Source organism: Lathamus discolor, chromosome 1 (genome assembly GCF_037157495.1).
Source record: "Lathamus discolor isolate bLatDis1 chromosome 1, bLatDis1.hap1, whole genome shotgun sequence".
NCBI lineage: Eukaryota > Metazoa > Chordata > Aves > Psittaciformes > Psittacidae > Lathamus > Lathamus discolor.
This window is the reverse complement of record NC_088884.1, coordinates 74174246-74451857: the sequence shown is the minus strand read 5'-3', so window position 1 is coordinate 74451857 and position 277612 is coordinate 74174246. Positions and strand designations below refer to the sequence as shown.

Here is a 277612-nt window from a genome sequence, read left to right as displayed (position 1 = left end):
ATTCCCTGGGTAAAAAACTGACTGGATGGCCGAGCCCGAAGAGTGGTGGTAAATGATGTCACATCTATTTGGCCACCAGTAACTAGTGGTGTCCCTCAGGGATCAGTGTTAGGGCCAGTGTTGTTTAATATCTTCACTGATGATCTGGATGAGGGGATCAAGTGCACCCTCAGAAAGTTTGCAGACAGCACCCAAGTTGGGTGGGAGTGTTGATCTGCTGGAGGGCTGGCCGGTTCTGCAGAGGAATCTGGACAGGCTGGATTGATGGGCTGTGACCAGTGGTACGAGGTTCCACAAGGCAAAGTGCTGGGTGTGTTGGTTAACAGCCAGCTGAATATGAGCCAGCTTGTGCCCAGGCAGCCAAGAAGCCAAATGGCATCCTGGCCTGTATCAGCAATAGCGTGGCCAGCAGGGCCAGGGCAATGATCATCCCCCTGTACTAGGCACTGGTGAGGCTGCACCTCGAATCCTGTGTTCAGTTCTGGGCCCCTCACTACAAGAGAGACATTGAGGTGTTGGAGCAGATCCAGAGAAAAGCAATGAAGCTGGTGAAAGGTCTGGAGCACAAGTCTGAGGAGGAGTTGCTGAGAGACCTGGGGTTGCTTAGTCTGGAGAAGAGAAGGCTCGGGGGGACCTTATCGCTCTCTACAACTGCCTGAAAGGAGGCTGTAATGAGGTGGTTGTGGGTCTCTTCTCCAAAGTAACAAGCGATAGGACAAGAGGAAATGGCCTCAAGCTGCACCAGGGGAGGTTTAGATTGGATGTTAGGAAAAATGTCTTCACCGAAAGGGTGCTCAGGCATTGGCACAGGCTGCCCAGGGCAGTGCTGGAATCACCGTCCCTGGAAGTGTTCAAAACCGTGTAGATGAGGCCCTCAGTGACAGGGTTTAGTGGTGGCCTTGGCAGTTCTGGGATAATAAAGGTCTTTTCCAACCCAGCTGGTTCTATGTTCTATGAAGTAATTCTATGGCTTGGGCTGTCTCTGTCCTCCTTTGTTCTGAAGACAGTCTTTCCTTAAGAGGCAGACCTGTAGATGGTCTGCAAGATGTGAGTGCATCAAATGTGGCTTTTCAATACATTTTTTCAATAAAATATTTATTATTTTGTCTTCTGTTTCTTTTGTAATAATCCCTACTGTTTGAATTTGTTGATTACTTTTGAGGTTGGAATGTCACAGTTCTCTTGGATATCTTAAAATTACAGGACAATGCACTCTGTAAATTGAACTCTATTTTATGAGCTCATTAGGAAAGAGACAACCATGTCAAAGAAGGGCTTAATCCCCTTTTGTACAGACTTCTCTAAAATGTGTATTAACTACTCATCACTTCATTCATTCGTGAAGTTTCTGACTCACAGGTTCTCTAGTTCATAACTCATAACTTGTGTACCTATGAGCAAATAGTTACCTAGCCAAGGGTGAGAGTGCTCATTCTTCCTTCTCTGTCACAGTGTGGGCATCCCGTGTATCACACCAGGAAGCACAAAAGCCCCAGCAGTCTGGCTGCTGCTGGATTAGCTTCAAAAGCTTTTTGAGTTAGCTGATAGTATTACCATAAAAGTCGGTCAGAGAAACTCTGTAAGACTCAATTTGGAGTTTTAGAAAACAACATTCTTTATTGCAGCACTGGGTGCACATATTAATAGTTTTGCAAAGGTTTGCACCCGTTATTTGCCAGCAGCAGTTTTATATTCAGCATACTGGTGCATATTCATAATGTTTTCAGGAAATTATTTACATATGCATGAGATATCTGGGAACTAATTATACTGTTTGCATCCTAATTATGCATGCACTTTCTTGCTGTGTGGGGGTCTCTGCTGGTTGAGCATGGTCTTCCTCACTGTTTACCAAATGACCTCTGTGCCTGTGTATGCTCGCAAGGTCCTAGTAACTGCTGAGTTAGCAGTTGGTATGCCCTTGCTTCTGTTCTGTTCCACATCGGGCACCACTCTGCTATCTTGAAGGCCAGCATCCTTGGTCTTATTTACTGTCTTCTTAGTGGTTATCAGTCCTGTGATGTTCCTTCCTCCGTCAGCTGAACATTGCTTTCTCTTTATGTGTTAGCAAGTTAGAACAGTTTGCTGCTATGTAAAGACACACACACTATTGTTAGTTTAAACCTACAATTTAAGCCTACGGTAGCATTTAAACCTTCCAGCTTGGAAGTTTGTTCTACACTATTTCCGTAAATTAGTGGGTGTTGTGTTTTAACCCCAGTTACGAACCAAGTACCATGCAGATGTTCACTCACCCCCCACCTCAGCTGGGTGTGGGGATGAGAATCGGCAAAAAGGCAAAATGTGTGGGTTGAGATAAAAACAGGTTAGCAACTGAAATTATCTATATTATTATTGTTATTATTAATAATACTAATATTTTTGCTGATTTTAATATTATTATTGAAAGGGGGATAACAAAAAGAGAGGAATAAAATCCATGAACTACAAGTGCTGTACAATACAATTGCTCACCACCTGCAGACCAGCGCCCTGCCCTGCCTGAGCAGGAGTCAACCCCTCCTAGCCAACTCTCCCCAGTTTATGTACTGAGCATGATATTCAATGGTATGGAATACCACTTTGGCTAGTTCAGTTCAGGTGTCCTGTCTCTGCTCCTTCCCTGCTTCTCATGTCCCTCCTTACTGTCAGAGTATAAAAGTCTGAAAAGTCCCTGATCAGGATAAGCATTGCCTAACAACAGCTAAAACATCAGTGTGTTATTGACATTATTTTCAGACTAAAGCCAAAACACAGCACTGTATGAGCTACCAGAAAGAAAATGAATTCTATCCCATCCAAATCAGGACATTCTGAAGAAACTTCCTGAGGATTAATATGCAATAATTCAAAAGACCATGGCTGCAGGAGACAGCAGCTGTAGGTGGTGACAGCTACATAATGACCTTTATCTTTTCCTGTCCATTCTGTCTTCTGTGTGTGTTGATCTTGCTTTGAACTGATGGTGCTGCTCTCAGCATATGAGTTGGAGCTGGTGTTTTCAGAGAATGATCCCATTTCCCTAGACCTTGTTCCTGACTGGTAGTAGTTCAGAAGCCATCACTATCCATATGAAGATAGCATAGCTTCTTCCTTCTCATCTAAATCTACACTGAATTTCAGCTGGTGTTTCATCATCCAGTGTACTATAGGGCCATTCAGCAGTTCTTCATAGTTTGCCATAGTCACTCTTTTCTTGAATAATATAGTATTCTTGTCATATCTTCCCATGTTTGTTAGCCTCTTTTCCTGATGATTTATGAGTATGTTGACTAGTGCAGGGCTGAGCAGGCCTGCACTGGGGGACTGCCCTCTGCTGAGGAGAGCTTTTGGAAATCTAAGTCAACTCTACAAACTCTTCTGACTCTTGCCTGCATACTTGTTGATGACCTCAAATAGTTGCCGTGTGTTTCTGAGGTATAAACTTAAAAAGGCCTTGCTGGCTGTTCCTTAATATTTTCTATTTCCAGTACCTTCTGTTCCAAATTGTAGTTTTCAGTGATTTGGCTTTTTGCTCTGCAATTCTCGGGATCCCCCCTGTGATCCAGGTGCCACATTTGCTACTAAAAGTCTTCTGACAGCTAGACACTCCTGAGTGAGAGATCAGACACCACAGATAGTAGCAGTTGAGATAGAAAAGTTGAGATTGGAAGGCACCAAAAGAGATCATCTGGTCCAACGCCAAATTCAGCCATTTCCCCCCTGAATTATTAAGAACATGGGGGGAAGCCTCTTAATTTTGGTGTTTTGTCTAATGTTTTCGAATTGTTGGGTAATGGTATATACTACCACGTCAGTAGGAGGTATCTTCACTGAACTAAAACTTAAGAAACCCTTTTGTGTAAGAAGCATTGAAGCCGGCATAGTGCTAGACATCTCCCATTCTTTCCAGTAGGCCTCCATTGACTTTTTCTGTTCAGTACCCTAAATTTATCCTATCTAACTGGTTCTGAGCCTTTTGCATCTTAAAGATCTTAAAACATCACTGTGCTGTCCAGGTAGCTGTTTCAACTGCACCCCACACTTCCTTTCTTCATGCATCTAAAAAGCCTCTCACTCATTTGGCAGAAATACAGCATATTTTTCAGCATAAAATATGTATGAATGACAACACCAATGCAGATCTCAACATTAGAGTGAAGGAAGTACAGAGGAGAGCAGTGTGTAAGGTCAGGGTCGAGGGAGTATTTGTAGTTAGCTGCGCACCACTGCAATTCATTTGAATGTGTTGCTGTGTGTATCACAAGGAAGTTCACACTGCTGTTCCTGCTTTGCAGCTGGAATGAGTTTTTCGAGGCTCTGGAGCAGAGCTATCATTCTGTCTCTTTTCCTGAGAACAAAAGAAAACCGAGGAGAACAGGCTATGATGCATAGAGATTTGCAGAGCTGCTTTTGAATTTAAGTACCTTCCCGTCCCTGAACACATAGCTGAAGTAAATCATAGCTTACTCCTTATCACACAAGTTTCTTGTAGTTTGTTTTGTGGCATGTTCCTCAGGAAGAAAAAAGTACCTCTTTGATTTGATAGAACTTCCCCACCTATGAATTATATATAAGCAAAATTGTACTTTGTCCTTCTTCAGAAGAGTCTGTGAATGGAAAAGTCAGGTTTTGTTTGTAAAATTAAGCACCTCCAATGTAAGAAGAGTTACATTAGACCTCAAGGGCACATAAGGCAAGTGGCTCCTCTTCATCTCTCAAATACTGTAAAGGTAAGGCTGGAACTGTTTTCTTAAATGCCATTGTAGCATAATTACATATGGGCTATGCTCCTTTTAGGCAGTTCCTATTGTTTCTGAGCAGCTGCTGAACTCAGAGGGCATGGATTTTTAATAATTATGGGACTTCAAGTACTGCAGTTTCAGTGAGTGACCTTTGCTAACATCTGATGTGTTATGCTATGAAAGCTCTACTTTTGAAGTTTTAAGTGCCATTCAACAGACTAATGTATTTTTTTAAATCTATAATGGCTTGTATTGGCTATGTATTATTTCTGGTACTACTCTAATTTCTTCACTGTCTGAAATCTGGCCTACTTGACAACATATCAAGCTTACAGCTACAATCCCAGGAGTTTTGCAGTGCACACTTAACCTGAAAATTAACCAGCCAACAGGTAAGACACGCACCCACAACTTGAAAGCAGGAAACTGGAAACTCGATTCTGGTGCAGTACATGAGTAGCACCAGACTGTGGGGCTGTTGGCTGTCCCAGAGCTCTTGCAGCCTCTGCAAAGAGCAGGATAAATCCTCATTTTCTGCTGTTGCGTTAGGACTGGGCTTATTTTCAGATATTAACAGTATAGTCTGGACAGGATGTAGGACAAATTTTCTGTCTGATAAGAATAGACCAGCCTGTAGTATGCACAAGAATTTGTGTTGTGTACAGTTTTCTTTGTTGCATAAACATGTTTCAAGTGGCCTTGCTTCTAAAATAAAAATAACTTGGGGCTGCAGATTCATAGTACAGTTAGTGATGCTGTTATTTGTCATTGGCACACCTCTAGTTATATCTGTTGAAGTTTTAGTTACTTAGTGCAGATGTAAAGGTCTGTTTACGGTGTGAGCCATAGGCTTTTGTTCTTCTTTCATACCCTTAAAAAGGTATTGTATTCACAGATTCACTGTCTACACTGGCTTCCTTCATATTCAGAAACCTTCTAAGAATATCTCTTCTAGACTTCTCTTCCCTCTACGGATCGCATGTCTCTCCTACTTTGTTCTTGTAAGGACTGTGTCATGCACTGTTTTCCGAGGTCTGATCCTGAACTAATGTGGGAGGGAATCTTTCCATTACTTTTGAGGCCTCAGGTCTCATTCCTTATGGCTTTTTCCCTAATCCAATATTTCAAGAGGTTTACCTCTTGCTAGAAGAGCAATGCATACCCCTGTCAGCTCACATGTAGATATTACCCTAAAACTTGTGTGTTTGCTAGGACTGAGCCATTGAAGCAGAATTCTCTTCCAGGACTTCTTAACAGGGTTTTTAATATTTTTAATATTTAATATTATTAATATATTTTTAATATTACTTTATATATTACTTAATATTATTTTAATATTACTATGATCTTCAAATGAGCAGTAAATGAGACATATCCTGAGCAGCAGTATTTTGATCACCCATGGAGAAGCAGTGTGAATGGCACCTTATAGGCCAGCTATATCTATGCAGATTGCCCTTAACAAGTGGATATGCACAGTTTTGTGCAAATGCCTTGCCATGACCATTTTTATACTAGTGAAAATAACTTAATCCAGAAAGCCACTCCTTTAAAGGAAAAGGAAGGTGTCACCATTATGATAGGGGGAAAAACCCCAAATCTGTTGATTCCAGATAAGTTTTTGTGTTCCTGTTTCTCTTCATGTAGAACAGAAATTCATGGTGAAACTTGTACAAGCTGGAGGGGGAAAGCAAGTGAACCAACCAAAACAAAACAAAAGGTTATTGAAACTTGAAAACAGAGAGGGCCAAAGTCTAGAAGCCTTTTGTTGTCTCACAGCAGTTTTGCCTGCCTTTATCACCACATTATCCACTGTCTGCATTGTCTACTGTCCTACTATGCTGAATCTGAATATGCCTGTTAATTCCTCATTTGAACACTCCACTTTCTGATGGGAGTGACCTCCCTTACCTCCCTCCTAGTGAATGGCAATTCTATATTCTTGAAGGTATGAGTTGCCATCAAAAGACTTATCTTTGTATCACAAAGATTTGCTTAACATGCATGTATTTAAATTAGCAGTTCCAACAGTTGAAAAAGTTCTTTTGAAAGCTCAGTGTTTTTCCAGAGTTTCTTATGATTACAAAATTGTACTTTGTCAGAAAACAGAACAGTTCCTGAACCCTATGTCACAATTCATTTTCTGCTGCAATTAGCAACAATATAGAAGTTGGCCTCATCATATGGTGTTTCACCCTGTGTTAGACAAAATACAGAACTGCATTGATAAGGAATTGCCTCTGCTCAGTCTCCACCAGCTGTATGAAGAGATGTGTTTATGATAACGTGCAGTACTTATGAATGAAAATTCTATGTTTGCGCATAGTAGTTCAAAACCCCTTGCTGTTTTATGGTTAGATTATTGGTATTTCGATAACATCAAACCAATTTGGAGCACAGGACAGAAGGGGTCAAATACATCATTAACACTAGTCATTCACAATCACGAGCAACTAATTTTTTACATATCCAATTCAGAAAAGCCCACAGCATAATCCACAGATACCCTGAGCCCTTTGAGCCCCTGAGCACTTTGCAACAAATTTAGGACCTGTAGCCTCTGAACACACCAAGGAAAAGTAGGATCATCATCACTGCAGCAGAGGGCAATAGATATCAAGAGGCATTCCCATGTTTCTCAGGCATTCTGCCCAAAGCCTTTGAAGACAGCAGTCAACTGCATATGGAAAACACCGCAAGCAAATATAAAAAGAGACCCTTAAAAATATCTTTGCAAGAAATCAGAAGCTTTTCCAGCTGCTAGGCCCTACTTTTCATTGAAAATTCTTAGTTTCAGTGAAAACTCTAAAGTTTTCTCATGACTTTTTCTTCTGTGAGTTTATTTACTTCTGGTTCATCAGCTAAACTCAGAATTGTTCGTGCAGTGTGTCACACATCACCTGGAATGTTACAGCTAAATGATTCGGAGATCAATAGCAGCTACTTATGGTAACAGCAGGTAAACAGGAGTAAAGGATCTTATCAAAAACAAGCAACATTCAGTGCTTCAAAATCTTCTTGCAGTAGTATACCAAGGGTTACAACTAATGCACTCATGCTGTCTTAGACAGCTGTCTAGAATCCCAACTAAAATAAATTCTTGGTAAAGGGAGACCAAAGTTATACATAATATGTAAGCATATATTATTTAACTGGAAATGAAGGAGCAAAATGGGAACATATTCAGAGATACAAATCAGATAAAGGGCATTCTGCAGAACAGTATTTCCAGTAGGACCAAACACAATATGCTCTATCATACAGTTTACTGCTGGTGCAGAAAAGAAGCATCGTTCCGGGGAAGTCTCCTGCATCTTAGGTTCTTTTGTCAGATGACCCACAAGAGAGGATTTTCACCCAGGTACCCCTTCCAGTTAGCAAAATAGGCTGGCTAATCTGGATTATCTATAGTTGACCTGTGCAAGGGAAATGTTCTGCAGTGACACAGAACAAGCATGTTTATCAGCTGAACTGCTTTTAGCCTTGTACTCCCTCTTGCCACACGAGAGCGATTTTTGTATAATAATAAATTTAATGTATTTTTTGTGTAATACTTCCATTTAATTCTTCTTTAAAGGAGTCTTAAAATAAAACTAGTATGTCTGCTGAAATGTAGGATGTAGAAATACTGCTTTTGTCCTGTGAGATGGTGCTAATATATGTTAGCAAGTTTCAAGTTCCATTAAAAAAGGAGGAATTTTTTGTAATAAACTTTATGCTGAGTCATACAAGTCTTCTAAAAGTAAATTTACAATTGTTGCCTAGCATTCTCATGGTATTTCATACTCATGACACAGATGATTTCAATCAAATTTGGTAACTATTTTTTTGTTTTGGCTTATTTTTCTTTAATTTAGTACCTTTCAGTTCCCAGGTTATTACTGGTCTATGTCATTTTCACAAGCAAGTGTTTTTTCATCACTCACTGTACTCTGAAATAGCAAAGAAAGAACTCTAAAAGGCCACTTGTAAGATTTGTTATCACTGATGCTTAATATTTAACTGTAGCCAAATAGTACTGAATAAGAGACAATCTGATTACTTTGAAATGATGCACAGAGGAAAATATAGCCATATTCTTTTCCTGCTTTTAATTTTGCTTATTAAAAAAAGACCTGATGTCTCTCTTTCCTCATCTATACATAAATGTATATTTTTGCATTACACATATAAAGATCTTCATGTCATATTGGTTAGAAGGCCATGGAAGGCTATAAAATTAATGAAACCATGAAATGAGGAGATGTGCCAAAGCTCGAGCTTCTTAGCCAGAGGCAGTCTCAAGCTCTAACTGCATCTCATAACTAGCTGGAGTCTGTACGAAGACAGAAGCCGTTTAGTAATCTAAATTCCTCACTGGTGCTGCTGAGGCTGACATTGCTTGGAAATTTATTTACAAGTTCAGCCGAGAAACTATTCCAAATGGAGCATTATCAGTATGTTTGTCATCTCTGACTGTAAACACTCACAGAGATTCTCCTTCCCACAGCTTTCTGCACTATGTTGTATGTGCTTTGTGCCCGTAATCGATCTGAGATTTCCTTATTTTGGTCATTTTTGAAATAGAGATGAACACTGAGAATGTGAGAATTGAGGGCAAGGAATGTTTAGCTAGTTGTGTTTTTGTTGATGTTGTTTTGTAAGAGTACCTCTACATGAGTCAAAAGTCTTCAAAACATTTTGGAAGAAAATCTGTTATTGCTGTTAAGAGCACCTTCTGGTGAGGATCAAGAAGTCCCCTTAGAAGTCTGTAATTTTTTTTTTTTTAAAGAAAGATGAGACTATATTCTAAAGTAAGAAACTTAAAAATACAGCAGCCCTCCTGTCCATGCAGACAGTGGAAACTCCTTTAAAAGGATATTAACATTAAAAATAAAGCAGTGAAAAGTTAGTTACAACATGGCGAAATATGACTTTAATTTGCCTTCTCTGTGTGCATTGTTATCGTGCTATTTTGACACGATCACCAGCTGTTATTGCTACAAGATCTTTCCTTCATTCAGTGCATGTATGGGATAGAGCTCTTTTAGTGACGAATTATCTAGTGGGATTTCAACATTGATTGCATCCCCAAGCCTTATTTACTACACAGACAGATGTTGCTTTCAGGAGAATATTGCTAACCTCCTTATGGACTTTTTTTGTGCTTTGCCCATTACAGCTTATGAATGCTATACAAGCACTGAGACATTTAAATTCATAAATGCATTGTGATGTGAAGATAATTGTATTATTTCTGCTTTACACATGAAGGCACAAAGAGGTTAAATTAGAGAATACACATTAATTTTGCGTATTCGATATAAGATACCTAAAATCTCGTGTTTTAGAGAGTTCAGCATTTCTGGGTAGTTTGTGGGTTCAGGCCAGTGCTCAGTGACTACACTTGCAGCTGGTACTGCTCAGCATTTCTGCAAATCTGATACCGGGGTCTCAAGTCAAAAATCTCAAAAATGAGGAACATTCAGTAAACGACCACCTGTGAAACTTTGTTCAGAGGGACTTGCCTAGCATCATTTGGGAACTCTGTGGTAGAGACAGGGTCAGAACCCACTTCTCCAGGGTGGGTTCTCTTCTCCAGCTGCTTTAATGTTGAGAGCATCTTCTCTGTTCCTTATTCACTAGACAATTTATAACTTCTGCAGCAGATGCAGCAGGGTTTCTGCAAAGAACAGTCTCATTTACTGAACAGTCCTGTTTCAACATTAGAGCAAGATTTATTGAAGGCGCAGAAAGAAGTGGGGTCTTCAGAGGAAAATGTTTAAATATACACTCAGGGAGGAGGGAAGTGAAATGATTATGCTTTGATTTAGTATTTTCAGTCTTTGGAGTACTTCCTTCTCCTGGAAGACGCTTTCCTATGCCCTGCTTTCAGATTCCTCAGTTAACAAAAATAACATTTGGAAAAAGCCTTGCATAAAAAAGTCCCTTCAGTCTGCCACTTTCATCTCCACCATTTTTGTTAGCTATGCTGCCAATGACAAGAACACGTTGCTGTCTTCCTGCTTCACCAGAGAATTTCACAGATGCTTGTTGCAGCAGGAAAGCATTAAGAGTCTAGGTAAAATCTTGGGCTCCGTTGTAGTATTGCGAGCTTGGGAGTGGAAAGAGGACATTAGTCCTTCCCCCTCCATTCCTCAGGCTTGCCTCCTCCTTCCCTTATCTTTCAAAAGCCAGTCTTCCCTCTCCACTATGTTTGGCTTCCATTCTTCTTGGCCCCCTTAATCCAAGATATGTTGGCCCAAACTTCTCATCCCTAAATCTACTCTTTTCAGCCAGGTCCCACAAAATTTGTCCAGGTCCTTTTATGAATCTTAGACTTTCTCTTATCTTCTTGCCAAATAGGTTTCAATCCTCACTTCTGAAATCCCAGTCAAATCTCTTTCTGAAACCTCTCCCCACCACGCCACTGAGCATACTGGAGTTTAGAGCCGGTGTCTGCAACCGCCTTCCATCTCTGACGACTTTCAGCTTTCAGTCTGTCTTCCCAGCATCTTCTGCTCTTCTAATCTTCAATGACAGTTTCTTTCTTACAGCTCTCTTGGAGTCCTGGGTAGCAGTTTCTGGTACTGCTTCTCCCCGGATTCAAACCTTCTTGTGTCTGTATTCCAGTGAGCAGCTATTTGTCCCACTATTTGTTCAGTGCTGTCCAGGTGGCAGTAGAAGAAAAAGTTGGGAAAAGAAAGTTCTCACATTGCTAGTACTCAACCATATCCTGGCACAAAGCTTCAGTTACAGGAGAAGCCCTGATTTGCTCCTGCAGTACTTGTTCACAGCATATGCTAGAGGAAAAGTACAACACACAATGTCCCTGGGAAGAAGCTGGGAAGGAACACAGCATATTTCCCTGCCCAGGGTCCTCCATCTTCAGCTGCTGAAGTATAAAAATTGATCAAGCATGGGTGAAGCATTGCAGTACTTGCAATGTTATCTAAATTCAGATGAGTTTTTATGGAACAGAAAAAAAAAATACATGTCCCCAACACAAACAATACTGCAATTGTGATATTTTCTGTATGTGATCAATAGCATAATTAAGCAGTCATAGAGAAGATGTTTTTTAAGGACACAGCAGTACTGCTTGCCATGCATTTCAGCTAACACTGTTAAACAAATATTCAACATGAGACACACAGTGCCATAAAAACATAACATCTATTCAGTTATTTCTGTTGTTATTTGCATTTATGGACCTTTCTCAAAATATATTTTGAATCAAACCTGAGAGCAGACAAGAATTACAGGTCATCCTCTAGGTTGTTATAACTCTCAGACATGGGATGGAGTAAAGTTTGCTGTCTATAGGCTGTGTCTATGAAATATATAGTGTTTCTGTGCTTAATTTAACTGAGTAGGCTCTATATTCCCTGCATCTAAAAGCTATTCAAGCCTCCGATATATTTTTTGGATAGGTAATGTTAAGAGGTTGGCTTAAAATGAGATAAGTATGGCAGACACAGGTGAAAAATACTATCTGATTTGACGATTGGTGTGGAATGTTTCTCACTTTCCCTTGAGGCATCTTGTTAATGATGTAACTTGCAAGCTGCCTTCTCTGGAATTCTACTTTTATTTGTTTCTGTAAGGTATTTGAGGTCTTTTTGGACAACAATAATACAAAACATTACCTCTTACTATGCTTCTTTTTCGAATTCCATGATAATACAAAACACAGGCATATAGCCTTCTTGTGCTGTAGGTCTTTCTTAAAGGAATTACATTTGTCTATTTGATTCTGTAGGCTTCTGTGGCTAATGATTGGAAGTGGGAATAGCAACACGGCCACAAACACATTCCTTATTTATTATTTTAACTGATAACTTTTCTTATTCTATTTCACTTTTCTAGTGAATGGAATGTAGGAAAAAAGACCCAACACGAGCCCACAGAGTAGTTAGTTGTTAGGTTTTACCCTTTTATTACCTCAAAAAGAAACTAAAAAAAGTGTGGCCAAAGAGGAGCCATTGCAAAACAGTTTCCTTTGAAATTTCAAACTATAAACTACTCAGCTTTGAAAATTTTATTTCAAAAAAGATTCCAAGCCAGGAAGTAATTTTACTGACATGCCTCCTACACTGCCATCAAGATACAGGATTTCTTTGACACCAGTTTGTAAAAATCCCCGTAGCCTAAGTGCTTCTTCAGCACTTCCCTGATAATATAGGAAGCATTTATTTGCTAGTCATAGCACTTTATGCCCACATAGCTATTTGCTTCATCAAAACATAAAACCCCATTATTTGGGACAGATGTGCTTTAGTCACCTTCAGGGTAATGAGAAGAATTATACTTTTAAAGAATTTCCTTTACCACTTTGCAGTTCCTGTATTTCTTTTATCTAGAATTCTGGCAGAAATCTGACCTCATTCTACACCTTCAAGAAAGACAGAATGTGCTTGGGTTTTGGTTTTGGGTGTTTTTTTGTAATATGACAATTATAACACCAAGAATGGCTTTAACAAGGTTTGGTTTTTAACTACTTTTATTCAGAGCATTTAACTGTAAGGTCAGAGATGTTTTCCTGTTTCCAACTGAACTAGGTAAAGCAATTACCTCTCACAACCGTTCATTACTTTCTTCTTTCCAAACATAGAGCTTTCTTCTTTTAAGATTACCTGTTTTTAGGTCTTCACTACTCTACTTTTTCCATCTCATCTCTGTGTAGGAAGTATCTGTCCAGCTCCCTGATGGGAATTATTGTAGATATCTGTCCCTGAAAATGGATGTTTTGTCAGAGGCTCAAGCTGCTATGCTTTTGGTGGTTGCACACTTAAATGTTTTCCTAACTTTGTGGTACCCGTCGTGTAGCATGGTAGTGACTGGGGAATGATGTTGAAATGTGATCCCACATTTTGCCCAAAAGGAAAAATAGGAACATATTCCCTTTGCAATGTGTCTGCCTGGGAAAGGCAGTTGGCCTTCCTATTGCACATTGTGGAATTTGGGCCAGCCTGTAATTGTTGTAACTTGTAATTATTTAAGTCAAAAGTACGTGCAGCAGAAATAGCTGGAGGAAAATTTGCATGGAATATTCCATTTCTCCACTAGGAGCCCAAACTGATTTCTCTTTTCAGTTTTCAGGTGGTTAATGCCAGCTGGTGCTTGCCTTTCTAGTTCTTGGTCTTCTGAAGAAATTGCACATTTTTCATTACAGGTGGTGCAGAAAACTCATATTTGTATTAAAAACATTTTCCTCCCATTTTAAATGGATTTTTTTTTTTTTGGTAGTGTTTGGTACTATTTCTGCCTATTTTGAAGTTTTAAATGAGAAAGTTGAGTCTGTTCAACCTGGAGAAGAGAAGGCTGTGTGGAGACCTCATAGCAGTGTTGCAGTATCTGAAGGCAGCCTATAAGGATGCTGGGGAGGGACTCTTCATTAGGGACTGTAATGATAGGACAAGGGATAATGGGTTCAAACTTAAACAGGGGAAGTTTAGATTGGATACAAGGAGGAAGTTCTTTACTGTGAGGGTGATGAGGCACTGGAATGGGTTGCCCAAGGAAGTTGTGAATGCTCCATCCCTGGCAGTATTCAAGGCCAAATTGGACAGAGCCTTGGGTGACATGGTTTAGTGTGAGGTGTCCCTGCCCATGGCAAGGGGCTTGGAACTAGATGATCTTAAGGTCCTTTCCAACTCTAACTATTCTATGATTCTATAAATACATGCACTTCATATGCCTTCTAGTAGTATCCTTATAGAGTGCTGAATTTCATTGAAGGTAAAGGTCAGCTTGTATTCTAATGATGATAAAAGCGTGTTGTATTCTTATAATGTATGTTGGTGTTTTCATTAGTAGTGCATTCATTATTTCTATTCTCTAACACAACAAAGTTAGGAGTCCCAGGTGGGCCTCGTGGTTTTCTTCCACTGCTTTTTGCTGCAGGCATGTTTTTCCATTGCGTGTAGTTTAGAGAGGATTTAAGGATAATTTAAGGTCTGCTTAATAATAGATGTTTGTTTTTCCTCTTGTCCAACAACTACAGATGTGGTCCTTCAAGAGATGCTTACGTAGGCTGCCTGAGCCTGGTGCATGTCTTTAAAATGTTTTGATTACATTACATTTATACTGTTTTCTTCTATATAAATCTGCTACAGGTATTTTAGTTATTGTTTGGTGCTTTCATTCTCCTTTTTTTTTCATCTGCTACAGTTTCTAAGACTTCATTTTCCTTTTTCCTGATATCTCTGGGATTTTTTTTTTTTCCCAGTTACATCTGGTTTGTGATAAGTATCATCAGTGTATCCAAAACCTTGGTGGAGGTCCTTTAAAATTGACTGAGACTTGAAATTAGCACTAGCTTGCTTGGAAAATTATTAGATATAGTTTCTCCAGTTTCACTATTACAAGTTCTTAATATACTGTGTTCTCTATATATGCTTTCTCTTTCAGTAAAAGTCTTCAATTTTCACCCTTTATCAGGCTTATTTCCTAATGACAGTCTTTATCTAGTGATATTTTTATGAAATTAGTATTATTATTTCTGTCTTGCTCTGATAGTTTTCCACTGAAGTATTATTGACTTGTGTTTTAGCTATCCTAATATTTAAGGGGGTATTATTATTCCTGTGTAGTAAAGTCATTATTTTATATTTCACTTTAAAATCTTCACTTAGTAGTTTGTTTGGGGTTTTTTTGGTTTTGGTCTTTAGGTTTTTTTTGTTTTTTTCTTTTGTTTTTTCTTCCACCCAGCCCCTCCCCCCCCACCCCAAATGCACTTTTTGTTATTAGTTCCTCGTGCTTCTGTTGTGGTTTCTGGTTTTCTATCTTCACGGGGTTTCCCAGCAGCAAGTCACTTCCTTTGGTTATAAGGAGCCAAAGAGGCTTCCTGAGAAGCCCTGCTGACACGGACAACTGGACCAATATATTGGATCAAGTTGTAAAGTGGGGGCTTTAGATATGGGTTTTCCATTGAAGAGCTGATCTGCCCACTTACGCAACTTCAGCCTTCATGCTGCACTTCCCTTTTTAGGCCCCAGAAGAGTTAATTATATGTTTAAGCCTAATCTCTGCAATGGTTTATCCAAATACCTGAGTTTATGATGGTAATTATTCAATGGTTCTTTGTAAAATATGTTACAGATGTAAAGTTAACCATGCAAATGCATCTTTTAAGGTTGGATCAGAATTTATTAAAGCAAAAAGACATTAAAATTCAAACATATCAGTGGTTTTATTTATATCTTTTGTATTAAGATAATCATATGTAATTCTGGAATAGTCTAAAAGCAGAGTATCTTCTTAAGAAATAACAAGACATTTTTTCTTTGCACCTTTAAAGTCCACAAAATAATTAACTTTAAAAGGATTAAAGAATTTTAAAAGCAAAGTATTTAAAGCGATTTCAAAATTAAAAACGTGACTCTGAGATAGGAATCCCCAATTGATATGCAAAGGTATGATATGGAAAGGTATGAAACCAAAGGTAGGCAGAACAGTTGGATTGAGATAATTTTTCATTTTAGGCTTAAAATTCAATTCATAAAACATTTTCAGTATCTTTTTTCTTCCTTAAGAACTGAAAAAAGCTTCATACATAACATGTATTTGGAGATAAAAGTTGGAAAATGCTCTTCTAAAAAAATGTTGCCCTTTAAGTAACTTTAAAGAGCTCTTGTAAGGATTAAAATGCAAAAAATGCCACAAATGTAATGTAATCCTTTATAAGATAGCCAAAGAATTAAAACAAATCAGGAAGTCAGAGAGGAATGTGCAACATTAGTGCTGGTGCAGCAAGTTTCCCCTTATTGTACTGAAAGTAAAGCTAGTATCAACTATGAGCCAGAACCTCTCTTTGTACAAATCAGCGATGATCCTTTGGCTTTGGTGGCTCTGTATCAATTTCCACCAGCTAAGGAACAAATGCTGTAACTCCACCAATTACAATAAACGATTGTATTTTGCATTGCAGAAAGTTTGCCGTCTGTAGAATGATTTGTAAGGCAAGTGAAGATTTTGGACTCATGATATAGCCGCATCTTCTGGTATTTGAACAAATTACAATGTTTGTTGAAATGCATATAATAAAGTCTCCCAACAAAAATGGAATAATGAGACCCAGTTTCATTTGCTTTTGTGATAGGATGCCGTAACTGTGGTTTTGGTTTTTATGTTCCCTTTCAGGTTTGTTTATGGTTTTGTTTGTTTGTGTTTGTTTTTGTTTTGTTTTGGGGTTTCTTTTTTTTTCCTTTCCCTGTATATATTCTACACTAAATTAGCTGACCAAAATCATGGTAAACAATAGTATTTAAGTTGGTAATAAGCAGAATTTATTTCCTTATTGTGATTGGTGTTTTGTTTTGTTCTGATTTGGTTTTGTTTGTTTGTTTTTAAGGAGAGTTTTAATTGTATTCAGGGGCTGGGAATGTGAATTCAGGCATTTTCTGAGCCCACTGATTTGAAGTTCAGATTTCAGACTGATTCACTGTGAAATAGTCAAGCCTGGATTAACACTGCAGTCTACAAGTAAGAAAGCTCTCTGTGTGTTGATCCATGCTCCTCCTGTGCAGAGAAAATGCTGCATCCCTGCTGCAAGAAACTTCCAAGTTTCTTCTGAATGTTGAATGGAGCAAACCAGAAGCAGCACAGTGGCAGAGATCTGAAAATTTGCTGTCAACATGGTTAGACTCAGGAGGTGAGCACAGGCATGTGATCTCTCAGTCCTTCCATTTTCAGGGAGACGGCATCTGTGGCTATGTAATTATTGTGAATTACACCCATGAGGATTCAAAACAAAGATTATTACATTGCTGCATGGCCAGAAGAGGGGTAGCAAAGGGGTCTGCCAAGGGCCAGAACAAATATGTAAGCACAGAAGCTCTCTGTGGCTGTCACATTCAGCAGTTTCTGATTTCTGGAGATTGTTGAGCAGGTAGGCAATCTTATCGTGTGGTCTAGCTGTGCTATTTGGGCAGTTACAAATTGCCTGACATTCAAAAAAGTCAGAAATCTACAAATACCTGGTGAGAAAACTTGCCTTTTCAAGTTTTACATTCCTTTAAGAGAGGAGAGGCTGGTTTTCACTCTGCATTTGAGCAATGCCTCAAGCAAGAGTATTTTTGGTTTCTCAAGCCCTTCAACAACTGCTGTCCTTGATTATTTAGTTCTGTTTTTATTCAGAGAGGTGAAAATGCTTTTTCTGTACCACTGCTATGAACTAGCTTTGATTGCCCAACAAGGATGAAAGAAAGTTCTGAAAATTAAACAATCATTCTGTTGTTGGAAGTTTATTTTTAAAACATGGAGGAAGGAGAAGAGCTTGATGTTGTGTTTTCTAACTGATACCAGTTTATTTTGGCACATCAATCTTTTTAGACATTAAAATGTGATTACTTAGTTCTCTTTCTCAGGCTTGTATCTGGAATCCATTGTCTCATCCAATGCCAAAAATCAAAGCAGGCTTTCTTCTGTAATAATATTTCTTGGTAGAGACCAACATGCCACCTGCCTTGGCTGTACTGTGATTTGTTGAGGAGTGAGCAGTACTGTTAGCTGACACTCAGCCCTGAGCTGTACCTTACTCTGTCTCTTCCGAACACTTACAGGCTTCACAGAAATGTAGCCTAAGCCCTTGCTCTGAGCTTTTGATGGGCCAAAAATGCAATGTACAAATGGGTTGCAGAGTTTAAAACTACCCTGTGAGACAACTTTTTTTGTTGGTTCTTTTTGGGTTTTTTGTTTTTTGCTGTGTGTTTGTCCTACATATAGCACCTTCCCATCTCCTCTTAAAAAAACCTTTTGCTGACCTACATTATGGTGTAGCCTGTTACGTGAAAAGAGGACATTCTGATTGAGCAATTTGAGTTAGGAAGACTGATTGTTTTAATGATGTTAAAGACATTAGCTTTAATTTCTCGACCTTCACCCTCTTTTACTACTGGGGTGTGTTGGCTTCAGCCAGCACCACACATGCACGCAGCTGTTTGCATACTCTGGGAATTTGACTTAAATTATTGCCATAATATATTTCGTTGCTGATTTGGGTATTGGGAAGCAAAGAAGACAAACATTAAAACAACTTTCCTTCCCCTTTCCCAGGCTCAGTTGCACTCTAGACACATCTCCTCACCTCTTGTTATCTCCACAGGGTACACTCAGTCCCTTTGATGAAACAATGAGTGGCACAGAGGGTTGAGGTCAGGATGTAGTGGTCTCTCTCTGCTTCTCCTTGCTTCTCACCCTTTTCTTCTATTGTTGCTTCCTTCTTACTCATTTTCTCTGCTCCAATGTGGTCTGTCTGTGGGCCACAGTCCCTTTGGGGGTGTGCCTGCTCTGTCATGGAGCACCTCCAACGCATCTGACCGTGTTGTCTCCTCATTCCCTTGTTTCTATCCTTTTTTCTTTGTTTCCACTTTGTCCCCTGTGATGTTCCCTCCCAGGTTTGCCTCCTCCCCTTTGACATTTTCTGCTCTTTCCTCAGTATATTTTCACAGAGTCACTGTGCACATGGCTAATGGGCTCTGCTTTGGAACACGGTGGGTCCGTTGCCAGCTGGAATTGGCTGTGACCAGAACGGGACAGCCCTTATCTCCTCCACAAGAGCCACCCTGCAGTTTCATGACCAGGAGGAGTGGAGAGCGCAGGAGGCCAGAATAGTAACTGTCCAGCTTTAAGTAGACATGTAGAAGTAGGCAGGTCATTGGGAAGGAACCCAGGAGGGATCTTGAAACTCATTCATAATTTGAAATCCAATATATACTCCTACTTCAGGAAAGAACTGAACCATTAAATCTATGTTTTTCCGTGAAGCAAAGTAAAGTTAACTGTGTGTGGAAAGGAAGTTAACTGTATAATTGTATTTTGGACTGAAATCCAGTGCTGAGTCAATTTGATGTTTTAAGAGCACAGTCACCAGTTAATTTTCCTATATAAGCCCAAGTCACATTAGAGAAGTGCTACAAAATGGAACTTGTAATAAAAAAAAAATAAAACCATATATTTATTAATGTATTTCACTAACAAAAATAAGAAAAAGAAAGGGAGCTTGCATCTGAAGCCAGCAGAAATGTTTAATGCTAACGTTTTTGGACTTGATGATCTTAAAGGTCTTTTCCAACCTAGTTGATTTTAGGATTCTATGATTTGCTCCAGATTGCTTCCACTTAGCATTCATAGCCAGGCTAGTTCTTGACTACAGTTCTTAGTTGAGGGAATGTAGATAAATCCTGTAAGAGGTAATTACTATTTTACACCAGTTTCACAGCAAATGCTGAGGAAATTTTGTAAAATGTGCCTCTGAAAGGCTTGGCTGCAAAGAGCTATGGTACAGGATCAGTTCTGAAATTCCCTCAACTCTATTTTGAGATCTAGTTTTGTCCACTTCTTACACTGAGCTAAGCAGGTTCATATAAAACCTCAAAGTCCACTACAGTCTACATGGGACGGATGAGGGATGTAGGGTTTTTGCCTGGGCATAACATACCCATGAGAGATTTGTTAGGATGTGCCATAGCCAAAAGGAGTCTCTCCCAGTGCTTAGAATCTGCATGTTTTGGACAACAGTTGAACTATTTATTTTATATCAGGATAAATCACCCTTTATTTGGTGCAGAACGAAGGGCCATGCTAGCAGTTTACTATACCTTTACTCTCAAAAAATTCCCTAGCCAAAACACTTCCCTAAAATCAGCTATTTAATGCAGCCCCTTTGCCAGCCCATTGCTATGGGAACTCAGTCTTTCATTTATTTGCAAAACCAGACATATTCTTGTCTTGTGTGTGGAGCTGAAATTCCAGGTAAGTGTACAGACTTTTTTTCAAACTTGCTTAAGGTGTGACTTTTACTTTTTTTTGGTATGAATCCAGCTTTTTAAATGGCATGACCATTCAACAGTACTTTGCCCATACTTGAGTATCTTAGGCTTCGAAAGGCATCAACACTGACTGTAGAAGTTCTGTGAAGGTTAGCAAGTATCAGTTTGGAGCTTGAGTTAAAAGCAATTTAAGGAAAATTAATTACTTAAAATTAGGAGGAAACTAAGAGAGGATCTTTACAAAGGACATGTCTTTCGTTTCTGTGGCTCTATACCCCAAGAATCTGTGTCTACCTTTGCAGCTAAAGGATTAATGTAGCCCATTCTAGTTTTATAACAAAATTAAATCAATTTATCAAAATACTTGCTGCACTGAAGTCGAAGAGAAGAGTCCCATCTACTTCAGTGAGGTCAGTTTACTGAATCACCCAGATTTCACCATTTTGAAATGGTTGGTTATCAACATTTACAAAATAATTCTGAATTTTGGCAATACTTTATAACAGAGGCATAATTACTAGGTTAGAATATTCATAGTTAGTCTTGGATAAAATTCTTCCTCATTTATATTTATGTATCTTGTCTCTCCTTTGTATTTTGAAACATCACACAGAGACCAATCTTTCATTTGCTGAAATCACTGCCAAAAATATGCAGTATTTTCAAGAGATTATAATTAGTGAAATACTGATACTGATTATTGTATTAAGAATTTTGAGACAATAATGTAAAAGAGAACAGGAAAAAACCTGTAAGGCAACAAAACTTGATTATTCTAATCTGTAAAAAATAAATAAAAGGATACTAAGGAATGAGTTTCTGAGTGATGTTGTATACTGTACCCATGTTAAACTGACTGAGAATGTGTCTGTTTTCACTGTTTGTTAAATAATCAATGCTGCTTCTGGAACCCACAATTAGCCTGAGAGTTTATGTACATTCATAAACCATCATATGCTAATCTGCATTATGAAAAAAAACTAAGCTTGTTTTAACTGTGTCTGCAAACCAAAGGGACAAACACGTTTAATTCAGGTCAGTATTTTTGGGAGGAATTTATTAGTTGTGTTAACTAGGGCTGAATGGCAGCAGTAACAAATTTTCACTTTGTAATGTCTTTAAAAATGTGTTTATAATGATGTGGATTATAATCTGAAAGTTACAATATTAATGAAACTGGAAACTTTAGTAATGAAAAACATTCTGAATTAAAAACATTTTGGAAGTATTTAATTTCATTAAAATACCACTTTTTAATCCTAAATTACTTTTATATGTGTTATTAAATACTTTTATTTCATAATTGGAAATAATGCAAATATTTAATAAATTTTTATTTATACTAAAATAATGTTTATTTTGGTACATAAGATTTTTAAAAATATTGTTTATTTAACAGGATTCCAGTTTTGATATCTAAATGATGGTAAGTCTGCAACACCTTTATTCTCTTTCATTATTGAGTGCTTCAATCATGATATAGAAGACTTAGTCAAACTCAGATTCGAGAGGGATTTTTTAGCTGTTTAGAACAAGATGTTCAAAAATTATGATAAACAGTTTCCTGAGAATCCATGCTTGGTTTCCTATACTGTCACAGTTTAGCATTTTATCTGCATAACCACTTCATAACTTGTGCATAATTTTTGTCATGTCAGTTTTATTGAATGGCAACTTTGGCTGCATAAATCACGTTACACAAGTGATAGATACCTGTGAATTAGATACTATAAAACAGTCCAACAGCAGTAACACGCTATGTAAACTTCTGCTGCAAATTAAGGAAATGAACCTTGAAACATTTGCACGAGTGAGTGATTTTACCCATGTGAGTTGTCCCACTGACCTCAAAGAGACTTCTCAAAGGAGTGAGAACTTTCTCATAATATTAAACAATTATGGTAATGCCTCAGTGCCTGCAAAATACATATTCCAGGAGGATGTATATTCCATATAATCACTGTATTTATTGGGGATTTTCTGACTGACAATGTTGAAAGGACTGGCCTGGTCCTTTCAGACTTCTGACAGAAAAATGTTCTTGCAGAGTTTTCCTGATCAAGACGTACTGGGCCAGGCTTTCGAAGATGCACTAGAAGTCCTGCAGCAGCATTCTGACAGAGAAATGCAATATTCACCAGGTAAAAAAAGACCATTATTCCTTTGTATTTTTACAAGAAAGTGCATCTTGAAGTACATAGGTGGGAGAAGAATTTCCCAGAGGTGAACTGATGGACAACAGAAGGATATGCTGGGAGGATGGAAAGGGGGAAGAGTATCTGAACAGTTTCCACCCCTCCATTAGTACTGACCAGTGTGGTGTGCATCATCCGTGTCACAGCACAGGGAGAGTGTTGCATAGTTCCTCTCTACCTTCCCCTCAGTACTAGCCAAGCTGCATTGGGCTCTTTTTTCTGTAATCAGAGGATATATGACCATAGTGCATCAGCTATTTTCCATTATTAATGTTGTAACTGAAAAATGCCCATCTGCTATACTGTGAATAAACTCATATAACAATGAAATCTAGTGGGGGGAAAGGGGAGAAGGACCAAGAATCCAACAGGTGAAATTAGTTTTCACAATTATTTTTTTAACATTAAAATATAAATTGTAAATATTTTTATGCAGAAATGATAGTTTTACTCTGGATAATCAATAGAAAAAGTGGGTTTTTTGGCTTCAAGAGTTTTATTATGCTTTGCAAAACTTCAGACACAAGGAAGCTGTAAACTGTTTCAGTTGAGGCAAGGTTTTGGCAATTAAATTATTACAAAATTTTAAATCTGTGTTTGGTGTTATTGCATTGTAAATAGAAAACAGAAGCTAAGCCACAAACCATCTAAGTCCAGAATAAAATATCTACTGTCTTTGTGTGGAATGCATTTCACATGGGGGTTTGTTTACATATTATCTATTACATACTGAAATGCAAGTAAGACCAATTGGGCCATGTCTTCAGCTGTTCTTAATACATTTTTGGCTTTGCTGCACTGGTAATTTACACGTGGTGAAGGACCCACTATATGTTATTGTTTACAGTGTTCTTGCCTGTATGTGTTGTGTGGGCCAATGGAGAGAGGTATTAAAACACTTGCAACTGTGTGTTTAGGATGTCCCACAGCTGCACCCACGTTTCCACTTGCAATTTATGTACCCTCCGTAATCTTCTTCTGACCACCCATAGTATGCAGTTGATTCCAAGTGCCTCAGTCTGGTGTTCTCCTCTGCTTCTTTTAAACATCCTAAGATCTTGGGTTCCTCCTGTGTCATTCTTTCAGGCACTGCAGATGCTCTGATGCTCCTTCACTTCATTCACAATTGGAGACTCTGACTTGAATTGTACAAATGGCCTGCAGAACTGTGTAACATTCCCCTTTCCTTTCTAATACATGTATTATAGTAGTCTATAATTATCCTGTTTCAGTCATTATGTTTGGCCCTCCTTTTTCCATTAACCAGACTATTTCATGGCACTATAAATTATCTGAGATTTTATCTTATGAAATATTGCTTTTTGTGAAAGCAAACAAAACCAGCCCAAGGGTGCGATTTGCAGTAACAGTACAGATTCTGTTGGATAACCTGCTGCTAGGGGACATCTTGGCTCTGGAGACTTTATTTTCTAGGAGGCAGCCATAAGATAAATGCTTTTTGACAGACCCAGTAGCATGTTGGATTATTTGCCCCTGTTTTTTTCCCCCATTCTTCTATTCCTTTTACTCACTCAATTTTTGCCCCATCCTCCTAATTCTTAGGTTATAAAAGTTGCCTGACTGTGATCAACCATCACCACCACCTCCGAGGAAGTCCCAGCTACTCTGCGGCACCATCTACAGAGGAGCAAGGGTATAGCTGGAGAAATGTGATTGTAAGTGGAATGGTTAGTGATAAGAGTCAGACATAAATGGAGAATTGGCTGCCCATTTGAGATTTCTAATGCAAATCATTATGCCAGTTCGAAGAGAAATTTGGTGAGGCCAGGCATGATTCAGATAAAATTGCCTTGAGAAATGTTTGCAAAGCATACATAGTCACTTCTTAGAAGTAATCTTAGTAGTCAGAGTCCACTGTTCCTCTTCTGCTCCCAGCAGAAGGGTTGAAGGTCCAGAGTGAGGCAGTTACTCTGTTTTCCCTCTTAAATTCTCTGATGGTGGGCAGTCCTTCCCACTGGACATAAATTAATGCTGCTTGTTACTGGTACAGTACACTACATGCTTTTGTGGCTGAGAAAAGTCTTCCATTGGTGAGGTGATGAAAGGTTGCATTTTGAAGGCTTCAGGCAATTAATAGCTATGAGTTTCTTTTTACTCAGAGAATGTTTCTTATTAGTAACTCTTTGTTGTCTTAATTCTTGAAGAACAGTGCAACGGATTTTTATGCAGATGAGACTGTCTACCATATGCTGCAGAATACTCCAGAAAGCCAAGTGATGCATGCTGCTGCTGGCCAGCCAAAAGCAGGGAAAGGTGTGTAGAAAGAGCATATCTTGATACGTACATTGTGTTATTTCAAAAAAAGCTCTTGTCAAATCATGCTTTCTTTTTACCTCTTTTTTTTTTTTAATATATATATATTTAACAGGAAAAGATAGGTTAACATTTAATATTAGCTAGAATACAACTGCTAGTGTTCAATTCCAATCTGTTAAATCTCATAAGATAAATCTGTTATTATCTTGTTCTCTCCTCTTATTTAGTACATGGAAATACAAACCAGAAATGCATTTCACTCCAAATAATCTGGAATGAACTCTGATGCAGAGAAGTAAATCAATAACATCTTTAATAACTTATATTATGTGGTTCAACAAGTAGTGGTTTTCTTGAAGGTTTTTCACAAACAAGAATAATTTTTCACCTAATTTTATGCCTTTGTTTACTTTTCAAACTGCATCTTAGTTTTTGTCACCTCCAGTGTGCATTTTTATAGCTATTTTGTGCTCCTTTTGGTTGACTTTACTTGAGTGGATATCTGTTTTGCAAATAGGGTGGGTAACGTTTGTCATTGTAATCCTGTATCTGTTTATTGAATTAATCTGTTTTTTTGTTTGGGACTCAGCATCTTTCTATGACTTTGCTAGATGAGAATTACATAGCTTCCACTCTGAGTTTTTGTACTGACTTTCGACCATGGAGTCTTTTAGTAGCTTCCTGGTTTTGTTTCTTTTTGAAATCCCCTTCTTTCAACTTTAACCACATGGTGTCAGTTTTTTGTGTCATCTCTTCCCATTGATGCTGAACACTGTGGTTTCTGTTGCTTAATAGCTACTACTACTACTAAAAATCTTGTGTGATGATGGGAAGAGTAGCCCCTCCTTTTAAGTTCTGTACTTCTAGTACTTGAAATTAACCATTGCAAATGCAAATCTTTCAATCCAGAAATGTTGTTTATCTAGATATTATGCAGTGTTGCACTAGGGAATTTTACATGTCAGCATCTGAATTCACCTTCAGTTATTACATCATTTCCTATTTCCTATTTCTTTTACGTTATTATCAATTTTCTTTACCAGAAGGCCATACTGGATAAATTTTCAGAATGACTTACTACTCTTATGGAGTATTTTGTGTCCTCTTACGGGTTTCTTTGTGTCCATAGCAATATTTCTGCCAGAAACTTGTTTGGGAGACTATTTCCACTATACCTAAATAAATTTAGTCCTCTTGGCTTCTTATTGTGACATGAGAGGTTTCCCATACACTAGCAAATAGTGTGGCCCTTTCGGAATAGATCTGTAGATGAAATAATCACCACTGATGACCCAAAGTCTATGTTCAAAGTGTTTCACAAGGGTTTATTTAGGGCAATCTCTACGCTGGCCACACATTCTGAAATCTGCAGTGGCTTAGGTATGCTTCAGGTTTTATCTGCAAGGAGTCCAGTTCATGTACATCAAGACCATTCCCTGATCTGAATGAAAGCTTGGTGAGTGGAGGCAATCAAGAGAGGTACTCCAGAAATGCATCTGAATGAGACATACACAGAGAATTAGATTTCCCTGGGACAATTCAGCACAGAAATCTAATGCAGGTGCTGTGAAACACGTGCTAGAGGAACCTGTCTATCTCCGGTAACCACACAAGAAACCTTCGGACACTATCCTGCTAGCTTAGACTCATGTTTAGTACCTGGTAATGAACACCACTAGCTTATGCAATGTGGTGCTGTACAAAGATCTGTGAACTAACCCCAGCTCAGACTGATGCATCCACATTGTGTAGCTCTTTAGCTACTATCATTTTCCAGCACAGACTCAGTTTGCAGTAATCTGCACATTTTCCCCTGAATTTGTTTATTCTATGATAGGTTCATTGGTTTGTAGTATAATTCAGCTTGGAGGGGACCTAAGGAGGTCACTTAGTAAGAAGTGTTTAGTGTGAGTGAGTAGTGTCCAGTTTTTGGTAATGCTACATGTATTTCTAGTAGATTGTGTACTTCTAGTCACACACCAATTTTTATTTAGATAATGAAACTTTATTAATTTTTGGAAAGTACCTCTGATTTCGGGCTCTTCTTCTTCCCAGTCTGACTGTCACTTCTCCCCTCTTTCCTTACCACCAGATGCAGAATTACTGTCATCCCTAACAGATGTCTTGGCTTGACCCCAGTGTTCCTTAGCAACTGTCACTTTTACCTCAGTCCCAGTTTAAAATAGCCATGCAAGGCAAGACTTTATGAACTTTAGGTGCAGCTGCTTGTTTCCACTTTGGTTAAAGTGGAAGCCATTCTTCTGCATAGAGTCTCCTTCCTGCAAAATGTTCCTCTTTGTCTCACCATCTTAAATTCTTCCTCCTTACAGAAGCTTCTTGTTGTGAAGGGAACTGGAAGTAGTTCAGAGAAAGACCTAAGTGAAACTAAGTAAGCCTCACTAGTAAACTTAAGTTTGAGAGCTGAGCCTGTGGGGAGAAGCACTCCATTAACTGACAAATACTGCAGTACAGAGCTTGCTTTATTCTGCATGGGAATGCAAGTTGACACTTCTCCACATTTTTAGAAAACTGCAAGGTACCAAAAAGTACCTCAGTAAATAGGTCCTTATTGACTAGGTGAGGTTTATGGTTCGAAATTAGCTTGCTCTTTTTGCTTACCCACCCACCATTTCTTATATCAGAGACTACCTTGAAGCCCCAAAACATTCCTGAAACAAATCTCACAAAATTGAATCATCTCAACATCTGTGAGTTTTGGTTAAGCAAAGGGAAAACATTTATTCAAAACCATTCAGGTTAGCTCTCCAGAACCTCTTTGTTACACTTTCTGAGGATGCGATTTCCCGGTGTGGGTTCCTTGACCATGCATCTGCACAGCGTGTGTCTGAAGACTCATAGAAGTGGCTTCTTTTCATTTGTGACAGGCTGTTAGGTTTACCTGTGCCTTTGCCTATAAGAACCTTTCCAGGAAGAAGACAACAGCTTATCTTTTAAAACAAGTATGAGTTCTATTCTGACTTTTGTACTTTATTTCTTAATAGGTAGAAAAAAACTTCGACTGTTCGAGTACCTCCATGAGTCTCTGTATGATCCAGCTATGGCAAACTGCATCCAGTGGGTGGATAAGCCCAATGGTGTTTTCCAGTTTGTCTCCAAAAACAAGGAGAAACTTGCAGAGCTTTGGGGAGAAAGAAAGGGAAACCGCAAGATCATGACATATCAGAAAATGGCGAGAGCACTGAGGAATTATGGAAGAACAGGTGAAATAATTAAAATTAGAAGGAAGCTGACATACCAGTTCAGTGCTGTTGTTTTAAAGAGACTCGCTCCATCTTATTTCTTGGGCAAAGAAACAGTTTATCATCCATACATTCAGTCTAATCAAGAATATCAGTGTGCAGATGACTGGATGAATTACAGTAATTACATGTATAACAATGGCTATGCATTACAGCATGCTAACAGCTAGACGTATCTTTCACTTGAGCAGGTCTTTGCTAGCTAGTAATACTTTTCAGCACTGGAACTCTTCTCTGTATATAGCTTTTCCTTTAAGATATCATACAAACACAAAAAGAGGAGGGTTTTTAAAATTATATTGGCCTAGTTTTGTTCCTTTCCAAGGTAATGAGAAATGGTCACTGACTGTTGAAAAAACCAGCAGCTGTAGGGCATGTTCTATTCTCCATGGCATTAGTCAGAGGTATTATTTCAGATTCAAGCTGGTATATCCAAGATCTGGGATTAAGACTTTTGTTTGTTAGTGGATATCAAAGACATCCCATCCTGATAACACTCATAGGAAGTTTTATGCATATCCCCAGCATTTCCAATCAGAATTCAAATGCTGCTGTATCATACCGCATGTAATCCCAATCAGTTTGATGCATGTGAGTTAGAAAGGGAAGAGATTTGACAACTGCATGAAGCTACTGTCTGCTTAATATTCTTTATTAAGAGACATCTTCTGGATGAATGCCTGGCTGAATAATAGAGACCACATGAAGGTGCACCTGTTGGCCAAATTGTTAATCCTTTGTCACTTAAATTAACATATTCTAGCACAGATCTTGGCATATGGCATTAGAAATGCCAGGTGCACACTTCACTGTTGGCAGTGGATTCATTGGGAAAATGACCATACCATGAGAGCGTTAGTAAATGCTTGTGCTTTTCATGAAGTTATTTACAGGTCTTCCCCCACTAATACAAGAAGCTGCACCTTAGCAGGCAGTTCCATACCCATCTAACAAGCATAGCTTTGTTATCAATTTTTTGAGTTATAACTTCATACATATAAATACAATTTCACTTCTCCAGCTTTTTTTCCTACACAGGAATGTAGCTGAAAGGTTCAATGGTTTTATATACTCTTCAATGTGGAAGAAGGGCTAAATTCAGGTAAAAAAGAGTGTATTAGCACCTAATGCCAGGATGATACCAATAGGTCTACTTTTTCTCATACTTCAGTTGCTAGATCAACGAATATCATCATATGAGTTGTTCTTTGTGCCAAAATACTTCTATTCAGTTGCATTTAATGCAAAGTTCTGCATTTTGCTTCAAGTAGGTTCAAGGCCGGATATTAATAAAGGCAAAATTAATTTCTGTGGAGAGGTATAAATGGTGGCCTGATATGTTTGAAGAAATTCACTGACTGATAGTTGCCCCTTGCTCTAACTCCTACTTACTTGTACATGGTTATGATTTTATGTAATAGACACAATGCAATACATTCTGCACAAGAAAGATTCAAGGTTCTGAGGTAACACTTTGGGAGAATAAAAGATGTGTACTCTTAGAAATCTCAGTCATGTTAAACAGCACTAAAAACAGACCCAGATTGTAAGTCAGTAAACATCTGCCAAAATGAGAAGGTCCTGTGTTGTTAATATTTCATTTTGAGTGTACTGTCCTGTAAAATGTAAACATTACTACAAAATTCACACAAAAATGCCACTGGTCTTATAAAACTGAATCTGGATCTTGCTGCAGCACTGAATGCAGTGGGAGTTTTACAAAGGTCGGAGGTCTTTCAGTTGGGATGTCTTCACCATGTGAGCACATATGTAAATGCAACACTTTAAATATAATGTACATAAATTTGCCAAGAAACTGCACAGTTTAGTTACTCCACATCTGTCACCCCTCGCACACTGACTTTATGTCATTTACAAAGCTGGTAGCATACACAGGGCAAAGATTCTGCTTTGTGTCAAATGCTCAATACATTGAGATTCACTTTCCTCACCTTCATCTACTTGTTAAGGAAATAAATACTTATTCAGACTCTGTGTTACCTTTCCAATTTTGTTATGAACATTAGCATACTTACTTATAGTACTGACAGCCAGGCTAGATGTTACAGCTGCAGCTGGGAGAGCAGTACAGAGCTGAATGAGAAGAGCATAAGGGGTATGAAGACCTGAAGGAAATTCAGGCAGAGAAGAAATGAGGCAATCATAATACCTGTGGATAGGAAGAGACAAATGTCAACCATGGGAGTAACCATGGGGACTGACAGTGTTAGAATGAGATTTCTTTGGAAAAAAAAAATAGCCTTCTCCTCTTGCCACTTTTGATTCTCAAAGTAATCCCCTGTGCACCTCACCCTCCATCACTGCCCTCCCACCCTAAGCCTCTGCATTGCATCTCCTCCCTCTCATCTGCACAGGCTTGGACATAAGATGTGATGATGCTAAGCACCCAGGGAAATGTGAGAGGCATCTGCCAAGACAGCAGCTTTATCCCATCTACGAAAAACTAAATAACTGGCCCATTGCTGCTCTTGATGACTTCACCTTTGCCTCTTTCTCCTAACTCCCAACAGCCAAAATGGGACATAAAGCAGTCTGCTTGCCCATTCATCTGCCTGGATTTCACACTCACCTCTCACTTAAAGTCTACATCTTGCCTCAGAACCAGGGATAGGGCCTATGGGTGGGGAAAGAAACTGGGCTCCTCCCAGCTCCCACACTCAGTACCTGATTTAAAGGATACCCCAGTATGAGCAAGGTGCCCCAGACTGAAAGTCTCTGCGTGTAGCTAATACTTTAATTCATGATGCTTCAGTCACTTAATGAGGACATGAGGTGTGCTCCAGAAAGCATGGCAGAAATCCTCTTGCACAGATGTAGCTCAATATGTAGACAAGTCTCCTTGCTCATCCTTGTGCTGACTTTGCAGCCTGGTTTCTGTTCAGATGTGGCAGACAAGGTCAGAGAGTCCCTCTGATGCCTCTGGACTGGTGCCTCTCCCCAGCACACAGTTCTTGTTTGCTTAAGTGACCGCAGGTAGGGTATCATGCCTGGTATATATGCTGAGCTTCAGCATTGTCTGATGGAAGGTCCCTGTGCTGCAAGCCAGGATGGTATGAGGTGAGGTTGCATGTATCTTGGTGGAGTCTTGTCTCCAAGACAAGGGGGGGGGGGTGGCTCTGATCCCACAAGATGGCACTAACGGACAGCTTTTCACACTGAATTTGTGAGGCTTGCAGGCCTCCAGGTTATTGGTTCTCTGCATGTCCCTTTCAGTTTTCCCTTTTCCCCCCACATGTTTAATATTTTCATCTCCATTTTTTCACCAGCACTGCTGCAGTTGTAGCAGAAGCAACATCTTTCCCTTTGACATTATTACCAGTTCCGGCTGTGGCAGATAAATAAAATGTTGTGACAGAGATGATGATATGAGACCCACGAATTAAAGCAGATACATTAAGTGAGCAGATCCACAACTCTGTGTCGACTTCCCTGAACAACAGTCAGCTTTATAGCTGCAGCTGTGTGTCTTCTCCGAAATGTGTGGCTGTAGTGGCTTCCAACATTGCTGAGACTGGCGTATGAAGGGGAAATAGAAGCTGATCTTTCAGATTTAGAGTTCTGAATTCCCATAAGCAGGAATTACATGGACAGTCTTACTGACTCTGTGAAGGAGGCAGAATCAGAGCATCTTTGTAGTATGTTTTATCTACCCCATCTTGCTCAGCCTCTGCCATACTAAAGTATAGATACTCTGTTTAGCAGGCCAAAAGCAGCAGAGATTCTTAGCTTCCAGCTGAGAAATTATTTGATTTTATTTCATGTTGTTAGAACTTGACTCCAGTGAAGCTTTTCGCTTTGGTAGCACTTTGAGCACATATCAAGTCCTGCCTCCACCTTGTCAGACACTTACCAGGCATGCATTCTGGTGGTTGATGAGTCAGACTACCCCACAATCCCCAGTGCGGATGGATGCTGCTTCATGGAGAGCATTGGGTTACCAATTCCTGCTTTTTACAAGCTGACATCTATCAATCATATCACAGAGCTGTATGTGCAAGTTTACCATTAGTACATTGCTCAGTGAGTATGAAAAGGATGCAAAGTACTGCAAACAGTGGTAGGCTTTTTTTCTAAGAAACTGCACCATGGATTGTTTCCTAAAAAGTATCCTGAGTGCCAGATGTAAGTAAAATGGTGTAATCTTCTTTTGGGCTTAATGAGAGCTACCCCTGCATTCTTGGCAACATCTGAACAACCGTAGTTAATTGACAAATAGATGAATGACTGTGAACACTCACTGGTATATCAGGGTAACGCTGGAGCTCAGCTTGGTTGTTCAGGGTATTATCTATTTGTTTCACTGACCTTGCCAATAGTTTCCTAGTTTCCAAACTTTCTTTTACAAGGAAGCTCAAGGCAAACTCCCATGATCTATCTAAACTGCAGGAGCAGATTCCTACATCTGTGCACAAGGTGAAGTCAGCCATACTGCGTATGCCTGCTGCTCTCTGCATGAGCCAATTCACTTGAGGGACCAGAGAGTTGTAGATCATAGAACAAAATTAATATTTTAAGTCTTTCTTGGACAATGGTTTTCAGTTCTGCTTTCAGTCAGGCTTACAAAGACACTGCATTTCAGACCAAAACTTTTCCTGTAATAATCCATTAAACGATGTGATTAAGGCTTCACATTTGTTACAGAAGACCTGGAAAACTGCAGTCAGTGCTCTATATAGGGAAATCTCTTGTGGACAGTGACAGCAGAGGGCGCTTGCCAAAGTGCATCATTTTCTTGGGTTTTTTAAGTCCAGCAGAGCTCCCATGTGAGTCACCAACGGCCTTCCAGCAAGTGGCACTTTAGAGGAAGTTACTCTCTGTCGGCATAAGGACTTATGCTGAAATCTAGCACTGTTTTAGAGCCTTATTTCATCCAACTTCTAGTAATCTTTCCTGCTGCTATGCTGTGAATTTCATGTACCAGATTTTGGACTAAAATTTGGTGGCAGTACCTGTGAACTCTGTGTTGGTTTATTCAGAAAAGGCCTAGACCCTAACACTTGAGTAGAGTGTATCACTAGCAGCACAGTGCCTATCTTATAATATGACCATCTTATGGTGTCTTTTATTATATCACCTTCGCCAGGAGATTTCAAAGGGTTTGTAAATGTACCATTGTATCTCCATTGTATCTGCAGGTAGAGCAGAACACCCATATGGTACGGTCAGATGTCTGTATACTCAATGGCAGGTGAGGAGAATGCCAGCATCCTGAGCCTGTTCTGCAGACAACAGCCAGACCCACCTTGTGCTGGTCCAGCTTACTTTTTCCAAGGCATCAAAAGAAGTAATAGATAAAATAATTAGCAGAATCCAATCTGTGTATTGAAATTGCCCAAAAGAGAAGTAAGTTGTGCGCTGCTGACACATAGGGGATGCCTGGAGGCAGCAAAAGCTTTCCATATTACTCAACAGCACATCTCAGATGTGAAATGTGGGATATGCTAGTGGGGAAAGGCAGCTCTGAAGCAGATGGGCACCTTTTTGCCTGAGCAGAGTATTTCTTTTGCTTTTTTCTAGTGAAGGAAGTTATATCTAATTGTGACAGTTGGGATCTTCAAGCCAGACAGCCTTGTTGCTGGGCATACATTTTAAAATACCACTCTCCCAAGGCACTACAGTGGCTAAGAGGCACCAGCTACCTTGTTAGGAAGTTGCACATTGAACAGTCAGTGTTGATACAATGGATTATAAGGTGAATTACAGTGCAACCAGGCTGTATTAGCAAGATGCCATCAAACTGCACGCAGAGTGTAAACTGATGGATGGAAAAGTAAATTCTTTATTTGACATTCCAGAAACACATAACCTGAGCCAAGAGTTCAAGAACCACAATGAAATAAAAAGACAGACAGCTGGTTGTTTGTCATGAAATCTCTGTGCAGAATTAGATGCATTAATTACATATGGGGAATATTAATGACAGTTTGAAGTGGAATGTAGCTAATCATTACAGTAGTATCTACAAACAGAGCACTGGTTAAGCTGTATAACATTTTCTTCCAGAGGAAATGAAAACTCAGCAGATCTGTTTGGAGTACTAGTAGCATGTAGCAGTTCGAGGGTCTAGGTTGACTTTTCTGCCTCACTAGATCAGAGTTCAATCACAATTAGAGGATACGGTTCCTTACAGATTTGACTAAGCCCATTAGTCTTGTTGAGATCCAGAAAGCGCAGAAGATGGCACAAAAATAATGAGGCTGGCTTAGAAATAGTATTTGAGTTATCTGATTTGCCTTCTGTTTTTTAACCTCCTTGATTTCAGGTTTCCAGTCTGCATCCAGCAATGCTGACAATAACACTCTACACTGAAAAAGAACCAAAGACTAAGAGAGCTGAGATTGTTGAGAAAGCAGCACACCTGGAGAGGTGCAGAAGAGCGAGTTAAAATCCATCTCCTGTACAAACAGCAACGTGCTTCAGAATGGAGGCAAACCTGTCCACTGCAAGCAGTTAGTGACTTGCAGGCAGAGACAAAGGAAAAATAATGCAGCACTGAGATAGTCATTGGCCTCTGGAAGTCTGAGCAGTCACGTAGGCAGACACATTTTCATCCAGCTCCTACTGCTCTCTTTCCTCATGGCTGGTTTTAGGCAGCTGGATTACTTTGGGCCTCTGAGGTTTGCAGAGCATCCCAGTCTTCCTGGACTAAGTTAAAGTATTTAGATGGCATTTTGGCATACTGGGCAAAATAATAAAATAGAATCATAGGTCAGAAAAGACCTTTAAGATCATAGAGTCCAACCATAAACATAACACTGTCAAAATAGGAAGTTTTCCAAAACAATCAAATTTGCTGTAAGTTTGAGCTATTCTTCCTCTTTAATATTTGCTAAGATACTCTAATTGTCCATTCCTCTGCTGTAACAGTCCATGATATTTAAACCATATAAGATTCAGGCTTAAACATCTCAAAAAGCCTTGGAATGTCTGAACATCTCACTGAGAGCAGTCCTGCAGGAAAACCGCAGTTTTCATTTGGTGTCACTATGAGATTATGCTGTGTCTTGTTAAAAGCACACTAGAAATGGAAAGTGCTGGTGTGACTAGAGAGCATCAGTGCCCTGAGGGCATGTCCCTCTCTCCTGTGGGTTTGGGAGCCTTAGCTCAGATCTTGATAAAAACAGCTGTCTTGCCTTGAAAATGTGACAAAGAGCTGTTGGAGAAGAAGCTGAAAGGAGCCTTAGTAGGGGCTCTCCTCCTTTGCTTGAGAGCTACCTTTAAACTGACTTGGATCCTGCCTGAGCTGTGCTACACCCGTGCCCTGCCTGGCCGTGTATCTTGTTGATCCAGACCCTCCTCCTGACACAAATACTTACTTCGTGACCTCAGACCTTGCTCATCACTGTGGACTTGTCTGACAATCACTGGACTGTGTCTGACCTCGTTCATACATCATACCTGTTCTGCTCACCTTGGTTTGGCTCTGCAGGGCTTATAGCCTTGCCAGTGAGATCTCTGCCTGGTGCACCTTGTTATGCTAAGCATTCTGCTCCCTTTCTCTTGCATCTTCCTGGATGCAAGGAACATCTTGCTCTTGCTGTTCATGGACACAAAAGCAGTCAAGGTGCAAATGATGCCACCACATCCTGGGGAGTGTAATGAAACACGATCTCAAAAAGAATTACCGGAAAATAGTATCTAATCAGTCCTTCAGAGTATTGTTTGAGTACAGGGAGCATTTAATTCTCTCTCTGATCTTTGCACATCTGCATCTTAACGTAGCTGTTGTCTGTGGAAAGAAGTTCTCTCATTATGTGGTAAACCGCAAATTTAAACCTATGTTGTTACACCAGTATTTCCCTCTCCTTAAGTGAGTTTTTATTCCTTGTGGGTCTCTGACAAATCCACACTTACGCTGACATAAGCATTACACAAGTTTAGGTGTCAGTGATATAAGTGACTTCCTTATCTGGACTAAGCAAAGACATTACAATGAAACATCTCTGAAGGATGTGGTCTGTTGCAGTCTGCAAGTAACTGGAAACATAAGTCTTTCTGTGTTGATTTGTCTCAGATACAGCATGCGTTATTTTCCACTATGTGTCTGCTGGTTTAATTTCTTCTCATGTTTTGGAGTCCCTGAGTAGCTGTAATTCAGCCCTTGGGTTGCCCTCCGACATGGTGAGAACCACAGCACATAATCAATGGCAGGCTTGCTCCTATTAATCTTGTTCAGTAAGGGCCTGATCCTCTTTCTGCGAAGGGCAAGAAGACAGTTCACACCAACTCCAGTGTAGGCAGGAGAGTGCCCCAAACACTAACTGCTTCAGCAGCAGGTGTTCCAAGAAACCCACATTAATCTTCCCTTTTAGTGAGATTAATACTTTTGCCACCCTGTGCTGGACTGGAAGTCAAATGCCCATGCAACCTGATTCCCCAGCGTTAGGTGTGAAAGGTGTTGCCATGCAAAGCTCTCCATTCATTTTAATTGCAAGAAAAATTAATAAGTAACCCACTTGAAAAATGAAGACCTTTAAAAGTGCTTACAATTACCTCAAGCTTTTGCATTTAATGATCTTCAGAGATTGGAAGGAAGAAGCACTATATTCTGTGAGGAAGGTGAATTTCTTACTTTCCAGGGGCAAAATATTCTTATGTTTCTTAGGCCTGGACCAAGTACAGATACAGGTTTTGGGTCAGAGAAATGACTGTTTTGTTATCCTGAAAGTTGGGCCAGAGTCATTTGGAAGCAGAGGAGCCCTTAATTTAGAGTCTCAGTCTGCCAAGCCTGTGAACCACCTGCACTAGGACTAGATATGAGCTTAAGCCTTTGTACAACTGTGCCGTGGTTAATTTTCTACCAATAGCTGTTCAAATAATATTCAGAGGCCTGGAACGCTGCAGTACTTCCTGAGAAAGCAGATAAAACTCCAGTCCTACAGGAATTTCACTCTGCAAGTCCCAATATTGTATGGTGTAAAACTCATGTAAGTTCTAGGCACAGGCTTGTACAAAGGACTCTCATGGAGTGGGCTAAATGCAGTCCAGCTAGTCAGAACCTTAAGAATTATTCAAGTTATATGATTACACAACTAAACATGCCATTTATTGCACATAGCTTTCCAAATAGTTAAGGGCATATATATGTGCATAACTAAATCATTCAGTGTCTAGCATTTAAAATTTTTATATATTTGCACCATTTATGTTGCATAATGCAGAATATATATCTGCACATAAAACTTCATATATATAAATGGTCACCAATATAGTAAATATTTAGATTTTCTGTATAGATAGAACGAAAGGAAGGCATGGTCTATTTGAACTCCTTTTACTCCTTCAATACGATACATCGTTGTTGTTCAGTTGATGTAAGAAGTTGAGCAGATAGGTGAACTGTATCTCGTGAAAATAATATTCAGATCATGTTGCCCTCTGCAGATGAGTCTGTTTTTAAATCTGTGTATGATTTATATTGGTTTGACTGGATCAATTTTTAATTTCAGGGTAGTGAGAAGTGTGAGTGGCTGTTGAGATACCACAATTTGCTCACAGTTATTCATTACCACTTCTAGTAGTACTCACAGCTGTTATTGTCTTAGTTGTTTTGAGAGCTTTGCATTAAGAAAGAGAAAGAGTTAAGCAACAGAGCTCTGTTTTGTAACTGTGCTGTTGTTAATACTTGATAATAGATAAATAAATAATCTGTAGAGCAGTTTGAAATAAGTTTGCCTAGAAGTGGAAGAGAGAGCTACTTATTGGTTTGAAATAATTTTACTCAAATGCAGGATAGAAAGGATTTTATAGTGAATACATGTAAGGGAACCACATACATACATAAACTTTGCATAAACTCCTGTCATACATGCACACTCGTATCACTCATGAACCCAAACTATTATAAGATTGTATAATCATCTTGCAGATAAAATATCTGAACTTTCTTTTTTTCATATGTATTTCCTATTCAAACATAGGTAAGTCATAGAATTCTTTGCAGTGACTTAATGACACATTAGGAAATCTGTTTCATTCCTTTTCCCTCTGACCCTGCCTCACCCTGAAATGTGATGCCCACCTCTGCAGGGACAGGTCTCACCTCAACCGGTTTTGCCAGAGGTGGGAAGGTGTCTGTGAGGTTTAAAGGTCTCAGTGATGCTGAGATATGCTGTGTTGAGAACAAGGTGAGATGAGCCCCAAAATGTCTCTTAATTTTCTGTTATGTTCTTCTGTTCAGACTCTAAAAGTTAAAATAGAAGTGAGAGTTTGTTCCAGTTGATTAAATGTTAAGGCACCAAGATATCAGTCCAGAGCATGTTTTGGGAAAAAATACCTGGGGTGATAGATATCATGCTGTGCTTCATACATCCTCCTGTGAAGGTAATGCCCTCCCCCAGGCCTGAGCTACCACTCCAGTGGCTGTGGAAATGGGAGGGAGGAAGGACACCAAGTCCCCAGCAGCATAGTCAGGGCTCCGGGCAGCCTGGTGGGATCAGTCCCTGCAGACAAGGATGCTTGTACACAGGCATTTTTCAGTGGTTTTTTTTTTCTGTGTCAGCAGCTGTAATTGCCTTTTTCCAGGACAGCCTGGTGGGGTCAGTCCCTGCAGGTTAGGTGTCAGCAGCTATGATTGCCTTCTCATGTTCCAACCAACTCTCATGACAGGTAACGTCAAAACTTCCAGGCTGGGATGCTTCAGTTTTCTAGATTCCAGCAATGGCCCATGCCAAGAGCTTGGGGAAGGGTACAAAAAAGGCTGGCAGTGGCTGACAGTGAGGATACCCTGCCTCTCGTGGGCATCTCTTCTTCGGCGCTATTTGGTTGCCGTGGCATTGCCAGAGGGTAGCATTGCCTGGAGGATTTACAAGTATTTCATCAGAGTATTTCATAAAGAGGCATGCAAAGACTTCATACACTGCTTTGATCATGGTCTGAGTATTCCCAGTTAATTAATTCACTTGTTATAACTAGCCTGGTCTGGGAGTCACAAAATCAGCATTTCAAATTCTGAAAGGTGATGCTGCTTGGTTCCATTTAGGGACAAGTGCACCATGAATTTTGTATTTGGACCCACCTCCCTTGTACTCCACGAGACTGAGGGGTATTAAAAATTGGTGTTTGAATTTGATCTTCTCGTCAGCTTAATGTCACTGTAGGGCAGCTCTTGGATGGGAGCATTTACTGCTATTTAGTTTTCACCCTTTTTCTTTCTTGCCTTTTACTGACACATGTCATGCTCCTAATACCTTGCAAATATTCTCACTAGGTAACAGAGAAACAATGCAGGCTGTTGCCAGTTGTCAATCGCATGATCAAAGTGCGCAGCACTGTATGTTCTAGGTCAGTGATGAATTTACATCCTGTCTTGTCTAGCACTTTCTCACTCTGTATTAGTATTTAGATGTATAAACCCGGAACCAGATAGCCTTTGCCACTGTTATGAGCTTAAGGCCTTCAAAGGTTGCTGCAGAGCAACCTTTTTCTCCTTTTTTATGAGGAATTGCAGAGAAATTCTTTTTTTTTCCTGAGCCAGGTAGAAGCAATGTCACCTTCACCACTTTAGCCTTCATGTGACTTCAGCTGATCTTGACCCACGGCCAAGATGCTGAGTGCTAGCTTTATGATTCAAGCTCTGGCATGCGGAAGATGGGAACAAAAATGTAAGACTTCAGATTACACTTTGGCAAGGTCTGTAAAATTCAACACTAAACCCTTTTAAATCCTTTTGGTTAAAGCTTCATTTTTTTAAAAGGTTAATGATAATTTGATCATCAGAATAGGTTGATGCTGCAAATAAAGAGCATAAATTAGATCACAGTAGAGCTAATAATTTTTCTTTCATGCTCTTTGCATGCAATTTAAGCTTTAGTTTTAGAAGATTGTTTTACTCACGTGGACAGACTTGCTGTACTTTCTTCTTTAGGAAAAGAGCTGAGATACTAGCTATTTGGCAACTCCCGCTTGTACTGAGAGCTCCATTACAAGCTGCTGTCCAGTGACCTTTGTGTTGAGGTATTTCCAGTATGTAGGACAGACAAAGTTACAGAATTATAGAACCATTCAGGTTGGAAAAGACCTTTAAGATCATTGAGTCCAACCAATAACTGTATCAACCCAGTGTAACCCAGAACTGTGTAACCCAGAACTGCCAAGTTTACCACTAAGCCATGTCCCTAAGTACATCTGTCTTTTAAACACCTCAAGGAACAGTAACTCTAGCACTGCCTTGGGCAGCCTGTTCCAACGCCTGATCACCCTTTCAGTGAAGACATTTTTCCTAATATCCAATCTAAACCTCCCCTGGCACAGCTTGAGGCTGTTACCTCTTGTCCTGTCACTTGTTACTTGGGAGAAGACACTGACCCCCATCTCACTACAACCTCCTTTCTGGCAACTGTAGAGAGCAATAAGGTCTCCCCTGAGCCTTCTCCAGACTAAACACCCTCAGTTCCCCCAGCCATTCCTCATAGGACTTGTGCTCCAGACTCTTCACCAGCTTTGGTGCCCTTCTCTAGACCTGCTCCAACACCTCAATATCTCTCTTGTAGTCAGGGGCCCAGAACTGAACACAGGATTTGAGGTGCAACCTCACCAGTACCCAGTACAGGGGGACGATCACTGCCCTGGCCCTGCTGGTCAGTATTGCTGATACAGGCCAGAATGCCATTGTCCTTCTCGGCCACCTGGGAACAAGCTGGCTCATGTTCAGGAGGCTGTCGACCAACACCCCCAGGTCCTTTTCCACAGAGCAGCTCTCCAGCCACTCTGCCCCAAGCCTGTAGCATTGCATGGGGTTGTTGTGGCCCAAGTGTAGGACCCAGCACTTTGCCTTGTTGAACCTCATACAGTTTGCCTTAGCACACCCATCCAGCCTTCCCAGATCCCTCTGTAGACCCTTGATTCCTCTGTAAAGCCTTAATAGCATAGAAAGCAAACAGTGCACCCTAATTTTGTAAAACTTTATTTCAGAGCTTTGGGGACACAAATACCTATGAGAAGGAAAGTCCCTTTTTGGTATAAAGCGATTGTTATTGTTGATAACTGTGCCCATGAGCTCATGTCTGTGGCATTTCTCTAAGGAACCTTAGGCTGACATGTGCTTGGCCCACTGTACTGTTAACATTATTCCTGTTGGCTTTCCCTCCATCCTTTTCCCTCCTCTCTGGTCACCTCCCATACTTTGACTTTTTCCGTTCCCAAGTCCCCATCTCCCAACACTTGCTAAAGTTCCCACTATGCTGTCTTCCCAAAAGCTCCTTGTCTCACTGCTTACCAGCTTTCAATGGTATCGGTTCATGTTTGACATTGGATGGACATAGACAAAGTTTTAGCATGCCTTTTATCCAGGACAGCTCAGTGCTCAGTGTACTAGCAATGCTACTATATCAGGTTTTCAGTTTTCCAGTAACTGCGTCACATATCTGTGTGTAAGATATACCTCATCTGCTTCCTCTTGCTAGACATGAATGTTTTATAGCTCTCTATAGAAACTTTTTGGCAATAAAAATAGAAACACTGATGTCAGTCTTTGATAAGTAACTCGTATCAAATCACATCCCACTGGTAATCTGGCATAGCTCTTTCTTACAAAAGTATTATGTGAATGGATGCCCAGAATAACATTTGCTGGTTTTAGGACTATCAACGTCTTGTCTGTAATAACAATAACTACTGAAAATCCAACAGGAATAAACCAGATGATGGTTCTCATATAAAAAAATAGCTGTGAGTTTCTTTTTAATTTCCTCGTGTGAGATGACTGAGACTGTTTCAACCTCATCATTAAATGTCATCAGTGATAACATAACATGCTTTTCTGAAAATTGATTAGTTTTCAGAAAATGTAATCTTCATGAAAGTTTTTAGGTCTTTTCTCCAGTTATAAAAATTTTGTATGCGTAATTTCACAATTGTTGAGATAAAGTAAAAATTGCATTATTTTCTTTCATAGTTCACCCCTAAATTTTCCCTGGAACCACTGGAACTGCCACTTAAAAAAGTCAGCATGTACCATTATGGTACCAGATATGTTAGCACAGAAGGTCCAATTTAGCTGCTAGGAAAAGTTTGGTAGTGTGAGGGCAATGAAGCAATGCAGTATGCCTTTAAGGAGAGTACACACTCTTCAGCCCTGAAGTTATTTGCAGCCAGGTTAGAAAAAAATCCCAGGAATAGTACTAGGATAGGTGATCTTGTTTTAGCATAAAGTCTGCATAAACCAGTCTTTTGATATTTCTTCTCATCCTATTCTCTTACAATTTTATGTTACAGCATTTCCTATTGTAAATATTTTTACAGGAACAATAATAATAGTAACACTTGCAGGACAAGAGCTGTCAGTAACCACTGAAACCTCCAGGTACAGGGGAAATAGTGTCAAAGACTGAAAAAAATTACTAGTGTAATTGACTTAATAAAAATGTAATGAAATCCAGCCAAAGGAAGTTGAAATAAAATACTGAGGAGACTATTATAAACTAAGTGGTACTTTTGTTCATGTCTAAACACCCATTGATATGTATGTATATGTGCATATAGCATATGTGCATACAGATAGGGATCTTTATTTGGGTTGGATGTAGAGACATAATTATATGAACATAGGTTCTATGAATCACCTTTGAGACTAATTTGGCTGTCAGATCAAAGGGTGGAGAAAAGAATATTCAGGTGATGTTGTTCTGTCCTCAAAATATGCTAAGGTCCTGCTCCACTTAGCTGTGCAATACCTGTAAGAGAAGACTCAAGTCTGTCAGGGCTCTAGCTGCTTAGGTACAATTGGGAATCATCAGCAGGGGCTGAAGACTCAGCCATTCGGGAAGGCATTGCTACGCTGAAGATACCTGATCCTACTTGATCTTAATTTCCATCATTGGTCTCCAGGAGTGACAATGTGCTGAGAATGAAAGATTCTATTGTTCAAAAATTAGTAAGTAAGCCTTGGTACGGAGGCAAAATGCAACATAACCTGTGTGGTTCACAATTCTTTCTTGTGCTTGCAAGATTTCCTAGAAGGGGGGAAAACTGCACATTTTTTGCCAGCTTACTATTGTTTTGGCTTCACTCCCAATTTCTGCAATAAAATCTCCATCCAAGGAGACTTAGTCTTCAACACAGCCTCTAGCCTGAATTGTCACTCTGAATTTTGATTAAGTCGCAAGTCCTACTTTAAACCACTAAGCAAAAAAGGCAATTGTATGTTCACACTAGAGCTGAGAGCACGAACTTTCCTTCACGTACCATTACATTACAGCTGTGACAGCTACTCATACTGTTTTTCTGCATTAAATGTAAGACAGAAGGTACTATCCTGCAAACAGTTGCTCTAGTCAACATACTCATTCCCATGGAGAGCCATTAAATCTGATTTTGCACAGGATCATCCTTGAGGAAGTAAAACCAGCATGTGAAGGAAGCCAGGTGGAAATACTTCCAAGACTCATTCTCAGAGTCTTCTGGAGCTCTGCTTAGTGCTCACAGCAGTAACTGCATTAATTTTGTAAGGCTAGCAAGGATTAAATTCTCTGTCCCAGACAGCCAACTTGAGAAACTTATCCTTTAATTTCCCTTCTTTCCTTTTTTTTTTTTTTTTTAGTCATAAAGGGCAAAGAAACTGATAGGCAACAGTTAGGCACAGAACTATGCCTAATCAGGCAGTCTCTGTGTATTAGATTTCTGTATACAAATTCATAAGCAATGATGACATTTCAGAGGGTTTTCTAGAATTTCCATAACCTTTCTGTCTGGATCTGCTGTGTATGCCAGTGGAGACATGAGTACATGCACTGTAACACCAGCATAGCTGTTCTGAAATTTTGCCCATGGTCCCATCCTTCTAGCCTTTAAAGGTATCATAAATCATAGAGATATATAAAAAGCTCTCAGAATCTATCTGGGAAAAATTATTAGAGCAAATAGATTATATCAGATAAACTCTACATATACAAGAGACTCAGTTGTTCAGGATGTCTTATTAAAATGTATCATCTTGATCATGCGTGTACAATTGACTTGCATTGCTAGTAGGGAGAGAGCAAAGCAGAGCACAGCAGAGAGACTCTCAGCCTTCTGGTGGCCTGCTGTCTGCATTGCTCTATGTGAGGCATGAAGCTGTACCACAGCAAATAGATAAAGCTTTGTTTGAAGAGAATGGGGAGGGGAAAATTAGCCAGCCCATGGGTGAGCTATGGCAGCAGCTGAGGCCAAAGCATTCCTTTTCAATTGAATTTTTCTGTCGTGCAGCTTCTAATGTGTTCTCCCCTAGAACTGCAAGAAAAATCAAAGCAGTTTTAATATCTTCCAACAGGAAAAAAGGAGAAGGCATTATGATGCCATTCCATTGCTTAGTGGTTTATGGAAAGAAAGAAGAATTTCTTTTGATCCCACACAAGAACCCTGTCTGTTTCTCATTTTGAATTGAAAACCCATGTGCATGGAAAAGGAAAACAAGCTTGCCATAGCTTTGTCCAAGCACATGTAGGGACACACACATAATGCCCAGTTTTACCAAGAAATGCTTTCCACTAAGCCCGTCCCATACACAGTGGAATAAAATGGCATGGGCTTATCACAATAAAAAGTGGTGCGAACACTGTACCCTATGGCTGTGACTCAGTAGTGAATTAGTCACCGATTCCATCTCTTGAGACACTGAACATTGAGTTTCTCTTTCTTCTGAGTTCTTCTAAGTGTGGTACTTTGATATAGCTGATCTCAGCAGCCTGGAATCAACATCTCAAACCAGTAAACATGAAGGTGTGGTTTTATATGCAAAAGCATGTGTGAGAGAGGGAAAATAGGGGAGAAAGAAGGGAAAGAGAGGAAGAGAAAGAAGAAACGAGAGAGAAAAAGACAAGTGGAGGGGGGAGAGACAATGGGTGAAAGGGAGGGATAGCAAAGAAGGAAGAGAGGGAGGGAGAGAGGGAGAAAGGAAGAGAGATAGAAGACAAAGAAATGCCAAGTGAAAGACTCTGTTGTCTTTTACTATGTCTATCCTGTGTTTATTTTCTGAATTATGTTGTGCAAAACCCTTTTTGCCTTATTGTAAAGAAAGCACCTGGGTAAAAAGATACCCTTTAAAGAAGTACAAGGACACAAGTATGCATGTAAAGTGTTGCTTGTCACTTTATTGAATTCTTACCCAGGCATTATTTAAACTGTTTCCATACGGCACAGGTCTTTTATATAAAAACCCACCCACTCAAATGCCATATTAAAAAAGGCTATCAGGTTTCTTTGGCATTGTCTGATTCACAAATCCCTCTTGGCTATAAGCCAATAGGTTTGTCTGCTCTATCCATCTAAAAATAGATGCTTCCCTCAGGTTTTGCTAATATTTTACCTGGAACTGAAATCAGGCTACCAGAGCTAGAGTTACCCACTTCTCTTTGTAGTCTTTTTGAGGACAGCAAAATTTTTGTTCTTTCACTTTGCCCTTCTTCCAGCTTTTGACATTTACAGAAACTTAGGCATTCTTCTGGACACGTGCAGAACTGTCAGCATTGCTAGAATAATTGTTTGCTACCATCTCTTTAATGAGAGCTTTGGCTCCTTTTTCATTGTTGTGTTCTTGTAAGAATTAGAATTGATGAATTTGGAACCTCTGGTTGTTGTTATCCACAAGCATCGGTGCTGTGCTGTCCTCCTCTACAGATCAGCACAAAAAAAAAATGTTCCTATTTCCCAGCTCCTGTGTAATGTAAGAGTTTCTGTCTTTTTTGGTTTTAGTCTCTTTCTCTTTTCCTGATGTAATATAATTAGACTAGACTGTAACTTTGAGGCACAGCTCTGAGGAACAGCTGGTAGATAGGTTGGGCTAGGATAGGAGTGATCTGGCAGTGTGAATTGGAGGCAAACCTCTGAGCAGGAGAATCCTTCTTGCATCATCCTTGCTTCCAGGAGCTACGGAGAAGAGGAGAGTAATTTGTTACTAATCTTCTTTCTCACGCTAGCTTAGCCACTGTGCACAGCAGATAGTGGTGAGGTGACAGAGCCAACCATTGCCTGTGTATACAAGGTTTCTCGTTTCTCTATGCAGATATTTAATCTGAATTAGTAAGAGAAGTCTCTAGTTTAGGTAAATGCCAAAGCTGCAGTGATTATTCAAATCTTGTCAGAGCTTGTTGGCTGGTGTTAGCCTAAAATTCTCATTCTTGTGGTTTTGGCATGCTATATGCTTATAGCTTTTAGCAGGGACGACAGAAACAGCTACCCTTCCTCTAGAGCTCCAGCCATAGCCAGCAGAGGGGAATACAGGGATAAATAAAAAATAAAAAGACCTTTAAAACAGAATGCAGGAAAACCAAGGGTTGTGACGTAAGTTTGAACCCATTCCTATTTTATCTGACTTCAGATATATCCACTCTGATTTCTCTACTTGCAAGAGCATAGTGGCTACTATGCAAAGTAGCCCTTGTTTATGGCTGGCCAGACAGCAGGTGTCTCCTGTCTTGCAGCTCCAGGGATAGCATGAAGACTTCCATCATGCCATCACCTTGACATCACCAGGAACAGCAACTGCTTGTTTTCCTTCTGATATATTACTCTGAAACAGCACAAATGTCAAGTGGCTGCCTGTACATATTACACTGGGAGAAAACAGCATTGCTCTGAACCTCTAACACAGTTTGTGGGCAAAACGAAATGCTTGTAACCTTAAAAAAATAAACAGAAGTAGAATATTGCAAAGCAAGTAATAGTTGAAATCAGATTTGCTTCTTATATCTTGTGCCATCTCCCCTTCACACTTCTAGGATAATTTTTCATACATTCTTACCTCTTGATCCCAGCCAGTTTCACCTCACTTGGGCTGGTCTTGTCCATCAGCATAAAGCTGTATTCATTTGTCTCAGACCTCCTCCTTTTTAGTGATAAAATGATCCTAAACAAAAAATACTAAATGTTGTTAGCTCCACAGCCTGTTGTATCTCCACACCCTGTTTAGTTTTGAGGGAAATGGTTCATTAAAAAATGGTAAGAGCCAGTCTCTCAATTATCATCAGAAAGGGAACTCAGGATTTGGTGGGACTCTCCTTGGCAGGAAAATGTGTAAAATCACTGACATTAAATAGGAAACTTTGTATGCTCCAGCAAAGATGCGTTATGTTGCTATAGTGCCTTTGACAATCTTGTTAAAGATTAGTTCTTTTTACAGAAAGGTGTGTGCGATCCAATATCAGTATCTCAGTTTGAAATTGCATAAATAATTGCACTTGACAAATCCAGTTAATTTTAAAGAGCGCACTTATGTAAACTCAAGTTTTAAAATTTGTCTCTTAAGTAGATATAATCTGTCTTCTAGCTTTGACAGTATAGATACCCTTTTTCCCAGTTCCTGTCTGGAATGATGCAAACAGATTTGCAACTGCTCTCAGAGCAGTTCAGAAACAGTAGATTAGAACTGAAGCACCAGATATTCAGAGGTGAAGGCTGCCCTGTTATTGCTGCAGTTTTAAGAAAACTATTCCGAGGACTGACTGTAGTATAGGCACAGTATCATGGAGCTCTGTACAGCCTGCAACGCACTTCCAAATATTTATCCAGCCTCTAGCGTGGGTTTTGCTGCCTGTGCTGTATTCCTGGCTGCCACAGCTAAATCTAGTACCACTACCCAGCTTAAATACTGGGTAAGTATCCTTAAACAGGTAGGTTCACATGACAGGACTGACAGTGCACTCATCACAGTAGTGCAGATTCTTCTATTAAAGTTAGTGGACCCATTCTTGCAAGCCAAGTTATTCATGGGCTTATATGTTTGCTCGGGGCTGATATTATGCATGGGGCTCTTCTTAATAAATGGAAAAAGTCAATACTTGGAGTGCAGTTTGATGTACATCTCTGTACAATTAAATGCATATGAAATATTGTACTCACCGTACATAAAACAAATATATTAAGGCTTCCAGAAATTATGCAGAAGGTAAGAAGCATTGCCTGCTATTGTCTTCTTCAGAAGAAATGATAAATTAAAGGAAAAAATACTACACTCATAAACAACTCCCATTGCACAGTAAAAATAAATTCAAGTAATAGCAAAAGATGAAGTTATAAAGATGTCTACATTACACTATGTGTTATACTATGCTGTACTGTATTTTGCTGTTCTACTGTTACATTTTCTGTATTAGCCCTTTTTCTATTCACCCTGCAACAGGGTGTTAGCTTTTGCTTTGCAGTTACTGATTACTGAACAATTGCTCAAATTCAAGCTAGTCTGGGGAATTGTGACCATAATGTACTGCAAGAACTTCATTCTTTTTTTTACTTTTCAGAATCCATGGAGGCTGTTTTTTACCAGAATAATTTAGTTAGTATAATTTTATCATAATGCTCCAAAGTAACTGCAAACCTCTAACAGCTGCAGCTGTTTTCAGACCCTGTAATGAAATGGAAGATGAGTCAGACTGACACCATGCCAAGGGATACTACCGGTGCAATATAACCTCTGTGATACCTCCAGTGAGGAAAGCAATGTCAGTGAAGAGGAGGTGTCTAGAAAGGTTGAGCCAAAATATGCCTCAGTGACAGATGTCAAGAAAGGAGCTACATCTCCAGAAGGGAAATTGGTAGATTTAAACCTGTTCATCAGGGTTTGACACTGTCAGCTTCATCAGTTGAATGGACAGACTGTGTCTGCTACATGGTACTTGCTGGAGAACGTACTTGAATCTATGCACGTCTGCTGGTAGCAGAATCAATGAGTTCGAAGGGCCACACACACTCAAAGATGCATCCTCCAATGCTTTCTTCTAGAAATTTTACTGTGTATAACATTGTAAAAGAGAAATGTGGGTAGACTTGGAAAATCAGGCAAATGAACAGCATTAAAGTGATGGACTGCATATGCAAGGTAACACATTCCAAGATGGAGATTTTTTTTACTTCAGCAAAAAAGCAGAGGCAAAGTGTAAAAAGTGACCATGATAGAATTCGTCAATAACAGAACATCATAATGGGAACTAAGCCCAGGAATATCTAAAGGTACAACCCTATAATCTTTGCTATATAGAAAATACTAAAAACCTACAAGGCTTTGGAAAATTACTCCTCAGTTCTTAGCGTTATAAGCTTTTATCAAATCAGACGTACATCCTGCTAAGCGACTCAATAAATGTAATCCAAGGTAAATATGCAACAGTACAAATGGCATCCCAAAGAGCAATTTCTATAAATTTAGATACGAAGTTGATACTAAGGAGGAGAGAGAGCACATTTTGATCTCCTAATCACCTCCAGCGAACACACTTTGCTCTTTGATACATTTTCTTTTCTGAGTAATTAAAATAGTATTTGGTGTGAGCTTGCTGTCTCCTGATAGAACCATTTACTAAACAGCAACGAAATTATGAACAGTTTTATTTACAGTAGACCTTTCCTCAATAGGTAGTCGGGTTTTTTTCCATGCAAAGTGATAAGGGCAGGAAGGATAATTTAGCGACTAGGGCAGGATTAGAAACCAGCTTTATATGAATATAAGAACTTTTGGCATCCTGTCAGAGGCCATTTGGTCTGCAGTGTTTGCTGGTATGAGAACCTACAGGTAGAGGGTTAAAATCTTTTTTAAGTCAATGTCTGTCTAACTGTGGGAAGCTGGATGTTCTTTTACATCTAGAAACACAATGGCTGATATACCCTTATTTTTTTTTTAGCTTCCTTAAGTGTGGATTCAACTATTTAGATTATAGGCAACTTCAGGAACAGATGAATTTGTTCTGACAAAATCTTTTCTTCCTGTGCAAGAATCGAGCTGGCCACCCTCACTCTTCTTTCTACAAGTGCTAGGAAATGACACAGTTATCTGGAAAGTAGCAGAATTTCTTCAGGGAATGATGAATTTTTACATTTTTTTGAATTCCCAGAGGCCTCTTTGTACATTTCCAGCAGCATCTGCATTGAGGAACACTGCTGGGTTCAGTGGGAAAAGTACTTGGGGAGAAGCAGGCCTCTGTAAAAATATGTTTATTCATACACAAAAGCTGTATGAATGAGTGTGGCTAATCTAACATGTTGGTTGGCATCATCATGGTTTACACTAGAGCTATTTCGGTTATTCATATGTTCCTCAGACTAAGTATCCCTTTGTGCTTTAACCTCAGTTTGTAAAGCAAGAGAGGCTGAAATTATCAATAAAATCAATCCACTCTTTGATATTTCACATTGCTTTGAACTTTTTCACTGCTTCCTTCATTTTCATCATGCCAAATTGCATTTCATCTTTTCAAAGTTTAACATCAAGAAAAAATGATAGTGCTACACAGAGCCTACTGGCTGACCCTTTTGATATTGTGGAAATCTGATAGTTTGGGATTTTCCCTCTATTTTTGTAGGTCTCTGCAGCTTGATCCTTGGCAAAAGCACATGACAGACAGTAATTGCAAAAAAAGAAAAAAGAGAGGGTGAGAAATTTGGGACAGGAGATAGGAATGAGCAGGAATACGAAGAAGAGACTTAGTCTCTCCCAGAATACACTAAAAGTCTCTGGACAAAAAAAGCTAGGTAGCCGCTGGTGAAACTAGCAGAAAGGTTTGAGAAGAAGCCATATGCAGATAGTCCCAAATACTGGACAGCCTGAGAATATACAACAGTACCTGAGAATTCTCCTGGTCCACTTCAATGGGCAGTTAGCATTGCCAGCTGAGATCAGTGCTGAAGCTTCCTATAGCTGCCAAGGGAGGGTGAGAAGAAACCAGCTGAGATGACAGTAACTGCTTAAACTGCTAACCCATACCTATGAAAAGGCAGTAGTAGAGGGAGTGTTGAGTACCAACCAGCTCACTTGGCCAAAATGTCCATAGGAATGATTTGTTGTGTGACTCACAAGGAAGAAGTGTTGTGACTGACAGTATGGGACGATAGCTGGTTGCTGCTGGGCAGAGCAAGGGATGGACTGCCACTGCCTGTCTGAGAATTTTACGCAAAAAAACATTTTCAACCATATAAATGATCATTTTACTACATTTCAATCCACCGAACTTTTTTCAAATTTAGCATTTGAAACTAAAAAGTTTGTCATGCTTGTTTAGGTGCCAGTAGATGCCACACAGTCTTCCTGCTTATGCAGTTAATATGCCAGGAAAAAGTCCTGTGGAAGCAATCCCCCAGTGGTTACTGAGCTCTTCGTAAGAAAGCAGTGATGGCATGGTGTACAAATGCTGTTCAGCCTCGTTTCGGCTTCTCATGTGTTTGTATTGTTATGGTTCCAGACTGCTAATACCGTAAGCCTCAGGCTCTGACTTGAGCAGGAAGGGTTTATTTTTGGAAGAATTTTTCCCATAGATAAGTGCCTGCAATACCAACTTCTTTTTTTTTTTTTTTTTTAATAAACCATACAGTAAAATTTAAGATAAACTGAAAAGATTTTACCCAAAACATCATTGTACCACTGAGAAAGAATATCCAGAACCCAGACTGTGAATTCTGTACAGTGAGATGCACTGTACTACTAACAGCATGTCTAGGAGGTGGTGGTGGAAAAGAGATGGAGCGGAGTGGTTCATGTATGCACAGACAAAAGATTTTGGCTGACATGCAATTCTGAAGTTGCACAGCCACTGCAAGGGTGAAAAGCCAAACTGGGCTGATCTGCTGTGGCCACTCAGGGAGAAGCTGTACAAGCCCTAGGATTTGGCACATATGAGGCAGCTGCTGGAAGGAGCCTGTGGGAGAGTGGAGGAGGACATAAGAGGGCTCACTTTTGGGCATCAAATAGATTGTTGTACTTATGAGCCTAAAAATCTCTCATTAATGTCTGTGAAAGGTGCATCGAGCAGGGCTCTCTGGTATCTACATTGGAGCACTGACATATTGTCTGGTCATTGTAGAGGGTATCACAATTGAAATCCAACATATGAGACGTTATCCTAAACTTCACTCCTGTATTGCCGCCTAAAACCCAGTTGATAAGGTCTTAGTTCAGCTCCCTAAACATATGTGTCTAGTGCCACCAGAAGCACCTGCAGTTACCTAGTCATATGGAAGAGATGGATTTGACTACAAACTTACTGATGACCTACCTACATGTTCTGCAGGGGAAATGGAAGGATATGACAGATACCAGTGGGGACTCTAAAATGGCTGTGTGTGATCATGTTAAAGTAACTGAACTGACCCTGACAACTAGATCTCCACTGGCTGCACGGCTGGGAAAGACAAGTTCAGATGCAGAAGCTGGCATTGCACTCACTAAAAATTAAGCACAAGGGATCTCACCCCCAGAGCAAAAATAAGTGTCTGTTTTGAACTTGTATGTGCAAGTCAGGTAAAAGTGAAATATATCCCCTTGGGATTTCTCTTCTAGGGTTCGCAGATCCAGAAAGCAGCATATGCCTAAGACTAGGAGCCAAGGGCAGACTGAGAGACATATTTTAGGAGTCCTGTTCTTCCGCCCAATACCTCAGATGGCTCTTCAAATCTCATGACTTGTGTCTAATTCTTTATATATAACATATTCTTTCTATCTTATTTTCACGAGGCTGTTTGTGAAGTTTAATTAATGCAGTAAGCCCTTATTAACTGATTTTTACAGTCTTTTTTTCTTTAATCTTACCTCTTCATGTAACTTCTTTGAGTTACAGCCTATCTTTAAAAATCATTCTGAATGTTCTCCAAAAACCTCAAGTCAGAACCTTCTACATATGGGATTTTCCCCAAGAAAATCTCCTCATTACTAATAGAAAAAACTTCCCTAATTTCCAGCTCAGTGCTGTCTTGGTGCCCTCATTTCTTAGTGAGAAGGTGAAGACTTCCACCAAAGAGGACATTCAGAACTAATTACTGCAGGTCTGCTGTGCTCACCCAGTGGATGGTGCTGCCTTTTCAGTTATGCTCCCTGCAGCCCATGTTTGCTCTCCTCAATCAGTGGGACCCCCCCAGGGCTTCACTAAAGGTTGAAAGGAATTTGGGCTTTTTGAAATTGAAAAAAAAAGGAATAAAGATTTGGATAAACTAAAGAAAAATCTATCTCCATGCAACAGATGATTTTGGAATTGAGAGATCAACATGCAGTACTTCACTTGTATCTCAATTATCTTCCAGAATACGAAGCGGATGTTTATTAACTGCAGATCTCAGATACAACAAGGGTATAATTTCCCGTTAAACCTAACACTATGTGTGTGTAGGTTGCAGCTAAGAGGGACAGTCCCACTCCCCTGCCTGTAGCTGTGCGCTCACTTTGCCTCATATCTAGCCATCACAGTGCTGCTAGAGAGTATTGCTTCAGCTAGCAAACCCAGCAGAAATAAAGTACCTACTGCTCAAATGAGCAGGATTCACTCAGATAAGCAAGCTGAACTGAACTCATCCTGCATAGTCACTAGATCTAGCACAAAGAATAAGACCTTCTGTCCAAGGGAGGAGGAAGAGAGAAAGGAGGGGAAAGTGGGCCCATCCTGACAGCAACAGTCTGCAGTGGCACTGGATTATGATATTATACTATTATTATACCATTAATATGTCAAACAAATTAGCCCACTGTATTATACTGTTATAATTATACTGCAGTTATGCTAAGAGCAAGTGATTTAACAGATAAAGGGAAATACGAGCCCCAGAACTTGATACCTTTTATTTCATCTATTCATATGCAGCAGTAATTTTTAGGCACTGTAAGTAGTAATAATACAGCACACTAGCAACTGAGATTGAGGTTCTGTTGTGTAAACAGGCACTAAAGCACACTCCATAGACTTTCTGAGGAAAGAAAGAAGGTATGATGATAGCTATAGGGTAAAAGAATGGGTTATCATCCCCAATTTACAATGAGAGAAATGAGGTATGTCTCAGTTAAGGAGGCTGTTTGTGATGACATGTATGACCTCCTTTGGATATCTGGGAACTGAATGCATTTCTGTGAAATACCTTCATAGAGTGATTATTATATAGCTAGCATGACCTTAGATGGTGGCAGTCTGAGTAGGAACAGCCCCTTTGGCAACATTTCCAGGCTACCAAATAGTTACAGTGAATTTTAAAGTTTTATTTTTATCCTCTTCATGACTGGGACTTGAATGCTTTTCTCTGAATGCTAATGAATTCTGACACTTGGATTTACATCATTCATTCTGAACTGTTGAAATATTTACCTACCCCTATGAAGTATTAAAATTTGTGAGACGGCAATAGTTAAAATTCAAAAGGAGAACAAGTAAAGATTTTTGATATCATTGGATGTCTGCTTTTGCTTGGAGGCATGCAACCATTTTAACATAGAATATCGGTATTGTATGAGCGCTAACTACAAACGCTGCCTCTGCTATTGAAATAATTCAAAAATTGTGTCAGAAATGTTAATCCAGGTTGCTTGGAATCCTCTGTGCTATCATTTCCCATAATGCATCTTTGAATACAAGAGGTACCTGCAGAATTTTGACGCTGGAACATGATAATTGTAACCAGTAGGGAAGCAGACTCAGAAAAAATAATTTGGGAAAATCTGTGCTATTGCTGGGATACTGCTGTATTTCAGGAATTTACAGGGTTAAATTTCTGCAGGCAAGCTTTTGGAATTCTGCAGACTTGTAATAAGTCAGATGAAATGTAGCGAAAATCATTCAAAATTAATCAAATTAGTTCAAAGGTGAAGTGCTATATTTACGTCAGAAAACACAAAAATTGCAATTTTGGGATAGATCCTGGATCAGAGACCTAAATTTACAATGATGAAGGGTTGTTTTGCTCATCCCAAGCCTCACTGGCCAGTGCTGGAGATGCCATTCCAGCATGATACACTATAATCTGCTGGGGCAAGTCACATGCTTACTCTGTAAGAGGAAATGTCTCTCCCCCTCTGCCTAGAGGGTCCTCTTTCAAATTTCCTCTTACAAGCAGAGTGAAATAAGCTCTGGCTGTGGTCAGTGGCAAAATTCCTATCACTTTGCTTTCTTTTCTGACTGATGCAGCCAAGCAGTCAGCAGAACAAAGCTGCTCTCCCTCTTCCTGCCCTTTTTGCCTGTTGCGCTGACCTAGGGACTAGCTCTTGACTTCAGTGCTGAGTGCCTCAGTGCACTGGAATTTACTGTCAGAAAGGAAACACTCTGACTGCTATAGGACACCATGGGGCATGTGTTGCTTACACAGTAATGTCACCCTTTGGGTCGTTGTAAGGCAGAAGGTAAAGCTGACAAGTGGTGTTTATCTGTCAATGACATCTTGTACATGCCTTGAAGTGTCTCCAAGCTGACTCCCTTGGGAAAAAAAATGTAGTCTAGGCTTTAAAGTCTAATCTTCCGTTGTCTTGCTACATGTCGTAAGACCCCATTTGTGGATGCTACATCTATACAAAAAGTATTTCTCATCACTTCTCAATCAAGGTCATGTCTCATCTACCTGGCAGGAAAGCAGAGTGCATGACAGAGTAGGAAAGTCTTTTTTCCTGACAGGTCCGCAGTGCAAGGCTGTGATTAAACAGAGCTGACCAGGTAAATGCAGGTGTCTTCCATCAACACTAATATATTCAGGAAAATCGTTAAACAAAAAGGACTACCTTCACAAATTAGATGGGGACTTAAAAAGTAACAGATACTCTGAGATGCAGCTTTCTTCCAAGCTGCAGTAATTCCCTCTCTTGCAAAAACAGAAGTTGTGCATTTTTTTGGTTGTGTTTTTTTAGTCTTCCACCAGCCAGCATGGTAGAAATTGGAATAATTGACTTGTTATTTTTATTGGAAGAAAAGAAAAAAGTGCTCTGTGGATTATCAGTGATATCAAAATAAATAAATTAACCAAAATCTGTAATATTCTATTGTAAATAGAGTATGTGGCAAAGTCAAAATTTGAGCACAAAATCGCATCACCGTCATGTGATTCTACTGTTGACATGGAGAACAGGATTTTCAGGACTTGTGCCTGGTGGGAGGGGACTTGGGACCTGAATGAGGCTTGGGCAATATCAAACCTCATTCCAGAGTCCTTCTGGAGAAATGCGTTTATGCGTTCCTCCTGACAGGAAGGAAGACTCCATCTGCTGCTGCTTCTTATCCTTCATCCTTGGGCTCAGTAAATAACTGTTTCCCAGAGGCTCCAAAGCTTCAAATATTAAAACTGGTGAAAAATGTATTTCTGTTATGTAACATTTTAAAACTTGGGAATCTTTATTAGCACAAACCCAAGATGCTGTTTATATTTTAATGAAAACACATAGACACACCAGCATTTTGGGTGCTATTTCCAGATTTTGTCCTGTGTAGACTAGGAATCCTTTCCCATTCTCTTCTAAACTGATCGTTTCCACCCAGCATTCTTATTTCTCTTGATCAGGTTTTCTCAATATCAGTAAAACCTTTTAGTGGAAAATTTTTAAATAGAATCATAGAATATTTCTAGTTGGAATGGACCCATCAGGATCACAAAGTCCAGCTCCCTGATCTTCACAGGATTACCTAAAACCAAATTATACCACTAAAGGCGTAGTTTGGTTAAATAGTTTAAAGATTTGTCTCTGATGCCTTTGGGGAATGTCTTGATCCTTTGGCTTTGTGACAGGACAAAGATTTTTCTCTGGTAACAAACAGAGAGTGACTTACTAGAATAGAGATTGAAGTAAGTTAGAGAGTTCAGTCCTAGGAATAGCAGCAAATATGAAGTTATGGATGCAGATCTAGCAGCTGCAAGAGCAAATAAGGGCTTTGGATGTTTGACCAAGGGAATTTATTAAAAACAGATGAGAGATAATGATTTAATTATCTGACGCCTTGGTTAGCTGCTGTTTGGAAACTGCTCAAGGAGCTGAACAAAGTTAAAATAGGATACTCATGTTCTGGAAAGAGACCATGGACGATTAATTGGGGCAGCCATGGAAGGGGAAGGCTCAAAAAGCCTGGCATATTTGGCCCCTGAGGTGGCTGAGAAGAGGGCTTACAGTGGTACACAAAGTCATACTGCAACGAGGATAAATTTTGGTCAGAAGGCATTTGCTTTATGGAAGGGCAAAATACAAGGTCACAAGCCAGCTTACTGAAGGAGGATATGAGATGGGATGTTTCCATACAGAGACTTGAGGCAGCCTGTGAGAATTACTTTTAGCAATGGTGTAGGTTAGTGAAAGGATGACACAGGCACTAGTTCTATCTACTGAGGCACAGGAGGTGGGATAGAAAGGTGGAACTCAGCTCTTTCCGCCTCATGATGTCTGTGGAGGGTCTGGCTCAGTCCTTTGGTAAGTAGGCTGGTGGCTGAGTGAGCAGGTGGTTCGTGGCTCTTTCACTTGCGCAGGAGTTGTGTGTTCAGCACAGAGGAGCTAAATGCTTCCTCTTCTGGCTCAGGTCCTTCACAAGGTGAGTTGCAATAAAATCAGCCGAGTGACTGACACATACAGGGAAGCAGGCAAGTTTGGTGACTGCCATGCAGTCTGCAAATGTGGAGAAGTATAAGAAGGCAAGCTCTGAATGACATCTATCCGATAGCACCAAAATACGAATAAGTGCTATAGCACAAGCAAGGTGGGGTCAACATTGTGGCAGCATTTGTGCAGCAAGAGAAATAAACTGAAATGACAAGGTTGACTTAGACTGGAGTATGAGGTATCTGCAGGTGCTTAAGGCATGGACTCATCTGGGAAGTAGACAGAAATAAATAAAATATGGCTTACTTTCTTAGGAATTAAACAGCTTTCCTTGTCATTGTTAGTATTAAGGTGCACTGAGATATCACAGCCTAAATCTACCCCAGTGGCATCTTCGATAATACTATTAAAAATGACATTACATGAAAGCTGCAACACTGGATTTTTTTATCAGAAAAAAAGACAATGTAAAATTAAATGCAATGAATTATACAAGTATTATGTAAGGCTATGAAAGAGTGAAAGAATGGGCAAATTTTCAGATGCTTGTTACTCCACAATTGATTTCACGCAGTTGAAGAGCCTTTTGCTTGCACTCTCAACTGGCTTTTACAAAAGAGAGACCTCTAGAAACACACATCTTTTCATACACAATAAAGGCACAGTATTTAAATTTTTCTTCCCATAACCTATCTTCTTCCCTTGCTGCCTAACAGAGGTTATAGATCCAACTTAGTTTTTCTATCTATGTCTATACCTGTCAACAAAGCAGGGCTGTGGCATGGGTTCAGGTGTGATTATCCACACTGGGGGATGGTTAGCATGCTCTCTGGTACCATTTTGGCTCAGGACAGCAAGCACTCTCCAACCTATGCCTAAGTATAGCTCAGGCACATGCCAGCAACCATTTCCTGTGTACATTTTGGCTGCAGTCTCCAGGTTCTAGGGCAGAGAAGGAGTTCTGTTGTGCAGATGAGAGCCACAAACTTTCACTTGGCCTCTGGGCCAGTCAGTGGTCTCAGTACTAATTAATTTATTAGTTCAAAGGTAGTCTATGAATTATATTGTCCTCTTGAATATCCTTCTTCCTTTTCCTGCAGAGGAAGCCCTTCAAGGCTGTAAGAATAAACACTGGTCTCCAATACTTTCTGACTGTGAGATTGAGATGGAGGTCCTCTTTCACCCATCCAGTGCTCAAATGTGTAACTGTATTTAATCCTGTTTGTATTAACAGGAATCTCCAGATATGTAGTTCTCAGCACCTCTTGCATATGATGGGTAAAATGCAATGCAAACTGTCTTCGTATCTTAAAAGGGGCTACTAAGGAAACACTATGCTGAAGAGAATCAGCAGTTGCTCTTCATCCCACTCTGGTTCCAGCCATCATAGTCTTTGGTTTCCAGATCTGAGCAGAAGAAAGGAGAACAAGAAAAAATGATGTTTGCAATGTTGTTAAGTCTGTCCATGCACCAGTTGGCCAGTACCATCACGCATACACAGAGGGACAAAATCCTGTTACTTATTTAGGACAGTGCCCTATTTGCTTTCCAAGGACAGGAATTATTTCAGTGATAGAAGGAGGTTACCTAGTTCGTGATATGAAACAAAAAGAGGAAAACAGTTTTAATATTCCTTGTTTAGGTTCTTGTAGACAGGGATCTTGCTTTTCTCTGTATTTTATAGGCACATGGATCAGTCAAATAGTAAAATACTACAATGAGTAGAGCAGAAAAAGAAGATGACAGTCTGGCCTCTTATAAAAAGTACTTAAATGTGTGTCCCTTAAAAGATGTCTGTAAAATGGTTAAATAGACAGAAAACAATAGAATGCAGAGGAAACAATCATCCATTAGCTTCAGGATATACAGGCGCATTAACACTATTCCATCTCTAACTCCTATTCAAAGACATAAAATATGTTTTTCATGACATTTGGGTGCATTTAGACACTGAGAAATCTGTCTAGTAGCCAAATTCATATTGATATGTGATAATGATATGAACAAGTGTTTTAATAGAGTGAAATCCTTGAGGAACACTTCATCTATTGCACTAACCACTACAGTTTTGTCTCAAAATCCTAAAAGGGCATAAAAAAAATAAATCCTAGTACCTCCTGATTAACTTGTCCTGCATTACTATTGCCTACCTATTCATAGTGTAAGTAGGAGTTTAGAGGGCAGCCCAGTGGCTTAGTTTAGTGGCTTGGGGTGTGTGCTACAGATAGGATTTCCATGCCTTCTGTCTGGTTTCCTGGTTTGGCAAAGGCAAGAAGTGTTGCATCTCCTGGATGACTGGAAAAGAGAATATCTCATCTCTGAGCAGTGAACTCTCCAGTTAATGAGGTAGCAATTCTGAAAGAAACACTATAGTCTTTACCAAAGCCAAAATGGGGATGGCTACAGGGAAAGAACCCAAGAAAGTGTAGCAGATGCAAACAGAAGGGAGAGATGGAGAATCTCTACTGCTCCAAACAGAAACAAAATAATCTTTTTTTCTTCATTAACACTGCAAAATACTCCTCATTCCACCTGTGCATACCACTTTCTCTTAAAGGAAGGAAATGAAGTTTCACAGCAGGCATACTATCTCTGCTTATTTGTCCCTTTTATGTTATTTGAAAAGGTGTAAACTTATACAGGTAGTTCCTATAAGTTCTGCAGGCAGGAGGGGCTCTTTAGCAGCGTGGCAGTCACTTTTTTAAACTCCATCTACGTGTGTATGCATGTCTGCATGTTACAGAGAGAGACGGGAGAGCAAGCGGTGTGGCTGAATTTAGAAAGTTATAGATGTTCTCATCAGCCCCATGCAATGCAGAGATTCCTTCCAAAAGCCAAGCGAGCAGAGGCAGCAGACAACAGATGTAAGAGGGGTTCCCATATCTGTCAGTTTTCAAAGTGTTTGCATTGAAAAGAGAGGAGGTGCTATTTTGATTGATATTTCAGTCGCAGTATATAAAGCAGAGGAATTCTTCTTACCCTCTGCTTGTCATACTGATCTGCATACTCTCTCAGCTGGACTTGGGGCTACTACTTACTGCGTCTCAAAGGCTGAAATTCACTGGGAATAAAGAATTCTTGTAACAATGCCGGAACCCACCAAGAAAGATGGTAAGCGTAAAAAATATTACCTGAATGTTTCTTAATTACAGGAATTACGAATACACACACACAAAACACCTTTCAGACTGCATTTCAGCAACAAAATCTAAGAGTGATAGCTGTGTAACATCATAATGTCATTACAGATCACTGATCCTTTAAACTAAAACATTACTTTTGGGTAGGGGTATAGCATGACGTTGTTTCAGCCTCCAACTATTTTAGGCAATAAAAAATGGCTTTGCAGAGATATTTAGAAATTACTTGATTGGGCAAATGCTGTATTCACTTTTTAAAGACTGCAGGGTTTTTGTAGTGCTATTACTGTTTTCTCTATAGCTGTCTAGATTCCGGAAATAAGGGAATAAGCCTTTCTTTTGGTTTAAAAAGTCAGCATGTTGATATGTTTTTCATGAAGTTTTATAAGTTATTGAATAGAAAGGATGTGTTCATAAAACAGGTTTAAGGTTCGGATTTAAATACACTCTATAAATCTAATGCATAAGTGTAGAATGTAGTTTTTCTGTACAGGTCAAACTGGAATAATACACTTTGCTGCACTACAGAAATTATTATTTTATGTTTCAGAAGGATAGTCAAATACAGTAATACTGTCTTTCATGGTACTAATAAGTTCATAGCAAAGAAACTGAGTGTATAGTCTGCTAGTGAGACAGAATTGTCCATTGGAGGCTTCTCAAGCAGGAATAAAATTTTCAGGGTCTATTAATTCATAGCTTTTTTAAGCTAGCATTTATTTTTTTATAGTTTGAAAATTTAAGCTAAAGAAGCTTCTTACAGTTACATATTTCTATAGCCCTTCTTTTATTTTTCTTTCAAATTTAGGCATTTTAGCATAAATTTTTGATGATTACCGTTCAACATTGACAATATATATAGATTCTGCAAAGCCATAAATGTGTAAACTGTATGAGCTTTGCAACTGTTGGCAAACAAGAGGTATGCAGACAGATTCCCTAATGCATTCTCAGAGGAAAACCTGAGTTTAATGTTAAAGTTAACCAGTGGAAAGTATAGGTGTCATTAAACAGCATTTATTTCTCATCAGTTCTGAAAGATCTGGTAGGTGCATGTGTGTAGTTTGAATGAGCACATTTGATTTAACACTGACCTATCAATAGCATTTGCTTTATTTTAGAAGTCTTTTGAAATGTTTTGTGAAAGGCAAGAGAAAAGTAGCTGTCAATCAGGAGCATTAGGCAGTTCCAGCACCTTATTGAGTTGGGGGATATATGAAAACTAAACTTTTTGGACAATTGAGTGTCAAGCAAGTTGTGTTGACAGACCAACGTGATCATTTTACCTTAGCAGCCCTCCTTAGTGCTCGAGGACAATGATGGATGAAGTATCCTTCTTAAAATAGCTACACCAAGTGCACGTATTAATACAAGAGCCTAATCCCCTATATCAAATCTAGAGCCAAGCCCCTTCTAGAGTGTCTTATTTGTAATTCAAATGATTTACACATGTATTAAGTGTCCTTTTTATTTGATCTGTTAGTTGACTGGATATTACACAGTTTAATCAGAATGCATTCTGTGGCTGCCAGCTTTAAAAAAGAAAAAAAAAAAGCCTAAAGTATTTCTCCACTTTCAAAAGATGCATGCTTTGGAAGAAATTTGTTAGGATGGTCATGTTTCTAAAGGATATTATTCTGTTTAAGAATAGATTGTTTCAAAGATGTTCTTACAATGCAGTGGTTACAAATGCAGCTCTATGGTTGTGTTACAAAATAAGTTTAGCAACCCTGAAAAACATTATATTGACAGTAGAATAAATGTGATTTGTGATGAGTCAATATTCAGGAACATAAAAAATATTGAAACCTTCTGTCCTGATAGAGTGGGGGCTCACAAGTAGTAATGAGCTCTGGAAAAGTGATACACGCAAGTTGGTCATTCCTCGTTGCACCCAGCTTATTTGGAGTTAGTAGATCAGGGTGATAATAGGTTTATCTTGTACTTCATATGTTAGCTGCTTCTTAAAGATTTTTCAAGAACTCACCCAAATTGGTAGTGGTACCTGTATAGTAAGTGCAAGTACTTATTATCAGTGGCAGGAGTATTCTGTATCAATAATAATACAATACCATTTCTACTATTCATACTAGCTCTACCATTATGTCCATCAAATGCCTATTCTCAAGGTAATTTCCTAGGAAAGAAGGATAGAAGGTAACTAATTAATGGTAAAACTTGGACTGACAACATTCTGGAATTTATCACTGGGAAGACTCTAAGAAACCTTTGGCAGACTACAGTAGCAAGCAGACAGAGGCTAAATGCTTCTGCATTATAGGGGCACCTAAGCAATATTCTTCTGACATTTCCAAAAGGAGTAACCTATATGAATGATCCCATGCTCCTTATTCTCATAGGTCCTGCCAGTTAAAAACAGCACGCAAGAGCAAGCAGCTGAGAAATCAGAAGTGGACTAACACTTGAATGTTAAGAAAATCTCAGCTTTGCAATTTTTTTTTGTCACAGCTGTGTCTGAATTGCATAGCGAGATTTTTCAGAAGCAGCGCTGTAGGAAGCTCACAGGTCTTTTTTCAGGCCAATGCTCTTTGAGCTATTTTAAGATTATTAGATTACCAAAGCGAGACATTTCCTGCCTTGGTGAGAGTATAGCCTCACAGTGCACTTTTAACAAACAGGATCACCAAATTAAACACACCATTCAGCTCAGAGAGGATTGCCGGAGCACTTCAGAATGGTGAAATTTCTTACTGTAGAAACAGGCTTGTAGAAAATGACTAATGATATAAGGCCTTTGCTGTAGTGTTAAAATGTTGAAGTCCTATGTATTAATCAGCTGTGGCTTCTTTGGAGTATATGGCCATGCCATTTTAAGATTGTTTTTTCTTAGCCTGTTCAAAATTGTAAAAGGTGAAGTTTACATAGATGGATTAACTGATCCCAGCAGATTACTAGGATAAGACTGTGATGCCAAAGAAAGACCTTTACCAGTGAATTTGAATTTAACAGCCTTCAGTTTTCCTAGTGACTAATAAAATAACCCTCCCTCATATAATTACTTCCTGTGATTTATCGTAATCACTCAGCCAATCTTTCCTCTCCCCCTTTTCCTTTAACCAATATTCATAATAAGAGCTGTCCATTAATTAGGTGCCCTCTTAAACTGTCACAGAACATGGTATTTGGATATGCTTTTGTAAAACTGCCAAGTCTCCGAAGAGCAGTGGTTTCATACTATGTGTGGGCATCATCCCACAAGGACAGGTGCAAGTCAGTCTCCAGCAGGCAGCTCTGTAAATTTGCCTCATTTATTCTCCCCAATCTAGGAAATAACTCATGGCCACGAGTTAAGTGACCATTCCAATTTCTAAGCCAAAGCATTTATCAACTGCCTGCCAACTTCTTTTTCTAAGGGTTCGCAGGCTTTGCGTGAATACTGCCTAGAGTATCCACATATTGTCAGAGAACCAAAATTAAAGATCAGTGTGTCTACTTTAGGCAGTATTTTAGTAAAACATTTTTCTGTCTATAAACAGCACTGATTTTAAAGTTGTAAAGAAAACTATGTGCATGTATTGTCTGTTAGAAGAACAATCTCTAAAACATGAAGCAATCTGTGAAAGGAGGTAAAGAGATGTACCAGTAGAGACTGCTTTGGAGATACGGTAACACCGCTGTTTTTGAAGAAGCACAGTCAAAACAGCCTTTACTTCTACTGGCTTTTAAACATGACTGGTTTTGTTTTATTGAATGATTCTTCTATAATTATATTTGTATGATATGTATAATATTTAAAACAATACCACAATCTAGTGTATCAATATAATAGGCACTATCAAACAAGTGAGGTAGCCATATAAATCGTGTAGATCATGTAAATCATAGACATACACAACAGCATTCAAATGGGAAATCAATCTCAGTATTAAGATTGGATAAGAGTTAATTAAAGTCAGATTTCCTTTCATATAATATTTTCAAGGCCAGACCATTTTTCAGAGGTGAAAAATAAGTTACAAGGAAATTCTGCTTCACTTTAGGAATTTGGCTTGTGTCAAAATTGACAATGCTGATGGATAGTTTTCCTAAAAAATTCAAGAACCCAGCATGTGAACATCATATAACATAGCTTAGTGCTTTCCCTGCAGAAGGCTGGACCTGTATAATTGTTTTATGACGGAACCAAACTGGGTAGTGCAGCTGCCGCTGGCCTTGCTGCATAGATACATGCTTCAGTGAGGCAAAAGAAAGCATAAGGACATCCATCTTCTGCCACCATCATCACCCCTCTGCAGGACTGACTGCAAAATGCATTCCCATTTTTCTAACAACCTTCAGTCCTGGAGCCAAATCACACTCAAAGTCAGGCCCATATATATCATTCATAAGCACTGTATTAAAGTCACAGGTAAATGGGTTTTCGTGGATGAGGGAAAGAGGAAACTCTAACCCCTCTTCTTATTTTCCTTCTCAATTCTTTAGAAAGTTTCTCTTCATCACCTGTAGCTAATAAATTTAAAGCCCTCACAAATGGGAAGCAAACTTACGCCTAACTGTTGTAATTAGATCTGTAAGAGTGGGCCGTGTTTCCACCCTGAGCCCCACAGAGCACTGTCCTCCTGCACAGATCTTATTGCACCCTGGGAATTGAGTTGTTCTTAGACTGTCTTTGCCCTCCCATTCCTAATTTCCAAGTGTTGCTCCCACACTTCCTTCTGAGATACCAGAGCATCTCAGATTTATTCTTTGGTCTTCTGCCTCCACTGCTCCTAGGTTTAAGACTACTTTTCCAGACAGATTAATCTGATTGAAAAAAACCCTACATTGGCAAAGAAAAATCCCCAAACTGGATTTATTTTTGAGTTTTTATGTTTTGCTTTATTATCGTGTAAATTGAAGGAAATGCATTGATTTTTTTTTTTTTTTTTTTTTTTATATACAATGCATTGATTTTGTGTTAATGCTAGTGTATGAGGATAATACAAGATTGATCTGGTTTACTGTTGTTCTTACATGAGCTGGAAAGCTCATCCACCCTGTGCAAAACACAATGCATCTATGCACAGGAAAAATATTTAATATTGCACACTAAAATAAAATAAAAAAACACTGGATTTAAGAGGAAAGGAGGGAACAGTCTTTCAGCAGCCCAGAGAGCGCTTTGTACTTGGCAAAACTGAAATTAGCAAATGCTGCCTTTGTGCCTCCCTGTGCTGCACCTGTTGGGAAGATAAATAAAGGACTGCCCAGTTCTTTCCCCTCATACCTCCTAAATATATCACTTTAAGAGAGCTTAAAAGAAAGAACAGTACCCTTCAGTTCCATGAAAAACTGGATGAGTTTCTTTATATTAGTTTCAGGGTTCTACCAAACAAGATGGCAAGTTCCATGGTCACATAACAAAAAAAAAATAGCTGAGAGACTTCAGTTATCAAAGCAGTAGTAGCTGCCACCACTCACATTAACAGTCCTTGGAATATGTGTTCTACAACACATTTCATATTTCATGATGGGACATTCAGAGGGTTCCTTGAAGTGGAAGAGCAAATCAAGTTTGAAAATAAATTATTTGGGGAAATTTCCATTGGGGTAGGGACAAGTACTGGACTCATCAATCAGTGAAAATGCAGAGAACCCACTAACTTAGAGGTCGTAATTTAATAATTGCTCTAGAGTGAGGAAAAATAAGGTTGTTATTATCCAGACACTAATGTGTCTTTGCACTGAATGTAAAAATCTGTAAAATAAATGAGAACGCAATGGATAGAATAAGTAACTTCAATTGTAATTCATTTTCTCAGTCTCACTGGAAACAGCTTTGTCTCTTGAGTCTGAGCAACTCTGTGGCTGAGAAACTGCTCTTTCTTTTCTCACTTAGCCCTCCCTCTCTCTGCTCTCAGTCACAACTGAAGTTCTACTTCTGAAGTCTCAGAAAAAAAGGCTATTAGGGAGCCAATATTTCAAACCATTATTCTATCATTCACTAGGAGAGTTTGATGCCTTTTAGGACCACCAGCAGCTTTTATTACTTTTCTTTGAAGTGGTGTTGGTGGTTTAAGAGTTAGGGAATAGATGACTGATGTTACATGAATGTCCATGTTAGTTCATTGAAGATGTTAAGTTTGCAACTGTACAAAGATCCTAATAGTCTTTACACTGCACAGACTTCATGTGGGTTAGGAACCAGATACTCAAATGGAAGTGTGTGCAACTGCATTAGGTGTCCCTGCTCCTGCTGGAGTCATGGGCAGCAGGTCATTACAGTCAGTGGAGCCTGGAGTGCTGCTCAGCTGACCAGCCAACAGTTGCCTAAACATAAGTGCCTACTGCCATATGAGAAGCTCAAGGATACACAGCATACCCATTTTGGGATGACAGATATGACTCAGAACCTATGGGAGAACTGTGATACCCGGGAGTAGCAACTAGAAACCAAAAGGATACGCTACAGCATGTGAATGTTGTTGATCACCTATGTTTAAGAAAATTAATTGAGCCATGAGCAGCTATTTTACGGTGAATAAAAATCCAATGCCATTGATTATAGTAGGAGCTTGGACTCCTAGCTCACACCGTAGACACATTCATGAGTCTCCTTTTATTTTTCCTAAGTACATTAGCAATAAGGCTGCAGAGTTATTCACTATAAGTTGTTAGATTAGTGCTTAAGAATTTTCTGCAATGGGTAGTTTTATAAGAAGACAAGGAAAGAGTTCCACTCCAGAATTATTTGCATGTGATACTCAGATGTTCTTCTTCAATAAAGGAAGGAGTACATTCCCCTGAGCAGAAAGCACCCTTCTGCAATCTGCTGGGTGCGCTGACAAAAATAAATAAACAAACAAATAAATAAATAAATAAGATTGATAAATAGATGGATGGATGGATATATAGACCGATCAATAGATAGAGAAGTTGCTATTGCCTTTTGTTGTTATTTGGGAGTTCCAGCTGGTTTTATTTCTTTCATTTTTTTATAAGGAGTCTATAGATTTTCTTTCATGGCTGAGTGCTTTAATCAACTCAAAATTAAATTTCCTTTTTTCAGCAATGAGAGGAAACAGAAAGTCGCATTCCTGCTCAAATTTGTATTAATTCCTCTTCTTCCTCTCTACTCTAGCTTGCTCTAACTTCATGCTGTTAGATGAATGACTGGTTACACTAAGGACATTCGTAGCTATGAGTAACAAGCACTTGTTGCATTAAATTGTTTCTGGATATTCTACAATGTGTTCAACAAAACACACATAGATATAGGAGTCTCCATGAATTCCATTAATATTTCTGGAATTTATTCTTTCTAATTTGTCAGGAGTGGTTTTAGCTCCTAGAGCACACTAACTAGCAAGTGGCTCAGCCAAGATGCAGATGATTGCAGAAGAGAGTGATTTAGAGTCAAAATCCAGTTCTGTGCCCAACAGGATTTTACGTCCTAGGAAGCCGGTCTAGCAAGCAGGTTTTCATAAAAGTTTTGGTCAGTCTTCACCACTTCCTGAGATGCTGTAGGGACACAAAGATACTGTGGATTCAAGAAGTATAAACACAGATTCCTGCTCAGAAACCTCTCAGAACCCATAAAAATGCATCATACACAGAACAGAGTGGTCTCTCTCCAGCTGGCTTCCTATCCCCATTACCTGTGTTCATATTGCTAATGTCTTCTCCACAGACCAGTCAGGTGGGCATAGGCTAAGCAATGCTGGATGTCTTATATACACTCAGCTTAAAAATGCCCCCTCTGAAGAAGCCCAACCACACCCTCAATCCTCTACTGGTTGGCCAAGCGTCTTTATGTGTATTTTCAGTTCAAGGTGCTGAAATAACCTGTGGCTCTGGTGCAGTTAGCCATGGTGGTGTTAGATGCTGTAATACTGAAATGTTGCAATACTGAGGTGTTGCATGGCCTGCTCTGTGTTAGTGCTAGATGAGGGTTAATTTAGGACATCATACCTCCTGGAGTACTGTCAGAGGGTTCCTGAACAGAAAGTCAAATACGGCACAATCTCAGAAAAGTTATAAAATTAAAAAAAATTCGCCATCCTAAAAATTGCTCCATGTTTTGCTCTGGAGTAAAGCTGCTTAGGAAAGACCCTCACAAATGTGATAACTTGCAAGTCAGCCATTGCATGTGACTTCCATGCACTAACAGGACGTGGGAGCATAGCTGAGTGACTCATTCCCTCATTCCACAGTTTCGAACCTCCCCCTTGTCCCATCTCCATATTCCCAAAAGTGTACAGACACTGCAGCAAGAAAGGAGTCCTGCTGTATCTTGGAGTAATGGAAAATGTTTGAGGCAGTCGTTGCTGTCCCTTCTCTGGACATTACGAAATATTTCTTACATAATTTGCTATCACCTGGACCTATTCCTAATTTAAAATAGCATGTGATCCACTTCTTAAGGCAGTTGTCCTTATATGTGATGGCTCCAGCAAGTTATTTTGACCAGGTGATTATTAAAAAAAGCTCTGTTCTAATTAAATTCTCCGTAGGATCAAATGGTGGTTTCAGTGAGTGTCCAAAAACGTTGTTCAGTAGTACCACAATGCTTAGTGAAAGGGATCTGCATTAAAATACTCACTGATCACGACTTTGCAAGCTCGGAATAACTTCCTAATTTTGGTCATAAACGCCAAGAATAGGTTGCAGTCATACACAGACCTGGATGAAGATTCCCTTTTTATGCAGATTTCTGTTTATCAATCTTAGATATGTGTGCATAGACATAAATTGCAGAGACATTTGCTCCACTTCTTGCCATGGAACCAACTGGATAGAGCACATTAGGTAGGGAGTAAGCAAAAACAACTCACAAACCAGATCAAACAGTTACTTTTTCCTTGAATGAAGCCATGATTTGCTCAGCCAGCGATGCAAACCCAGTCTGAAAGCCTATTTCAAATTTTATCTCCTCTCAAAGCCCTGAAGTTGGGATGAAATTGAACTGAATACAAATGCAGATAAAACTGAAAGAGACCTCAAATGAAAATTTTACTGACTCAGTTGATGGGTTAAGTCTTACTACTTGATACTCATCTACTCTAGTGTGGTAGCAGACTAGACAGAGTGGTAAAACATAGCTGTTGAGCAGTTGTAAGATTCCAAACTTTGGGTATTTTAATGCCCATTTTTATCACTTTCTGCTGCAATATCTTTAGTGTACAAGAGAAATGCATGTATTATGGCCCCTAGCACCAGTTCCAACTGTTCTAGAAGGAAGAAAAACTTCTTTTTATAAGTCTGAGCTGATTGTGCTAGTGTGGTAGGGCCTTTCACTGTTTTCTGGCCTGAAATGAAATGTTTCAAGCCATTTGCACACTTGAATGTACACAGCATTGCATTTCTGTCATTTTTTCAACAGCTTTATTAGTTTTCAGTACCACTAAAGCATTGTTCATAGCAAAAAATACAGAAAACACTTATCCTTGGTGATATGGAGAGTATCTGTGGCTACAGATATCTAGGAATGGTCACATGAGAATGCCATGTAGATGGAGTAATTCATTGGTTAATAGCTTCTGGGTCTCGTGCTGATGTCGTATTGTGATATTCATGTAGATAGAGATATACATACACATACTGTAACACATTCAGTATCTTCTGTTTTTATAAGGACATAGTATCTAGGCCAAAAACCTTATTTTAGACCCAAAGAGGATTGCAATACCAATGGAGGCTGTGGCTGCCACTCCTCCACAGATGCAGACTTCAGTGAAGGCACAGAGGGTCAGATGCCTGATGACATTTTTTCCATGGCATTCCCTCCAGCCTTACTAATCTTTCATCTAAGCTTTCCTTAGCCCTATTTATAAAGGGGAAATCTGACCTCTGTCCTCTGCCCCTTTTTCTTTGCCCTTGTTTTGCATTTCCATGTTTTGCAATGAAGGTTTCTCTCTTACCCAACAGCTCGTTTCGCTGCACAGAAAGCATATTCAGTGAGCTGTGACTGTTTTTCACAACAGCATCTCAAATGCATTTTGCTGTTGTGCTTTGTAAGAGCTTTCTTTATACATATCACTTACTGATTTACTGATGCAAATCCCCACAGTTTGTCTGCAAACACTCTGCTGCATGCAAACATTCCCTAATGGCAAATTTAAGTGATTTATTTATTTATTTATTTTAATCAAAGTCTTACAATTCTCGCAGTTATCTTCATTGCTGCAGAACGAGATTGAGAGGTAGAAAAAGTAAGAGTATTACACAGAGGGATGTATGCAATTTCGTATGCCTAGCACTTATAAAAGGGCATATGTGACTTTCATGTACATGAATACGATTCACCAAAGATGTGCCTAGTGCCATAGGTCTCTGGGACCTTAGATCTCCTAAATTTTTATCTACAGGAAAAGTCTGCTCTCCCTACATGTGTAAAATATTCCCAAAGGTTTTTCAACACAATGCTGGATTCCATGCATCTGAGCAACAATAAGTATTTATGTGTAAACAAGCGTACAAAAAAAGAAAACTCCCACAGTCAGTACTTAAATAAGTAAGTTTCTGAGACCTAGGGTAACTCTGATTCTTTTAGTGATTGATATCAACAATGCTGCAACTCTAATACAAAGGTTTCCTGCATTGCTAGTTGCTTTTGGGGTTTTTTTTAATTCTTCTCCAGACTTACTTGCACATTGTCTTTGGTTGACATGCACTGGAATATCAGCACTCAAAAAATATTACAGCCCCTGAATTTTGTAGCCCATAAATTTGAGATACCTTTAGGAAACTAAGAAAGCGAATGCTACCACCCTCTTTTTCATCTTGAGTGAACTATTTTCCAGAAGCCTGATGACACAAAATTAACATTGAGTAAAAAATTCAGGTTGACATAATAATGGATTATTAATGGTTAGCTACTTGAAACGATCTCTAATCACCTACCTGCCTGACAGCCTTGTGTCAGGGTTCCTCATTACAATCCCATTCTGCAAGACATTGTCTCTCTAAAGAAAGTGGAGTACTGAAGTACAGATGACAGTCTGAGAGACTCTTCCTTCTTGAAAAGATCACAGAGTATCAGATTATCTGTCACCCACTGTCAAATAGACTTGAAGCAAATGCTTTTCTTATTTGGACATAGACATGACAATGTTTAGACACAGTTGTAGTGCATATTACTTTGACAAAAAGAGTTGTCAACAAGCTGATACATTCAGTCCTAGGGAAATCTCAACATGTGTGTATTCGGTTTTGCCCTGACCCTCAAAGAAAAGTCAACGTTTCAAAAACTGTGGAATGGGAATACAAGCAGGTTTTAATTTTACATTGCCAAAACGTTGTAGTCTGAAATTTGGTTACAATGAAATGTATCAGTAAGTCTCAAATGTTTCATCCTAATTTGCTGAAACAAGTTAGATAACATGAATTCACATCACTACAACTTTGTGCTAATGCCCTTATTTTCCCCTAAGAGTCTAAGAATCAAGCTCTCCAAGTGGAATGATTTCCCACTATCCGCACATCCTCAAGTGGTTCTCAGGGCTAACCCGAATACACAGAACAGTGGAAGATATAGTCCTCTGTGGAACCAACTTCAGTTATGCAAAGCATTGGGTCCATAATGCATTTTCCATAAACCAATACATAATTTGATTTCCTAGATTCAGAGTAAAATATTTCAGGATAGCTCAGCAAAACAACAGTGCTGTGATTTGAGCTGAGCAAGAGTGAAGATATTCTTCTAAATTAGGAAAAAGCTTCCTGAGCTGGTTTGGGCAATCTGAAAAGAAGTTCTTTACTGGTCAAGTACTCATCGCTTGAAATAACTGCCCTTTCAACTTTATTGCTGACTTTTATCCTATAATTAGAAGTGTAACTGTCATTGAAAATATATTGTTAAATTTAAGGAATAAATCATTGTCATTTCTGAGCAGCAGTTCTGTGTTTTATGAAGTTTTTAACCCAGTAACCTGATCCACTTTATTACGTTTACAGCTTCCAGAAAGGAAGTTATCATTACTCAGTGTACTGATATCTCTGACATCATATTTTTCCCTAGGGAGTCTGTTGAACTAAATGAAAACATTTGCTTCCAGAGAAAAATTATTAACAAGCTATTGCAAGGAAGGAGATGAAACTGGGAAGAAAGTCTAGCTATTGCCATACACTGGATTTTCTGATGAGTGAATTGATTGATTTTAATAAATAGATAACAAATATTAGTTATATTTGGGTTATTTAAAACAAGAATTTCACTTGTCTGGGCTAGAAAACATTCTGAAAACTTGATTTCTTCTTAACACCTGCTGCCAAAAATCATATTATTTTACAGGCAATTTAACACATTAAAAATGTGTTGCAACATTTAATGAATGTAAAGAAATCAAAACTGTGCTGCGTTCCTGCATCTCGGGTTTATGCAGAAGACTGTCTCCTGAACATTGAAACTAACAATACCTGGCTCTTGTGCCTGTGTGTCTTTTATCCCTGCAAATACTAAAATACAGATTAGTGAATTGTGACCTGTGAGCCAGATCACTGATTTTTAACCTGAAGACAAGAGTCAGACCCGCTCTGACTCTTCCCTGCCCTCTGGAAATCAGTCACAGCTGAGGCTGGGAACCCAGGCAGCAAAATGGGGGAGGACGTGGCAATATAGTGAGTCACCAGCGCCCCTTATGGGCCGTTAGCAAATACGACACAGACCATCAGGTTTAGATGGGAAGTGTGAATATGTTCACAGACCTTAATGGAACCTTTTTAAAGTATGCTATAAAAAAGGGAAAATGAATACTCATATCTGAATGACAGAGTAGTGGGAGTGATTCTGCAGAGCTTCCACCACACCTTTTTTAATACAAGAGAAGACAGAAAGCTGTGATGACTGCTGAATCTGAGCTGAGCTAGGGCTTTCAGGTTTGAAACCGTAGAGATAAACCTATGAGGTTGAAAAGTCCAGATAAGGTATTTCAGGACTGTTTTATTGTTGGTTTTGCAACGTAAAAATAGGAGCACTGCTTCTGTACTTTAGGCATAAGCACCCATATGGCTGGCAATATTTACCCAGCCAGTTTTCTCCTTCCCCTGTTTAATCAAAGCCAGAACCATGTAGTATGTTAAGCAACATGAAAGAATGGCTCAGATAACTGAGGACAGGTAGGTAAGGAATACAGAAGTTCAGGAGTAGGAATCATTTCAGACATATGAAATTGGTGGTATAGAAACTGAGATGGTATCATAATACAGGGAAGTTTGAGACTATCATTGAGCTACCATTTGTAGGAAGGAGCTGACTCTAGGCGGAATTTCCACAGTCTTTGCTAAGCAAATATTATGGGGAAAATGCCTACTAAGAATTTTTTCAGTGACATTTGGGATTGCATACACCTCATTTTATAATAAGTCTGCAATGATATTTCAAAATACAGTGGTTTTATTTCCAAGCACGGAAGCAAAACTTAACACATCAAGATGTGGAAGAAAAAAATAAATCAAGCAGGCTCAGGCTTGGAGAAATTTTCAATGGCTTTGAAGGTACAGCTGTGCTGACAAAACCTTCTCATAAAGGTACAGTTATGATGACAAACTGAGTTACCTCATTAGCACAAATAACTTCAGTAAACAGTATAACACATTTCAGCAAAATCCTTCTGTCACATTGATGGTATAACCAGCAAAATTGTGCCTACAGTACTTTGCAGGATAAGATAGCATCACAAACTTTCTTTGGGGGAACTTTTTTTAACAGTGGAATAAGTTACAAAACTGCAATTTAAAAAAGCTCAATGAAAAAAATAAGTCAAAAATTTCAATGAAGTGTGGCCCTCAAATTGTAATCTATTTCTAGTCTGTGATCTGTGAGGTACAAGCATAAATATGTTTTTTCTCTTAGATACAGCAACTAACTTTTATCGTTAATTTTTTTATAAAAAGTAAGCGGAGAAAGATACAATGGAAATACAAATGGAATTTAGTTACTTCTTGTTGGTGGCTTGTGGGTTTAGTAGGTTAAAAATGAGTTTGAGAACGCATGGGAACTAGACTAAAGTCACCAACTTTAGCTTTATTTATCTATTTTAAATACTGCCTACTGCTGGCAGCCTTCTAACTCCCAGTTACAGTATATACAAAGCTTCAACACTGCCAAGAAAATCTTCTACCATCTGATGAGAGTGCTGACTGCTGATGGCTGCCTCGTGCCTATCAGAAATTATATATAGGGAATTTTAATGCTGCCATAGGCTGACATTACCCTTTACTGGACATTCTGCTTGAACAAACTTAGGAGAATATAGGCTCTCCTAAAACACACATTTTATTACCAAAAAAAAAAAAATTGCTTTTGTTCAAGGTCAGGGTTACACTGTTCTTTAGAGAGTGATCCCTACATGAAAGCAAATTTCTAATAAGAAATGAGATAGATGTGGAAGATCACATATGATCAGATTTGATCTAATAGTATCCAAAAAAATGGGAACTGCAAGAAAAGCACACTAAAAAACAGTGATCGCTTTATGTACTTCCATAATGATGGATGGCAATGAAGACAAAATCTGGAGCCACAAATTGCACTGCAGCTCCTCAAGTGAATCTGTAAACTACTCTTTGGTGTCTAACCCATTCCACAGAATTCACTGTTACTAGGATTTGTTCCAACTTTTCATCCAGGTTTTCACTCCTTAAGTGAGGGAAGACTGCATTTGCCGTACAATGGTTTGATCAGCTCCTGCGGCCAATAAAATAATTTATAATTGGAAGTATTTAGGTTATCCTGAAACTGGAGTATTGTAGGTGAGATTGTATGAGACAAACCTTTTTTTTTAATTTTAATCATATGCAAAATTAATTTTTAAGCAAACTCTTTGTTAAGTTTATTTCTTCTTCAGTCCCTATGAGAGGATGCCTCAGATTATGATGCTTTTGGTTGTTGAAATACAAAGATGACTTCAGCTTTAGTGAACATGCTGATTTGTTCTCTTTGTTCCAATAAGCGACAGTATTTAACCTAAGGTTGCTGGTTTCATGTCCAACAAGCTACCCAGGTACAGTCACAGTGAGCTAAAGCAGGCAGTCTCATCTGTCTGCACCACCATTACAAATGGAAACAGGAAACAGAAATACATTAATAAGTTTATCAGGGTGGCTACACCACACTCTTGGCCACAATAGTGGTAATCTAGGCAGCCACCAGAGCATAACTGCTTATTCACTTCAGTCTTTTAGAGTGACTTTTTCTCTCAGGACCTGGGACTAAAGTCTGTTTAGAATACTTTCTGTAACTTTATTTTAAAAGTAACATAGAAAATTACCATTTATAAACATTTAAAATGTAATTATTTCAGCTGGTATTGCAGTTTATTGCTTCCGTTCAGATTGGGCACTGTCTGCAGAAGTTGCACACAAATCAGATTTCTCAGTGGAGAACTGAGACTCATGAAGCAGCAGGCAAACCGCCTGAATGATTGTAGTCAGCTTTCAAAGAATGCTGAGTATTCCAGTCTTTATTGATAAGAACAGTAACAACTTCAATTTAAGTCCAACTGAATACATTAAGAGAGCTTCTGTTGATTACAAGTGACTTTGAATCAAGCCCTCTGTTTCCCAGTTTATTTAATCTGGGTCTGCTAACAGTATTGTTTCCCAATGAAATGCTCATCATGCCATGGTAATCTCTATAGTTTGCTGAGCAAGCTCCTGTCTTGATGAGACTATGGCTTTTAATCACACCACTGATGCCACTGTGACGCTGTACTGGCACTTCTCTGGGTGAAGTGACTCTTAAAAAATGGTCAAACCATTTTGAGTCATTTCTCTTCTTCAAAGCATTTTCTCAATTTTTTCACAAGGAATGTTAAGTGACACGGAAAAAAGCTTTACTGCTTTTATCTGCTGGTAATCTGGACATGAAGTCTGTCAAGTTCCACACCCTTGGTCCTTTCGTGCCCACCTGTTTAAATGGAGCACCCATCCCAGGGTAAAACAATGGTGTTGCAATGGTAGTTCTTACATTTTACATGGTCCACACAGAGGAGACAATCCTTACACACAACAACTGCACAAGGGCTGGAGTGAGCCATGTTCTTTCCCCAAACTAGTATTTTGTCTATTTTTGTCTAAGTCGCAGAGTCAGCACTTTAGGAATGCCTATGTAATAGTTATATGTCTGATCCCTTGAGACTATGTCCGCAAGTTTAATCCACCTACTTAAATTTGACACAAGTTTGATGTTGACAGATCTTTGTGACAAAAAGCATTAAGTGACCATCCTCATGCTCTTTGACATATGAAAGTCACTTTAACATGCTGCTGTGACACAGAACAGATATTGTACCTGTATCCGTGATGATGCAGCTATAGTCCTGGTTTCCCTTCCGGGTAAATGGGAGTAAGACCTCTGGTCAGACTGGGTGAGAACGTGAATCCCTTGGCTCTTCAGACCAGAGTCTTTTCTGGGTTGTAACCAACCTATAACTAACTGCAGGAGAAATTAGTGCAGGAGATTCTCCTCCTCCCTTTTGTGAACATTCCAGCCTAGTGATGGTGAAATGCTGTCTTTAGACTTTGTGCAAGCCCTGATTTAATGCTCAAGGTCATTTCTTTCACCTAAGGAAAAAAGAAACCCAAAACAAAGCAACCAAACCAAACCAAACCAAAAAAACACCACTACTCAATCTCCAATATCACTGAGAGTCCCTAAGCCTATCCGAAACAAACCTGGTCATGAGTACAGGATCACAAGGTGAGAAGGGTTATCCAGCCAGTTCTCTTTTGCAGTATGGTTGTTGATAACCTGTAGCTTTCAAATGGTCTGAACTGCAAGTCTACACAATACTTTGCTCCCAGAACAGTATTAGAATAGGACCTGGAGACGGTTTTAGAACTGCCAGCATGCCTTTTTATGTTTACACTCCCATGTGAAAAGAAATATATATGATGTCAGGGAGTTTTTATGCTTATTGCTGTCACAGAAGCCAGTGGAAGTGGGAATTTACAGCCCTCAAAAACTGGCCACCACACATAAGCACGCAGCTAGTTCCCTGCCAAAGCTTCTGGTGGTTATTGCAGGTCATATGTCAGTGCAGCCAGACCTAAAATGGAATTAAATTTTTAACATGATCCTTGAGTATTTTCATAAGTTTAGCACATGGGCAATCTCATGAAACTTTCCAAAGCTTAGTTATCTATAGGCATAGCAAGAGATTTTAAGTCTTATTTTATCTGAAAGCAATGGACATAGTAAACATGGAACAGTGATGGAAAATTGTTGGTAATGGGTCAAGTTGCATCTCCTGTTGATTTTCAGAAGTGAATGTGTGCATGTATAATTATAAATCACAAATAAAAGTGTCTTGGCTCTAAGTCCTCATATCCTATGTCAGACTGGATCCTGAATGCGTCTCATGATATGACTGAGGCATGAAAGCATTTCTGGAGATGTTATCTAAGTGATAGTTGTGCTTTCGCTTTACTTGCTAACTACACTTCTTAACTACACTTCTTAACATACCATCCTTTCTGAGTTGCCATGTGGAAAGGGCTACTAAGTTAATTTCTTTTCTTGCTGTAGAATTATATATAGCCAGCTGCTTTATAAGTTTCACAACCAATGAATAACCAAGGTCTGTGTTTAGCATGACACAACCTACTGAAATGCAACATTCTTGACTTCTTAAATAAAGAATTTTAAAAAAGAGATCATTACCTTCTGTCCTAGAAACTGTGAGGCAGATGTTAACTTCAGTTGCTTAGTAGAAGGCCCAGTTGACGCTATGATATCAATCCAGCAGCAGCTGGGCCTTCAGCAGCTTCTTTCCCCTGAAGCATCATTATAACCCAGCAAATGACACTCCTTCTCCCAAGGGGCTGAGGAGTGCATGCGGGAGGCAACACTTTCTCCAGCACTAGCCCCCCTGACAATGCTTCGACAGAGGACCGTATTAGGCAACAGGACCATTGGGAATGGCATCTGGGAACTCCAGTGAGCATGCCTCCTAGGGAAGGAGCACAACCATAAGTGCACAGAGCCCTTTCCTGGCTGACAAGCCTGTTACAGAGGTCAGCCAGAGAGGACTATCATTCTCTGGGGAGGTGGAAACTGCTTGGTGCTATTAATGTTTTTTTTCCTGGCTGTCCTCAGGAATGGAACTGTAAGCCAAAGCGTGGCCGTGAAAGGGGTTGCACATAGCCAAAAGATTATGTTGAAGTATCTCTCATCTCTCTGCCACTCCCAGTGCCTGGAACTCTCCTGCTTCCTTTCTTCCTTCCATACCATACTTCAGGTCTCTCCCCTGAGCTCATTTCTTGACTCAGTTTTTCTAGCAATAGACCAAACAGCTATAAATTACAGTTTAGGAAAGAAACTAATGACTTCTTGGTCTGGCTTCAGTCATCATCCCATCACAGAATTGTAGAATAGCTAAGGTTGGAAAGGCCCTCTGGAGATTGTCTAGTCCATCCTCCCTGCTAGAAAGAGGGTCAAATAGAATATGTTGCCCATTGCATTGATCAGGTGTTGACTAGCTCATTGTATGTCTACGTGTACGAGATGAAGTTCAGACTATAATAATAGTGTTTCAGGTCTAATCTGTGTTGTAGATTTTGGCTAACATCTGACCCTACTGCTAGGTAAAACAGGACTGGAAAGGTGTCTGATTTTGCCCAACACTACTGTGTGGTGAAGACATGAAATACCTTTCAAAATGAAAGAAAACTCCAGTAAAGTCGCTCAAAAGGCTCATACGCCTTTCATATGTATCTGGAAATGGCTTAGTTTGCTGAGCTTTTGTTTATGAATTTGTAGCTCTTGCTGATGAGCCAGGAAGACTTCCCTAATTCAGTGTTTGTAAGAATACTCACTGTTTCTAGCCATTAAATTTCAAAAAGTCAATTATACAGACAATAATTTTCTGCTGTTACTTCTCCATGTAAGAAATAGACTTCCATGCCACAGTGAAGTTATTTTATTCTCAGTGGAAGCAGTGGGAAATGTCATGGTAGTAAAGGGGATATATGCCAAAATGCAATTTTTGTGGTGAAATTTTCATATGAAAAAAAATCATATCTTTCTAGGACATGAAGTAAAAGTTAGAATGTTAGTAATTAAACCAGAAAGAATAAATTTCCATGAAACTAAGTAAAGCCATTTTATTATTATCAGACTCTGTGTCAGACTTTAATATACATTTTCACTTTATTCCATGTGATGGGTGTTATGATCAGAATCTACAGCACTGAGCTCTTTCCCTGTAGTAAGGGATTCTCTTTGGACACTCTGCAAGGACTTGTTATAGCATACACATGTGGCTGAAAGTTCCTAAACAGTATCAAATTCACAGATGCAGCTGAAAATTTTATTCGTACTGAAACTATTCCTCCTTTTTAAATATTGAATGGATTTATTAAGAATGAGAAGTATGTTTTTGTTATATTTGGAGCTGAGTGCAAAGGAATAACCCTGCTAGCATTTCTGTGTGACAGCAATTGAAACTTCATTTCCTAATTATGACCTGAGATGGAGTCCTAAAGGTTAATACCCAAAACACAACAAAGGTTAGTGAAAGACATCTACTGTTACAGTCAAAGATTTCAACCTTTTAAAACATTGCTTGTCACAAGTAGTTAAACTGTAAGTCATAGAATCATAGAATAGTTAGGGTTGGAAAGGACCTTAGATCATCTCAGTGCACTATCTCAAGTAAGTATTACCATATTCAACCAGTCTAGAGTCCGAAAGGTTTTCCAGGTTGAAAATAAGCTTCCTTTAACATATTAAAAATAAATGTCATCTAGTTAATTTGTCCTTAATGTTTTTAGATTGAAGAACCTTTCATCCCAGGAAGATAATATATAAATAGGATAAAAGGCCTGGTTTCTGCATCACACATCTGAAAGGGAAGTGATTTAGATTAAAAACCATCACTGAAAGAAAAACCAAACATACTATAGGACCTACACAGAGCAGTTAAGCTGATACTTTTGCTTTCTACTTGCACTGAACACTGAACTCTAGATCTAATGGTATAGTAAAAGTGAGATAAAGGTCTCTGGATTCTCTGTGCATGATCACCCTCAGTTAATGGATCCATTACACTTCATGATTAAAGTCATATCAGATATTATTCCAGTTGATGGAAAAACTACTTAAATATAGACTATCATGTGACAGAAGCATATCAATGTGATACAATTAAGCACAGGATCATGACAAACTGCGTTAAACCTGTCAAACCCAAACTTCAGATTCAGATCCTATTCCATGATATTCCAGAACTGGCCTGAACTGGAATTGCCAAAATGTCTGAAAATGTACTGAATATATGCAGGTAGATGACCTGTGTGTCAGGGGGACACTATGTTGCTCTATAGAACTACCTGACAGGAGGCTGTAGCAAGGCAGCTGTCAGTCTCTTCTCTCAAGTAACAAGTAACAAGACAAGAGATAATGGCCTCAAGCTGAGCCAGGGAAGGTTTACACTGGATATCAGGAAAAATTTCTTCACCAGAATGGTTGTCAAGCATTGGAACAGGCTGCCTGTGGAACTGATGGAGTCACCCTCCCTGGCAGTATCTAAAAGACATGTAGATGTGGCACTTACTGACATGGTTCAGTAGTGGATTTGGCAGTGCTAGGTTAGCAGTTGAGCTCAATGACCTTCAAGGTCTTTTCCAAACTAAATGATTCTATGATTCAAAGAGTATTATATCTCTCCAGACTGAACAAGTTCAGTACCCTCTCTTCACAAAGCATAAGCCCTTGACAATGTCACTTTGAAGAAGCCATGGATGGCATGTGTAAAAGCAAAAAAATATTTGAGAACTGGATTAAAATATTAAATGAACCCAAATTTCATCTAAATTTAACAAGTATATACCAAATGTGTGAAAAATATTTGCTTTTACTTGAATCTCAATATCTGTCTTCTTTCTTTATGTTTCAGAGACTGAAACAGAAAGTGCACCACCACCTCCAGGTCAGTGTTAAAATACTAATTTGCACTGTAACACTAACAATGGTTGCAGGAGACTAGATTCTGCACAGCCATAATAAGATTTCTGTTCATTGTCCCTTTGAAAGTGAAAGAATAGTAAGAAAAGTGAAAGAGCCATCCCAAATAAGATGTGCTCACTTCACTTTGCCTGGATGTTGATTTTTCAGACTCAATTTTCATTTGACATATTTGCTGATTGCTTAATGATGCAAATGTCCTTCGCAATACAAGAAAATTATAACTGCTTAAATTCCGTTTAGATAATGCTGTCTTATGTGATGCTGAACAGCATCTAGTTATCAAAATGTTCCCTTTCATTTTTCCTTGAAGGTACAGTGTGAATAAAGTTGACAGAATCAAGCATGGGTTTCATTTAATCTAATTTTAGCCATCTGAAGATTAGATATCTTGTTCAACAGTGCTTCACCTATAACCAGTGGAGCAGCTCTTGGGTCTCACCCATGTTCATCCAATGGGCATTTCTTGGTTAGCCTATCTAAAATGTCAATGAATGTCTATGTATAGGCAATTGCCCTGAGCAGTCTGATTGTCTAGAAGGGACTGGGTAAATAACTTCCAGGAAGCCAAAGTTGGATGAGGTGAAACTCATTCAAAAGGTAAAGCTGAAGCTCTGTGTAGAGCTGCTACATTTTCTGTAGTGGAAACTGGAAAAGGAGGCAAGCCTTTGCCTTGTGGGTTTGATTTGCATTGAGTAACTTAAGTTATATGCTCAGATGCTGGTTAATATGTATATACACTATGCACGTCTAATATAAGCGTTTGGTGAGTTGTATTCTTTGTGTAGCTACCTAAACAGCAATATCAAACAGAATAAATACTGTCTGGGTGTTAAACCTGCATTTACTTACAGTCTTGCATACTGGCATTTTATGAGTCTGATTCAAGACATTTTTGTTTAAGTGATAGACTCTTTCATTAAAAAATTACAAAGTCTGGAAGTAGTACCATTTGCCACAAAGATTTTCATGTTTAAATAACCCATATGTTATTTTCATGTTAGGATGAACTCTTGCATACATTTGTAAGAAAAATTAATTCGTATTTAATTCATGATGGTTGCATTTCACTCAACCATAAGATCTGCAGAGTTCATATTAAAGTAATTCATTTCAAGAAACTGAGAGTCTTATGTGGTATATTTTGCACTTCAATTCATGTTCTTCATCAATTTTAAGTAGAACTGAAATAAGAAACTACTTTTTATAGGAAGAAAGGAATAGCATCTTCAAAGAGTTATATTAAAAACATCTATTTTCAGATAAATAAATTCTCCTTAATTTCTATTTAAGTATACAGGATTAGATATCAAATCACTCCTGTAACCCCCTTCCTTTTCCACATACCTGTACTTCTTCGGTAAAGCAAGTAGGTTGTCGGTAGGCGTCTATGTTAGGCACAGACCAAACTGAGATTTTTCTAAGCTAGAAGTGCCAGTCTCTTCTCTCTTTGCCTGACTCAAGATGCTGTCATCTTGGATTACCAGGTGCTATCACACAAAGAGGGACGTTGGTTGTTCAAGAATCTAAATGCTATAATATATAAATAGTTTATTGGACATAATCAGCATCTTGAATTGAACAGGAATTTTTTTGGAAGCCGTTCTAAGAGCTCTTTCTAGATCTCAATGTCAAGCCACCAAGTTGGTGTAGTTAGCCATGATGAGGTTTTCAAATGGGATTTAGACATAATGATAACTTCCAAGAAAAATGAATTCCCCTAATCCCAGTTCCTAGCAGGAAAGAAAAATGTTACTGTAGGAAAACTCCCATTAAAAAGGCCAAGATGAACAACCTGACAACGGGAAATATAGGGAATCCAGACAGAAGCATCTAGGAGTGTGTCATGCTTCCAGAATATGGACTTACCTTCCAAATTTTGAATTTGATTTTTATAGTAACCATGGCTATGCACATGCGGACAAGAAATCAGGATAAACATAGTATCAACTGGCTCTTGCAGATACTTCCTCCATGTCACAAAAGTTAACTTAGCTTAATCTTGAAACTGACCTTCCCCCAAATCCATGTTCTATCAGGCACTTGACAGGTAATTTTGCCACAGAAAGTCATTGTTCACAGACAGTAGAACATTGAGTGTTTTAACCTTTAAGACAGCATGGTTCATATGATTCGACAAGTCTCTAAGTAGCCTTGTATGCAAATTAAATGAGATAGGAAACCACAGAAAATGGGAATCTTAACAAATCCTGAAATACAGAAAGCATAGAGATTTTTATTTTGTTGAAAATACAGTCCAAGTTTTTCCATACTTGGACCCAAAGTTGTTTCTTGCACTCATTTCTCATACGAGGTTTAAGATAACTCACATTCCCATGCTTGGAGTAGAGGACAAGCTGGCAACTATTCTAATCAACTAAACTAAAAACAAATATCTTAGGAAAGATCATGATGATAATGATGAAGATGGTAAAGAATTAAGAACACTCTCAATATATTCTCTGTGTTGTGAACTCTGTCTTAATGATAAACCGATTAGAGCGATAGAGCTCTGGAAACTATTAATATTTAAAGTATTTCATGTCTGATCCAGTTCCATTCAAATTAACAGTATGTGACTTATTTCAAAGGCTGTTGCAAATAAGCCTGAGAACAGCGGACTAACAATTCCTACTTCTAAAGCACCCAGTATTTTTCTTCCACTGAGTACAGGAACATCAATCTTATATTACTCATTCAAAACATAGAAAATGTGTTGATATGCAGAGCTGCAAAATGTTTCATGGGTTTTTAACTGTATATTCCATATACAGATATATCAGTAATTTTTTAATTTTGGTTTTTCAATACTAGCAGAACCTAGAATATTCCTGTATTTTTTAATGCTGTGTAAGTTTTTCTCTTTACTTTAAGATCCTCTCAAAAATATACTTGTACTTCCTACACAGAACAAAAAACACCACAGGATGGTGGAACTGGAAAGGATAAAGGTAAGTCTAAAATCATATTTAAAAAATGGGCAGTAAAGAGAACATTCCTAAATCATGTTCTGATGCTGGATTGCTTGAGCTTTAATTCAGAAGTTTGCAGCAGAAAGTGATGTTTAATTGAGCCTGGAAGTTGACACTGACTAAGCTTGCTAAAACTCTGATCCTATGCACATTGGTAGCTTTTAAATAAAGCAGACAATCTCCTACTGTCATTCTAAGCTAATTCTATTCTAAAACAGAAACTTGATATTGTATGTTTTACCTTTCAGCAAAGTTCAATAGATTTTTTTCATCTGAAAAAAAAAGAAATCACATATTCAGCTTTCTGTTCTCATTGGGAAGCCCAGCAGCTGAGCTCATTACAAGTTAGAATCATAGAATCATAGAATAGTTAGAGTTGGAAAGGACCTTAAGATCTTCTAGTTCCAACCCCTCTGCCATGGGCAGGGACATCTCACACTAAACCATCCCACCCAAGGCTTCATCCAACCTGGCCTTGAACACTGCTAGGGATGGAGCATTCACAACCTCCCTGGGCAACTGATTCCAGTGTCTCACCACCCTAACAGTAAGGAATTTCTTCCTTATATCCAATCTAAACTTCCCCTGTTTAAGTTCTGAAAAATATCTTTGAGGACTGTCTGCTGTGAACAAACACACAGCTGTTCAACTAGCAATGCATGTAAAAATCAGGTCCAATTTTAATATATCTTTTTGTGCTTCTGAGATTAGACTCCAGCTCTGTTGGCAATTCGTCCAGTTACAAAAATACATTTTGAGACAACTGAGCCAAATTCTGCTCCTGTTTGTACTCATGCCAAAGTAGAATTCAAACTGCTCATCAGCTCATTTTGAAATGAATAATATTTTTTAATTTCTTCTTTCTGATAAAAGGCTAACGCAGACCAAAATATACTTACAACTGATGCAATGCTTGCTTTCGATTTGGCATGGTTGTACTTTTTCATGTTCATGGCAAATCAAGAAATGGCTTGCTGAAAATGTATTCTGGCTTTTGGTCTCTTCCAGACAAAATCTTGCCTTTTAGACAACTGGATGCCTACTCGATACTTGCAGATTCATTTGGCAAAGACGTGCATGGCTATTTTTCTCAGCAAAGTCAAAATATAAACGCTGAGAGTGTGTGATTCACACGCTCTTTTGAAAATAAAAATGCTGAACCAAGATTCAGTGCATGTTATTTTGCCAGCTAACTTTGCATTAAGCAACTATTTTGACACACAGAATTTTGTGTGAGTAATCAAATCTGTCTTCTTGGTAATGGAAACACAAGTCAGGAATAATTTGCATGCCTAATGATAGGAAAGAAGATGAAGGTCTTGCCTCAAGCTATTCCAGCATTTAGTTTTGCTTGCTTTAATTTTGATACAACAATAATGTTTGTTCCCAAACTGAACATGAATGGTGTTTTCCCCACTGCTTACAATTCTACATTGTACAGAATAAAAAAGAAAACATGGTAGGTATCTTATCAAATATTTCTGTTATCTCTTCATACATTATTGTATTTCTGGTTTGGATTTAGTGAAGAGTACAGGTATTTCCTTAGGGGGGAAAAATGTTTTCTTGGTGCTTCCCCTTTTTAGGAGGATTTTGCTACCAAAAAATGGTTTGAGATTCTAACATGGGAAGTGCTTCCAGTTTCAGACTACAGTGGCAGCAGCTGCCTCAGTTAGAATCCTAGTGAAAGTCTGTGAAAAGAATGACCTTCTGCCACACTCCACTGAAACTGTTATCACTGCAAGGCAATGTAGATGTCATTGCCAGACACTGGGTAGTTATTATTTTTTTTCAATTAAGTATAATGCAGTTATTTCTATCAGCTCTTGTTTTGTTGCAGAGTGTCACCAAGTAAAGGAAAGTATATTTGCTTACAGTGATTCTTTCATGCTTGTTTGCCAGAAGAAAATCTTTGTAATGGTGAGCCTAATTCACAAAATAGGAAAAGTTTCAATTTTTCCAATCTGTCCAAAATCATTTACACTAGAAAATGAGCAGTTCCATAAGGAAATGGACAAAACCAGCTAAATGTTAGCTTTTATATAAGCTGTTTAAAAAACTGTTTCTGTAGCTTCAGAAACAGGTGCTGCTTCAGATTCATGTACTTCCTTGAATGGGAATGAGATGCGAAAGATTTCATATCCAAATTCAATGGTGATTTTACAATGCTTGTGTGTCAGCAGTTATAACAGTTATATAACTTATAAGAGTTATATAAAGATGTTACATAACAGTTATAACCTCTTTGCTGATAATTTATAAAAAACAGCACCTTGTAGGAGCCTGGGACAACCCCTCTCTGCCACAAAGTCAGGATGCCCTGGAACCTGGAATTTAGGAAAGAAAGCTTGGTAGTCCACATAAACCACGTAGTCCATAATTTTCACCTCATTTCTAGAACAAAGTTAACAGCAGAAGTTAGGAAGATAAAGTACACCTATCTGTGTGTCTGTTTTACTGTTCTGCTTAGTTTAGTAGTTATTGTCTGTGTGAAATTATGTATTTATGTTCCTTTATGTTCACTGTAAAGTTAATAAATGGCAGACAGTGTGAAAAATTATTTGTTATCTTCTGGTTATTTTTCTGTAAAACAGTCTTTCAGAATAGCAAAAATAAATCTTTGCATAAAATAATATTTTATAATATTTCTAGTTTCAAACTTATCTGAAATAATGTCCTAAGAATTCAGGATATATATGATCTTCCCTTTTATTTTCAGAGGAAAACATGACTTAGCAGCAACTCCATCAAATTTACTATGTTATCCTATACTTATTCAATTTAATTTTTTCTTCCTTTGCTTTTAATTTTAGCATTATCTTATGGATTGAATATTGTTATAAAAGTGTTCCCACTTGTTGGAATAATAATTGAATTTTAGCATCAAATTTGCTCATTCCTTTTTAGGTCACATCCACTCATGTTTTTTCTGCATGTTTTAGTGGTACTTTTTTCTCTAGGTTCCATCAAACCATCTACTAAAATGCTTTCAAGTTCCATCCTTCTATGTTCCCAGCTTTCACTTACCCATTCGTGTCGCTACTAAAACTTCCATCACCATACAAATGTACTTCATTTTCCATTCCCAAAATGCCAAGCGCTGAATGCTCTTTGAAAATCAGATGGGCAATTGGAGGCAACTAAATTTTAAACTTAGTCTCAGAAGGATTAAACTGTGCTCAGTAACTTCAACACAAATCAAAATGATTCAGCCAGCTGGTTGAGTTACTCTTTATTTATTTATGTACCACAAACACATAGGTTCACTCTTTGAGGTGTTTTCCTACCTCCTCCATTGATTGGAACACTTGCTCCAGTGTAAGGAAGCACATATAAATGTTAAGCACTCTGAAGACACCTGCAGTTCCAAAACAGTATCTCTGCATCATTTACCACTTTGCTATATCTCTCATGCCAGCTCCCATTGTCAGCGAGCAAGAGCAGACAAAAACAAAAAAAAAAGACTAATAAGTTTACCAGCTCTGTTAGCTGATTAAATCAAGTTTGAGATGCTGCTCCAGTGGAGTCACTTCCAAAATTCCCATATTAGATTGTGTAGCATCAGGCTTTTGATGCTGACACAAGGCTTTCAAGTCTATTTTTAAACAACCGGAAAATAGAAAAGAAAAATAATAGATCACTGTGATTTTGCCACTTCTGCAAAGTTGATCAACAACATGACTGATGGCAGAATAGCAGCTTTCATTTTTGTGTGGTGGATTTCAAATCAAGGGAAAGTATGAAATATAAAATTCTTGATATCAGCAGTTCATATATAAATCAGAAGTTATTATTTATATTTTAGCAGATTTTTCTACACTTTTGCTGTGTCAGCAGTCAGAAATTTTAATACTGAGGTTACACTAACTGTGAGTATAAAGAAGTTTCACATTAGTTAATTTTGAGATAGGAAGTGTTCTTTCATTCTATAAGACTCTGCTCCTGCTGGAGCTCTGAGAGACCTAGTGCTCAGTTAATGTGGTCATTTAGATACAAGGAAATAAACATAAATATCCTGTTTGTTAACGAAAATGTGCCACAGATGAATAGAAGCCAAAGAACAAAAATCTCTGTAGAGTAGCTGAAAGAAGTGTTTCTTCTTAACTAGCTCTTGTCACACATCAGATTACTAAACACATTCCATTAAAAGTTTACTTGCAGAAGATACGGACTGTGAACTAATGATCATAGTTCTACTGCCAGGACTGATGTTATTGCAGTTTTTGTTATCTTTAAATAGAATTTATTATTAAGTTAAACAGCCATTCATCACTGAAAGAAAATTGGTTATAGCTGTTGAACCATTTTTCATATTTATTCAGTAGTCATTTCATTTTGTCCTAGAAGCCTGAGATACAAGGAGTAATGGGCTGATAATTACCCATTTCTTATAACTGGCATATATTGGTTTTGTACTCTCTCCATTTACAGCACATTCAACTGTGCTTTTATTTTGATACTTCTGAAATGTTTGTTTGGTTTATGTTCCATGTGAACATTTGATCTGAAAAATTATAAATTACCCAGGAGAAACCCCAACAATCCCTCTGCAAAAATAACACTTTTTGTTGTTTTAGTTTTTCAAATATTTAAAGAAAACAAGTCAAATAGAGTAGTCCTTCAACAATGTGATTATCATACATCACCATGTAGGGTGCCTAACTTCAAATGTTTTATGTTGATTGATCTTAATTACGTTTTTTCTGGCCAGAGAGAATATTGGCCAGAAGAATACCTCTTCAAGCCAAGCACAATGATAATATCATCAACAAAAAGAACTGAAAGCACAGTTTTTACTTTGATGAAATATGGAGAATGATTTGCAGTAGAATTACATAGCCTTGCATTCATTTACTTGTCAACACAGTACGTTAAAACTTGTGACATGACTTCATCACTACTGTACTTTCACTGAAAATCAACATCATCATCTGCTTATGCCATTGGATGATGCAGGTGCTGAGAACTCTTGCACTAAATGAATTTTTAATTTACTTTTTTGCTGTGAATAAGAAATCATCTTTGCAAGATAACACATTAATCCTTCATGTGTAGGTCTACCTTTTACAACTGACATCCTCCTCCCAAGGGATTTTTAGAAAGAATTTTGATGAATCATTGAAAAGGAATGAGTAAAACGCTATGGCTAAGTAGTTAAATTCTATTAACAGACTTTCAATTAGCCTTCAGTGGATAAGCAAACACAAAACAATATTATCAGTACTTATAGAAATGTAACTATATTTTAGATGTGGTTTCATCATAGTTACTACATTTGCCCTTGAGAAAATATAGACAAATTATAACTTTAAAGTCAAAATCAAAGAGTAATTTCAGAGTTTAAATTTGATTCTGGAAACCAAAATCTAAAATTAAAAAAAAAAAAAACCAAAATAAATCTTTATGAAGGTGGGTTAATATTTTTCCAAAGTTGTTCTTGTTCAACTGTCTTTTCAATTTTGAAATGTTCTCCAGATGATTTTTCTGATACTGTTCAAAAGACATGTTATATTTACAGTACGTATGTATTAAATCCTAAATATGTTTAGTCTTTTCTAGCTCTTCAAATGCTATGTTGGTTTTTTTGTTTGGCTCTTTTTTTAGTTAGGCTTTTAAGACGCTAAGACTTTTTGCATATTTTTATCAGAAACTGGCATCTCTGAGGTTTCTAGTGAACATTGAAAATTCAAAGGGATGTAGAAAACTCTTGTAAAAATAGTCTTTAACTTATTCTGGTTTTCTCATGATCATGATTACAGTATTTCAGGTCTAATTCCAGTTTCACTTTTTTTTTCTCACACTTTTAATTCATATAAATATGTACCTCAATGTGCTGTACGAGATTAAGCATTTTAAGATACCTGAATAACAGTTGCTTATAGTGGTTTAATACCCGATGATGGTCAACTTTTAGTGTGATTACAAGTAAAACCCAATGTAACGGCAATACTTTTGTCATTTGTTATGCTGTAATATAGGAAAAATTAGTTGTTTATTCCTTGCATTTTAATTAAATATTCTAACATGGAAATTACAAGGTATAAATATAAGGTTCTGTTTTTAAATGTTGCATATCTTGATTTAATAACGCTGAATGCATATATGGTGCACATTTTAATTGCAGACATGGTCATCAGAGAAATGGCATCTTCCTCAGGTCAGATATGTGATTGACCTTGATTTCATTGTGGCTTTTTTTGTATTTACTGTGGATTACATCTCTAACAAACAGAACCACTCAGCAGCTTTCATATAAACTCATGATTTAATAATAGATCCCTCTCCACATCTCATTTTTCTTTTACTTGCTTGAAACATTAAGGTTTACCATTTCAGCTACTGAATTATGCAAAGCTTTCTTCATCAGTTTGAAGCTTCCATTGTGAATGCTCCTGACTATCATGATTTCTTTCCTTTTCTTTTGCAGGTTTTACATTTTCACGTAGTTGTTAGAAAGCAGATAATCCTCTGTGCTTTCAGGTTCTTTATGTACCTTTTTATTTGTATTTCTTTTCACAGATGAAGATGATACTTCAGTTAGTACTCCACCAGCAGGTTAGGACCGTGGTAGTGCTTTGTGTGTGTATGTATGTATGTACTTTTCTCTTGACTATTAATGAAGAAAGAGCTCAAACCGTTAGACTGAACTCAGGCTAATTAGAGAAAAAGTTTCTTGAAGTGCCCTACATTAAATTGAACTCTGTTCAGAAGTACAAGACCTTCAGATAAGGTTCTTTCCGGTGCTGACTTGAGGCCTATGGAAGGACTGCCAAATAAAGGTAAAATATTGGTTTGCAGCTCTGAAAGCAACTCCCCTTGTCTTTTTTCTATCAACAGACATGGAATGCGTTTTTGAGGTTAGTCTTGAGAGAAAATTCCAGAATTAAAATTAAACAGATGCCTTATGAGTTCAGAAAAGTTTTATCCACATAATTATTTATCACCTCGCGTTAGGCCATAAGACCTACAACGTAGTTTGAACATACTACTCCAAGCTGTTGCTGCTAAGCTGGCAGATAAAATGCCTTTGGTTGCTGTCAGTAAAAGAAGAGCAACAGCACAGAGGTCCATCATGATTGATGTGACTTAGGCAGAATTTCTCCATTGCTTGTTTAATAAGATTTTAAAAAATAAACTGAATGAAACAGAGTTTTGAACACTAGAAAACACGTTGAAGTGTTTCAAGTGAAAAATATGCTTTATGTTTTACTCCCCTAAATGATCAAATTTTTGTTGATTTCTCCCAAAAAATAATTTGCATTTTTAACTTCGGCCTGAACACTATCTGTAAAGTCAGTGGCAGTACATTACAGTACTAGAGTACCTGATTGGTAAACACTAAATATATAAATAATATTGCAATCACAACCCCCTAAAATGTCATTTTAACTATCATTATTTTGCTCAACCTACATAAATAAATAGGATATTTAAATAATTCAAAGTACTATCCTCTCAGGTAAACATTGAACAAAATAAATTTGTCTATTTTCTGGAACTACACAAGTCATGAAAAAACATTGGCCTCATGGAATCCTTCTAAACATGAACTACTACAAGGAAAACTTGAATGGGAATTTAACTTAACTAATTTACATTTTCTAGAGAAAGGGGAAAAGATTTCCCAGTTTTTTTCTTAGCTCTTCACTTCCTTTTTCTGGTATTCAAGTAGTTCCTCATGGGTATGTTCTTAAATATCTAGTCTAGTCTTCTTGCATGAAGAATTAATGCTCTTTAAATCTCAGTGAGGTTAGGCTGTGATCTCTGAGCTGGTGTCATCTAAATTGCTCTTCCCTTTCAGATGGGATGTCTAAGCCAGCAGAAAGAAAAGATTCAGGTGAGATCTCCTGATAAACATGATGAAGCCCTCCAAAATTAACTAATACAATTATTCTTAATACTTTAAGTCTTAAAGACAATATTGATTTTTGTTTTCATTGTTTATACAGCCTCAAACTATAGCTGTGGAAATGTTTTTAAGTATCAAATCAAATAGGTTTCTAGCAGCTAAATAAGGAGTGAGAGACAGCTCTGCTGTACAAGACAGGACATGTATCAGTATTTTACACATACATACATACCTATCTATCTATACTTACTTCTATATAGATAGATACGCAGCTATTGCCTTCCTCCTCAGCCTACAGGGTGACAGTGGCTTACCTGAATCCCACACACAGGCCCCAGGAGACTGTAGGAGAATGGCTTCTTCTCACAGCTCAAAGGACGGTGGGAAAAACTTAGGAAGTCATAACCTCTTTCTTCCTACCCTGGCAGGTAACGCATACTACACCCACTTTTGTGGTTTCAGGATTTGCAGCCTCTGGAACAAAATGAGCAGCAGGTATTTCAACCATGGTTATTGACCTGGCATAGCCGTCTATGCCAGCCCCCTGAGCCAACGTCAACCCACGTTTTGTTCTGTTTGTTTAATAAATAGGAAAATGTTAATATCTAAAGGTGATGATAATATTTAGGTGTTATTTTATGTGGTACCGAATTAATGACTCTATGTAAGCTTCTTCCTTTTATTAATATCCTTTTTCCATTTCACCCTGTGATGTGTTAGGTTACTGCATGTGACCAGGTCCTGTACCGAGCAGTGTCACCTCATTCTATTCATACCAGTAACTATCATTTGTTCTTACGTTGTTTCCATATACTACCATGTTATACTGGCATAATCTAAACATGCAGATTACAGAGAGAGTATATATAGATGTGCATCTATATATATATTTGTGTTCATGTATGTCTGTATATATGTTTTCATATATGTGTATATACATGTGTGTATATACATGAATGTCTTTACCTGTAATATTGTACAAGCAAACATACACAGATGTGTTAGGTACACCACCCATAATTCACTGAAAGATTGAAAGGCAAAGATTTCCTAGCAAAGCAATCTAGCATTTCTGTATCTTTTAAAAATTCCTAAAAGAGTATGGGATAATCAAAACAGTTTGGTTGCATTTCCCATTGTTGTCACAAGTTGCATTGAATTCATGAGTGATGGAAATCTTCATGAGTTAAAAAGGTTCCTGTAGCAGTAACCTCTACAATTCTGACTTCAGGAAAATGATTTTTTACAGAAAATACTGAGCAGGGAAAGGAACTTTTAATTTCAAGACCAGGGTTTGACTAAGGGAGAAGTGTTGTGTGGCTGGTTCCTCATTTATGCTAGTTATGAAACCAAAATGAAAAGGGCATTGGATACGCTATAAAAATCTGCCTTCACTTCTGAAACAAGAAGCTCAAGTGGAACAAGGGAGATGCAGCTCTGAGTTGAAAGAGACCAATAGCTTTGTTAATTATAGCTGTACACTTCCACATTTGCTCTGCTCTTCACTACTACCATGGCAACAATGGCTTTACTCAGTTTCCCCTGTGCACTGCAATAACTCCTCAGAAAAAGGAGATGTGGCATTTGGATTCCGCAAGTTCTTGTTTGGAAAATGGGACACATGCTTTGCCTTTCTGCAGAAATGGAGCAGGCAGCAGACAGAAGATTGCTGCCTTGCTTTCCCTGTCTTTTCTATTCAGAATCAGCTTTGGCAATGGTGTTTCATGTATTTTGCCTGAGATATAACTGCATAGCACAAAGCCAGGACTGCTCAGATGAGCAGAAAGACCAGAAATGAACAGCTGTGCTAAGACTGTTTTCTGCCCTGGGAAACTGCTCACTTGCTGCTCCTCTCAGTACGATTGCTCCTTTTCAGTTCCAAAATCCCAATGTCGAGAAGAGAATATGCTATGTCTGAACACATAATACAATCATTTCCATCTGACAAACTTTTTCTGTAGGACACCAGTCAATGCACATGGCAGGATACAGCATTGACTGATCCCCAACTTTCTGTTTCTATCATGGTAGAAAAGAACAAGGTTCAACAGTAAGCTTCATCGCTGCCTTATTTTAAGGACAAAGAATAAAAAATAGCTTGTACAATTGACTGAGTTTGGGTTTGAGAGAGACCCACTGACACTGCACATCATATGTGGTTTTTTGTGCTTATAGCTGTTTGTGTTTTCAGAACCTCTATCTCTTCTGAAAAACAAAGAGCTGACCTTTGTGCATTTCCTCCGTAAAGCACTCATGGTTGAATGCTGGTGCCATTCAAGTTGCTCAGTACTCATCTTGGCTGATCAGGTTCCCCTCTCTTCCTCCCTGATAGTTTCATTTTCTGTCACCACAGAGGTAGCATTCTTGCAGGAACTGTACACAATGTGACAGCCAAGCAGTGGATGTCAGGGTGAACAAAAACTTACATATCTTTCAGGACATCTGAAGAGAAAGGTAATAGGGTTAGAGAGTTCAGTAAGTTCAGGTAAGTATATTTTAGAGGGAGGAAAACCTACTCAGATGATTAACATTTCCCTCTCTCTCTGCATCTTAGTATGGTCTATTGGAGAAGGAGCTCCAGAAGAATCAGAAAAACGCGATGATTCCCAAATGTCCACTCTATTCGTTGAAAAACCTCAGAGCGGTTCAGTGAGCGTTGGTAAGTGCTTAGAAACAAAATCAAAAGCCACTCACATTGAGACAGGGACTGAGGCAGAGGCAGGAAAGGTATGGGCAGTTCTTGTAACACTCAGCTTCTACCCTCAGCTGAAACAGATTGTAGTTGGATGTGAACTTTACTTCTCAAAGAGAAGCAAAAACCAATTGTTTAATTCAAGACAAGCTCAAAATCTAATAGTTTACTAAGCACAATGGGTAAGAGGTATAATTTCTGGAGAAGAGAGCTGGTTATTGTAATGCTATTGGCTGTACTGTCATTGACATGTCAGGAAGATCTACCCAAAGGCCCGCAGCACAGCTTTAAGATTGCCAGGTCAACCTCTGTACACTACAGCTGTGTGTAAATTAGCAAGTAGACTAATAGGAGCAGCTCTGCAGGGAAGCTGATAGGGTCACCCCCACTGTAACCATTCTGGGGGATGTGCTCTGAACTAGCACTGGTTTAGTCCAGTGGACCTATGACCAGCTGGAGCACAGCTGGCAAACACTCAAAGCACATCTGTGATTTTAATTTCACCCTAGAGGAATCAAGTTCAAGCACTGTGAGGACTTTCCATATTGTGAACCAGAGCACAGTAAATGGGGATGGTTAGGAGGTTCCCTTCCAAACTGCACTCCTTACCCATACTATCATGGTAAGGTAGCTGCATCCTATGCAGGGTAGGAGCAATGGTGAGAAGTTCAGTACAGGATATCTATGTCTGTCCTGCACTTGGATACACTAAGTGGTCAGATGGAGGGTGGGGTGGGGTGCGTTTATGCATGCCTATTATTTTTATCAGTTTCTGAGTATAAAATTGTCATTTGGGGAGAATATAATTAGAAAATAAATGTAAGGAGTTATTCTTCCCTGGAGCACATGAGTATTAGAATGGAAACTCAGAAGGGACTGGGAAGTGATGTTCTGAAAATTAAGGTAACTTCTATTATTCCCAAATTATTGTTTAGAGAAGGCTCTTCCCCTCTCTTCTCAGCTTAAAGAATTGATAATAGAAATGCATGAAGAGCTCCAGGCTTTCTTTTCCAGACTGGAGTTTATTCATGTTACAACTGCTTAGTAGCCTAGGCATACCTGTTCTTGTTTTAGGTAAGGAAATCCAAATATTGGGAACAATTTACCCACAAGAGCATGAAGTTTTGCCTTGTCATGGTTTAAACCAAGCCACACATCTCGTTCACTCACTCCCCCCCCCCATTTTCTCCCTCTTTCTTTCCTCCCCCCTCCCCTCTCCCTGCTCCTGGAGGGGTGGGAGAAGAATCTAGAGAATGTAGCTCCCAAAGGTTGAGATAAGAACAGCCCAGTAACTAAGGTATAACATAAACCACTGCTGCTACCACCAATGATAATAACAATACGAGAAAATAACAAGAGAAGAGAATACAATATCACCACCGAATGAGTTCGACCTCCCTGAAGAGAGCCCGTGCCCTTCCGGGTAACTCCCAGTTACCTCCCTGGGCATGACGTGCTGTGGTATGGAATACCCCTTTGGCTAGCTTGGGTCAGGTGTCCTGTCTCTGCTTCCTTACAGCTTCCCCTCGTCCCTGGCACAGCATGAGACTCACAAAGTCCTTAGTCAGAGTAAACACTACTTAGCAACAGCTAAAAACATTGGTGTTATCAGCTCTGTTCCCAAGCTGAAAGTCAAAACACAGCACTGCACCAGCTACTAAGGAGAAAAACTGACTGCTACTGCTAAACCCAGGACATGCCTCAACTAATTTATCCTGCTTCTCAGTGTCTCAAGGTACACGTCAACATGGGCAGAAGGATTCCAGACCCCAAATCATTAATCTCTATAAGACTGCAGTACTTCAATAGCCTGTGTGACTCCGATTCTTACTGTCATGGTAGAGCAAGCAGATGGAGACTGGATGGAGCAGTAGTAAAAGAAACTTGTACAGATGTGACTACACATTCCTCAATGACTGCATTATTTTTTTTTTCTTTTCAAAAGGTGGGAATATTACATTTATAGCCAAAGTAGAAGCCAAAGATCTCCTGCGAAAGCCAAATGTTAAGTGGTTCAAAGGAAAATGGATGGACCTGGCCAGTAAAGCAGGGAAGCACCTGCAGCTGAAAGAGTCATTTGAGCGTCACACTAAGGTGTGTCTTTGCTTTTCTTTCTTAATGGGGCAAAGCTCCAAAGAGAGCTTAAAGGTCAGCTTAAGACAACAGGTAGAAATTCAAGAGCAGTGGTTTCTAACTCTGCCTTTTCCATGCAGTTTTCAGGGATGATCTCTGACCCTGCTTAGAAGCAGAATTTTCTGCTTTCCCCACTAAGGACAAGTAGTGGTGGAGAAGACAAAGTTTTCCATTGCCATTTCTGGGTTGCAGTTTCTTTCCAGAGCCCTTTATTCAAGTTATTCCTTGCTCCCGGTTTAGGTCTGAAAGACTAATCCTTTAACCTCTACTTTGTGCAAATGTAACCCTCACATTAATGAACAATGATGTTTGATTTTTAGATTCACACATTTGAGATGCATATCATTAAAGCTAAAGAAAACTACGCAGGGAACTATCGCTGTGAAGTGTCTTATAAGGACAAGTTTGATAGTTGCTCTTTTGACCTTGAAGTTACTGGTAAGACTCCATTTGTGTCTGTAAGGCTTTATAAAGACATTTTTTTTTTAACCTGAAATGCCACCTAATTTTGTTCAGAAACTTTAAATGAAGCAATGCTTACAATGAACTTTTTTAGCATAGTGCTCAAGGAATTTTCTAAAGTGTCTGCAACTTATTGTTTAAATGAACACTGGGATAGATAGCATGTGAGACATTTGCGCAAAAATTAGGAAAGTTGGCGGATAAAACTAGTACTGAATTCAAGTCAGGCTCTGGCACACAAGACAAAGAGCTAGGCTTAGGCTATTCAGAAAGGCTCCATCTGGCAGCATCTGAACAGAGGGACATGGAGTGCTCGTGGCTTGCCAGTGCTTTGCACTCTGATCAGTCATGGTATGATCATACTACAGAAAGCTATTTCTTTCACTCTTCATCAAAGTAAAGACTAATAAAACGTGGAGAGCACTGGAGAGCAGTGCCTTTGTCTACTTCTGTGTTGTAAAAGGTCTTACTCTGGCAAACCTCAACACACAGGATTATCTTTTCCTTTGAGAGCAGTTCTGCCAGCACAACAGTGCACACATACCCGCATGAGCAGACTGAGAAAGATGGATGTCTTCCAAAATTCCAGGACCAGCAGTCAGAGGACAAACTAGTTGTTTACCCTTATAAACATGCCTACCAAATGGTCTAAACCAGACTGTTCACCAGTCAGGGGAAGCCAGTCACAGTTAAGGGGGCATTTGGCAACTGACTGACAGCCTGAGGGGCATAGGTAAGTGTGTATTCAGAGGTCAGCAAGGCAGAGGCCAACCTGGCTGCATCCATTCCCTGGCTATGGATCACCATTTAATCTGATTCAGTCTTGCACAAATAGATAATTCACACGAGAGGGATTCATCCTTGCACTGAGGGTCAAAATTAGTCAGCAGCTGCAGAGAGGACTGTTTCTTTCTTCTGATGCTGAGCATACTGAGAAAGTGCAAGACGCCACCAGGAGAGAAAACATAGGGAATGGGAAAACAAAAAGGCCAAAGCCTGTGTATAGGCAGGAAGGGGATCAGAGAGAAGCACCACTGAGAGAGATCTATGCAGAACTACAAAAAGTAGTTTAGAGAAATGCATTAACTAAACTTAGCTTAGCATTGAACAGCTTTGCATTTATCAGAACTTACTGCCAAAGCAGCAGCACAAATGGTGGTCATTAAGCAGGACACTGAGCAAATTCCATATGACAAGTTGCACTGATTGCATAAATTACATTAATTTCAAATTAAGTTTTTAATTCCTGTATTACTGTTATTTCATAGAGTCTTCCCAGGCTGCCCAATCCATTGACATCAGATCTGCTTTCAAAAGAAGGTAACTTCGTACAGTGGTTCTATGAAGCTCCTCAGTAATGGATGCTGGTAGTATGCATAGAACTCACATCAGTCTTGGCAGGAAATTGTATCAAGTGCTTTAAGAAATTTTGTTTGTAAGTAAAGGTTAAGGAGGTGGGGTTTAGGGTAGTTGGTAATGAGCAGAATGAATTTGATAACAACACGTGTACAGTACATATGATATTATAGACTCCACTGTGAAACTACAGAATCGTTGCTTTAAGGGAATATGGACTATTTAAGGCAATTAAATGGTTCTTTTTCTAGAGGTTTTTAAAATTTTATTTTCATTCACTAAAATATTCTATTATGTTTCCTGAAAGCTGTCCGTGACAATATGAAAGTTCCTGGCCTCAGTCCTTGAAAGCAGAGAGGAAATTCACACTGATTTCAAGGAGATAGGATCTGGCTTTATGTTATTGTACTGTAAAAAGCTGTGTAATAGGGCCATCATTATGGGAAAACTATAATATATTGCAGTGGATGTAAGATAAAAGCATTGTGTCTCAAGTTTTGTTATCTATTCAAAATAGTATAGATGTTTTTATATATTATTGAAAAAATTGTTTTCAAGGACAGAAATATTCAGAATGAAAATGTTTTACAAACATTCAGAGCATAAACAAAATTTGTTAATTTATGCATACAAGCAAAGCTGTGATTCAGAAGTAACTGCTTTTGTTTAGAGGGGTTTGATTTAAAGAGTAAATGCAGAAGATAATACATTCAAGGTGCACTCCTTTCTTCAGCATATCTTAAAAAACCTGCAACATCCATTCTGCACAAGCGGATGAGGATATCTAAGTACTTTCTGACTATCGATGATTACCTTGCATGCAAAATCTGGGATGAAATACTGGCATCATTTGACCTAACATTTGCAGGACTTTGCCCTTTTTACAAATATTAAAGGCATTTCTTTAGTCTATATGTGCTTTATAAGGTATTACTTCTTAAGGTCACATTATAGAAAGAAATGCACCTTCACAGGACTGTGATTCTGGCCATAAAATATGTATGATGTACTATTTCTTTGGTTTTTAATTGATTTCTATTTTCATTTAGAGAAAGGCTAAATCTTAAGTGTAATGCATCAGTATTTGTCACAGCTATGCATTGTCAAAAATACCAGCTAGCAATGCAAATCTTTGTTTTACTTTCAAAGAAAAAGATCAGCACAAACCCTTTGTTTTCATACACATACACTATGGAAATGAGAAGAAAAGCTCGTTGTGTTGACTAGCTTACATTTATTTGTTACTGAAATCTAACACAAATCATGGCAAATTTATGTATGCCGTTACAAAAATTTGTCATCAAAGTATAATAACAAGCAATACAAACCTTTGTGTTATTTTTCACAAGTGCCCAAGGAAACAGAATTTGTGTGAAAAAGGATACAAGTTTGTGTTGATTTATACAATTTGTGTGTCTGGACAGAGCCTTGGATGACATGGTCTAGTGTGAGATGTCACTGCCCATGGCAGGGGGTTGGAACCTGATGATCTTAAGGTCCTTTCCAATCCTAATCATTCTATGATTCTATATGAGACATATAGAGCATTTGCAATGTGTGTTGTCTAGAGTGTTTGCAATGTGTGTTGTCTAGAGTGTTTGCAATGTGTGTTGTCTAAGTCTTATTGTATTAAACAAAGATTTGATCTTTTTCTATTAATAACAGCGGTGAAGGACAAGAAGATGCAGGAGAACTTGACTTTAGTGGTCTCCTGAAACGTAGGTGAGAACCAAGTGATGCAGTGAGCAGGTGTGGATTGCAAACCATTAGGTTCGCACACAGAAAGAGTCAGGTGTAGCATTAATAACTTCTTAAGAATTTTCTTACCTTTCATTTTTTTCAGTGTTTCTAACTATCAGTCTCATAGTATGATCTGCAAATGTTTAATTAACTGTACCTTTAAGTGTGCAGAAAACAAACCTCAGATTTGAGTGCACTGGATAAAAAGTGAGCCACAACCTAAAGAGACCAATAACATTTCATTTACTTGCTATTTCTTTTGTGTTTGCATGGAGAGTAGAGGGGGACAACTTCCTACACTGGGATGAGCAGTTCAGAAAATTGAGTCTGGTGCAAGAGTAAAAAATGCAAGAGTTAAATTTACCTCTTTGTATACATCTTAATGTGGTTTTATAAGCATCCTGATATGTAAAATCATATATCATGATTTCAAACCATAGAAATTGATATTACTTCTTTGAAGCTTTCAATATGTGTACAAAAAAGTTCAGTGGTGTTTTACCCAACTTAAATGTTGGGACAGAGAAAAACTTGGATGTGTGTTTCTCTAGTTTGCCTTGAAAATATGGTGTTATGATAGTTACGCCTCCAGCTACCTCAGATCTTAAACAGAGTTTAGTCTTTTAACAGGTCAAGATTGTTAATTTGTTATTTTTAAAAATTTATCACAGAAATTCTATATGCCACAGAAACCGATGGCAGCTGACCACAGAAAATTCAAAAAGGAACTAGAGCCTTTATCTCATCTACCACTAGTTACATAAAAAGTTAACGATGGGCCCATGGGCTATCATAGTGAGGACAGTATTTAAGTAAATAAAGCAAAAAGGAAAGGCTGAAGGAATAAGTAGGCAGTGAAAAGATTACCTGAACCAATTCATATCCACCAGGTCTTTGGTTTTTAATCTTCTCATCCCTAATTAGGATCTTCAGTTTGACTTTTTATCGTGCTAACACAACTTACCATGAGAGTTCTCCTGACTGCCTGTGGGATGTAACAGAATGTTGCATGTAACAGGTCTTGGTGTTTTTGTGGAAAGAAAATTTAAGAGTCATTATCACTTCACTAACAAGAACTCACAAGTTTTGTAAGAAAAATACTGTATAGCCCTATAAACATAGTATGCCTATTGTGTGGTGAATGGGCAAAGCAAACTTCTAGTTTTTAACACCATTATTTGATACTGGTCAAATTGGTTCATCACCTCCTTGCTCCAGGGACTGACATGCAACCTCATAATTCTGAGCTTAATTGAATAAGATTGCTAAATATATTAGGTAGTAATATCCATTTTTTATGAAGCCAAATACACGTTTTCATTTCATTTTTTCAAAAGGCAATGTTGCAGGTATATTCATTCTCTTTTTTATGCTTATATCACCAAGGAAAGAGATAGAACTTTTCACCTATGGTGCATAATACTTGAAACATGTTTTTTTTAAAAGACCTAAATGCATAGAGTCTATATACTGCCTATTTTTAAATTTCGTGCTGGTCTTGCAGGAAGACAAACGAGTTCTTATCCTAGCAAGCTACTCTGTAACTGGCTATGCTTCGTCAATGCAACGGATCAGTAACAGCATGAAATTCCAAAAGGCATAAGATCTCAAAAACACTCAAACATTTAGGTCCTTTTTTAAAAAAAGTACATTTTTCAATGAAATGCACAGTTTTGGGGAAAAGATCTAAAAGTGATTTTGTGGAGAGGTAGGTCTGATAGGTCTGCTTAGGAAATATCAAGCGTTACTTGCCCATTACACACAGCAGAAACAGCATCGTGGTCTCAAAACAAAGTTGGTTTGCTCTATTTGCTCTCCAGTTACACAAGAGGAAAAAAGAATCTGGAATTACTTATTTCTAGATGGTTGAAAATCAGGATATTCTAACTGATCCTTATTCTCAGCTACTGCCCTATTTAAAGGGGTATGTGATCCTGATTCCCGTTGAGTGTACTCCTCCTTAGCACGGACAGGCATTGCATGGCAAACAGACAGACGTTGGGGAGGAGAATGACATAGGCGTGTCGGATTTTATATATGTTTGCAAGCTGATCTTGACTTGCTACCATGCAGAAGGAATCTCACTGAAACACCAGTGTTTGCTACACAGTCACCCTCCAGAAAGCATAAACACAGATAAAAGTAAAAGGAAAGAAACATAAAATTACATACCCATAATTGTCTACCAGTAATTCTAAGATAACAATGTAAGTATTTCAAAGATTCCTCAGTGAGACACTTTTTTCTTTTTTAAAATAACACTGGCATATTATGAAAACTAATAAAAGCTATGGATTAAACAGCAAAGTGTTTTCCATAGTTTCTCATCCAGCAACGCAGAGATTCTCAGGGACCCCCTGTGCTGTTTTTGTATACATTAAAGAAAATTCTCAATCTGGCTTGACAGAGCTCTGTTCTAGCAGCATCTTATCCCAAAGTTCAGTCATTTCTTATTTCTCAAATATTTATTTCATTGCTCTGTTCTCGAAAGTGCTGACAAAGTAGATCAAATCAGAATGATCCTGGTCTGATCTTAATGAATTTATAGGAAAATGAAGTCTGCTCCAATTCCTGGATTGTTCTAGCGGTTCACATTTTTTTGAGCTAAACTGTCAATCTCAGAAATTATAATTTTGTTTAGGATGCTTCCATTGTTCTCTCGTTTAATGGCTGCCATTGTGAAAATAATTCTACTTCTCTTTATTGGCTGTCTTAGCTTGGAGTTGCAGGTAGTAAAATCGGTATTGAATCTTCTGTGTAAAGGTGATGCCTCACACAGGCCTCTGAAAACACTTCCTGCTCTTAAGACTGAGATAAACATGGAAGTCAACAGATCCATCTTGCAAGTCCAAGCTGGTGTGGATTTCTCCAGTTCTTATCCATATGCCAACTTCAAGTAACTGAGAAGCGCTGGTGTAACTACAGACCCAAATTCCCTTGGATTTCAACGTCCTTTCATTAGTCACCCCAGCAGAAGCTACAGGGACTTACGATTTGAAAGCCTATTTATATAGTTAAGAAATGTACAGATTAGACTCAGGTATCAGTGATGCCATCATAAATTATTACTGATTCCATTAAAGTTACAACAGATAAAAGCTATTTAAGTGGGATTTACCCATATGGTATTACAGTGCTATATTTTCACTGTTGTGTTTTGTTGGGTATTTTTTTAATAATAATGAAGCAATATAAAAACTCATAACTGATTACACCAGAAAAGGCCAAATTTTACCTTGAAGAAGTATAAAGAAATGTGTGAATGTCATTCTGAGCTATTCAACTCACATCAAATGAAATAAAAAAATATGATGGCAGCCTTCAAATTTTGATCAAAGCGCTTCTAACTTTACTGTAGATCCAGCTTCACCTTTTTTATGGTGTGATAAAGCCTCACTAACTCTTCTCCCATACTTTTATCTTGCTACTGTTAGGGAGGTTAAACAGCAAGAGGAAGAACCTGAAGTAGATGTGTGGGAGCTCCTGAAGAACGCTAATCCCAGTGAATATGAGAAGATTGCTTTTCAGTATGGTATCACTGACCTGAGAGGCATGTTAAAGCGTCTGAAGCGCATGCGCAGGGAAGTGAAGAAGAGCGCAGGTATGGATAAGGCAGAATATTCTGATGTTCAGTAGTTAAACGAGCATCCACCTTAAAAAGCCAAACTTGCTTCATTCCCACATAAAGGGGCTTGCACACTACAACTCAAGCTTTATTACTGGAAGGAGTTAAGCAGAGCTACTAGCTTGAAACTGGTCAGAATAGTCAGATCTGCATAGCTTTACATTTATTCTAATGTTTCTAGAAAATAAACTGATTCATGTAGACTACTTTATGAATATAGACATAACATTGTGTGCATGTATTCTGACAGCTTTGATGAGATTTGTGCAGTGTCATTTCAGCATTCATATTCTTGTTATCTGATTTCCTTTTATAATAATATTTGGTTTCCACAACAGCTTTTGCCAAAGGTCTTGATCCTGCATATCAGGTGGACAAAGGAGGTAAAGTAAGGTTCATGGTGGAGCTCGCAGATCCAACAGTGGAACTCAAGTGGTATAAAAATGGCCAAGAAATACGACCAAGTGCAAAGTAAGTGGCTTTATTGTATGGAAGCAATAAAATGAGTACACATGTATTTCCTTGGCAGGTCTCTTTTCCCAGGTTGCACCAATTTTATTTCTGAATTTCATTATATGTGCAAAGTATGGTACACTGTTCATGACCCAGAGAAGTCTACTAAATGTTAATGCTAAATGTTAAAGCAGATTGTCTCCTTTGCCTCAAGTGAAAAGAATTAAAGATCCTCAACAAAAAAAAATGAAGCCATATCCTACTTGGTAGTTTTTAAAATATCGGGAACCACTGTGAGTAAATAAATCACTTGTCCTCACTCAGATGTCTGAAAGGTCAGAATCTCTCTATGGTACTTGGATTCTAAGAGGAAGGATGTTTAATAGAAGCTGCTTCATCATCTGTATCACCTTTATACTGGTTTGTGCTCTTGCTTTATCTACAAGAAGTGTTTTTTCAGGTGCACACACTTGAGTACAGGTAGAACAACGTCTGGAAGATGAGCTCAGTCCCTAGGATGGGCACAACCAGCTTTTAGAGCCTGGTGCAGAAAATCCCATTCCACAGTCAGACACAGCTAGGAATGATGGCGTGCAACCAGTAATGCACAACAATGTAATGTTTAAATGTTTCTCAGCAGCACAAAATCCTAGCACCTTTTTCCTCTCATCCTGCGAAAAAATAGAAATTAGCAAAAGCCCTCTTACAAAGAAGGGGCAGATTTCCTTCATTCAATTGCTGCAAAAGTCAGTGAAGGATTTTGATTAATATTCATAGTTGACAAAAAAATGTATAATGATCAGGATACGTTTTCTTTAGCCCCTATATCTGCCATGAGCAGTTCAGAAGTGTCTTGCAGGCAGCTATATGGATACCTCTCCAGTAGAAGGACCTGGATTGAATGTTTTGGTGTGTCTCTACCAGGCTGCTGAAGCAGCTGTCAGATGCTAATGAGCTTTGGTCATTACAAAACCTGGAGCAGATCAAAATCGGTGACAGAAAGGTGAAAGGCTCCATATCCCATTACCAAAACCCCCTATCCCATTACTGATCTCTTGTGCCATCTGGCCTACCCATAATACTAACTTCTTAACTTCAGCTATTATTATACTTCACAAAAATGTTAAGAGTGTTGGAATGAGGATGGTGTCCTGTTACTGGTTATTTTCATCTTCACTCATCTAGAGTTTCAGACTCCTTCAAGGCCTGCTCTTCTATTTTTATTTATTTATTTTTTCATATCACCTAAGCCTGGGATTTTCCAACAAACCAGAAGCCAGAAGACACTCGTTGTCTCTTTACACCATAACTCTTTTTGCCAAAAGCTGTTTGATAGCTCTGTTGTATCTTGGAAATTACTTCCCAGGGCAATTTTTCCTGTTCTTTGTAGAATACAAGATTCCCACCTCTAATAATCCCTAAAGTGCTTTTGTACATAAAATGAAAGAGGACCAGCAGTTTTGCTAATTTACCTTTGCTGCATTCCTGTTTAAACAGATACATTTTTGAGCACAAGGGTAACCAGAGAATTTTATTCATCAATAATTGTACGATGGCAGATGATGCTCGCTACTATGTAACAGCTGGTGATGAGAAATGCTCCACAGAACTATTTGTGAGAGGTAACTATGTCAGCTTGCTCCTATTTTATCTGCTGTAACTCACGGTGGCTTTTTTGGCTGCAACAGAAATTAGCAGGGATGACCCTGTTCAGTAGACTTCTGTATTCGCGTTAGCAGCTCTTAGGAGCACTGAGCATTTCTGTGATCCCTGGCCATTGCTTTCCTCACCCTATATTTAGTAATTTAGAGGAAACCCTGAAATGGGACTACGGTTGATTTTATACTGTGCATTGGGATCTAACGAGGCTGTAGCCTCTTTCATATCTTTAAAGCCATTTTGGAGAATAGCTTGTCATAGTGTTACCTTTCCCTAACATCACACTTAAGTACATGCTGATACTCTTGGTCCAACTGATCTGTTTCAAGTACCCTCAGATTAGGCTCTCTAGGAGTTAGTTTTCATTCCATCTGCACAGATTTAAGGAAAGACTCTACCAAAACCATGAATAGATGGCCATTTCTTCACCCTTCCTACAGTGATGACAGTTACTAGTAATATTCATGGCACAACAAAACAAAGAGAAAAGCCAAACTTACAGTGAGAGAAAAAAAATCACCAAATATTTCAGAAAACAATTCAAGATAACAAATCACATTGCCCCTATAAATATCATAGGATAACTTGTACAGTCTCTTGCTAGTAAGTAGACTTGAGTTTTGACAGCAAGAATGGATTAAACCAACCAGGCCACAGTGTTATGTCATCAGGTCATCTTAATGTGCATAATGGGCTATAGGAGCTAATGCAAATACAGCCTTATGAGAGGGTTCTGTGGGAGACGAGTGGGAAATGTCAGCTTCTCTTTATATGCTTGGACAAACTATCAATAAAACAGGATGCAAGGCAGGAATTAACCTGAACAAATGTTATTTTTTAATTTGTCACTTTTCCTACTCACATCTTCATGAGGAATGACTTTTCAAAAGCAGAAAAAGTTGCACGGAGACTAATATTAGAATTTTAAATTCGCATTGTATTCCATAGCATGATATTGAAAAGCTCTTTCACTTAGCTTTCTCTCTCAGATTGTAATTGAGTAATTTATTCTTTCCAAAGATCCTCCGATTTTGGTGACCAAAGGTCTGGAGGATACCAGTACCTATGTTGGTGAACGAGTAGAACTGAGCTGTGAAGTGTCTGAGGAAAACGCAAATGTGAAATGGTAAGCCACACTTTGAACACATACTGTTTTACTTGAGAATAAGCCCCAGATTATTTGAATTGTTGGCAAAAATGGGGACAGCTTTCTCTATACCAGTAAGCCTGAGAATTGTTAAGTAAATCTCAAGAAAACATTGTTGAAAAGCAATGAAAATGTTTGTTGAAACAAACAAATGCTGTTTTAAAATGGCAAAACTATCCTTACAAATTCATGGATGAGTTTGTTTAGCATTTTCTTGTGCATTAAGTCTTATAAAGTTTTCTCTGGAAGTTTCAGTTTACGGGAGTCTTATTTGCACGGGAATTCTACTGGAAAAATAATCATTCTTTGTTTCCATTAGGTTTAGAAATGGTGTAGAACTTAGCGATGATCCTAATTCACGGTATCGAATCAAGGTTGAGGGCAAAAAACACACTTTGGTCATAGAGGAAGCTGCGAAAAATGACAATGCAACTTACTCAGTAATGACAACTGGAGGCCAATCAGAAGCTAAGCTTTCGGTTGATTGTAAGTATCACCCATCTTGCTTTTAAGTTCGTATGTCAAAGCCTTTTCCTGGGGGTTTAAAGGGAGACTTAACTCCATACCAGTATTTCTGCAGCAAATCCAGAACAGTAACTCTCCTTTAGACTCTGGAGTAACAGGCAGTGAACTAGTCCTGGTCCTGGTTGAAAATTTTCTGTAACACCATTAAGATGGAAACCCAAGCTACCCATCCAAATATACAATAGGTCAACAAAGTGAAATCTTCAAGCAAAGTATCCACCTTCCTTTAATCCTTTCAGATTTTCACAGGAAAGCCAAACCATGGCTTTTAAATCAAAATCAGGGGAAAAAAAGTATGTTGGAAAAAATAAGCAGTTCTGCAACTGGGAATACTGCTCAAAAGCATCAGTGTCACTCGGCCTGAACTCACAGGCCCAAACACATGACTATGTAGCTTCCTTAGCATTGTTTGTGCAATATCTTTTTAAAATGCCTGTGTTTTTTAGCTAAATGTATGTGCCCATCGTCTAAGGTTATTATATGTAAACATACACTGTTTTTTAATACTCTGTTTTGACTTTTTTTGGTAATAATGTTTTGACTTTTTTGTACAAATTGGCATCCTAAGCACAACCAATTGATGCTGTTCTGTTATCAAGTTAGTATCAATTAGTGTACGTGAAGTTAAGCTTACTGGCCAGTCAGACTTTTCTACTAGCCTGACAAAACAGATTAATATCTACAGTCCCTACTTGTGGTGAAAGACTTTGGTAAGTCTCCAGAGTATCTCAGATCAGCTGGGAGAACTATGAGAGCAGCTAGGAAACTGTTAGATGACAGGAAATGTGGGTTGTAATCCTTCTAGTGCATAGGTCTGGGAACACAGGTGTTTCGCTTCTTGAAGGTTTCTTACTGGACTCTGGCAGATAGGAACACCCTACCTCCAGCAACTAAGCACCAGAGAGGGGACAGCATTAAAGTTATGCTCCTGGGCTTAGTTCTTCTACTGGAAATACTCATGGAGTTTCCCCAGTAAGGGCATGGGTATTTTGGATCACCATACGGTATCAGGCTAAATGAAAAGAGGTTAATTTATGTAGCTTAGATGTACATATTGCTGGTATTTTGACTTGGGAACTTTATTATTGGAGGCACTTTTCTGATTTCAAGACTTGTGATGGCTAGTAGCTGCTCTGTGACAGAACCATGAGCTATTGTTTGATATTAGCACTAATATCTCTGCTTCTGTTTCCCTAAGTGAGACCACTGAAGATATCACTTGCACTCGAAGACCAGACTGTGAGGCTTGGACAGGAAATCCACCTGAAGTGTGAGATATCTGAGAATGTGGAAGGAAAATGGTACAAAAATGGGCAACTGGTTGAAGCTAGTGACCGTGTAAAGCTTTATCACAAAGGAAGGTAAGCCCGTTGTGTATTGACTTGACTTCGATGTAACAATACTGTAGAGATGTGCAAATATGTGAGCTATTTCACTGAAAATTATCTGGTAACCAAGCCTCTCCTCTGTCCCTCAAACATATTTGTTTTCATCATCATGAAAGCCATGTCTCCTTGCCTCCTTTCATTATGTGTCTTTTGGCTGTGGAGGACAATCATCAAACCCTTGATCCATCTAAGATAAAGTTATTCATTTTTCTTGACATTGCTGCTGCTGTTAGTACATAGCTTTTAAATGTTTTTCTGATAGATTATGTTTGTGTCAACTCAACATGTATCTCTGTAAAGTATTTGGAGATATGAGGTCCCTTTGCATCTCTAATCTATCCTTTTTCATGGAAAAAACTTTTTAATGGAAAGTTTGTCAGTTTAGGGAAAAACAAACAAACAACAAACAAAAAAAAAACCCAACTAAAACCAACCAATCAAAAAACACCGACTCAAACAAAACCAAAAAACCCACCCCAAATCAAACAAAAAGCTCCTACCTTTAACGATATCTCCTTCACTTCAGTTTAGCAGACCATTCATACAAGTGGAAAATGCCCTTGTAAGGATTATCTCCCTTCTATCAGTTTAATGTCATTTCCCCGCATAAGATTGCCATATGCCCTTGTAAAAAGTGGCTCTCAGATTTCTTGTAGGTCCCCTTTAGGCACTGGAAGCTGCACTAAGGTCTCCCAAAGCTTTCTCTTCTTCAGGCTGAACAATCACAGCTCTCTCAGCCTGTCTTAATAGGAGAGGTGCCCCAGCCCTCCCTTCCTCAACAGGCTGTAAAATGTTTGCATAGACTCCCTAATGCTCTCTCAGTTGTAGTAAGGGACATAAGTTGAATATTCTCCTCACAACCCATGCAGGCCCATAGGCCAAGGTGAGGGAAAAGGGAGCAAGAAGGGAACAGAGCTTAGCACAGCAGGTCATAGGAGAGCAAAAATATCATCATATTGGAAGACATGGTTAAGTAGTAAGAGCAGTATACACTTTGCTCACCCATTTCTTTATTCTGCCAAACAAATACAATATTGGATCCTATCACAAAGATTGCTAACAAGTCAGAATATTCCCACAATGGGATCACCTAAAGATTTCTTCTTGAATAACCAACTTACAATTTAATGCTAGCAGCATAAAATCCCTGTGTCAGAGATTGCACTCCTGTATTTTTTTAGCTCTGTGTTCGAACAAAAACTATTAAAATTGCTTACATTATTTGGTGGTTATCTCAATAATGTTTTGTACAAATCACACAGTATTTAATCAGCTAAAATACCACTAAGCAGCCAGCAAATGGTTTTTAGACGGTAATTTACACACTTGCACAGATCTCCTGAGCTTTTCACAGATTTTATCTCATAGCTTCAAAGTCTTCAAAAATAATTTAGACCTTTTTTTTTTCACCTTTTTACAGAATCCACAGATTTGTCATAGCAAGTGCTGCTGTTGATGATGAGGGTGAATACATGTTTGTACCAGATGCCTATAATATTAATATTCCATGCAAAGTACATGTTGTGGGTAAGTACTTGGCACAATTACTTACATACAGCAATCTCTTTCTCTGACCTTTAGCAATTAAAAGCAGTGTGAAATATCCTTGATTACAATCAGTTTGTTTCCTCTGAGCAGGCATCTACCACAGAAAAACAGCCTGCTGCTTTTGCAAAGTTCAAGTGAGTTAGCCAGAGTGCTATGCCTGTGCTCAAGACCCACTCATAGTTTACAAGCCTAAGGGAGCTAATGAGGAAGGCTTATTGATGCTGAATTCCTAAACCTAAACCACTATTAAAAGTTTGTATTGCTATCCTCTTTTCAGATCTACAGTGCTGTCTTCTTTGAAGAATTGGCTTTCTGACATTGTGAAATGTGATTTAGTTTCGTAAAAGAGTAGTAGAATAGGTACATATTTGCCTATTCCCTAAATACATTACTGATTCCCCAAATACATTAACTGATATGTAGAGAGCACAATACTTCTGGCCAGCTTTTCTTCACTCAGCAAAACAGAAGGTTTGTTAATAATCCCAGTCTTTTGAACAAAAACTAAACAAAGCATTGACACTTCCCAAGACAACACCTCACTGGCTTTTAACTGCAATCAGCAACTTGGAAGTCAAAAGGAGAGCAATATAAATGACCAAAGTTTTAGCAAATATGTTCTGTAATTGAAGCTGAAAGAAATGGGATATCTGTGTTAAAAAAAAACAACCAACCTCGGCAAGGTTTAGAGAGAATGAAGAAGGAAGGGGTACTCGAGGGGTATGTCGTGATGTTGAGATAAATAAAAAAAGTTGTAAGAGAGTATTAATCAGTTGTTCCCCGTACACATGGGGTAAAAAAATGTGACCACTTAGCTTTCAGGAAAAGGATTTAAACTATAAGAACAATAATGTCAGAGGCATGGTAAAAAGTGCTGTAGAAAGCCTGCAATGGAAATTCTCAAGAACCACTTAGAGGAAATGTCTCTCAGAAGTTACCCGAATACACATAATTCTGCCCCAGGAAGATAGATCTATTGTTTTCAATGGTCTTACTATTCCAAAACATCTATGGTAGCATCATTTATTTTTCATTAGACAACTACTTTTTTAAAAGAAATTTTCTTCACAAATTTTCTTCCACACAAAAAATCAGTTGACTAAAAATACCAGGAAAATATATAGAGCATGTTTCTCTATGTTGCAGACCTTTGCCAAGTCAGTGAGCTCTGACGCTGGCAGTCACACAGCAAATTTGGACAATCTCTCCTTTTTCAGATCCTCCTAAACTCCACCTGGATGGTCTTGGGGAAAATAACACTGTGACAGTAGTGGCAGGAAGCAAACTAAGACTTGAGATCCCCATCACTGGCGAGCCAACTCCAAAAGTTGTGTGGAGTAGAGGAGACAAGGTACATTGTCATTATAGATGTTTCTTTAGCTTAATTAACAAGGGGTCTTTTCCTCCAAAAAAATAACCTTTGTCCTTGTGAAGACATTGCATTAATGGCAGAAAACAAGGAGGACATGCAAAAACTCTTCTCACTCAAAAATGAAGGGTAAGATGGATAAATATTAGCGTTTTGGGGGTCTTTTTGAGAAAACGCTGACATTAATGAAGGAAAATATATGGGTTTGCTATAAATAAACCGTAAAGGAGAGGGACATATGAGATGCAGGAAAAAACTAGTGAAAATCTACCAAACGGCTCCTTCTACTGTACATATTTCCCAGTTACCATATTTTAAAGTTATTTATTTGTCCCTCAGTTATTATTTTCATTTTTGTGATCACTAGGTGGCTGGAATTCGGAGCTTTTAGAGCGTTTTTTTCTTATAGGTGTTTTAGCTTTTTTGATGAAGTGTCCTGTGCTGCATTTGGATTTGGATTTTTGAGTGTTTTGATTCTTCAATCCAGAAAATAAAATTTTTCCCTCTGCTTCTTTTGATTCTTAGGGGATCACAGACAGTGGAAGAATACGGGCAGAAACATACCCAGACAGCAGCTGTCTGGTTATTGATGCAGCTGAGAGGGAAGATTCAGGACCTTTCAGAATAACATTAAAGAATGAGGCTGGAGAAGACACAGCTCTAATCAACATTAAAGTGGTTGGTAAGTCATGTGAAACAGTGCACATGAGCCATGACTTTTATCACAACCCTTTTCAATATATGTGCCTTGGAGAATGCTACTTTTCCACACCCCAACCATAGACAGATTCTTCTTCCTCTGTTTAAGGGGATTCTGTAAATGCTGTCCTCCCTAGCTAACAAATTGTTGTAGATTCTCAGGAAACTTCAATTTCCCTGTATGTCCCTATTTTCAGATGTGGAATTGAGGTGAAAGGATATTTTACTGAAGGACCCAGGAGCTTAGCATGGGATTTAAGCAGGAGTTAATTATCACCCCCCTGACATCTCATATTGCAGGGGCAGCTGCCTGAGGCTGTCCTTAACATTCTCCATTCTTCATGTGGCTGTGGGTTCTGTCTTATCACACATCCTCAAGTGCCTCTTAAGAGTCCTGAGTGTGCTGAAGAGCTTTGCATTTATCTGTTCCTAACTACCTGACAGGATCCACAAAGACCTTCTTCCTCTCCTAGCTGGGAACTCCTGCTGCACTTCAAAAATATTCATTTTTTGTTCAACCTATGCAAAAGAATTAAAAAAAAAAAAATCATTAATTAATTAATATTCACTTTGCTTACAACAGATGTACCTGATCCTCCTCAGGCACCAAACGTGACTGAGGTGGGTGAAGACTGGTGTGTTATGACCTGGGAACCTCCAGCAAATGATGGTGGATCACCCATCTTAGGTATGTACTTTTCTACTTTTTGTGGTGATGTTCTAATACAGACAAAAGAAACATATCCCAGAGAAGGGGCACAATAAGATCAGCACTTAGCTCAGTCCTTGGAGAGTTGTAATTCGATTATCCAGTTGCAATAATGTTCTACCCAATCTTCGACTTTATCATATACTTGTTTTTCTAATGGTTCGAGGTTTGTCATTTTGCATGTTGTCACATTATCAATCCCACTCGTTCAAAGACAACCTTTTATACTACCAAACTTTGAACAGTTAGTCTGTTTGAATGGTAGCAGGAATTTCAGAAACAATTTACTGAGAAAATTGTAGTATATGCTAATACACTGAACTGAGAGGAAAGTCAAAGGGACCCTGAGGCCAGCAGAATCAGGCCCTTTTCCCTGTGAGCTATATACAGTGGTGCTGTAAGGGAAGTCCAAAATAAGCTCATGCATGTCTGTGAAAGCCAAGCAAACAGGTGAGTATTAAGACAACTTGCAGTGGGTAAAACTTAACAATAAGCCATTCTAAAGCTAGAAGGACATGTTGAGGCTGGGCAGCACTGGGCAGTCAAAAAATAGACCACTCACTACCGAGCTTTATGCCACCACTCACTATAATAAAATTTTGTTTGGTCAATAGGATATTTCATTGAAAGAAAAAAGAAACAAAGCTCCAGGTGGATGAGGTTGAATTTTGAATTGATAAAAGAAACAACTTTTGAGCCAAAGAAGATGATTGAAGGTGTTGCTTATGAGGTCCGTGTATTTGCTGTTAATGCAATAGGCACTTCCAAACCAAGTATGCCTTCAAAGTCCTTTGTTCCCTTGGGTAAGTAATCAAAAACACAGAAATAAACATGTATTTAGAAAGTTACCTTTAACACATTATTACAGTCATCTAATTATATAACTGTAGTTTTTGTTGCACTTGTGTTGCTCAGGTCTTTATCAGGCTGCACCTGTCTTTATCAGGTGGTGCCAAAACTATGTGTCTATCCCTGAAGGATTTATAGTCTTTTATAATCAAGAAACAAAGATGTATAGACAGAAAAAAGGTGAACTAAAATAAAACAGTGACTTGCTATAGGTGAGCGTGATATGATCAGTACTATGGCCAATATGTTTTAAGGACTGGAAGTAACAGTTCCATGTTTTTGTGTATCTATCTTAGGTACCTCTTGAGACAATAGCATGAAGCTATTGCCAGTCAAACTGACAGTTCAGAGAATTGATAAAGATGATGGATTATAGTCTTTGCTGTTTTGTATGTCTTTTTCCTCTCTAAGTTCCATCAGGCACTGTCTTTTGGCCGAAAAATGATCAGAACTGACCAGAAGTCTGGAGATCACTATTCGCAGGCTGTTCTGTATGAAAATGAGACTTCTTTCATGCTTCAGTGCTTGTTTTGTTGTTACATTGTAGCTTGCCATTTAAAATATACAAGCATTCACAAATAATCCATATATTTCCATTAAAAAACCCCACATGTATGCAATTTATCATAAAGATAGAAATCTATGGAAAAAATAAGTGAATTTGCATAATACTGTAATATATCATGTGATGAGATAATTTGAATAGCTCCTTTCTCTCTGCCTTACGGATATACATCAGCTGAAGTAGGGGCTTTTTTCCCAGAAAGGTATCACGTATTTTCTATATCCAGATTAGGCTAGATCATATTTTATACTATTCTACATGTCATCTTACTGCTTTATATTAATGTAACAGCCTTGCCATTCACCTAGTGACAAACTGATTTGGTGGCCTTTTCGTACAAAGAAACAGATTTTCTAACTATTGTGATAACCACAAACCCCTGTAAAAGAAAGGTGTCTTGTTCTGTAGGCCAGCAAAGGTTCCCACCTTGCTCAGTGGCACCCCCACAATGCAGAGGAGAAGGAAGATGGTGGTTGTTATTGCTAGAGCATGCTCTCCTCTTGCCAGAAGACACCTGCAGTCGTAGAATACACTACTCACAACTTCTCTGCTCTGCTTTCCACCACTCTGTCCTTCTCATTCCTCAGCAGGAGGAATGTAACTCTGGGTCAGCCTGTGAGAAGATATGGGATGAGATACCTGCTTCTTCTAGTTTGGTCCTAATTGGGAAAGACATGGCAGGCATGACTGGAAATGCCTCATAGGCAGGATTTAGCCTGTCACCTATGATGCTTAATTAGAGGAACACACACCATAAGTGCAAACTGTTAACTGTAACACATTTTTCTGCCTTCTCCCCTCTGCCTGCTTGCTTCAGCTGTTACCAGCCCACCAACTCTCCTGGCAGTGGATGGAGTGACTGATACCTCAGTTACAATGAAATGGAGGCCACCAGACCACATTGGAGCAGCAGGGTTAGACGGCTATGTTGTAGAGTACTGCTTTGAAGGAAGTAAGTGACAATGACTGCGGTATGTTATTCACAGTGTAAGTAGGTGAGACTTTCTCCATTTTTTCTCTACAGGTATTAGATGCTTTCACTTTAAGGCAGAGACTAATCAGTCAGAAAACTTCAAGCAGCAGGGGTTTGCACAGGCTTGTTTGGTTTGTATTCCAGATCCCACCCATTGATTGTAGTTCAACGCATCTTAACATTTGATCTGAAATACAAATCAAAAGCCACATAATCTATTGTAGTGTACCAAATACTCTGTGAATAACTTTCCTCCTTTTTGAGCTGAATGAAGTCAGTGCAGTAAAGAGTGGATGGATGAATGGATAGGAAATGTGTGGTCCAAAATATGTGCAGCTTGGCTGGGTTTTAGGGACAGCCGATCCTCAGTGTGGTAATCCCTATCCTGACATTACTACTAATTGGCTACTCCAAGTGCCAGTTCTCAATACTGAGAACAGACAGCCTCTCCAATGGCCGGCTGTAAAAGTTTCCTAGGCATGCAAAGTTCATGTCTTGATTTTCAATTTCTCCAATGTTTCAGTGTAGTTAGATTCAAGATCTTTAACTATGTCCATCTGAGACATAAGTCTATACAAAACTGAAGGAGTAAGAGAAAGATGTGAGAGAGATGTAAGAGAATAAACTGACAAAGGAATAGGGAAACCTGACACAAGGAATAGGGAAATATAATTTATATCTTACAACTAAAAGTCTTTGGTGATCAAGCAGCAGAAATACAGTATTTTCCAGCAGATTTTCTTCTGAACTGGCATCAAACGAAGCCTCTTTACAAAAATTAAAATCCACCAGCACTTGGGTAAGTATCAAAGAGCTTGAAGTGGTATGCACAATACCTAGCATCTGTAGGCAAATGCTCATCAGTGGGACTCCAGATTGTTGTATTTGGATGAATGCAACACAGTTATCTTCAGCTCTGCTCGCTGTTCCTCTTAACTGCACTGTAAACCAAGTGATGAGTTGGACACCTTTCTTCATAAAGGCATTTATTTCAACAAAACCTTTTCATGACTGCAGTCCGCAGCCTGGAGACAAGAGGTAGATGACAGAACTTGTCGTTCACACTGTGGCGTGTTTTAAATTCAGACAATCCAGGAAAACAGTAGTTCACAAAAGTGGTCAGATCCAACAGGAGCAGAGTTCCCTTGGCTCTCTCAGACAAGTGGGAGAGTGAGTGAAGAAGAACCACTGGCTTTTCTAAGGAGCACTCAGCATCTTGTAGTATTGAGCTGAATATCCGTAAGGAGCAGGAACAGACTGCAAGAAGCGCAGAGGTCTGGAGAAGATTACCTGAAGGCAGACAACAACTGGAATGGTAGGAAAGGTTTTCCTTGTATACTGGGAGGGAGCTGTGGGAACAGCTCAGAATAAGTAAGCATGCAGTCTTACATCAAGGTGCAGCATTCCAATAATGCCTCCATTGGACAGGCAAGATGTATGGGCATAGAAAGGGGGATGTCAATGTGAAGACCTCAGTGTGTGCTGTATGTTATGCTCTGTTTAGCATTGGTAGGATGGTGGGGGAAAAGCTAAAAGTGCTATATATATACACTAGTGAAAACTAGGTTTTTAGAGGAATCTTCCAACTCTGTCCTTTAAAGACTGTTACTCAGAAGATGATTGTATACTTTTTGAATGGAGCAAATTCTTTACTCTCTTTTTTTTTTCAGATAGGTTTTAAACCTATGAAGATACAACAAAATGGCAGTGAAGTCTGTCATTTTATTGTTACCCACCTCAGTTAAAATACAATGGGTACAATGTATTTTACATAGCTTTCTGAGTGTTTATGTATATCTATATATGCTTCCTATATATGAATATACATCTATATATACAAAATTGACACTATTTATGTATATATGTTATGAAAATGGTTAGGAAGAAGAAAGCTTAGTAGAAAATACCGATTAAGATGCTTTACTGGAATATGCATCCTTTTCTTTGTGTTCAGTCCTGTTTTTCTTTCTTGCGATATCATAGTGCCTCCTTTTCTCAGTCCTTTCAGTGCCTGTTCTGCCTCAAACTAATTTCTTCTATAATTTTTCGTAACTCTCCTTAATTTCAAGGTACTTTTAATGGCTGTCTATATTCATTCTTTTGTTCTTTTCTTTTAGTTATCTGTTTGTAAACTCATTTGGTTTTACCTTCTTCATTCCCTTATCATTGTCACTGGAGCAGTTTTAAAGAAGGCTTTTTTTTTGAGGCTTCCTTATCATAGCAATCATTAGGAGAAATCACAAGCTGAAAATAGGAAGACAAAATATATATATATATAACTATAATTTAAAAGAATCATATACCATGAGCACTGGTTTGGCTTCACAAAAATTGGTGTTTCCCTTTAGTCTGAACCTCACAACTTGATCAACATGCTGTACTCTAGGACTTCCTTAGCTATGGTAGCACCTTTAACAGCTCTGTGTATATTACCGAACTGGAGTTTCATCATGAGTGTCTGGATTTTGCATTGTAGAGGTGTGAATAATGCAACCAGAGAACTCCCAAGGGCTAGTTTACAACATCTGACTTGAGCCTCTTCCTGTGGTGATGTGTAATAGACCAAATCTTGTTGACGCTGGAGAAGTCAGTTCCAAATAAAGTTCTTGTGTGAAGTTCCAAAGGTAGCCTGAGGAGCTTGGCCATAGTTTTCCCTAAGACACTATGTTTATCTGCCTTTAAAGGGCCATTGTATCTGAAGATGATCTGTTTTCATAGTTAGTAAATAAGCATTGGGAGACAGTTGGCTGAGATCTTTGCCAGTGTTCCCACCCAGGACCATGCATAGATACTAGAATAGTATTTTTATTATCCTGAAAATAGTCAAGAGCAAGATTCCAGGAAATTCAGGGCAGTAAGAGCTTTGTCCAGGAAATAAAGCCTTACCGGTTATATCGTATCTGTCATCATCCATGGTTTTAGCCTTCTTTACTTTTCTTTCTATGTTGCCTTAGTTAAATGTGCTCTCTTCCTCTGTTTCCCCAAGTTTTTTTCCAAGACTTCCCTTCTTTCTATCTCTCTTACTCAGAACTCTTCTCTGAATTTCTTCACTCTTCTATGATCTGTTTTCTTCTCCTTCTACCTTTTGTCCCATCATCATTTTGTTTCATTTCTCTCTTTCAAGTGTTCCTTTTGTCTTTTCCTTTTCATCTTTCCAAGGCTGTGATCAGGCCCAAAGGAAAAAAACTCAACCCAAACAACTTTATCTCCTCCTCTTCCTTTATCCTTTAGCTTTCCTGTGAGCATCACTCATTACTGTTCTTTGATCTAGATGCCTTCCTCCCATCTCTTTCCTCCCTGCAGTCTCCTTAAATACAGGACCTCTATATCTTAAAAGCCCAGCATCTATCTTTGCATACTTACTAACAGGAATTGCTAACCACTGACAAAATGCTCCATCTGTGTGAAAGTGGGTGTCTCTGATTAATTTTAAAGATGGATTCTCACAAGGTATATCGACAGATCTGTCTGAGGAATTGTTGGAGCCACCTTTTAACGTGGAAGGTAAAGTATTCAACAAAGGATATAAGTCTTCTTTAATGAAAGAAAAAAATCTCTTCATAGAAGTAAAGTTAAATTTCTGAGAAGGAATATCTGGGGCAACAGCTTATAAAGAATTTGCTACAGTACATGTTGCAAGGGGGGAGGGTGAGGTGCTTAGGAAACAGACATTGATTTCAACCCTCTTCTGTTAGAAGCTGAAAGAAGCAGCTTGAAGGAGAACTTAATTCCTAAAAGTAAGACATAGAGTTAAGAAAATGTACCACAGTATTGCGCTCTAAGTCTGCAGGGCTCTCTAGTTTATAATAGTTCTCTTGCCTTCTGTGCCAATTTTATAATGCTGTCTTTACATAATTGTTATGTATTGATACTGACTTGCTACTGACTCCAAATGTCAAGGTACCAGCAGTGATAAAGCAATCTATGTTTGGAGGACAGGCTGGAAAGGAAAATATTGCTTGTAACTGGACCTTTTCTGAAAGACTGAACTGCTATGATCACTCTATGTGATCTGCTTAGGGGCAGGATAAAAACAACCCAAGAATGCTGGGATAAAGTGAATAATTTGGACAGAGCACTCATTATTTAAATGCATTTTAAATGCCTTTAAATGAGGACAGATGACATTTCATTGCAATTTGTAAATATTCTGTGTTTTTCTCATCCCTGCACTCTCAGTAGTACTTTCAAGGGTATTCAGTACTGGTTGAAATTAATTGTGGAACTCATTTCTCTCCAAGGAAACTGTTACAGGAATGATGAGTGCTTTTGGAAATATACTCATGTCCCCCTTGGTTCTATCAGCTGAATTTAAAAACTAATCAGTTTTCTCTCTGGTATAATTAATTGATAAACATATTCTAAAAGAATTTATTTATCTAAATATATAATAAGCATAAATCCTTTAAGGTTTGAAACATTCTTCCTACATATGAAAGTGCATCAATATAATGTTATAGCACGATAGATAACAAACACAAAATAGGAGTATTCATTAGAATATAATGAATATATATAATTTAAAATACAATAGATATCATAATAAAGTATATATATTTTTATATATATGTTACTGTCCTGTAATTTTCCTCATCTGTGCAGTGGATGCATTTATAATTCCCTATTCTTTCGACCCATCCTCCCATCCTCTTTTCCCTAAACTAGCTGATGAATGGATTGTGGCTAACCCGGAGCTGACAGACAAGACGAAATTTACTATCAATGGCCTGCCAACTGGCTCAAAAATCCTTGTGAGAGTAAAAGCTGTGAATGCTGCTGGTGAAAGTGAACCTAGGTACCACCCACAGCCTATTTTAGTCAAGGAAGTGATAGGTAAGATCCTCCTGCCTACGCTCATCCACAAATACGCTCTGCTCCCATACTTAGCTCTGTCTTTTTAAGGCTAATATTTGTTGGAAATGGATGATATGGCTTTACAGAGCCATAGTGTGCGGGCTAGAAATCATGAAACCATCTTTAAAGAAAAATCACAGTTCTCTCTGTTTATTTCTAAGATTTTATTGCTCAGGCTTCCAAGGCTTTTGGGTGGGTTTTTTTTTTTTTGTGTGTGTTTTTTTCCCCTGCAAACTTGAACTTGATGCTGCTTTTTTAAGTTGTGCTAAGCTTCTCACCTATTCAGACCACCATAGTATTTGTTGTTACAAAAACCGACAGTGTGTAACATTGTGGGACCAAGAGATCTATGATACCTCACTCATTAGTCTCTTCTGGGAGTTGTAGGCCACAGCCTTTTCTGTTTGTACTGATGCCTAGCAGTTAGAGCAAAAGATAAATGTCAATCACAAGCTCTTGGCTTTTTTCAGAACCTCCAAAGATTCGCCTACCAAGACACTTAAAGCAAACCTATACTCGAAGAGTTGGAGAAACTGTGAATCTTGTTATTCCTTTCCAGGTAAGAACTTAAAGCACTGGCAAGAAAATACTCTTTTTCTTATACTGCTGCTTTTTAATTTATTTCAAGTTAACTTTGATAGACCAGTGAATTAAGCTCTGCAGATGTGGAAGCGCACTGAAGTACACAGGTGCTTGAAAGCTTTTATGCTGACATCCCAAAGAAATTCTGTTAAGCCAATTAATTAATTGGGTAACTAGCTTAGACAGACTGATTCGTCATCTGTCATCCAAAGGACACTCACAGAAGATATTATACGTAAGCTAATTGCAAGTACATTGCAAAATGGTTACCCTGCCAGTAGGTAGATACGGCTTCAAAGGTGGGACTGTAGTATTTAATCATTTTTTTTTTGGTCATAAGAGAGTTAAAGGGAGGGGAAGAGTGGGCAGAGTTTCATTGTCTCCTATAGAAACTGCAACTTTCAAATTCTTGAAAACACAGCTATAATATTACTATTTCTAAGGATATAGCACATTTTTCCACAGCATTGCGTTAACCTTCATCCCCATATGTTTTACAACAATGACTGCCTATCTACCTGCAGGGTCCTTACTCTTGTGAGTACAAGAATCACAGAATTCACTTCTATTTCATGTCTGCACACCTAAAGATACTGGGTGAGCATCATCTGGCTTCTACAAGGCTGTTAAAAGCCTAATAAAAGCTTGATCAGCAATACACTGCAAGATATACTGCTCTTGGGAAATTAAAGGAATATTGTATGGTTATTCTCTAAGGTAAGGCATTCAAAAAGGTGTGGGATTACCCTTTCTGGAGGCAAAAACTGCCTCTGGAAGGCAAATTCCACAGTAAAGCAGGTGGAATTCACTCTTATATAAGTATCTAAATTGGGCACAACTAGGCCCACAAAAATGTCACACAAGAGATGTCAATCCAGCCTACCTAACAACTATTCCAACTGCTCTTTGCAATGAAAGAAAAGAGTTTGGGATGCCTGGATGTTTGGCCCACTTCTATCTTTCACTGGCAGTGTAGAGAATGTAGGCACTTCCACAACAAAAAATGCTTTGGTTTGCACTTTCTGCATTTTTTCCCTTTTCTTTCAGAAAAATGGAAATTCATTGTCAAATTTATTCATAAAGTTGATTTTCCAATTTAGCCATATTACGAAAATATTTTCGGTCTCCTGAGGGGAAAAAACAGAAAGGAAAGAAAGCTGCATTTTAGATGAATTAATATAATTGCAACTCAAATATCACATGATTTAAGAAGGAATTCTCTGTTTCTTTCAGGATGTCTTTTATTTCCTGTTTTGAAAAAATGGGAAATAAACCCATTTTTTCTCCACCCCCTTTTCTCTCCCAAAATCATATACAAATTTTTTCCTGGCTTCTTACAGGGAAGACCAAGGGCAAAAGTATCATGGGAGAAAAACGGTTCTCCAATCGACAAGAACCAAATCAACATCCGCAACACTGAAAACGACACCATCATCTTTATCCGAAAAGCAGAAAGGTGCCACTCTGGAGAATATGACATGAAAGTGGAAGTAGAGAACTTGGTGGACAAAGCTACAATAGATATTCAGATAGTTGGTAAGTTTTGAGAAACAGAAATAAGTGCATGCCACAGAAGCAGACTCCTGTCATTCCAAGGCTATAGGAAAGCAGAGGAATCCCAAAGAACATCTTTCTTTACAGTGATAACTCTCCAAGTCCAATTACTCGGATATTGGTTTGTGGTCTCTAACTAAACCTCCCTACACAATAGCTGGTGTTTGTTGGAACATGTCAGTCTCTATTTTTTCCTCACTGTTATGCTTTTCATGTTCTTGCCTATTCAGGATGCAGGATTTTTCCCATTGCAGGGTATCCATAGACAGAAATGGCAGTATGTTCATAGTAACTTCATCACACATGTAATGTGGAAGAAATCCTAAGTGTTGGAAGTACATGGAAGTAGGAAATACAGACAAGAAAACACATCTATTTACCATTTTTACCAATCTATTTCCTTACATCATAGGCAAAACTGGTAGCACAGCCTTCATAATAATTGTCCGACTTTGCCTTTCAGGAATACGTCTTCCACTGGTTTTAATTTTTCCAAAATATCATGTTCCTACGCAATAAAAGAGCATATGCCCATTGTAAACTGTGCTCTCAAAGTGGTCAAGCAAAGTTTTCCATAATCCTGACATAGCCTCCCTTTGAAAAGTTTTCTTTTGCAGCCTCAGCTTTCTTTCAACATTGGTTTTGGCATATCTGTGTTTTAAGAGATAGAGAAATCAAACTAAGTGGAAGACATGTAGGAAAGAGACAGATAGGGAAAGCAAACAGTGGGAAATGTCAGCTGCTGTATTTTCCTTACAGATCGGCCAGGCCCACCAGAGATTGTAACTATTGATGATGTCTGGGGAGAGAATGTAAATTTGTCATGGAAGCCACCAAAGGATGACGGCAATGCTGCCATTACTGGCTACACTATTCAAAAAGCAGATAAGAAGAGTATGGTAAGCAATAAGGAGCTGTTTAAAAGGCTGATGCACTCATAAATTCTGCCTTTTAAAAATAAAACACTTGCATGCCTAAAGTGATGTAGGTGGACAAAGCATTGATTAGTCAATGTTCAGAAAATCTACAAGGCATCTCTAAAAATCCTAAAACACTCTTGTTCACTGTACCTAAACCCTAGACATGGGAGTTTTCAGGGGCCAAAAAGAGGATTAAAAAGGAAAGAAGAGGTGGATTCGAGGGAAGTAATTCTGGTTTGGTTTTTTCTTTTTTCCTTTTTCTCAGTAGAGAAAATGAAAGCCCAAAATATTAATTCTGAAGTCAACAGGTTGCTACTAGAACTTGTAATGTCACATTGTGCAACTCATTGCCACTCCTTACCACCCATGGCAAAATGGTATATATAAAATTCATAAAATGCTTTGAAACCTGCAGATGAAAAGTGCAATCTAGAGAAGTTCATTATTTTCATTAAACTAGACTTAATTTTGCAGTTCCTTAACACAGTAGTTAGGTTCTTACATTTAATACTGCAAATTTAAACACTGGATATTTAGGACAATATTTTGGAAGCTGCCTTACCTACAGGAATCTTTTTGCCACATGCCCATCCCTTTAATACATTGATCTGCTTCATGATCTGATCAATTTGTTCTTTTTATGTCACTATTTCCCTACCCACCCTTCATTTTTTCTTTCTCTTCAGACTGTAAGAAGACATGTTCCCTGTACAGTGTCCAGAACAATGATGTCCCTTGTCTCTAAATTACTGTGTTAAGGAGAAAGCCACAACAGCAGTGTCAAGGGTCCAGTGTGTCATGGATCATTCTGGTCATAGTTTCTCCACGTTCTTTGTGGTGATGAATTTTGCAATTCTGGTGCAGTCGGTCTTCTACAGAAAACTGTTTTCCCAAAGGCACTTTGGCTCTTAAAGATGATCAAATATCAATGTGGCATGGGGAACTCAGCACAGGTTCATCTTTAGGAAAGCAAGAAAACTGTATCGGGCGTAGTAAAGTAAAGCAAAAAACACTGCTGTGGTCATATTGAACTTTATATGAATTCTATTTTCAGCATTAATTTCTTTCATCTCTCTTTGTTATTTAGGTATTGTGTACTAGCATAGAATTCACATGTCCTGTTTACTGCTTCAAGACTAAAGTGCTAAAACCCACCTCCCCATCTGAGCCTTTAGATATCAGAGGACCACATGCATAAAATTACATTTCTCACAAATAGAACAGGGGGCAGATTGATGCATTGGTCTCTTGTGAGTACACGATACAGCAGATGAGTACATGCTACTACTTTTCTGCTCCAGCCTGCAGTTTTCATGTCTGCAGCTGTACCTTTTGCCAGCAGCACAGGCTATAGAGAATGAAGGAGCCTGCCTTGTCTCATGTAGTACAACCTTTGTATTACTGGATTTCCTAAAACAAGCCCTCCCAGCTAACAGCATGCAACAATTCAGTAGATGGTACTTTCCATTCAGCCTTCACTGCTCGGCAGTGAACGTCATATTGTCATTATCACTCATTTCATTAATTATTGTTAGCTTCACTATTCAAGAATTCATTAACATTCCCAAAGAAAAATCTTACATGATGATTCTACCAGACAGCAGTTAATGGCTTAGAGATGCAGGGCACTGGCGAAAGCTTACTCTCTGGTTTTGTATCCTTCAGGAATGGTTCACAGTAATGGAACACTACCACCGCACCAGTGCCACCATTAATGAGCTCATCATAGGAAATGAGTACTACTTCCGTGTCTTCGCTGAGAACATGTGCGGCCTCAGTGAGGATGCAACAATGACCAAAGAGAGCGCTTTGATTGCAAAGGATGGTTAGCTAATTATCCATTCCTTGTCAAAGGGGAAGGGGTGTGTTTATAGAGGCTGGAAGGTGATTAGAGGTAAAGCTCATATCCCTAAATCATTCCAATGCATTCCTAGCCCCAAGCCCATGTACGAGTAACAGTCTGGTATTTTGTATTAGGACTTCTTGTTTTGTCACATAGCTCATAGTTGGAGTTTCTTTTATAGAAACATAGAATCATAGAATAGTTAGGGTTGGAAAGGACCTCAAGATCTTCTAGTTCCAACCCCCCTGCCATGGACAGGGACACCTCACACTAAACCATCCCACCCAAGGCTTCATCCAACCTGGCCTTGAACACTGGCAGGGATGGAGCATTCACAACCTCCCTGGGCAACCGATTCAGTGCCTCACCACCCTAACAGGAAAGAATTTCTTCCTTATATCCAATCTAAACTTCCCCTGTTTAAGTTTTAACCCGCTACCCCTTGTCCTATCACTACAGTCCCTGAAGAAGAGTCCCTCCCCAGCATCCCTATAGGCCCCCTTCAGATACTGGAAGGCTGCTATTAGGTCCCCACGCAGCCTTCTCTTCTCCAGGCTGAACAGCCCCAACTTCCTCAGCCTGTCTTCATACGGGAGGTGCTCCAGTCCCCTGATCATCCTCGTGGCCCTCCTCTGGACTTGTTCCAACAGTTCCATGTCCTTTTTATGTTGAGGACACCAGAACTGCACACAATACTCCAGGTGAGGTCTCACAAGAGCAGAGTAGAGGGGCAGGATCACCTCCTTCGACCTGCTGGTCACGCTCCTTTTGATGCAGCCCAGGATACGGTTGGCTTTCTGGGCTGCGAGCGCACACTGAAGCTGGCTCATGTTCATTTTCTCATCAACCAGCACCCCCAAGTCCTTCTCCGCAGGGCCGCTCTGAATCTCTTCTTTGCCCAGTCTGTAGCCGTGCCTGGGATTGCTCCGACCCAGGTGTAGGACCTTGCACTTGTCATGGTTGAACTTCATAAGGTTGGCATCAGCCCACCTCACAAGCGTGTCAAGGTCCCTCTGGATGGCATTCCTTCCCTCCAGCATATCAACCGGACCACACAGCTTGGTGTCATTGGCAAACTTGCCAAGGGCGCACTCAATCCCACTGTCCATGTCAGCGACGAAGATGTTAAACAAGACCGGTCCAAGAGTGGGACATTTTTCCCATGTTCTGACATTTTCTATAATCCTGGATCTCAGACTTGTGTCACCTCTGGCAGATCTAAGTCAGCAAGAGCTGGAAGAGGAGTAAAGCAGCTGTTCTGTTAGAACTGGTGTGTCACTGCCTCCCAGCGAAGACTTGGCATCAGCCATTGCAAGTGCTCCTGTCCATTTCAGGCAGGATCCAACAGATAACCATAACCCCTGCTTCACATCTCTTGCAGGTGGAGCTGGAGAGATTCTGAGTCTGCTGTCAGAAACCCTGACATTTCAGAAACTGTCAGTTTGATATGGTACTGTAAACTTCAAATAAATAAACCAGAAAATAGCTGCCCCTTTACGGAAGGGAAATTCTACAAACAGGTGGTCTAAAGGAAGAAAATCAAACCAGATCACCTGAATTTGTCTGAAAGGAAGGAACACATGACTGCCACGATGAAGAAGACAGACAACTTGTACAACCCACCTAAGCTGCACTGAAGTCAGTGTGAGAGGTGGGGTCAGGTTTCAGTGAACAAAGATGTTTAACGATACCTATGCACAGGAAAAGGTCTCAGTCTGTCCAGCTGTTTTAAATGGCAGCTTCGTTTGTGGGTGAAAGTGGTTTATTGATGATAACCTTAATTGCAGAGCACGGATAAAGCGGCAGTAAGAAACTAGATTTTACTACCGTGTCTTCCCTGTACAAAAACTACATCCATTCAGGTATCTGTATTGTTAGTGCACTGTATGAAGCAGAAAGAAAATGGATTTTCAGATTCAGTGCTAGTTTGTAATCAGAGAAAACTGTGAAAAGTAATTGGCAATAGAGTGAACAAGTCTTGACAAGACAGGCATCCTGCAGTATGTCTCAGGGTTCATCCTGTTTTGTAACATGCAGGGCACACAGGCAAATACACAGAATACATATGCATTATTTTATGTACCACCTACTCAGGAAACAGAAGCTCTCAGACATCTATACTACAGCATGACCAAGGACTATAGTCACTTCACAGGCCTACTTCCAGCCTCCCTACAAGTGCAATTATCAGAATCACGTTGGTACCTGAAGCAGTGCAGATCAGAACTGACTCTGCAGCTGTTTAAGATGGATGGGTATTTGGCTACATGGTGACACTCTTTTTATAAATGTTTTATTTTCATTTCATAGGTAAAGTCTACAAATACCCAGTTTACGACGATTTTGACTTCACTGAACGACCGATGTTTACTCAGCCTCTAGTCAACACGTTTGCTGTAGCTGGTTACAATGCTACTTTGAACTGCAGTGTTCGGGGCAACCCCAAGGTACAGCATCACTCATAACAGTATCAGTTAAAACATGAGAGAGTTTAACCTGATAATAAATCCTGTAACACCATTTTTACTATTTGTCTCACTCAAAAGCCAGGCTGAAGACAAAAAGAATGGCATGGGCTCTAAAGAATACAAAAAAAGGTTCTACTTCCCTATGTTACAGGCATTATAAAAGTTACTAAACCCACAGATAATTCAGTGAAAGTGTAGAACCCCAACAAAAGGCTGGGCTATACTGGGACCAGCACTGACAACAGATGTACAGTTAATGTATCAGTAAAGATTGTTACCAAAATAAAGCCATAATTATTCTATAAAAAGCTAATTAAGTAAGCACATCACAAGAATACTCTGGGGACTGTGTTGGCTCTCAGATGTACTGCTCAATGCATCTTCCATATTCTTTTGAGTTGTGTCTTTCTGTGATCTATTTTCTGTTGTGAGAAACTGACCCAGTAAAATGAGAACTCAAGGGTGTTTAAGAACAGTTGCTGCTCACTCTTTACCTTCAGTTTCTGACCACAAATTACTGTGAAAAAAAAATGTTTTTCTTATTGACTAAGAGTAATTGGAGGCAAAAAGCTATTGCTCAGATGTTTGCTACCATAGCACAGCACCTCTTATATTGATTAACAGGCTTACATTTATGACTTTATGGAATGGCAGCTACACTTGAAAAATCATGCTTAAGAACAGATGCATGATGCAGCCCATGTTAAGAATTACAGTTTCTTTTTTATGACTAGTTTAATCTAATTTTTTATCCTTTCTGAATTACTCAACTTTAAATGAACTTCACAAAAAGTGGTAAAATACTCCAGTCAATAAGTTTGTGCATGTGGGCTTTCTTGTGTTTTTACCATAGCCCAAAATTACCTGGCTGAAAAACAAAGTCATTATAATGAATGACCCAAGGTACCGAATGTTCAGCAACCAAGGTGTCTGTACCTTGGAGATCCGCAAACCCAGTCCCTATGACGGAGGTACTTACACCTGCCGAGCAGTCAATACACTTGGAGAAGCAGAAGTTGATTGCAAACTGGAAGTAAAAGGTAAGGGGTTTAAAACATGGCAAATGCCTTGTTTGTCTGAATGTCTGAACACTATTTACACAGGAGTGGAAAGTATTCAAGACAAATACAAAAGGGAGTTCAAACAACTTTTTTAACTTTCCTGGTTCAAAATAATAATATGGTTAGGACAAAATAAAGTACATTGGTTGTTCTGTTCTCTTTTGGAGGACAAACATGCTGTGCTTATACTATATGATCTTTCCCTTCCTTCTCCCCATGCTAATTCACATCTTCAGTGACTGCAAGGACTTTTTCACAGGTGACAAAACGGTCATTCTCAGAGCTATGCCACTTACCTGAGAACCTCTAATAAGACTCAGCCATACAGTTCTCCAGGAAAACATTAAGAAAATCATCTTGGACAACAGACAGATCTCTGAAGGAAATGGCAAGGGGAAAAGGAGAGAAGGAAGAAAGATTAGCTTAGGGCAGACATTCTCTACTTTAAAATTACTTATTGAACAAACCAAACATTTGCTTCCAAGGAACTTTGCTAGAAAAATCATGTCGCAAACCCCACTATTGTTCTCAAGGACACAAGCTAGTTGCTATAATTGCTGCACTTGCTTTAAGAACAAAGTATTCAAAACTATGGATTTTGCAAAATAAGTTAGCCTTCTATGACTGAAGACATATCTTTATTTTTATTAATAGATAAATTTTATGAGTTCCAGATAGCTTAGCATTGACTGGGATATTATGAATGGCAATAGGATTTGGATTGGACTACTAATGAATAATCTCAGGACCATATTTTTCTACTTCCTAGGAAAAGATGGGGTCATATTTAGCTGGACTAACTCTCACCAAAGGCTTTAGTTTCAACTGCAGAATAAGCTAAGTATTTCTGGAAAAAAAGTAGTACGAAGTTATAAGTAAGGAAAACTGCTTAAAGCCAGCTGACAAGAAGGGTCTAACTTGGGAATTCAAGCTAGCTGAATATGGCCCTAATTATAATATTGCCATCATGATAGTCTATAATGAAAGCCATAATAGTTAATACCCTTATGGATTGTACTGTTTATTTTGGATTTCAATTTATGTTTTCTGTATTTTTTGATGTATCTTGTTCCACAGCTCAAATCTGCTAGCAGAAAGACACTGCAATAAATGTTTTGTTTATGAAGCTGAACTTTTAACTGATGTAAAATGAAAATATGCATAATATGTTTCTTAATTTTTATGATTTATTTTTAAGATACTGTGTTTAAAAGGTGATATCCTCATCCTGAATATATGATTGTTTTCCTTAATCACAAGCAAAGCTTCTATTTCACAGCATAACAGAAGACCTCATCACGTGAGAAGGTTGCTTCATATTTTTTTATACTGAAATGCCAAGTTAGTTTGCTATTTCATTTAACTCCCTAAGTCCCCAAGCCCTAAAGTTCTTGTGCGCATTTACACTCAGTTGTAGCTTTTGATCTTCAGCACTTTGCTTGTAGTACAACCAAATGCTACGTTTGAAATACAAGAAGCTGTTTATTTCTGTCCTTTGTTTTACAAAGATTTTTTTTTTATGTAATGTGCAGAGTAATGTGAAATATTTTTAAGATAAGAAATAATTTAACTAATATCTCTCCATTTTAGGAAATACAAACTCCAAATGTTGTCATGGATTGCATACTATTCTTCAGTAATTCTTTTTCCAGCTATTGTGAAATACAGATGCTCTGTTGATATTGGAACTTTTTTTCACTGGATATCAGGACTGGTTTTGAAGCATAATATACAAACACGATGTCATCATTCAGGCTCTCATTCAATATGCAACAATTTCCAATAAATTGTTCACCAGCAGTGGAAGCTGCTCTATGTTAGAGTTTTAAGAGAGAAGTATGGAGAGATTTTATTGCCTTTGACCACTGCTGGTGGGGAATCTTATTTCTTAAGTTGTAGACATTTATGGATTGGTATCTGAAATAGGTTGGGAATGCTTAGATCCTTTTCTAGTCAATCAGAATCAACATATATGGGGAAAAAAAAGCTACAGTTCTGTTCAGTAAAGTGTACAACTGAGATTATGCCCTCAACGATTTTTGCTCACAAATGTTTATTTAACTTTCATAGGTCCAGTTTTCTGAGTAGTGTTTTGAAATAGAGAGTAAATAATGCACTGTGTTCACAGGCTGCCAGACTCAGTTCACAGCTGATTCTTTCCATAATGGCTGCATTAAAGATTAAAACAAAAAAGTTAGGTCTGGCAACACATCAGCAAACATTTCATGTAGACAAGTCAGCAGAGTGAAGCACTAGAGCAGATTTCCTGCAGAGGTGGCTGCAGAGCTTTTGGTACCAAAAGGCTTTAAAAGCAGTTTAGAAGAATGACAGCAGTACGATTTGTTAGGGTTATGATATGCACTAAATGACATCTCCAGACTGGTTCCAGATCTGTGAGTCTGAGAGGCTGACTTAGTTCTTAATATTGTTGACTAATGCTAGCACCTCAGTGAGTTTCAGGTATACCCCTGATCATTCATCCCAAAGGAAACCTTGGATCGATGCATGGGCATCATGTCCTGAAGGCTGTATTAATCATCCTATCAGCTGGTTGCATCATGTCCTACAATCTCAATTCCTCTGGCACCTTGGGGTTGCAGCTGAGCATGTCCTTGTTACAGTGAGAATGAGGCTGTAAGAATTACTTCCTTATGACAAGATTTAGTTCATCCTTCCTCGCTTTTAAGTAAAACCTCTCACACCCACTGACTGCTTGTAACATAGACATTTACAGACTCAAAAAGCCTCTTTCTTCTCAAAGAACATAATATTTACTTTAAGAAATCAACTGGAAAAAACCAAATACTATGTCATAGACATTTTGCTCAGAGCAGTGCTTTTGTTTTGCATCCCATCTGGAAGAAGTCCTGAAAAATGCAGGCTGTTAGAATCCCACCTAGGCTATGTGTTAATGACTGCTTCATCAATCTAAACCCCACCACCCCTAGTTAATGGTTAGTTTATGAACCTGATTTCCTATTTACCATCACCTGATGCGGTCCTACCCCATCCCACCAAGCTTGGTATTGTGGTTCTCTCCCACTGGTTTGGGCTGTGAGTGGTCACCCTTTCAGAGATTCCTCTCTTTATCCTGGTGGGTTTAGCTGTTATTTTAGGCTCCTTTTTGAAGACTGCTTAGACCAGTTATTTGTAAGGCTTAGACACAGGACAGCTGTTGTAAGGGTTCAGTGCTGACACTCTTAACATGACTGGCAGTTCGACTGATGAATTCAAAGAGAATAGGATTAAGTGAACACAGCAGCTGTAGCTTGGCAAACCAGGGTAGGCTCAGAGTTTGCTATATGATACAGACAAATGCAAATGCAGATTAAACAGCCAGAGCATAAAAACGTAATTACATCTTATTTCACTGTTCTATTGACTTAAGTGTTGAATTACCATTTTCTTAAATTTGCCAGCCTGTTTGTTCATTTAGGAGGGCTCCTCGGCTGACTGCTCATCACACTGACAGAGTAAAGACTTACGAATTTCTGACTCACTGGAAACGGATTGCAGTGTGTGTGTGTGTTTATAGCACATGTGTAACTTTGACGTGGTTCAGCTTTATTCCAGCAAGTAACAAGCAAGGTCTGGATTCATAAAATTCTGAGATAGAGTTGAATGTTGCCTGAATAAGAACAACAGGCTCAAGGATATGCTACTTATCTATCTGGTGAACATACTAGCTACAGTGCTATTAATACAGCTCTCTGAATATTAAATCACTATATTATTACAGATCTTTGGATAGTAAACCATGCTATAGAGCTTTATGTCATGCAACAGTATATATTGTAGTGACTTTTAGATATGTTCGCTAGAATTTCTTTTACCCCTCTATTATTTCTGAGGTACTGGAGATCTAAAATTTATATATTGCTCAATCCTAGGAATGTCATAGAACTACTCACAGAGCAGTCTAGTATTTCTTACTTTGCATAGTATTTAAACAGACGTGTAGCTATGAATACTATGGCTATGAATACTATCAGTATGCTACAATATTCTACTTTTTAAGCTATTTGCTTACATTATTTTAGGTGTAAAAAAAAATAAAGCCCTTTGTTGTTACTACATTTAATACTTACTTCCTGAAAAAGTTCGAGTGATAATTATGAGCACAATAGTAAAGACTATAAAATTCCATTTTTTTCCTCAAAGAAGGTTTCGCTTGTGCTGATGTTATTTCAGACAGGCAATACTTTGTTTTTCTGTTTTAAGTTTTGATGAGTGAACTTAAAGGTGGCAGTTCTATAAGCTGCTCTATACAATTGGCTTTTATTGTAAATATAAGTGTGTTGTAAGAAGTCAAGTAATAGATCTTACAGAAAATAATAACTCTACCTCACATATCTTGGAAGAAGAAGCATACACAGAATCTCGTTATAAATGTTTTGTATTCATCTTACTACAGAAAATACTGTATATATCTTTAAAATTTGTTGAGATGGATTGTGAAATATGGCTGTAAATCTCCTATTGCAAGCAGTAAAGAACTGATTCGTTGTCAGCTTCATTGAGGTCAATGAAAAGGTTCAGATAGAGCACCATACTTTTATCATTAAACAAATGGGTTTAAAGAATGTTTATCTTATGAGCGAAATGAAGGTTGATGGTCATTCTAATAGGTTGATGGTAGAAAATATGCTGTATGAGAAATATGTTTTAAAAAGGTGTAAAAATCAACTGGGAAAAAATTCAAATGTGAATAAATACCACTGTAAATATTCTAATCCTGCAGTGATATATCAAGGAGTAATTAACCCAGGAGAACCGTTCTTCTTGTCGGGGAATAATCAGGTTTATAATAAGCATACTCCTCTGGGTATTCCATTTCATTCCCTCCCTCTCTTTCCACATGCAAACGCATTTTCTGCATGCAAAGTGTGTATTTATTTGCTTTTTTAGATTAAATTAGCTAGCGTCTCATGGCATACCATGTATGTCACATGAGCAAAGAAGGCCAAATTAATCAAGAATATGGGTTTTTAACATGAGAGTTACAAAGGGTTTAGACATAGTTCTGCTATGCCATTGGGCATAGAACTATCTGTTACCTATCAATGTATTTCACGACTGTGATGACCTTCGACCAAAACCTTTAGATCTTTCTAGGAGATAGACATTTGCATTTCAAAAAACCCAGCTCTCAGATAGTTTGTAGAATTATTGAAAGAGCATAAGTATCATAGTAATTTTTTTTGCTTAAACGGCATTGCTTATTACAGATTAGTCTATGGTTACAAATTAGTTCTCAGAATTATAATCCATGCCTAAGCTTAACCTACAGAATCTAAGGATGAAATCTTGATACAAATGAAATCAATGAAAACTTTATAGTTACAAAGATAGATTTTTACTCCATATCCTCTAGAACTTATTTTATATTCAGGTTCTGTAGTGTTCAGAGAATTAGGCTCTTTCTATAGAAAGGTGTTTGCTTGTAACCTTGCCCAAATCTAGAATATAGACAGTGCAATTTTAAAATGACGGAAGTGCCCAGAAGCTAGTCTGCAGTATATTATGCTTCCAAATTTACTATTTCAAACCAAAACATGTTAAGAAGTCAGACTACCTGTAGTTTTTGAAGTACTAAGGGTTTTTTTCTTAAAAGGCTACAATAGCCACAAAGTTGAGTGCTTTTACATACATACACAAATATAAATGTATATATTTATGGGTGTTTTATAGAGTCAAAATGTTTAATTAAAACTAAGGGCTTCTATAGAGTAAAAAGCATGCTTTAAGTAATGTATATGTGGATATATGGCAAAGTACATACTATAGTACACAGGTATGTAATTAGTCTGTACTTGATTATTTTGCCTTATGGAGTTTCAACATATATATATATGCTTCGGTGTTACGTGTGTGCTTTTTTTTTTTCCCCTGTGGAAAATACTATATATATATATGTGTTAGCTTCTTTGAAGCTACGTTTGGAAACATTTATCTTAAATGTTAGTTGCATAATTTGGTTCCAATCTATACTTTAGACTAATGACAAGATTCATAGTTACTTGTAGATATTAATATAGCCTTTACATATTAATGATCATTTTGAAGTGGAACTGGTTCCCTACCTTTTACTCTTCATGTGTTTCTATTTCTACATACTTTACATGACTAAGGATTAAAACATCATCTTGACATAATTGTAAGCATAATTTCACTCAACATCTTCTCTCTACTTTTGTGTTTGCTATTAAATTGTTACTTCTCTTTCTCTCTTTCCCTTAGTTACACAATAAGGATTTTTGAATGTATATTGGCATCTAAGGTAAGCTTTCATATGGTTCTTGCATATGAAGCTTATGACTATGTGTCATACAATGTCTGCCTAGTATGGCATGATTTTCATTATTTCACTTAATGAAAATTTTTTTCATAATGAGTAGCATGACAGTTTTAATGCACAGAAATCCAGATTTTTACGAAAATTGCTTGCTATGGTAATTCCTAATTAGTACATCCCACTACCTTCTAATAGTGCACATTTCAATGGAATTTAACAGTGCATGAGTTAGCATGATTAATTAGCATGAATAAAATGCAAGTAATAAAACAGCATTTTTCATTTACAGTTATTCTCATATAGGAATATACTTCTACATAACTGAAATATTTATTCCACAGTTAATTTCATTTAAAAACGAATGATTCTCATCACAATTGCACTATATGAGTTGAAAAGAATGCCAAAAAGCATGCTTTCTTTTTTTATTTTGTCTGTATTGTGCATCTACCTACGGTCGGGAGTGAACAGTTCTGCAACAATGGCGGTGTTACATGAGATAGCACAGTCTCATAATCAATAGTAACTAATAGCACTTTAATTGGATAATCCTTGTGTTAATAAAGGCTATAAATTCCTAAAATCTGTACTCAGGATAAACACTGTATGTAACTATCAGCTCAATTGCATTGAGCTGAAGCATTCAGAGACAGTGATATCTTCCAACGTATTTTTGCTTTAAAGCTTTTGGTGTGTTCCAGAAAAGGCTCAGAAGGTAAGTGCAGTTATCAGCAGGTCGTTTTGCAATTTGCAGAACAGAATATTCATGCAGATTTGTAAGAGGAACAGTAATGGTACGTAGCTTTCTTACAACAAATGCCATCCTTCTCCTTGAGATAGGGTAGAATCTAATGTTTTTTAGCAAAATATTTATCTTTTTCCCACTGTTCATTCCAAATGGCATTTTATTTCAGTGAAATTTTTCAAGTACATGAAATTTCACTCCTAATTTGGATTATTTTCGCTAAATTAATGCTTCTATGTCACTGGGATCTGGGGTGCCCTGCCTGGTCTATTAGACACTACATACATGTTTTTTTCTGGACATTGAAAGAAATATTTTGCCTTGGACAAAAATATTAAATGCTCTTCAAAAATCTTTTGCCTTGTCCTTTTTTCCAGAACACCAAAGAAAACACTGAGCATTCCAATGGCTTTCTTATAAGCCCAGGTTTCTGTTATAGCAGTAATTTAAAATAGGTTTCGTTCAGTTTTTTACTCATCGTGGCTGAGCCACAGCCATAGGTACATAGACCTAAAAAGCTGGGAATGGTACTTCTGATACTTGTTCAGTGAATATTGGCTCCAACCACCACTGAACTGAAAAGTGGGAGGAAAAAGAAGTTTAGTTTCACATAGAAAGGAAAAGAAGTTTTGGCAGGGCTGGAGGAAACACTGAGTACAAAATGTCCCTATCTGTCATCAGGGCTTGTGAGCCAGGACACACACTCCTCCCACTAAGGAAGATAGTGGCCACAAGCATGGAATAAGTAAGTCTCCCCTATGGATCAGTGCAGAACTTCCCACAGCTTTGAGATCACATACCAATAGCTTCAAGCCCTGGGAAAAGTCAGGAAGAAATTGCTTTCAGGGAGTAAGCACGTGGATCCAAAGTGATGACGTGTGGTCTATTTTTTATTCAAAAGTGAATCCAAAATCTTTCTTCAGAATTCCCCAACAGATGAAGGTTTCAACTTGCATCACCTCTCTCTGGAGTCCAAAGGTACCAATATCCAAAATCCTGGCTTTATTTCATATAATTCTTTCACATATGTCACCCCACCTGTTATTTCCAAGCAACGTGATAAATATTTTGCTAAATACTTATAAACCATTATAATACTCAACACTAAAATAATTTGAATGTCTGCATGTTTTCCACAACTCATCATAGCCAGGTGTTTTTTTATATTGTTCCCCCTGGGCTGACTTCCATCTCTCACTTTACTCCACGCAGCCTGATGGAAGTCCAGGAGGGTTATTTGAGGTGAAGCTTAGCACAGACTATTGCATGGGGGAGAGATAAATGACTGAATATATGACATCCTAGAAATTAAATTCATCATGTGCAAGAAGACAGGAAAGTTCTGTATAGTACAGGGATTAAATAATGGTTAATTCTTGAGCTGAATTTATTAACAGGGATTAATTTTATCACATCACACAATGAAGTACACAATAGGGACTGACTAAACCTTTGTTGCTTACACCAGAAAATAAAGGTACAAAGTGTCACTCCAGGGAGCTTCAACCTGAAGAGTGTCTTATTCCTTATTTGTAGGTGGGCTTTCGTTCTTCAGACTACTGATGGATGGCGTGCCTCCCCATATCATTGATTCATACATGCGTGAAGTACAGGCAGACAAAACTGAGGGGAAGTGAAAGTCCGTCCACAGTGTTTCCCCCCACTGCACTGGAAACTGGTAGCAGAATTACAGCATTTTAGTTCTTGCAATGACAGAACAAATGTGTGGTTGGGGAATTTCTTCTTTTTTTTTTTTTTTTTTTTTGTTTTGTTTTTCTGTTTTGTTTCGTTTTTTTCTTATTTGTTGTTTTCGTTTTCCCTACCTGCTCTTACTGAAAAGAAAGAATACGCATGGATTGCTTTGGGTTGAATTGAAATGAACTGAAGACAACAGATGTTTTGTCATGTTCAGCTTTATTTTCTGTTTGATACTGTGTTCTGTTTTTTAACGAAGAAAGAGGAGAAGCTGTGTAATAAACCTGAGGAGGCAGTCAGAGTTTGTACTTGGTGGTACAAAGCATATCTTTCTCAGACTGAAAGTACATTGATTAGCCAGTAGCTGTGCAATAAGACCCTTGGAAAACATACCTCTTTGATAATGTATCTTATTCACCTGAGAATTGTTTAACAGAATACGGTTTCACTATAACATACTTAATGCATATGTACTTAATGATCATTTATGCTGAATATATCTTCTTTAGAAGTTTTGGTTTCCTAAATCCAACCCATCAGTCTCTCAACTGAACTGAAATAGTTTTATTTAATGTACAATAAATATGAAGTGTTTAACATCTATCAAGTTCTTGTTTAGTATCTTTTTAGGCCTTTTAATCTGGCTCATGTTACTACATTTCTTGTTAATTTCCACATACTGTAAAGCAGGAACTCCAGCCCACCACAGTGAGTGGAAAAATGTACCACCTGTCACCAAATCCAACGGGCTTACGCTTTAACATACGTAACATAGAATGTGACTAAAGATAAACACAATAGATACATAATTTTGTATCTATGTATTTTCAATATTTTAAATATTATAAATGCCAAGTATGACAGCTTCCCATCAGTCTGGATCTGCACCCCTTCCTCAGCAATTCGTGATGCTTTTGCAGTTATTGAAGCAGAAAATGGACTCAGGTCTTATCACTAGCGAGTTTACCATGCAAGGCAGAAAGGTAAAATGGCTCCACTAGTTTTCCAACTCCAGTGTCACTAACTTCTAAGTATTTCAGGGGTGGGGGTGACTGTAAATCTCCAGCAAACTCTGAAGCATGTGAGACACAAGGTCACACATGATTTGCCCAGACTGTCAACACCCTGTTGCCCTGTCATTTATTTACCAGTTCTCACTCTGGCTCTATGGATAGGGTAGGTTATGTGCTTACTGACTAATGATTGATCTCCAATTATGGTTTATAAAGATAAAGGTCTATTTAGACCAGCAGTACATTACAAGATGGTCACTTGACGTCAATGCATTTTCAAACATCCAACAGTCAGTAGTTATGCAACAAAATAATGCGCTACTATTAACTGCCACTGATGAACTGGTGTTTCTGCAGTTGAATTGAATTCTTTCACTTGGGGGATCTGAATGCTTTTCCTCGCTTTGTTCTGTAAATCTTATTTGCCCAAAGATCATTCTTCTTTCTATCTTTGTGATAGCTTCTGTGCTGCCATCTGTGCAAGGAAGCAATTCGCCTTTCCCAGTGATCCTGGACACCGCCCGCCACACACACACACCTGCATTTCACCCTGCTCCTGCCAAAATCAATTCTCTCCTACACATTCACACCTACACACGAAAGAAGGCAACATGTCTACTATGAAGAAAATTTCATAAACAATAATCTATCTTTATTTTGTATCTCAAAAGTGAATTGTGACTCCACCTGTTTTGAAGCACAGGAGGCTGTGGGAAAGGGTCAATTTAAATATATGCCATGCAGGTTTAGACATTAAAGCACGTGGCCCTCATTTAAAATAATACCAATCTGTTGAGATACGTTATAGTCAGCACCAAAAGCTATAGTTATTGTGAGTTTGTGCTTTTCAGTAATTCAAAAATGATCCATGTAGCCATCTGTACTTTGTACACAATGTTTACAGTTTCAAACTCATATATTTATCTGCCCCCTCTGTCTTAATATACCATATGTAATTACCTGGAAGCCAGCATAAATCTCATATTCTGAAGGCTGTCTGCTGATGGAATTAGCTAATTTCTACCAAATGCCAGCAGTGTTAAAAGACAAGCTGAACTAAGCTGCTTTTCACTGTACGGATGGTAAGCATTATGTTCAGATGCACTTAATTCCTCCCCAGTTGCATAGTCCAGCATTTGCCACTGGCTCTAACTCAGGTCTGATGTACACCGCACCAATAGGAAGTACTGGGTATTGGGCTGTGGGTGGAATTGAGATCAGTGTCATTAGTATGCTGTAAATTCATATTCTTACTAACTATGCTTACCAGCCAAGCCTCTGGATTAAAAATTAATTGAAAATTACTTTAAGGGAATGACAGGATGGGGTGGGATATGAAGGGGATTTCTAGTAGATCTAAACCAGGCTGCAGAGCCTTAAATAGAGAATAACAAAAGATGAAGTTTTGATTCACAATGATTTGCCTATTGGTATTCTCCAGGGGTGGTGCTTGATACATGAAATAAAGTGACCAAAATCACAAAATTCTAATGAAACCTGCAGTTCATACCAGCTTAGGAGAATAAAGATATCAAAGACAACAAAAACACCCTAGAGAGAATAGAAGCAGCAGAATATCATGCTGTAGAAGATACAGCCCAATGCTCCCAAGAAGAAATGTCTCCAAAGTCAGGTCACACTGAATTTCCAGGAAATCAGAGGACCTGAAAGTGACCTAGGGGTAACAGAGAACACCAAATGAAACCTGGTCATATGAGATAACGCAACAGTAAAACAAAAAAAGCTCCAGGCGAAGTGAAACTAGTACTGCTTTTATGGCTTATGGCTGTGTTCCCGGATGTCTTGTAATATGTGAAACCAGTTTAAGTCTTCAGCCAGTTGCATTATTCCTATCTTCTGTTTGCAATGTACATTCTCGATCAACTAGTACGTGCTGAGGTTGTAGATGAGTAGCACTTTCAATTAGTTTTTTCTTTTCTGCACACTGCCAAATATCTAGTAGGAATTTTGCATTTTCGAAAGCTCTGCCTTGGTGTTCAGTTTGACTTACACTGGTCAAGGAAAGTTATTACTTGGAATAAGAAGGGAGACCCAAACATATATACACACACACAGAAAAATCAAAGTTAATTTGAAAAAAAAAAAAAAAAGGTGGTTTTATTTTTAAGGAATCCAGAGGCAAATAGTTTGTCTTCCCTTGGCTTGCTCTCCTTGCCCATGGAAGGACATTTGGCATTTAAATGTTACTGTTGCATAAATACAGATCTATTCTCAAATTGCTGTACATGGAACTTGATACAGGCATTGAAACATTATGGCAAGTGCCAGTTCATTTTTCCCTCATTGAAAATAATCTCACAAACATAGAAATGGGAGAAGAAAAAACACAGGCAAATATTTTAAAGAATGTTTAAATAGGGATATGGACGGAGGCCTTTACTGAGAGTCAGAAATTCTAAAAAATATTCCTATTATAAAAAAAAGTTTCAAGCTTCCTCCACGTCCATTGGGGGAGCAGGGGAGTGTAATATTGCTACCTTTTATAGAGCACTGTGAAGGGAGACTTACTTATGAATGTCTTTGTTGCATTTTAAGATTCTGGAGCAAAAGGCATTCTATTTTAAGCACGGTGTACTTACTGTCACTTGATTTCCACGGCTTGCTTTCCTGACTGACAAGTAAAGCTGCTCCTTTGCCCAAGCAGAGAGAATTTGGAAGCAAAACTCTATCCTGAATACTGAGAAAGCGCTGGAAGTCTGAATGCACTGGGCTTGAAATTCTGAATTCTCATGTTCTATGTTTTGTGGGTGAATACTTTTTAAAGTAAAACAAACCCTTCAAGCTCAGTGATAAGTGCAGTAGGGAATCTATTTCTTCCTCTACTGATGTTGCTCTTATTTATTACACCACTTACTTTCCCCTCCACTTCTTTTCCAAGTTTTTCTTTTTCTTTCCCTCTTGGTATCACAAAACCCTTAAAACAATCTCTCCATAAATACCAGTACCATTATGGTCATCGACCACAGCAATGCACAGGGTACTAAAAGAAACAGTGTTAGGCATAACCCAAACCCTGTGATTCCAGTGGACTGGGGATCTGGCTGATTGTGAATCTGTCACATTTCCATTTGTCCTCCTCTCGTTGGCTGCTATTGATTCCTTCTTTATTATGCTACGTATTACTCCCTCCTTTGCTGGCAGCTCCTCTCTTCCCTGTTTTGGTCCTCCCAATTGCCAGTATCATACTGTAAATGAAATCAGTGGATGAATGACATAGCACTTGGGATGCACATACCATGTCAGATGATTCTGAAACCACCCTTCTGCAGATGTCAAGCATTCCTGACCCTTGGAGTACAGAAACCGACCCAAAACCATATCAGACAAAGAGAATCAGCTCACTTTGAACAACAAGAAATGGGTCTGCCCAGGAAATTGTGTCTGGCCAGAGAGCTGCACCCTCTGGCTCCCAATGGAGTAACTTAAATAGGATTTCTGATTCTAAGAAGATGCCATCTGGGTATATAATACGCATTAGAGGTTGTATTTTACATTTTCTACTTGATCTTTCAACCTATGCAGTGCTCAGCTTTCCTTGGCTTCATTCAGAAACCATGTAACTTCCCAGAGATACAGGGATACATCTAAAGTTCTTCACACAACCAATTCAAATAATTTGATATGCCACAATTTCTGAAAAGGTGTATTTATTTTGACGTGCCTTCTCTAAGCACACCAACGAGGTAAAGTAAGTCCTGAGTAACAGTGTCCAGCTACTCTGTAAGATGTCTATTCCCCCAGCAGCGGGTCTCCTTTGGTAGCAGAGGACCCCTTGCCTGACACAATGGGGATTCCCACCTGCAGACACAGCTGTTAGAGTCCTGCTAACAGCAAGGAAGTCACCTCCTGCCCAAGCCTCGCATTTATGCTTTGCTCCAGTAAAACACTTCACCATCCACCTGCATTATAAAATGTGTGAAAGGAAAATCATAGAACAGTTTGGGTTGAAAGGGACCCTAAGGCTCATCCAGTTCCAACCCTCCTGCCATGGGCAGGGACACCTTCCACTAGAGCAGGTTGCTCCAAGCCCCATCCAACCTGGCCTTGAGCACTGCCAGGGATGGGGCAGCCACAGCTTCTCTGGGCAACCTGTGCCAGTGCCTCAGCACCCTCACAGTCAAGAACTTCTTCCAAATACCTAATTATCTCTGTCATATATATCTCTGTCAGTTTAAAGCCATTCCCCCTTGTCCTGTCCCCACATGCCCTTGTGAAAAGTCCCTCTCCAGATTTCTTGCAGACCCCTTTAGGCACTGGAAGCTGCTCTAAGGTCTCACCAGAGCCTCTCTTCTCCAGGCTGAACAAGCCCAGCTCTCTCAGCCTGTTTTCATAGGAGGGGTGCTCCAGCCCTCTGAGCATCTTCATGGCCTCCTCTGGAGTCGCTCCAACAGCTCAACACTCGTCTTGTGCTTAGGGCCACAGAGCTGAATGCAGTAGTGCTGGTGGGGTCTCACAAGACTGGAATAGAGGAGAATCACCTCCCTCGACCTGCATCCTTCTGATGGCTTTCTGGGCTGCAAGCGCACCCTGATGGCTCCTACGGACCTTCTTCGTCTTATAATAAGATGAATAAGGAAAACCACAGCGTAGAGGGGACGGTTCCACCCACCCTGCCCACGTCCAGCAGTGACAGGCACGGGCTCCGATGCCCAGCACCAACGGGAAGCATACAGGGAGGGGCCCTCCCGGGGGCACCCACTCTACGAGGATCCCCATCCTCTCAAGGCAGGGCTGCCCCAGCCGGGGGCACCTGCCCAGACGGGGGCCCTACTGCGGGGCACGGCGGGGCCGCGTCCCCGGGGCACAGGACCCGACGGCTCACGTCGGCTGCCGCGGGGCGGCGGCTCCCCGCTAGCAGAGTCGCCGCTGGGCGTCGGCCTCTTCCGCCTCCCGCCGCGGCCCTCCGCTCAGCCCCGCCCCGAGCGGCGGCGGCGGCCTGACCCCGGTCCCGCCCGGTGCGCGGCGGCCCCCGCGGCGGGGCTGTAGTGGCAGCATGGCGGTGCCCTGGGCTCTGCCCGCGCCCCTCAGCCCCGCGCAGCTGAAGCGCCTGGAGCAGCACCGCTACAGCGCGGCCGGGCGCTCGCTGCTGGAGCCGTGGCTGCAGCCGTACTGGGCCTGGCTGGTAGAGCAGGTCCCGCTGGGGCTGGCCCCCAACGCCATCACCCTGGGCGGCCTCCTGTTGAACTGCCTGACGGCGCTGCCGCTCATCGCCTGCTGCCCCAGCGCCACCGAGCAGGTACCACCGGCCACGGCCCGCCGCCGCCTCTCCGTTACGGCTTGAGCCTTTCCCCCGCATGCCACGGCCTCGCCTCAGCCCGGCGGCGCTGCCCCGGCCGCCGCCCCAGGGGCCTCCATCGCCCTTCCCGTCCCGCAGGTCCCGGGAGCGGGTGTCGGAGCCGCTCGGTGCGGTGCCGCCGGGGCACCTCCTGGCAGTACCGGGGGGTACTTGCGGTAATACGTGGCCTTTTCCATGGGTGGAAGGGCTGAGGCAGAGCTGCGGCTTTGCCTTGGGAAATGAGGAGGCGTGACTCGAAGTCAGGCTTTGAGGCAGCGGCGGTCAAGCTGGATGCGAGTGTTCAGGTTTGAGTGCGAGGAAGGCGAGTTGCAGTAGGTTCCTTTCACCTCCCTGAGCACTTGGCCTGCGCTGTATGTTGGGGAGCGAAGGCATAGCTGGGCTCACCCTGGGGCATGGGATCCTCGTCTCCTCCAAGGACCATCTTACGTCCCACATGTGTGACATTGCTCAGGCAGCCTGCTGGGAAGGAGGTGGAAGCTGTCAACTCCCTTCTCAGGTGGAAGGCTGTAACAGAGGGGCCCTGAAAGTAGACATGCCTGTTAGCCAGGAGGCAGGGTGCGGGGTGTGCCCGAGAAAAGGGCAGAGCTAGCCACGGGGCATGACTGGCATCCCTTCTGCATCGCTTAGTTCAGAACTGAGGTTCAGTGGTGTCGCAGCTGTGTTAGCTGACAGTAGATCAAATGCTTCCCCTGCTTGTGTAGGAAACGTTTAATCGCTTCAGCTTCTGGAGGGAAAACAGGCTTGTTAACGTGGGCTGATGCTTGAACTGGGTTGCCTACAGTTTCTCTGACAATGTAAGGAGGTCCGTCAGAGCTTTCCAGCCTGTTAGGAGTTTCCCATTGCAGTCTCCATGGTAGTTAAGGTGCAAAATGCCAGGGGAAAATTGCTTTGTGTGGGTAAAATATCTTGAAGGGTGGCTGGAAAACAACAGTTTTCTTTGTGTTTGCTATCCTGCCAAGCCACCTTTTCCATTCATGAACAAGTAGTCTTGATTACCTGGTGGACTAACAAGGACTGGTTATATCCTCTCGGTGGAAGTGTGGGAGCACTTGGTAGAAGACTCAGATAAAATAACAAGCAGGTTTTGGGTCTAGGTGGTTTTTCTTAATGAGTTGGTTTGTGTGGTTTGGTTTGGTTTTTTTCCTGCTAACCAGTCTTAAGTCCTTTATTGAAAACACTGAAGTGTTGATGTTTGTACAAACCGTACAAACCAAGTAAGATTATTAGCTGATATCTCGCAGAGATCAGCTGCTAGCAGGTGCTTGGAAAAAGACATCTTCCCTTGATAACCCTTCCTGTTACCAAAAGACTGTGGTTTAGGGGTTTCTTGAGAAGGGATTTTACTCAGGTTACTTGCTAGAACAGCAACTGATGGATCTGTTTCCCCACAGACAACTTCTAGCTCATGTTTTTGCCTTTGGAATTATTTGGTTTGAACTTTTTTTGTACTTTTCACTTTCATTATGTGCTATTGCAGTGAATCCCACAATTCAGTAATACTTACATAGACACACAATGCAATCAGTGTCTAAATCCGTGCAATGCTCCTTTATTCTCTTCATGTGTAGCTGTTATTTCCTTATACACTATTGCTTTTATCTTCATCAGCATGAGTAGCTGGTTTGTTACCGACTAGTTCAGTATGTTTTGGCTTTGTAAAATATTGTCTTCTTCAGTAATGTCTCCTTGCCTAGTAAGATAATGGGTTGTACCACTGTCCTCTGTAAATGCACATTTCAACATAAGCCTTCTTGTAGCTAAGCCATTAGCAGACTCCACCCCTAAAGCACTGTTTTAACAAAAATCCATGTGTAGATATTTGTGGAGTGTTTGTCAGTACAGTAGTCTATAGGAATAATATACAGGACTGCTATACCAGATGTGGTGGAGGGGAGGACACTACCTGCTCATTTCAGGTTCTATGGAGGGCTGAAATACCTTCTTCACTGTGACTGCTGCCTGGATTTTTGTTGGGTGGGGTTTTTTTGTTTGTTTGGGGTTTTTTAACACCAATTATAAAATATCTAGGAATGAAAGGTGCTGCTGACTTTAAGTAGGAGCAGTGTGTATTTCATAGAATTGTAGAATGGTTTAGGTTGGAAAGGACCTCAATATCATCTGGTTCTACCCCCCCTGCCATGGACAGGGATGACTCAACCCAGACCATGTTGCCCAAGGCTCTGTCCAGCTTGGCTTTGAGCACTGCTAGGGCATTTACCACTTCTTTGGGCAACCTGTTCCAATTTGCTGTGTTACAGTGAAACGGGAGCATTTTTTAGGTGAGCATTTTCACTTTATCACCACTATTTCACAGTAAATTGGTTTTCCTCTACTGCTAGCTGATTTCTCTGAAGTAGCTATAGTTAAGTCATTAGGCTTTGCAGGTTAATCTCTTGTACTCCTTCCCATTCTGGGGAAAACTGACATACTAATTTTCCCCTTCCATCAGCACTAGGAAGAAAACTGGCTAACCATAATTTTATCTTTGTGAAAGGGAAAAAGAAAACTCTGATCCTGCTACTTCCATGGTTGCTTATAGAGGGGCCCAGCTTTGGTAATCCTTCAAGCTCAGCCGCAGGTCTCTCAAATACCATGGGAAGCTAGAATTTTAGGACAGAAGCTCAATCTAGCAATAATTATTACTTTGCATTGAATTTATATCTATTAAAAAAATAATCTTGTAGCAGTTACGGCAGGATCTAAGCAAACAGCCCACCCCAAACTGATCGGAGTAGATTTCATCTAGTGATAAAGACTTGTCCTGCTTGCTCTCAACTTCTTAGGTTTCATCATGTCTGATTTATTTGGGATTTTTTTAACCTTTTGTTTCTGTTGGCTATAATTTCCTGAAGGTTACTGGGAGGAAGACAGGGAGAAAAGTGTGGACTATGGATTTGCAGTTTGGGCAGTGATGGATTTAGTCTAGGGAGACTAAAAAGCAGGGGAGGGTCCAGGTGACTCTAGCTAGCTCCGCTATTAACTGTTTGCAGGGAGAGGAACATTGGTGAGGTGCTGTCTCTGCCTCTCTGTCTCTCTTAAAACAAAACTCCCTTAAAAAATACCCAGCAACCCTGTTCTGCTTCCCGAAAAACCCCAAACAAAAACCAAAACCCACCAGCTTTTAAACTGAAAGATGGATTGTCTTGACTTTTTTTGTTTTTTTCCTGTCACAGGGACAAATGAGGGAAAGGTATTGACAAGGCATGACATTATTTAAACAGCAAGGTCACAACTGAGCTTTGTGGGAGAGAGGAAAGAGAAGCAGAAAAGAGGGTGAGCTGGAGCAGCTGGTATGAAGTGGGGGCATGGCAATGTGGAGGAATAAGCATTAAACCCCTGACCTGCTAGAGAAGTGTGAACCACTGAGTGGGGTGGGGAATCCAGCCAATGCCCATGAGTGAAGAATGGAGCGCTCTGTGGTGAATGGAAGAAAGAGGTATTTGGCATAAAGACAGACAATGAAGGTTCAGGAACACCAGCACAGAAAGATAGGAGCTCTTTCAGCAGGAGCTTGCTGGGGACACTAAAGGAATGCAGGGAGTCTCTGGTGTGCATGAAGTGCACTTGGGTATAGTATGATTATTTATTATTATTACTTCTTCCCTGCCTTCTGTCACTGCTGTAATGCAGGTTTAAACAGCCCCTTTCTTTCTCGTGCTATTAATACAATTGCATATAATGCTTCGTGCTGAACAGAAGTGCAAGAAATGCTCCACATTTTGAGGGGAGAGGGAGGGAGTCCAGTTAAAAAGTCTGCCTCTATTCTGGATCTGTTCCAGAGAAGGGACGAATTTAGTAGCTGTGGATTGAGGAAGCAAGTTTATTACTAAATGTGATGAGTAATTAAGGGGAGCTGAATCTTTAAATGTTGCAAAAGCTTGGGCCATTGAACTATCTAGGCTTGAGAGCTTTGCTTGAAAAAAGAGGTAGGGGATCTCCCAAGTACAAGTAGTCTTTTGCAGCTGTCCATGCTCTTTAGTGGGGTAGAATCACAAGAGCAGAATAAGGATGGCTGTTCAACCTACACTTTTTCCTGAAGGAGCGGCATGCCTCACATACTTGTCACACACTGCACACACATGGTTTTGTTTCGAAACCCTCTGGTTCAGTAGATGGCCAGACCCACTGTACCAAATCTGTATGTGACAAGATTTTGGAGCTGTATCATCTTTCAGACATTCTTCTTAACTGAGGGAGAGAAGCATCCCCCTCCCTTCCCCAAGGCTTGTGTTCTCTTCTAGTTCCGTGAGAATAGCATCTAGTTCTGGCCAAAAAATACATTTGCTTGGACAGGATATAACTTTGAGCAGAGATAATAAACACCTCATCAGTGAAAAGCTGATGATTACTGGGAGCCTCCTGACCTTTCTGCTGCATCTGCCAGCCATGTCAGCATTCTCAAACGCTCCCACTTCTCTAATTTGCAAACTACTTGGGTCCAGCGTGGGAAGCCAGCAGGGGCCATCCCGGGAAGGAGAGCCAGGCACATCATAAGGTCAAGGAGATGGCAGCTGTAGCTGTGTTGAGAGGGCGAGTAGCAGAGAGAGTCCGTGCTTATTGGGAAATCTGGAAACCTCTGTGCACCTTCTGTGATTTGGAAAACTGTATTTTACTGATTAAAAGAGCATTCATTTAATCTGCTGAAAGCTTAGTTGATCACAAATGACCTTTGATTATTAGCACTTTGGGTTAAGTTTGAACTGGAAGCATAGGGATGAAATGCTCCAGACAGTTATTTCTAAGCTCTCTGACACCTGTTCCCCTGTTCTTACTAGGATATTCATCCCTTCCCCACAGCTGTGGTAAGGGATGTGGTAAGATCTAACAGGGGATATAGATGCATCCACTACAGGTGTTAATGAGTACATGATCCTTACTGGGAAGAGGATGAAAACTCTCCTCTTCTTTCCAGATCATCCAGGAGCAGAGCACTTTTTGGTTTGGCATCTGGGGATACTGTTTTAATTTGTTTCAGCAGGAGCTAATGCAAACAGACATGGATCAGCAGTCCTAATGATTATACCTGCACTGTAACTTGCAACTTGACAAAAGCCATTGCTTTTTCAGAAAAACCTAATAAGAGAAGTTTGAGTTGAAACTGATTTGTTTATGTTTAACTATGTTACACTTGTTTTGACAACGTAGATGATGTTATCTTGAGCAAGAATTCTTGCATCATGTTCTGTGGGTCATGGAAGCTTTTATGACCTGACTATGGTAACCAGCCTGCAAGCCTTCTCTTTCAGTTAGAATTGAGGCTGTGTTTCATGGAGCTTGCATTTCAAAAGACTGTGATAATACCAAGCATACAGCACTACAGTTAATGATGAAAAATATGTGGAATAGCAGGTTTCTGTTGCTGACGTGTTCCAGTTATAGAAATGATCCAGTTAAATAGAAAACTGCCCACACTAGCATTTAATTTATTGGTGATGTGCCCCATACTGTGGGGATGTGTGTGAATTCAGAGTGGGTAAGGAATTTGGCTAGCACAGTTAGCACTGGATGCAGTCTGCTTTTGTCTGTGATAAGGAGAACCTGATGACTTTAAAGCAAACTAAAATCTATTTCAGTTATAGGTAGAGGGTCGCAAAAGAAGATGAGCCTAATGCAGCCAAAGAAACGGTGGTGTACTGAACAGAATTGCCAGGTGTGTCCCGGTTTGCTTGTCAAAATCCAGGGGTTAGATGACAAGTTTTGATAGATCTCGAGCTATCTTTTTTTTTTTTTGGTAACCAGTAGAAGTATACCACAGTGAGAATGCCTTGTAAAACACTGCAGATTACATTTGTGGCACTTCACAGGATCATTGGTGATAAAATCGGAAATATCTTTACAATACTACTTCAAATGACTTCAGTGAAACAAGTGGTTTCTTCCAGCCTTTCTGCTCATGATGCTTTATTCCTAGGTCTGTGTCAGGAGCTGCCTTGCTTGATAATATCAATAATATCTGTTATTCTCCATGCAACAAAGTTACTCTGCAAAAGCTGGTATAGGTACTGTGACTTTAGTGTGTGGATTGTACCACAAGTAAAATGAGCTTAGCTTCAACAGGGTCCTAACTGTGCATTTATTCCCTGAAATACCTGAGCAGTGGCTGCCAGCCCTCTTGTTTCAGAAAGGTAGGGAGTGAGAACAGGGGCCAATGGGTAGCTGCTGCCTCCCTGCACGATGTCTGAACAAGTCAGTTTACACCACAAGAGGCACTTGAGTGTCTGTTCCTCCACGTGGCTCTTCCTGATCCGAAGCATGGATGGCAGAAGGCTCCTCATTGTCACAGGCTCCTTCCCCCTCCATCAGAGGAGAGAAACGTTTTCAGAAGACTCACTTCCTTGTTTAAATCCATCCCCCAACACAAGATCCCTTTGTTTAACTGGATTAAAAGGGAGAAGAAAGCTAAATAACTTGTCTAATTCCACTGGTAAACATGAAGCACTCATTGCTGTCATCACTGGAGCTGGATTTCTAAAGGGTGAGCTTTGGAGGGGGATTGTCAGATTCTGGTATGTTAAATGTACATTGGAATGAGAATATCTATGCATCCTGTTTCATCTGCTCGAGGCTTCCAAAGTGATCTGTGATTACAATTTTTCTTAGTTTCTTTGGATTACAGGGAAAGATGGCCTTGCCAGTTTTGAAGAATTTCTGGGGTTTTCTAGATTTCCATGTACATAAAAATCCAGACTTCTCACCTATAGCTGACATCCCTAATTCTTTGACTTGCCTTTTGCTTCAAAGCTGGGTGAAGCAGCCAACCCTTTGACTTTAAATGGTGGTGTGTTTCATTAATGAAATTAACCAAATACTGGGTAGCAGGAAAATCATAAATTTTCTGGCAATATTGTTTCCATATTAAAAGCACAAAACTACGTGATAGTACGGTGTATCAGCCAGCCTTGAATACTCAAGGAAGTCTTAGATACCAACAAAAAAGCTGTTCGGAACTGAAGCTCCCTTAAGCATGCTTGATCTTGGGAAGGAGGTGTTTTGTGATCCGTCTAACTGGAGGCATAACGAGGCAATGAGTATAACCATGACGAGAAGACAGAACATGTGGAGGAGCAGCTCGCTTCCTCTCCATTCTCACCACTGCCTTCTCCTGTCCCTGCCTAGGAACTGATTGGCAACTGTCATTGTTCCTTTTTCTCCAGCAGTGACACTGGGTTTATGTGAGTGTGGACAAATCTCAGCTCACTGAGATTTCATCTGTTGTCTCAAGCTGCTTAATAGCTTTTGCTGGATTTAGGAAATACACGTAATCATGTTGGTCTGTTTGTGCTGCAGGAGGGGAATTGCAGAAGGGCAGAACCACAGCAGCTGGCCCTTACCTGGGAGCTGGAAAGGATTCAGCTCTGCGACTGCCTGTGACCATTCACTTGTTTAACCTGCAAGCTGCATTTCCAGCACCTAACTTTGACTCTCTTTTCACAAACAGTGCTTCTAGCTGTTAAGATGGAAACTACTTGAGGCCAAACAAGTTATCTGTAACTTTTTGTTCAAAAGGTGTTACAAGTAATTGTTAGTAAAAACTAATTCCTAGACAGGATGTACTGTGCATATGAAAATAATGCTTTTGAAAGATAACACTGTAGGACAGTTCCTTTGAACCTAAGCCTCGTGCTAAGGTAACTGATTCACATCTTGTTTTGAAACTCTGATGGTCTATATTAAGTAGATGGTTGCTCCTTCATATTTAGTCAATGACTTAATTTCTTCAAAGCCTTGTCCAAAGTGCCTGTGTAGTGAATTTTGGCATGTTGGAAAAATCTCTTTCTCTAAAATGTTGAAGTCATTATTTAGTAAAGTGTAATGGGTTTTTATATTCATATGTTGCAAATCTGAGCAAATCATCTAGCTTCTATCACATAAACTGCTGAGAACTTTAGTAAGTGCCTGGATACAACTTCCGTTTTTAAAGATTAATTTTATTTTCATAACAATTTTCAGCACAAATAATACAAATGCAGAAATACTGTGGTTTTAAGGTGAAAAATAAGTCAGTTGATATGGAAGAAAGATTAGGTTTTGGTCTTTTTGTCTGGGTTTTGGGGTGGGTTTTTTTTGGTTAACTTTTTAAATAGAAGGACCTGTGTTCCCCTGGTGTATCTGGGGTAGTTCATTATAGTAGGTACTACAATTCATGTAGACAAGTACAAGGAATTTGGTTTGTCCATTAACTAAGTCACAAATAGCACAATGTAGTATAGTTTAGAACAATAGTTTCTATCTATTAATAAAATAGATTATCAGCTAAGAAATGGGAACTGCCTAGTGACCTTTTGTGTGACTCTCTTTCAGGCACCTTTTTGGGCATACATTCTGGGTGCATTAGGACTTTTTATCTACCAGTCTCTGGATGCCATAGATGGGAAGCAAGCCAGAAGAACGAACAGTAGTTCTCCTCTAGGAGAACTCTTTGATCATGGTTGCGACTCTATTTCCACAGGTAGCTTTAAAGAACTTAATGTTTTTCAAGAATAGCTGATTAATCACAGAATTGCTTAGAGTTGGAAAGGACCTCTGGAGATCATCTAGTCCAATTGCCTGCTCAGAGCAGGGTCAGCATGTTCCCTTCTTTTAGGATAACCTCATCTCCTGGTGTTGCAGCCAAGGCTGCCCCTGACCTTTGAATCTCTGACCACCATCAGGGAAGATATTTCAGAAGTACCTTTGGCAGATGTTGGGTAACGTGTTTTCCTCTTACTTACTGTGCATCTTCACGTACAGTGTTTTTACAGTGAGCTAGATGGTAAACAATTCCGTGAGAGCATGTTTAGAGATTCTTTACTATAGGTAGCCTGTGTTTTCCAGCAGAGTACAGGTGATGCCTAATAAAGGATTTTAAGGACCTAAAAGACTGATGCTGACATGAAACTTAAGGCTTCTGCCTTAGGAGTGAGGTGCCAGAATAAGTTTGGTAACAGGGCATCCAGCCTGGCACATAAGAGAAGGTTACCCTGCTCTTGCAGGGGGGTTGGACTAGATGATCTTTTTAGGTCCCTTCCAACCCTTGGGATTCTGTGATTCTGTAATTTATACTCCTTAGTGTTGGAGTCCTTAAAAAGTAAGCTTTGCTCGGTTTTGCTTTCTGTAACTTAGCTGCTGGTGGTGGCAATGCCTGTACTTCTATAAAAGCTTAAGAGCGGAAACATTTGCCCAGGGAGTTGAAACACTGCCCAGAGAAGTGCAGCTACCACTTTCTCTGAGCTGGACCTTTCCGTTGAAGCTGTCAGTGTTGCAAAGAACAGGCTTTGACAAGGCCAGCAGAAGGGAAAATGACCACTGTAGGCTTGGAAGAAAGGGAGTCCTGTTTTAGGTCTGTCCCGCCAGGACTGTCCTTGAGGTAGTTACACAGTGAAGTACCAGTCATATCATTACTTTTTTAAAGTGATATAAAATGCCTTGTGATTTTTTTTTTATTTCTCTTAACTACAAGCAAAGAGGGTATATGACTAACATGTTCATTTCTGCTTTTCAGTTTTTGTTGTCCTTGGATCCTGCATAGCAATCCGACTAGGAACAAATCCTGACTGGTTGTTTTTCTGTTGTTTTGTGGGACTGTTCATGTTCTATACTGCTCACTGGCAGACATATGTATCAGGCATACTAAGGTTTGGAAAGTAAGTAGGTATCTTCAGAAGTATGTATGGCTTAATGTCTGAGACTGCTAGCTACTTGATTTCCATTTCTTCTTGTTTTTTGACTTGCTGTCTTCCTCTCACCTCCTTTTTCATGTCCCTCCCACCCTAGCAGAATTGTGTTTTACTTGACAAGAACTTTAAAACCCTGCATAACACTGAGTAGAGAAATTGTTGTTTTAGCAGTTGATTTCAGCTATATGTGCTTGTTTGCATGCGTTTGGCTGTTTTGTCTGCAGATTTGTTCTTGGAATCCATAGATAGCAAGCACCATGCAGGCTTGGGCCAGAGAGGTCTTGCCTGCAGTGTGAGCAAGTGCTCTGTGTAGGAGTAGGGACAGAGCAAGTATCTACAGTACCTCCCTTTGTAACCGCCCAGCCACAGAACAGTTTCAGCCCAGGGGACTCTGAACCACATGCATTTTGAGAGAAATTCCCTTGCCAGTAGGTTTCCCTTCCATAGACATCTCCAGACTTCCTTCAAATAACTCTCTGCATCCATAGCATCCTTTGGCAAGGAGCTCCTCAGATCTATGGCAGTGTTTGAAGAATTGTACCCGGTTTATGTGGAGGCTTTGTTTTTAATCTGGCTCATACTGGCTTTGATGTCCTGTAGGTTTTGTGTTAGGTCACAGTTCTAGAGATTGCTGTTCATGACCTGGTAGAAATTTCATCTGCTGTCACTGCAGCGTAGGAGGAGGAGTTATGACATTCATGTAGAAGAAAACAATTTCAGTTTAATTTCAGTAGCTCCTAATAGTGTGGAGGTTGCTTACCCTCCTGCAGCTGTGGTAGTGCCTACCTGTGCCCTTTTGCTGCTTTTGAACAATAACTTGCACTCCATTAAAGATCTCTGAAAAGAAGAAATGATCGGAGACTTCTGTAGCAGCAGATGGATAGATGAAGGCTGTCCTTCTGCTAATCCTGGTCACTTGTTACGTCACCTGCTTATTATAGTCCTACTTAGCTCTGACCTGCAAAAAGCACCTTAGCAAATCTGAGCATCACTGGGCACAGTCTTGTGATGGGCTGGCCTTGCATGCTGTTCAATATCTGTATCAAAAGAAAGCCTCTGTGGTAACACTAAGAGCTCTGTTTTATTTGCTGATAGTACATTTTACCACAGAAACTATTAACTCTTCTACCTGCTCACCCATCCTGCTTTTATTGAAGGATGTCTTGTGCTGTAAACAAAAATAGATGCTTTAGAATGATGGCTGAAATAGGATAATTTCTGTACATGACTGGACTACACTGAAGGGAGATGGATTGTGTCAAGAGCTCTGAGACTCTGCATACATGGTTGCATTACTGTGCCTTCCTTTCTCGCGTGAAATGTGAGAATGACTCCCTTACATCAGGAAGGTGCTGACACTCCCATACCACAGAAAAAATTCTTCCTTAAAAACTCAACAACTTCTATGTAAATATAGTGATAGTGCATAGTACAAGCAGTTTGGAATGGCCTGGTGTTCCCGTGCTTACCGTTTGAAGTTAAACAGAAACAGCTTTTTCTCCAAGATAACTTATTTCTGTTTAGTGGAAATAGGTCAGCGTTTTTTCAAGGCTTGCAATTTTATTTCTTTTAAACATAGAGGTGAGAATCTTAAGTGAAGGCATTAGTATATTGCTCTAAATACGATCATACAGAATAACATGGATCGAAGCTTTCACTGATGCTGATCCTGAATTAGCAGCAATAGATTTTAGAAGTCAGGTGATGGATGAGAGAGTCCTAGTGCTGATGGCCAGAAAGGATCAGAGCAGCTGGGTACTCTCATTCTTATGCAGAATACCTCATAGTGTCTGATTAAAATCTCTGTACTCTTATCTGGGCTGTGTTGCAACCAATAGTCTGAACCTCTGTAAAAGTATCATAGAATCACAGAATCATATAATAATTTGGGTCAGAATAGTTTGGGTTGGAAGAGACCTTAAAGCTCATCCAGTTCCAACCCCTGGCATGGGCAGGGACACCTGCTAGACCAAGTTGCTCCAAGCCCTATCCAGCCTGGCCTTGAACACTGCCAGGGATGGGGCAGCCACAGCTTCTCTGGGCAACCTGTGCCAGTGTCTCACCACCCTCAGAGTGGTGAATTCACCCTCAGAGTAAAGAATTTTTTCCTAATACCTAATCTAAATCTCCCCTCTTTCAGTATAAAGCCATTCCCCTATATCTCATCCCTACATACCCTTGTGAAAAGTCCCTCTCCAGCCTTTCTTGTAGGCCCTTTTAGGTATTAAACTTTGGCATGAATGATTCAACTTGAAGTTTGAGCCTCCTTCCACTACCAGCAAATGCAGTACAGCTTAGAGCTCTAAGTTTTACTAGTACAAAACACAACCCCTGAACACTTGCACCTGCATATGGATGCTTTTGTATGATGTAACTGACAGGCATAATGTGCAGCCACTGCAGTGCCTGTGCAGTTCTAACACCTCATCCCTGGCAGAAAGGGAGAAGCCCACTCTCAGCACCACTGTTCCATTCCTCCCCTGCATAGTCTTTGGCACTTGACCCCAAGTTGGTTCATGATATGGGCAGATGAAAACACAACCCAAGGCTAGCAAGCTGAACTGGTGCACCTTATATTCTGAAGAGCACTGCAGCTAACACAAGTGAGGGAGCGCAGAGGTGTAGGAAGGAGAGGACGACCCATTGCCAGGGTTTTGAGCAGTGACGAGCACTCCAGCTTATCATCTAGTTGTAGCTTAAACCTTGGCTCTTCTGAGTCTGAAGCTTGTGATGAAATGTTGCTGTGATTATCAAGATCAGATAAATGTTTTCCATTAACCAAGAGCTGATTCCTATTTCTCTTTAAAAATACACCATTTCCCGGGCAAACAGATCATGTGCTAAGCAAGTAACAGTACACATTGACTTTGGTCATAATACCTTAATCCAGAAAATTTATTCTAATTACTTGAAGAAATATTGCATTTTAAACATCAGTTGTTACTATGTGCTGCTAACTTCAGTAGAAGGATGAGGTATCTGTCTCAAAACCTTTGATAGCATAAAAAAGGTACTTTAGATGTGCAGATGTTTTTATTTATTTTAAAGCTTTATTGAAAGTATCAAGTTTTTTTCTCTCGAGCTTCTGCTTAAGTTTTTTTCTATATTCAGGTCTTCCCAAAACATTTCATCAATCAAATACAGTAATAAGGAACTGGCTGTCTTGTCGGAGAACAAAAAAGGTGGAATTCAGAGTGTAGACTTTAGAGGGCATACAAGGCGACCTATGTTAAAAATGTTTTTATGGAAATAAACAAGATCTCAATTGCATGTCCTCTAAAACAGGACAGATGCTCAGCTACCCACTGCCTCAGTCCTCAAAATACTGCCCTTATGTTTTGCAGGCTCTTATCTAGCAAGTTGTCATGATACGGTAGCTTAAAAAAATCCCTTTTTCCCCCATGTGCTCTTTACAGTCCATACTTCTATATGATACACTTTTAATGGAAATGGTTGATTGCATTTACTGTGAGCTTGCCTTAAATTTTGATATCATACTTGCACATCAACAAGTCTGTAAACATATACAAAAATTCTCAGTTAACAATGTATTCATTAAAGATTTCCCCCCTATTAAAAGTATATGTAGCTTGCTCTAGGTAAAGGGTATAGATTTAATTTTAAATCTAAACCAGAGATGTGTGCTTCTGTATAGAGGAACTTTCTCAGTCAAGGAAAATCATATTTTATATATAGACAGATGTAATCTGAAGTACTTTAAAAGTCACTTATTTCCCCCCCTCCCACCCCGCTGCCTTACTTGCAGCAAAAAGACCTTTTATTGAACTAAATGTCTCTTTTTTCCTTCCTAGAATTGATGTAACTGAAGTTCAGATAGCCATAACAATGCTGCTCTTGATATCTGCATATGGTGGAACAGCAATATGGGACTATAAGGTGAGTTCATTAAGTATTCAGAGTACTTGTTGAGTGTTCACAGTTCCTGTGGTATTTGAAGCTATCCTGTGTGAGTACCCTCAACACCTACTAGTTGTCTAATGTTCTGTTTCAGCTTATGTTACACTTGAAGGTTATTTTTATGTTGTAGTTAACTTGGATATAATGGTGTGACTTCCTATGCACAAATTTAGAGCTACATAGAGGAAAAAAGACCCCATCTGCCACATGCAAACTTCTGGTTTGGAACTAGTACTCTGCAGATACTTAAGCTTTAACAACTAAGTTTTGTTCTAGTTTTATTTCTTTTGTTTGTGACATACATTTCTGTTTACTTAAATGATTTATAGGATGCTTTATTTTAAATATAAAGATTAAATGCTTTAATCCAACAAAATCATGGGATGAAGTTAAGGGGTTTTGATTAACTAATCCATATTTACCTGCTGTTGGAAATGTACTGATTTTTAACAGTTATGTCACAGCTGATGCAAATATCTGTATTTAAAGAATTTACTTCTGTCCAAAAGCCATCCCCCTGTCTCTGGCTTTTATTCTTCTCTTTAAAGATGACTTTAGTGGACAGCATCAAAAGTACATCAGACTGATATCTTCATTCTTTCTAGGGTCTTTACTCAGAAACATCTAGTGCATGGAGGAGCTGAGACCATTCCATGCTATTGATAACCAGTGCAAATTAACCTAAATATAAACCACTAAGTAATTCAAATTAATTCCTGAGTTTATTCAGCAATTTTGTTTCCTTTTCTTATCCTGCGAGAGGCTTTTGTTCTGTTTTCAAACAACTTATTTTCATGTTGGAAAACAAAGTAGGCAAATTAGACTCTAATGATTGTTGTTTGGTATTAAAAGCTGTGGTAGTTATGCTGTATCTCAAAACAATCTATTCAAAAATATAGTCAATGGTTTCAATTTATTACTACATTTTTTTTTTTTTTTTTAATCCTCTGCTGCCTTTGGAAGTTTCCTTGAAACTGCAATTGATTCTGAAAGGTAACTGCTTAACTAAAATTTGTATCTGGAGACTGTTCTGAATGCAAAGATACAGCATACAAAGAACATGTACCAAAACACAAAGAAGGCAGATGGTGTTTGTGTTTCCTGTGGTTCAGTGTTGTGTTACCCTGTGAAACAGAAGGAACTGTCCTTCTGCCCCCTCCCATGCCTTGCAATGCAGTAGTTTGTGTCATGTTTTTCCTTACATAGTAAAAATATTTGAATACACTTTAAGGACAAACACAGTAAGATTTAGCTGAATTTTCAAGACCAGAACTGAAGAACTCAAAAGTTAAACATTATGAAAGAAATTTGTTGTCTCCTTAGTAAGGAAACAAATTCCAAACACTGTCCTTCTAAGCAAGAATTCTAATAAAACAATTGTTTAGGAGGTATCAGTAGGTTTTTTTAACACTTCTTAAAAAAGATGTTACCCTTAACTTTTAATATTTTTCTCTTGTTTTTCCTGCTAAGGTCCCTTTGGTGGGCTTAGAATTGAAGTTCCTTGCAGTTTTTGGCATATTATGTGGAACAGCACTTTCTTCGTTCAATTACTTCCGTGTCATCTTTGGTGGAGGAATTGGAAAGAACGGATCTACAATAGCAGTAAGTTGCTTTAAAAATCTGAATGAGGTTTGAGTAATACATGCCCATAATTTACTGCATTTTGTATCATCATAAGGGTTTTATTTGTTTAAGCATTTAAGCAGACAAGCATATGAGTGTTGGATGTCATTATCTACCTTCTGTCTACACATTACCTGATTTCTTCTGTCACAGGAACCAGCAATGAATTTTCTTAGAAATTGATTAGTGGTCACTGCAAAGGATACTAATAGTGTTGGTATAATGCTCAAGGACTTTTCCTGAGCTTTGGTTTTGTTTAATAGGATTTGCAATACCTGTAAAATGTGGACCTTACTGTGTGACCGAAGCCTCAGAATAGGAATTTTCTTTCCATTTGTATTTCAGGGAACAAGTGTTCTTTCACCAGGCCTGCACATTGGACTACTTCTCACACTGGCCATTATGATCTATAAAAAGTCTACAACTCAGCTATTTGAAAAACATTCTTGCCTGTATGTCTTGACATTTGGGTTCGTGAATGCCAAAATCTCACAGAAGCTGGTGGTAAGGAATCTCACTTCAGTCCTAAACCTCCTAAAACTAAACTGGTTCTTGGCTTAATGCTTACTGGATCAGTGGGTGCCGTGCAAGTTTTCCCATTCTGCTCTGATGCTGTATTACCAGCTTCATTATGACCAAGACACTGAACTAGGTTCAGGCTCCTACAGAGATTATATATGACATTGATGCAAACACATACTTATTGAAGGTTTTGGTTGCAGCATTCAGTTTTAACCTACTCCTAGAAATACGCTGTCTTTAACATCGTAACTCTGGTCCTTCAAGCGGTACTAACAGTGCTGCGGCTTCTGGTTTAGTTACCTGAAACAGGAATTTACCTTAATAATTAAAATGAAGAGATAAACAGTTTATCTCTTTTGTAATTAAAAACTTCATCAATGGATGAAAAAAGGTCAGCTTTACTACATATTTTTTACTTGTGAAAATCATCATAGAGCTCAAAGCTTCATCCAACCTGGCCTTCCAGGTATGGGGCAGTCACAACTTCTCTGGGCAGCCTGTGCCAGTGCCTTACCAGGATACAGTTGGTTTCTGGGCTGCAGGCATACACTGCCAAGTCATGTTGAGCTTCTCATCAATCCGCACCCCCAAGTCCTTCTCCACAGGCCTGCTCTCTATCAACTCTCTGCCAAGCCTGTGGCTGTGCTTGGGATTGCCCCGACCCAAGTGCAGGAACTTGCTTCTTGGCCTTGTTGAACTTCATGAGGTGTGCACCTCCCCACCTCTCAAGCCTGTTGAGGTTGCTCTGGATCTTATATAATAAAGTCCCTATGTAATAAAGCTAACAAATACCAACTGATAATTCAGACAGCGGTTACCACTGATTGAAGTGCTTGATATTGATTGAATAACCTGGAAAGAGGCTGCTTGGTCCTTAGGAAAGAAACTGGTAGGGAGCATCAGCCCCTGAAGCATTTGTGAAGCCCTTGGCCTGCCTGCTGATTGCCTCTCAAAAACAGTGGATAGCAGGCTGTTGCTAGGCAAGGGTGTCATGCCGGTTTGCTAGTAGTTAAACTGATCTTGAAGTGATTCCTTTTTGTGTCTTTCTTTTATATAGGTGGCTTACATGACAAAAAGTAAAATCTGTCTTCAGGACACTGCATATATTGGGCCAGGACTTCTAGTTTTGGATCAGTACTTCAATAGTTTCATTGATGAATATATTGTTCTATGGATAGCATTGGTAAGCATTTTGGTTTGTACTTTTCATTTAGTGCATACTTAAAGGAATGGATTGAGAACTGTCTCGGCCATTTCTGACTTGCTTAGATCTCAGCTGTTGCTGCGGCAGGAGGGGCAGGATACCATGTAAACATGTACCTTGGGAGCTAACTGGCTTCCTTGGAACAGAGATGTGAAAGTAAATCTACAGACATATCTCGTAATGATGGTTTAGTCCAGGTGGTTTCTTTAAAGTTATTTTGCAAACTGAAAACTAAACTTTGTTTATCAGACAGCACTTTGTTTAGTGCTGGGGTTTTGGGGCTTCATTTTTTTTCTTCTAAACTACCCTGTATCTTTATGTTAAAATGCTGTTAAACTTGTCATTTGGATGGATTCTGATTACAGTACTGATGAATTAATAGTAGGGGCAATTTTAAGAAATAATTAGATTTATTTTTTTAACCTGTTCTGTTTTGTTCTTTTGAAGTTCATATCCTTGTTTGATATGCTGAGATATGCCACTGGTGTATGCCTACAGATTGCTGCTCATCTTCATATACATGTCTTCCGAATTTCATCTCATCAAGCTCCTGAACAGGTTCAAAACCATAATGACTGATTAATTAGGTCAAGAACAAGAGAAGAAGCAGTTAGGGGAATGCTGAATGAAGCAGCCTGTCTTTTTTGGGGAAGAGATTAAGCTTTTCAAGAAAACAGTTTTATGAGAAAGCTCACTCTATCCTAGACGTTATCAGGTGTTAGAGTTACAAAGTCCTGCAGATTCTATTGTGATTGTTACTTTTGAACCAGGATGTATTTTTCCCCTGTGTTTTAGAGCATGAATACTGCATTTGAAACTTCTGCCATTTCCTATGAGGTAACTTTAATTTTGTACTTCTGGTCTGGTGAATGCAGGCTGCAAACCAAGATGCTACCAACCAGAATTCCAAGAGGAATTTAACTTTTCCTTAATCTTCTATTGTTAGTTTTTAAAGTCTTCTTGGAACTGCTGTGAAGTGGTAGTCAGGTATCAGTGAATACTGTACTGCATTATTAAGACTGGTAAAATGAGGCATCTGTGAGGTAAAACTACTCATTAATCTCTGTTCCAGTATTTCTAAAGAAAAAGCTACTGGATCAGTTGGATGAAGGAAATATAGCTCAGGAAAATTATTTTCTATGTCAAAATACTATGAAATACTATGAAGTTATGAGTGCCTTTAGGATCATGGATTCTCTCGTATCTAAGTACATAACCTACATGACTAAATACAATTTTAGCTTGTGTTTTATTTCAAGGCCAGTTTCTGGTTTTGTGGTCCCAGTAAAGTTTGCCTCATTGTACTCCATCATTATCTAGACTATAGGTAGTTGTGTACTTTGGGGGCACTTACTTTAACTACCTTAACATGCATCTGAAACTATACAAGTGAATGACCAAGTTCATTTATAAATGACTGTGACAATGCAGCCCATTCATATGTAACTCCCTCTGAAGTATGTTTGCTATTGCTGTGTTCATCTATCTTATAATCTGTTCTGTAGCTGTCACTGTACATTATCCAAACAAAATTGCATGGAGCTAAACCCACATGTATAGTAAAAATCTCCAAAACAGGAAGTCAGGCCCACTATCAGCCTTTCTCTTTCCTTAAGAACAGACCAACTGGCTAACATAATTTGCCTAGCTAAAGGGCTGTTGTTGGCATTAGGGAAAAGCTGAGTGAAAGTAGCTTATCACCTGCACGAGCAAATCATGACTTGCATGCAAACCCTATAAGCTTAAACTCCTTTAAAAAGGTACGTTTTGAATATGATTTTTGTAAAAAGCTGTTGAATGTGTCTGTTACCACTTTCAGTTGCTGATATGTAGCTGAGCTGTGAGTTCATAAAGTCCTTCCTGAACTGTAAAATAGAGTGCTATGATTTATTTTAAAAATATTACCACTGCAGCTTCCTAGTTGCACATTAATTCAAAAAGACTTCCTGAGGTGTTCAAGGAACTTTAAAACGTGACATGCTGTCTGCTAAATTTGGAGGGAATAAAATATTGTCTACCAAACTGCGTAAGAAGGATATGCTAATAGACTTGAGGGATAACTGTAACAGTTAATGCTAAAGGACCAGTACTCCAAGTGACTATTATCAATCCCAGATGAATCCTACTACTCCTGTTTGAGGCTGTGAAAGACAGCATCTATACATGAACATAGCCTGAGCCCAGCCCATGGGGAAGTAGAAGATGGTAAAGACCAGTTCAGTTTTTCTGAATACTGTAAACAAATTAACCACCTAAGGAAAATATATAAGCAACTTTTTTTAGAGTGAGAAGGTTTGGGTCCCCAGAATGCTCAAAAATGTCATGCAGTAGCAGGTGTAAGTTTTAAGGGTATGATTGAAGTATGTGGATGATAGGAAACATGCAGAAATCGGTCAGAAAACCAGAAACATGAGGCAATACTAACAAATAAAACCAGAAACATGAGGCAACACTACCAACCAACCTAGCACCAAGGATAGGAAGCAAGAAGTTTTAACTGTATTTCACAGCATCATCTAATTATCCTTGGAGGGCTGAGACTCAGCAGCACTGTTACAAAGCAGCAGTTACCTGTTACCTACCAGAGGCCCATATTACCTCATACATCCCTCTAGCAGTGTAACTTCTGTGTTTTCTCCTTCTCTGAGTCCTAGCAGACACAGAACAAAGACAGCTTCATACTGGTTGCTTGTTCAACTTCAGCTGCAACCTAATAGCTTAAGTTAGTACGTAAATTAGCCACCACTAATCTGGCTCCCAGAACTGGAGAACCATCATCAAATGGCTTGATCCTGAACTAAAAATACCAGAAGAATCTGTATGGACTGGTTTTGAAATACATTGTTACAAAAACATCACATTTGTGTGTGTGGGTGTGTGGTGTGGATGACTTTTGTTTTATCTACTATTGTATTAAGTCTAAGCATTAAATATGCTAGGAACTTCCTAATTTGTAAAGGTGGATATTTGGGCATAATGGGTTTCTGTAAAAAAAACCTGCATGCAGGCTAAGCTTTAATTTATACTGACCTACTGTAATGAGCTACATTGAAAGATAAATGCTTTATCCTTAAAACTTAGGCCTCTCTAACTTGCTAGTCATTTGGAATTGCAAGAAGTAATATTCCACCTCAAAGGCTTGTAATAACTAGTACTAACTAAATTAGCTGAATTACTTCTAGTGGTGGTTCTACAAGAACTATACACCCCAGTATGCACAATGTTTAATTATGCTTTCTTGAGCAGATGTAATATAAAGCTGTGAAACTCAGCTGTAATTCAACTGAAGAAACTTGCTTTTGAGACAAATTACAGCAGTTACTAAATATCTTACTAGTACAAAGATATTACAATGCCTAGGCTAACAAGAGTTAACAAAATTTACTTTAATTTACCATAATACACATCACTGAACAATCTTACATGAACTACATCATACTCTGTGAACATTTGTAACTGCTAATATGTCAGCAGACTAAATTTTGAAACTATGAAAATCTTGAAGTCTGCAGCTTGTGAAAAATGCTTCTATTTGTACAATGTATCTAAAGGCCTAAAGTTATTGCTTAAAACCTGGGTAATGCATTTTTCATTAATTCTGCCCACTGTTACAATTTGTCATTATAAAAAGTGAAACAATTGAAACTCTTCAGTGTTATTGAAAGTGAGTATTTGTCAGTTAAAGACTGGACAGACAGTAAATGGTTTGAAGTCCATATTGTGTTCTCCCCCTCCCCCAAGTAATAAATTTACTAAGATATTTATAACATTATCAGACACAAGATTAGAACAATCCAGGAAAGCATTTAATAGAAACTTTAAAGCATTTAAATCTTAACATATTTCTCTATGGCTAATGCCTATACTTGTATCATGTTACTTAGGTACAAGTTGTTTCTCCATTGAGCCATCAGAATAACATGGACTGAAGAGACTTGCGAACAGTTGCCATCTCCTGCTGTTGCTGTTACAAGAAAAGGAGATAATACTGAACAAATGCCATATCAATATGATTCCTTTGAGCCAATTAAAAGAATGTCAAATGACGTTTTTATAGAATGTTCTATTTTTGCATTTAACTAACTTTTTCATGGATCTGGTACGTACAGTGTCCATCATAATCTTCTTCTGCAACATAGTCATTTCTTTGCGGAGTTCATTTTGTACACCAGCTAGAAGATTTTCATTGCTCTTCTCCAGCTCTTCCATGCTCTGAAGTTAAGGATAGTCTTAACTCAAAACTCTTCAATGTCAAAGGGTTAATTTCAAACAAATAAACCACTATTCAGACTACTACAGTTCAATTTTTTACAGCTGCAGTGGTCACTGATAGTTAAGTAGTTTTGTCCTGAACTTGACAGACAAATCATACATGACTTTATATTCCCATCTGCATTCCTGTTTAAACAATATGGGCCCTGTAAAGGAAATGGTCCCCTCCGCTCAGCATCTGTGAGGTCTTGGCTAGTTATCCTGCATTTCAATAAAGAGTTCTACAAGAAAAGACTAAGCAGACATCTGTCAGGAATGATAGAGACTTGGTATGAATACAACCTTGGAGACTTAAGTAAGGACTGTAAAACCCATTAAATTTCCATCTCTACAGACTTATGCCCAAATAAGCCAAGTAAAGGTCACTGGTTATCTTTCCCTCTGTACGTACAATTATGCCTAACTCTGTGTATGTGTGTAGCTGCATTTTCCTTGACTTGTATTTAGTTAAGCTTATTTGAGGCTTGATTTCTACCTTTTGATCTTCTTTGAAGAATCAAAGTAATACTTGACCTTCTGTTCATTTTTTAATCTTTGATGAAAACGTTTTTGACATTTTGGGAGTTATAATTTATTAATGTTTCTGTAATATCCTCTGTACACTTCAGCTATCTGAAAATAAGAACTGTTCTATTTCATATTTATTGTTACAAGCTACCCGACTTGAAAAAAACCCAAGCATATTTATCATAACTAACTGCAATTTAAAAAAGGGACCAGTTAGGAAATTACTTGAACAGAAATTAAGGTTTGTCAGAAACTGGCAGACTTGAATCTGCCCCATGTACTAGTATATACTGGAGTCCACCCATCTAGAAAACAGCTTGGCAGAAAAGAACCTGCGGTTCCTGGAGGGCACAGATGAAGACAGCAGTGTGCCGTTGCAGCAAAGGCAGCCAAAGAGCTCCTGGGCTGCATTAGGATGAGTATTGTCAGCAGGCAAAGAGGGGTGATCTTTCAACTCCATTCATTCAGCACTGGTGAGACCACATCTGGAGTGCTGGGTCCAGTTCTGGGATCCCCAGTAGAAGAGACATGAACATACTGAACAGAACCCAACAAAGGGCCTTGGAGATGATTAAGGGACAGGAGCATATCTCTTACAAGAGTAGATTGAGAGAGCTGGAACTGTTCAGACTGGAGAAGGAAGACAAGGTTCAGGGGGAATCTTACTTACGTACAGAAGTACCTGAAGGGGTAGGGAGGATGTGCAAAAACGATTCAGCCAGGTTCTTGAGGTGCCCAGTGACAGCACCAGAGGCAATGGGCACAAACAGGAAACAGGAAATTCCCACGGAACATCAGGAAACACTTTTTTACTGTGAGAGTGACTGAGCACTGAACAGGCTGCCCAGACAGGCTGTGGAGTCTCCATCCTTGGAGATAGTTTTTGAGTTATCTGTACGTAAGTCCTGAACAAGCAACTCTAGGAAACCCTGCTGAACCACCTGTGGGCTGGACCAGATGACATCCAGGTCTCTTCCAGCCTCAGCCCTTCAGTGTTTCTATGGTGCTGTGCCCCTGCATTTGTTACAAAAACAAATTCAGGGCACTTTTGCTTTCCTCACAGTTTAGATTTCTAATAGCTTACTTAGAAAACCGAGGGGTGGAAGGAAGTTCTAGGAACAAAGTGTTTGGTTCTTAATGTAAAGTTACAAGAAAACTTTTTCTTGCAAAGAAGTTGAACTTCTTAGTAGTTATGTTTTTGTTTGGGATTTTTTGTTTGTTGTCTAGTATATTAGTTACTGTGTTAAAAAAAACCAAACAAAAAATCACACCACAGTTGATTGGCATGAATCATATCTTTGAAACACATTATCTCTGTAAGCACTATCCAAAAACAAACAAAAAAGAGGTGTTTGTAGGGAATCCCAGTAAATACAAAAATTATGCATAAAGCAACAGGAAAGTTAAGTGGGTCTGATTACAAATCTATCCAGCTGGGCAAGTTTTCACCATAAAGCTAATTCCATCAGATTCTTCCTGTTAACATTTTAGGGAATGCTTACCTTGAATACCAAGCTTACAGAAAGGGACAGCCTTTCTAATGAATGTTGCTTAGGAAGAGATGAAGGGAGTTCTAACTGGGCAATTTTAAGGGAATTACAATTTACTTTAAGGGTCACTTTCTTACATGAAGCAGCAATAGCTGGAAAGGTTAATGACATTAAAAAACTGGTTTCTATTTCTCATGATGGTGGATGCACCTGCCAGCAGTAATAAAAGCCAAATGAATTGCAGCCTAAGATGTATTTTTACTAGATTGTCACGTTTCACTGGTTTAAATATATACAAAAAATCTAAGGGAATAATTAAGAAAAAATCTTGATGATTTAACTGACCTACATAACCTTTCAACTGGTACAAAACCATATTCTGTTTAGAAAGTGTTCTCTGAGGGTTATGCCTAGATATTTGAAACAGGCAAGCCCATCAGACCCCCGTTAGAACACATTTAAGTAAATTATGATGCAATGTTTATGCATGTATAGAGAGAACAAGCTATATTCATAGCAAATAAGGGAAAGATACTAACATGAATATTCAAGCAAGGCTATTATTTTCCTTAAATGAGCCTTAAATCTCTGAATGTCATAAAGGCTGAACTCATACAGCTTTTTTAATTGATAAGGATCGACTGCCTTGTAAGAAGAAAACTTACTGTACCTTTAAGAACTGCTCATAGAGCTGCTTAATGGTTTTCAGTCTCTGACTTTGAACTATTCTTGCCTGTTGAAAAACTTTTTGTTGCTGACGAAGCATATTCTGAAGCAGAAGCAAAAGAAAAAACTAATGGCATTAGTTAGCCAAAACGCTGGGACAGCAACACTAATGTCATTTATCAGAATCAGAAATTATGTCTTCAGTGGAAATGTGGGTCATGTAATAGAGATCTCTGCCTGAAGAGTTATCCTTGTTCTTATTAATGAAAGAAAGACTGAAGACTGGATTAAGCCCTGAGTTACCTCCTGAGGTCCCTTCCAACCTGAATTATCCCTGTGAGACACTATAAGGATTGCTATCCAGGACAGTTCTCAAGGGTATCCCTGGGAAATGTGTTGACTAGGGAAAAGCAAAACTTGCATGATGTTGATGTATTTGTACTCCCAACATTTGCAATTATATTCTATCATAATAGCTCCTTTCCTCTTTCAATGATCAAATTCTCATACATTTACTATATACAGGCATATTTTTAAGAAGTGCATGTGAAGGCAACTATTTTCTTTTACTCATGTGTTCCCCAAACCCAAAGACTATGGATGCACAGGAACAGCATACAACTTTCTTCTCCATAAATAGTCTTGGTTTTTCTCAATCCATTCCTAGCCTAGGACATCACTAGTCGCCATTTATAAACTTGCAGTAAAGTTCATAAATGGCACTCCACTTTCAAATACATCCCAAAACTTGTATTTACTTTGAGAGCCACCAAACTTGGAAGAATTTTTTTTATCAAGAGGAAAACAATCATATGGGGTTTTTTTAAACTACATAAAGTGGTTTTACATTTCATGAGTGTCTGAACAATATTCCCTCCTTGAGAAAATACCATAAAAGTCATGTTGGAAACCCACCGCTAGTTTTTCTTCCTGCTCCTCTGCTTTCTGCACATCTACATCCCATTGCTGAAATAAAGTCAGGAACTGCTGGGAGAATTCATGATTGAGCTTCTGCCTATAAACACACACAACCCGTAAGAATGACAAATGCTACGAAGAATTGCAAGGGAAGCTAAGGGTCAACACACACACACGGTAAAATAACAGGAGCTGGCATAGATTAAAACCCAGGCTATTTTGACATCAGGCCCTAACTGAATACTGTATGCTTTGAAAAACTGAACGCACATACATACACATATACACTGAGTGAATGTGGATTAAATACACATATACATATGGTAAGTATAGATGTATTTACTGCATTTTTCTAACCTAACTACAGACCTTGGGTTTAACACATGGGTTTCTAATGAAAGAATTGATTAGCACATTCTTTAGTTCATTCTACTCTAGTTTCTATGTAAACTTACATTTTGTCAATGTAAGTTTCAAAAATATGTATGTAAAAACACTAAGACAGTTACAAGTATTGCTGGCTTCCAGTTTTTAGTGGTCTCATTTTTCAGTTTGCTTCACCTCTAGTAGCAGCTGTAGTAATTAAATACACCTTTAGAGGCAAGAGGAATGTTATATAGAGTGAAAATTATTTACAATGCAAAAATGAAAATTTTTCTTTATTAACCAGAATAGTATAAAAGTTTTACTGAACATTTCTCAGTTTTCAAGTTTAAACAAAAAAAATCCAAGTGAAGCGGAAATCAAAAAAAACAACTGTTGACCAGCAGGTTGAAGGAGGTGATCCTGCCCCTCTACTCTACTCTTGTGAGACCTCACTTGGAGTGTTGTATACAGTGCTGGTGCCCTCAACATAAAAAGGACATGGAACTGTTGGAACAAGTCCAGAGGAGGGCCACGAGGATGATCAGGGGACTGGAGCACCTCCCATATGAAGACAGGCTGAGAAAGTTGGGGCTGTTCAGCCGGGAGAAGAGAAGGCTGTGTGGAGACCTCACAGCAGCCTTCCAGTATCTGAAAGGGGCCTATGAGGATGATGGGGAGGGACTCTTCATTAGGGACTGCAGTGGTAGGACAAGGGGCAATGGGTTCAAACTTAAACAGGGGAAGTTCAGATCAGATACAAGGAAGAAGTTCTTTCCTGTGAGGGTGGTGAGCCACTGGAATGGGTTGCCCAAGGAAGCTGTGAATGGTCCATCCCTGGTGGTGTTCAAGGCCAGGTTGGACAGAGTCTTGGGCAACATGGTTTAGTGGGAGGTGTCCCTGTGTATGGCAGGGGGGTTGGAACCAGATGATCTTATAAGGTCCTTTCCAACCCTGACTATTCTATGATTCTATGATTGCTTAAAGGACAAAAGTAACATCAAAGGCCATTTTCCATAAAGATAAAACAGAAGTAAACCCAGCTCTTTAAGGCACCTTGCTCTCAAAATTCCAAATCTTAACTTTCCCTATACAAAGGAGAAAGCACTATGCAGTAATTGTAATTACTGTCAGTTTAACCAAGTGAACACAGCTGGAGGCAGCAGAAACAGAGGACCTGAGCAGATCATTTAACTAGCAGATACACTGCTATTTAATTGCAAGATGCACCAAGTAGCCTGCTGTAACACAAAAGGGAACTTGATTATCACAGGTTTGATAAACAAGGGTGTTACCTTTGATCCTGCTGTGTTTTCCAAACATGTTCAATCTTCTGGTTACTAGTTTTTAGTGAGGCTTTTGTATACATTTCTAATCTTTTCCTCTTAGCTAAGAGAGCCTTGTTAATGTCAGCTAAAAATGAAAGAATATTTACAGCTTCAGACTACTGAGATACATTGGGCTTTTTATCAAAAATGCTGATGAGTTACACTTTGGAAAAGAGAACAAAGTGTGTTTTGATGCAAAGAAGCTAATGTAATCTGGGTGCTGCTGTGTTTTAGGTGTTCCTCCACCTGATGTTGGCACTGGTGAAACTGCTGCTTCCCTTAGCACCCTGTACGTTCTAAGCAACACTTGGCCTTTGGAGTTGCAACTGCTCATTACCCAGCCCCACCAACTACTTGAGCATCTGCTTCAAGTCCCACCTCTCTCAGGGGCCCCACCAATTAGAACCTATCATGCTGTGATCCAGTTTTTGCTTCTTTCTTTATTCTGAAGGTGCAGAGCACAGACTACTCTCTAGCTCATTCTGTATCACAACTACTGCCAAAATTCTTGTATAAAATGAAAACTATTTTTTTCTATTTTGCTTATATTGCAATTTACATGCTCCTTATTTCCCACTCATGTCTTGCAATCCCCAGTCCCTTTTATGTTGTTTTAACAAAAAGATGAGTAAGAATTACAGTTCTTAATCACATTGTCCCTTTTCTCTACATATAATCACTACCTCTTAAATGTCACTTTAAAATTGGAATTGATAATCAAAAGCACTTTTTCCTTTGTAATTACCTACACTAGTATATCTCACTTTATATGTTGTTATTCCCACATTTTCTTTCTCTTTGCTCTACTTAGATATAACTTTTTTTTTTCCCTGAAAACCAGCTTTTTTCAGAAATGCTGAAAAATGCTACCAAGACTGGTCACTTGATGTAAATCTTGAAACTTATTTTATGGTAAGGAATTTCTGCCAGTTCTGCAACTTAAGTATGAATTGGCTTTTAATTTATTGGAATGTAAATGTACTTACCTCCAAATCTTTCCAGCATATTCTGTACTTCACCCCTACAAAACAGCGTTTAAAATTTTTATTCGCCCATTTTCTAACTTTAGAGTAAGACACGCTATATATGCTTAAAACTCGTTTTATTCCCATGCCTATTACTTGTAAGTGGTGAAAGGGCTGCTGCTGCAAAATGGAACTCCTCCTCTTCTCCTGTGAGGTCTTTTTTAGACCAATCTGATTTAAAAAAAATAAACTACTAATCTAGTAACCTACTCCCCTGTAAAAAGGCAGTATTAGGTATTTCAAGTGTCTTGAGTAAAGGAGGATGGTAAATAAAATTGAGCATTCTCTACACGAAAAGTATTTGGAACATCAAATGAAAACAAGTCCATCATAGTTATCATGAGTGGCATAGTAAGAAAAATCCAAGACAAATAATAACAGGATTGTTTCTACAGTATCTTTAAGATGATGACACCAGTGTGTAAGACACTGGTACAATAGCTGACAAGTCTGAAAAGGGACATGGTGGGTAAAGAAAATTTTTATCTTCGTTTTATATCATCTTCTCCACAGGATGTCACTTCTCTTTTACTCTTCAAAAATGAAAAAAAAAAAAGGATCTTCAACAGCTATAACATTGCTAAAAAATATTTCAACATACATCTTTTTTTTACATTACTGCCTGTAAATACTGTATTTCATAAGATTTATCTGTAAATAGAATGTATTTTTCATGCAATACTTGGATTAAAGTACTGTTAGTATGTTCTGACAACTAAAATCAAGGGGGAGAAAATTAATGAAATTATCAGCAATCTCGGATAAAACTTAGATCATCTTCTGACAGAAACAACATTAAGAATTCTCATAATTATATAATTTTTTTATGCATGTCCAAAAGTGTCTACAAAGAATCTGCAAAATTACTCATTTTAAAGTATTCCTTTTCTTTTTAACCTACAACTACTGTGTTATCTGTAACCTGATTTTTGAATCAAATACCACAAAGGACATAACAAATAACCAAAATCGGTATATTTAAGACTTGCTTATTTTGAAAGACAAAAATAAACAAAAAAATCCTAATAATCCTTACCCTACATCATCTGGAACCACATGAGTAGTCACCAAAGGTCTTTTCTTTCCATGCTTGTCCATTACTGGCGTTTCACCTTAATACAGATTTTAAAAAGATTTACAAAAGTATATTTTGTTGAGGTTATTTGAATTAAAAGTGTAGTTCCTTTTCTGTAATGCCACTTCTACGAATATGTCTCATGGATCTCAGTTGCCATCCGTAACACATGCAGCTCCTAAAATTTGAATCTGGATTTGACATGGTGGTGAATTATTCTGCAAGGCTAGATTTGAGCTGGCACTGCCTTGAGTTCCTCTGGGCTGATCCCAACCACTTGTAATTTCTTTGTCCACAACTACACAATTATTCCCAACTCACAATGTAACAATCATCAGAAAGGTAAAATAATCTGAAAGTTGAAAAAGACTTATCTGTAAGAATTTCATGTTACTCTAAAATATGCATTGAGATTATGTAGTCTGACATAAAAAAAAAAAATCACAAATAGATATTTATCTTCTTTCAAAAAAGAAAAAAAATCCTTTGTTGTCAGGTTTCTATTAATGAGTTGGGAGACATTTAGTCTGAATGAAGGAAGAAAGGGAGAAATTAAAGAGAAAGAAACACAGATATTACTGCTGAAAGACAAAAATCCAGAGTTACGTCAAACTTTACAAAAACCTATCACGTGATGAGAACTGAGTTTTTAAGAAAAATCCACTTTTTTATATGACACTTCCTCAAAATCAAACAAGAATCTGTTGATGAATTTTCTTTTTTCCCTCAGCTTTATATGCTTTCTTCAGCTCATTCCTCGTGAAGTACTCTTAACCCTGCCAGCATTAAGACTCCGACTACCCTACCCAACTCAGCACTCCATAGAAGCTGAGCTCTTCTGTTCAATCCTCACCTCACAATGCTCTATGCAGCCAGGTGATAGAAGAATATGGCATTAAAATAAGGTAACAAAATCACATAACAAAATCCTAAAGACTTCACCTGTAATTTTAAGACATTAATAGTGCAATAGACAGAGCTCTTCTACTTTGTTATCTTCAAAATTCTATTAAAATTATATACTAGGAAGTCAATTTGCAATAGGTTCATAATAAACATGAACCATGCTTACACAAACACTCGCTAACACCGAAGTCTCTTCATTCATAGTCAGAAATGCTATGAAGTTCAAGTTTAAAAAAAATACTAAAAAATTACATAAAGACCTTCTCTAATATCTTCCTCTGATCCACTCAGCTCTTTTCTTTCCTCCTGAAAGTCATAGGCAGGTATGGCTTGATCTTCAGGTGCTGGTTTACTAGCTTTTCCTCCATGCTTTCTTCCTGATGGAGCCATAATAAGGTTTTCTTCCTACCAAAGCAGTATGTTGTATTTGTTAACTTTCCCCACAATATTTTGAAGATAAATTATGTTTCCTTGCTTACGTTGACCTGTTATAGACACCCTTGTAAACAGTTTCCAACTCTAAGGATACTCAAGCAGTCAAACTGCTTTAGTTTCAAGGTAATCCAAAGGATTACCCATCAGTAGTGGTGGTAAGAATAAACACCAGGGCTAGTAGGCACATACTTGATTCTGCTGAAAAACAAAGAACTAAATTATGCACTTTCTTACGATGTCTGTGTGTCTCTGTGCTGCTAAACAAAGTGCAACTTTGAAGTGCATTCATATATTTTATCTGACAGTTTCCTTTGTACTGAAAATCAATATATAAAGCAGAACTCCTCAGCCCCTCGTGGACTGTAAAACAACTTGCTGCCTCACAACCCCACATATCCTTCACCTATCCTCTGTAGCTACCTGCTTCAGCCAACTCAAGTATCTTCAATCCACAGTTGTGTACTAAACAACTACTTTTCAGAGAAACTCACCTCCTTTTTTTCACCCTGCCTAGAGGTGTAAAATAAACCAGCACCTGTGTGCATTTCCTGTGTGGGGCTTTTCATCACCTGGCCCACCTCTTCCTACCTCAAAGCAGGAAGGGACATAAGCCTGCACCACACCACACCAGGTTTTGGGGGGAAGCCACTGAGGTGTCCTAACCTTATTCCTTACTCTCCACACAAACATCTTCCATCCCCTGCATTGGCCCCTTCTCCACTTTCACCCCCACACAGCACCCATCACAGCCGCTGCCTCCACACAAGGAGGGGACCCCACCAGCGGCAGAGAGAGAGGGCACCTCACACCCCCCCCAAGCAGAGCGCACACCGCACCCAAACCCCCTCGGCCCTGGCTCGTATAGAACCTCTCGCTGCCTTTGAAGCTCCCTCTTGTGCTCCCGCGCCCTTCCCGGTGACAGAGACGGCCGGGAATGGCAGGAAGCAGTGTCCACCTCAGCAGCCCCCTCCCTTGAGGCAAAGGCGGGAGAGCGTACGGACCGCACAACAGGCCGCGAGTGCATGCGCACTAACACCACGCCCCCACCCGGGGTCCTCAGGGCGGCATCTGCGGTCTCGGCCAGGCACGTCGGGCAGGTTCAGCATTAAACTCACCTACCTTTACCTGATTTCTTTCTTTATTAATAGAAATGGCTTTAATTTCTATTAAAAGGAAAAGGAAGCCTGCAAAATAAGTTGTTCTAGTGTATGTAGGCCAGGGGGTGATGCAAAAGAACTCTTCCCCAAGTCAGTGCAAACCAGCAATATTTCTCAAGGCAGATCAATTTCACAAACTACATGTTTTATTATTTCAATTGTTATTTTGGTTGGGGGGGGGGGGGATGTTTGTTTGTTTTGGTTGGGGTTGGTTGTTTGTTTGGGTTGGTTTTGTTTTTTCCAGCTTTTTCTACTGTCCTCACAGGAGTTTATGTCCTCAGCCAACCTATTTTACTCTTCACTTAAAAAGACAAACTACAAAACCTAAATAAAACAAAACCCTAACACTGTTTCAGTTTTCAGTGTTCTCATTAGCCTCAACCATCTGAGAACTTTTACTCTGTATTTCCTTAACCAAGTTTTAAGTTTTCACTGGGTCGAGCTGGGGTGGAGTTAGCTTTCCTGAAGTACTGTAGATTTAAACTACTTATATTCTACATTTCAGCATATGTATTGCTAGCAAGAAATAACCTTCCTAATTAGAAGTGCCTGCATTTTTACAATGCTGAAAAGTTGGAGAATTCACTCGTGCTTCAAATTAATATTAAACTGATACTGTTGGAAGATTTTTAAGGGAAAAAAGCTTTTAACATAATGATTCAGAAGCTAATTTATTCAAAATAGGTGACTTTTGGTTTACTTTAAAACAGAAACAGCAGACAAAACTTTTATGACATTTTAGTTCATTTCAAAGCAAACCAAGTATCTTACAATACATATGCACATACGTTTTGTACATCATCTGATTACAAAAAATAATGCTTTTTTTCTTTGAATGCTGCTAAAACAAGTAGCTGAAGATACACCACCAAATTTCTGCTTGAAAAGATTCAGTATCCTTTCCCACATAAAACTGCACTATTCTGATGTCTCAGCAAAATAGAGGGACAAACCCTGTTAAATTAAAAATACCAAAGCTTCGTATGTCAGTACAAATATTGTTTTGTGAAGTGAAACACTGCTCCCATACATTGCTACATTAAAACAATTCGTTACCCATTCATATAGAGGCACTTTTGCTTTTATATTTACAATGTTGGTAAAATGCTATACCTTGACCATTTTCCTTTGATTACAACCCTCCCTTTGTAATCAAGCCAAGAAAAAACACCACAGTATTCTTTGGAATATAATACACCAGATATAAAGTATCTTTCAAATAACCATTACTTGTTCTGTTACTGTGTAATTTTTTATTAGCATATATTTCTTCCAATTCCCAATTAAATACTACAAATAGAGGGATGAATTATCACACTGTGCTTTAAAGAATGTCAACATTAATAAATGTATACTGAATCTAAATGAGTTACATAAACTTCAATTTTCCCTTAGGGCTAAAAAAAAGCAGCATTGACAGAAACTTGCAAAAAGATTTGGAATGCAAGATCAAGGACCTGTTAAGCTGATCCCAAACAACTTCACCTCCCAACATTCCATCTAGTTGGCAACATCCACTGCAAAAAATGCAGTTACATTTCTTTAGGTAACCCTTTTTATAAAAAAGGATAAAATGGCCATGAACTACCAGTTGTAAAGCAAGATCTGCTGAAAACTACCTAAGTGCAGGTTTCCTGCAATTACTTGTTTTCATTGTTTTGCATTGTCAACAGCTCCAGCAGCTTGTATATCATGAAGAGTACTGCAGAGATGCTAACTGCAGAGGCATGATTATTTTTCTTCGTATCAATGTAGTTAAATGTCAAGCCATAAAAGACACTTATGAGAGATCTTAAATGCTTATCACATTTTGAGGTAGACTGATCTCCAAAATAAAGCTCTTCTATACTTTGATTCGTTCATGACCAACTTCCTTTTGGATCCTTCTCCTTGGAAATATCTTTCTTTTAAGTGCAATTAGCTGATGAGAGAAAACAAAAAAATACAGTAGTTAGTTTTCTGCTGTGCTAGAGGTGCACAGTTCATCAGGCTTTTATCCTAAAATCTATAAAATCTGTACCATCCATGGTCATCAAGACAACACTGCACAGAAAGTTAATTCAACTTCATCTATTAGGCGTGCCCATTTCCAATGGACTTCGCAATAACCAGAATACAAGCACAAAGTAAGTAATATAGTATGCCTATATTCTGATTATTTTAAAGATAATTTGTGTATTTATATTAACACCAGGCTATATTCAGTTTCTAAAAGATAAACATGAAGCTGGCATTTTAAGCATTATTTATAGACCTAGCTGTACTACCAAGTTGAGAACCCCCTTCCAAAAGCAAGTTACTAATGGAGGATGAGTTTTCTAATATATACAAAAGGCTGAAAAATCAAGAGAAAGATTCATGCAAAAGTTACAGGTGGGAAAAAAAATAATTAAAAGCCAACCTTTCAAGAATTACACCCTCTTCATCAGACCACGGAAAGTGTTACTTAAGGCCCCAACCTGCAAAGAATTACCCATACAATTTGTTCCATTGTGTCCCTCTTAGTTCAGCAGGATTAATCATGTTCAAGAAAGCCATTTTATGCTTGCAGAAGTGGAGGGTTTTTTTCCTTTGGGTCAGATTCATAACCTTTTGAATTCAACTGAAGTCTTTGCAATTACTTAGGGGTGAAATTTAGATAAGGCCTCTAGATACCTTAAGATTCTCTTCAGGACTAGAGTATAACTGTTACTTAAATTTCTTTCCCATTAACTTACTTTGAACCTTTACCAATATGTTTGTTAACAGACCAAGAATTTAAAAAACAATTACGGATTCTGAGCATCCAAATTTGGCACACAGATGATGGTCCTGACAGCCACAAAGCACCTGAAAAGGGAATACTGCTTTCCTTTCCCCCATGTGACTCTTTTCAAGGAATTTCAACATGATGACTTAAAATTAAAGCAACCTGATCATTAGTCATGTAACATCAGTACTTCCTTTATGAAGTTAAAATCCTAGATACTCTTCAAAACCTATTTTAAAAAATTATATTATCCTGAAGATACACTAGTTCATTAAGTGCTGCAGATTTGATAAGGTAGTAATTTTACCTGTTCAGCAAAAAACGAGATGACTGTAAATACAATAAGTGTTACTAGAACACAATGGGTCCAGAATTTGAGCTTGTCTCTATATGCCCTCCTGCACAAAGAAAGAAGGAAACAGAAAAACAGCTTCATACATTATAAATACAAATATATAAATTTTGAAGCGTTTTCATGAGATGGGCTGAAAGGGTGGCTAGAAGAGGATGGAAGCTCTATTTTCACAGAGAGCCACATGGAGAGGACACCGGGCAACAAGTACAATTTGCCTGGGAGAGATTTCATCTTGATATAATTATTTTTACAGTGAGAACAATTCCCAGGGACATTGTGGAATCTTCATCACTGGAGGTGTTCACAACATGGCTGCACGGGGTACTAGGTAATCTCATCTAAGCTCGCTTTCCCACAAAATGGCCAGATGATCTTCTGAGATCCCTTCTGACCCGAGCTCTTTCATGAGTCCAAAATGTTTTGATAAACATGGATTTCCACCAGCACTTGAGCATGCTTTAACCCATGCTAGTAGAAATCTTTGGCTATGAACAAACAAAATAAAGTGTCCTTTTAAAGCTAACAAAGTCTCAGTGGATGTCCTCAGAGAGCCAACAATATGTCTACTCTTCCAGCACAAATTTCTAGAGATTAACTGCTGAAATGGGTTTGCTCTGCACTCCTTCTGCCACTGCTACAGCTTGTAACACTGCAATCCACACCTATTCTTGGCACCTGCAATCGTTCTGATTCTTTGTACGGTACATCTCTCTCTCCTGACATTTATTTCTCATAATCTGCTGATCAGCAACAAGATTACTAAACTTGTCTTCTTGTCTCATTCTTCACTGTACCTGCTAACCTTTTGCTTGTATTCTCAAATCAACTACCCTTGAAGTTTCTGAAATTATTGTTTATAAAATGGCAAGAGGTAAACACATAAAATTTTCACACATTATGTAAAAATGAGACACATGTATCTTTTCTGATGATTATCCACCTGATTATTGCTGACAGATTAAAAAAAACCCAAAACAACCCTTAATGAGAAATTGAACAGTTTATATTGCTCCTGTGCAACAGGCATTCCAAACGGGGGGGGGGGGGGGGTGTGTTAAAGAAAGCCAGAAGTCCTGAATTACTTAAAATTATAGCCACCCATACAAACAATTTTTTCTTGAAGTGGGTTAGAGCCAATCAATGAAAAGCTAATGACTAATGACTTCACGAGCACCAGAAAAACCCAAGTCCTGCAAATCTCAAATCGTGGTCCATTCAAATCTCATCACATTATTTTCACCTTTAACTCCTTCATGAAAATGCTGGGGCGGGGGGGAAGGAGGGAGGAAGATTGCTTGTACTGATATGTTCTATAATTCTACGCTACCACACTACAGTAACTTGAAGAGAACCTGTGTAACATACCATTCTTGGAGTTCATGCATGTGAAGGAAACGATTCCGATATTCTCTTGGCAATTCAAATTGGGAAGGTATAGGAAACATTGATTCATAAAAATCCCTAAGCACTGCTTTCACTGTTTGAGCATCCTTATGATTGTGATCAATGTTGTCATTTAGGCAAACAAATTTTCTAGAAAACAAGAAGTCATTGTTAGAATATTTCTTTAATAATATAGGTACTGGCAAATCAAGAACAAGAAATCCTTTTAAACAAAAATCAATACAATATCCTTTTAAAACCAAATTGATACATTGGAAACTGGCAATCAGCTTCCTAATTGTTGCCTTATTTTAAATTGATTTGACTTTAATTCTATGAACACCAAGGCTGACAGTGAGTCAAAGCCTTTGCAGAATCCAATGCCAAGACACATTTCTCTCTCTTGTATTTATATAATGCTGCCATCTAACGGGCATTAGTACGCATTATCCCAGAGCCTACCACTGGATACAGACAGCAGGTAAAAGGCCAGCATTATAATTTGGGTCAGGGCTTTTATAGTTTTACATAAATTATCGTGAGTAACGAAGTGAGCTTCACTGTGGGAAATAAACATACTAAATTATCAACAATTTACTGTGTATGCTGCATTCTCTAGAGAAAGTCAACATAAAAACTACAGAAGATTGTACAAGTGAAGGCAAAGCTTGGTCCCAGGCTTTGAGTTACTGAGAACATTATATAAATTGTATATTACTTGACATGACTTGAATCACAGACCCAAAGCTGATTGTGTATAATCAACCAAAATACAAACAACCACCACCTGGATAGAATTTGTATGGAAATCACTCTGACCAAATAAGCATGCTCCCAGTAATGCCTCTGCAGAGAGTTATTTCTATTATAAGAAACACAAACTATCTAAGCTACTATAAATTACGGAAACTAAAGTAGCAGCTAGTGTGCCACTCTGACCTGGTACTTGACAACAAAAATTCCCTTTCCCGCATTTGGGTAAGGTTATGTGCTTTATTTATATTGTGAGATACAAGACCCTTACATTTTTCCCAGAGGGAGAAACTGAATCTGGTGACATATGCCTTGTAATCGCTAACCTTTGTAAATAAGTTGTTCTGGTCAGCTGTATTCTTTATAGTATGGTGTGCTCTTTCAAAGAGCAAAGTTCAGACTTCCTACATGAAGCTGGAAATAACCAGAATTCTAGAGCACAGGAACTGGCCTACACAGGCCATTACCACTTTTCCTCAGCCTGTCCTGAACCTGGCATAACTGGTAACCTTGCTCTAGACAATTATGTGCAGATTATAAACAGTCATTCAAATTACTACATGTAAGAAGAACAAAATAAGCCTCTCCTCTTCAAAGATCAGCAGGCTATGTCTACACTATCAAGTAATACTATGCAAAGCAGCTGGTTATGGCAATCATGTCTACACTATAAGCATTTTGGGAGTTCACTCTGGACTATCCTTGACCTTATCCCTTGGACTGGCAGCTCATTAGCCCTGGGAACGTATTAGCTGCTCTCCTGGAACATATATCCCTGGGTAGTTTCATCTTAAATACACTACACATAGCAAACCAAAGCACAGTAAGTAGGCGTGATGAGGATATTAACCAGTTTCAAATAGAAAGACTGTTTTAACCCCTCCAAAAGAAACCAAACCTGTTATTCTTTGGCTATTCCAGAATACTGCCTAGACAATTAAAACTCACTTTTCTTTAAAGACACTAATGTCAGTAAGTGAACAATACTTTTAGTCCATCCCAAGAGAGATACTGAATACCTGTTTTTAGACACTGTGTATAATTACTGTTTTATATTCAGGGAAAATGTGGCAAAGAGAAGGAAATGGCATGCCTGCATAAGCATGCGAGCTCTGCTTTGCTAACAAGGTATGGCTACAGTACTGCACTTAGCAGGAATACAGCCCAAGCAATTGATGCAACCTCACTTCCCAAGCCAGCCAAAAGTCTGGGTCTACAATACACTGTGTTCCTTAAGAATAATAATAATAAAAAAAACACAACAAAAAAAACCAACAAAACAAAACCAAAAGGGTATGTATGTACAGAGTCTCAAGGTGAGTCCATAATAGCATGCCAGAGCCTTATATGAAAATCAGGGAAGATTCAAGACAGACCAGCTCACCTGCCTCATCTTGTCTGCCTAAGTTCCCAAAAATAAGTCACCCTCACTCAAACACATCCTCATTTAAGGACGCAGTCACTCCACAGAGCAGGCAGCTCCATTTTAAGTTATTAGCAGGCCTCAATCCATTAGACATACTCATACCACAGCCAGCACAGCATCAGGGTAAGACTGACATCAGCAACCACTCTTCAAAATAAGAAGCCAGTGACTCCAAGCATGAACTTGAACACTGAAGGTGAGAACCTCATGTTACATGCCTTCATTTGCTTGAAATCACACTCACATTTAAAACAAACAGATACAAAGAGAGAAGGAAGAGGAAGCAGCAGGATGAGTTAGGGCACTGCCCACTTTTCCTTCGAACTGCGTCATGGTGGGAACCGGAATGCAGGGTTTATGTGGCCACTCTTGTAAGGAGGAGCAAGAGATACAAACCACTCTCAACTGCATAATGTCTCAAAGCTTGCATTCCGCTTTCTGAATGAATGACCTAGCAAGTAGTACAGTGTAAGAGGCAAGTGAAAAACTGCTCTTTATGTACTTTCCTCCTTGCTGTTTTTTGACGCTTGTCAGACTCCTCCTTGAAACCAAACTCATTAAACTGGCAGAGAACTCTCTAGTTTTCTAAAGACAGAAGCAAGATGCAAGGTAGAAGTGTGCAACCAAAAGCAAGGGAGGAAAGGAGACCAGTGGAAGCACTGTCTCATTAGTCAGTTAGCTATTAAATTATCTCACCATATCTTGTTGAATCCCAGTCTTATGCAATGGCCTCAGCACTACAGTTAAGTGCTTCTGCAAAGCAGATTCAGACTGAAGTCTCAAATACATTATCATTTCCTTTCCAAGGTGATTGTTGTGAAATGTAGTCTACGACATCTATTTTCCCCATTTAGCCCAGTCATTTCAGATGCCTAATTTCAGCACTTCAGTGCCTACTCTCACATCTGGATATTTAAACCTTTCACCACTGCAGAATGGAAAAACAGGCCTCCCTCCCAGCTCTGGATTGCTTCTCACCAAGTATTTGAAACAAAAAAAAAAAAAAAAATTAAGACATCTTGCCATGTTGTAATAGAGCATGAAAACACGATGGATAAGCAAAGCTGATTTTTGACCAAAATAATCCACACCTAAGTTTTATTTTAAAATTGCTACATAAAGCAAATCAAAATGCTCTTTAAAACAAAATTGCCTAACTATAAACTGTAAGTCCTCCAGAATGGCAAAAATGAAAGCCTCAAAAATAGCTGATGTTTACCCATAAGTTTTCAAAGGGTTTAGATATATAAAAATGTAATAAAAATTAATGAGATAAGCCCTACCATAGAGAATGCAGTCACTTAGCTTTAGTTAAATGGAAAACATCACAAGTACTTTTGATTAAAATTGGTCTTACCCTGTAACACAGAGCGTAGAAATACACAGCAATGATTTTTTTTTTTTTTTCAACACACGAACAGTTTAAACAATTGAAGCAGGAAATTAAAACCACCTCAAAACTTCATACAAATCAAGAAACAGGATACCTGGGATTTTTTCGTATGTCATCCAGCTGCCCAACTACATGAGACACATTTGTGCGAATCATTTTGAAGGCAATTTCCTCTTCTCCCATGATTTCAAACCTTATTGTTAGAATAATATTTCTATATTAATAAAGCAACGCAAAGCCAGGCTCAATAAATATTAATCTTCTATTTAATAACTTATTTCTAATCTGATTGACCAACTTTCAATACAATTTGCCATTTGCTTTCTATCATTGTATTTACATGTTTTTCAGCTAATGCTCTTGCACAGAGCCACTTTCCTATTGATTTATTAGTAGCCACCCATAAATCAAAGAACTGAATTCTAATACCAAGTACACAAATTACAAATTTTGGCATAAAAGCAACAATTGATCTGAGAGTAGTCATAATACCATACTATTTACTTGTTTTGTGTTTTAAACACAATTCAGAGTTGTAATTTATAATTACGCTTCAGATATGAGAAAACACATTCTTCTTTTCCAGTCACCAACCCCAGAAAAATCTTAGAATTACAAAGAGTATATAAAACTACAAAATTAAATGCAAAGAAAACCTCTCACCCATGTAATCAATAGCAAACAAAACAAGTAGATAAAATGCAGAAGTATTATATCATCTCTGGAGGATGTCTTGAGTTTGAAGGAGCATTTGACCCCAGTGTAGCAGTCTTACTTGAGGTACCTCATTGTTCACCCTTCTTATCTTGCTACAAGAAAATACCCCTCCTGTTCTTTGAAGTCTCACCTGAGAACCTACTGCATTTCTAAAGCTCACAAAATTAATAATTTAGTATTAGAGTTCAACAGAACAAAAGAGGAGCATATATCCTAATGATATAAATACATTACTAACAATCAGTTTAAGTTCAGCAAATTCTTGCCCCCACTCCAACATTTTTCAATCTCATTTGTTGTGTCAGCTTTTCAGTTTTAACCTACACTCTCCTGGGAAGGGAATTATTTATAAAGCTTACAGCACAACTTGAAGTGCTATGAATTAATGTATAATAATGTCCAAAAGCTGCCCTAAGCAGCACCTGTAACTTTCTTTCATTCTACAGCTTTATTTGGCTTTGTAGCCCCTCCTGGGCCAACTGCATGCTTCAGATCGCTGGTAAGGTGATAGGCAGAAGACAAGACGGTAAGCTCCATACCAGCAAACAGCCTCAGTGGCATGCAATTGGTTTGCAGGTCTCAGAAAAGAAAGATATGAGAGAACCTGATCTCAGGCAAATCTATGTAAATACAATTATTGAAACAAACCCATGATCATGATCATGGTTTGTCCTGCCCTTTCCAAAACAGGATGGAAACCCTTTTCTTGTCCCCCTACCTCTGTATCACTTCTCCTTTCAGGAGAACTACAAGGTAGTTCGTGTTAAAAGTGCTTTTCCTTTCCTCTTTTTAAGCATCAGCAGAAAGACGGATGAAGCAGATTTACAACTTCTAGGTACAGAACAGACTCTTTTCTCCAGTTCATGCTACTTTGAATGCCCTCACTCACTATATATAGTCAATTTATACAGACATCTAAAGATACTCTGGCTGACTATGGTACAGCACAAATTAGGATCTGGTCCAATGACAGAAGTAGCATGGAAATATTTAGACAACTACATAAGAAATTATGAAAAAAAAAAAAAAATCACATCATTCTGTAAAATGAAACATTAGTAGATATCAGTATGTTTCTTCAATTTCACTGTTAAATTAAATGGAGCTAAGATTTGTTAACATACAATCTTTGAACATGTATGTATTTATACCTTACTGCTTTATAGAATCTAGCACTGAAACAACATACTGTTAACAACACACCTGTATTTGTTTTTGTCCTTGTATGCCTTACGAATCCTGTCAGTCACAGGTTTGCAATTGGTCACTAAGTTTTTTGTTACTGGAGGCTGAAAAAATCCAAACAACCCATTGTTTAGATTATAGGTTATTGAAAATTACAGTCTGTTATAAAGATATACTTTGTAGAAAAGTTCTGTTACACCTAGGAAGGCCTGCATATGCTTTACTCTCCTGGAATGAAAAGCAATAGTTTCTTGATCAACTGTTGAAGGGAAAACCAAACCAAACCAAAAAGATACATGTGCATCATATCACAATTTCCTATGCATACAAATATCATATGAAAAATGCAGATTGTTTGTTGCAAAAATATTGCAACTTCTAGATTTCATCGTCAGTAAGATATTCAGAAATTCTAGCTCATTTGACAGCTGCCTTTGACATTCCTCTGGCAGAGGCCACCAGTCATACTGGCCAGGCAAACTCTGCAGAGCAGCTGATACAGACAAGGCTGTATTTCTATCACAGCCTATGATGAAACTATTCTGGGAAGTAAAATCCCTGTTCTCAAGGGATATTTCTACCATAGTAGACTCATTCTAAGAAATTTAGCTGTTGCAGACAACAGAAATAAAAATAAATTAGGCCTCTGTGCTAAGCACTAATGCTATTTTGTGACTATCTGACCTGACAGATATCATTAGTACATTAGGCATTACTGCTTAGATTAGTAATATTTTACTAACTCTCCAAAAATATTAAAGTAATTTGACATTGTCACCAACTACTGAGACTATTTTTAACCCAACCTTAAAATACATTCATGGCAGCCGTCCTTTATTATTACTTTTTAAAGTTTTTACTTCACAGAACTTTGCAGTCTGAATTGAAAGGCATAAAAAGGCAAAATGAAGGCAGGCTATATTGGATGTAATATTTTCAGACTGTGCAGGGCTCTCAAATTCACACTTCCATTTCTTAAAATGTGACTGAACAGAATGGCTTTATGTAGAACTCTGCTGGGATTCAGACTTAAGGGAAAATCTTTTTATAACCTTGTAACATAACCTGGTAAGAATACAAGGCAGGACTGAGGTCCAGAGGGAAGAAATAAAAAAAGAAAAAAACAGTCAATGTCCATATACATTTATCTATACATGCATTGTAGATCTCTGTATTATAATTTGCATGTATTGGAGATCAATAATGCTCTTTACTACCCAGAAGTTAATACTCACCAAAATGATCTGTACTCACCAAAATGACTTTTGCCTTGATACAGTATTAGTTTGAAGTGAGAGGGCACCGGGTCATCAATTTAGCAGAGTACACACACACATTTTTTTCAAATGCATAGGTTGATGCAGGAATTAAATTCTCATTGTAAGAAAAATTTAGTTATTCATATCAGATTTGAAGATGCTAGATTCCTACATTCCATCAGGTTTTAATGAGAACTTAACCACTAAAATGAAAATAAGGACTTACATCTTAAGGAACATCTGGTTTTAAGACCTCATTTTTCACAGAATGGTTTAGATTGGAAGCAACCTCTAAGAGTCCATCCATCTAATGGTTTAGTGGCTTTTTGGATTTTCTTTTGTTTTTAAAAACAGGGGTTATAATTCACATAAAGACTTATCAGAAAGTTCTAGTCAGAAGGCTTACTGTCTTTTTTGTTCACAACAGTGGATTTTCCTAACAATGATGACTTTTTGAATCCCATATAAAATAATATTCTAAAGCTCATTTTTCTGTGTTTCTGAAGCAAATGAATGTCTTTTTAAGTTAGGAAGTAGCTTGTAAAATTTTTATTTTCTAACACTTAAATCATGTACATACAAGTAGAAAATTTTGTAAACACAAAAACAAACCAGCACAGTCAACACACACTCAGAAAAGAAACCAAGTGTCTTTTGAGACCAATGTTTCTTACCAGATTGGGATCATAGTATGCTTCCTGAGTTGGTGGAATAATATGTATCTGAGTGATGTTGGCAGGCAGAGCTTTAGAACAATTTATTAGCATTTGTTCTAGACCAGTCAAATCCTAACAGAAAGAAAAGAAGGTTAAAAAAAACAAGAACCCTGTTTTCTCACTGACATAGTTCTAAAAATCTAGGGTGCACAGGCATATGGTATCTACAAAACAAATTTTCATGCTACTGTCAGAAACTGAAGACTTAATATTCAATAGCACCCAATTCAATAACTGCTTATGTCAGTGTGACTCCCCATACATCTAAACAGGAAACGCATACCTGAACTGAGACCAGATAAAGCATGACAATGTAATTTTCATTTTTTAAATGAAAAACACCCTTTTACTGGTGATGTCAGGACAGTACAGAATTCCCAAACCAGCAATCGCATATTAAATCCCAAATTGAGCAAACAAACAGAAAAGTGAATTGAAAGGACAGGAAGATGATTTTCTGACCAAGGCCAGGAACACACTAAAGCAAGGCTGTGTTCTAGCTATACCAATGATTTTTGTGGTGTTTCAAGAACAAATTATTTGTTTTGTGCTAATTCCTCTCTGTAAAGCAGAAATAGTACATTTCATTCTCCACCGACTGTCCTCAAAGTGTGAGTCTTTGTATATGGTCATAGTATTTACTCGTATGACTTCTTTGCTACCATTTTTATCAGTTCTTTCTTTAGGCCACAAGTTCCTCAGGGCAAGAACTGGTTTACTACGGCAAGAGCAAGAGTAAGCACAGCAGGATCCCACTCTTCACATTGACTTTTACCAGTGAACAGCTTTCCTGACAAACTCGCACCATCTGCTTTCTTGAACTCTGACATCAGTGATCCATTTTTCTGATGCTGCTAGAACTCAATTTAACTGTTGACTTCATAGAACAACGTTAAAGTAGAACATTTTTATTATATCCAGCTAAAATATAAGAATTGCCAAACGTTACAGAAAATATAAGCAAGGATAAATAAAGGTTTGACTCATTTTAATAGGTGTGGACTGTAAAACTGAAGTTACTCAAGTTACTGGTAAGGAAAGAGTACCTGCAAACTTAATGGTAATTCATGGATTCTCGTGGCCAATGTGCGAATCTCTCTGTCAGACAAAATGCCTGACTGGTCTGTATCAACCTCATCGAAGATCTGAGAAATGTTCAGCGGCTGAACTGCACTCATAAGATAATAGAAATATGAAAAAGCAAACTGCATATCTTCCGAGTGCCGCACTTTGTGAAATGATGTCTTGTCAAACTCTTCAGGAAACCTATGTAAGAATATAAACTAATTTAGTACTCCAGTTTCTGAAAGCAAAACATTCCTTACCTAAAAATACATTCTCAACTGGAATTTTAAAAGGTCCTCAAAAGTCTCTTTATGTTAGCACAACTATCATGTTGTAATAAATTCCCTATTTCCTTTTGCGAAATACAATTTTAATGAGTAGCCATCAATACATTGGAAATGGCTACAGCAAAGCATCAACTGAAAGGTGGAATTACCTAGAGTTTTACATTATTACAAACACAGACATACTCACATATCCTGTAGCTCTTGCATAACAGTGCGGTCAATCATATGAGGCATATGAGCAGGGACTTTTCGAGATGTAAATCCAAATTTGCTGTTTAAAAGCTTATTTACATATCGAAGGGAATCAGCAAACGTATCTTTCAACTGCCTTCCAAAATATTTGCCATCAGTAAAATATGACATTTGTTTGAGTAATGACTCTTCTTCCTAAACAGCAGGACAAGTAGAAATCAAAGTTACATTACCTAAAAGAACAAAAACATTAAGCAGACAGAAAAAATGACATGTCAGCCAGGTCCTAACTCTAAAGCCCCTGTTTGCTATCAGATTTACTTGTAATACCACCTTTTTAAATTATTCATCCATATTGGAATAACTGACATCCTATGAATATGAAGATTCCTAATGCAAAATCCAATCTCAGATGAACAGAAAAAGTTACTCTTAAAAACACTGCCCCTTTACTATTTGGTGTAGTGCAAAGCAGCTGCTACCAGATGAAGCACAGTATCTATCTTCTGTTCCAGAGGTTTTCAAAACTGCCTAAATGCTTTAGCTGGAAGCAGAGGAAGCTTCCTACATTTTTTCTTGACACAGTCTGGATATTCAGTTTTGTTGGCAGACTTGCAATTTAAATTTCAGAACTCAAGTAATGACCATTACACACGTTTCTTTTTTTTTTTTTTAATAAACTGGATCCATCTTTGCATAAGTGCATTCAAAACAAAATTTCAGGTTTCAGTTGTAGTGCTATATACATCTGAACAATAGCACTCTGCCAACATATAATGAATAAAAAGAGAATATGACAACAACGACAAAAAAAAGGCAGTAGAAAGGGAACAGAAAGCTATTCACCTAGCTAAGAGAGGCCCAGATCATAAACAAAATAGATTTTACATGAAAAAAATCAAAAGGAGCTTTGAAAAAAACCACCTTATAATTGCCTCAAAGGCAAGGCATATTCCAAATGTATAGATCACAGTGGAAGTATTCCACTAAATGCAGAAAGATGCAAGGATTCCAATAAGCAATGACATTAAGATACTCACATCTAGCAGGTCCTGGAAGTACTTCTTTTTCTCCCATGGCAAAAAGCCTTGGTAACTTCCAGCATAGGACTGTAATTTTCTTCCCACTGGCCTCTCTTTTACATCTGTATCTACCTGTACATGCCCTTTTCCTCCTTCCATTCCTTGTGCTTCTTCTCTAGTATCTAAATTCACAGTATGTTTTGATTTCTGGGTTTCCCTTAATATGAGCGCATTCAGTACTTTTTCTCGAGTTTCACTTTTATTTCCCATGGCCTGGGAGAGAAGTGTGGATTTAGGCTTTACTTTATATATAGGTTGGTTTGTGTTCACTGTTACAACAGTTCCTTTTGTTCCTTTAAGTCTTGAAGGAACTTCTTCATTTGCTTTTATTGTTTTTATTTTACTATTGTTTACATCTTTAGAAGGCTTCTGCCAGCTGGCATAGTTCTTCTGATCTTCTGAACGATTACGCACTACCTTCTTTTCCAGGTCTATGCTACTCTTTACTGTAGTTAAGAACTGGAAAGGTCTCAGGAGAGCAGCCTTGGATAGGTTAAATCCTTTCTGAGTGATATCACCATTTAATAGTTTTAAGTCCAGTTTCTGCAATGCTAGTTGAACATCTTCAGGAAGGAGAGACATGTTTACTGATGGTATTAGCACCTCTTCATGTAGAGCCTCTTTTGTGCCATTTCGACGTCTCCTCACTCTTGGAAAGCGTTTTTCTTCCGGAATATCTTCAAATATCATTTCAGCTTCTGGTATTGAAGTTACAGTTTTAAAATCAGAGTTCAATTTTTGTGTGGAAGTTGTGTTTGGTTTTGGTTCCTCTCTAGTATCAGCTTCAATAGCTACCTGCATTTTAAATTCTTCATCATTTTTATTTAGAAATGTAAGGTTAAAATAGATCACAGTTGTATTCATGCCACTATGCATTATGAGGTGGATAGTCTTCCATTTGTTAGCAACTGAAGCATGTCGGATAATTGGATTATCACTATACGAACCCTCAATTCCTTTCTTGGCTATTTCACTGAAGCTGAAGTAGGGCAGACATTCACCTTTGGGAATAACATAGTAGGTCTGATTAAGCTGAAGCGTCACCTTGTACATCTCTTCAAAGTGATCTAGGAAAAAAACAAGAAGCAAATTTCTGTCAATTTGCACTCTGACATAAGCTTTCAGTCTTTTGGGTTGTTGTTTTTTGTTTTGTTTTTTTTTTTTTAAGTGTAATATCCCAGCTAGATTCACTACATTAGGAGGGAGACAGCTTTGTGAAAGAACACTTGCTGTAGCCTCCATTTTCTTGCTCACCTAGCTTTAATAATGACTGACTAGAACATACTTGAATATATAAAGCTGCCAGACATTCCAGCGATAATTCTAAAAGCCAGTATAATTTATCCCTCTTTCAGTCTCCACCTGAAGAGCTTAAGTGGCTCATTATCACACATCACTTAAATTTATGTATCAGTTGTAAGTAACATGCCCATACTTTTTGCCATAGATTACATGCCCATAGTTTTTTGCCACATTTTAGTAGATGAATGTTACAACAGCTGGATTTCACTGCTGCACTGCATCTCCGAGGCTTCCAAAATCAGACAGGTTGAAATGAACTTCTCCTTCCCATAACACAAAACAGGTTATCAGTAACTCTCACATGAACAAAACCTCACTGCCATCAACAGAGCTGCCAGTAACTGATTTGCCTGAGCTGAGATGCAAGGGAGCCTCCAGTCTTCCAAAAAGGCCAAGTTTTTTAATTTCTGTTCCCTTACCTATACCTGACAGCATTCTCAATCACTTCATTCACTCTTCCCAGACTTTTGTAACAAAATAAGCTTCAGATAACTTCACAGGTTACTGAAAGTAGTCTTTGGCAAGAGCCGAGGCCAGAACTCACACTGTCAGCAAAGAGGTTCTTAACTTCTTAACCACTACAGGCATCAAGTCATCTGTCCTTACTCAAGTAAACACTGTTTGCATAGCTGAAATGTAATTTCTCTGTTTAAAATGTAAGACTCTTAAGGCAAAGAGTTTGGTGCTTGCTGCTCCATAAAGTATCAAACACCCTACCTATGCTTGGTAGCTGTTTTATTAACTAAAGCAGTATATAATATTGATTCAGTTTGGGATTAGTGAATTTAAGAAGCATCTGACTTTTCAGCTGCTAGCAGGTTTTTTCCATGATGCTGTATGAGATTACTCTTGGATTGGGCTAAGTTATGATGAACAAAAAAGGTCATGCAATTCAAGAGAATCCCTACAGCAAGTTCATCAGAAATGTGTAATACCTACCCTGGCCACAGTCACCAGCATCAAATCCACAGGAGAGGACATTGCAGGCCTGATCACAGAACTTGTCTGCTAGCCAGGAATTAGCACAGCCCTGGTTACAGTATGAAACACCACTTATGCCTGCACCAAACTGCCACGGTGGTCCATTCCCGATACCTCCAACTGCACCTGCACCAGCAACATAGCGACTACCACCACTGTTACCTACAGGGAAAGAAGAAAGAAAAAAAAAAAAAGAGAAGCCCAGTCATTTGAGATCTTTATTCCTGAAGAAAGGCACATTTTAAGCCAATGTTAAAGCTAGACTGAAGTCAACAATCTTATTTATCACCAGGGAAATTAAAATGGGGCAAATGCTAACTAGACCTCTCTCAGTTACCATAGAATCTATAGTAAGCACCATCTCACTGTAGAAGTTTAGGAACCAACTTAAAATTGCAAGAAAATCTTCAACATATTTTCTCTTAACTTCAAAGAGGCGGGAAGGAAACTGATTTATTATTTCTTGTGTTTGCAGTCTTGACCTTACAGCCCCCAACAGAGGTATCATTTTCTCACTCCATAAGTACCACTTCATTTTCCTACCTCGCAGTCCTGAAAATCTGATCTAGAAACTAATAGCGCAGCTTCACGGACCTGTTACTATTTGGATTCTGAGTTCAAATACTACATAATATTGTGTGTATATACATATATATATATTATACTTTTTTTATTTTTAATTTAAAAATCTTTTTTCTCAGGTAGTCAAACTTGGTAACCAAGGAAAGATTTTATATGCCCTACTATTTGCTGTCGTTTTCCATAGACATTTGTAGCTTGCAAGAAACAACGGTTTCATCTGTAAGCCAACTTTATTATTACTATTAAGGGAAGCAAATTTGCAGTTACAGAATGACAAATTACAGAATTATTTATGTAAGAAAAAACAAACAGTTCACTTTTCTAAATTTAACATTACCGCCTTACCAATGCAATCACCTCCATCCCAATCACATGCTGAGTTATTACAGGCTTTATCACAGTAACCATCTTTAATCCATGAGCCAGGACATCCCTCAGCACAGTTTGGCACAGGCCAAGTCAAGTAAACCTGGAACAACATTACAGTCTGAGACGGGGATTGGCAAATAGAAGTCAGCTGAGCTTGTTTCTTGGAATACAGATGCTTAAAATAACTCCTGCCAGTGCCTTAAGTATTCACAAAGCTTTACAAATAGCATTTAAACACTATCACCTGTGCAATAAATGTTCTCTCTTTCAAGCACAAGGAAAAACTGAAAAATTCCCAAGGCCATACAGCAAGGCAGCGATGGCCAGAAACAGAAAGCAGGACTTCCCAGATGTACTTCCACAAACGTATTCCAGTGAAAATAATATTTTATCTTTTGTCAGGTAAGAAGGGTGAACTTAAACTCTGAAATAGCTTTGCAGTCCACTTGTTCTCCTGACTCAAAATGTTTCTTCATTACAAACCAGTCATGAGATTAGCAGCACATGTTGAACATAATCCCTGAAGCATCTGGCCCTCTATGACTTAAATAATTCTAAGAATTAGTCAAGATAAAAAAAAAAAAGCGTGGGGGTGTATTTTCAACTGGGGAGGCATTAGAAACCACACATGCTTTCCTTCAGGCCTTATTGTTCCAAGATTTTAGCAGCACGTTTCCTACTGAAACACTTGCTGATCAGGTTATCACAAACAACACTGCATCTAAGCTGACTTTATCATAACTCAGAGGAATAACTGAAGAACAACAAAAATGCAGTAACAATATGATTTTGCAATTATATGCACACAGAAGGATTTAAAATTATCAAAATCCTCATAATGTCCTCAACTACTGAAACAGTAATTTTAGGGTAGCTTAAACTAATTTCGTACAGCCTTTCTGTGTGTGTGCACAAGTGTCTACTGCATGAGTTAATTCCATGGTCTCTAGCATCTTGTGTACTTATTGCTTTAATACAAATAATAAATATAAATCTGATTTTTTGATCCATGTCACTCTTGTAGATCAAGTTCATGGATGAAAATTCTGCTAGCAACCAGAGTCTTTATGCACAACTATTATTAATGTTTCCTCAGCTGAACTCCAGTTTTTGATAAAGCGTCTGTTGGAAAACTAAGTTACTTGATGTTCATGAACATGCAACAATATATCTTTTAGTAAATAGCTATGTATATTATTATATTTAGATTGGGCAAAGATATTTGGGTGTCTGGAACAGAGGTAATTAATGGTAAATTTAAATATTAGACAAGTCTGAATGCCATCTGTCCTCTGTGTTCCCACAGAAGAACTGATTCTGTTTTGCTTTGAGTATTTCCCACTAAAAGAATTTACAAGGGAGGGAAGACTGACAGCTGCCAAACACCACAGTGCTTCAACAGAAAGTGGCAGAATTAGAGAACACCACTGAAACTAAAGCATGAAGCCTGACAGAGAAACCATTATACCAACAGAAACCTGTGAGCGTATATGGAAAAAAAGTGATTCTTCAACCCACACATACAGAAAGAGACAGAGCCTCCCCACCCTGCGTTTTTGCTAACAATTGTCTAGTTAAGAACAACAAATCTTTAGAGGTAAAAGGAGAAGGGGGGAAAGAAAGGGAAATCTTATATTTGATCTCCCTTTCAAAGTAGCATTTCTTTGATTTCCTTGATTTGCATTATATTACATTGCCATAGAAAAATTGTACATCTGCTTCTGGGGAAATAAAAAATCCTTTGATAATGGCTTACCTTCTGACCTTTAGAGTGACTGTAAAAATCATCAGGCCAAACATCTTTCCCAAACATAACATCATCATTGAGATAAATAAACTTCTGAGAGAGGCCACTGATACGATGAATGTGACTTTCAATAGCTGGTGAACTGAAGGTAGGCAAGTGACTCACATTCTGAAAGATTTCCTAAAACAAAGAAGCCCCAACAACACAAAGCAGTTTCAGAAGGGAAAAATATATGAAAAAGCCCAAACCATAAAAGGCCAGGCACATCAGATACATGACACTTCCCTACTAAAAAAATGATAAAAATTTCTTAGACAAGAAAAGATATGAAGGACAGAAAGAAAAGTGAGAATATTTTAGCAAAAAGTAAAACTTTGCTATTCATTTTCCCCACACAAAACCATTTTCAGGTCTGCTGCTTAACTAAGAAACTGCACCTGGTTCAATGCAAAAAAACAAACTCCTCTTCCACCATGTACTGGCTCAGCCCAGTGTACACATATTTATAATTCTCATATGGTACAGCCTGCACAAAATTTCAAGCAAGTTGAATGTGTTCCAGCATTCAGCATGTCAGGATTCTTTCATCTCTTTTGAGTAACTTCAGAAGCAGACAGCAACAGAAGTTGAATCAGTATCTTGTTACCCCTTAGGTTGCTCAGTGCTCCTATCCATATCCAGATACCAAAATTACTCTCAAATTGTAGTAAGAAGCTATTATTTTTGTTTCACCTACTCAGAAAGCACAAAGGATTCTCTTTCTCTTTTTAAATAAGATTTTTAGGATACGTAGCTACTTTTTTGCAGCCATCGTCTTAGCCCTATTAATTGCAATTCATCCTGTCTCAGCGCAAGCTTACTAGGTTATTACTGGTACTGAGAGAATGTTTATGGATTCAGATTATGTCTTCTTCTCTTGAGTGTTTTCAGAAACAGACTTTATAAGGAAATTAGACATGGGTGTACATTAGCTAAAGTCTCAGTATTTGGAAAAGTGGACTAAACAAAGACTTGATATATATTCAGTTATCTGCTTAGCCAAAACACAAAGACATACTGGAGTTTAAGAAAATATGGATGAAATGGGGAAGTAATGGTCACTTCTTCCAAATAAATGCAATCCTTGGCTGAAAGAGGATAACTGCATTCCAAAGCAATCACGGAATCTTTACTAGTGGCACTTTTATGCTGGTTTTTTTGTTGAGGGTTTTGGTGGGGTTTTTTGTTTGTGGGTTGTGGTTTTTTTGTTGTTGTTGTTTGGGTTTTACCTGGTGTGTCACTATGGTTATTCGAGGATTATCCAGGTTAAGCCAGGAAGGAATCTGCCCATTAGTGACAATGAAAATACGTCGCACCCAAGGGGCATGCCTCTCTATTGATCGTAAGGAGTATCTCAGCTCTTCATTATCTTCAAAACGGCTGGCAGAAACATCTTCATCCTGTTTAGACTATAAAAAGAGAAAATCCTTTCTTAGATTTTTAAATAGAATATTCAAGCTCTGATCCAGCTAGGTAACAACAGTGTGCTTTGACATATGGGGGCATAAGCATCTGAGAACTTAAGACATTTGAAAGTACAAAGTACATTGACCAAATGCCATTATTCTTTTAAAGGATCATATTCTTCCAAATTACCAAGGCAAACAACACAATCTTCTGACATCAATGACTGGCCACCTAGTGTCATTAGGATATCTGCTGACTACACTGTAAGATGACAGTGTCTTGTGTGATCCCTGGTCTCGAAGAAAGAACCCCAGGAAAAATCCCACACCCTCCTGTTTTATTTCTTTCCCGAGATTATTAGTCTCTATTTCCTGACCTTAACCAAAAGCCAAGATGCATTTTGAATCAGTAACATCACCTTTCAGAAATCCAGTTTTAAGAGGCTGAAGCCTTCCAAGAACATAGCATCATAAGCCATATATAAATGTCACCTAATATAGATACAGTGAAAGTGTCAAGATGTAGCAGCTCTTCAATCATCCCCCACTCTTATTTTAAAGACTTTAAGCAGGAGAAAATTAACAAAACTTAGCCTAACAGTCACTATGAAATAACTAAATGTTTCCATGTGTTTTTATTAAAAAGAAAATGTTTAATTAGAAACTCATCCGGTAAATAACAAAATTAGGTTACATGACACTGTATCATCTGTTTCTTCTCCCATTTATGAGAACTTAATGGCCTCTTCTAAAAACAATTAAGGCTGCCTAAAAAGAACATTTCTAACAGAAGTATGACCAACTGAAACAGGAAACTCAAGAAAAATTTGAACATTTAACAATTACCATTTTCACTGCAGATTCTACACACTGTAAATAAGTCTTCTCCTTTCTAGTATGTACAGTAACACAGCTTACGTGTTCTCAAAAATCATAACTGAAAACATCTCAGCAACACCAGCGTCCATTGGCTAAGTACCCATTTACAAAATAATGCATAATTTCAACATGGAGAAGTATAAAGTTTGAGTTCAGGGTTTGTATTAAGAAGGAAAGCTCTGCAAAAGTCAGGTTCACAGGATACAAAGACAGACTGAAGGTTTTACTGGAGAAGGCACATTTAGTTTACTCATGCCACTTGACATTTACTATGAATTTAATATTCTAGGAGGAGGAGAGAAAAACAAACAGATTTTACAAGATCTTATCTTCAAACAGACACCTTGTTATTTTCTTTCCTGTTGCTAAACTAAAAATCCTTGCTTGTGTCAAACGTATGCAAAGTAAACCTTTCATTACAAACATCTGCATTCTAGGTCTTCAAAATTTTTGTAAGAGAAGAAATTAGCATTTACTTAGCACATACTATGCTGCAAAGCAAAAAAAAATTAAAAAAATAGAAAGCTTAAGAAACGTATCAGGAAGGAGATACCATGTTTTTTAATAAAGCCTCCCCTCCCCCCGAAGAATACTTATCTGCCAGTCACTATCAGTTAAGCTTTTCAGGACTTGACAGCACGTAACTTTATTAGAGCAAAGGGCAAAATTTTTCAGTTAGTGGAGAACATGAAAATTTCAATTAAACATCACCCTGTTCAATCCTCCTCCTTCCTTGATTTCAGAATTTGAAGCGTTCTTGTAAAGTTTTCTTACAACATAATAAATACTGGATTCTTAAAACTTCCAAGCTTCTGGAAGAAATCCCATGTCCCTTGTCATTGACTAGTTAGCCTCTACTTGCAGTTTTTAAATAACACCTTCACATGCTGTAACAGAATTTACCTACCTGGCTGACAGAGCTGAGGTCCCACAGTAAATAAGCAGGATTAAGCATTAGTTCTTTTCCATCTATAGTCATGTTCTTCTTTGCTTGCTTGCTCAGTTCTTGGAAACCTTTAGGGTTATTCAGTTGCAAGAGAGCCACACTGGCTTCTGAATAGAGCTGCAACTATACAAGCAGAGAAAATAATTTCTGGCACGGACTACAGAAGCACTCTGTTTACCTCTTTGCAGTCTTTGTCAATTCCATCTTTTAGTCATATTTTTCTTACTAGAGTTACTAATGAGAACAACCGGAAAACACTGTTTTTAAAGAATTACAGTTTTGTAAGAACACAAAAGGGGGCAGTCAAATGGAAAATTAAAAACATTTAAAGATACAGAACATTTCTAGATGTTTAATTTCCATTTTCCAAAGAATTATTATTTTTTTTTTTACACAATGATCCAGCAACAGTAAATCTGTCCATATTTAAATATTTCTGGAGTGAGTAGTGAAGTCCCCAGCCATTCCCCCAACCCCCAATAACAGAAATCATATTTTATTACAATTTCATTATATGACTAAAGGAATCATACTTTTTTTCAGTCTTAAGTAATGCTCTTCTCAGAAAATTAAGGCCACTAATTCATCATTGCTGTCAGGAGCATGAAATTTTCAGAATGGTTTGGAGATCAACCTACAGCTCAGAAACCCGAGACACAAAGGGCTCCAGAACTAATCCATGTGGGTCTCCAAGTCCTGAAGGATGGTTGCCAATATGCTGTTAAGGTCATTTCTTACTTGTGGACTGTTTGATCTGTTTGCTGTTTTTATCTCTTGCCACGAGTAAGCCTGTGTATCAGATTTCATAATGCACAGGATAAGACGGGGCTTGCACTACATACCCTCTTTTAACAGCTAGTATAGCTTACAAATTATAAGGCACCAAAACATTTCACTTGAAATATAGCATAACCCAGTAAAACACAGTGTTTACTGTATCAAGTAGTGTAAGCAGACACAAACAACCTAAATGCAGGACTGCACTTTGATTCTCCAAACGCATACATTCAACAGTCAGATTGAGAATAAATGCAGTCAACCATCAGTGTTTATTAGATGCTATGTTTATTTTTTATTCCTTCATGCAACAAAAGACAAATAACCAAGTCTACTAGATTTTCAGTTGCATAAGATCTAAAATGCGATTCATAAGTTCATGAAATTTGAATACTGTCATGTTCAAAACCAGCAAAACCATCAGTTTATCTCATAATACTCTTTATTTCTTTTTCTTTAAATCTGCACTTTCTGCTAATTTTCAAACAACAGTTGTCCCAGAGTTAGCACGCCTTCCCTTAGCAAGACCAGCTGTCCCACTTGTGACATTTTAAAGCTGTTGATGCTTTGACTCATATGCTATTTGAGATCCTTCAATCTGACTTATGAGGCCTGCCATTAGAAAAATCTGATAAATCCCAGACCTTCCAGGGAATCATCTGAACCTACGTGTGGAAAGGATGGCTTCAGTAGCTAAATGGCTGAGGTATAGTTACGGACTGCAGCTAGCAACCTCCAAAAATATCAGTATCAGAATGCTACAGATTGCAAAGCTGCCATCAGCGGGTATGTGCTTTATTTAGGAATACAACAGTGTCACACAGTCCCTCAGAATCTATCATTTAAAACACACGTATAAAAAACACTACCATTCTAGAGCTTTGAAAGTATTTAAGAACATGTAATTTCTCTTTGACATGTTTCCACAAAACTTGACAAAATAGGTACCTGTACTACAGATTCCTAACTAAATTTAGTGCAAAAGCTTCCCCTTTCTCCCTGCTAACAAAGTATATATGCTCTAGGTTTTTAAATATGTAACAGTTCAAGCACAAACACAAAGTAGTGGACAAATGTGCTCCACTGCTCAGCACTTAAGATAACCCCTGCACTGAATAGATTCTTTTTATTATCTATGGTTTTTTCCACCAAAATCTTTCTTTAAGGAACAAGCCTTTTCATAAGCAGAGCTATCAATAAAATTAGATTTCAGTGAAGTTATCTGGTGACACAACTAACTAGATTCTAATGAATTGCAAGCTCTGCTTTAAACATTTCGTTGCTGGTATATTCAAAATGGAATTCTTCCATGGCAGATTTTCTAATGTCTCACAGATATTAGCCTCCTCACAGTGAGAATGCAATTTCCCTTGAAATATTTATTACCTTCTAGAAAATATTTTCATCCAGCCAAAACAGGTCAGTATATCCAAAGGTATTATGAATATAGAACAGAAAAATAAAAAAAAGCAGATCGATGCACAAGTTTCAGTATGATCAGGCAACCTTCTGCTTCCAACACAAGCAGGCTGAAAAGACAGTGCAGGCACAGGCCCAGGCTGAACAATAATAGTTTTCTTCAGAAATTTAGATAAGGGGAGAAAGGAAAAGTGAAAAGAAAATAATTCAATAGCTCTTCACATACAGGTATAACGTAACATTTTTATGGCCTTTAAAGAAATATGGCTTAGTAGCAGGGAGCTGCACAACCAGAGTAACACCTCCATCTAGTGGCTTAAGAATGCACCATTAAGAAAGCATGGAAAATAAAAAGCAGCCAAATATAATTTTTAACCACATCTGTCATAACACACACAATATAGAACAACAAATGTGATTAACAGACACACTGCTGCTTCCTTTCATCTGGAAATAAACTTCCATATCATTACATTAGAGCACAGGACGTAAGTACAAAAATTCAATAGACCATAACATGCATAATTCACCTTGGAAATTGATTCATTATATATTTAATCTTCACAATTTAACACCCTCTTGTTGAGCTCAGCTGCTTTTCTCAGAGATTTTTAGAAGAAACAACTGGCCCAGATGTCAGACCAATTTTTTGTCCTCTGCATTTAGAAGTTATTTCAATCAAACTAAAGCAATCCAATTAAAACAACATCATCAACATTCAACACATCAACAGCTACTTTCTTCCCTTTCTCACCTTTCTTCCCTCCTAATAGCATCATTGTTGAGGTTTTTTTTTACTATTATTTCTTTACTTCCAGCATTATGGTAAGAAACAGCCACTTAGAGCATGCAAACACCCATTAGGCATCAGGAGGTGGTTATGAGACATGAGTGTAGCCTGAGCTTGGATGCAACTCTCTTCCTCTTGACATCTCACATCACTTCACAAATCTCAGATTCCAGAAGTGATAACAGAGGAATTGCTGCAAATTTCAGTGGAGGCTGTAAACAACCAGCCTTTTATCTACTTGACTGTAGCATTAACCTAGTGTAAATCTCTTTGGCAAAGAGAAAACCACACTTAATTATGTTTACCGTAACTGCATACCTACAACATCCACTGAATGAAGAACTGATTCTGAGCTAGGATCTTGGTAAAGGTTTCTACAGAAGTGACCTCATCCACACTTCATACATAAAAATTTTTAATCCTTGCAAATAAAACATTTCTTATGTTCATATACATGTATTCCATTGTAGGTGTAATATAAATTAATTGCTGCTATCAAGAGTAGAGAATGGGTTGGGGAAGAATCCAGTGCTATGACCAATAATCCCAATTTAATTGTTCTAAGCATCCACTAACAGGAAAAGAAACACAGAGAACATTGATGACTGAATAGAGAAACTGCAGAATGCTGTGGATACCTAATGAAAAAAAAAGTGTTTATACAGAGTTTCTCTCTATAAATGATATGCCTAATCATATTGCGGAAGAGGAGCTCTTAGGAACAGATAATGAGTTGATCGCAGTGGCAATCTTTACACAAAGATAAGAACACACCATGAAAAGAGAACTTGTACAAAGTTTTTTAACCAACTGGATGACACATGACTGACTGGCAACAAACTAAAAAACACAACCAAGACAGGGTAAGGAAAAATCATGTAGAAAGATAATAGGAAAAGGATGTTGCTTCCAAAAAAAGGGGGTACTATGGATAAGAAAAACTGATTCAAGTCAAAATCAGGGGAAAAAAGAAGAGTATAAAGCAATGTCTGCTAAGGGATAGAAAAATAAATTCCAAATATTGTTTGAGTGGGGAACATTCTTCACAACTACATTACTATGAGACCTTATACCTATGATGTTCAGCCAGAGAACAAACATTGCCTAGGATGTTGCTCTGATATATTCCCAGAAGAGAAAGCAAACTGATTTTCTCTCCCACCAAATAATCTCTGAATTGATAAAGGCAATATTATTTCAGATACCAATTCGGTAATAAATGAGAATGTTACAGAAGAGCTGCTCCTAGAATATAACCCTAGGTTAGGAAAACATAGGCTAATTGATTTTTAATTGCAACAGAAAAAAAAAAATTAAGGAACATCTTGTTCCTAAATTTCTTAAATGCTAAAGGGCAAGCTTAATAAATGAAAAGAGGTGGTAATTGAAGTCAAAGGTATTCTGAGCAATTCAGCTCCACTAAGTCAATTATGTTAAAACTACCCATAACCTGTAACTTAAGCTGTGGTAAGGAAATATAAAAGGCTCCAAAAGCAAATGGATGACTGCACTCAAAGATTCTTCAGATGGCTCAAAGTCAGGAAGCATTTAACTAGAAACATTCCTTGGGCCAGCTTGAAATGAAGAACCTAGTATCTCAGACAGCAAAACTGAAGTACCATCTCCTGTTGGATAACAATCTTACTTCTCCACAGTAAGCGGCATTTCTTTAAAGCAATTAAAAAAATACCAATAGCCCATACAACAAGCAGAGACTGGCAAGCTAACCATATGAATATCTACAGCTCTTTAACTAATGTGCCACTAAGAAACAAAAGGAAGGATGCTCTGGCTGCACCAGAGCACATCTGCCATCTCTCAGCCAAACTAGCATCAGATTCACAATAGCAAGAGACAATTTTTATGAACAGCACCGATACACAGCAGTGTACTGGAAGGATGCAACAGAGGTAATGTAAAAATGGTGACAACACAATTTGCAATGGGCATAATGTAACACACAGCAAGTCTGCCAGCCTTGCATTAGCTACGTACTACAATATTTTTCACTGTGTAAAAAGTTTTGTAGATGCCTCACACAAAATTCCAGCCAATCATGTTGAATTCTGTCCTGGGTTCAGCTGTAGCCGTTATTTTTCTCCTTCTCAGTAGCTGGTGCAGAGCTGTGTTTTTGACTTTAGTCTGATAACAATGCTGATAACACCGATGTCTAGTCATTGCAAAGTAATGTTTACTCTGATCAATCACTTTTTCAGTCTTATGCTCTGCCAGTGAGGAGGGACACAGGAAGCCAGGAGGAAGCAGAGACAGGACACCTGACCCAAACTAGCCAAAGGGGTATTCCATACCACAGCCCAGTATATAAACTGGGGGGAGTTATCTGGAAGGGCTAGATCACTGCTCCGGTTGGACTGGGTATCCATCGGTGGGTGGTGAGCGGTTGTATTCTCTTTACTTGTTATTTCCCTCATCATTATTATTACTGGGGGTAGCATTAGTGGTTTGTGTTATACGGTAGTTATCGACTGTTCTTATGTAACCCATTCTGTTCTTAATGTAACCCGTGGGAGTTACATTCTTTTGATTCTCCTCCCCATCCCTTGGGGAGTGGAAGGAGTAAAGGAAGGAGTGATCAAGCGGCTGCATGGTTCTGAGTTACCAGCTGGGCTTAAACCATGATAGAAGTGGTGGGGAAGGGCTGTCAGAAGTATGAGAGGAATGGAGAGTCAATGCCTTTGGATAAGCATTACCTGATTAATTTAGTAAAACAAAGGCTAGGAAGAGCCAAAGCCACTCTCTATGAATACACTAGAGGTATAAACAGTGGCAAAAGAAAAGAACTATTTAAGCTTAAATAACACTTCAAGAGCTCTCTCTATTAATCTGTTTATCTCTTAAGAGCTTGTAGAGAAGTACAGGTATGTTTACTTGTTAGTGAGCCTCTAAGACAGCCTGCTAACACAAGCTGGGACAAGAAAGAAGAAATTCAGCTTGTGTTAAATTGCAGCTTGACCAGCCTATGAAAGGGGTTACTCAATATCGTTTCTGCAATAGTCGAACACATGATTTGTTAACCCAGCCCAAAAAAAAAAAAAAAAAAAAAGGCAAGGAAAGGAAGTCACAAGCTGCAAAGTGAGTTAGTACATCCTACAGGTGGGCAAAATAACAATGACATTACTTAGGACTGACATCCCTTTATCCATGCTAACTCCTCCTCCACCACAAACTCCCTGGCATCAGTCCCTATTCACACTACCAATCACACCTGCCAGTGATTTTCACAAACTTTAGAAACTATTAGCTGTTAAACCTGGCTATAACTGGAATAGGTGTCCAAATAGCAGGGGAGAACAGAAGGCACAAAATATATATGATAGCACAGTCACACAAGTTGTGATCTACTGTGGTCTTGAGGGTGGGCATGCTGAAGCGTAGCTTGCACAGGACCATAAAGAGTACTTGGCAGAGAGAAATACAGTATTCAGGTGCGAAACAATCTAGGGTTGTTACTATTAAGATAATTCTTCTAAAAGCAGAGGGAAGGAAAAAGCTAAGCAGCTACATAAACAGAATTCTGTCACATTAAACAAGCCAGAGATACAATACACTTCAGCAAGACAACAGCCTGTAGCAAATGGCTGAAAGAAACTGATAAGGCTGGTACTTTTAAATCAGTTTCAGGCTAGCAAATCCTATGCTTAATAACTTGCAGTCACAGTTATTAAGGACACAGAAAGGACAATTGGTCTTTTGAAGGCAAATATCTGAGTCACTATTTACTACTCTTCACAACTCAAGGAAAGAGTCACACAATAAAACAGGTTAATATCAGAAACATCCTAAATCTCCTAGGTGGAGGAGACCCCATATGTGAACCATTACAAAAGACCAACTAAGTTACTCTTTCCTACAGACACTTACCAGTTTTACTTTAGAGGCCAGGCTCTCTGGTAGTTTTGTTCGTAGCTGATTCGTTTCTTTGAATGTAGCTGGAAATCCACTAAGGAAGGCCAAGTCTTGCATTAATACTAGACCTGGAACTTCTTTGTCTGTAGTCTAGAAACAAGAAAACAGAGTATAAAGACCTTTTTAAACTTATAGTAATTCATATTTATATATCAATCCTTCATTAGGTGACAGACTTAATAGTGAGTATTTTGTCACTTAACCCTTTTTTCAATTTTGAAGCTTGGGTTATCTTAAAACTTTTTATTTCTCACTGCATATGAGCTCTGGAAAGAGAATACCACAGAAACATTTTTTATAGCGGTACAAAAAGTTTAAGATACTGAAAAGCTAATCAATAGATTTTAAAAGTACGTACCAGGTAACCCCTCCATACTATGTGTTTGCTGCTGTCTTTTAACATTCCAGAATGGGCAGCTTCAACTAGAATACACAAAATTCATTGCAAATCAAAAATTGAAAGTCACTTCTTTTGTATATTCTAGTAAACAAGATAAATTTTTGCAAATTAGAAAATTTGGGTATTTATGGTATGAACAGTTGTCTTTAAGTGGTAAATAATTCTTAGTGATAAAACAAGCACCAGTGTTTGGGCTAGTGGGTGGTAGAGGTCTGCCACTACATATTAAACAAAAGAAGCCCGTCCCTGCTCTAAAATCCTACTTATATATGCTGAACACATGGATAATTTTGTTTTAAGGTATGCAATCCTTTGAGCAAGGGCAGAACTTATTGCACAATATTCAACCTAGACTTCACAGCAATTAAAAGAGGATTTCTAAAACTAATCTTCTTCAGTCTAAACCTCAGCCTTCTGAGATTATCAGTGCAACACAGATATTCAGATATAAAGCCTGTTTTGCAATAGTTTTTTAAAGCATGAAACTCTAATCACCTGTAATCAGCTGCCTGGGGGGTAAGCAAACAGTATCATTAATGTCATCATTTAGAGGAACAGACTGAGGGCAAGAGGTGCTGAATGACTTGCTAAAGTCAGACAGAACATTTAGTGGCAGTCAGTATTGGAGGGAGAAAAACAAATTCATAGTAGCTTACTAAAAAGCTTCCTCTAGAAAACTAGCTGGAATCTGACAAATAAATTCTTACCATCCTTGGGGCTATCAAAAACAATTACTGTCACGTTGGTAGAAGGATTTTTTGGTTTTGCTACAAAGAACATGTTATTAGCAGCTTGTAAAGTAGGATGAATAGACAGCAGGTCTTTCAGTGTGACATTGGTAGGCAGCGCAGGATCCAGAACAAGCATTGGCACTTTGATGCAATGTGTCAGCAAACACTCCAGTTGCTTCTCACTACAGCAAAATAACAAAGGTATATCTAACAACAGTATAAAATTTAAGGCAAAAATCAATGTTAGATGCAATGAGAGAAGTTTTTTTGTAAAATCTGATCAATTACTTGTAACATCTGCTGGGGCAGAGGGAAGTCACCAAGAGCACGCTTATTTTGTTGCAGGTGAGTATCTGGCTGTTACTCATTCATTTCCATTAACTTTTTTCAAACATTTCCATGATTTCAAAGTTTGCCCACAAAGACGACCTTACAAAGATCTCTAAAATAATAGAACAGCCAAGCCAAATGACAAATGGTACAGACCAAGCCCTGCCACTTCCTGGCAGCAGAGCTGCAAGAGGCTTGTACCCTCACAGCAATTACTTGCAGTGTCACATATACAAATGGCAGGTGAAAGCAATGCTGAAAATGTATTCAGCTTTTTGAATTATAAAATTCCAGGTACATATGCATTAAATCCACTCAAAATAGGTACTATGCTTAATCAGTGACAAGGATCCAGTTTTTGAACTTATTGTCACATTTTAAGAAGCTCACTCATATATATCACAATAACATCTATTATCATGCTGTCAACTTTTCTTGAAGTGACACAGAAGTAAAGCATTCACAGGCTATATCCCAGCCAGCATCTGCTTTCAGCTAACAATGAGTAGGACATCATTTATTCCAATTTATGCCCAAACCCACAAAAACCCACCTCTTCTTTGTTGGTTCTGTTGCATTCTTTCCAAGGATTTCCCTATAACCAAGTTAAAAACAACATCATTAAATAACACTGGAGTTGAAGGAATTTAGTCTCAGATTGTTAATTGAGTCAGGGACACATTGTGAATACACTGATAAACCAATTATAAAACTGCCTTGCCATTAGCCTTGCCAAGGTGAGCACAGGTTGACACATGCCCCTCACTGCTCACCCTTGTGCAGTGGAACTCAACAGTTCTTGGTTATGCTCACAGCTGCAGCAGCAGGACTCTGCTAACAGGATTTTCAGTGCTTATTATTAGATTACCTAACAAAACTGATGCTGATATGAAAAACACTGGTAAGAAACCAGGATGAAGTAACCTGAAACTAGGCTGACTTGATTGTTTGGCCTAACATACATATTCTGACAAGGTTTATCATGCATTTACCATGTGCACATAGAAGCTAATAAGGATTAACGTAAAGGTGGTGAAGTACTAAGTAATAATAATAATAATATCAGAAGTGCCCCCTTCTACACACACCGAAAGAAAGAGAACCACCATCTAGCAAGCTACTCTTTCCAATAAAGAATAAAGCACCTGGACCATGACTAGCTCAATTCAGGCATATCGACCACAAAGTTACAACTTACTAAGTTTTTCTATGCAATACAAAATATACACTGATCAGCAGAGATTTGCAGTATCCTTGCCTTTGTCTTCTGTAGTTATCTTGATCCCATGAAACACCTCTTTCTGCAACAGTGCTGATTTCAAAGCACATGAAAAAAATTATCTACAAGGGAGATAATCAGATGCCCCTGTAGATAATGAACATGGCATGGACACAAGTCTTACTCATAAGCTTGATATCAACTTTCCATATAAGTTGTATGGGAGGTGGAAGGGAGGTAGGAGGCAATGTTTTTTGCCTTTGTAAAATGGGAATCACAGCATGAACAATGACAAAGCTAAAACCACTGACATTCACTATATGAACTGCTAGGGAAAGATCAGTATAAATTTGAAAGCTTTTCAGAACAAAGTCCATGTTTAAGATGTCTGGACTTCAAAGTCTAAAGATTTAAAGTTTTACTAATACTAAAACTAATTCTTGCTACTGGTTCTACTAATAGGTAGCAAAAAAAAAAAAATAATCCAGAATTTCACTTGTGATTACATCGTCAGTGTTACCTAAATTGCAAGTCATAAAATGCCAAAAAATCAGATTAATCTGCTCACTTGTGGATTTCAGATTCTGAATATATTACAACCCTTAAAATGCAGACTTTTTCTTCCATTTAGCCTAAACTGATCATGCGGCTACAAAGTTGCTAATTAAGAACTATAGATGGTTACAAGACACAATCCAAGGTATTTGGATATCCAGGCTGTTTGAAGCCTTAGCTCACCAATTTTGCAGAACTGTATAGCACAATCTATAACAAGAAAATGCGGCAATACAGATCTTTTCCTCTTTAGCTAGAAGGCCAACTCATACCTTTGTAACATGAATACATTATTTTCCTCTTTCTCAGTTTCAGTGTTTGGGAGACTGATTACAAACCTGACTTTTAAAAAAGCCTTTAAGAAACATGCTTAAGATTTTATTAAGTCAGTTAGAAAAAAAAAATATATATATACACTGGGTGGTTGAGGAGGAAGACAGGTTACACATCTGAGATATAATTTCATTATAATTATTAACAAGTGAGGTTATAGAAATCAGTGTAAAATGACATACACAAAGCACAGGGTTTTGCATGGCATTTTACAAATTCAAGACAACAGCCTTTATTCTTTAGATTATTATGCTTTGTATCTTAAACAGTTTTCCGATGAGACAAATCATAGCTAAATGTAGAACTGAGACAAGATTTTGAGAATAACCAAATGAAGGAGGGAGAAAATGTGCTTTGGATTTCCATGTTGAGTAACATGGGAGAAAAAGAAAGACGACTAGTACTGCATTAGATTGCTGCCATTGGCTAAAGGGAAAAAAATAAGTTAGATTATTACCTCATTATTCTCTGTTCTTCCTCCATCTGTTCTCTGACCTGTTGCAATTCTTTAATCAGTTCAACATCTGTGCCATTCACCCAGGTGTATACCACATCAATTGGCATGGGTAAACAAAGCCTACATAATTCAAATGAAAGCTACATGAGCTGTTTAACATTACATTACAAGCATTTGTGGCATCCTACAATAGCAATTTCTGTCTAACAACAGAAATATTTGGTGTCTTAGCTGCAAACAAGACAAAGCAAAAAGCATCTCTTTAGCCATATATATAATCTCTTAATTATATACAAGCTTTTGACAAAACATCACAGACATAAAACCAAAAAAGGACGTAGTGGCTATAACGGTTCATTAACTAATGGAAATCTGAACTTTTAAGCTCTAAGTTTCTCACATTATCCTATAACTCAACTCTTCTGAATCCATAAAATACTTCACAAATCAGAACTGGCACATCCTTAATTCACCAACTACATTAGACAGGACAGCACAAAGTATAACTACTTAAATCATACTTGCTATTATTTGATTTCACAGGGCCTATAAGATCTCAGCAGGACCTGGTCTCTATTACAGGAATGCCTCTTAGAAACTATTAACAGTGCATTTCATAAGCCAGCAACCTCAGCAGGGTACATGAATTTAGACTCTAGACACAGCAGTCAAATTCATTCTTGACACAATTTAATATCCTGGAGATTTTTCTAGACCCTTACAGATTTCCTAGCATACCTGGGGCAGAAGAAAATAAAGGGGGTTGGGCACCTTTTTTCTATTTGTTTATGATAATCTCTCCAAGGACCACAGTTTTGTTTCAGTGCATACTCCAGGCTGCTGCCACAGTTGAATCTCTCAGTCCCAGATGGCAGGAGGATGCCCCAACTATTATCTTCAAAAGTTCCAGTGTCAAGTTATTCAATACCTTCCTGAACCAAAGATAGCCTGGCAAACACCGAGCACTTCTCTAATGCTAAGATCCCTTGGCTCACACAATAAGGTTTCCAGGGAAAGGTGTTCCCTCCACATCCACTGCATCCTTCAAAAAGCATTCAAAAAGAGATAGAGCTTATGGGCAAGCATCTACTCCACCTTCCCTTGTACAATATGCCACACAGACAACTTCTATCCAGCTTCATCTGCTACTGGCTGAGATTCAATAACTGAAGCACAAAATTTGGTCAAAAAGGGCAGCCAGCAGCTGGTAACAGCACAATAAATAGGAACATTTTGTGCTCAATTCAGCACTGCTCCTGAGCTACAAAACGTCAGAGGGTAACAGTGCATCATTCTGAGACAGAAGCAGGGCTGCCTTCCCCAGCAGCACCACCCAGAAAGTCTCTCACCTTTGGCATGCAACACCCTGCAGAAGGTTATCCTCTCAACTGGCAAAAAAAACAAAACAACAAAGTACGTTTACTGAACACAACTACCCTTCCAATCAGTTATTTCACCTCTTTCTCAAGAGATGACACTAGCTTCTGGTTCATTAACAGGTGCAACACAAGGCACATTTTGAATTAATAAGTCCTCCACAGGAGTAGAAATTCAATAGCAGGAGCTCTTCCAGCATTTGTACATTTGTTGCGATCAGTTAAATTGCTGTATTGAGAGTCTCTTGAATGTGACAGCCAGGACAACAGTGGTTTAGGTGGGAAAAGTACACTCAAGTCAGCTGATTTCAAAAATGTCTAACCCTCCGTCTTCCAGGCAAAGTGCAGAATTTATTTACCCAGGCTTCACTGAAGAACATAAAATGTCAAAAAAAACACACAAAAAAAAAAAACCAACCCCCAAAAAACCTCAACTCCAACTCTTTCCAGGGTACTAAGCCATTTAGACACCTGTGAAGCTTTACGCAACTTACCATTTGCTAGAAGTGTGGTTTTACACAATAGCACATATAACTATTTGCTGTGGTAGTTTTTATTATTAATTTTTTTTTTATTAAGATCATGTCACATACAGCCAATGCTAATAAACTCCACACACGAAAGGCATTTTTAGTCATATGCAGGCATGTTAACTCTGAATTTACCCTGTCATGGAAAGCTGACTCTTCATTACCAGTGGTAATGCAGACTAGTAAAAAGACTATTTTTACTATGCAGAGTCTTTTGCAAGCAGTTCAAGGTCAGAAAAGATAAAAACCTTTGTGCCTCAAATTCTGTAGCTGTGTTCCCCCTTCATGTGGATTTATAGGTTTGGTCTTCACCATGAATACCAGTCTATCAAACACGTTAAGTCCAAAACTGGCTGCCTAAATGAGAATTATGATAACACCTTTATACAGAAAATCATCAGTTTTCCCATTCGCTACTGATTCTAATTACAGCAGACACGGACTTTGGAAACTTCCTTGGAGACTTCCAGACAGTAAATTGAGGCTTGGTTTGGAAATTCCTCTTTCAAAAATGTACCCATTTCTTACTTGTAAATCTTTACTTGTAAACCTTTCACTTGCAAAAGCATCAATAAGATCCTTCTTGAAGACAAAGCCAGAGCCACCAGTTCTCCAGACAGGACAGGAGACTTGTCACATGCTTCCTCTCCTATGCACCTGCAGGGAAGCATTTTCCATGCCCATGACGCTTGTTTACATACGAGAGCCATAATCACAGCCCAGATTGCAGCTAGAAGACAAAGCCTCATTGTCTCAGCATCTGCTGGTGCTGAAGTACAGCGGCCTCTGGATCTCTCCCAAGATACCATACGGGGATCCTCAACCTTGCTGAGCCTCTTTACGAATGAGTACAAGCCTGTTACGCCCTTAAGCTCCCTGCTGTAAACATCTGAGCCCTCCTGCCTGTTACATCTCAGTGATTACCCACCAACAGCAACTCAGCTGTTCCATTGCTATTCCCGCTCCAGGACCTCTTGGCTCCCTAATTTATGTGTCTTTTCCTCTCCTTGCTCTCACTCTGCTCAGCAATTAATGACTCCCCCACCACTGATGGCTGTCACTTTCTGTACCATACTGAAATCAGCCCGTACATTTTAAAAGCTGAGAATTGTTCCTTCACATTATGCTTCTGTACATGTTCTGGAGTTTTAAATATGACTTGGCCATGTCCTGGAGTAGCAAAATTACACTTCAGCATGTGTTAAAATGCAGAATTTGCTGGAAACTAACAACATACATTTCTCATCCAAGACAGTCATGCAAGCAACTCCATTATTTAGTTTCCTTCTCTCCCTTTTTATTTTCACATCCAAACTAAGCAAGCATTCAAAAATGGGTTTGGATGAGACAGCTTGGTAAAAAGCTCCACTTCTCAAGCTACAAAAGGAGCATGGGCAATGTAAGTAGGACATTTAGCAGCTGACGTGACTACCTGGAAAGTGCAGCAGCTGGGACGCCAAAGGACACGCAACAGAAGTGAAAAGCAAACCAAAGCCATTGCTAAACTTCAAGGCAATTTGGTCTGCAGAGAATGGCACTCTGTAGCTGTATCTAATGATGCTAGCAACATCACTGTTGTTATGTCACTCAGGAAGAGGTTTTTGAGTTTATAGTCATAAGGAGCGTGCCCACATGCACAAATTTGTCTACATTTTACACTGTGGTTTTCTTTGTGAAAGTTCATAACACAACTGTTTGAAAAGGATAGAGATGTTCTCCTCAAAGCTCATAGAAGATAAGACTACTTGAATTCATCTGAAGGTCCATTAACATTTCTTAAAGGCCGTACAGTTTTCACTTTCTAAGCAGTGACAGCTTAATTTCCAAGCCAACAAGCTTCTTGTTCTCCAATTCTGAACATTTTCCTCTAACACTAAAATAAGAACTTATTAAAATCCAAGGATAAGCTAGGACCAAACCTGGAAGTCCACAATCCTCAGTTTATGTAAAAACCATGTGACACCCTACATGTTGCATTGACACCAGCCTTAAAAAAAAAAAATCATCAAACCACTGACGATACACTGCATATTACAAGGCAGGGTCCATTACTGCAATCATGAAGTTTCATTATAAAAAACAAACTGAACCCCTTACAAGGGACTTCCAAAAGTACGTCTCAACATGAAGTCGGTATCTGCACACAAACATCACAACAAACCTCCCTGCCATAACAGTATTAAAGACACATGGGTGACCTGGAATAACTTAAGCACCCATTATGAAAACCTTCAGCTTTTGCTCAGGCAGCCAATAGTCTCTCCCAGGCACTGGATGTTTTGCTTACAGTTAACAGAAATCAACGCTAGCTAAGTACTTTCCACAACCAAAATGAAGAAAACAAACTGCAGAAATAGGAACTGGCTATACCTACATTACAACATTAAGATTTGTGATTTTGTTTTGGACAAACTCAAACATTTTATAAGAGCACTGCACTTAATTATCACAAAATCAGGTATTTTTGTACTGACAGGAACAAACTGCTAGGCTTTCACTTCAGCACTACAGAAACATGTAAACATTATGCTAATCATTCATATGAGCTTTATCATTCTGCTTTCATCTGCCACCCTTTGGAAAATGGGAGGGAAGTAAGAGATGAGACTATAAAAGCGCATAGGATTCACTAACACCACACAATGTACTTTTACAGTTATCTTGCACTAGCTAAAGCATGACAAACCAATCTGATCATTTCTCATGTCCCGTGGTACAACAAACCTCAAGGCAGATTAAGCGTCTGCTCTCAGGGTTTTTCCAGTCAAGTGTAGCAACACTTCAGAGTCAGATGATATCTCCTTAGTAGCTTCTTCCACCTACCAATTCACAGTCCACTGACTTCCTGAGCAACAGGCCCCATGACTATTCAGACACAAACAGCAAAACCACAAGAAGTTATGTAGCATTTAACACAACTGAAACAAATATCCCTAGGACTTGGTTTCCAACTTGCTGCAACTGACTTGTCCCATGCATTTGGCTTTAAAAAACAGCTTATTAGCTTTGTGACTTCTTTACTAAATAATGTCTTTCAAGCGATGTCACAGAAAAATGTAATGTAAATTAAAAATAATTTTTGAAAACACTGAAAGTTAGAATTCTAAGTGCACAAGAACAGTACTTATATTTTCCTATCTTAGTATGGAGAACATGTCATGTCTTCCTTCATTGTTGGCATTATCACCATTTTGATGTTTCATTAGAGACTGAGTGAATTGAGTGCATTTAAAATGTAAACTCTGTTATATGACTACAGCTTTCAAATGCCAAACATCCTCCAAGCTGGGATATTAAGCACTAACTCACAATTTTAAAGCTACTAACTTTTAAATATGCTGCAGATTTAGAGACCATACAATAAGGTCCTACTCAACCGTATGTTACTGTTACATCTAAAATATTTGATTTAAATATTTGAAAATTCATTCAACAATAAAATGTGCAATACTGTCAAATGCAAGTAAAGCTTACCGATTCTGAAATGATCTGCCAGCAACATTATCTCTGTATGAATCAAACATAACATGATACTGATCTCTACTCCACTCCAAAACAACCTGTAAAGAAAAAAAAAAACCCAACAAAAAAACACTTAATGTCACCACCTTCTAAAATTAGACAGTTAAATTTCTTTTTGAAATGCTTAATCACAATCAATTTTGTTCAAATCGATCTATGCCCTAACATACAACTAAACAGACCTTAATCCGAATTAAGTTATTACACTGAGCCAACAATCAGACCTAGAACTTACAAGCACACTTGACTTAAACTTAGCTTTTTCTCTGCAAATGAGGATTCCATGTTTTATGGACACATTTTTTAAGCTACTGTTCATTTAGGTTACCTCCCCCTTGTTCCTAGCCTTTAAAAATTCAGGAATGTTTTCTCAAAAATAGGACCTAAACCAAATATACTTCAATACAAGCAGAGCCCCCCTACCCCCCCCCCCCCCAGCATAACTTTGCTTGTCTTCCTTTCTATTCTCACAGAGAACATATTTAAGTATACACACCTCTGAAATTTAAGCTTTACAAACAAACAGCCAAGCCAGGGCATATCAAATCATGCAAATCAACCTGGCCAATACAGGTGACATACTGCAGCCAGACTAACCCAAGGGCAAATCATTTCGGCATGCTGCAGACTCTCTTCCATACCCTTGCATTTCTGCCACCTGCCTTTAGCTCGACATGAGTTCACCTGGTCCTGCAGTGAGCCAAGTCACAGAGCTAAACAAACAGAAAGATGAGCCTTCAAAAACCAGAGCACTTCATCTTCCTCTAGTTGGTTGTTGGAGCAGGCAAGAAATGGTGTGAACACACAGCTGAAGGCAGGGTTGTCTTCCCTATCTTCACCCAGCCATCAAGGTTGCTTAGCTAAAATGTCAAGCTGTGCCCCACTTAAATGTCCTTTGCCAGTTATCCCCATTCCTGGACATTTTCATAAATTAGCTAAATGGGAAACCAATCTCGAGCCAATTCTTACTTTGGAAAACTGCAACTTTACATTCCACTTCCATTCCGAAATGTACATACACATACAAAACAAAAGCCCATAATTAGGTTTCCATTACTAACAAAGTATCTTACATCATGGTTCTAAACAGCAACAAAATAATCTGACTTTTCAACACTAAAAATGCTTAATATGCTTTGATACAGCAAAAAAGAAAAAAAAAAAACAAAACCAACAAACAAAAAAAGCATAAATAATTTGAACAAAAAATAATACAAAACACTTAGGTTCTTTTCAGAGATAAGCCTGCTATAGTATTTTTTACAGTAAAAATCTAACCTTAAAAACTACAGAGGCATCTTATGCTGCTTTAGAGATGAAGGTGTCATGGCTTATTTACCTGTTTAAGTATATATTTATACGTACTGGAGAGTTAAAAAAAAATACTAGCAAAGAATAGTATTTATTTTACAGCACTATTCCTAGATTTTAATTTTACTATTACTTATTTCTTGTATTACTGGAACCATGCAATATACCATTTCTCTAAGGTAGGATTCAAAACCATAACACAAAGACTACCACCCTCCCTTTTAAGAAGGGAGAGATATACTTCTATACTCTCATGCCCACTAAAGCAAATTAAAGCCTTCTAGAGAGAAGGGAAGCCCCATCATATGGCTGGATGACAAGTGCATGCACACACACAATTCCTGCCGAAGCTGCACATGGTCTCTTTGTAACCAAGATCGCATCCATACAAGTTCATTCCCCTTACAGCAAAGGACATGATTTCCCAGGTCAGCATAAAAGTCTCCTCTCTTTAACACAATATTTTAAATGCCAGGAAGCATCTTAAAAACACACTATCACACTTTTTCAAATGCAAGTCGTTACATCCTTCAGCCACATACAGCACACACTGAAAGATATCCACGCAGGAACAATTACTACTACTGATACTGATGAATTAACACACACTGATCTGCTTCTAGAAGAAATACAGAAGTATTCAGGTAAGAATGCAACTTACTATATGAATGGTTCTCTGGGAGAAAAACAGTAACAGTTCAAGCCTTTCCTTTTTGCCTTTATGCAGCTATAACCAAAAAGACCTAGGACAGATCTTGTTAGAAACACATTTAGGAAAAAAGTTAAGCTCTTCCCACCTGATACTTTTTCCCCTGTAACTGCTTCCTCTTGTCACATTCTGTATGTTGCAATAATGCCTGGAGGCAGCTTTGCTTCAACTTTACATACTGATATTATAAAACCACAAAGGAAACAACATCAAAAAGAGGGTGAGAGATACAGTATCTCCTAATAGAGGGTATCAGACAGGTAGTAACAGTGGGTCTGACATGTTCCAGTTATAAAACACTTTACAAAGCTGAGCAATCTAGGAAAGGATGGCCAAGAAGGGTTTGCAACCAAACTGTTCTAAAATTTAAAGCTCTATCTTACAACTAGGACACAGCACTGGCTTAGACCTGGCTACCCTCTATGTTTTTGCAGAAATGCTCCTCAATCAAATTTAATGCACTGTTATTTCATTAAGCTCAAGGTTTTTTTTCTTGAAATCAAACTCATTTTCAGCTTCAGGCTATGAGGATATTACCAATCTCAACTTTTTTGTCCTTGCCATTTTTATGCCACCATTAATATTGGTATTAGCATCAATCTAAGCAAGCAGATCTAATTTTGCCTACTAGGACAAAAAAAAAAGCTGGCCCTGGGTGCGGGGAAAAGCAGAACTGCAAATGCTGCTCAGACAGAAGGGTCTGACAAAACATTGTCTCATGCTACTTTTTACTGCTTGAGAGTTCCCTATAAATTATAAAAAAATTACTGAGCTGATAGTAACTAGAAAGAGTTCTTGGGTTCATTTTCAAAACAGTCATATAGTTATTAGTTATTTATATATTATTATTTTGTATTACTAGTTATTTATTAGTTGCTGACTTGCAGACTCTGTACTGGAAAGGTGCTTTCCCTTCCCACTATAGCTGCCAGAAGAGGTCTGACTGCTAGTTCCCACAAGCCTAGTAGTTATTAAATCCTTAAACTACCATTGTTTATGAAAACAGACCACTTCAAATCATAAAAGTAAAAAGCCAACTGCATGCACGCATCTTTTACCAAGCTCATTTACTACCCCTGCAAAAAGCAAAAATAAAATCCATAAAGGTGGGGGGTTGGGGTTTTGTTGGGGGTTTTAGTTTGTTTGGGCTTTTTGAAAAACACTGCTGGTCACTTTTATCTTAACATATAATTTCAAAGATTTACTCCTATATGAGTCTGCCAGTTCTTTGTTCAATGTCTAAATAGTATGCAAGCTTTCCAAATAGATCTAAAAAGGATGGAAGTAGCAAACTAACATTTGGTAGGAATTCTGAGCAGTGATTTTGCCTGATTCTCAGCAAAACCAGCCATAACCTTGACAACTACGGAAGTGTTTTAAAAAACCTTCAAACTTCTAAGAAATCCTAAGGTTGAGTTTAATTCCCAATTCTGAAGAAAGTAATCAAAGTTTCACAGCACCAAGACACATACACCAATCCAAGCTGATAATCATGGAGTCATGTACAAACAGCTGCCTTAAAGTATTGCTGATAGCCTTCACGTGTTTCAGGGACTTGTGAACTCCGCAGGACAGCAGGAATGAAGCACTTTATGCAAAGATGTATAGATACACAAAATAAAGTTCTGTGTTACACTCAGGAGTTTCAGTAATACTCTTTACAGCTCTTCATTTTTTCTGTATCTGAAAGGGCCCATCAAAATAAAACAGGGAACTAAAAAAAGGAAGAGGGGGAGAAAAAACGCAACAATTTAGGAATCAGGAAATTCTAATCTGTTTCCATTTAGCATGACCATCATTTTACACTAACAAAAATACTTTCTTTAATTCCCTGAATACTCACTATACTCTCTAACACTACACTGAAGTAAGACTGGTGTTATTTCCCCTTCCAGATTCATTAGCTGATAACTTCCAAAATAGATAGGGTAATATAAAATGAAGCTCTAAAACATACTATACATAAAATCATATATAAAAAAAGTATAAGTTGCATTGCATCATTTACAAAATAGCAGACAAACAGTAGTAAGCAGGGAGCAATGTAATACACACTGCTGAGCTGCAGGCAACTTGGAGAGAGGCTACATTTAACTCCTTAAACTCCGGAAGGGAGGAAGATGCTATCACTCCCAGTTTCCACTCGAAGGCTGCATCCAGCACAGGCTTTAAAAGGGTTAAAGAAATAAAAACCCCACAGCACTAATAAATCACCTGGTAAGGGAAGGGGAAAAAATTGCACAAGACAAAAAAATCACCAGTTCCTGGTGGAGCACGCAGACTTCTACCGGGCTCCCCTCTGCCAGGGCCGGTCAGAACTGCTGGAAGGCACCTATCCGCCTCCCGGGGGTCACTCACCCCCCGCTCGCGGCTGTCTGAAGAGGGGGAGCCGCCGCGCACCGGGAGGAGGCAGGGAACAAGCCCCGTCCCCACGGCAGGCCTACAGCTGCTCACTCCCGCAACGCGACACACGGCGGGGCAGCTTCTTGTCGCTTCTCTGCCACGATGGTTAACGGCACAGAGGGAGGAGGGAGAAGGGAGCGCCACTACCGTTTCCATATGTCATAAATATACACATATATATTCATGTATGTATCTCCAGCACGCACCCGCGCGCTCCCTGCCGTGCAGCACCTCTGTCCCCGCCGACTCAGCTCGGCCGGGGCTGCCCGCAGGGAGGCAAAAAGGGAGGGGAAGCGGGACAGCCACGCCACGCCGGCGCGGCGCCGTACTGACCTCCCCGAACTGCAGGGCGGAGACGATCATCAGGACGAGGCCCCCGAGGCAGAGGCAGGGCCCATACCTGTGCGACAGGCAGGTATAGGTCTGGCGCTGCAGGAGCTTTAGCAGCATGGCCAGCCGGCGGCCGCCACTGCCGCCGCCTTGCCCGGCGCGGCGCGGCCCGGCCCGCCCCGGCCCGCCTCGCCTCACCGCGCTGCGTGCGCCGGGGCGGGCGGGGGGGCGGGCAGGTCCCACCGCCCTCGGCGCCCGCCCCGCTTCCGGCAGCGCCGCGGCGCCACCTGGCGGCCGTACCGAGGCAAGCCGCGCCTCCGGGCCTCCCGCTTGAGGGAGGAGCGCGGCCGCGCCTTAGGCCGCGGGGGGCCCCAGTCGCGGCGCGGTGTGCCTGTCATGCCGCTTCTCCGCGGCTCTCCTGTGCCTTCCCAAACGGCTCCGTACCGGAAGGCTGTAAGGGGTCGGACTGTGAGGTTGTCACTATTTTGGCTTCTCGCTCGCGGCGTGGAGCGCTCCAGGCGCAAGGCTTCGAGGCCCCTCAGCAGCGCGGAGCCGCTGGAGGAGACACTGTCCCTGCAGCTCTGTGAGAAATGGTCCGGGTGAATAAACCCGGATCCAGGGCTGTGTCTGCAGCAGGTGGGCCACAAAACGGACCTACACACCTCCCGCGCTTTGCTGACAGCGCTCTGCCGGGCACAGGGAAAGTGAGTCGATCCACGTGAGAATATGTGGCCAGGAATGAAGTCACACCAGTTTCATTTCATAATCGTACTTGTGAGTCTTCCCGTACGGCTGTTGAATAAAATGTAAGCGTTTTGATGTGTGATCTTGTAGGTGATCTTAAAATTACTGACCCGCAAGGCCGGGTTTCTGCACATGTAAACACCTCTCCAGCTGTGGCCAGTAGAGCTGCACCTTCCTGCCATGCTTCCATGTATGCTGCAAAGCAGATTTATTTTTCCTAGCTAAGAGGGATCCAGAGGACTCTTGGATATCATAAAGACACAGCAGAGCTACATGCTGAGATTTAATTTTTCTCTGGGTATTTCAGCACAGAAATGAAGTGAGGGCACACGTTCATTAAAGGGGAGCCACCAGGCTAGAAGAAGGCCATTAATGAAGTTATAGAATCATCAGAGAATCCTAGAATGGCTTGGTTTGGATGGGATCTTAAACCTCATCCAGTTGCAACCCCCTGCCATGGGCAGGGACACCTTCCATTAGACCAGGTTGCTCCAAGCCCCATCCAACCTGGCCTTGAGCACTGCCTGGGATGGGGCAGCCACAGCTTCTCTGGGCACCCTGTGCCAGGGCCTCACCACCCTCATCGTGAAGAACTTCTTCCTAATAGCCAAAGTAAATTTACCCTCTTTCAGTTCTCCAAGAACAGTTCCTGAGACAAAAACATGATAACATGAAACTAGTTAGAGGTCACTGTCTGACAGCACGGTCATGTCCTTAATCTGCATCAGTCTGGTTTCTGACATGAAGTTCAGCCGCCTACATAAAACACTGCTAGTATTGCTACTGTCAAAAGTTTTGTCAGGCAGAGGCTGTTCTGGGTACCAGAGCAAAAACATGCGGTGTCATAGACCCTCATGGGGCCAAGGACAGTGGCACCTGTCTTTGTAGTCCTTTCTGCCTTCATCAAAAGGTCTTCTTCTAAGTAGTTCTTAAATTTGCTGCAGTGACTTTTCTGAGTAACAAACATTCTCCTTATGTTCTTACTTTTCCCTCTATAAAGTAACAATGCCTGACCATTTCCAGAAGTTTGTCCTAGTATATTTACATAGTTGTGTTGTAAGAGGGCTGCACCTCATTGTACTTCTCTAAGAAGTGTCCATGAGTGCATGGCTCTCTGTCACAGCACTCCCAATCCACTGAGCCCTACTCCTATTTACCCTTTAAGTGTCACAGTGTTTTTCCTTTCTTAATGAGCCATGGGACAGGATGGAAATTCACTAGTGGCTGTCTTCAGAGCCTCAGAGCCCACCACACAATGCTGTATTCCATCTCCTTATCGTGCGTAATCAGCATGAGGAAGAACTTCTTTACTTTGAGGGTGGCAGAGCCCTGAAACAGGCTGCCCAGGGAGGTTGTGGCATCTCCCTCTCTGGAGACATTCAAAACCCGCTGGACACATTCCCGTGTAAGCTGCTCTGGGTGGCCCTGTGTTGGCAGGGGGGTTGGAAAGAATGATCTCCAGAGGTCCCTTCCAACCCTAATGATTCTGTGATTCTGTGATTATACTTATTTGCCCCTTCATGATAACCCAGCCCTCGAGTCTCCGTACGCAGAAGCCCCTAGCTGAGCTTGTATCACTTGTTGTACACAGTTGGCACTTTCCCCTGACATAAGCAGTCTTCTTCCTTCACATGTTCTCACCAATGTGCCAAAGCACTACCCTGGAGGAATATAATCTTCAGGTGTTTGCTGGTACTTCCCTCACCTGCACCTCCTATTCAATCCCTGTCCTATTAACATTGAGCTATTATTACTGAATAGCAGCATCTTTTTACCACTACCTGCAGCACTGTGCCTGCAGTACTACTGACCACTGGTATTCTAAGACAACAGACTGAGGTTTTCATTGAGAACTGAGGTATGCATGTATGCAGGTTATGGAAACCAAGCCATTATTTCTGTATATATGCTGCATGTGCTATAATATGTGTATTTCTGCATGTATGTTGTATTACAAGAATACAGCATACATGCAGAAATGGACTAAAATGTGTTGAAGATATGAAACAGAAAAAAGAGAAAATTGAATGACTTCAAGGCATGGATTAATAATTAGTGCAGAGTGGGGGGATACATTTATACAGACTAATAAATAATGCCAATGTGATAAAGCCATTAAAATTCACATAATCTTTATATGATTCCATAAGGTATCAGCCAAAGTAGATATACACATGTAAAAAGCTACTGTAAAAATCATGATGGGACTGTATTTGTTCTTGCTCATAGAATACTTGTGTTCAATGAATATATATTTAAACTGAAACAGATGCACCAAAAGGACAAACAGATCCTGTCTTCTGAGAAAACACTGGAAGATTTTAGTTTCTTCACATCACAGGAGTGAAGATCAGAAGTTTATTTAAACTAAATGTAATGCTGTCACCAGCTAAAACAAAACAAAACAAAAAGGAGAGAAAACCAGGTTCTGGAATATATTTGAAATAGCAATAGCAGGAATATCTATCAAGCCTTGAGAAACAAGTTCTCCTGTCTTCTGTCAAAAGCTTAGCCACAAGCTTAGCCAGCTGGTGGCATGAGACAGGACTCTATATTCCAGATGTTCCCCTATATTCCCATTTTGCCCTGGGTTTATACACTGTTGCCGTCTTCGGTCCATCAAAGGCTTAATTATTCCACCCAATGCAGAAAGGCATGAAAGAAAATTAATAAAAATATGACCAATTAATCACAAGCTATTAAGGTATGCGTAGTAGATGCAGGTTCAAATCCCTTTTGAGACAATCTGAATCCAAGTTGCGTGGATTATTCTACATCTGTCACTAGAAATTCTTTCCAAGCTCAAAACCAGAAACCAGATAACAGACCTTGCATCATTTTGCAGCCAGCTTTGTGAGCATGTGTCTGAAATGGGTAGGGCTCAGGCCAAATTCTTCATTTTTACATTTTACCTAATGCATTTCTTAGGCAGCTGTCCTGGTGAATATTTTGCTATTGTATCCAAGAACAGGATATCTAACTTTCTCTGTGCTCCCCAGTCACTGTACAGGCAGATGAACCCACATATTCTGCTAGGAGCAATAGCTTCCACTAGGTGTCAGGATATCTAAAAATTAGACGCTGCTGTCATAATCCAACTATATTTAAGGGCCTTGCCAAATCACTATTCATGTAAACTATTGGGATCTTGGAATAATCTACTTAGCTGTACTTGTATTTGTATTAACTTGAAGAAGTACGTAGCAGCACTTAAAGCAAAGGCATGTGTTCTGTGGAATATGAAGTAATCTAAACATGCAGTCAAATAATTATAAACACACTTTATCGTGATCCTGATTTTCTGTAAGTTTCCTTCTTCAACATTTTCTAGCTCTTAGAGCTCAGAAATCTATCTGAAACTGAGGTGTTTTTCTGCTACAGTTAGGCCTTCTTTCTAAGAGGTAGAAGCTACTTTCAAAAGGAAAGCAATAACTATTTTTTTTAAGTGAGACTGGTGATCCCATAACATTCAAAGGCTTGAGTAAAGCAGGAGTTGCTACTACTCTTCTTCATGTCTACCCTGGGAAAACAGCAATCACTCACACTGTTCCTCCTTAGAAAAGCTGAAGTATAGTGGAATAATCTTTCACAATCTTTTGCATTCTAATTTACTGGGGAGAAGAGTAAGAGCTAAATATGTAATTACAATAATGTAATTATCTTTTTGTTGAGGCAGAAGACCAGAAAACAGTCAGCCTCAGCTCCCAAGCTTTTCTGTTAGCCAAGAATAATATTCACTGCGCACTCCATGGATCTTGCTCTAAAGCAAAGAATATTAACATCCTCAGAGTCTTCCAGTGTTCATCACTGTAAGGTCTGTTTCGCAAACATGAATTAATCTTGTAGCACCCCTGCAAAGCAAATATTACCGAGCACAAAGACAAAGCTGAAATTCTGTATGTTTGCTGCCAGCTCCCACTTTAGGGCTGATTTTCCAGAGCACAAGAACTAACTTTTAGCAGTCTGAAGGCTCAGCAGTTTGCTCTGAGGGACTCTGGTTGCATTTGTAAATGCTCAGGACTTCTGAGGATTCAGAGATGTCTCAAGTCAGGCAAGCAAAAGTAAAGAACCTAGAGGTAATGACTTACCTGTGGAAAGTTTATTTGAAGCAATTTGGCTATCATCATAGAAGAGTCTTGCAGCAGAGGTATTGACAAATTTATATTGGCTTATTGTAATTATGTAGCCATAATTTCTGTTCCTGTCCTATTCACAAGAGATCCAAGAACTTTTGTAAAAAAACTAGAAGTTCTTCTACACAGCTGTGAACAGGAGACAAAAAGGACTTTGTAGAATCCTAGGTCCTAAACAGCACTCAAACCAGGCTGATATGCTTGTCAGTATTTTGAAGAGCTGCATTAGCATTTTTTATGGAAAGAAAACTGAAAAAATAGGGCCTTTTAGGACTTCCCACCCCTCCACCTCCAAAAAAGCTATGTCTGAATGTTGATATCAATGCTTCTGAAATTTAAGAAAGTAGACTTGGGCATATTGGAATGAGTAGCTCATCACAGCCCAGTGAACTTGGTAGTACCACTATCTATCAAATGCAATAATTAAATCACATTAGTCACACAGAACATGAAAGAGCTAAAGACAGTGAATGAGCAGTGTTCTATCCTTCAAGAAAATCATCTCATTTTGACTCATTTATAGGGATCTTAGCCTTTGATAACACTCAGTCCCACTGACATTACCTCTAAAATAGAGAATAAATGTAACTCATCAGTTTCTTAGATCTTATGTTAGACCCTGATGCTATGTCTTGTAATGGATTATCTCTAAATCAGTCTGCAGTAATTTTAGCCTCGTGAGCATCAACCACCTCTCTAGGAAGCCTGTTCCAGGGTTTGACCATCCTCTTGGTAAAGAAACTCTTACTAATATCCAGTGTGAACCCCCCTGATGTAGCTTTGAACTATTCCCATGTGTCCTGTCACTGGGTACTGGGGAGAAGAGCTCAGCACCTCTCTCTCTGCTTCCCCTCCACAGGAAGTTGTAGAGAGAGCACCTTAGTCACCCCTTAATCTTCTTTTCTCCAAACTATACAGACTCAAAGTCCTCAGCCATTCCTCACAGGACATGCTCTTCAACCCTTTCACCAGTTTTGTTGCCCTCCTCTGAAAGCATTCAGGGACCTTAACATCCTTCTTTAATTATGGAGCCCAGAACTGCACACTGTACTCATGGTGAGGCCACACCAACAGCAAACACAGCAGGACAATCACCTCTGTTACCAACTGGTTATGCTATGTTTGATGCACCCCAGGGTGCAGTTTGCGGTTTGCCCTCTGGGCTGCCAAAGAGCACTTCACTTCTACTGAGTCTGCTGTCAACCAGTACCCCTAGATCCCTTCCTGCAGGGCTGCTTTCCAGCCACTTCTCTCCAAATTTATAGTTGTGCCAGGTATTGCTCTGTCCCAGGTGCAGAGTCTGGAATTTTTCCTGTTTTGTTTTGTTTTGTTTTGTTTTGGTTTGGTTTGGTTTGGTTTGGTTTGGTTTGGTTTGGTTTGCGTGGGGCTTTTTTATAGCACATCCTTGCTTTTTAAGGGATATGCTTGTAGCAACAGGCAACAACAATTTAAATAATTGTGGCCTTCAGATCAAATCATATCTAGATATCTGTTTCCAAAGTTCATAATGGGGTGGATGAAAGAGGCCCGAAAGTCTCCCAGAGCCATTGTTTAATATATATATATAAATGTATGCTAAAATTGATATTATATAGATATACTCTTATTTTTTAAGATATTAAAATTCATCATGATTTTGGAAAATATACAGTTAGAATTCATGATTCTTGATATTCAACTGTCAGAGCAGAACAGAACAAAATAGAACAGAAAGTCTGGTTCTCTGAAATATTTGATTATTCTAAAAAGTGAAAAGCTATTTTGTATTTTAACACTAAAACCAAAAGGCCTTTAGTACATTGATGTCACTGTTACATAATAGTGCTGGAATTTATGTTTCTTTTGTTTCTCCTACCAAACTGTAGTAGCATAGAGAACAGAGTGTATTGATTTGGCGGTTAGAATGGCTAAGGTAGTCTTTTAAATCCTATCATCAGTGCAATTCGCAGGAAAAAGAATGGAAGTGACTTTAGTGATGAGCAGTGGTCAAGAAGATTCCGTGGCTGTATCACATGGTGCATACTTTTTACATGACAGTAGCAAGATGGAGACTCAGAACATCAGAAGAGTTTTTAATATGGTTACTTAGCTCTCAGTCACCTGATATGGATGACAGTATCAGACAGGAGGATGAAATAGATAAAGGTTCTTTATGGGATGAACAATTTCCTTTGTTGCTTGAAAATACACTTTCTATGTTTGAAAAAGCCTAAAAGAGTGGAGTGGAAATAATTACTACAAGATCTTTTTGGAAATCCTGTTCATGTTCTTCATGAATAGGCTTTCCTGTTTTATTTCAGAGCATGACAAGAATTCATCATGAGTTCTTTATTTGCATGTACCCTACACCTAGAGTGAATTACTCTGTTACCCCCAGAAAAAAAAAGACTTTGAATTCTTGCTCCATGAGCCTCCAAGGAACGATCTAAATCCCCCTGGGCCCATGCGGGATGAAGGACCAACGGAGTTTTCTCCAGCACAGCAGTAGCAGGTGGCCCTATGAGATAGAGCAACCCACTCAGGTGGGCTCTAATGGACAGTCTTTGGGCACCGCTGCCTATGGCACCGCTACCCACCTCCCACTGAACCCTGCAACAATGCACAACTCAAACCACTGGAAAACCTGATGCCTCTATCTACCACTCCCATTCATGAGTGTGGAAAAGCTGGTACAGACAAGATCCAGGTATAATTCATGAACTTTTCTCTGGGACTCTCAGCTTTTCCTCCATCCAAAGCTCTTCACCCAAATAAGAAGCAGTGATGCTCTTCTCCCATGGGTTATCACAGTGGTTATGACCAGATGAGTATTTGCTTATATTTCATAATACTGATTTCACTGCACTTTTACTGAACAAGAAAAATCTTTCTGTCTTTATTCCATATTATTTGCAGTCTTAGCAGAGTTCCTACAAAGCACAAATCTTTGACATAGAACTAGGAAGGACATTGACAAAGGCCAAGGAAGGATGGAAAACACAGTCTGTTAAAACTGAAAAGATTAAATTGGACAAAATATTGAGTTAGATTTTGTAAAGTTGCATTTTATTAATTCAGTCTGTTTGTTGCATTTGTATCAGCTTGAAACCAGCAGTACCAACATAAAGAGATTTCATAATACTACCGTGAAGCACATGAAACTGCTCTCTGTGATCTTAAGACCTTGGTGTCAGCTATGACCTGACACAAAAGAAGGAAGTTCATGAAAGGAGCAAACAGTAATTCAGCCAGAAATGTGCAAAGCATGGTATAAACAGGAAGAAATTGTTGAATGCACTATATTCAGCTGTATGCTGCGGTAAAGGCAGACAAACCAACATCTGTAAATTTTTACAGCAAATCTAGTTTAACATATGAAAATAAGGAACTGATTTTTCAGCAGTGGGTACTTTCCATTTCCAGGAGATTTTATGTTGGACATATCATATCATTAGGCTCTTCTGATGTTGAGAAAAAGATATTTTTAGTAGCTTTTCCTAGGATTGATCAAATTTTCTGTTTAGACTCTGATTCCATTAATCACTTTGCATCTTAATTGGGCTCAAGTTCATGAGTTTTGTTACTTCATTTACCTCTTCAGAAAGCAACTTAGCATCAGTTACTGTGTTCCACTAAGAAAGCTGCAAAAGTATTTCTCTCAGATGGCAAGGCCACAAAGAGCTACAATTTTGCTTTGAATTATTTCCTTTTCCCTAAAAATGCGCTTTTCTAAAAATGTACTGCCAAAATTATTAAAATACGAGAGCCAAATTCTCTTACTAGCTGCTTCAGTGTGTTGACTACCTCACTTAGAGTGAGAGAGAACAAGCCACTACAGAATGGTTCATCTGCAACTGAACAGTTTCTTTCCTGCCCATTATAGCCCACCTCAGTCTACAGTTATAAGCATTCTGGAAATAAATATTTCTCCCACTAAACACTTCCTTCTGAAAAAACATCATCTGAAAGGAAAGTGAAAACAGAGAGCAAAGGAGTTAAAAGTATACATTTTGAGAGCTAATATTCTCTAGGAATTCTGCAAAAAACTTTTCAGATCTCAGCATTATTGGGAGATATTGATCCAAATCTGTCCCACACCACAGGAAACTTTTATCCCTTTTCTGGAGAGAAAACTACTCAAATTCAACCTATCAGTTACCTCTCTTCATTCTTAAAGGACTTGTCAATATTTTTGACTTGCCAGCTCTTTTTGACAGCTGAGACATCTTTATATTTTAGTTAGACATTTGGTTAGATACTATAACTACAGAGGGAAACAAATCAAATGGAGCAAAATAAACCACCTTTTCACTTCAGCAGTAACACAAATCACATCACTTGCCAGAAGTATTAATGTAACACCAAGAACGCCTCACAGCGTAAGACTTCAAAGACGCTGTAAGCTGTTATTACTGCCATTCTGAACTTCATGTCAGAAGTGAGAATAGCTTACATGTGCTTTAGTTACTGAGAGAAGGCTATAGACATTCGGCATGTGACTAAAGAGGAAGGGAAGAGATACCACAAACCAACTTGAACCCTTCACACAGTAATCTGCAGAAATTACAGGTAATGTGTTTGGTTTTTCCAGTAAACATCCTTCTGGCACAACCTGTGCTGGCAACCATTTCCTTCTTTGCAGCCAATACCATCTTTACCACAGCAGTTCCCAACTGCTGCACAGCTGTCACACCTTCCTTTCCTTATTTTACCACATGCTGCTTTACTCTTTAGAAACAACAAATTCTTCCTCTTCTCTCTCACTTTATTCCCTGGGAAGATCTAGTTCCGCTTATGAGCAGTCATAAGTCTGTGAATTCAAAAAGGTATGACATTATAGTAGAGTCCCTTTGGATATCCAGGTCTGGTTACACGCAAATAAATCCAGCTCCCTGTCCTGTCACTGCAGATCTTGGTAAAATAATCTCCCTATATGTGTTTCTTATAAGCCCCCTATAAGTATTGAAAAGATGCAATATGTTTTGAGGTGTTTGCAGCCCCTTCTCTTCTTCAGGCTGAACAAGCCCAGCTCTCTCAGCCTATCTTCATAGGAGAGGTGCTCCAGCCTTCTGAGCATCTTCACTACCCTTCCCTGGGCTCGCTCCAATATGCCCATGTCTTTCTTGTACAGAGATCCCCAGAGCTGGATCCAGTACTCCAGGTGGGGTTTCACAAGATAGGAGTAGAGGGGGAGAACCACCTCCCTTGACCTGCTGGTCACACTCCTTTTGATGCAGCCCAACTGGGACAGGAAACTGGGTTTCCCAGGCTGCAAGTGCACATTGCCAGCTCATATCTAATTTTCCATGTACAAAAATGCACTGAAGCTACAGTAAAGTTCATAGTTATTTTATATTTTTATACCACAAGTGTTTTAATATGATTTATCTAAAGCACAGTAAATAAAAATATATAGAACATTGAAATATCACAGTAATGTTCTCAAATCCAGTTAATAAAATGAATCCCTCCCCCCAGGTCTGTGAGCAACCTGTGCTTGTTACTCCTTGCAGCTCCTTATCTTTGGAAGAACATACAATGCTGCTGGCAAAAACAAATTCAAGATCACTGCTCAAATTATATGTTGTTACTGACTACCTCCTAACAATAAAAGTATAAAGAAACATCACGTGAGCTGTAATAAATGTTTACATAGCAACAAAGTGCCTTTGCTAGCGATTGCCAAATAGTAATTTACCACCTGCTTGAGCCAAAGACGTGTCTTTTTCTTTTGCTCCAAATAATGTCCAGGCACTGCAAAAAGTCATGTGAGGAATTTAAATACTCAACCCTCACTTAAGATTGAGATATTTACTATTCACAAAAACTATATTTAGTATAATGGGATTTTACAGAACAGTGGATGAAATGTTTTTCCAACAATGTGACTTAAGTCGATGCAGTAACATAAAGTGCATCCTATCCTCTTTCTACAAGGAACCAAAACAGAATACTGTGTTACTGACACACAGATGCCAAATTCTACTCCTATAGTGAACATGAATGAGTTTCTGCAGTCCATTTGTTTACCAAAGAGACGAGATATAGTTCCTCTGTAGTATTTCTTTCAATATTCATTTTCAAGAGAAAAAACAAAGATACCTGCTATCAAGGGGTAATTAAACAAAATGTTTTAAATCAGCATATATTGGCAGCTGAAATATTACCTTAATTTAACTAATTTTGCATCTTTAACTTAAAAAGAAATAAACCCTTCAGCCAGAAATTCCTGCGACACAAAGCTACTAGAAGACAGATTACCTATGAAAAGATTAAGTATGAATCTGTTTTGATTATTTTTTTTGCGGGGGGGGGGGTGGGGGGGTGGGGTGGATTTTTTCCCCAAACCCTTGCTTTTCCTACACCTAAAATACCTCCCTTTCAGAGCAGTACCAAAGTATTGGCCATTATAAAAAGGAGTGGGCTTTTTTGTGGGTTTTTTTTAAGTGTTCAAGTGTAAACATTGAATCAGTGAACTGATTATATAGACTCAAGTTATACATTAAGGATGTGAGCAACATGCTATTGCTCAAATACATAGTGTGTACAGTACCTCCAGCCTTAGCAGCAGAATAATCTATGTGACTACTTTTTTTGTACTTAACCAGAATACAGTGTTCCAAGTCCTTCTATTAAATTTCTATCTCTTTTTATAGAATCGTAGAAACAAAGAATGGTTTGGGTTGGAAGGGACCTTAAAAGAGCACCTAATTCCAACCTGCTGGCATGGGCAGGAGCACCTTCCACTAGACCAGGTTGCTCACAGCCCCAACCAACTTGTCCTTAAACACTGCCACGGATGGGGCAGCCACAGTTTCTCTGAGCAGCCTGTGCCAGTGCCTCACCACCTTCTTAAAGAAGAATTTTTTCCCAATATCTAATCTAAAACTACTCTCTTTGAGCTTAAAGCCATTCCCCCTTTTCCTGTCACTACCTGCCCTTGTAAAAAGTCCCTCTCCAGATTTCTTGTAGGCCCCCTTTAGGTACTAGAAGCTCCTCTAAGGTCTCCCTGGAGCCTTCTCTTCTCCAGGCTGACCAACACCAACTTTCTCAACATGTCTTCATAGGAAGTGCCGCAGCACCCTGACCATCTTTGTGGCCTTCATCTGAACTTGCTTGAGCAGGTCCATGTCCCTCTTGCACTGGGGGCCCCAGAGCTGAATGCAGCTGCCTCATGAGAGTGGAGTAGAGGTATTACTCCTCACATCTTCAAGGGCATGCAAAGTACTCACCCAACTTACTGCACTTCAACCACAGGGACTGTATACTCATGGTAGCAAAACAAGACTCATAATACATTTTCAAGGAAACCAGGGAAAGAGGCAGAGTATGCACATACTTGTTTCAGAAGGGTGTCCATGCATTTGCATGTTAGCTTGGAAGGCAGATAATTATGAATAGTCAAAGGAAATAATAGAAACAACCCTGACGGACCGTCCATGACTACAGGTTAAACCAAAGCGAAAATGCTGAACACAGCATGGTTTTGAATTAAACTGAGGTTTCCCTCTGAGTTTCACAAAACATGAATCCCCCAGACTTGTAAGTAACGGGTGAGAGTATGCGTTTGAAATGCAAGCCCAGGTTTTGTACCATGTGGGACTCCACAATGAGACCTTCAGACCCCAGCGTTTCTGAAGCACTTCGCACCTCCTGTGCCCGCAGGAGCAGAGGCTGTGCCTCAGCTAGCCGGGCTCACTGCCCCGCCGGCATCTCAGCGAGCACAAGCTGCCAAGCCCGCAGCGATAAACGCGAGCACAGGGCCGCATTTTTAGCCCTTCTTTGAAAGATGAGTGTGAGCGCACGAGCCGCCGGGAACTCCGCCGAGAGCTTCCCGACCGGGGCGTGTGAGGCCCCGAGAGCCGGCAAGGACCGCGCCCGCCGGGGGGCCGGGCCCGCGGATGCGGGGAGACTTTCCGCCGTCGATCAGAAGCGGTTCGAGGGGCCGCTGCAGGCGAGCCGGAGGGGACGATGGTCTTTGGCGTTAGCCGCGGCGGGCGGAGCGGGCGTGGGCGCTGCCCGGCAGCAGTGCGCTGAGGAGAAGCGAAAGCGAAGGGAAGGCTGCGGGCGCCGGGGGATCCCCGCGCCCGAGGAGGTGGCAGCGCCCCTGCCTGGCGGGTGAGACGCGTGGGGGAACCGGCCGCGTGTGTGCTTGTGCATGCGTCCCGCAAGTCCTCGGGCACGGTCTGTCACTTCAGGGCGCTGCCACGGAGCCCGGCCGGGCGCTCCCGCCCCAGATGGTGGTGCCCCGGGCAAGGCGGCAGCCGGCGATGCTGTGCTGCATGCCCGGCGTGGCTTTCGTCCCCGCTCTGCTCGTCAGCTGGTCCTCGGCCGCCTTCATCACATCCTATGTGATCGCGGTGCTGGAGGGGCACGTCGAGCCCCTCGTCCCCTACATCAGGTGAGGCTGGGGCGGCGGTGGGAAACTGGTGAGGTGCCGCGGCGGACCGCCGGCTATGAGGCGGCGCCTCAGCATGGAAAGTCCGAGGGGACCGCCGCGCCGCCGGCTCCGCGGCTCCTTGCCCCCGCATCGCGGCTGTGGGGCACCCCGGAGGAGGAGACGCAGCGGTGGCAGTGGAGGGGGGGCAGAACAGGGACCCGCTGTGCTGTGTGCGCCTGTCACCCGTCACAGCTCCAGCACCCGGGCCTCTCTGGGAGCAGCAGTAACCGAACGCTGATGGACGTGGTAGAAGGAACCTGAAACAGTTTTCTGTTGGAGCCAAAGTATGCTGCAGGCCCGATCCTAGCAAAACTTAAGGAGTAAATGATGGAAATGAGGTTTTGTTCCTGTAAGTCCAGAAATGGGCCAAAGATGGTGGCAGGTTTCAAAGCCTTACAACAGCTTTTGTGGGGGACATACACCTCCAAGAAAATGCATCTTTAAAATTGCAGCATAGGAACAATGGGTGTAAAAGGCTCCCCAAGCCTTTTCTACTATAGAATCTCCTTTCTGTAACCTTGGTCATTTAAGCACAATTCTATATAAACCATTGTTTATACATTGCTGATATTAACACTTAAATCTGAGCTGTGAAATCACTACTACTCAGTTCTTAATAGATTAAAGGTAAACCAGAAATCCAAAGGTGGTTTGATATGTAGAAGATCTAAAATAGACTTTAAATTACATATTTCAAGAAATATCTAGACCTAATTCCTTGGAAGACTTTATGAACATGCATAATTTCAGAAGACTGCTAACCTGATTTGTGCATACACATAAATTTGGTTGAAAAGTAGAGTCTATCATCCTAAGCAAGTAAGCTGGTGCAAATGACACTGCAACCCAGAAGAAAATTTGCCTTCATTCAAATTGAGCCAAATAAAATTGGGCTTCATGCTTATGTTAGCAAAACTTTTTAAGATCAACTGCCCAAATCTGGACTTGGCTCTTGGAAAGCCTTGTTCTTGTACATGCACAAATACCCTACTGCCTTTGTGGCTATACTCATGCTCTTCCTTGGTTGCATGCACAATTTTACTGACACAAAAGTGCTTGTAACCAGTGTAATTTATTCATTCTAACCAAGAAAAAGAAACCATTTGATATAACTTTGTCCAGGGTCAGCACATGGTTTGATTTTGAAGGTCCTGTAGAAGGATTTGGAGGTCCTGTAGCGAGAAATTTGACAGATGATGTTTCTTATTTGAAGCCATGTCCTTGAAGAAAATATATGAGAGAATAGGGTGAGTTTTTTTTTGGTATAGTTGTTTTTGCAGTCAAGTTTTTGACAGCCTGGATATCTCCGTTGTGTCATGCTATGTAAAAAGGTAAACCAAACCTATAACTCTGTTGAATGTATCAGAGCTGCCTTAGTTATAGCAATCTAACAGAACACCTCACTGAAAACAAAACGCCAACATTCTTATACTTTAAATAAGGGATCACAATAGATGTCCACATACTTTAACCCACCCCCCCCACCCCCCCCCCCACCCCCCCACCCCCGATATATGAGGCTGTGTCAGTCATTCAGAAACTCCAAACAAACAACAAACAATAACACAGTCACATTTCAGGCCCCTGCATTTGCTAATAAAGTTTTTCAACATATGGATATCTTGTTTGTCTTATATCCTTTTAACACATTTGGACTAAAGATATACATTGACTGTTGGTAAACAATCTGTAATAATTCGAAAGCCACATGGTCTAAGCATATAATCTTCTTTGAAGGTGTACTTGGGAGAAATAGGATGATTCCTTCTAGAGTACTCAGTCATTCCATAGTTCATATGCTTATTGTGCAGGTCATTTCTTTAGCCTAAGAAGTTGAATCATGGGATTAAGAATGTGATTTAGTGAAACTTAAGAGTGATAAAAAAAAAAGAGGAAGAATGTTGCAACATTTCAGTTGTGCAATACCTTAAAATAAACTATAAAAATTACCTAGAGCTTATACGGGGAAATTCCAGTTACAGAAAGGAGAAAAATATTGACAAACTTTATTTCAAACTTTCTGTAATTCTTATTTGCATTCCTCAAGTAACCAATCTGTGCCTTAAGATAACTTGTTAATTTTATTTGTTTACCATGTAACAGCTGTCACAGTGAGAGAAAGTCCACATCTAAATTTGTCATTGAAACTGTGCTAATGTCTCATCAAGTAAACCACATAAATACATTCCTGGGTAGATAAAAATGAACATGATTTTGTGTTTTCTAGCAGCTGAAGCATAAAAAATGCTCAGGTTATGCCCAAATTAGTCCTTTTGCTCATACTGCTCACAGTCCAAACTAATTTGGATGTGCTGGGGTGGCTGTTTGGTGGTTTGAATTCTCAGGGAAAGAGTAAGGGAATTTTCCTTGAGGTATTTGCTGCCAGATGGTGCCTCTGGATCAATCAGAATCCCTGTGGGCAGAATTTAACCCTCCCACTTTAAAAAATGGGGACTTCAGTTTGAAGAGAAATAGTTTATGATGGCTATGAAGAAAATGTTATGATGATGGATCTTTTGGCCCTAAAATATTTATTCCCTGTCTCTTCTGACTTCTTGTCTTTCCATTCTTCAGAGAACTGTTTGGAGAATTCTGCTACAAAGCAGGAGACCAGAAGCAGAACAAAATCTAAGTCTTCACTTAGCTTCAGGGATTTTACAGTGGAAATTATGGCATTAAAAAGATTGTGTCCTTAAGGGACAACACAGCAGTGCAGTACTTTGTAAATACATTGTAGATATGATACAGGTTTCAAGCAGACATCTAAGATTATTGAGTTTGAAAATAAACAATAGCAAAATTCACCTATAAACTTTATTTAGCTTGGGAAAAGCTTTAATTAAAAAATTAATGGAGTTCAGTGCAATTTCATGTTATTTGGATTGCTCTTATGTTTTGAAATGTTCCAAGAACTTCAGATGGCTTTCTCTGCATGTGCTGATTTCATTTTCTTCTCACCTAAAGTCCTTCAAAAGCTTTGAAGTGATTACAGTCAGGTACTTAGCATAGAGCAGTTTCTGATTTGAAAAAGTCCTTCAAGGTGGTCACAAGCTGACCACTTGTTAAATGGAGTCCTTTGTTGTGTTTATGAAAGCACTCCAGAGACATAAGGATAAGCTGTGAAGTTCAAGGTTAGAAAATGAGCTAAATGAAGCATGGATTAAGATGATTTAAAATTATTTTAATTGTCAAAATTATTTTTAAATGTCAAAAAAAAAAAAAAAAAGATTCACTGTACTCTTTTCATTGATTCTGCCATCAAAGAGGAACAAGACTAATACACAGTACAAGCTGGAGCAGGTTTCAAAAAGCATTACCACAAGAAAATACAAACAAAGAGGGATTTTTAATGCCTGAGAAGTTGTAAAAACTGGTCTAAAAGTCTGGTCCCGGCTTTTGCTGTTTGAGAATTTGGAAACAATCTACTAAAGAAAACCAAACAAACCACCAACAACAACAATGAAAAAGCCCCACCAAAACCCCAAAAATCAAACCCAAGTTTTTCCTCTATTTTTTTGCATAGTCTTTTCATAGGAAAGTATTCTTCCTTCACCCTAAGCTTCTTCACATTCTTGATAAATCAACTTAGCAACTGATAATACAAATGCTTCTGTAACGTAGAAGGCGTTTGAGAACAAATATTAATTTCTAAAACAATGTATCTTTTGTTATGGTCATACTCTTCTGGCTTGCATGTAACAAAACTGTCAAAATCTTTGAGAACGATTGCTTATGTAGAGAGTGCTTTCTCGCTTGGGTGTTAAGAGTACACGCATTCACGCTGAGTGCCTGTCATTTTGGCTGCACTTAGTGGTAGGTTCAGAAGTTTAGCACCAAAAACTAATAATCCACCCTCACTGTTGGAATGAAGAGCATTCACCTTGAACTGCATAAACCCCCAAATTCTAGTTACTACCTACTTGTCCCATAGTACACCTAAGTGAAGTTTTTTCCTCAGAATCTTTGTTTAGTTTCCACTGGACTTTGATGTTACCTAAAATCCTAACATGTTTATGTTTCTGGCTGTAGAGTTCCTTGAGTGCTTCTGTTTACACACACAATCATGCCTCTTGGTACTCCTGAGTAACTGAAAACTCAGCTCACACCCAAATTATGTAAAGGTTTCTGAGTTACTTGTTTTCCACTGGCTTGACCAACAGAGTCTGATCAAATAGATACCAACCGGTTCTATGTTAGACAAAAGAGGTGATGGCATCTCAGTATTCTTCTGTCATAGAAGTACTCATTTTGTATAAGAGTCCTGCTTGAGGGAATATTCTCCTCGGAGTATGTCCTTCCTGCCAGGAAAGGGCGTTCTTGGGGATAGGTGATGGCACATATGTAGGGAAAAGAGGGAAGAGGATTCTATGATGAAGATACTCCATTTTCTACATAATATATATTTTGTATATATGCTGTTTTTCATATGTATGTGTGCATATAAATTCTGTAGATATTCTCATGCTCATGCTTCGTTGGTCTGTTCCAATGAATGTCTAATTAATCCCTATAAGGGTGAATTGCTTCAGCAGAAGAGACAACACCTTGGGTTTAAAGTACTCTTAAGCTGTATCTACATTAGTAAATGAAACCATGCCTAGGAAAATTCCCAAGCATTGTAATGCAGTTACTCTCCTGGAGTATAGTCCTTTCAAACAAATCAGGAAATTAAGCCCAGTTTTCACACATCTTAGAATACTGAGTGCCATTAGCTATGTTTTACTCTATCACAGCGTTCATTTGGCAGATAAAAGAAATGTCATTTCTAAAATGTCATTTATGTGATCATTTATGTCATTCATGAGTAAAGTATTACTCTGTCACATCTCTGAATATTGCATACAGAAAAAGAAGAAATACAGTTCAAATAGTATGATCTAAAAAAATGATTTATTTCTAAAAAGAAAGATTCAATATTGCAAACAGAGATTGTCGTGGTTTAAGCCCAGCCATAAATCAGAACCAAGCAGTCTCTGTCTCACTCCCCGCCTCCCCCCCACCCTCTTCCAGAGGGATGGGGAGGAGAATTGAAAGAATGCAGCTCCCACGGGTTGAGATAAGAGCAGTCCAGTAACTAAGGTATAACACAAATCACTACTGCTACCACCAATAATAATAACGATGAGGGAAATAACCAGGGAAGAGAATACAACTGCTCATCACCTGCAGACCGATACCCAGCCAGCCCGAGCAGTGATCTAGCCCTTCTGGGTAACTGCCCCCAGTTTATATAGTGGGCATGACGTGCTGTGGTATGGAATACCCCTTTGGATAGTTTGGGTCAGGTGCCCTGTGTCTGCTCCCTCCCAGATTCCCCTCCTCCCTGGCAGAGCACGAGACTCACAAAGTCCTTGGTCAGACTAAACGTGACTTAGCAACAACTAAAACCATCGTTGTTCTCAGTGCTGTTTCCAGGCCAAAAGTCAAAACACAGCACTGCACCAGCTACTAAGAAGGAGAAAAATGACTGCTACTGCTGAACCCAGGACAGAGATTAAGTGTGCAGCAGATGGCATTCCAGTTGTTCCAAATGTTTAAATGTCTTGCACACATGGCAGCACTTCATACAAGCTGCGTTTATCTTGGGGTTTCATGTGTACATCTCATTTATGTTTCACAGACCTCAGTTAACTTTTAATTTCTTTTTCTTGCTGTTTTAGTGACACTGGAACTAAACCTCCAGAGAGTGGTATCTTTGGTTTTATGATTAATATTTCAGCACTTTTAGGTATGTATAAGGTACTTTGTTTGAACACAACAAAGAAATGAAAACTAGCAAAAAATCTCTCTCTACATTGTAGCCCATACAATATTCTGCAGAAAGAAAACTACTTCTCCATACAATATTCTGTAGAAATGGTAATATCAAATAGATGGAAGCAATATTTAGAGGACCAGGTCCTTAAAGTCAGTAAGTGAAGGCTTAGAGGCACTTCTGTATCTGAAGAGCACCTCATCTGTCCAAAGTAGGCAATGTATATGGAAATAAAAATTGGAAGAAGGATGGTATAATTACTTGCCCAAAACTATCTTTGGCGTAGGAAGACATTTGATTTTAGGATGCTGCAGCAAAGGGAAGAACAGTACTGAAGCAACACCTGGTTTTCTCTGCAAGATGCCTACTCACCTGCTAAATGTCTGCTGGCCTTGAATCAGGAAGTTTGGAATGTTCTGTTTACTTCTAGGGGATGGAGGACCAAGAGCTGCGTGTCCCTGTATACATTTAGTCATATAGAATCATAGAATCATAGAATAGTTAGGGTTGGAAAGGACCTCAAGATCATCTAGTTCCAACCCCCCTGCCATGGGCAGGGACACCTCTCACTAAACCATCCAACACAAGACTTCATCCAACCTGGCCTTGAACACCGCCAGGGATGGAGCACTCACAACCTCCCTGGGCAACCGATTCCAGTGCCTCACCACCCTAACAGGAAAGAATTTCCTCCTTATATCCAATCTAAACTTCCCCTGTTTAAGTTTTAACCCGTTACCCCTTGTCCTGTCACTACAGTCCCTGACGAAGAGTCCCTCCCCAGCATCCCTATAGGCCCCCTTCAGATACTGGAAGGCTGCTATGAGGTCCCCACGCAGCCTTCTCCTCTCCAGGCTGAACAGCCCCAACTTCCTCAGCCTGTCTTCATACGGGAGGTGCTCCAGTCCCCTGATCATCCTCGTAGCCCTCCTCTGGACTTGTTCCAGCAGTTCCATGTCCTTTTTATGTTGAGGACACCAGAACTGCACACAATACTCCAGGTGAGGTCTCACAAGAGCAGAGTAGAGGGGCAGGATCACCTCCTTCGACCTGCTGGTCACGCTCCTTTTGATGCAGCCCAGGATACGGTTGGCTTTCTGGGCTGCGAGCGCACACTGAAGCTGGTTCATGTTCATTTTCTCATCGACCAGCACCCCCAAGTCCTTCTCTGCAGGGCCGCTCTGAATAGTCCATGATGGCCTTCATGCATAGAAAAAAAAAATCCTATATTTTACCTTTTCTAAGAGCCTCATTCAGTCAGTATCTCTCTTGGTGTGTTTCATATAATCTTACAGCACCTGGACAAAGTTACCTGATTTATTTTTCCAGCTGTAAATAGACTGAAACTCTATTCTGTGCTATTGAACTGTGGAATACAGTCTCCAACTTACTGTATCCTGATGAACCACGGTCTTCTAATTCAGCAGAGGTGCTTGTCAGGAGTGACCTGCATATTGAGATCACATAAGCTGGAATAAAATCTTTGTATGGTGGTTTGGGGACATTGTTGTACTAAAGAGCAGCCAGAATTGGCCCAAAAGCTTTGCAAATATTTTCTGGATACAGAGTTAGTTACATTTTTTTCTATTTACACTCCTCAAAAATGTGTTAATTCATCAGAGCTTCCATTATAGGGAACAGAATAAATATCCTGCTTCCAGTTTCTGGTTCGTTTCCCTCTAACATCTATTCCTGACGTGGAATGCCAATGCCTCTGTGCCTAAAATGCACAGGAGAATGGGATTTAAATTAGGGTTTTGCTTGAAGTGATATGCAATTATTTCTAGATATCATTAACATGTGAAGTTAAGACTAAGAGGTTAAGACAGTTCTATATGGAATAACACACCTGAAATTCACTACCTTCTTCATCCCAGCAGAGTTAGACGCAGTATCATTTTCTGTATGCTAATGTGCTACATGGCAAGATGTTTAAATGTAATCAATACATCATCATTGAAATAAATACATATTTTTGTTTTTCAGGTGTAATTACAATGTGCATCAGATATTTATTAATAGAGAAGCAAAACGAGTCATCCCACTTTATTAGGTCTTCATGCAACGTGTTTTCATTGTGTATTGGATTGATGGGCTGTACTGGAATGGGCATAGTTGCAACTTTTCAGGTATGACCGTAGATTTCATATCATAAATGAAACTAAATTTGTTTTGTCAGTTCAAAAAAATCAGAACTATAAGAGTGGCAAATATTATCACAGTGTGGATATTTGGCAAATGGAGTAAGAATGTTTTTCTTGCTCCTGCCTTTTCTCAGTAACTTTAAAAAGACAGATTTGCTTTTTTCCTATATACTCGATCTTTTGCTTGTGCAGTTATTTTAGTAAGGGAGTTTGTGTGTGCTTGTCTTGTAGCGTGTCTGCACTAGAAAACAACTTGATATAGATGCTTTTGCTGTAATTTTTACTATGAAAATCTTCCTGTAAAAAAGCTTTGCTTTTCACAATTTAGTTTGCTTGCAGTCAGGGCAGAATAACTCAGACTAGCAAAAGCAAATGTATTTTTAGCTGCACACTACCCACATTTTCTACAGAATAAACTAGACTTGTCTGACAGGTTAGAACATTGAGCACAATATTTGCCCATTGTTTTGAATCTGTAGGAGATGGCGCAACAACATATTAAGTCTTTTGATAGAGACATGTAGAATTACCAGTTACAATACCAGAAAGGATATGACATCTCATTATAAACAAAAGAAGTCCAGCCCACAGTGTCTGAAAGACAATTCAATAGAGAGGAAAGATACTGAAAGGTTTATTGAATTCTTTTAATCTTTTCTAGTGTGGAAGTGCATAATAGGGTACCTTTTAACACAAAGAAGTATTAGGACACTTGCTCTCCAAACTTTAGCTCGGAATCAAGTCAAGTTTAACTGGCAGGTAGTTTGAGATACTGCCTTTAAATCTGCAGAAACAAACCAACTATTCTTTTGAAAGGATGGCCTCCCTTGGGGAACATTTTGGTAAATACTGCTGTGCTCGTATAATGACCAGACAACACATGAAGAAATAAAAGTAAAGATTGTCAGGGCTTCAGCAGCCACTATAATTTTGCATGTAATCGATATGGTATTTTCAGACAAAAAACTGCCTTAGACTGGTTATCTTGCTCTTTTTAGTTGTACCTCCACGCAGTGACTGTGGATTGCAAACACTACAGGCACTGTAGTCTATTGTAAACATGCAATTCTACTTTTGAATATCTGTACTCTTATTGAACACGTTTTAGACTTAGATGTGTCACAAAAACAAACAAGATAATGGAGAGCAGTGTTGCTTGAGTGAAATAGAAAACAAACTCTGTTTCAATAAGGAAAAGACAAATCAAGAATGCGAAATAATTTGGGAGAGTCAAGGAAGCAGAAAGTTTGATCCTAAGGTTTCCAGTTTCAGCATTGGTTCTTTTCTAGTTTTTATTGCCTCTCATTGCCTGTTCATAAGCTCCTTCCTCACCTAAATTTTCTTTCCCCTACTCTGATCTCACTTTCCGTGTTAAGTGCAGTTTGTAAGAAGGGTTCAGATCACAGTAAGGATCTAATCAGCCTAAGAACCCAGACTAGCTGATTTTTGAGCATTCTTAATTGCCCAGGAAGATTGAAACGGTGGCTGCAAGTCTTCAGTCATTTAAGTGCATAGTGTACAACTGGGAAACAGTAAACTCTTATCCCCATTTACCATTAGAATAACTGAGACATGAAGAGGCTGTGAGATTTGCTCAAGATCAGGTGATTGTTTCACATCAGGGGACCAAAGCAAAGCTGGAATTACAAGTTATTTCTTTAGCGTTCCATTTAGTCCATCTAATCAGTGGGTTGTTTAGAAAATTCACATTCATGTGCACTGTCTGTTTGTTTCTTAACACTTATTTGTCCCCAGCAAAGTGAGCTCACACCATAGCTGCGTACTGTAGTGGAGCTGATTTACACTATTGAGCATCAGTTCATTTTCTGTTTCCCCAAAAGAAAATATTTAGTTTGATAAAAAGGCTTCAGTGTGAAATTATGCTGGAAATATTGAAGATTTGCTTTCATTTACTCAAATCTAGTGCCACTTGTGGCAAGTCTTTTAAGTAGCGTAATTAGTTGTAAGGAAATTTTTTTCACCCTTCTTGTTTCAGGGTAAGATATGGTAGGTAGCATGGGGGGTTAATGGTAGTGGTCTCAGATTACTCAGCAAAAGTGATAAAGGAGGTGAGAGAAAACACTAGTAGTGCATCCTCTAAAAGTGAAAGAGTTTCTGATAAAGTAACGGTCATGAATAAGGTGTTTGTTCTCTCTTTTAAATAGCACAATGCTTAAAATACAGATATGAAAGACATTGGAGGGTTAGCTTTAAGAAGATAATTGGATAAGGAAGGAAAAATCCGGTAGTCCTTAATGAATAAGGCAAAGCAAAAAACCAGGTCTTAGCAAGTCTGGTTTTGCCCGTTTGACATTGCATGTGATTAAAGAGATATCTTTGTCTTTGAGTAGGAAGCTTAGGAGGCTTGCCATAGCAGAAGTAGCAACATTTCCCCAGGTTCTATAGGGGTTGAGTGTAATGGTCTTTTTAGGGAAACTTTAGCAGTTTCATGGGTGCATGACCATGTCAGAAAACTTCTGTATAATGTGTATGGGGCTAAATACAAAAGCCAACAGTTATACTTGCTTAATGCTTTCCATATCAAATCTTGTAAATTCCTATATGGAAAGCAAAAAGTGGAACAGAGGAATAAAAAATGCAAGTATAGATGAAAAGTCACTTAGGTAGCTAATTTTCTGCTGACTCTTTCCTGGAGCTTTGTAGCTGGCCATTGGACAGTGAGGGACGGATCTATAGCAGTCACTGTTTAGAACAGCTTCAATGAAACTTTACCATTAGTTAGAGCAAGGCCACACAAATGCAGATTAGCCTTTCAACACAAAAGGATTAAAATCTTTGGCAGAGCGGAGGGAAAAAAGAAGTATAGGAATGTCTTAAGAAAAACACAAGCCAGTTCCTGTTTGTGGAAATATTAACTGGTAATAGTCCAACTGCTGAACAGCACTAACATGGATTTTTCTTTCATCTTTCCTGTGTAGACTGTTGGGACAGTCTACAGAAACTGTAGACAGTTTCTCACTGCTTGTGTACTCTCAGCATAATATGTCTACCATCTTCTTAGGGCTCATTGATACCACTGTACAAATAGTAGCAGCTAATCATTGCAATGATTTTCTTTCCAGGAGCTGTCTGTTCCCAGTGTCCATGACATAGGAGCTTTGGTGGCATTTGGCTCTGGTGTTGTATACATTACCCTTCAATCTATAATCTCTTACAAGTCCTGTCCACAATGGAACACTTACTTGGTGTGTCACATAAGGATGGCCATATCTGTAATATCATGTATTGCTTTCATTCCCAGTATCCTTTATGGTATATCCCACAGTTTTCCCTTTATATGTTCCTGATCTTCCTTTTAACTATTGCTGATAAAAGATGAAAATGAGGTTACAGTCTCTGTAGGGCTCTCTAATATTTCTGCTATAATAATGCTTATAGCATGTCGAGACACCATTAATAGTATAAAGATGAGTCTCAGTGTCTTCTAAAAAGCTGTCTGTCTTCTTTCGGTGGCATATCTGAATCAAATGTCTTCGTGTTCTTCATATGATCATGAAATAATAAAGCTAGACCAACTTTCCAACCTCCTTCATTTGAAGAACAGTACAGAGAAAGGCTTGCAAAAGGGGGGCACTGCTTCTAATATGAACCTAACACATAGACATATATAAAATACAGTGGCATACGCAAGATTTCTGTCAAGCCTAAGCAAATGCTTTTGATCATATTAGTTTGAGCTTGGCTTCATTAGATGCCTCCCCTAGAGACACATTCGATACACTTACTGCCTTTTCCCACAGCCTGCTGAAATTAGAGTCATCCCACTGATTATATTGGTCTTTAGGTGATCCCCCGGTGTTAAAAAGGTGTTGCAGCAGATCATCCCACCAGCCAGCCAGCTACAGCCTACTTTTGGTTTCAGCAGTTATGAAAGTACTCTGAAAGAGGTCCTAGCCCTGAGAGAAAGTTGTACAAATAAGGCACCTATTGTGGGCCAATGGAAGACAACACGGTTCCTCTTCCAACAATGCAGGACTCTGCCCTCACAGTTCTCAATCATGAATGTGATCTAAGTTTTGGAGTGTCTCCCCTTATTCTCTGTACTTCGGAAGAACCCACAGAAACACTTATTTGTGCAGAAAAATGTTTTGATTGCTGCTATCAGTTACCTCTCAATAATGTGTTTCATTTACTTGTCTTAATACTTGGATTTCATATTCTGTTTGTTCAGGATCCTGTGTTGCAGTAGGGGGAGATGGGGTCTTTTGTTTTTTTGTAAGCAGACATTTTCAATTACTCACTAAACTTTTATAGTCTCCTTTACACTGTGTTTTTCCCAGTGATTGTGTTTGCTTCAAAAATTTCCGTGACAAAAATTGATTGGACTCCAGATGAAAAGGTAACATCTCACTAAGTAGCCAGCTTACTCTTTATCATATCATTGGGTAGGCTGTTATGGTTATCTAAAAGTGTATAGCACTAAAAACACTTCAGAAACTTTAGATAGTACATTATCATGAGCAGATTTGTGAAATCTCACCTACTGGTGGAATAGTTTCCAGTTATTTATTTCTTCAATAGAGAACTGTCTGTGGTTTGGGTGAGAAAACTTGTCATGGAAGGGTCAATCATCTTCAGAGTGTGAGACTTTCCTTTTAACAAAGTGTTTGAAACTTACTCAAGGAACAAATTGTATAGCTTCATTTGCTGAAAATTAACTTCAGACATGAAACACAAGTGGACCAATTTAATTCCGAATTTTTGGAGGGTTTTTACAACCTTTGGTTTCTCAGCTTTTCACCATTCTTTTTTAAATAGTTTTTACCATTGTGATAAACATCTGGGATATGACCTGAAGCATACTAAAGTCAATATCAGGTACTTGAATTGATTTCAGTCATCTCAGAATTATAAGTATGAAAGGTAAATATTCTTTTTGGACAAACTTTTTGTCATGGCGTATAAAAAAGCAGGTTGAACAATGCAGGAGCGTATCCTGCTGGAAAAGCTTAATAAAAGCAGACTTGGCAAATGTACTCCAACTGAACACTGGCAAGGCAGCTGTGAGATAAATCTTCACAAGTTAGATAATTTTAGTAATATCTACCTCTTGAAGTTTGTTTTGTTTTTCTTATTTCAGATGCAAGGATGAGCAAATGTTTTTACTGAAACAGATGGCATATTTGTTGATAGCATGTTAAGAAACACTCAACATTCTGCTTGTTTCATATTGCATAGGGGTTTTATGATGGTCTACTTGAAAACAAGGGTCTTATCAGGAACTGTCAAATGAGGGTAGCCCTTCATTTTAAAACACTGTAAGAATTTACTGGGTGGAATAGTACTACTGAACACAGTGGCTCTGTGTAAAAGTCTTGACTATGGGCACTTTGGTATCCTTCACATAAGAACTAGTTTTTTTTTCAGAAGCAAATTCTATTCAAGCTATGTTTTGATCTTGTGCTGATTGTAGCTTCTTATACTATTTTTTATGTTGGTGCACAAGATGCTGCTTCATGGAACATAGAATCATAGAATTATAGAACGGTTTGGATTGGAAAGGACCTTAAGATCACCTAGGTCCAACCCCACTGCCATGGGCAAGGGTGCCTCACACTAGACATAGGCAAATTTGATAAGTATATTTATCATTCTGTAAAAACTAAATCTGAATTGACTTTTATAGAACAGCATATTTGGAAGATGAATTATAAACCACAGAATATTTGTTGGGTTTACAAAAGTGTATGGCTATTTTTATAGCATTCCACAGTTAATTTGAGAAACTCTTTTATCTGAAAATTGGTTTTATGTCTTATTTCATCAGGATTATACCTATCATGTTGTGAGTGCAATCTGCGAATGGACGGTGGCCTTTGGTTTTGTCTTCTTCTTCTTAACATTCATTAGAGATTTTCAGGTTGGTATCTACATATTTTACCAGTGACTGAGAAGCACTATGAATTGTAGATAACAAATGCAATAGAAAATTACCATTCTTTCTCTTAGCTAGATATAGCAAAGCTATCCAGAAACAAATTTTATCAGTCACAGAACTGATTTCTATCTACGTAATGAGTATTTTTCCCCTGGCTTTTAATACATAAAAATCGGTTTTATAAATCAGTTTAATAGATGTCTTGAAAATTATTCAGTAAATTAATACATTCTAGTTATTTACCAAGCTTTTTGCAGAAAGAGACCCTCTAAATGTGACATAACACCAAAATGAATGCTGCAACTGAACATAACAATCCAGTGCATTTCAACCACAGATGTTCCCTTTCTTTTTTAAAATTACACATTTTGATACACATTCCTCACAATGCAAAGAATATAAAATACTTTGTGAAAAGTACTGGCTTGAGAACCTTATGGTTTGGGTAGCTGGATCTGGTGATGCATCAATCCTGACTTTAAAGAAGAGAAAATATTAGTTAAAAGGAAAACACTTTCATACGACCTGTGGGAGGCATGTCTTAAACTTAGTTAGCTTTACCTTGCTAACTCCTGTTTACACTGTGTGTTCCAGCTGCAGTGTTTTATGGGGTTTTTATTTGGTATAGGGACATAAAATGCTGGAAATAAATACCAATGTGTGAGTTCTTAGCAAAAGAACTTGTAAAAAACAATAAAATAAAAAAAAAAAAAAGAAACATTGCTCACTACAGGTGTGTTGTGGAGATTTGAGGACAAAACCTCCTGGATATACTGTAGTTGTGAGGATCGTTGGCTCCTTATCCTTCTCGGACTGCTGGATGTTTGTTTTCCCCATAAAGCAGTTGTATCTTTCCAAGACTGGAGTAGAGAGCTTAGGGTAGAAAAGACTGAGAACTGCTGCTTTATATCACAAAGATGAACTAACTCATTTGTGATCTCTGTGATGTCATACCCCATACTAAGGTCTTTCACATATATACCATAGCCTTACACAGATGCCACAAAGTTAAAAACTAGATCCAAGCACTTGCATAACTCTAGAAACAATTATCAAGATCACGTATGTGAGCCAGTTGGTGCTGTGGTAAATTGCTGGAGAACATATCCTGAATTCATAGAGGTGGGATAGGAATTAAAACAGTGAGTACCAAATCATCTAAGTCCTCTGACATAAAACCAAAGTTTGAAATTAGGTCATGTAAAACTTGGTAATCAATTTACTTGCTTCTTCACTTACATGCTTGCTCAGCATGGAAGTGGTTAATACTTATATATAATCTATACCTGACTTCTATAAACATATACAGAAATCAGTTTTCATCTAAGGATTCCAAGTTAACATATATTTTGTTAACTTGATAGAAAAATTTCTATACCTGTTTACTTTTGATTGGTAGCACTGAATAGACCATGTCTTTAGGGCTTTCCAGTATTAAAAAAAAACCCAACAAAAAATAAAACCAGAGATAGGTTCTGCAGAACAAAACGCTCTTTGAAAAAAGGTAATTGTTCAAAATTACTCAATGCATTACCCTAAATGCATCTAAAGCTGACAAAAATATTGAGGCACTATTCAGAAATGCATGCATCGTTAGATATACCATTTTTGAGGGGGAGGTATTTATTGGCAGTCCATCATTCTCTGATGTCTACATATATAGACACCTCTTTTATCAAAAGTTATCTCTTTTATCAAAACTGAGACTCTTCCTTTGGAGATACATACTTGAAGATAACATTGTAGTCCTTAGAGCAGCTAAATCAGTTTCTAAATCTGCTTCAGAGCACAGATCCCAAAGTGTTCAACACTGAAAGTTTAACTATATGTATAACTATCGTGAACATAATAAATATGAGAAAGCAATGGAATTGAGCTAAGTAAAAAAATGCAGACATTTTAAATTACAGGCTAAAAATTAGCATGAAATCCAGTGTTGGTGTTTGACAGTGAGAGATAAAATTTTTAGATAGAATCTAAATTCTACCTGGTTTTTGTCCTAGCCAGTGCTCACAGAAAGCCAAACTATTGATTCAGAAAAAACAATCACCAGACTCTAAGAAAAATAAGTCTTCCCTTTTCTTTAGAATTTCTCACGATATGTATTTCACTTAAATGCATTTTTTTGTTTTATCTCATTATACTTTATATCATAGAACTGTCAATTTATCTTCAGCTGATCTCGTTTTATTTCTCTTTTAGAGAGTTTCTTTAACGATATCAACAGAAATACATGAAGACTCCTGATAGTGGAAAAAAATATCTTTTATATATATGAATATATTATAGGTTTCTTTTTACTCAGAGAAAATGTTACAGAGGGACAGGGTTTTATAAAGTTGTATAAAGAACCCACGCTATTAACGTCACAACATCTATAACAGCATCCACTAAATCATTTTAAAAACTTGCAGCAATGTTCCTGCTACTTTTTTTTGCAATATTTTGTAATTTTTATACTGTTTGGTATATTAAAAATACTGTAATAGAAGCAATCAGCAGAAGCACTTGAAAGTCATTCAAACACCTGATTTCCTTAGCACTTCGCTTTTGGACATATTCATACCTTTTCATTTGCTATGGTCTGACTGGTAACATTAGTTTTAAACTTGAGAAAGTGTGTTTTGCAAATAGTTAGGAAAGTCTAAAGAAAACAGAAAACACTAAGGCTGAATTCCTATTCTGTTAATTGGCAAAGACTGTGGAGGAAAGCATGAGCAGAACTGGGCATCTTTGTTTCAAGACTAGAAATTTGCAGTTAGTAGATGGCAACACTATGCTATATCTTTCCAATAGTGGACACTGTATACAAATACAAATCCTAGGAGAAGATTAAATGACACTGCTTGAAAAATGTTGTCTAATCATCACTGCACTGTGTGTTTGTAAGAGTCTACCCCTGTTCCCCCTTCATGCACTGATGGCCATAGGAAGCTTGAAACTGAAGTGGGAATAGAAAGTAAATTTATGATGTACTAAATGCACGATCTACTAAACAGAAACCTTAGTTATAACTTGGTTAATAGAAGGCAGAAGCTTTCCAGCTGTGTTTCAACCTACAGTTGAAACAGAATGAAGAGGGTCTACAGAAGTCACTGGGAGCAAATGGAAAACAAGAAGTGGCACTACAAGTTCTCAGTTGTTCAGTTGTATGTGTATCAGTTTTCTATATACGTAAAACTGAAGAAAAAAAAATCCTGGAGAGCTTCCATAGTGAAAATATGGCAATTTGCTGCTAGAAACTTACTTCTGTAATGAAAGTCTTGGAAAAGAGCTAATTGAGAGGTCAGATGTTACAAGTATCTGGAGGCAAAAGGGTGTTCTGTGGACTGATCCACTACCTCCATGTGTGCACTAACCACTTGGCTATCAATCAAGTTCTCTGAAAATTACATTTGCCACGGTCTATCACGGTTTATGCAGAAATATTGATGATTTTCAGTTGCTAATTTTCTATAAGATTAAAAAAAAGAAGTGTTTTGGAGAGCGGTGCCTGAAGACTGCCATCTGTTGATATTCCCTTTAATGTGTATTTTAAACTGTATTAAATTCAGCTGTTTCACAAATTAAAGTGCCTGTGTTTTCTTTATAAGTTCTTCCAAATAAAAACAGTTAAAACATTTTTCTCTGGCAGATTTGCTTTCCACGGTATTCAGGTTATCTTGCAGGGGTTTTCAGTTACGGTAATGTTAAAAATCAAATCTAGTGCTGACTAAATGCAAACCGTCTTGCTGACAAGGTATCCTGCAAAGGGCACATGTTCCTTCAAGTGAAGATCAGAAACTCAGTTGAAAATGTATAACAACCGCAAAAAGTGACATCCCGTTAATTCTGAAGGCCGTGTTAAAAAAAGACCATATGTCCTAGTACATTGAACGTTGTACTTTTATGGTTTTTAATTCCTAGCAGTCTTAAACTAAAGTATAAGGAGCTTGAAGCTGTTACTTCGAATTATGTCAGATTTCAGTTCAACAGTTTCATAAACCTTTTACATGGATAAAAGAAATTCTGTTAACCTTGAAGTTCAGCCTTAACTAATGTTACTGTGTTTTTACAGTGAATCATTTCACTGAAAGTACATTTAAACAGGAAAAGCATTATTTGTTTTGTTCTTATTAGGCAGGAAATCATCACAATAAATTTCATAACTTTCGAGGTGAGAGAACATTAAGAAAATGTTAAATAATCATCCCAGTACAAGGCTCCTGTAACAAATTCACACTTGTTTAATTTCTTAGTACTCTGTCCTCCTCAAAAGAATTGTATCCAGCCTACCAACCTTTAGAATGCTTAAAGTATCCTGTAAAGCAGAAAAAAATGGGTGTTTTTTCAGAGAAAGTGGCTGAATCAAAATAATCTTTTTTGCTGAAATCAATGTGTTAATTCTAGTACTGAAGAACTACCAAATGAAATCCTTCCCATTTTTCTGAGCTTTATTATGGTACATTTTTGTCGGGGTTACATTTATGACTGAAAGAATGCATTATGGACAGTTTGCCTTTTATTTAACTTGTTAAGCTAAAAGCATTGACATGCATCAGCAGGCAGATAGAGACAATGGGTCGTTACCTTTTCATTTGTGTGGTGAACAACTATTGAAAACACTTCAATTATTTGCTAGATCCAGGCAGCTTTTCAGCCAAGATCCTAATTATTTATTTGGTTGAAATATGAGTTGAAAAGTTGCAAGCATTTAAAATAAATATTCTAGCAAGGTGCACTATTTTAGCTGTAGATGACTTCTGTTAAATTACACTTCAATTTTTCACAACCAAGTATCTCTAGAGGTCAGTACAGATAATGCCATGGGACACTTCTGTTGCTTTGCAACAGACTCTTTTTCCTATATTTCCGCATTTCTTAGCAACAAGAAATAGTTGGGTTTTTTTTCACAGGAGCTATGCAAGAAATATTTTCACTAGCAAGTCCGCATGATGTTTTCTTTTTGTCAGCCTATCATGATTGACTGAGAAACCTCTTTTGCATAAACTACAGTAAACAACATGACAGTTATTGTTATGTTTAGCAATGATGCTAAATCATTTCTCTACCCCTTCCAAAAGTGCAAAGCCTCATTTTTTTCGGTTGTGCAGCTTGATGTACTTATGAGATACTACCACTGTGGCCTCTATCACACATGTAAGATGTGTCACAAATCATGGAAGGATGAAAATCAACTTAAAACACCTAAACCCCACTTCGTCTTAAGGCACTGATGCTCACACTGCTCTTGTCTCTCATGTGTGCTCAGCCAGTGATCACCATGTACTGTACTTCTGCTTTTTCTCGAAAGGTATTCTAAATTTTCATTTGTGATCTGCTCCGTCTGCATACTGCCTTATCTGTGACAGAAGCATGGTTTTTCTGACCGTCACAAAACAATCTTGTTGGCAAGGGGTTTATTATTTGTTGGTAAAACTGGTTTCAAAACTTGCAAGCAGACTAGAGGCATTGTGGCAATATATGTCAGTAAGTTTAGGCTATTTCAGGATGAAGTTTGTAGGCATTCAAGAGCTTGGTATTTTAAACTGCTCTGTAAATACAAAGTCACAAAGTTGATTTCCTTGGAAGATGAGCTAATGTTTCTTTATTTGGGAGAAATTTGACATAACCTAAGGCAATTGCAATAGGTTTTAATTTGTAAGATTTCTGTCACTTTGACTAAAATTATCACAGCTGAGTCTGTATTTCACTGCATTTGTGTGTATGTGCCCATATGGCCCTTTCAAGCATGCACAAACAGCATTGGCATGACGAAGCTTGATAGTGGGTAGTCTTATGTATTGCTGTAATAACATAAACAACAATATTTGTATGTCATAAACAACAAAAGTCAGTTTATGATCTTTGTCTGTGTCTTCTAGCTGGTATTGTGATGTAGAAAGAGTATTTCTCACCTTTTGAAGAGAAAACAGGCAACCTGTACATTTTTGTATCTGTATTTTTCCCAGTACACAATAGATGGCACTAGTAGACCACATGATCAGGGTTTATTTTCCATGTTCAGGCTAGCGAATACAATAGCTTTGTAGGTTGTTTTAAATATTTTTAATAGTCATCTGGAGACCCAGTTAAATGATCTTTTTATTATGCCTTTGTGGAAAACAAGTCGGGTCTAAGTTTCCTTGCCAACCCTTCCTGCCTTAATCTAAGTAAATATGTTTTGCTACTGTAATGTGTAGTTTCACAGCAACTTCAATATTTAAATTCATTTGTCTAAATCAGAGGAGCCACTTGCTGAAGTTAGCACTGGCACAAGCTGCAGTTCAGCTGTCATTATTATGCCACTTCCTTTAGGAGGTTTTTCCTACCGTATTTACAAAGAAGAGGCATTTTGCTCAGTATCTTCAACAGCTTTTTGTCAGCTCTCAGTGTGTCATCAGAAGAAAATATAGACCTTATTTCCATGAGCCAAAGAACAAGATTTTAGCATGTCAAAATTGCAACCATTCTGCACCCAGAAACAGTGACATGTCAGGTGGTAAAAAAAAAATCAAGGCAGCTGCTGTATCTAAACTCCACTTCTGTTCACATATAACAAGAGTGTTTTCAGTTATTTCCTTGCCTAATTAAACACTTGGATAGCTTTGTTTGCATGTCTTCTGTGAAGTGTAACGATAATCCAGGCCTCTGAACTTCTGTTATTTTATCTGAAATAATACAAGTTCAGCATTTCTGGTCTTACAGAACCCACGCTGAGCATAGATGTTCCTCCAAAAACTCTCGTAAAATGTAGAAAGGATTTTTTATATATAAATATATATATAAAGTGCTTTAAGAAGGTGTGAATACTCTGTTATTGATAGATGTCTTTAACATGGTAGAACCTTCTTACTCCACAACATGACTCCTCTCCCAGCACACACTCATAAATTCATTGTACGTGGAAGGTACATTACAAGGATGGTTTCTCTGATGAACATCTAAACTTTCACCATGAGATCTGCAGGAACAGACTTTCTGTAGCCCTGCTTCTATTAGAGATACTAGCAGTTGGCAGATCTTGTGAAGAGCTAAATTTCCTTCCTTTTATACTGCATCAAATAGTTGAAACACATTAGACGGTTTTCATGGACTTTTTCCTTTTGAATTATTCAGGAGTATTTTGCTGTGGCAATGTGAAGAAGAAGAGTGGCAAAGCACAGATACACATTAGCTTGGTAAGGTGGTCACAGCCAGTGTCACTCGTGTGTGCAGTGTTCCATACAGAGCTAGGTCAGTATGAGAAGATCATCTGTCTGCAAAAGGGGGTTTATTTCATGTTGGTTTGCTTGGCAAAGGTGGAAACCACGCAAAAAGTCTACAGCTTAAAGTTATTTTTAAAAGTCTTGTGGAAGAGAAAGGAAATTCTAACCAGGAAAAAAGGAAATAACACTGGTAATGAGATATAACATGTGCCTTAGCTTCTGTCTTTGTTCATAAAGGCTCTTTATCTTTGTTCATTTTAGCTAGAATCTGGAACTATTTTCTGACTGTCTACGGGTGACTGGGTGATGCAACTCTTGAGCAATACTACAAATTCAAAGGATTTTGTTGTTGTTGTTGTTCAAATCAACCAGCTTCCTCCTTGAATATCCAGACTGAAATAACTCAAACCCCTTGACTATGCTCCAACCAAATTATCTGAAACAGGGGCTTATGCAGATAGGCTTTGTCGTATCCCAGCATTTCAAGGCTGGCTCTGTTTTTTTGGTTTGTTTTGCTTTGTTTTGTCTGTTTTCCTAATAATCTGTGCTAGATTTAATTCATTTAGGTCACCTGAGAAAGTGAAAAACAGTTATTTTGGGGTTACCTATATTATTGTTTAATACAATTGCTAGTCTCTTCCCCAGGATAATTTTTCATAGGAAAATAATTGGGCTTTTTTCTTTTCAAAAGGTACAAATATAACTTTGTACAGATTTGAACTTTAACTAGGACTGCACATAAAAATCTCTTCTTTACTGTTCAGAACTAATTTTGATGATAGCTCTTGATCATAAGACAAAATGTGATATTCAAATATTCCTTCTGATGAATTATCACTCTGTTCTTATAGACAGCTATTTAATCTTTGAAGATCAACATTCAATAGAAAATAAGAACCTTTACTGGAAGGAAAAGTCATCTTGAAGGATGTGATCCTGCCCCTCTACTCTGCTCTTGTGAGACCTCACCTGGAGTATTGTGTGCAGTTCTGGTGTCCTCAACATAAAAAGGACATGGAACTGTTGGAACAAGTCCAGAGGAGGGCCACGAGGATGATCAGGGGACTGGAGCACCTCCCGTATGAAGACAGGCTGAGGAAGTTGGGGCTGTTCAGCCTGGAGAAGAGAAGGCTGCGTGGAGACCTCATAGCAGCCTTCCAGTATCTGAAGGGGGCCTATAGGGATGCTGGGGAGGGACTCTTCACTAGGGACTGTAGTGACAGGACAAGGGGCAATGGGTTAAAACTTAAACAGGGGAAGTTTAGATTGGATATAAGGAGGAAATTCTTTCCTGTTAGGGTGGTGAGGCACTGGAATGGGTTGCCCACGGAAGCTGTGAATTCTTCATCCCTGGTGGTGCTCAAGACCAGGTTGGACGAAGCCTTGGGCAATGTGGTTTAGTGTGAGGTATCCCTGCCCACAGCAGGAGGTTTGGAACTAGATGATCTTGAGGTCCTTTCTAACCCTGACTATTCTACGGTTCTATGATCTTATATCAACTAAAATCAGATTCAAGCCTTTTACTGGCTTTAATTGCTAGTATTTATTGATCTCCTCATCAAGTGCATATGTTGTTCATAGTACCTGGGGATGTTTCCTAAACAGTTTCCGGAGTCAGCAGAATAACCCCATGGATGAATCTGGAAAATAAGTTATTTCTCTGTAAGCTGCTTGGAGGAGATGTCTAAGACTCTCCACTTGTTCTGCTCTTGCTCCTTAAATCTAACTTGTTTTCTTACTGAACAGAAATAGAGCATTCAAGTGTTTAAACCTGAGGTATTAAAAATGATACCACAAATTGCAAAATGATGTAGTTTTGATTAAGCCTCTAATAGCATTTAATTCAAAATTCAGTGCAAAAGCCATTGTTTGTAAAGATCGTGGCACTGTAGGAAGATCCAAGAAGTCCCCAAGTATCTGTAACAGTCTTAAATGAAACTGAGGATCCCAGAGCCAGGCTTCAGTAAGCATTTGTTTTCTCAAGGGTGTGGAAGCTTTCCATTGGCATGGCTTCCTCTTGGTTTTTAGGGCATGGAGATGGTGCCATTTCCTATTTCTCCCTTTGTCCTCTGTCCTTCTGTGTTACTTAATACTCAATTCACACAAATTGTGTTGGCAAATGGCTCTCCTAGTATGTTAGTATTAGGATGTGGTTTCTATTATTCTGTTCCAGAAATCATCTTTCTTCATGACAGTCAACAAATTAGCCTTACTTTCCTCCATTTTGTGGTCTCTGTCTGATGTCTGGGGAATTTAAATGTATACAGGTAGTAAGTCACGGGTGCTCTTTGACCTGACTGCCCATCAAAATCAACTCTCTACTGAAATCCTGCCTACAATTGGCATGCTGGTTAGCTTAAAAGTGTTTAAACCAAATATTTGGGGTAATTATAGTATTCTAGCAGATTTTAAAGGGTGACTGCCAGTGCTGTCAAAGGATGAAGCTGACAGTGCCCCTCCTTGCCAAACAGCTTTAAAATTTGAATACTATTGTTGTATTCAGATAGCTTTTTAGTCTTGAACTGAGTTTAAAACATGCTTACTGTTTAGGACAGGCAATACAAAATCCCTATTGCTACTTTCCTGGAATTTCAACCAAAAGGAATGGTACAACATTATATAATCAGATTTTTTGAAAATCGACTTGCAGTTTTACATGGCATCTTGTGTCTGCTTATGGCAGCCAGAACTGAGCGTTGCCATTGAAAACAGAGAGTCATGGCAGTATATTCACTCCAAAAATACCTTCTGGTTGCAAAAATATTTAACAATGTTAGGACTAAAGAGAGTGAAACTAAAGAAAGACAGGGTTGAAAACTGTTCCTTGCGCTGCCAGATAAAAATTCAATATGGAAAAATGCACAAACAGACAAATAATTTCTGGAGGAAAATAACAGAATCAGTCTGGTAGACCACTGAGTCTTCTTGAGTAGGGGCTGAAGGATGAAAGGGAGTTGACTGTCAAATCACACAGTAATTCAGAGAGAAGGAAGTGCTGTGCATCAAGTCTTGGGACTGGGGACAGATAAGTCTCTCTCAGATTTCTAGAAAGAATAGAAACACTGCCTTTGTGCATATCTCTGGGGTTTGGAAAAGCAGAAATCTTGGAAACCAAAATCCTACCAATATCATGGATGGGTTGTTGAAAGCATCCCATAAATCATGGTACCAATTAAGTGGCATGGCAAAACGGGAATTAGTGATCTCTCCATTTTCTTTGAGGGGAGCTAGAGTTGGGTCATCAGCTGGAATACTACATTATGTGATCTTATGACAGAACTAGCAGTTCCCCCGTGGTTTTTGTCAGTTTTGTCAGTTACTCTCAAGACATGCAGACTCAGAAACAGGTCTAAGGCTTAGAAGCTGAGAGAACAGGTAAGAAAGAGGAGAGTCTCCATACAAGAAAAAAGGAGAAGGAAAAGGTAGGACTATGGGAGTTTGCCTCAGAGCCTGTGGGAATGAACATGCTGCTTGTTGCTGGCCACCGTGGAAATATAAGAAAAACATAAAGAACTCTTTATTATCTTGTAATGAATATACAATCAATTACATTAAATAACAGCACATTGCATAGAGGCAGCAGGAAGCATCTTTTCTTCAGTGTACAGATACAAAGGATCAATACCTGGTAGGTTTCCTAGGAGCAAAGTCACACTGTAATTGCAGCCACAGGAACTGGATAAGAGGTAGCTGATCACAGGTTGCAGTGGATCAGTCAGAGCCAGGAGAATTACTCCCATCTGTGGATCTTCAGTGTAGAATTTGGGATAACAGGAGATCATGCTTGCTTGTAAAGGTCCCCATGTAGCTTCTGGTGGAAAGATACCAGCTTGTTTGGCAGTCACATAGGGAACACAGGAGTTTTGCCAGCAAAATGACTGAACTAAAGAGGAACAGAGCCTCTGAAATGAAACACTGAGGAATGAGCTACACAGGAAAGAGGTTTGTGGTGATCTGTTCCTGTCTTTGGTACCACGTAGGAGTCTCTGAAAGAGGTGTCACTGTGCGTGCAGGGAGGGTTTGCTTGATTATGATGGAAATCAAGCACTTGGCAGCTAAGTGATGACTGACATCTATCTCACAGTCAGTGCGCAAGAATCCTTCACATCACAAGATGGGAAAAGAGAAACCTAAGTCAGGACCCCCACAACCATCACTGGAAATAAAAAAAAAAACCAAAAAAACACAAAAAAAACAAAAACAAATTAAAAAGATGAAAGAAAAGCTGTGAAATTGGAAACAAACCAGATATAGAATAGTGGACTAGCACTGATCTGGGGAGGAGGAAAGGGAAGATAACTGTCCTGGTGCAGTTGGAAGAGCCACAAGGTAAATGACCATCCATTAAATAATATGTAATAAAATCTCAAAACATCTGTTGATAATGAGGAAAAGGATAGACTTCAGCAAAAAAGGGCAGAGATGGCTTTTCTTACCTGTGTTTCTACTGGGCTGCATTAGGAACAATCAAATGTGCTATCATACTTCATCCAACCAAACCTATGGTATTAACTCTCATCTCCCAAACACTCTGCATGGGGGCTATTTCTGTTAGTCTACTGCTAAATCACTGTTTAACGTAAAACATTGCTAATCCGAACTCATGTTTTAGCATGCATTTGTGCTGCCCTGCTCATTTATTTTTGGGCTGTTGTGAATTGTCTGCTTAATTTTCTTTAAACAAGGCAACACATTATACAGAAAGTACCGAACAACATCTTGATAATTATTATGAAGACTCCAATAGAGCGTTTTCTGTTAACTTTCATAGTGTTTTGAAGAAAATACTTTTGAAGGCTTTTGTAGGCTTTTGTCCAACATATCTGGGGAGTCTGTTTTTCAGTATCTAGTCTTACTCTTCAGCGTTTATTTATGGTCACTTTAAGTGCCTTTAACTTCCTAGGATTTTAAAATATTTTTGTAACTAACTTACTCAGATTTGCACAAATTTGAACAGAGACCAGCTGATTCACTAGTAATTACAGTATAACCATAAAACCTGTACTTAAACCAACTTCATTTACAGCTTGTGTTCTTTCCAAGGCTGTGCATGAATAGGCACACAGAGCCAGCTGTGTTTCAGCTGTGTACAGCTACACTGGACCTGTGAGCGGTATAAACAGGAAGCTATAGGGGGTGAAGTTTGCAGCAGATGTTGCAAACAGAACATAAATTCTGGTGTCAGTTTCTTTCAGGAAACCTAGACACTTTTGTCAAGTTTTGGTTTTTTCCCCTGTATATTTTGAATTTGTTTTTAAACCCACTTCTTTTTAAAGGATACCAGCTGGTGTCATCTTTCCCCCACCCACTTACCTACCACCCCTTATCAGAACTGCAGTGTAAGATCCTAGAACAAACTGGAATGATTTAGGCTTCTGTTATTTCCTGGCCACTTATAAAGGTCAGAGTAGCTGGCTACTTCTTGTGTCTACATTTACAGCAATGGAAGCAAATGATTTTATAATGAATATTCTTGAACTTGAAATACAAATAAAATCACATTCTGAAATATCCGTTCCCTCGAGATCACTTCATGTTTGCTGCTCCTTTTGATTCTCCATATTGTTCTTTGTAATTCTTCTGCTGGTGCAGTGTAAACAAGTTTTCCTCTGCCACCCAGCTCTGTGCATAACATGCTGCTTTGTATTAGGATCATTATGTTCTAACACCTACTTCTAAATAGGGACAGTGCTGTCTCAAATAAGGCAGAAATGACTAAGGCCATCATACTGCTGCCCAGGTAGCCTTAAGACAGTGTGTCTTTCTGCAGATCCTATTGCAGCTGACATCTGGCATGCCACACAGAAAGAGAGGATTCTTTTCCTAATGGTTGAAATGTTCTCAGTCAGTAAATACTTAAACATAGCTGGAAATTGGCAGAATATGAGGGGTCTCCTGTTAAGTAGGACATCTGCCTGTAGGATATTCCAAAAGCAAGGCCCTAGGAAGGAAAATTATGAAGTGAGAAATTGTTTGTGTTAAGGCTAAAGTGTTCAAAAAACAACCATTGTTATTAGATCTGAATTAGCTCTTCTGATGTTACATCAAACCTTATTAGCCTTCTTTTAGCAAAAAGCTGAGGCTGTTGCTTAACTTTCTGGAACGAGCCACAAATTCCATTGTTTTTCGGAGGTTGTGGTTTGATTCCCAGAATCAAAATGAATCTGATTCTTGAGCTGGCATATACCCTTAAAGCATTCCTAGATTGGGGCTCTGAAAAGAGAGGCTTTGGTTTTAAAACCTCTTCTACATAAATGGGTTCCTTATGGGTGATAATGGTGCAATTAGGAGAGATGAGGAGCCAGGCTGAGCAGTGGGTTACAGCAGTCCCCCTTTTCAGATTCATTGGAGAGAAGGAAAAGAGACTGGGGGTACTTAAATTTGGCCTCAGAGGGAAAACAAGATCTCTTAACCATGCTACATGGTAGCTGCTGTGTTAAGAAGGCTGTTTATGAGAAGACTCATTCAGTATTATCAAAATCCATGGAATCTGTCCACTCTATTTGCATTTAAATCACATTCTATTCCTGTCACGCCTATCTGCTCAATGTCAACTACCTTGGAAAAGCCTTCAAGAGCCATTTGCAGAAGAAAAACTACCCTGTTTGCTGGTTTTGGTTGACAGTAACTTATGAGGCAGGTAAACAGCAAAAAACACTGATACTGCTTTTATGAACCGACTGTTGAAATACTCAGTACACATGTTGCTGGTGGGGCTGGTCTGTATAATTGCTGTTTCCTCTTTGTCAGCACCTCTCCAGCAATTGAATGTGTTAACTAATTTTTGTCCTTAGTTCCACAAATACATATGTGCTTATAGTTGGGCCACGGTATGTTTGAATGACTGGCAATGAGTTCTGTGCACTGCTGTGAAACAACAAATAAGAATGAGCCTCTCCCGAAAGAATTAACTATCTGTACTATATAATGATGTAACATTAAGGGTATCACAGAGATCAGGCTGGATGGCACCATGTGCCCTGGGCTATCCATCCACCTCAACGCACTGGGTTAATTAGCAGATTACAACTAGCACACCATTTATCATAATTTTCAATGCCTTAACCAGAAATGGTGCTCATGTAAAGCAAGACTGATAAAAATGAATTCATTTGCAAGAGAACCAAGAGCCAAAGCTAACATAAGTTCTGTGCTCATTTACACTCTGCCAAAAGCTACAGGCTTCACAAAAGAGCTTGCTGATACCTTTATGGCAACAGTGTTGAAATGCCCAGCAGACTTGGCAGGCTGTTTTTAGCATTCATAAGGCTGCAGATATAGAAGTCTTGAACAGCTGTCTTCATCAGCCCAGTCTGCATCTGTGACCTCATCTTTGACTTAGCTGTTGCAGTAGTGTCAAAAACCATATTTTACCTCATTAGGTAGCAATCAGAGCTATCTAAGTCTGATCTGGATCATGTATCCAGACTCAACAATAAGGACTGCTGAACGGAAAGTTTCGAAGGTAGCCTTTTTGCATAACACTCTTTTGCATGACTGATATTCCTCTAATCTAATCAGTAGATGTTTGTCTCAGTTTTCGTGAAGTGGGCTCTGAATGGTTGTTTTCTCCATTTCTTTTTTGTGTATCAATCCTTTATTTAAAATTTTCCTATGTTCCATGGGGCAGAAAATTAGAGAACAGATAGCCAAAATCAAGTGTTCATCAGATATTATGGCAAAAACAAACTCCACAGACTTATGCTGTGATTAAATTAGATTAGGAAAATTATTTTATGTGCCTGGACCAAAGCTGCTTTCTTCCAGATCTATTTAATGCAGCAAGGCTTCAATATTCATATGGGAGAAGCCCTTGAAGGCTGCTAAGCACATAGCCTTCAAAGCACTTGCCTTTATTTAGGAAGGCATCCCAAAGAGTACAGCTGCATTTATCTCTTACCCAGAACCTAAGCCTTCTTACAGTCCCAGAGCAGAGTACTTTTGCTGTGCAGGTTCATGAGGCACCTGTGAAAGGAATAACTAACACCTTCATTCAAAAGACAGATCTTCCAGGCTTAGCGCACAAGGGTGGAAGTAGCAATGAAGAAATTCTTCCAGGCTATGTTACATGTAACCTACTAGCATCCGGTACCAAACTTTTTGTTCTTGCAGCAATTCACAAAGAAGCAAGCAAAGAGAGGTGACAAACTTTCCATGTGAAAATACAGGCCCTTGGCCGCCAGAATTCAATTAGACTAAAGAAGTACTATATTAGTATTAATTATTACAGCCAAGGAAAGTCTTCCCAGGGATTGAGGGAGTTTGGGGTGATACCATTATTCTTAACTATCCATACAGCAGGCTACACCTCAGGAGATGAAAGAGAAAAGCTGTCTTTACAGGAATTACTCTGGGCTTTTTTTGAGGAACAGATGGCAACAGTGTGGGCAGGAAAGCCCATTCATTCTGAAAGAATACAACTAAACTCAAGACATTAAAAAAAAAGAAAGTATTTATTTCTTTCCTGGAGGCAGGCCAACCAAGTGAAGAAAATCAAACTTTGAACTCCACGAACTTTGTATGATGCTGAGATCAGTTTATTTATGACAAAATGGAGAAAAAAGAGGTAGGAGCACCTATCTATTATCGTGTTATCTAAGGTAACATGAACTTTAAAGTTTAAAATAAATATAAAGCTAAGAAACAGGCCCAGGAATCCAAAACAAAGTTTGTTCAAAACGTGAGCAGAGCCACAGCTGTCACAATGCTGACTTAGCATTCTTCAGGTTTCAAAGAAAAGTCAAGTCCATCAGAATTTCCATATCCAAGTAAATCGATACCTAGCCTTAGCTGCAGACACTGCACTCATTCACACTCCTTCATCAGGGAAACAACCAGAACGTCAGTTGTCCTTGGACACACACAAAAACCCCCCAAACCAAACAACACGTGAATAATTGCACAGTGATATCGTATTTCTGCCTTTCATATAGAAGCCAAATTGGAGTTATAAGTTGTCATAATTTCAGCTATGGTTTGGAAAAGTGATTCCCAAGCAGAGTTTGTGGACCACTAGTCATCCACAGCAATGCTCAGAACCGCCGATGCTCAGGGCTCCTGGCAGAAAAAATCTGAAGGCTGACAACAGTTCACTGCTTTAACTTTTTAAATGATTACTGACTTGGAATAATTTGTCCCACAGTACTTTTTCAGAAAACCAAATTGTTTCTGCAGTCATTTAGGTATTACACTGACTTTGGTCTACAACATGTAGTTGAGGAAGCGTATTTTTTCGTCCCTACTACATAACTGGCTATTGCAAATTGCCTGCAAAAAACGTAGAAATAAGACAAGTTTTTCAAGGGTGACTAACACTTTACCTGGAGAAAACAGCCTTTATTTTGCACTGTCTACATAATTTCTTAAACAGCCAGTGGGTGAAAGGTTATGTAGTGTATTTCCAAGCTGCTAACATGCTGACAGATCAGTAAATATAAAAGCTTAAATAAATGAGAATTGAAGTAATTCACTCCATTGGACTGGGAAGAGAATTTTCTCCCTGAATATTTGCCTTTTTCATGTTAGAGGTTGGTGGAGCTGTTTTCCAAAGGTTTGCCAGCACATGAAGGAAGACAGGTGTTTCCATGTCTGGCCAGCCTAACAGTGGCAGGAAGGATGGAAGCATGCTACATTTACTTTATCTTAGCTCCCCAAAACGAGGTTTCAGCTGCGGTTTGAAAGAAGCAGAAAACAGAAACATTCGGCAGCAGCAGCTGATGAGAACCAGAGAAGAGGGCAGCCTGCTGTGAGACAGACACAGGAGGGCCACGTGGGCTTGTCTCCAGTGGGCTCCTATAAAATGCTGGCCGGGACAGACACCTGCAGGCTCCTGGCTGGCAGAAATGTCCATGCTGGTTTTGAAAGCTGAGCACAGGAGAATAAAATCCCTAATAGGGACCTTTGAGGTATGCCATGAAGAAAACCCTGTCTTCTTTACTGCTGCCCTCATCCTAACTTTGTTTAGTCACTACAACGATGCTGGCATGCAAGAGAATATTCCTCCTATAACCTCCCATTCTTGTTCCTGCTTGCTTAGGTTTTGGTGTCTTGCTGGCAGGCTTAGCTTGGTTAAGTAGCACGGCTCAGCTATAAATCTCAGGTACGGCTCTGTTCTCAGCAAGTCAGACCCAATGGCAGCTAAAACTCTGGCAACTCCCTACAGCCTGTCTGCAGGAGGACTCTGACTTTTCCTGCTTTTGGTGGACCAAAATCAGTGGGAGGCAATTACTGTTATTTTTAGCGGAAAGCAGAGTGCAGGAACCATAAACTAGCTGGAAAGGTCCGAAATGTGGAAAATCTGAAATTATACAAAGGCTTGTTTTCAGTCCTCGTTTATTATCACAAAGCAGCAAAATCTGATTCTCTTCCTATCGCTAAAGCTTTCTTACTGACTAGTCTGCCACATTTCTGTTGGCACCTCTGACCACAGGTGTCCTTGATACAATGTTTTTATCTGTGATTCAACCAGTAACAAAGGAATAGGAATGAATATATGTATTTTAAATATTGAATTAGTTTGGATTGAATATGACTTTTTGAGCACTTTTGGAGTTTGACTTTAAAAGAAGCATTAAAGAAGCGAAAAAAACCCCAAACCCGAAATCCAACACCCACCTTTTAAATTTTGCTTTCTGCACTAAGGTGATTGATTAACTCTCTTCCATCCCACTCCCCCCAGTCACACTGTGTTTTTACTCTAGTACTTGTATTACCACTTTGAGAGTAAGTTCGTTATGATTTTGCTTTGTGGAAAACTATGCGCCAGCTTTAAAGCTTCTACAGTAAGTTTTTATTTATGAGTCATTTGTACCAAAACCAGACACTTTTGGAACTGCTTGATGCCAAATTAGGACATCTAAGCAAAACAAAACTGAAAATTTAACCTTAAATCTTTTGAAAGCTCCTTACAATGATCTGACAGCAGAAAAGCCCCTGCCTCTCATGATATTTAGAATAATTTATCTTTTCATATATTCACCTAACTGTATTGAAGCAGGCATACATGGCAGTTCCTGTTTAGGTAATATGCCTGTGCTTTTGCAACAGTTTCAGCATTATTATACTCACTATTTGATAGCAGGTGATGCCAAGCAAATTTTTGGCACAGTCACCCATTGCCCACACATACACATGTCCTAATGGGGGACAAAGGTTTTCCCAGTTGGAACTCATACCTTCTGCTCTACCCATACCTATTGAGGAAGTTCAAGAGCACTTGTCATGCTGGTCTAAGTTGCTCTCTCTCTTTTCTGTCTTGTCATGATGAGTATACAATCAAGTGATGACAAAACCCAAGAAGTTCATATCTGCAACACACTGTTACACAGTCCCATTTTTGCCTTGGGCCTTTCTCCCCCATGTGTACAAATCATCTCCTATGTAGACAAGAAAAGGAATGAACACAGTGATTGATAGAACTTTGTCAGTCAGAAATGTCTTCTAGCGTGCAATTCCATGTACTTGTACTTTTGCAAGTACAAGTCTTTTAACTGCAAGGATTCTTGGTAAGTTAACAAGCAGATGTTACAGATCTTATGCCGATGATGTTAAAGACTAGAAAGACTGCTTTTGAAATAAATTGGCAAAATCACATAACATGATATTTCTTACTTGCATGTTTTAAACATGAGACAAAGTATGGACTCTCTTGACCGTTCAGTTACTCTTTGGTAATAAAATGCTTTTGGATTAAGCACGAATTAATCTAAACAGCTATGTATGTAGAACAAATAGGAGTCTCCTACTTTTGAACTTAAGACAGGACTAGGATGAAAAAGAAAGCCAAAACATCTCGAAGTATAACAAAAAAAGAACAAAATAGATCAGATCTTCATTAAGACAATCGTAGCAGCTTTATGCAAATATTTCTGATTGACCATAAAAATGTGTAATATTCCAAAAGGAATGTGACAAAAATAATTGTTTTAAAGTGTTATACAAATCAGTTATACCCCCTTCCAAGTTACTTTGAAGTCTTTCAAAACCAGAAATTGTTTAAAACCTGTTCTTTCCGCATCTTCCAATGGAATCTTTCAAACATTAACTTTGTCATAATTGAACTCGCTGAACACAAAATATCTGCACAAACACAAATGAACATTTTTGCCTTTGTGGAATTTAAGCTGCTGCCCCCCTAGGGCTCAAATGAATGACACTGAGTCTTACTGGCTGTTGATTCACTAGATGGCTCTTTTGTTCGTTTGCATGGTTTGGTTTTAGGGGAAAACTAACTTTTAGTATCTCTATGGTTCCATGTAACCAGAGAAAACTTGCTACTCTGTGGAACATACGTTACCACTTCTATGTTTTATTATTTGGTACTATATTTTTTTCATTAGGAATTCAAGTCAGTAGCCATGTTAGATGGAAAAATACAAATTTACTGAAGGCTGCAACTGCGTTTTCACTCCAGGGAAATACAGTTCTAATTTGTTTCCTCAAGTGCTTGCCTATATATTTGGGGATGGGCAAGATGCAGAATTTATACAATTCAGACATTCTTCAGACATTCGAAGTGAGATGTAATTTTCTTTAATCCTAGATTTGCTCATTTTTCCACTTCACCAGCCAAAAAATGTGTTTAGAGGATGTGTTATAGGTGCCTGTGGCAACTAGGTATGTTTATCAGGGCATCTGCTATTGCACCTTTTTACTGCTCTGTCAGAAAACTATTTCCTTTTATTACAATTGGAGTTTTCAGTTTTCTTTCAAGAAACCCCTCCAATATTCAGAGAGCTTTTCGGTGTGTACTGTTAGTGCCAAAAAATTAAGTTTTAGCAGACCTCTTCCCAACATCTAATTTATATGCACCACTGCCTATTTTTTATTAGGTGCTATTCGCTATCTTTTCCACACTATCCCTCCCCACACAAGAAGAGTGAGTCAACCCTTTTCTCTTAGTCTCTGCTGCTTATACGTATAAAAATTTCAAGCCAGAACTGGGCTTGCAACCGTCATGCGTTTTTTCCTATAAACATGAAAGCTGTAAAGTGTCAGTTTTAAAGTTACCTGTGCAACAGCGCAATCTGAGCCTCTTCTGCAAATGTACTTCCATTTGTGTTTCAATTCTGCAGCTATGATCTGTATTTCCAAAGCGAGCATCCCATTTCATTATCTTTCCTGGACAGTGGTGCAGCACAGGCACTACTTTCATGGTTTATATTGCAGGCAGATCAACAGAAAATGTTGTAGCAGAAATGGCCAGGGAATTCCCTGCTGCAGGCTGCTGGGCAGGTTCTGCATCCCTCCTGCTCCAGCATGCTGCGGTGCCAAGCTGGGTGCTACCAGGGGCACCATCCCTACTCAGCAGAAAGGGAAATAGAATCATAGAATAGTTAAGGTTGGAAAGGACCTTAAGGTCACCTAGTCCAAAATGAGCTGTCAAAGATGTTACTGAAGGTTGCAAATTCTGGTGGGGCTGGACCTCACTGGGAGGAGAGAGATGATCACAGAGTCCAATCTCCAGTCTTGGAGCTCTTTAAGAAAACTTTCAGATCTGATTTTTTAGCCCGACTTCAGATTTTCTTTCATACTACACATTCACCTGGTAATCACTGGACTGTGCAATGACCACAGTGTTTCTCTCTGGATCTCATCCTGAACTGCAAATTCAAACCTCAAACCTGTCTCATCACTATGGACTTGGCTGTTCATCTGGACTCTTGGTCAAACTTGGCTCCTGTCACTGGACTCTCTCTGATAGCCTCACCCAGGGCCTGTGGGACTGTGCCCTTCTCCTGCCTTGCCACCAGCCTCAGCCCCCATCTCACCCTCTGTCAGGGGAAGGGAACCTGTCCTTGCTGCTCCCTGACAAAGGCTTCCCCACTGATCTAAACGTGAGGACACTCAAGGTGTATTTTAAAAATACAGAAAAAAAGCAATTGACTTTTTCCCCCCAACTTTCTCAAGAAGACATTTGGAATGAAACTTTTCAGAAACAAATCATCCCAAGAAAGGCACCTGGTCTGGAACATTTCACTAATGGTTGAAACATGGCAGGCCTAAAAGCCTGCTTGCTCTAAGTGCCTCTGAAATCTTTATAAATCTGTGCCAGTTTTCAAGAAGTGGACACAGAATGAGGAGAAGCATAGAAACAGGGGTCTGGGCAAGTCAGTGAAGCATTGTGAAAGAGATAGATAGAGGAAGCAAAAAAAGCTGAGGTCAGTCTCTCCTCCACAGAAGCTCCATTCATTCCTATGGAAGAAACATGGGCTGAAAATTGGCTCAAGCTGCTGCAGCCAGGTCAGATTCACTTGTGTGTAAAAGATGGTGGAAAAGAGCAGACAGTAATTTCAAGTGGCATCTTGACCTGTCACGCTCAGAGCTGACATTTGAGAAATAAGGATGATGATGGAAATATGGTTTAGAGGGCTAACTATTTCTGCTATTGTCATGGGGTTGTTTATGCAAATGAATGTCATGCAGAAAGGGGTTTAGAAGGAATGAAAATATGACAGCCCTTAAGTCAAGACACTGAACTGGGTAGTAGAAGTGAAAGGGAGTCTTAAGTCAGACACCTTAACTTTGGCCTTTGTTTCAGCTCAGTGGCTGATTTAACAATGGTGAAAAGAATTCGTTTGTTAATGATTTAATCCATTGCTTTTCACTGAAAAAGCTTGTGCATATAAAAGAAAAAAAATTGTAGAGCAACACTGAGAAATACTAGCATTGCTGCTTCTTATAGTTGCAGTTCACATGTAAGTATGTCGTCTTGGCAATAAAATGGAGCTGATAAGTGTTCAAAGCAGCTGTACCTTTCCCCCCCTCACATACACAAGGACCAAAAAATGCAGACATTCCCCCTGGAAAATTTAACCCTTTCAAAAATACTAATTGTTTTATGTTTAGGAAATTGGGGGGGGTGGGGGGGGTGGGGTGGTGGAGTTTTGTTTATTTGGTTGGTTGTTTTGGTTGGGTGGGGGGGTGGGTTTTATTCCTTTCTTCCTTCCTTCTTTCACATGCAGCACAGAACATTTACAAAGCGAATTACAGGTGGCTTCCTGAGAGTAATGGTCCAGGAAAAGAGGAAAGGGGCAGCAGCTTTAGGATGTGTTCTATTTACAAATCCTAACCAAGAGGTTTCTGTTCCCTCTCATGCAACTTTGCAAAACTGTCTCGAAAACAACAACTAAGCCACAAAATTATTCAGCTATTGCTTTTCCAATATTACTATGAAATAATTCAGACATTGGATGCCCTACTGGTTTTGGGCTTGCTTTTTGGGTTTTTTTTCACTTGTGTTTTGTTAAAGAATTATTTTTGTAAGGCTGACCTAATGTATTTCTGATTTCCCTCTGGGACTCTTGAATGGAAGTGCTAGGGAGGAGAAAAGCTTTTATGTGGCTTTCCCTTCCCCATTTCTTCTTTACTGATCTAGAACCATCTGATCTGGGCTTCTGCCTAAAGGCAGATAGACCAGAGCTTTAACTGTGGTGTACTGGTTTCAGTGATTTTACAGAAGAAGGTTTCATCACAGTGTTCCCCCTTCTTCCCAAATCTTGAGTAACAAAAAAATCATAAATCAAAGAAAAAAACCACTTCAGAACAAGGTGAGGAGAAGCCAGGAAATGGCTTGTGACAGAAGAAATTAGGGGAACTTAGTTGAAATTAGGGGTGGAAATATGTATTGCTATCACTACATGACTTAGTGAACTTCAAAAACAAGCTCAGGCCCTTGGGAGACCAGAAAAGAGGATTTCTGTTCTTTGAAAACACCAAATAAGTTTTACTGGTTTTGGTTCCTGCCCCCACCATCAAGTTATCAGCTGCTATGGTTAAAAACAGATCCTGCCATCATCTGTTTTGTTAATTCTTTGGTTTTCCAGAAAACAAAGTATAACTTGTAGAGCAAAACCTTATGTAGGTCACTCAGGTTGCATAAAATACTGAGTAAATGCTGTCATAAAACCAAACAAAGCAAAATTATTCTGCCATGAATAACGTGGTTACCATTTGTTTACAATTTAGTCCAGCTATCAAAACAAGCTAAACATTTTGCTAAATGGTTCACAGTCATTTTGTAAAGGACACAGATTAGGGGAGGTATATCCAACATCTGCTCTTCTGCTGTCAGCAGTATGCTGAACCTCAGCTTGCTCTGCCTGGGCAACATGCAGGCTACCAGACTGCCAGGGTCAAGAAACAGGCTGATTATGTATGCTGTTCACTGCACTTCCCACTCATTCCAATGAAGCCATCCTAATGTGTTCAGAGAAAAGAAACAAATGCAATGAATTCCTTCTTCATTTAATTTAAATCTTTATGAAAAAAAGGATTTATAAAAAGTGTGATTGTGGGTTGACAACACATCATTTTCTTAGTACATAAATGACTTAAGATCAGCAATTGTAATTTGTCTGGAGGATAAACACGGAAATATTTTGCACTAAACTGCTGTTGGAAGTGATGTGCAGAGGGGGAATGTCTGGTTGCCTGTGGAGGCTGAAGGGAGGCTTGCTTCAAAGCCAAGTTTCAAATATCATCTGGTTTCACTATAACACTATGTAACAAAACAAGCCTCGGTAAAATTTTCATTTAAGTGGGAGAGAATTTAATTGTTTTGCTTTTATTCACTGTCATCTCTCCTCTAATTCAGAAAGATGTTTGAAGGAATTTTGTTTGCTTGGGTCTTGGACATAAATAAAGAATGTGAACTGCTCAGGAACAGATGAATTGTTGCAAATTTGAACTAAAAATGTAAACATGTTGGGAAGTTAGGAACATGTATGTGAGAATGTGCATGTGCAGATGCATTTCTGCAAAGTGAAAGAGTTTATATAATAAACACATTCAAAATCTGAAGATGAAGATTCTGTCGATAACCAAGTTAACCATCAACGAGATCTTTTTTCTCCCCACTTTACTGTGTTTTCATATGCAGGCTGGAGAAGAAGAGATCAAGTAAAGCTACTAAATGAAGACTGGCACTGAAGTGAATCTGCTATCCAAACCTAAAATCAGATGTGCTGTCTGTCTTCTAGCTAAGTATGAAGGGCACGTGTTAATTGGAGAAAGTGCATGAACTCCATTGGTGGGCAACTGCTTGCAACTGACATACAAAATGTGGAAGGGATGAGCAAAATGACTGCTGATCCTAAGTTTCTCTCCTATGGCAAGGCAATACTCTTGGCAGATAATTACTATGTAGTAAGGAATCTCACACAATAAAGATGCATACTGAAAAATGGCCAAAGTAAGACATTCAAAGTTGCATGGCTACTACCTGAACTGATGGTGCGGTATTAATTGTGGCTATAGCTTGATTCTGTGCTCAGTGTGTGAATAAAGTGGTACTTAAGATGCCCCAAAGACATATCAAAATCTAACAGAAAAAAAAAAATCAAAATCTCTTTAAAAAAAAAAAAAAAAAAAGGAAAAAAGAAGCCTTTTCAAGAAAAGGTGGGGCTCCTGAAGTCAGATTCTTGGGTCAGCAGAGCTCCATTATATATAAAGTCTGGCAATCCCCGTCCTGACAGTACATCCATTACTTACCACACTGCCTTACCAAAAGCATCTGAGAAAAGAATCTAGTATTGAATATAAGGGCAAAATTGAGCAATTCAGTCCCCAGGAGAGGTAAGATTAGCAACACATCGTGCAGCAGCCAGCTGGGGCCTGACAATGGGTAGCTGTACTTTGTGCTGCTGGTGGCTGAGGCTTGTTGTAATGCCTGGAAATCCTGTGGAGGGCAACAGCATGTAATGGAGCAAAGGGATGGATGCCCAGGAAAGGCAGGTCCTGAAAAGAACAGCTAGTCCAGCGTGTGCTGATAAGTGTGATGATATAGAGACAATAATTGAAATGGAAAAAAATGTCCAGAACAGCAGAAAGACAAATTGGCTTACGCAACCCACTCTGTTTATACATGAGAAAGAAATTTTGTACTGCCACCTGACTTTCTGAGGACTGCCTCACACAACATTAGCACAGCCAAGTGGCCTACTTGTGAGCACAATATAAATAATTCCAGAAGAGAACTGTCCCATTGTTCCTATCCTCTCTGCCAAAGCTCCAGTCACCACAAAAGCATGGCATCCCTCTTCACCCAAGCTGGTCACATTTTGAAATGTTTTCTGGTAAGTGTATACTTAGAGCAAGAAGTTCAGGGAAATGAACAGAATTTGATTTCCTAGGGAGCTCCAGCATGTGCCTGACCAGCTTTGATTTCTAAGATGCAAATTCTACGTATGCATTTCTTATAGCAGGGGTACAGATCATGGCCTTACACTAACAAAAATCTGCAGGGGACAATGGAAACCCTGCTTAGTGAACCTCAGATTCTAGCTGCTGGGCAGACTGGTTGCCACTGGTTATAATCTCATTGGCAATGTATCAGTGTTGTGCTGTTCTGCTGACTGACACATTGTCTGCATGAAGAAAATCCAGGCGACAGCTCTAGAATTGAGTTAGGGCTGTAACTAGAGAGGTTTAAAGGCTTCTGGCTGATGAAAGGTCTTACTGGAAAAGCATGAATGGGTACTTCATAACACCTCTTCCTGACCTTGACCACTTTAGGACCTAAGAATGCTTCTGCCATGGAGGCAGCCTTCCTTCAGCTCAAATGCTGTTTATTACATTATCTCCTCCTTTTTCAAAGTTACTTATTTTCATCAAAACCATACAGACCCCAATCTTTGAGATGTCCTTCACTCTCCCCTGTCAAAATGTGACTTAAACTAGCCAACAGTTTCTGAAATTTGAGGAAAACTAAGGACAGACACATGCACAAAGTGATGGTGTTTCCATTGGAAATCAGGCTGAAACACTTTCCACAATTAAAATATTATGCAGAAGGTATCACAGAGTAATCCTATAAAAGGAAAGAGCTCAAAATAGAGACTTGCATGGTTTTAAACTATGGTAATAGGTCAACTCAACAATGTTTGAAGAGCAAGGATGCCAGGAGGAACAATAATAAAGCCTAACATTTACAATAGAAGGCAGACACGAAAGCAAAGTCAGAGGCAAAGAAAAGTTACAGTACGAAAAATAGTAATAATCACACCCTACTCATGATATTTTAACTGTTTTGAAATGTCTTCTTGATACATGCTTTTGTGCAGGCAGTCAAGCTTTCGACATCAATTCCCTAAACCACACTGGACACATGACAAAACATTATGAACCATTTCTCACCTCTTCCATTTTTACAAAAACACTGGCTGCCGCCTACCTCACCCTTTGCTTTTGATGATGCCAAGCATCATGCTGGGAAAACAAGACAATGTTGTTCAAGGTTTCTTGGAAAAAATCTCCGTTGTTATTATTTGGCAGCTCCCTAAAAGCACTGCACTGAGGAAGAAGCGAACGATGAAACTGAGAAAAAAGACTCCTCATTTTCTTTGCTTACCCCCTTTGCTGCTCCTACTCTATTTTAAAAGTAGGCAAAATGGATCCAGATGGTCAAAGGATCATCCCAGTATGCAAAAGTATTCCTTTTCAAAGAGCTGTGGGGAAGTGGAATGGAGAAATCAACACTATAAGACCCTCGCTGTGAACAGTTTGGATCTCACAGGGGAGGATTCCTTGTGCCCCTAAAAACTAAGCTACAAGAGATCAGGCAAGGAGTCAGCTGAACAGTAGAGATCATCTGTTTGAAAGCAAAAAGGATAATCACAATTATTAGGAGAGTTATCATTTAAAATGGGCCTTACAAGTTTTTTCCACTGTCCAATTCCTCAGAGCAGGGTAATTCAAGAGTACAGGGCTTAAACCACGACATCAAGCTATCACCACTACAAGTGACATAAAGAGTAAGGTTTATTAAACAGCCAATGGCAACCACCTATAAAAAGAACTGTTCATATAAATGTAAAAATTTACTCCCAGATCCCTTTCTTCTGGCCTGTCCTTTTCAGTGCTTAGATGCATGCTCTTTCCAGTAAAAGACTGGTCCCAAGCCTAGCATCCAACTACATGGAATACTAGTACAACTTCTGATTCCACAGACCAGGACAGAAGGCGATAATGAAGCACAGAAAGTGATTTCTAGTGTGCAGGGAACAGTATGTCCTCAGAGAGAGTAGACAACTTTCAAGTACAAGCCCATATGCCAGAACATGCAAGAGATTAATAAGCAAAAAGTCTATTACCTAAATCAGAGGACACTACTATTTACCATTTCAATGCAGGGTACCATTCATGAAGTCTGATGCAAAAGTCAACTGTCTGCAAAGTGAATGTTTGCTCAAAGTTTTCGTTTCCACCCATTTACCTGAAAATGGGAAATACACTGAATGAGAAAATAAACCACTGGTTCAAGGTCACAGAATCACAGAATCACAGAATCCCAAGGGTTGGAAGGGACCTCAAAAGATCATCTAGTCCAACCCCCCCGCAAGAGCAGGGTAACCTACAGTACATCACACAGGAACTTGTCCAGGCGGGCCTTGAATATCTCCAGTGTAGGAGACTCCACAACCCCCCTGGGCAACCTGTTCCAGTGCTCTGTCACTCTTACAGTAAAGAAGTTCTTCCTGATGGTCATGACACTACCTTTAAAAACTTCTTTTAAAAAGTCAAAAAAAACCTGAGTGTTCCATGCTACATCTGTCCTCACCCAAAGACCCGCATTTATATCCATTTAAACTTGTTTCCTCAAAACAAGTAGTTTTCCAAGTATGTGGAGATACATTTTATGGTAAGCTTGTTTCTCTCATTTTCTGTATGGCATGGGGTGTCATTTTGATTTTCTGCTTAGTTTCCCTCACAATGAACTAGCCCATGGAACTCCTTTAAACTAATATTGTATTAGCAAAGTTAGACAGTCAAACACAAGGCAGGAATAACCAGAGCTTCCTGAATTAATGCAAACGTTTTTGGAAGCGCTAAGAAATTTGTAATTTAGCTCTGAACATCAATCTCTGCTCACAGCTTGAGTAAAATGTTGGTGGCAGCAAAAGGGACTGCTGGAGCACTGTGGTTCTCACATCTTCTGCTGAAGCATTCAGTATTGATTTTTACCAGAGCCAGAACTGCAAGACTAAGCAAGCCACAGGCCTGAGCTAATGCGGCAGTTCCTGTTCTGCCTGTAAAGTGGCTGAATGGAGATACCATCACATGGAGGATCAAGGGAATTAATGCTTTGGACACTACTGCAGGCGTTTTGCCTGTGGTCTCAGACAACAGGTTGCCAAACTTTCTTAAGGGCAAGAAAATACACATTCTGTTTTGCAGACAAATCCATTGTAACACTGTAAACTTCTATCAGCTTTTCAGAGATAAAACTAAAAAAGCAAGTTTAAGACCATGACAAACTCCAGTTTCTTGGTATGTAACATTATGGAAAGCAACTCAAAGTGCTGACCTTAGTGATGTTCTCTTTTTCCAAGTACAGGCGATAGTTTGTTATGACTTTATTTCACAGAATGTCAAACTATATGCTTACGCACTGGTGTACATAACACACACTGGAAAGAAAAACAAGAGAAAGGATGAGACCCAGCTTGGAAAAAGAACCATCAATTTTCTTTTCAAATGTAGCTGAACAGGAGAGTGGAGAGGGAACAGATTAATGATTAAGAATGCAAACTAGGACTTCAGTATAAAGTTATCATCACGTCCAGATGTTGGTTTTGCCTTTGACAGTTGTTGGAACTTTCACTTAAAAAGTACGAGATACGCATCTAGTCTTTAGGCACCTACACGCATTTAAAATGCCTGTGATATATTTAATAAACTGACCTTTATACAGGCAGCACTCCAGTTCACCTGCAAAATGAGGAAGATGGTGATGGGGTAATATAATATAAAAAATAACATCAAGTACATAATTTACTAATAGTTCATAATAAGTATTAACAGATGCATCCAACAGTTATTCCAGCAACAAGCCAAGGTACTTCTTGTGCCTACAAATTATAATATTGTCCCAGACGATGACTGTAAATCCATGTAAAATTGGGGTGTATTAGATGTGTATGCCTGATATATCTTAATTTATATGGCATCTTTTAAAAGTTCATTACTGTTGGAAGCTTTTGAAAAAATAAAAGTCACTTAAAAATTGACTTCTTCCCTTGAAAGTATTATGTATATCTGACTACTATGCAGCCAAGTTGAAATACTCCCTCCATCTTCTATTCCAAAACAGATGGCAAATAATGAGCAAGTTGGAATATTCTCTGCTTATAATATTTAGCTTGCGGTTAAGGACTTTCCAACTTTCTGGGTTAGCACCATCTCACTAGAAAACTGCTGTAGATCAAGGAGGACCAGCACAGCTGACATAATTCAGTCGCAAACCAACCTTCCCATACTTAATAGCCTCTTGTGTCAGCATGTGTCCTGAGCTGAAACATCTTGGATTGAATTTGGCTACAACCTAAGAAGAGTACAAGGATCTGTTTAGCAGATGAGACTGGCAGGAACAGAGGAGCTTAATGTGGTCAGAGGTTCCGAAGGCAGTGGAAGAATTATGGCTGCTGATGCACTGAAGGTAAAAAGTGCATCAGCAGCCATACCCTGGTTCTTTTACCCTAGCTCCTGACAGTTCAGATGCTTGGATTCCTACTGTGCAGTGTGCCACCACTCAAACAGGAGAGGAGACAAAGTGGAAAGGTTTTCCTTAACGTTTCTGCAAGCCTACCAAGACTGCAATATTCCAAAGTAAACAGCTACCCTGGAAAAACACACAAGTCTTAAGCAACTGAATTCACCACACTTACTAATGAAATTGTATTCTATGACATATGTGATTACCAATTAATTATCCCTCATTTTAACATGTGACAGTAGGCCAGAGGCTTTCTTTTTCATTCCACATAAAAACACATCTGTAGTGGTGTAAAAGACAATTGATTTGATGTTTTCCAAACTTAAAATTACTTTATAGAAACAGCTTCTTCAAAATGATAAGCAATGGAAGTCATACCTCCTTAAATGTGTATTGCTAACCTTGGTTATTTCTTAAAAAAAAAAAAATAAAAATTACTGTGTCTCAAGTCAACTCATTAAATCATGCTACTTCCCTATATAGGTTAAGATAATTTCAGAAGTATCAAATATATAGTCCTTATTAATTCCATTCTTCCTTAAATTTTCTTGTTAGACTAGTGGCTATGGGATGATCAGTTCTCTTGCAGCCAGAGTGCCAGCATGGCTTAGATTAAACTCTCCCCTTCACCTAGCAGGCTGATGCAACTTCAGCATTACCGGTTTTGGATAAACATGAATGGCAGAGACTACTGAAGAGTTTTCATTATCTTTTTTAAAACAACATACAGGAATAAAATAGAACCACAACTTTGGTTTACAAAGCACAGCTTTAATCATACAGATTGCTTCAATGAGTTTTCAAATATAATTTTAAAAAGTCACCAGTGTTTTAATACATGTGTTCTGAAATAACATTATAACACTTACTTTTGAAATACTTATTGCTAATATGTTAGTATTTGTTGAGTTGTCAACTATTGAATATTTTTATGTTTAATAACTAATTCATCATTGATATGCCATCTCTAGATGTACTCTAGTGCATATATACTTTCGAAGTGATGCAGGTATTACCCTGATCTACAGGTTATGAAGACTTTAAGCATGTATGCCAAACTCAAATGGGAGCCATGCTTAAGTTACAGAAAGAAAAAGCAGCTAATATACTGAAGTGGCATAAATAATGACTCAGTCATGAAAGCTAACAAGTTTACATACTTAGAGCTTCAGTTTTAGTCTTGGTCTTGCAAAGAATGCAAAATATCAGAAAGCAAACAATTGCCTGGCCCACAGCATTCTGGTATAATCACAATAATCTGGGGAATTCAAATATATCGTGAAGAAT

General features: G+C 38.9%; 6 protein-coding genes across 18 annotated transcripts; 4 read left to right on the top strand and 2 right to left on the bottom strand.

The window, feature by feature from the left end:
* Positions 1-4594: 4594 nt before the first annotated feature.
* On the top strand, positions 4595-30198 carry SPIC (Spi-C transcription factor). 3 transcript variants are annotated; one of them, XM_065665137.1, is made up of 6 exons: positions 4595-4712; positions 21876-21902; positions 22524-22617; positions 24235-24347; positions 24837-24945; positions 27951-30198. In XM_065665137.1, the coding sequence occupies exons 2-6, from the start codon at positions 21897-21899 to the stop codon at positions 28376-28378; spliced, it is 750 nt and encodes a 249-aa protein (XP_065521209.1). In that variant the 5' UTR covers positions 4595-4712; positions 21876-21896; the 3' UTR covers positions 28379-30198. The 3 variants fall into 3 exon arrangements, with proteins under 3 accessions (XP_065521209.1, XP_065521208.1, XP_065521207.1); XM_065665136.1 differs by lacking the exon at positions 4595-4712 and adding an exon at positions 20374-20459; XM_065665135.1 differs by lacking the exons at positions 4595-4712; positions 21876-21902 and having other exon boundaries at positions 22467-22617.
* Positions 30199-90593: 60395 nt separating this feature from the next.
* Positions 90594-138826, top strand: MYBPC1 (myosin binding protein C1). Of its 3 annotated transcripts, XM_065665132.1 has the most exons (33): positions 90594-90624; positions 90987-91022; positions 92269-92304; positions 94871-94975; positions 96954-97102; positions 97462-97579; positions 98872-98923; positions 100625-100681; positions 104134-104300; positions 104663-104795; positions 106275-106399; positions 107457-107562; positions 107903-108069; positions 109307-109469; positions 110917-111023; positions 112262-112395; positions 112939-113095; positions 113696-113800; positions 114436-114624; positions 116053-116187; positions 116260-116334; positions 116902-116907; positions 119644-119712; positions 120874-121041; positions 121533-121621; positions 122985-123180; positions 123958-124097; positions 125784-125943; positions 128272-128408; positions 129283-129469; positions 134232-134290; positions 135499-135505; positions 138067-138826. In XM_065665132.1, the coding sequence occupies exons 1-33, from the start codon at positions 90594-90596 to the stop codon at positions 138165-138167; spliced, it is 3666 nt and encodes a 1221-aa protein (XP_065521204.1). In that variant the 3' UTR covers positions 138168-138826. The 3 variants fall into 3 exon arrangements, with proteins under 3 accessions (XP_065521204.1, XP_065521205.1, XP_065521206.1); XM_065665133.1 differs by lacking the exons at positions 90594-90624; positions 90987-91022; positions 92269-92304; ... (3 more) ...; positions 134232-134290; positions 135499-135505 and having other exon boundaries at positions 94819-94975; XM_065665134.1 differs by lacking the exons at positions 90594-90624; positions 90987-91022; positions 92269-92304; ... (4 more) ...; positions 134232-134290; positions 135499-135505 and having other exon boundaries at positions 94819-94975.
* A 5332-nt stretch (positions 138827-144158) lies between these two features.
* Positions 144159-165524, top strand: CHPT1 (choline phosphotransferase 1). The gene is made up of 9 exons (XM_065680582.1): positions 144159-144495; positions 152857-153004; positions 154037-154178; positions 158024-158108; positions 159600-159731; positions 160098-160256; positions 161332-161457; positions 161926-162036; positions 165363-165524. Exons 1-9 carry the CDS (start codon positions 144253-144255, stop codon positions 165405-165407), a joined length of 1191 nt encoding a protein of 396 aa, XP_065536654.1. The 5' UTR covers positions 144159-144252; the 3' UTR covers positions 165408-165524.
* On the bottom strand, positions 164845-175572 carry SYCP3 (synaptonemal complex protein 3). 4 transcript variants are annotated; one of them, XM_065680621.1, is made up of 9 exons: positions 175332-175572; positions 174289-174433; positions 173084-173159; positions 172009-172043; positions 170990-171107; positions 169329-169428; positions 168418-168516; positions 165586-165690; positions 164845-165442 (listed from the first exon to the last, which is right to left on the bottom strand). In XM_065680621.1, the coding sequence occupies exons 1-9, from the start codon at positions 175485-175487 to the stop codon at positions 165389-165391; spliced, it is 888 nt and encodes a 295-aa protein (XP_065536693.1). In that variant the 5' UTR covers positions 175488-175572; the 3' UTR covers positions 164845-165388. The 4 variants fall into 4 exon arrangements, with proteins under 4 accessions (XP_065536693.1, XP_065536674.1, XP_065536666.1 ...); XM_065680602.1 differs by having other exon boundaries at positions 164845-165690; positions 175419-175569; XM_065680594.1 differs by having other exon boundaries at positions 164845-165690; positions 175332-175568.
* A 700-nt stretch (positions 175573-176272) lies between these two features.
* Positions 176273-219743, bottom strand: GNPTAB (N-acetylglucosamine-1-phosphate transferase subunits alpha and beta). Of its 3 annotated transcripts, XM_065680549.1 has the most exons (22): positions 219556-219743; positions 214752-214837; positions 209372-209491; positions 207361-207402; positions 206454-206659; positions 205705-205769; positions 205302-205436; positions 198395-198556; positions 196432-196611; positions 195173-195343; positions 193393-193516; positions 192424-192627; positions 190141-191249; positions 189096-189295; positions 188603-188822; positions 187515-187628; positions 185600-185685; positions 183774-183872; positions 180090-180257; positions 178677-178767; positions 178022-178079; positions 177454-177541 (listed from the first exon to the last, which is right to left on the bottom strand). In XM_065680549.1, the coding sequence occupies exons 1-21, from the start codon at positions 219670-219672 to the stop codon at positions 178032-178034; spliced, it is 3747 nt and encodes a 1248-aa protein (XP_065536621.1). In that variant the 5' UTR covers positions 219673-219743; the 3' UTR covers positions 177454-177541; positions 178022-178031. The 3 variants fall into 3 exon arrangements, with proteins under 3 accessions (XP_065536612.1, XP_065536630.1, XP_065536621.1); XM_065680540.1 differs by lacking the exon at positions 178022-178079 and having other exon boundaries at positions 176273-177541; XM_065680558.1 differs by lacking the exons at positions 178022-178079; positions 214752-214837 and having other exon boundaries at positions 176273-177541; positions 219556-219601.
* A 12415-nt stretch (positions 219744-232158) lies between these two features.
* On the top strand, positions 232159-250217 carry DRAM1 (DNA damage regulated autophagy modulator 1). Of its 4 annotated transcripts, none has more exons than XM_065680496.1 (7): positions 232159-232526; positions 238509-238576; positions 240590-240732; positions 243831-244008; positions 245049-245107; positions 246536-246628; positions 248849-250217. In XM_065680496.1, the coding sequence occupies exons 1-7, from the start codon at positions 232198-232200 to the stop codon at positions 248891-248893; spliced, it is 915 nt and encodes a 304-aa protein (XP_065536568.1). In that variant the 5' UTR covers positions 232159-232197; the 3' UTR covers positions 248894-250217. The 4 variants fall into 4 exon arrangements, with proteins under 4 accessions (XP_065536568.1, XP_065536597.1, XP_065536586.1 ...); XM_065680506.1 differs by having other exon boundaries at positions 232441-232809; XM_065680525.1 differs by lacking the exons at positions 246536-246628; positions 248849-250217 and having other exon boundaries at positions 243831-243953.
* Positions 250218-277612: the final 27395 nt, after the last annotated feature.

Coding starts and splice junctions, on each gene's coding strand:
- SPIC (XM_065665135.1), top strand. CDS start 22,467: ATGTTGAAAGGACTGGCCTGGTCCTTTCAGACTTCTGACAGAAAAATG. Junction 22,618..24,234: donor AGAAATGCAATATTCACCAG/GTAAAAAAAGAC, acceptor CCTAATTCTTAG/GTTATAAAAGTTGCCTGACT. Junction 24,348..24,836: donor ATAGCTGGAGAAATGTGATT/GTAAGTGGAATG, acceptor TAATTCTTGAAG/AACAGTGCAACGGATTTTTA.
- MYBPC1 (XM_065665132.1), top strand. CDS start 90,594: ATGGTCATCAGAGAAATGGCATCTTCCTCAG. Junction 124,098..125,783: donor AAGCAGATAAGAAGAGTATG/GTAAGCAATAAG, acceptor TGTATCCTTCAG/GAATGGTTCACAGTAATGGA. Junction 128,409..129,282: donor GTGTTCGGGGCAACCCCAAG/GTACAGCATCAC, acceptor TTTTTACCATAG/CCCAAAATTACCTGGCTGAA.
- CHPT1 (XM_065680582.1), top strand. CDS start 144,253: ATGGCGGTGCCCTGGGCTCTGCCCGCGCCCCTCAGCCCCGCGCAGCTG. Junction 144,496..152,856: donor GCCCCAGCGCCACCGAGCAG/GTACCACCGGCC, acceptor ACTCTCTTTCAG/GCACCTTTTTGGGCATACAT. Junction 158,109..159,599: donor CAGCAATATGGGACTATAAG/GTGAGTTCATTA, acceptor TTTCCTGCTAAG/GTCCCTTTGGTGGGCTTAGA.
- SYCP3 (XM_065680594.1), bottom strand. CDS start 175,487: ATGCACTCGCGGCCTGTTGTGCGGTCCGTACGCTCTCCCGCCTTTGCC. Junction 173,160..174,288: donor AGAGGAAGATATTAGAGAAG/GTCTTTATGTAA, acceptor ATCTGTATTAAG/GTGAAACGCCAGTAATGGAC. Junction 168,517..169,328: donor AGCAGGAAGAAAAACTAGCG/GTGGGTTTCCAA, acceptor CTTCTGCTTCAG/AATATGCTTCGTCAGCAACA.
- GNPTAB (XM_065680540.1), bottom strand. CDS start 219,672: ATGCTGCTAAAGCTCCTGCAGCGCCAGACCTATACCTGCCTGTCGCAC. Junction 193,517..195,172: donor GTCACTCTAAAGGTCAGAAG/GTAAGCCATTAT, acceptor ATGTTGTTCCAG/GTTTACTTGACTTGGCCTGT. Junction 178,768..180,089: donor ATGCATGAACTCCAAGAATG/GTATGTTACACA, acceptor TTCTTTGTGCAG/GAGGGCATATAGAGACAAGC.
- DRAM1 (XM_065680496.1), top strand. CDS start 232,198: ATGAGTGTGAGCGCACGAGCCGCCGGGAACTCCGCCGAGAGCTTCCCG. Junction 238,577..240,589: donor TAATATTTCAGCACTTTTAG/GTATGTATAAGG, acceptor TTTGTTTTTCAG/GTGTAATTACAATGTGCATC. Junction 240,733..243,830: donor GCATAGTTGCAACTTTTCAG/GTATGACCGTAG, acceptor TTTTCTTTCCAG/GAGCTGTCTGTTCCCAGTGT.